Raw genomic sequence first — 275,902 nt, 5'->3', positions numbered from 1 at the left:
CACTGGTTCATAGATTATGGTCATTTTGGTTTTGTCCAAACCAAAAACCCAAACTTTCCTGAACGAATGAACTTTCCTCTCATTTAACAAACTTCCTGGTTCATTTTCCCATCCCACTGCCCCCTTTCCTCCCTATCTTGTTCTGCTGCTGCTACTGCCGCCGCCACCACCATTAAAAAACCAAAAAAGACATGTACAGGAAATGGAAAGGCCGGGCCACCAAGGAAGAGTACAGACAAGTAGCAAGGAAATGCAGGGATGGCATTAGGAGGGCAAAATCTGAGAATGAGCTGAGGTTAGCTAGAGACACTAAAAGCAATTTAAAAAGCATTCTTCAGGTATGTGAATAGCAAAAGACATAATGGCACCGCTCCGCAATGGAGATGGAAAAATGACAGTTGACAAAAGGCGGAGGTGCTCAATTCCAATTTTAGTTCAGTCTTTTCTCATAAGACAGACTATGAACTTTCAAACAAATTGGAAGTGCAAGTGGGGGGGCAGGATTGCAGCTGGGGGTTGATAAACAAATAGTCAAGGAATACCTTACCACCTTGAATGAGTTTAAGTCTCCAGGGCCGGATGAACTGTATCTGAGAGTACTGAAGGAACTGGCTGAAGAACTCTCAGAACCGCTATCCATTATTTTCTTGAAATCATGGGAAACTGGTGAGGTGCCAGAGGATTGGAGGATGGCCAATGTTTATCTTCAAAAAGGGCAAAAAAGAGGAACCTGGGAAGTACAGGCCAGTCAGCCTGACGTCAATCCCAGGCAAAATTCTGGAACAGATCGTAAGCACCTAGAAAACAATGCAGTAATAACTAGAACCCAACACGGATTTCTCAAGAACAAATCCTGCCAAATTAATTTGATCTTGTTTTTTAATCAGGTAACCTCCCTGAGAGACAGAAGGAATACTGTAAACGTAGTATATCTTGACTTCAGCAAAGTTTTTGACTAAATGCCCTATGATATCCTGATTAGCAAGCTAGGTAGATGTGGGCTGGATAGATCAAGTATCAGGTGAATACACAATTGGCTACAGAATCATACTTAGAGGCTGATGATTAATGGGAGGAGGTAACAAGTGGGGTACCCCATTCCTGGGACCAGTGCTCTTCAATATTTGTATTAATGACCTGGATCACGGAGTGCAGGGAATGCTTGTCAAATTTGCAAATGATACCAAATTGGGTAGAATAGCTAATATCCTAGACGACAGAAACAAAATTCAAAATGACTTTGATAGGATGGAGCACTGGACCGAAAGCAACAGAATGAAATTCAGCAGGGATAAGTGCAAAGTACTGCACCTCAAAAAAAGGTTAAGAAATCTGTAGATATGAACTACATGCAGAATTGCACAACTTGGTGTGCAGCAGATAATGCCTAAGGAGATTTCTTACCTTATGGCAATTCCCCTCCAAAAGTTATACATTTTGCGTAGCTGCACAAGAGGATTTTGACCCATATGTGTCTGCACAGACTCAGCAACATTCAAAACATGCTTTTGAATCTGATTGTTCTGAGCAAATAACATGAATGGAGATAAATCTGTAGAGAACAAGCAGTCAAGTTGGCCAACTGCAGCAAAAAAAGGGGAAATAACATAATTTGATGTAACCCCTAAATCACAGTTTAGAGCTGTACAAATGAGCCTCAAAACTAAATTCATGTGCTTCTCCTGTTTCTCATCCAAAATAGTTGTAAGAAGGAAACCAAAAGACTCCATTATTGTATTAAAAAATAACATTTCTTCATTGGTTAAAATTCTGGCTTGTCTGAATAAAGCCAAGATGGTTTTTGGTCTTAACCTGTTTGATACACCCTAATTCAAACATACCAACCAGTCGCTCAGATTAGATGTCATAGTGTGGTGAATTTAAAATGATAGCAGGATAGTTCCTCTGTCCTAGCAGTCACACCAGAATAGTCGGTGGAGGGGTTGGTTTCATATATCCGAACAAGATGAGAGACTCCTGCAGCAACTTGAACATTAACCAATTTGTGGTGGGCAAAATAAAACCTTCAACATTTATGGATAGTGGCTTACTCTTCTGTGTATGGAGATTCTCTCTACTCCTTGTGCCACCTCAGCATTCAACCAATGCCTCTTTTATCTGCCAGTTATTCTATGAAAGATTCTCCTATGTGGTGTTTGGGAAAATATTTGTTAAAAACAATGGGGGCTTTTTAGTCAAGGGACCCTTTTACCTTGAGGACGGCTTGACCATAAAAAATGAAATTTCATTAATGAGCAATCAAGGAAGCATTTGTTCACAAGAAAGTGGGAAAGTGTGCTGCCTAGCTGTTTGTGTAGATAGGTGCTCAGAAGAAGAAAAACATTCTAAGTTTGGGGACTGGTTGGGAAGCTGCCAAGAAATTTCAGAGTCCCTCTTGCATCTGTGCTGTCTGCCATGTGATTGTTTTTGTGCTCCTGCACCACTTTGCCTTCATTGTTGGGATCAGCACTCAATAACCTCCAACAGCTGCTGGAGCCACCCAAACCTACCAACCCTTGAGTCAAGTATAAGATCTACAAGCTGCTTAGCATTTTAAGTTTCAGCACTCCCCTGATATTTCATCACTCAGGGCCTTCTAGGAAAATTAAATGGCTAATCCAAACCATTAGCACCCATCTCAGCACTGCCTGGTAACTTGCCCGGTTAGTCTGGTGGGGCCCATCAACATAGGAGAGGACCATCAGAAAACATTTTGGCATCAGACTTTGCTAGGTGAGTATAATGATTATAAAATCCTATGTATCTTAAAATACTCCTACAAAATACTGGAACATTGGCTACAGTGCATGAAGCAATAGAGGAGAATATCTTATTTCTGTCGTAGTCTCGCATACGTTCCTGGCCCTTATAGGAGGCTAGCATTACTTCAGCCTTCATTACTGTTGTCCTTTTAAACAAGGTATTCTGGGAACTACTGTAAACTCAGTTTAGCAGCTCAACTAGCTTTGAGAAGGCTTAAAACAAAACAAAAAGCTCTGCTTTCTGAGAAGCACAAAGTTCTCAACTATTCCTCTTGTTCACAGAAAACAAATCCCCCCAACAGATTACAAAGGGGATTATCACACAGAGCAATCACTTTTAAATAGAAAACTACTGTTGTCCAATAAACACTGTTATTGGCTGGAAAATAAACAGTCTACTCCACCAGGGGATCCTGACAACTGTGTAAGGTATTAGCATTATCTTCTAATTACATCAACTAACTATCAGAACAACACAATAAATGGAAATAGCAATTTATTTCTGGAAGGCACTATTTTGGGAAAGGTACAGAGTCATGAACTACTTAATTTTTTAAAATCTTATTATTTTACTATTTATGTTTTCATGCATAGTGTTTGCTTATATGTTTATTTAGCAATGAGGAGGTGTTGAATGCAAGTGAATGATTTAGGTTGATATGAGCCTGTTATAGTTTTGCTATGTTACACATTGACTTGGGCATCTGTATGGATAGCTCAGTAGTTTAGGTATCTGTATGCAAAGCCAGAGGTTGGCAGTCTGATTCCCCCCTGTGCCTCCCTGACAAAGGCTGGACTTGATGATCTGTAAGGTCCCTTCCAGCTCTAAAGTTCTATTATAATAACAATGATATCAGAAGTATCTTATATCACAAGCAGACTTTAGAAAAGTCAGCAGAGCTCCCTAGCTCATTGACTCTGATTTCATGGGGGCAGTGAATGTGGTCTGAGTTTTAGTCTGAAATTAACAAAAGTTATCCACGTTGTTGAAGCCATTCAGTAACTTAGACAGCTCCTGCACAGTTCAGAGCAAACCCAAGAACAGGCTGTCACTTTGGGCCGGCCAAGTATATATATGAAGTTCATCTTCACAGAAAGGTTCAGTGTCCAGGATCCCAGAAACTCTCCTTTCAGCAACTAGCTATTGGGAGATTGGTACTCATTCTGGTAGCACTTTCACGGAATCTCATACAATTGGTTGCTGTTGTCACATACAAGATACTTTATACACCTTATCCCTTCAGCAGGCCTGAAGTAAGGGTTATGGCCGCTGCATAACACTGGAAATTGAGGAGGTTTGATTTAGGTTCGTGTTTTTTTGCTCCAAATCACCTTTAATTATGGTTGTTTGAAAAATCAATGGACATATTATAAATGCAGTATTTAAAATTCATCACATTTGCTCATTAGCCTATAATGAACTATTTTAGTGCAGCTAAGAAGTCCTCCTCCCAATTACCACAAATGGCCTCCCAAATGGGCATATTATAACTGGCTAGGACATATTCCTCTGTGCAAACTGCATCAGATCTATGGTTCAATGTATAGTGAAAAATATGACATGGAATTGTTTATTTGGAGAGGCCTCTACCAAGTAGCAATAAGATGATTTAGTGGCTCTGGGTGTGAAGCTGTGAGAAAAAAACTTGTGGTCTGCTTGTGTTTGCTTTGTAGCAGATGCTGCTGCAATAGGGCTTAACTACTGATACATAATGGCCTATTGGTGTCCAATACTGCATGCTTGGTCATGTGCCCAATCACACAACTAAGACGTGCCTTGGCACTTTGTCAATTAGTTGTAATTAGCTGTGACAAGTTGTGCAAGCCTTTTGTGAACACCAATAGGATTCTGGCCATCATAAAATACCTAAATTAGTAGTAATATTTCTATTGCATTTATAATTTGCACAAGTCCCAAAGCAGTTCACAACTATATGATAAAGTAACACAATAATACAGTCTTAGAGACAGTTCTCATCAACGCATGGCTGAAGAAAAGTCAAAGGGAAAATACAGGTATAGTATTAAAGAAATAACCAAAACACACCAATATTGAGGTCACTTACCTCATAGAGGAGAAATAACTTGACGGAGTAGGCAGCTTTGCAGAGATGATTTTGTGTCAGAGATGAACAGAAAATGTGTTGACTGTGGTGGTCCTGTGTTGTAGAGGGTTTAGTATACTAATATAGTCCCTAAACCTCACTCAGTAGCAACCTGGAAGCCAAGATTAAATTCAGAAAAGAACGTAACTGAGTAGAAATAGCCCAGTGTCTTTCTCTGCACTCTCTTCCCTCCATTTCCCCACAAACATCACTACCTCCCACTGCTTCAGCCTCTTCTAGCAGTTTCTCTGCTTTGTATTTCTTGTGTGACTTAATTTTTCTCTCAAAGGGAGCTACAGCTTCCAGCTTCATACATGGCTTTGCAGTTTTTAGTCTTAAAAAGTGCTTTATATTTAGTGTGTGCATTTATATTGTGACATTTTACATTGCCATAAATGCACTTTTCTTTTTCATTGCATTAGTTGGTTGGAAAGAGGGGAAATTAAATAAAGTAAATAAAAGTGTGTTTTCCTGCTGCTTGAGAATCATTACCTTTCAGTAGAAAGCCCAATGAAGAAATATATCCATAATTTTGGAGGAACTTCACAATATACTCATGTCTGCCAGGTAGCATCAAGGACACAACATACAAAATAGTTGCCACTTGGGTTCCATAGCAGTGATCTCCAAATAAAGCTTTTCAATATGTTATCTCATCACATACTGTAAAATGAAGGGTTCTTCAACGTGGTCTCTATGAATCTACACTAGTGCGTAAAGACAGCGCTTGCGCTGGCCTCTCGGAATCTTCTAGAGCTATAGGGAAAAGTAACAAAATTTGAGTTGCCCTGTATTGCGCATGCTCTGCCCGCCAAACCCCAGTTCCATTTTTTCCGCCAGCAGAGTTGGAACCTCTCGGTTAGAGCTGCTTTAAAAAACTTATTTCTTCCTCGTGTATTTGACCTGGACTTGGCTTTTCGACCTCCTTATCTCTGTTGCCCTGACTATGGATCGTTTTGACTTCTCTTCTGCCTCTGGCGATAGCGCAAGTACTCTTAATTGGCTAATTGGAGCATATTTACCGCCCGCTGAGTCACCACACGCCTACTGGACTCTTTCTATTTCGCGGTTTCCTGCTTCTATTAGCTTATGCCACCAAAAAGAAAACCGTCTCCTAAAAGAGGCCCTTTTAGACTTTGTACATCCTGTTCCAGGAAACTGCCTTTTCAAGACGGACATTCCCTCTGTGTCTTCTGTCTAGGAGAAACACATTTGACTTCCCATTGCAAACACTGCAAAGAATTTACCAAAGCTACCCTCAAAGCTCATCAGCAGTGCCTTAAATATTCTCTTTGGAAGCAAACACTATCTGCTTCACAATCATTGGATATGGAGTCTGTCCCATCTACATCTTCAGTATGTTCCAAAGTCACGGTAGTTTCCTCACCCCCTCCTGAGTCTGCTAAAGAAAAGACTAAAGAAAAAGCAAAAAAAGAAATCTACGGCTAAGAAAATACTTGCCACTTCGTCGGCTCCTTCAACATCTGCTCCACTGGCTTCTCAGCAACTGAAACAGAAGAAACTGCCATTTAAGCCCAAATCAAAGCCTAAGGAGATCACCTTGGTTGTGCCTCCTATATCAACTTCTCTTCCTTCACCTATACTTGAAGACTCTTCCTGGGACCGGGATTCAATGTCAGAAATGGGTGCCTCTTTACCGCCTCGATAGGAGGCTCCGGTCGACGTCGAGAGGTCACCAACAGCTAGCCAACTTGTACAAGCTATTGCTGGCATAGCTAATGCCCCTCATAGCCCTGTATTAACCGGGCGGGCGATGCGATCCCAGTCTTCGGCACCGGAATCTCTCGGCTCTAAGTCTCCACCTACACCTCGAGGGAGACCAGAGAAGCCCTTGGATTTCTCCTCCCCTCGACATCCATCGTCAGATCGGGATGGAGAGCCTCCATCGAAGTGGCTTAGACACCATCATAAGCATAGACGTGGTTCCGGTGTCGACAGGTGAAAAAAGCGTCGACATCAAAACTACACTTCTTCTTCCAACTCAGACGACAGTGTCAAGAGGAGAAGGTCCCACCGTCGACGTCGAAGATGGGATTACTCTTCTGAATCGTCCTCGACATCGAGAGATCGCAGAAGGAGAAGAAAGAAGGCACGATACACTTCTTCATCTTCACCATCTACCTCACCACTGAGAAAGCATCGACACTGAAAACCCCTCGGTGTCGACAAACAAGAACCTTTGACGTCGACAGGAAAAAGGAGCTTCCACGTCAATGGGGCGTAAACCTAATAGTCATCCCACAGTGTCCCGACCTGCTCAGCCTACTGTTCCTCAGAAAACCACGACTACAGCAGATAAGGGTCTAAACCCTAACATTTTTCCTGTCTCTGATGAGGAACATCAAATTTCAGAGAACTCTTCTGAACAGGAGGAGGAAGTGACATCTGACGCTTCCTTGGACACACCTCTCCCAGGAGAGCCTTTAGGATCGGATGCTGCTGACATCCACCCGTCTTCCCCATCTGAGGACTTCTCTTCTTATTCCCAGATGGTCTTGAGAATGGCAACCACCTTAAGAATGGAGATTGAGAAATCTCCCACACGTGAGGATGACTTGATCTTCAGAGATATTAACAAAGAAAGGTCTCACCCTGTCAGCCTTTCTTATGTACCTGAGTTATTAGATCTTATTATGCAGTACTGGGAACACCCTGCCAATTCCACCTCCATATCCAGGAGGACTGAGAACCTTTATCGCATTCATGGTCCTAAAACCTCTTTCCTGCTGAAGCACCAAACTCACTGGTAGTGGGATCCATTTCTTCAAAGATTCCTGCAAAGGGTCATGCCACACCTTCCAACAAAGAAGGTAGGAAATTGGAGGTGTTGGGACATCGGCTATACACCATGACCACCTTTGTCTTGAGGGCAATTAATTACTTGGTAGCCATGGGTGCCTACCAAAAGCAACTCTGGGCAAAAGTTCTACCTGCTTTGCAAGTTGCACCAGAGGATATCAAGCAGATACCTGTATGCCTTAACGCTCATGCTGAGGCCTTAACTGTCTCCAAGCATCAACGCTTGGCATCCCGACACATTGCTGATGCCACTGCTAGAAATCTTGCATCTATCATCACCTTGCGACGCCATGCTTGGCTCAGATCAGCAAATATCATGGAGGATATTAGAACCAGACTTGAGAACTTACCTCTGGTCTGTTCAGTGAGAAAACTGATGAAAATCTGGAGAACCTCCATAAGAGTAAAAAGACGGCAAAGTCCTACTCTATTCAACAACAACCTTGAACCTCCAAGTTCCAATGGCGTCCGAAATATTTACAACAATCATATCAGCAGCCTACACCATCCACCTACCGTTCTTTCCGGAACCAGGGTCAGCTAAGGTCTTCCCAGGCCTCTTCATCTACCTCTACCTTTAAGCCCCAATCTAACAAGTGACAGTCTTACAAACCATCCAGGAGGAAGTCTAAGAAATATCTTTGACTTCACCAGAACCATCTCCAGTTTAGACCACACAACCCGACTATCTCCTCATCTTCACAATTGGCTCAAGATAACACAAGACTCCTGGGTCTTAAACATTATAAGCTCAGGTTACCGGTTGGAATTTATAGAATTGCCTCCTCTAGGATGGGTCAAGCCTACATCATTCGATCCCATCCTAGAAGAAGAGATTCTCACTCTTCTTGCAAAACAAGCCATACTGAAGGTACCAAACCAGGACATACAAAACGGATTTTACTCCCGGTACTTCACAGTACCCAAGAAGGACGGCGGTCTAAGACCAATTCTGGATCTAAGGGTCCTAAATACCTAACTCAAACCACGCCGTTTAAGGATGGTCACCTTAGAAGCAATCATTCACCTGTTGAAGAGAGGAGCCTGGTTTGTTGTTGTGGATCTAAAAGATGCGTATTTCCACATCACCATCCATCAAAAGTACAGGAAATACCTGCGTCTAATCTTCATGGACATCATTTACCAATATATGGCTCTTCCATTTGGCCTCTCAACAGCTCCCAGGACCTTCACCAAGTGCATGGCCCTGGTAGCAGCTTACCTCTGTCTGCAAGGGATGCAGATTTACCCTTATATCGACGACTGGCTGATCATGTCCAAATCCAAAGCAAGAGCAATCAAGGACACACAACATGTTCTGCACACTCCACAAGCACTATGCCTGTAATAAACTACTAAAAGTCCCACCTGGAACCATCTCAGGTGATGGACTACTTCGGAGCAAGACTGGACTCAGTCCATGCTTGCATGTTCCTACCACCAGAGCACATACGAAAAATAAGAAAGGCAGTTCGGAAATTCAAGCCCCAAGGCAGAGTGTCAGCAAACACGCACATCACCTTCTGGATCTCATGGCATCAACAACTTGTGCCTTATCCCACGCTCGCCTCAAGATGCGCTCCCTTCAGTGTTGGCTGCTCGCTCTATTCAATCCTCTGGAGGGCAGTCAGCGCAAGCGCCTAACAGTCACACCAGAGCTAGCAGAACAACTTCAGTGGTGGACATTCCCACCACATCTTCTCGTAGGACGACCCTTTCGACCCCTGCAGTTGACACGTCAAGTCACAACAGACGCCAGTCCCCTGGGTTGGGGAGCCCACTGTGAGGGACACCAGATCCACGCTCTTTGATCCCCTCAAGAAGCCTCGCTCCACATCAGTCACCTGGAGCTGATAGCAGTGATGAAGGCTCTCAGAGCATTTCTCCCTCTGGTAAAGGGCAGAGTGATACAGGTGGTCACAGACAACACGACGACCATGTTCTATATAAACAAGCAGGGAGGAACACAGTCGAAGTCCCTTCTGTTTCTGGCAGTTCACCTATGGGAGTAGTGCTACCATCAGCACACCTTTCCAGTGGCCATTCATGTATCCACAACAATCAGCTGGCAGACGAGTTGAGCCGCCGCTCGTTTCAATCTCACGAGTGGGAACTCGATCAGAAGGTGTTCCTCAGTCTGTGTCACAAGTGGGGGCATCCATCCATAGACATGTTCGCAACACAGACCAACAAGAAGTGCAACAAATATGCTTCCCGTGCAGGAAAGGGCGAAGGCTCTCTAGGGGATGCCTTTATGGCAATCTTCATTGCTCCTTGGTGGCCACAACAACCATGGTTCTCCATACTCCTGCAATCAGCGGTGGACAGGATAAGGTTACCCACTCTCCCACATCTGATCACTCGGAACACAGGGAACATCCTTCATCCAGACTTGGAATCTCTCCACTTGACAGCGTGGAAGATTTCCCATCAATAACAGAGGTTATTGATAAAGCAAGAAAACCAGCCACTAAGCTACTCTACAAATACAAGTGGCAAAACTTTCTCAAGTTCACTGAGGGGGACAGATTGCAGTCTTCACCTGTGGCTTTGTGTACGCTCCTTCTGTCTCCAACATCTGTTTGACCTCGGACTTTCCAAGTCTATCTTAAAGGTTTACACCTCAGCCATTGTTGCCTTTCAGCCCCATGGCTCTGAATCATCCAGGTGGTTTTTGCATCCCACACTAAAAGCTTTCTTCAGAGGCCTGTCCAACATGAGACCTCCTCTAAAGAAGCCTGCACCGCAATGGTCACTGCAGTTGGTACTTCATTGCCTCACTCACCATCTTTTTGAGTCCATGGCTTCCTGTGACCTTCGATTACTCTCATTCAAGACTTTGTTCTTGGTGGCCATCACTTCTGCTCGTAGAGCTAGTGAATTGGCAGCACTTTGTGCGGACTCCCCATATCTTCAGTTCTTCAAGGACAAGGTGGTCCTACATCCTGATGTTTCTTTCCTCCCTAAAGTGGTTTCCAAGTTCCACATTAACCAGACTTTAATATTGCTAACTTTCTTTCCTGATCTAGTTACCGATGTTGAGCACATGCTCCACTCTTTAGATGTTCGAAGAGCATTGGCTTATTATGTCACTAGAACTAAAGACTTTAGGAAAGTTCCAAGACTGTTCCTCTGTTTCTATGGTCAGCGTAAAGGTTCCGCTGCATCTTCTTCAACTCTGTCCAGATGGTTGGTCTCCACCATTTCCCTGGCCTATGAATTGAAGAACAAGCCTCTCCCTGAAGGTCTTAGAGCTCATTCCACCAGAGCTGTTGCCACATCCACGGCCCTGCTGCAAGGAGTTGACATCCAAGACATTTGCAGAGCAGCAACCTGGTCCAATGTGTCTACCTTTGTTACACATTACAGACTGGACCTCCGGGCCAAGAATGAGACCAAGTTCAGGAGAGCAGTGCTTATATCAGTTCTGCAGTGACAGCCCTCCTTCCGGTAAGTGACCTTGCTAGTCACCCACTAGTGTGGATTCATAACCACGTTGAAGAAGGATAGGTTACTTACCTGTAAACATGCTTCTTCAAGTGTATCTCTATGAATACACACATCCCGCCCAACCTCCCCACTGTCCGTCACTGTATCGTTGAGTCCAACTCCGACTATGTGGCGGGCAGATGGAACTGGGGTTTGGCGGGCGAAGCATGCGCAATAATGGGCAACTTAAACTTTGTTACTTTTCCCTATAGCTCTAGAAGATTCCGAAAGGCCAGCGCAGGTGCTGTCTTTACCCACTAGTGTGTATTTATAGAGATCCACTTGAAGAACCATGTTTACAGGTAAGTAACCTGTCCTTTCATCTGCAACAATTGTTAATTTTAAAAAAATTAAATGGGACTTTTAAGAGGTAACTTGACCAATGTAAACTGGAAGCTCAATTTTGTTACAGAATTGAGTTTACTAGTTTGAAAATATTGTGATATGTTACATATACCGCATCCTTTGGTCGTTGTTGTTTGTTTTCCCCTTTATAAGTCCTTGGAAGACTCAGTTAGCCTAGAAAAGGACAAAGATGCTGATAGTAAGATGGAGCCAACAAAACAGAAGTGGAAAGTAGCCATAAGCAGTGTTTTACCAGAGGTAGCCAATGAGTTTGCATTGAGCTGTGTGTTTTCCAGTAATTGCATGCTTATGCTGAAACTGCACAATCTCTTCTGTAAATGAGTTTACTTGACTGTCTTCTTCCTGCGTGTGAGCATGAATAGCAGTTATTTTGTACCCAGAGGACAGCCTCCAGGTCTGGAAGGAGTTTTCAATAAGTAGCTATATTTATTAGTTTTAGCAGATATAACTAGTATAACAAGCACCTGATGAAGTAGATTCTAATTCAAAAAACAACATGCTAAAATAAATCTGTTAGGCTTAAATGTGTCACAAACTATTTCATCCTTCATCATTTTTGTTATTGTTATATAGATATGACAGGTTACTTTTCAATCAAAACAAACTGAGAATGTAACAAGATGTTGAGGAAGGAAACTGTTCATTTTTTCTTAACATTCTCTTTAATATACTTTTCTGTGTCTTCCTTCGATACAGCTAACAAGAGGAAAGGGGAAAGCTCCAAATCAAGAATCAGTGCAGTTCTGGAGAAGAGAACAAGAAAAGAAGAGGAAGAATATAGATGGAGGAAGAAGAAGATTATTGCAAGAGGTCCCGTCTACGGTGGTGGGGAACACATATAAATTGTATTTTGATTTGTGTATTTTATGTTTATGTTTTAGTTAATAAAAAAGAGTTTAAAAACGAAACTTCATTTTAGAAGGCAAAAAGCAGAAATACAGGATTCTGTAAACAGGAATTTTTTTCTTCTTATTTTTAAAATCAATTCCATATTAATGTTAATACATATGCAGGATGATGTTCTGACAGGAAGGACATATATCCGCCTAGCTAACAAATCACCATCTTAGTGTGTTTATCACACAAATACCCCGATTTTGAGGGGGAAATGATTTAAATAGGACTTATACATATTTGATTTTCAGTTGTGCCTCCAAATATATTGAGAAAATACAATAAGACTCCGGCAAAATTACCCCAAAGCAGAACTGATCTGTTTTTTATAATGTAAGATTGGCATTCCTATATTAAATGTTCCAAAACTAATTCAAATGATGTGCATTCTTTTAATTAGTTCCAAATTTAACTGTACAGAAAGAGAGAGCTCCTCATCGTTAGTTACAAATATTTTCAGAGAGCTGTCCCATATGTCAAGTGTCAGTGCAATTTTAATTCATCCCATTGTCTTTTGCTGTGGCTAATGAGCAAATTGTCCAGGCTTTTCACAAACTCTATGCTGGAGGAAACGAACCCTTAAATGCGTACTTGATGCAAAAACTGAATCTTTACAGAAGTGGTAGAGACATGTACTTGCCTTGCAAGACAAAAATAATTTGTTCCGCGAGTCATTTTGTATTGCAAAAATTTCGTCTTGTGAACTTTCCCATAGGAATGCATTTCCCATAGGAATGCATTGGGGGGGAATCATCTTGCGAAGCACGGCCATGGAAAAATTCATCTTGTGAGTCACCAAAAAAATTGCAAAATGCTTTCGTCTTGCGAGTTTTTCGTGGCACGAGGCATTCATCTTGCGAGGCATCACTGTATGTTCTTCACGTTGCATTCACAAAAATATTTTCCAGCAGTATTGAAATAACACAAAATAGAGTCCTCACAGGTTGAAAATGAAGAACCTCTTGTATTCTGTTTCCATAATAGATACTACTGGATAGCTCAGTGGTTTAGGTTGGGAGTTCAATTCCCTACTGTGCTTCCTTGAAAGGGGATGGACTCAATGATCCATAGAGTCCCTTCCAGCTCTACAGTTCTAAGGTTATTATTATTACTATTATTACTATTACTATTATTGCTATTATTACTATTATTATTAATTCATTCAAAATGTTTTAATGAATAAATAAATTAATTAATGTAGTCTAAAATTTGTTCAATTGGCTTGTTCTTCCTTTTTCTTCTTGGGCCTTAAATTTGTGCAGTCACGTGTGATGCCAAAAACATGAGTTTTCTTTAATTTGTCTCTATTCAGACTCCAGATTAACAGAAATTACAGACATAAAGATTATATAAAAGCAACGCTTCATGCTCAGTATCCAAAGTGGCCCAACTTTTCTTATCTGGTCTTTCAAAAACAAACTGGAATATGGGGCTATACAAATGATGCCAAATGTACAAGGCAAGCCTGCATAGACAAGTTGTCCTAACAGTTAAGACTATATTTAATATAATTAAGGCAGCACAGTTAAGTGATACTTAATAACAGTAATAATCTGAGAACTGCAGAGGTGGAAGGGACCCTATAGATCATCAAATCCAGCCCCTCTCAGGGAGCACAGTGGGGAATCAAGCCCCCAGCTTCTTCCTAAACATCTGCACTAGCCAGCAGTTCTAAAGATCACTTGGTTTTTTTCACCTAGTAACTGTTCTGGAACACTACACCAGAACACAGAGAGAGTTCTAACTCCTGTCCTCTGAAGATGCCAGCCACAGAGACTGGTGAAACATTAGGAAGAAAAATCTCCAGAACATGCCCAAACAGCCTGGAAAATCTACAACAATGATTAGACAATTTTTGACCAAAAGTGGGTTACTTCAATAGCGCTATCTTGGCCATTTACTAGATTTTCTTTTGTACATGTATGGTGCATAATTGCATACATATAAATGCTGCATTGATTGATTTTCTGCACATTCACAGAAAATGTGACCTATATCTAACATCACAAAACAAAGGAAAAGGGAAAAAAGGCACCGTGGCACTTTAAAGACTCGGTGCTATATTTCAGCATAAGCTTTCATGGAACATTGTCCACTTCTTCAGACGTATGAGCCAGACTACATGGTAAAACATTCAACAAGTGGTGTTTGGTTGCATTTCACACTTACTAATTATATCTGACCCCTATTTAGTATTCAATTATTTCAAAGCCTGCCTGGTTCTGTAAACAGCAACATGATTAAAGGAAACAACTGAGGAATAACATGTGGTAATGTAGGGAATGGCAGACTTTACCTTTGAGCCTTGTTCTGAAAAGATGGGTCTGGTGGGCTCAAAGGTAAAGTCTGCCATTCTCTACATTACCACATGTTGTTCCTCAGTTGTTTCCTTTAATCATGTTGCTATTTACAGAACTAGGCAGGCTTCAAAAGAACTTATCACCAAATGAGCCTGCTTTTATTGTGACTTACTTTAGCATCATATACCTCAGAGGGTCCAGTGTCTCTGAGGCTTGTGTCTCATCATATTTGACATCATTCTAGCTAGAAAACTCATCTAGTGGGGCTGCAACGCAAATCGTGGGTGCTTCCATGCAAAGAACCTAACAGAGAACTGCAATAATTTTTCACTCAGATTTTCCTGGGCATATTCATAACGCTGTTATCCTTACAATAAGGAATATTTCTTTTATTGAGTCACACTATTTCAAAGAACTCCAGGCTGAAGTTTAGGCAGTACTGTATGTACTGAATCTGAAATGCAGATAGTTAAATTAAGCATTCTACTGACTGACAGACCCAGTTTTACCTCATGATAGTGCAGTTTTCATTTATTTTTCTTTATATAGTATGTTTTTAGTGACTTAAGAATATTAAGGGTATTGAAAAGTATTCTACGATAACTGTAGCCACTCAATTTTACTAATACAAAAATTGTGTATTAAACAATATTTTAGAAATTGCAAAGAATTGTGCAGTTTTTCTTACACTACATGTACTTAGTGATAGTCCCTCCCCCTTTTTTTAAACTGTTAGATATATCAGGCCACTATCTCCTTAGTGTCACAGACAACCTTTATATCTTGCATGATCTAAAATGATAGCATGACAGCATGAATTAATCCTGTTAAAATATAGAGCTCAGCCTCTCCTGAAGTCTTGGGTTGGGCAGTAAAAGGTGGAACCCCAGGTGTTGCCCTTGGGATAAAAACAAACAAACCACGATGCAACTTTAAGGCAAGCTCCTTATCTGAAGAGGACAGAACATGCACATGACTTTTTAAAATGGAGGAATGCATTCAGAGATAGCTTACTGCTGTTCATTATTTCCTACCTGAACCCCTTTTGTGCAGCTCATAAGACAAAGGAAATCTTGCCAGCCGGTAACCAGATCCTAATTAGAAAAATACTCTAATTAATGATACATAAATTAGAATGATAAGTGGACATTTGCTAAGGAAATATCTGTGCCCCCTCCCCTCAGCTGACTACCTCACTCCCTTTGAAAACGGTAATTAAAGGGGACTGAATTTGAAGTATATTATCCTATTTTTGCATCGTTATTCAAAGGATAGCTTGGGACATGTAAACTGTGTAAGAGACAGGGGTTTGAGAGAGAGAGAGAGAGAGTCTACAGCAGCATCTGAGGAAAATGTCTCAGATGTATAGCAGTTAACCCTGAAACCAGAAATCATTTTCCAGGCATCTTTGCTGTTGCCATGGTTTCCAAGAGGCAATAATTCCAAGGTCATTTCCTGAAAATCCTTTACTGTTGATATCAGCCGGGTGATATCCCTACCCTTCAAAATGTGCACTTCCATTTGCTCTCAGCAACACAGGAATTACTAAGCTTTAACCACAGCGGGTTTAACAAAAGCCCCAATGAAAAATCATAAGAAATATTTCCTGTGCTGAGACTAATCACGCTCCTAGACAGAGACCTGCAGCCTTTGAAGTTTCCCTGGTTAGCCTTTCAACGCCTCCTCCTGTCAACGGCTCTTCTCCTGAAAAAGCCTGCCAATATGGGATAGTTAGTCCCTTTTCTCAAAAGATAAACTTCCCCAGGCACTCCTGGACATCTCATTCTGTGCTACAGTGTGGCTCAGAGCAGTGCAATGAAACAACAGGAGTTGTGTGTAGAAAGGATTTATGTCGAGGAAAAGTGGAAGCAAAATTTGAGAAGGCATTTTTAGAGGCAGGGGACACTCCTGCAACATTGAATCGACATTGACTTAGAAATATATATATTTTTTACCCACAGAACCATTTATTAAAGTTTGCAGGTGGATACCTGTGTTAGTCTGTTGCAACAAATACAACAAAGAATCTTGTAGCACCTGAAAGACTGTAAAGTGTTAGTTCTCATCGATGTTCCAGGATTCCAGCCCACTTCCACCACATGTACAAAGCATTGCCTCATTTATTATAAGCGTGTTTGTTGGGAGAGTGTAGTCTAGCATTTGTTCAGAAGTAGTCAAGTGTTATGTTGTTGATGATGTTTTGGTGATTTGTGACTGTATATTGTAATTTTGATTTTGATTTTTGTGCAACCATTATGTTCGAAAACATTTTTAGCGTTGTATTATGTTGTAAACCACTCAGAGTGGCCTTGCAGCCAGATGAGCCATATAAAAGCTAAAGAAAGAAAGAAAGAAAGAAGTGGGGTGACAGGGAATGGAAATGTATGAAGTACAAACAGTGACTGTTTACCGTAAATGTAATGATTGACAAACTGCAGTTGGGTAGTAATCCCGGACATTCTAGCATATATGAGCAGATTAACACATGTATTGTGATAAAAGGCCGTATTAGACCAAGAAAGTTAATCTAAAACAATTTCTAATAATGATAAGATATTTAATTTGTATCTATACAGTATTGGAAATCATACCTTATATTTTAGCTTGCAGTTCCTGCAGTTTGACTTCACTTTTCTCTGATATTTTCTCCCTGCGAATCAGATGGCAGTGTGTGAGGGATTTATATGGTATGCTCATGCATCTGTAAAAGTTTGAGGGTTTTTTGCCATCAGTAAAAACTGATGGCAAAGAATGACAGCAATCTGTGTAGAATATCACCAGAAGCACTGCTACATGGAAAGTATAATTATTTACATAGTTATCTGAACCAGCAATATATATGACAACTTTAAACAGTTTCCCCTCTCCCTGTTTAAACAGTTTCCCCTCTCCCTTGCCTAAAAAATCTGGCTGGCCCAAGGATTATTCTATGAGTTGAATTAGGTGATTTCTAAGTAGGCCTCCTGCAGACATTTGTGAATAAGAATGTTCAAGGCCGTCTTCCTAAAGAAGCTACTGGATATCACAGAACTGGATATGCTTTCAGAGGCAATACGGGATCAACCCAGACACTTTGTAAAGGAAAGCTGGAAGCTGATGTACAATTGGGTCCAGAAAGAGACAGGAACTTAAGGGAAGAAATTATTGTGGAGAACCAGTACTTACAAGTACCCTCTGATTATATTAGATGGCCTAGATGATGGCAAAATCTCTGGTCTATATATGTAGTATGGATGTCTTGCTCTTGTTGTCTTTTGTTGTTTTTGTTATGTCTTACTTTGTTGTTTTGTATGTTTGTATGTATGAATAATAATATATTATCTATTTTTTTTAAAAAAACTGTCTTTCATCCAATGCTGGTTCAGACATCTCTGTCCACAATGTGTTCAGATGAGTCAGCAACAGCATAAAATCAGTGACCATGGGAGTCTCATTAACTTCAACTCCTATTAGCCTGGGAAATTTAAGGATGACTGACTATGGTCCGGAAAACTTTGCTGTAAAGCAGTTGAGGCAATCCTTTGTAGTAGGCTATAGGCTGAAATCCAGCATCTGCTCAGATACGAATTTTGAAAGGATGACAGCACATTAGACTTATGGTTTTGTGGCTTAAATAGCATCTTGGTCACAGAGACCATTTATTGAGTATTGCACCATCAAATATTGCCCTGTAAATATCCTGAATGTTGATCAGTAAAGGATCTGATGACGGACTTTTGGCCTCTAATGTTCTGTACCAGAACGTTCACTAGTTCACTACCAGGAACTAGAAATACTGGTAGTGAAAAACCTTATAGATATTGTTTCAACATAAGGAGAATAAACTGGGTTATCAGCCTAAAATATACCCAGTCTCTTCAGGAATTAACATCCATAGAAGAGAATTCATAGTTCTAATGGTAGGGCAAAGAAATTCTGGAAATGCAGCTTACTGGCCAGCACCAGTAGTGAAGGGTGATACTGATAGAGGATTTTTCATAGACAATGGCAGTGACACTTAAGCTAATTCTTGTTAGCATTGTGCAGAAGAAGACAATGGTAAATCGCTTCTGAATTATTTATACCTAGAAAACCTTCAGATGAGATAATCCCCAACAAAACAAGCAATAATGCTGGAAAATCCAGCCTCTTTAGCCAGAAAGCAATCAGTTGGTTAAATTTCTAATGAAGAATCTTGATTAAAACCAAAGGGATGTCTAGTTGCTGATTTGTGGAGATGCAAAATGGAAGTCTGGTGCAGCATGTTGCATATAATTGGTACATGAAATATGAGAAGTATAACTCAAATGAGCTTGAAATTATAAGACAAGAAATGTAATGCACTATTTGTTGTTAGTGAGCTAAAGTGCACTTGTATAGGATATTTTCAAGCAGATGACTGCAGTGTTTTACTTGGGGAATGATAAACTCAGAAGAAATAAATGGTCTGGCACTAATAGTGTGGTGAGACAGCAAAAGTAGTTAAAAAAATCACAATTAGCCAAGAAGTCTATCCAAACTTCCAGTGAACTACCCAAGGACATTTCATCTGTGTTTGACTGCTGGATGTCAGATTGTTCACTTTCAGAGGGTCTGGAAACACAATAAATATGTAGTCTACAATCTGAAGCATATTTCCTGTCATTAGCAAATGCAGGCCAATTAAGACAGGACTCAAGTTTAACAATGTGTTCAATGTCCAAGTAGGGAGTGTGGCCATCATCATACCCTCAATGTTGTACACATGACATAACCCTTTAGGTATATGTCTAAATGTCCACAGAAGGTAGTCTATGTGCATACAGCTGTAGGCAAGAAGGACGGTCTCTCTGCTATCAGAAACCCCAGGTTCCAGATCAAATGGAGGCCCAGTTTGGACTGAGTTTCCAAGGCATGCCATTTATCTAGAAAATACAATGAGGGCATCTATAACACCCTTCTCTCATATACTGATGTCAAAACTTTCTTTGTCTTGTCACTTGACTGTATAAACCATTGGAATACAGTGGTGCCCCACTTGACAATTACCTCATTAGACAAGGAAACTACTTAATGATGAAGTTTTTGTGATTCCTTTTGTGGTCGCAAAACAATGTTTTAATAGGGAAAAATCGCTTCACGATGATCAGTTCCTTGCTTCAGGAACCGATTTTTTGCTTAACGACAATCAAAACAGCTGATCGTTCGGCTTTCAAAATGGTTCCCCGCTGTGTAAAATGGCTCCCCACTGTGTTTTAGGACAGATTCCTCACTATACAGGCACCAGAAAATGGCCGCCCTATGGAAGATCTTCGCTGGACACTGAGGTATTTCGCCCATTGGAATGCATTGAACCGGTTTTTAATGCATTTCAATGGGATTTTTACTTTCGCTTGACGACGATTTCATTCTACAGTGATTTTGCTGGAACGGATTATCCTCGTCAAGCGAGGCACCACTGTAAATATGTAAAGGTAAAGTTTCCCCATGACAATTTTCAGTCATGTCTGACTCCCCGTTGGTAAGCTGAAGAGCTGGCATTTGTCCATGGACACTTTTCATGGTCACGTGGCCAGCAGGACTAGACACAGAACACTGGTACCTATTCATTTACTTGTATTTGCATGCTTTTGAACTGCTAGGTTGGCAGTAGCTGGGACAAACAACAGGGGCTCACCCTGTCACATGAACTTGAACTGCTGACCTTTTGATCAACAGCCCAGTGGTTCAGTGGTTTAACTCGCAGAGCCACCCGGCCCCCTTGTTTTTTTTAATAACCCTCACTTATTTCCTCTCTTCTGGTTTCATTGCCACCAACTTCTAGTTCTCTCTCTCTCTCTCTCTCTCTCTCTCTCTCTCTCAGGTACCGTAACTCAGTAACACACAGCTTGAGTAAAACTAATAAGGTTTTATTAAAATAACAATAACCAAATAACCTTGTTTGTTCCTAGGTTTTAAACACCTTCAGCACAATTCTTCATTATCTTTATCACCTACCTTTCCCTCAAACTCTCTCTGATTGCTTTCATACAGAACCTAGATTGGTCTCTGCCCAGATTCCACTCCCCTAGCTTCTCCATCAATCAGAACCATTCTTATCAACATTCAGTGCTCCTCACTCACTTCTTCCCATCATGCACCCACCCAAACTAATATACTGACCATCACAATATAAATAATAAATGTAATATAACTGAGCATCACAACCTCAACAGAGGTCTACCCCTGGCCCTGGTGAATCTGAGAAACAGGAATCTACATCTGGATCACAAGATGCACCATGGGTTCAGTTCCTTTGCCCACCACCAAGACATAGATCAGACCTCCCATGCTACCTTAGGGACACCTTCTAATGCCTCTTTGGTGGCTTTAATTAAACAACAACAACAATAACTGATTTTACAATCCAAAGAAATGTTTGCTTCAATTATTCTAAAATCCCATTATTACTTGTATTCTAGTCATCTCCTCTGTTCATCCCCTTGCCTTGTAGAAAACCTGTGGTTCACTTTAGTAGTATTGTTTGGAACTGCTGGTGGTATGTTGGCTAAACGGTTATGCTTTAAAATCGGAGACAGAAAACCAGAAATCTGGTTTTTCACTCTTCACTAAGGAAGCTTCAGGTAGCCTATTTGAAAAAGTATCCCTAATGGTCGCCAAAACAGCTGGTTCCATTAATATTTTCAAATCTTCCCCCAGCACTTCAGAGTCTCAATTGTGCCTGAAAAACATCTGATAATGTAAAAGTTAGGACTGCTTTCTTCTATTGAAGGGATGAAAAGGGTAGATCCTGGGCTTTGATTAGATGGCATGAGACTTCCAGATGGGGAGACGTGAATGCTTATGTAGGAGAGGGCAAGGCAATGAGCCTCCAAAGGTGGAGCCATGAGTAAGCTGAGCCAATGGTAAGTGGAGCCAGCAGGGGCTGCTTGTCCAAGATTTTAAAGGAGGATGGCAGAGGCTCCAGCAAAAAGCCAGAGAGTCTAATTAGCTGGCAGAGATCTGACTGCAAGGGAAAGGAAGTGGAAGCCATTACAACACAAAAATCAATGCATTCTCCTCAACCCACAAGAAGCACTGCTTTGAGCATATTGCACAGACAGGTAGTGCATTTGTTTGCCTTCTGGTAGGGCAGTTACCCCAGACAAGCGCAATTCTGTGCTGGACTTGTAACAAATATTTCAAATCAAAATAATGGTCATATTTTACCACAGAATCTGGCATTTTGTTGTTATTTAGTCATTAAGTCATGTCCAACTCTTCATGACCCCATGGAGCATAGCACGCCACGCCCTCCTATCTTCCACTGCCTCCCAGAGTTGGGTCAAATTCATGTTGGTAGCTTTGATGACACTGTCTTAACCATCTCGTCCTCTGACGTCCCCTTCTCCTCTTGCCTTCGCATTTTCCCAATATCAGGGTCTTTTCCAGGGAGTCTTCTCTTCTCATGGGATGGCCAAAGTATTGGAGCTTCAACTTCAGGATCTGTCCTTCCAGTGAACGTTCAGGGTTAATTTCCTTCAAAATGGATAGGTTTGTTCTTCGGCGGTCAGCCTTTTTTATGGTCCAGCTCTCACTTCCATACTTCGCGACTGGAAAAACCATAGCTTTGACTATGCGGACCTTTGTTGGCATAGTGATGTCTCTGATGAATCTGGCATACTTGATTTTAAATATAAAGTATTTTTAGGCTAGATGTAATGTTAATCCCACCTAGAGAAGACCTTTGAAATGAATGGGATTTGTTAATAATAAAACACATAAATTCTGCTGATGTCAATCAATGGGTTTTTCTTAAGTACTTTAATCTGTTGCTTTTCATGTGACTGGCCTTCAAAATTGTGTTTAGGAGTGGAGCCTAACAGAGCTTTCTTAAATTAGAGTATCAAACATCACCTTCCAATTTTTGGATGACTCTCTAGGTATGTTTTTTTTCTTTGTTTCAGAATATTTTGCTAGTAGCTGCCTAATGAAAATTTTTGTGGGGCTTGAGAATAGCATAGGCATCCTTCAGTCTCGAAAGACTATGGTAACATGCTCTGAATTGAGAAGTGTCCCCTCCAGAGCATGAAGCCTGGGTAAAGTAATATGGAGGATAGGCTCTTACCCAAGCAGCAGATCCCCCCTCTCCACGTTGCTGAAATGGTCCAATGGAAAGGCAAGAGCCAATACGACTGGTTCCGGCAACGTTGCAAGAGTTGGCAGAACGACAAGAACTGCCTTCGGGACTCCAGCTCCAGATTTTGCCTCTAGGTTAACTCCTGAAGCCTTTTCCATGAATGGATATAGCCACGAGGCAGTGGAGGTTTGAAATCGAAGTTTTCCTTCTCCTAGATGGGCTGCCTTCCATGGCTTGAGAATAGTAAGAGGAAAAAAACCCTAGTCTTTAGAATGGACTTTCCACATTTTTCTTATACCAGCATGATCATAATAACCTGCAATGTTTCAGGAAGGTACAAAGCTTCCAAATCTTTCCTGGATTATTACTTTAAATGTCTCTTTAAAAGATGTGGACAATCCAGTGAGAATTTCTGCATGTGCCATTTTGCACAGAACTGTACAAGCAAAGTGAGTTGAAGAAAGCTGACAGCATGCAGCCAACCTCAAGAGACACCAACAGAGAGCTACATGCTGAAATCCTTGTCATTTTCTATAAAGATTATCTGCTCGGTCATGTCTGCTGGGAAGTAAAAAAGATATACCATGGGGTCACAAATCAGTTCATAGAGTTCTTTCTTTCTATAAGATGTTTGTGCTAGAAACATGTATCATAATTACCACCCTTAAAAGGTTAGTATATGCACTGTGGCTATCAAGCGATTATAAAATGTGTTACCTATTTATTCTGTGTGGAGTAGCTTTTGACATCTATGCAGATAGTATGTGAAAACAAACACATTTTGAGATATAATAATTGATTACATGTTAGATTTTCCAAAATGTGATATTTATCTGAAATGTTACTTTTAAAAATATTAATATTCCCTAGCCCATGCTAGTGGGGGGATACTAGGTTTAGAAGTAAAACAAGATTAACGTTCTGAAGCCTTGTTATTTATACACTCAACTATCTGGGAGTGTTGGCTTTGATAGCTTTGAGGGTTGGGTACCTCCTAGGAGAAAAGCCAACCTCCGTAGACTTGGACAAGCTCCACAGTCCCAGGGCACCACTAACAGAAAGGAATAGTAAGCCACTTCTGAATACTGTCTGCTTAGAAAGCCCTGAAAAGGGTCACCATAAGTCAGAATTGACTTGACAGCATGTAATTACTATTTTTATTTGGAACATAAATCAATGCTAATTATTAACTATTGGTTAATAGCAGTAAAATGTTGCCTGTCCTGTTATCTCTCTCACTATGATATATACATTCCAGTCTGTTCTTGTTCTCAGATGCACCAGAAAAATGTCAGAAATCACGAACTGATCTGCTGTCAGGTTGCAAATACTTCAAGGGAGAGGAGAATAGATTTATCCCATGCTTCCACATCTATTTTCTTCTACATTTTCATCCTGACCTCCTGCCATGGTAAGCATTGTCATCCACTCCTTTTATCTTTACAACCAGAGGTGTGTCCTGTCTTTGGAGAAATGTGTAAAAATGAACAGAATCGGGGCAATTGTACTTTTCTGGAATGGCCATGGAGGTCAGAACAGGGCCGGACAGTACCCTCCCCCTGAATAACTCTTTTTAAATTTGACATTTATGTGTGTCATGATTAGAAGGAAGAGGTGAAAAAACTAAGGAAGAGGAAGAAGAGTAGCCTCTTTACCATAGAAATGAACTTTTCTTGCCTTGCCTGTTGCAAAGTCATTGATTAAACCATGGAAGTCTTGTGGCCACAGCACCACTGTTTTCAGATCCAGGGCAGGGACACAGAGAAAGGACAGAAAAGTGTAGATGCGCAGGTTTCTTGCATTGCTCTTTTAAGAAGAAACAAACACAACAGTGCCTATTGCCCTTTTAAGATCTCTCACTTATCCCTTCCTGTTGACTGCCTTAGGAAGCCAAATAGGCTTTCTTCTGGCAGCTGGAAAAAAGACAGGAAAATAAAAACAAAAGTAAACCAGACTGCCCAGCTCTGCAGACTGCCCTTGGTGCTCTTCTCTCCCCTGTGCATGATACACTCAATGACCAGGCCTTCTGCAGTTTGAACTTCTCCATTCCTAGGAGTGAGCTTTTCATAAAGGACTAGAAACACGTAAGGACCTAGACAATGCATGGATCCAAATAAAGATCAGGTCTGAATGTCACTGAGTCAGGGCAAATGTGTTCCTTATTTGGGTACCTGGTCAGTTGAGGGAAGCTGTGCATATCTCAACTCACTTGAGATGAAGAAATGGGTCCTGTTGATACTGCAGAGCTGTTAACTGGGAGAGAAGGAAGTAAAACACACAGAGAATTACAGACATCTAGGGCCTACTGAAAGGAGTGAAAGTGGATGCCCAGGCTTTTAGGTTTCTGTTTTTCCACTGATGTTCATCATGAGATGCATTTTGCTATGTAGACACCCAGAGAAGCAAACCAATCTCCTGATATTTTGGTAAGTGACCTAAAACCTGGCAATATTATCTTTACCAAGTACTGTACTTCAGCAAATGTGTGATACTGGATCTTAGGTCATGTACAGTATTGTGTGCACGGGGTATTGACTTTGGTATCTGTGCATCTTAAAGATGGTGACCTCCCATATGTACCTAGCTGCATATTGCGATAATGAGAGAAGCCCTTGCTTTATGCCACAAATTGATTGAATGGAAATGTGGAACAAGGCATCCAGGCTATAGAAATATTTGCTCAATGAACTTCTGCTATTCTCCTTCCTTTGTATTTTTAGGCATCCAGTACAAATATTATTTTTAAAATGAGTATTCCTCCAGTAAGCACTTTAAAAAAAACATAGTTGAAGGTGAACTACTGTTGTTTTACTGTTGTTGTTTTGCATTACTGTTAGTGTGGCTTACTAGCGTTTCACTATTTTATTGCTTAGCATAAGAAAATGTGTAACTTTCAGCCTGTTCCTAACTATCAGAAAGTCCCCACAATGATTCTTGAGGGCATGCCACACATGCACCCCGAGAACCACTGTGGGGTCTCTTTATTTGTTGCCTAGGAACAGACTGAAAGTTACAAATTATCTTAACCCTGAGCGACAGGGTTTCAGCAATGACTGTTAACTACTTTGAGGGTGCTAGTCGGGATGAAGGGGTGCACACGTATGTTTTGATAAACAATGGCTTGAATCCCAAGATAAGTGACCAGATGGAAGTTAATGGTAAGAACATTTCTCACTCCATACACACATCTGTGACTGCACACACTGCAAAAATCCTCTCTGAGAGGTTGGGCGGACGGCTGTTGAACAATGTGGATGGCTGCTGTGGGGTTCGGGATGCAGCAGAAAAACCTTCCTTCAATGAACATCTTCGTGTTAGGATCCAAGATTCTGTGTGCAGGTATAGGACAGCTGGATGGATAGCTCAGTGGGTTTGGTATCTGGCTGGGAGCTAGAGGTTGACAATTTGATCCCTCACTGTACTTCCTTGACAGAGCCTGGACTCAGCGATCCATACGGTCCCTTCCAATTCTGCTGTCCGAGGACTGTAGTAGTAGTAGTAGTAGTAGTAGTAGTAGTAGTAGTAGTAGTAGTAGTAGTAGTAGTAGTAGTAGTAGTTGTTGTTGTTGTTGTTGTGTGTCTGTGCTGGCTGGAGGGTGCTGGGATTTGTCATTTTCAAAAGCAACTTTTCCAAACTCTGGTGGCGATGTCTTTAGGCTATCCATTGTTCATTGGCTTTTATGCCTCAGGTCTGCTCCTGCTTCTTTGCTGACATGATTTTATTTGCAACAGTTGAAGCCCAGAGGAAGATCCATCTGAAAATATCTTCTTGTACACTTTAGTCATTATTAATTATTTTAACAATTTTGAATTAAGATGTTTCACATCTAGGAATGCCTGGGGGGGGGAACTGGCAAGTAGCCATATTGGAATACACCAGTAAATTAGTGCATGGATAAAAACTGTTTAATTTTCTTGTTGGTGGATAGGAGCCCTTCCACATGATAAGGAGAAGAAAAGAATAACAACTGAAAATTAAAAAATCTGTTGTGCAATAAAACCATTCCATGTGGATCCCAAGCAGATGTCGGAGAGTGAGAAACAGCTGTGTGTTCATCAGTTTCCCTCTAACTATCGGATCCCTTTAATTTAATGCTTTCCCCTGGCCTAATCTTTTCAAGAAACCAGCCTTTGCTTCTGCTTGTATTGCCTGTCGTGAAATATTAATGTTGTGACAGTGAGCAGAAAGGACAGATGCTGCAATACAAGGATCACGGCAAGGCCACAGCGACTGGGGTGATTGAACTGCTGTTGTCAGGGGTCAGGCAGCTCCAGTAATAGACACTGGCCTTTCTGTGGGCAAGGGGTTATCAGAAAGGGGGTGGTTTGTAGTTCATATTTTTTATGATGGAGGGGAGGTTAGAATGTTCAAAAACTTTAGAATGAATTGTTAGTTACAGTGAATGAATGTTTCAGGTTAAAGGTGACATCCTCTGGTCGCAGTGAAAAAGGTGAGCCTCAATCCTGTTCTGATCAAAGAACAAGAAAAAAAAACCTAAGGTAAAACTAGAGTTTAGAGAAATGTATATTCCTTCCACTTAAGCCATTTTTCCTCTCATAGTTTGATTTCTTCAGCGATAAATGTCTCAGAAATCAAACTTATAAATTAAGCCTGTGTTTATTTTCCTAAGACCCATCACAAAACAAAACCCTCCAAAATGCAAGATACAGAGGTGAGGAAAAGTATGTGCAAAGGCAGATGTCTTAAATGACTTGAGGGAGCAAAACTTTAAACAGGTTCTAAGCATATTGTCTAGTTTGATCCCAATTGTCTCATGACTTGTCCTTACACTGTTTTGTTTTGTTTTGCATTAACTCACTCACTTGGATGTTAAAGGCACCAGGAGTTTGTACATATGGACAAGATCTGGGAAACATCTCTTTTCTAGGCTTCAGCTCTGAAATTATCCTAATGGCATGGATTATGGGTATTGCTCATCAGACTAGAATTTGATTAGATGGTTTCCCATCCCTAACTTACAAACATGTTTCATTTTAGTTTAGCATGAATTTAAATTGCTTGATTCTTTGGAAAGTAAATTCATCCTTACATTTCATAGAAATAGGAAAGTTAGTTAAAAATCATTAGTAAGTTTAAAAATCTAGTTGAATTATATACTGAAAGAGGGAGATCTTTGCTCTTAATGTTAGTTTTAAATTGGTACTGTACTTAAATTTATGTTAAATTATTACATTAGAAGCCTCACCACAATGAATCAATGATTTTATTTTTTTTTCTCTCCCTTTACTCATTTTGGGCTTTGGAGAGAAGGAAGCAGCTGCAACTGTGTTCAAAAACTTCCTGCTCAACCATTCAATCAAAACTCTTTCTATTGCTTTTCTTTTATAATATCATTTTCTTCCCCTCCCTTTTTTTTTTTTTTTTTTTTTTTTTTGCCTTACTACTAAGATTTCAGCATGGTGGGAAATACAGAAGATGAAGTGGGCGGATAAATGGAGATTGATTGATTCATTGATTGATCGATTGATCGATTATTGATTATTGATTTCATTTGATTTTTATACCAGGGCTATTCTGGGTGATTTACAACTGAGCCTGTCAGGATCAAACTGATTGCGAGCAGATTCTTGACCATGGTGCGCTAAGTCTTAATTAAACTGAAGAAAAGTTAAATTGAAGTTCCAGGATAGAAACTACAAACATAAAGAATAAACTTGAAATGTGATATAACTTTCTGCCACATCTCCCAAGGCTCTGCAATGTCCAGCCAGATTTCTACTTGCAGTTTTTAAACTGGCCATTTTAGTTATACAGTATTAAGTGCTTTAATAAAAGTAATATGCAACCCTGGATTTTTCTGATAGCCCATCCGGCTGTCATTCTTTTCTTTTTCTTTTCCTAAGGTCAGGCTGAAAGAGAGGTCATCGAGTCCGCTTCATGGTTCTGTGAGGACTTGAACCTACGGTTCCCAAGCCTCACTTGAAACCCTGATCCTCACTGGATTTAAGAGAATCATCATCATCGTGTGCTGTCAAGTCAATTCTGACTTAGGGCAACACCCTTTTCATGGTTTTCCAGGTAGAGAATACTCAGAGGTGGTTTAACATCCCCTTCGTCTGGGGATGCCCTGTAACTGTGCAGCTTGTCCAAGGCCACACAGGCTGGATCTTCTTGCTGGAGGCACAGTGGGGAATTGAACTCTCAATGTCTGGCTCTACCTAAACTACTGAGCTAGCTAGCCAGCCAGAGGAATTTATATAGATGGATGTATATTATGTACCACTATCATTTTATTAGTTACATTTATAGCCACCTTCCCCCAACCTAGTGATCTGAGGGCCCTGAACTTGGTTGTCTTTCTCCCCAACTTTATATTCACAGCAATCCTATTAAATGAGTCAGGCTGGGAGAGAGAGAGACTGACTTAACCAAGATCAACCAGTATGTAATGTAGGTCTATGGAATTTGGATCTCCAGTCTCCCAAAACGCATTCCACCACTCTAATCACAGTTTATTTTTTACATCAAATAAATGCATTTTATAATTAGTGCCAGTAATGGATTTTGGTTTTTCCATTCATAGCCATCTGTCTTACAGTTTAATACATCAGGTTTGTGGCAGTTTCTCCTTTTTCATTGTAAATTAAACAGGCCTTAATATGTACAAACCAAGCACATCTTGCTGAATATTTACCTCAATTTTGGTAAAAACGTTTTGGTAAAAACATTTTTGAAAAAAAAGCCCTGCTCAACCACCCAATCAATTGTAGAATTGAATTTCAGTGACTCAGAAAGCTTATAGGAATGACTAAGAAGTATTTTGTAAAACAGAGGAGAAAGTTTATTTGAAATGATTTCAGAAATGAACCAATTTGCCAGCATTCCAGACAGGGGGGAAAAGCTGGGCTTTTATTATTTGGCTCATTGTTAATCCTGCCACCTGGTAACATCTTTCATTCCCTCAACTCTCCCATCCTTATTAATGCCAATATTAAGATACCACTAGAGAAACATTGTTGTAACCCACCCTCCCCCACTTAATTTAAATACTAATTAAATTGTCCATATCCTCAAATATCCAAGTTCTGTGAAACTTAATTAATTGTGATATGTTAATTACAGTCTCCATATGTAGAACAGATGTGGGCACAGTTTGGTCCACAGAGTGCCTGCAGTCCCCAACCCCCCTTTTATGGTATCTCAGTACCTCCCAGTGTCGCCCAGTACTTCCCCCAAAAAAATCATTTTTAAAAAGCTGTGAAAAACCACTGAATCTGTGGATAACCTCAATATCATTGTATGCAAGTATTCCTATCAGTGTGAATTTGAGAAGGAAGTCTTCAGATTCCACTCTCTTCCTAAGCATTTCTCCATATTATACTTCCTTAAACTTTGATTTGTGCTTGTTGAGAATTAAGGATTCTGTTACTTAAAAGCTTTAAATGTTAATTTCTGAACGGAATAATAAACATTATAGCATCACAAACTTGCAGTTCTCTTGTGCTGTTGTTCCCATATTAAAGGAAATATGAATAAATACCCAAGAAAAGGTAGAAAATAGGGAATGACTTTTATCTCATGAATTGCCCTGAAGGAATAATTCTGATTTTCACAGAGTGAATTATATTTTATGGGAAAAGGATAAAGTTTTGAATTTGAAAAAGCTTTTATTCATGAAGCTCTGAAATAATGTAATCAGTTTCTTTAAAATCAAGGTATGATGCTCATGACCTCCTAAAAGGTTGTTGGGCATGTGGCCAGAGAGTTCGGCCAGCACTTATCTACCACCGTCTTGCTGGGTCGAGTCCCTAGACCTCAGCAGTGCATAGCATAAGCCCTTTGAACAAGTCTGACCTAAAAAGAACACTTTACACTTACTCAGTACTTTGCAAGTACGGGCACATGGTCTTTGTGATTCCTCAGAACTCACAGCAGCTCAGTTAGGTAGGACTCTTAAATGATAGCTAGTTTGTGACCGTCTCCACTTCTGGATTTAGTCAGACCCCGCTGTTCAAGAGACCAGACCTCAATGAGGAATTTTAATAATTAATTTTTTATTAGAAAAATAGATTTTCATTAGAAATCAATTTATATTGCAAAAGCAGTTGTCTTCAAGAACATATCCAAAGATCATTGCAGCTAAATAAAATACTTATTTCCCATTTAAAATAATAAACTACTAAGCTGAACTAAGGTAAGCTATACTGGGCTATGGTGGGCTAGCCCCACCTCCTTCTTTCTCCTTTATTTACATTTTCTCTCCTTCAAGCTTCATGCTCATGCCATCATCATGGAATGAAATCCATCATCAGAACAGAATCCATCATCAGGATTCAATGAACATATTTCACATAACCTATCTTCCATTTTCTACTCTCCTAACTCCTCCCTTCTTCATGGCCTCTTCTGGCTGTCAACCAATTAACCTTAAGAGTTTGTACTACCTCTCTCCTCTCCTAATCCCCGTGAGAGTCCAGGTGTTGCTTACGTCCTCCATAACGAGCTTGGAATGTTGCGTCTTCCACGGTCTCTCGATTCGGCCTTCATGATATCTCGTTCCTGGCTGTAACGGTCCTCAGGAAAACATTCTCATGGTGCTTAGAAAAACACATTCCAAAGTCTCTCAAATAATCTTCACACAGAACAATTCTGACTCAATTTTACATTTCTCTGACTACATATCCCATCATCATGACACACTTCTGACCACATATCTCATGATCAAGACACAAGGTAATTAAATGATTTTGGTCTTGTCTTCACTTCAGCTCTACCCCCTTGGGAGGGCAGCCGCTGAACAGCCAGCAAATCTGGAAAAATGGCCCTGGCCCCAACAATGTTGCTCACCCCTGAATTAAAGGAATATAAATATTGTGAAGAACTCTCCACTGGAGTTGCTATTAAGGCTAGAAACGTGTACATTTTAAAGCTTTATGCTAAATTCCTTACAGACTGGGCACTACATCTTTGGGGCCATTTAGTACCATGTTTACAATTTTGTTCTCGACAGCACTGTGTACATATGTGTGCTTACCATATGAGAATAGCATTGAGTTGCATCTGAAGATGTGAGTTCTAATCCATGAAAGCTTACGCTATAATAACTCCTAACAGTACCCCGAGATGCAATATTTCATGCAACTGTAGTTAATCTACAAATGGGTAAAAATCACTGAGATAGCTAGGAATGAGGCAGCTGAGCCAATTATGCTGTTAAGTCAATAGCGATGACAATGAGCAATGTATCAGGCTGTCACTGACAGTCCACATTTGTCAAGCTATAGGATATATCCTGACTTATTTGACATGTTTGATAGACTTGCTTAGAGCAGACACACTGATCTCAATGGAATGCAAATCCTTCCAATCTCAAGGTATTTATTCTGTACATCTATGGTTCCCAATGTTGGGTTCCTAGATGTTCTTGGACTGGAACTCCTAGAATTCCTGGCCAGCACAGCTGCTGCTGAAGGCTTCTGGGAGTTTTAGTCCAAGAACATCTGGGGAACCAAGGTTGGGAATCACTACCAGCTCCTTTCAGAGGGGGATTTCTATAAGGGCTGAGGAGGCTTTCTACAGGTTATTGGGCTCAAGTTCCCATCAGCCTCAAACAGTGTGGGAATAGTAGATCATCTACATCCAGAGAGTCAGAGGTTGCCCAAACATGACTTATATATATAAAAAAGACAGGTTGAATTTTGTGTTTTCCTCTGACAACACTGTTTCCTTAAAAATTAATTACAGTTACATCATGCCTTTCCTCCAAGAACCTCAAGATGTTTTCCCGAAGGCTTTCACGACGGGGATCTAATGGCTGTTGTGGGTTTTTCGGGCTCTTAGGCCGTGTTCATAACAGCCTAAGAGCCCGAAAAACCCACAACAACCTCAAGATGTTATTGATAAGTTATTGTTTTAATACCTGTTCAACTATATTAGGCTTTGAAATGGTAACTGGCTCAGATTTATGCAGTGATGATCATTTTAACCCACATTCCTCCAGTCCAAGTCCAATGCTCCAAGGACTAACACAAGTGTTGTACTTGTTTTTGAACATTCACTGTATAACTAAAGAGCATAATGAATCACTACAAATTGTGTATGAAATTATCCACTAAGCCAAGGTGGCAACATGTGCTCCCTGTCACCCCTGAGGCCTACCTCACTCCTACACTCCAGGAAAAGTTTTAATGAGCTTTTTGCTTTTTTTTTTTTTGAAAAAAGTTCCCTTGTGCCCACTAGAGGGCATGAAGGGACAATTTTGCTGTCTTTCCAAGGGCTGGCAAAGGTCCTGTGTCAAAAAAAGTGACTGCTAGAGAATGCAAGGCAGCTTTTCCAGATAAAAAATCAGTAAGGAAAAAAAATGGATATGAAGGGTAACAGGAACACATACAGCTCTCCAAAGTCCATGGATGGTTATGTGCTGCCCCCGGCCTCTGGAGACTCTCCACTTCTGCATCTAGCTAATGAGTATCATAGAAATGTATAACAGTGGGTCCAAAAATATGTTTTCTCCTTGTCTGTTGGAAGTCAAACCCGGACTGCTATCAGATTATGTTCTGCATGTGTAATGTCAAATGCCTTCAACAGCTGATGCCAAGTGAAAAATGTTTGATAGACCTGCTTCTCATTTTTGAAAACCTTTGGACATCTTTGTATTGCACCTTTCAGAACTGCACTATATACAGTGGGGCCTCGACTTACGAATGTCCCTACTTACGAAAATTTCGAGTTAAGAAAAGCTCCAGCCGCAAAATTTTGCTTCGACTTGCGGCCGGAGCTTCGAGTTAGGGACGAGAAAAGGCAGGGGGAAAGGGCAGGAAATTCAAGCCGTTGGTGGTGGAGAGGCTGCTTCTTCGCCCCAACGGTTAGGAAAAGGGAGGCTCAGCCTCCCAGGCATCCAACACCGCCCCGACCGCTGTGCTGGATGCCGGTGCTTTGGAAGCCTGGGAAGCTGGCACCCGGTGTGGTGGTCAGGGTGGCTTTGGAAGCCCAGGAAGCCGGCACCCGGCGCAGAGGTTGGGGCGGCTTTCGGCTTCCCGGGTTTCCAAAGCCGCCCCCGCTGCCCTCTGGCTCCCGTCCCCGCTGCCTCCGCCGCTGCAGGAGGATTTTATTGATTGATTTTAATTTTGGGTAATTTTTTTCCCTTTGGCAGGAACAGATTAAATGGTTTTCAATGCATTCCTATGGGAAATGGTGCTTTGACTTACGAAATTTTCTAGTTATGGCCACCGTTCCAATACGGATTAATTTTGTAAGTCGAGCACTGTACATTTTGTTCCTCATTTATATGCACCAATGAGTGGGCACAAAGTGCATTTTCTCTAGAAGCCAAGATTCAACATTATAGTCAGCATTTTAAATAACAATACAGAAGAATGTTTTGCTTCTTCTCTAGTGGTGAATGTGCTTCAGTTCTATTTCACTTTCTCATCTGTTTATACAGAAGGCCATTCTGTCCAATTCCCACAGAAATCTGTGCTTTTTTTGAGGGATGGGTGGGAAATTTAAGCATGATACATACATTTAAATGCATAAAGGTAATTCCAAAAGGAACTCCCTACTAGAATAGAAACAGTTAATCAATGAGGCTTGCTAACACACAAATCCAAATAGATCTAAATTAAGTTGGGACTAACCGTTAGATTTAGCCAACAAATTTACTGGGTTGCATTCCAAATATATTAGTTATACAGATAGGCATGAGCTGTGCTTTGGTGCAGTTTGGCTGATCAGATCCACAGATGTTGTGTGGTTGCCCCAGATTCCCTGCCTCCTCCCACAGGCATCCACTTGGAGAAGGAGGCAGAGCAGGGCAGCCCTGGGTGCCTCTCAAACCCAACATGGAGATGATTCCCAAGAATGCTCCCTCTGGCATGTGGTGAGCTAGCCTCCCTGTGGCTGTGTTATCATATGCTCACCATAGTGTGAATAGGAGGGATGAATTAACCCAATATGCCTCCTCGTTGTAACATCAGAAGCTGGCTTATCATTTGAAGTTCAAGCATTCTTTACAGCCTGCCTGAGCCTGGCATCTCTGTCGTGAGATCCAAGCCATATCTGAGAGGGCCTGGAAAAATTCTGGTGCTAAATCATCACATTTCATTTTTCATTTTGCCAGCCATCTGTCACTCACCTAAGCTTTCTTGCCCGAAACCTAAATTTAATTGCATTGGGAGTCTCTGCAACTTGGTTACATATAACATGTCAAGGAGGAAGATTCATTTCTAGACACAACTATGAACACAGAAATACTCCTGTAAACATGTTGGGAAGCTAATATGCTTTAAGAATATTGTTAATGTCACTCCAAGCCTGTGACCGGCTTATTAGCTAAATCCTGAATTATAACTGCATCTGAAGAGATGACATGCTATTTTATAGACTTGAGCTAGGACTCTGGGCAATGGAAGAACCCCTTCCCCCAAATTGCTCAAGTTTATATATCCTGAATAATTGTATTACAGCTCTCAACATACAATCCCACTAATGAATTCTCTTGCAATTGTTTTTAATTTACAGCTATTAAGATTTGCTAGCCAATGTAGTGTAGTGTAGTGTAGTGGATAATCCTCTGGACTAATACTCTGGAGAACAGGGTTCAAATAACCACTTGGCCATGGAAACTCACTGAGGGGTGGAACAGGTAAAACATTTGCAAAATATCTCACCTTGAAAGTCCTGTTATGGTCACTGTAAGTTGGTTTCTGACTTGATGGCATGGAACAAGAACAAGAGGGTTTGCTTTGGACGTTATCCAATCCATGGCCTCAACACTCAGAATCTAGCGCTAGTGTTCTGCAGTAAAAGCAGCCATATAGTGATTTGAACTATAAGTTCAAATAACAGAAGGCCAGGCTCCTCCTCAGTGGCAGACCTACATTTTGGGGGCCCTGAAGCTTGAACTATTATGGGGCCCCTTTGCAACCAGCAGTGAGGTCTGGGTAACCACTGTTGTTTTCTTCAGTGGGCTTGTTCCATGACAGATTGCCACAATTTTTTAAATGTGGACCAAGAAGCCCACTGGCAATGGTGCGGCTGAAAAATATTGTAAATAAATTGTAAATAAATAAATAAAATTGCTTTTGGGGCTCCTTTGGAATTAGGGGCCCTGAAGCTTAGGTTTCATTAGTTTCATAGTAGATTCACTCCTACCCCTACTTATGCCTAGGGTTACTAACCAAACTGTCTCATATTACTGGCCAGATACAGAGGGCAATGTTGTCTATTTCTACCCCTTTGTGTGCCTTAAGAAGCCATTAGGTGCTGGCTACATATAATAAACATGGACAGTTTAATAGATGAGGCCCTTCATTCAAACTGTAAGCTTCAAAATGAAGGGTGTATATGGATAAAGCAAGCTGCCCCCAACAATTTGGAGGGAGGCACCTCTCTGGTCTGACTATAAGCCTCCACAAGTGGAAACCTTAGATGCTACAACACACTCAAAATCTCATTATTATTTTTTAACAAGAGCCAGTCGTTTTATTCCATCTAGTCAGCAGGTGCTTCCAGTCAGATATGAAATATTTGGATAGAAGCTAATTTTGTAATCACTTTGCCTTAAACCTCTGTTTTAAAAACTAAAAAAATTCAATTCACATTTCTTGAAAAACAGCCATGACAATAGTGAGCGATCATGGGTCCCCTATGAGGAGAAAGGCAACATATAAACAATATAGATAAATACATAAATAATAATTTATTTGCATTTGGATGAGGAGTGGTTAACTGATGAAACCATGAGTCAGCTTCTGGGATTTCCCCTGCTTGGTGTCTCTTAGTGAGCAAAAGAGGTTATCCTGTAGACTATCTTAACTACTGCCATGACTGTATTTGCAAAGGCTTTCACGGCCCAGATCTAATGGCTGTTGTGGGTTTTTCAGGCTCTTTGGCCATGTTCTGAAGGTTGTTCTTCCTAACATTTTGCCAGTCTCTGTGGCCAGCATCTTCAGAGGACATCTCTGAAGATGCCGGCCACAGAGACTGGTGAAACGTTAGGAAAAGCAACCTTCAGAACATGGCCAAAGAGCCCGAAAAGCCCACAACAACTACTGCCATGACTGTTGTCAACATTTAGGCTGCCCTTTACTATGCAAAGCTTGTCATCCTGTTTCCTGCAGACAACAACAATATTCTGCAGTAACAACATGCCACATTCGTAAACCTGAAGTTTTTTTTAAAGAATTAAATAAAGTGGCCTTTTAGGCCAGACGGGTGGGGTATGTATGTATAAATAAATAAATAAATGAATGAATGAATGAATGAATGAATGAATGAATGAATGAATGAATGAATGAATGAAATTTATTTCTTTCCTGACACCCATTCCGAAAAGTGAGGTAGTAGCACTGCACAACTGCTACCCTGTTTTCCCCAAAATAAGACCTAACCTGAAAATAAACCCTACTGTGATTTTTCAGGATGCTCGCAATATAAGCCCTACCCAAAAAAAGAGCCCCAGTTAAGTGAAACCCCACCCTCCACCATGATGCAGCAACCAGAAGATGACACGACTGTATTTGAATAAATGTAGATGGTTGTACATGAAAAAAATAAAACATTCCCCTGAAAATAAGCCCTAATGTATTTTTGGAGCAAAAATTAATATAAGAGACCCTGTCTTATTTTCGGGGAAACAGGGTATATGGATATGGGGTTGGAAGGACAGTGTTATAACCTCATTCAATTTGTCATTCTCTTTTACATGTTGTATTCATGAAGGGCACTGGAAACAAAGCAATAAATGAGCTTAAGTATTCCCATACTTGTTGGCCAATGGTCACTTTCTCTTGTTCTTAATTGAACAGAATTTAATGTAAAAGCAAACATGAACACAAACATAATTTATTACATTCCTCACCACCTAGTCTCTGCAACACAGTGGGCGATATCCTATACAGTGGGGTCTTGACTTGAGAACTTAATCCGTATTGGAAGGCGGTTCTCAAGTCAAAAAGTTCTCAGGTCAAATCTGCATTTCCCACAGGAATGCATTGAAAACCATTTGATCCGTATCTGCTCTTTTCCGTCCATCGAAACTAATGGGAAGCTGCTATTCTGCCTTTGACCACTAGAGGGGGATATTTTGTTTCTTTTTTTCTTAGGTCAAGAAAGGTTCAGGGAAGGCAGGGAAAATACAGTCCAGGCAGTACAGTACCAGGCAGTCCGAAGACTGTCTCCCAATCCACTCTCTAAATGCTGGGAGGAGTGAGGAAGCAGACAGGCACCCTTTTCACTGGCCAACCGTTAACTGAAAGTTCACATTTTGCACTTTCCCTGCCTCCCATGTGGTTTTTTTCAGTTCTTAACTCAAATCTAAGTATGTAAGTCAAGTCAATATTTTCCTATGAGAGTGGTTTTTAAGTCAAAATGTTCTTAACTCAAGCCGTTCTTAAGTCAAGACCCCACTGTAACTCAGACGGTATTTTAATTAATTAAAATTAAATTTTACCAGTGCCAGTGATGATGGTGCATAGTTGAGGTAAATTTGTTCCTAGCAGTAACAGGCCTCAAATGAGGAATGGGGCCTGGTCAGGAGGCACATGATGCAGTGGTTAAACTGCAGTACTGTAGTCAAAACTCTGCTCACAACCTGAGTTTGATCCCAGCAGATTCAGGTAGCTGACTCAAGGTTGACTCAACTTTCCATCCTTCCGAGGTCAGTAAAATGAGTACCCAGCTCACAGGTGTTATGCAAAAGAAGAGGCCCAATAATGAACAAATTTTACTGATAATCAATAAGGGTTTAGGACTAACAAAGGGGCAAAGCAAAACTGCTTACGGTTGCAGCTGCTGTTGCAAAAATTATTTTAGGATAGTGCTTGACTAACACAGAAAGAAGATGTGAACTTAGACACAGATGCCTGGGTCAGCAGAAATGTTCCAGACAAAGTTGAAAACAGGAAGTTAAGTAAACAATGCTACTAACTGTTGACCCAGTGTAACTGATGTACTAAAATTATGTGGTTTGGGAATAGCTTTTGCTGAATGTTGAAATTGATACTAACAGTTATTATGAGAAATAATAAAAAGGAGGCTGGATGATCAAGAGGGAAGGCTTTGATTTGGGTGGGAAAGGGGTGGAATTAAGGGATATTAAGTAGACAGATTGTGAACCCATTGGCCAACTGGTCATTGGGGCAGGGAGATTATTTTGGTATATAAATCAATGCTGATACCTCATTTATTCGGAAGTTCTGGGGGGGATTTCCAACTTGAACTTCCCCGCTGCTGCAGTGAAATATAAATAAAGCTGCTTCCTGCTTTTACCCCAGAACTTGTCTAAGAGTTTTATTTGCTCTTAGAATTTTTACTTATAACACATGGTTGGGGGGATGTGTGGCCTGCATAATTAAGTTGTGCTTTAAGCACTATGGGGCAGTATATAAGCAGCAGACTTTGCTTTGTTTTATTCTAATGGTCTATCTACTATATCTTCACAGAACTCAATGAACAATTGTGTTACAAGTGAATAGTATCAAGTCAAGGAAGAGGATATACATACAGGATCGGTGTGCGTGCATGCGCGTACACACACACACACGCACATGCCTGGTTTTGTGTGTATTTTCAGCAAACTATTTTCTTCTCTCTTTATTTCTGAGATAGTGCTGTAGAAATATGCTGTAGAAAATTTATATACTGGAAACTTTGAAAGGCAATAATAGCACACTTGTCTAAATTCTTTTAATTTCCCAGGAGATCAAGAGAGTTTAGTGCTATTTTGAGCTCTGAAGAAAATGCCATCCTTCCTTTACCTATCATGTAAGTTGATTTGCAAGCTTTCACTTCTCTGTTCTCTCCTCTACTCTTGAACGTCAACTAGATTTTTGCACTAAAATATGTTTGTTGTTGTTTAGTCATTAAGTCGTTGTGGTGTTCACACCTCGTGGCCCCTGCCAGACTCCCCAAACACAGAGTACACAAAGGCAAAGCTATACTCCTTTTCACCCACTGCCACCAGTTGATCACTTCATCCTTATGGAAGGATGAAGATGCAGGTCCAAACTCCACTGTCTTTTAAATAAAACTTTTTTATTGATTACAGATGTTTGATTATTAATCATAGGTAACTTCTACAGGTTTATTGATCATCAATCTCAACCTTCTATTTGTTATACAGTTCTTATTCACTCTTCACTCTAATCACATATCAGATCTCCCAAATACCATACTCTATTTCCCTCTCCACTCTGACTGACTCCTCTTTCTCTCACTGACTGACTCTCTCTGACTCCGTCTCTTTATTATATATCTCTCACCTCCACCTCTTAGCAACCTTAGCCTGCAACATGAATATGCATGTCTACTTAACATAATAAGGGTGAACGCTACGGTGATGTCCAACTCTTTGTGACCCCATGGACCAGAGCACACCAGGCCCTCCTGTCTTCCACTGCCTCCCGGAGTTGGGTTAAATTCATGTTGGTCGCTTCGATGACACTGTCCAACCATCTCATCCTCTGTTGTTCCCTTCTCCTCTTGCCTTCACACTTTCCCAACATCAGGCTCTTTTCCAGGGAGTCTTCTCTTCTCATGAGATGGCCAAAGTATTGGAGCCTCAGCTTCAAGATCTGTCCTTCCATAAAATATAAACATAAAATATGTTAGCTATATGTTATTACATTATTCTGATTCAATCTCTTTGCATAACAAGGATGGGTTTTTGTGTTTTAACATCACTTCTAAAATGTGCTGACCAAGGACATCATATTAAGATATAGATGAGTAAGAGCACTGTGTAAGCATCTCCCACACTTTCTGGATGTCATCATTAAAAGTATATGGCTATACATTCACAGTTACCCACATTTCTAGATATGTGTTCTCAGCAGTAGGTCCCACTGATTTCCACGAGATTTTCTCTAACAGAGAAGATCAACATATGCTTCCGTTCTTTGTTGTTTATTCTAATAATAATAATAGTTCGCTTCCAAATCAATTCTGAGTGCTCTCAGAAGGAAGGAATGGTAAATCACCTCTGAATATTTTATACCTAGGAAACCTTAGCTAAAGTCACCATACCTTAGAATGGACTTCTTGGCATACAATTGTTAAGTATACAATTTAGACTGTTGAAACTATGCAGAACTCTCTTGAACTGATCTATAACCAAATAAAGGTCATAAAGACTAGAGTTGACCCTTGAGAAGACATTCCATTCCCCTGCATCCCCTGGTCCGTGACATTATTTGTGCATTTCCGGTTCTTTGTTTTAAAAAGAACGAAGTGAATAGAACAAAGTGCAAATGACTATGATGGAAGGGGTGAACTATGCAGCACCCAAATTTGTGTGGCTTGTCCACTCAGAGCCCAACCATCATCCTCCCACAATCACACACATATCCTAATGGGGTCATGATATTTCTGTAGTTTGGTAAAATAAGCTGAGCGAGAGCAAAGGGAGGTGAACATTCCAGAATGTAGAAGAGAAAGGCTATCTAAAGAGCTGCACAGGATCTTTCTTTTCATCTTGCAGCCCAACAACAGCAACAATGACAACAACATAATAGTTGTGGGGATTCTGAGTGTGGTGTAGTGGATAGAGTGATAGACTAGGACTTAGGAGGCCTGAGTTTGAATCTCCGCTCAGTCATGGAAATTGACTGGGTGTGTAGAACCGGCAAAGAAACTCCTTAAATATCTCACTTACTTTGAAAGACCTGTTAGGGTAACTATAAGGCTGTTCTGATGATGGCACATAACAACAAGATAGCTGTGGGTGTAATTTTTCCTGCTACTATTGGATCCATTGCTCCTATAAGAAATGTACTGGCAGATGACTAAGATAAAACAGCTTTTAAAATGGGGTGCTAAATATTGACTGTGCAATTAATTGTCCTTTTATGGGATATGTTTTTTTTTACTGAGATTCGTCATTAAAACTAGCGCATTGTAAAGGGTATAGAATATACATTATTCTTTATTAAAGGTGCCAAGATCTAGAATAAATTGCTGATTTGCCAATAATCTGTTGCAAAGTTCTTAATTCAAACTGGATTTTTGGTAGGCTATAAATGAATTAATAAATTATTAATGTTTCTTCCATCAATTTTTACCCCTCCTTCATCTGAATCTAGTCCAGCTTTCCAAATGGTATATTTTGCCTACAAACTGAACAGATAAGGAGATAAAACTTTGCATGTGACACCTGTGTGTATAGGAAACTATTCTTTTTCTCTGTATTCTGTCCTATCAGTAGCTTTTTGTCCATAATTCAGATTACGTCTCAGGACAATCAAGTCTTGAGGCACACCCACTTCTTTTGGAAAGATCCACAACTTTTCATGATCCCGACAGTCAATGGCTTTGCTATAATCTAAAAAGCACAGATAGATCTTCTTCCGGAATTCTTGTTACGCTCCTTTAGCCAATAGGTATTTGTGATACCATATCTAGTACCCCTCCCTTTTTAGAATCCAGCATTAATCATGGGCATTTCTCACTCCATATATAGTAAAAAAAACTTTGCTGCAACACCTTGTCATCACTTTGGGACTACAACTCTCTAATCTCTCTTGCTGACTGGAGAATTCTAGCAGTTATAATACAAGGAAATTTATTTTTTCCAAGCTTTGTTTTATAGTAAAAGGTTTTTCCCAATTTCCCAATCTTTTCCAAAGGTAAATCATAAAAGACTTAGGGTTAGAGTCCTTGGGGTATTCCAGGTGTTCCTACTTCCAATGCCTATCAGTCTAACTGGCATGGGCCATGGTGCAGGGATCAGGGGAATTTCAGTCTGACATCTTAGCCTACTTTTCTCTAGAAGTATGTTGGATGGCAATTGCTGAACCACATTAGTGACACACTGGAAGGGATTCAGAAAGAAGCCTGAACACTTGATGGCAGCCAGATTTCCCTCTTACTTAGCAAAACTATTCATACGTAACAAGAATATCCTGTATGCTAAGTTTAGTGAGACTCAGTCCCAGATAACTGAGTATAAAGTTGCAATCTTAATATGATCCCACTGCTAAGTTAAAAAAAATCAGTTCAGTAAATAATGGTTATTAAGGTCATATTCAGTGTGGTGTAATGTAGTGGACAGAGTGATGGACTAGGACTCAGTATGCCTGGATCTGAATTCCTGCTCAACCATGGAAGCTCACTGGGGATGTGGAACTGAAAAAAAAAAAACACTCCTTAAATATCTCACTAACCTTGAAAGCCCTATTAGGGTCACTAAAAGATGATTCCAACTTAATGATGCATAGGGCTTTCAAGGTAAGTGAGATATTTAAGGAGTGGTTTTACTAGCTCTACTCATCTAGTGACTTTCCATGGCTGAGTGGGAATTTGAACCCGTAACTCCACAGTCCTACTTTGTCATGGTATATTAGTCTTACATCATAATATATTTACACTATTATAATCACTAATGTTAATGCATATACATATAGGTGCATGTAAATAACTGAGGGACAGATGTAGCCGTATCAGAGGATTTCACTGTACACTCAAGGAAAAAACAGCCAAGGTGAGTACATTTTGTAGAGGAGGAGGAGGAGGAGGAGAGCAACAACAACAAAAATTGCTAGTGTTAGTTATGATTTTAAAGTTCCTGCTCCTGAACTTTCTCTGGTAGTGTACTGAATATTAACCATTACATGCCACAGTCCTATTGAGGAAAATCACAAATATCAAGACAACCTGAAAGCATTTCCCCCTTTCTGACAGCCCCCCCCCCGGCAGCAAATCTGTACAACTTCAGGCACACCAAGGGGCATCTAAATAAGCATGGGAAGATTTATGCAGGGGCCCCTCCAGGCCATGATGCCTCAACAGGACACTGGACTGTGGTAAAAATATAAAATGCAAGCCATAAGCAATGAGTATTGGCCCCAGGTAAAAACATGAAAATGAAGCCAGACACAGCAGTCAAAGCAGGGCAGTGTGTAAAACCCAGGGAGAGCAAGCAGGAGAGGGGCCTTCTTCAACCCCCGAATCAAAGCTACCCTTGAGACGCCTCTCAAACCCACTAGTTTGTGTTGCCAGGGCCCTTCTAAATGGAGGCTGCCAGCTGTGGGAAGGCAAGTGTTTCCTGAAGGGAGGGAGCATTTCAGCAGTGCCCTTCAGCAGCGTGTGGGCCTGCTGGTTTATTTCTCATCTTTTGGACCCACCTTTTATGCCACATTGTCCCTGGAGGCTACTGGGAATTCTCCTCTTTTGACATTCCGACCATACAATGAGGTCAGGTTGAAATGGAATAATGTGCTCAAGGCTTCCTGGTTCATGCTGCTGCGCGGACGTTTTGTTCAGTGTTTAGTGTGCCATTTGGGAATCGCAGCAAACAGCCCATGAAGCCATTCCTCTCTTCCACCCTTTTACCCATTTTTCATGCCTGTTTGCAGTTTCCTCAATATGGTGCTGTTTCAGTGTTGGCTCTTCACTTGCAAGGAGCTTCCACTAGAGAATCCAAGCCAGTTGGGGATCACATGGAGGTCACAGAGGCAAACATTTGATTAGATCATCTGACATAATTTTTTACTGATAATGGTTCTTACTGCTGTGTCAGATTTGAGATCATTCTCACTTCCTGGGGCCATGGAATGAAAAAGGGCCATGTGTGAGGTGTATTGCTTCCTTTGGAGCATAAGCAGAAATGAGGGCTCCCACCTTCAACTTTGTTAAGAGTTGCACAGCAAATGTTGTTTGAGATTTTTTTTTCAGTAATCACCAAACAGAGAGCAAAAACAAAGACTCTGGACACAGGAGACGTATACGTATGTCGCACCTCAGAACTGGCAAATCCATGATTCCTTCTGATGAGCTGCTCGTCCATACATCAACCCAACACATAAGCTTAGTCAGCACCTTGCTTATATATTATAGTCTGATGTAATAGTGGCACAGCATATTGAACTCTGCACATGTGCAGCAGTGTCACATGACTTTCACTCTGGCTAACTGCCAACCTGAGTGACTCAGCTTTTTCCACAAACCAAAAAGGCAATTTCCACATTGTACTGTATTTTATATAAAATACTGACAAACTTTTTATTATTTAATATGTCTCCTCTGATTCATTGGGCATAGAGCATTCATAGCAGCTTGTATCAAGAAAGTAATATAATACATTATGAAAAATGGCTAAAATCCTAATGCATGAGTTGCAGGAATTTAAGCAACAAAAATGATGATATCAGTGGCAGGGAAAGATAATAGGTAATTCAAGATTTTTGTTCCATGGCTCATCCAACTGGTGGGTGATCTGTTTCACTGCATGGAAACCAGGGGAGTCACAAGGCAAAGGTACAAAGTTAATCACACCCCCCCCAAAAAAAAGGAGGAGGAGGAGGAAGAGGAGGGTGTTACATTACTCCCATGGCTTCCATAAAATGAAATGGATTACTCAGGAGTTAAGCAAGCAACAGGACAGAAGTAAGAAGTCTTGAATTACTTAAAAACTTTCTCAGCTGGTCACATCATCACCCTTCTGCAGGTGTTATTTTTGTTAGATGATTTCAGCTAATGTAACCTAAGAAGAATTATTCCAAAACCAGATGCAAATTACATACTAAAAGACTACTCAAATAAGCCACGTTTTAAATTTCTGTTTAGAAGAGTGTAATAAGCAGCCAGGTGGTTCTCAGAGCAAAGGGGATTCCAGTGCCACAGTGTCGCCACTGAGAAGGCCCAGAATATCTTGTCACATTCATCCCTCTACCTCTCCATCTTCCACCTATGGAGTGATATGTCTGGTTTCCCATTTGCATGTTATTTATCACAGCCTTATTGTTAGAGATTACTTTTACTTTGTTGTAACTGGTTATGGATCTCTGGCTTGGTCTTTTTAATCTGCCTTAGTGGCATTGCTATATTTCTTTGCATTAATTGGTGTTCACAACATCTGTCTAATTAGACCAAGAATCTCTCCCTCCCTCTACATGCTATTACTGCACATATTAAACAAAACGTCAGGGTCCAACATAATTCCTATTAAATTGGACTGGATCAGTCATCACAGAAAACCATCATTTATCACTGGTAAGTTTTATGGTCCTTCAGCCAGCTCGAAAACCTTTTTGAAGGGATAATTTTCAAACCAATTCAAATTAATTAATGAGAGGGAATGTGGAAGACCTTTGTCAATTCAAACATACATTTATCAAATTGCAAGTAAGATTTATCATCGTTGCTACAAAGTTCATCTCAGAAGCAGCAGGTAGCTAATTGCCTATGATGGCAACTGAAATCTCAAGAGTATGCTTTCTCATACCTGAAGCTGAAACAAGATGCTAAGGATGAATACATTTTGATGCACTTTACAGGATAAAGAGGCCATTTTAAAAGACTGATCTCCACCAAAACAGGCTTGATGGTCGAGGGGAGTGACTGATGATGAATGTCATCAGATGTTGGTAGAAAGAACAATAATCAAAAGAAGGGATACTTTGAACAAAAAACCCCCACAAAAACAACTTCCAGCCTTCAGTAGACAATTAGGAGGAGGATAGATTAATGTTTATTAGGACAAATTAGTGTTTTACTAGCAGGCTGCAGAAAATACTATTTACCCAATGTAAGAAAGACAAGTTATCTAATGTTTAAGAATAACAAGTTCATGGAAATGTCAACTCCTCTGTACAAGCAGATAAAAACATAGAGAAAGACACAAAAATATGGCTATTGACTGACTTTTGCAGATCAGTTTTATGCTTGACAACAGAGCCACATGGCAACCATGGTGCAGGCTCCATTTTAGTTCACAACTAATAATAACTGTGGTGTTGTTTCTGTTCTCACAAGCAGTCCTGCACAGTAGGGATGTTGGTTCAGATATATAGTGTTGTGACTGTTGTATCTGACTGGTTTAACTTCTTTTTCCCCCATGTTGATGGGCATCCTCAAATGATCCAAAGCCTAAGTCTATACAAGTTTGCTCCCCTTATTCATCCTCTTAGCCTTCTTACTGTTGACATAGGGAATAGGGCTTTCTTTTTATGTTGTGTTTAAGTGCTAGATACCTAAATATACATAAAATAACAATAAAGTTATTGCTCTAATAAGTAATTCCTATTCAGAAATGATTTTCCTTAGAGATTAGACAAGCTCATGTGAAATGGGCCAAAGTTATTCGGGGCAGAGAAATGATTTTACATCTGTCATGAAGCCTATTAACTCTCCTGGCGTGGGCACCGAGGTGTTTCCTCATGAGTGTAGTGTGGATTCTTTCCTTTAATGTACTCATGCTTCGCAGCCAGTGTGAAAGATAGTTTATGCAGTCAGAACGACATGACTACGTTTTGTCCTCTCTCTGTTGAAGCCCAGACCCCTTCTAGGGTAGAGCAGGAGATCTTTTCAGGACCCTGGACAGAGTTCTGCAGGAGTTGCACACTGGAGGGATCTCTTGTCTCAGCAAAGAACTTGCTTCAGCCACAGGCTTAACTGGGCTGCTAGCTCCCATCTTTCCAAAGCACAGTTTCCTCACCTGCCAGTTTCTAGCTTCAGCCCTTGAATGACCCATGCTCCTTCGGGTGAATTCATGCTTCTTTACGGTTGAGGGGCCTAGGAGAGCTAGAAGTGAAAGAGAGAGCTTTGTTCACAGTCTTGGAGACAGCTGATGGGGTGCTGATGGTTTCGTGGGGAATGGCAGAACTCATGACTGACCAGGATTAGACTCACTTGAAGTTATGCAGGGCCTCACAACCTAGGATTCTGATCTCAGTCTTCCCCCCCATGCTGTTTTCCTAATGAAAATCCCCAAATCAGTTATTTGTCCAATTGCTGCTATTTGTCCCATTAAAAATGAAAACAATCTATATCTCTAGGTTTTTCCTTATGGGCTAAATAATAGCTCTGTGTGTCCATGTGTGATCTTCATTAACAGCATGGCAAAGGCGGATTTTAACCCCAATCTTCCAAGTTTATCATTTTGACCTCATTTCTGTTGGGGTGGTTTGGCATAGCTGGGTGTGAGGAAAAGCGAGTGTGGCCTCGATTAAAAATAATAATAATCTTCCTCTTAATACACAGCAAATAAAAATGGTTCTGTCAGGAACCTACAAAGCAGATTGAACTACAGTCTTTTAGTACAGCCATTCTGTCACACACTGACAGAATCTAACTGAACCCTAACTGTCAAAAAAAAAAAAAAAAGCAGGAAAAAGAATCTGAGGTAGGAAGGAATTATTGGCTATTACTGAATTAATTGACATTCACTGCAGCTCCCTCCCAGCCAAAACCTCTAAAAGGCATCATATGAACGTGCAGTTGATTCAACATGTTCCTCCTCTCTATGAGAAATGAAAAAGTTGAAGATAGGTCTCTGTTGTATTGTCTAGCTTGGTTCTCAGGCAGAAAATAAAACACCCAGTCTGGTAGCTGAAGACTGGGCTAAAACACCTGACCAGGAGGTAGAATCTTTTTTTCAAAGCAGGACCAGAAAAGCAGAATAGTTGCATACAAACCCACATAAATATTTATCAAGTAACAGGTGCTTGTCATTACAAGAAAATTAGAAAATATATGGTTTTTTTTTTAAAAAAAAATCAGATTATTGAAGATTCTCCTAACAATACCTTATGCTGACATCTCTCATCATAAGCGTTAGAAGAAAAAATTGCTGGGATTATTTTCTCAAATGGTCTTTTATTCCTGTGTAGTAAATATCATTATCCTTATCATCATATTTACATCATTGTTCCATCTGGACTCAAATGAAGCTGGTTCCCCTTGGATACATGCTTCCAAAAAGGGGGAAGATACTGGGAATGTAATTGGCTATTTTTTTGTCAATGTTTGCTCTTCTGCTCCTACCCCCATCTGTTCTTTCATCCTTGACAACTGCAGCTAGGCTTTACTGACAAAACGAGGAGAAAACTCACAGTATGAATGGTGTATTGCATTCCATTCATTATCACCAGCAGCAAAGATTTTCAAATTCAATTCTTTTAAAAACCTCTAGTTTATGAAAGTGCAATATTGTGCTTCTGCATTCACAATTGAAAAAGTGCAATGCGGCGGGAATATAGCATTTTTTTAAAAAGTGCTATATGTTTAAAAAATGTATAGCATTTTTAATGCTATACATTAAAATGTTAGGCCAGGAAATGGCCTAACATTGTTCCACAATATCATGCCCGTTTTGCTAGCTGGAAAAAAGATGCCAAGCTTTACATAGCAAAGGGCAGCCTGAATGTTGATGATACCAATGTCAGCAGTCAAGATGTTCTACACAGGATACCTTCTTCTGCTCGCTACCATTCATAGAGACACCAAGCAGAGGAAAACCCCATAAGCTGAGTCATGTTTTTATCAGTTAACCAATTCTCACCCAAACAGAAAGCAATTGTCAGGACTGAGCAGAGCAGTTAATGATAGGACATTTGATAGGTCATTAACTTATATAGTCATCAGAAGTGCCTTCTTTGGAGGTTTTTTCTTTATTACCAAGCAATTGTGCAGTGAGAAGATGGATCCAATGGAGACTATAACAGGAGACTATGACAGGATATTGGCACCAAAACTCTGCTAGCATCAAACCATTCTGAGACACAAACAAACAAAAACAAAACCCCAGTAATTTCACAGGTTAACATGAGTGATCTTCTGTATATTTGTTCTTTATTACTTTTAAAATATCTTTTAAAGAATTTTCACAAGACACAGGCAGAGGAAGTGGACTTAATCCACAAAAGCTCACATTAAAAAATAGCAGTTAGTCTTAAGATGCCATAATGATTTTGTCTGTCTCTGATATTTAATCTGCTGGAAAGCTTGGTGAAACCCCAGAAGCTACAATGAAAGTACAACTGGATTTAAAATGATGAATGCAGAGTTTCTGTTCCCTAAATACTTCTTTGGATTCTTCCCAGCAGATAGAAGCATTGTTTGCACAATCTGTGCCGATTGCTAAATTCAGATTTTGTTGCTGCAGAAATTGAGTTGCCTGAGCAGAAGAAAGCACAACCTCCTCAAAGTTGTTGTTGTTGTTGTTGTTGTTGTTGTTGTTGTTGTTGTTGTTGTTGTTGTTGTTGTTGTTGTTGTTGTTTTGGCCTGTGACTCCCAGAGTCTCTTGGCCAGTTTTGAGAGTTTTGATCTCAAAAATAATTTTGTCAGCCTGCATTCAAAAACAGGCTTTCATCAAAAAGTGAAATATGTGGAAGCAATTATTTTATCCAAATGAAGTGGAACAGAAATTATCAGTCAATTGTCAACTTCCACCCTTGGATGCAATTTAGCTAAAATGGTGAGGTTACACTAATTAATGAACAAAATGAGTTGTCCAGCAGTTCTAAGAAGCAGCCTTGCAAATATTAGTACTGTATATGTAGCTTCAAGGGAGGGAGGGATGGCAATAATTTACCCCAATCGCTTTGCAAGAGGAAATAATATACAGTATGTGGAAATCACCGCCACTATCTACTATTGCTTGCAAATGGTCACTGTTCCTAGTCTTTTGCAGCAGAACCAACCAAGAATCTTGTTGCACCAAAAGAGACCAATACATTTGTGATGGTGTAAATCAATCAATTAATTTACAGTATGGATCTACTCTTTGAATGTTTATGCAAGCTTATGTCATAAGAATGCTGAATAATTAAATTAAAGCAAAGCAAAGCGTGCTGCTTATGTACCGCCCCATAGTGTTTCAAGCACTCTCTGGGCGGTTTACAAGTTAATTATGCAGGCTACACATCCCCCCCCCCCAGCAAGCTGGGTACTCACTTTACTGACCTCGGAAGGATAGAAGGCTGAGTCAACCTTGAGCCGGCTACCTGGGATTGAACCCCAGGTCGTGAGCACAGCTTTGGCTGCAGTACAGCGGTTTAACCACTGCACCACGAGGCTCTTTTAAGATACCACAAGCCCTTTTCTTCTTCTTACTCTACATATTTAAACATCAGAAACATACTTAATTTTTTTAAATTGTCTTTTCTGACATCCACCCATTGAGGGCAAAATGCACGAAGTCCTGCATTTGCAAAACAACTCCCCCCTTCCCAGTCCTTTTGGGCAAGCATTACATGGCTTCTCTATAAAGATATAAATGGAAATTGCTCAGCAGGAGTTTCTAGCAGCCTTTATTTACACTGGCAAATTGTCTCCAAACAAGTTGGGTGTGTGTGCATGCTTGTGGGCACACACGGAGAGTTCTTTTTTCAGAAAGAAGAGAACTGAAAGAGCATTAGGAAATCATGAGAATGTCTTGCACAATACATTCACAGCTCATTAAGACTTTTGTTAACCCTGTTTACTCATGCAAGTGTGGTCCAAATTCTCCAGCAGACCTTTGTCAAGTGGATTGGAAATAGACAGATCACACAGCAACTGGGAGAAGCGGGGGGGGGGGAGGAAGGAGGGGAGGGTGACCTGTTTAACAACCTCCTTCTAAGAAACTGCAGAAGAGAGCTCACAGAGACAGAGGTAATCCCTCTGTCTGTTTGGCTGGGAATATCTACGCTCCCACTTTGGTGTATTGGGCTCAGAGACCTAAGTATATAATACATTAATCAAAGAACTATCATGTGTTAGATGCTCTTTAACACAACTTCACCAGCAGAAAGAAGTCATAAGTACTGAAAACAAAGACAGTGATAGCATTGATTGGAATAAATAGTGGCAAGATGCATATAGTCCATGAAGGTGCACATCTAAAGCATTCATATTTTTCAGTGATCCTAAAATGGGAACAGATCATTCCCAGTTATGACAACATTTGAAAGGGCAGTTCATAACTTAGGCTGAAGGTCCATGCTTGGTAGTGAATCCTGCTGAACTCCATGGGACTTACTTTGTAAGGACACAGGAAAAACCGTGCTGGATTTAATTACTGATGGATTGACATCTCACATTTCTCTCAGGCCAGAAATGAAAATGACTCACAGCTAAAGTCTAAAATCAGATATAGTTCAAAACACATTATAATATTAAAACATTACAAAATAAGTTATCATACTAAAAACAAACACCAAATTAAAGCAATGTAGATACTACTTACAAGCAAAAAAGGAAAAATGTGCAAGCTCCACAAGCTCTCGTTCGTAGGTCAAGGTCCGTTCGCAAGTCGATGCCAATTTTTGCCAATGGAGCCATTTGTAAACCAAAAACTTCGTATCTAGGGATGTTCGTAAGTCGAGGATTGACTGTAAGTGAGACATTTAAGGATTGGTTTTACCAGTTCCTCCCCCACCCCATGAGTTCCCATTACTTGGACTTGAACCCAGGTCCCTGAATTCTCAGTTCATCACTTTATCCATTACACCAGGGTCCCCAACCTTTTTCATCCTGCAGACCTGCTGGGGAAGGCGGGGCACCCACCCGTGCTCATACACATGTGCAAACAAACACATGCTGTCTCTTGCACAAATGAGAGTGCGCTCGTGCACATGCACAAATGGCAGTGCAGTGCTTGCACGGGCACGCTGGAGCGTGTGCGCATGCGTGAATCAGCTGTGCGGGGGTGAGTGTGTGCCGGGGACAGGGCGGGAGGTCTGCCTCTGCGGCCTGGTCTGGCTCAGGCCACAGACTGGCATTGGGCAGTGGACCGGGGGTTGGGGACCTCTGCATTACACCACACTGGGTATCTTATGTCAAGGTATATAGAGGGATAATATAGCTGCCTTCTTATAGGAGGCAAGGCCTATAAATACAGCTCATCATAATGAGCTCCAGTCAACTGAATTGGCCACAACATTTTGAACTTGTTGAGTTTTCCAAACACTTTCCAAAGGCAGGCCCATGTAAAGTTTTATCCTGCTTCTTCTTCCCAAGGTGGAGAACCAGATGCCCATAGGAAATCTTGAGTAGAGGTTTGTAGGATGGCACTCCCAATCCCATTACCAGAGACATAGTTGTTGTTGTTGTTTAGTCATTCATGTTGGTAGCTTCAATGACACTGTCCAACCAACTCGTCCTCTGTCATCCTCTTCTCCTCTTGCCTTCACTCTTTCCTAACATCAGAGTCTTTTCCAGGGGGTCTTCTCTTCTCATGAGATGGCCAAAATATTGAAGCCTCAGCTTCAGGATCTGTCCTTCCAGTGAGCACTTAGGGTTGATTTCCTTCAGAATGGATAGGTTTGTTCTCCTTGCAGTCCAGGGGACTCTCAAGAGCACAATTCAAAAGCATCAATTCTTTGGTGGTCAGCCTACTTTATAGTCCAGCTCTCACTTCCATACATCACTACTGGAAAAAAACCCATAGCTTTGACTATGTGAACCTTTGTCGGCAAGGTGATGTCTCTGCTTTTTAAGATGCTGTCAAGGTTTGTCATCGCTTTCCTCCCAAGAAGCAGGCGTCTTTTAATTTCGTGGCTGCTGTCACCATCTGCAGTGATCATGGAGCACAAGAAAGTAAAATCTGTCACTACCTCCATATCTTCCCCTTCTATTTCCCAGGAGGTGATGGGACCAGTGGCCATGATCTTAGTTTTTTTGATGCTGAGCTTCAGAACATTTTTTGCACTCTCCTCTTTCACCCTCATTACGAGGATCCTTAATTCCTCCTAACTTTCTGCCATCAGAGTGGTATCATCTGCATATCTGAGGTTGTTGATATTTCTTCTGGGAATCTTAATTCTGGCTTGGGATTCATTCAGTCCAGCCTTTCACATCATGTATTCTGCATATAAGTTAAATAAGCAGGGAGACAATATACAGCCTTGTCGTACTCCTTTCCCAACCTTGAACCAATCAGTTGTTCCATATCCAGGTCTAAATTTTGCTTCCTGTGCCACATATAGATTTCTCAGGAGATAGATAAGGTGGTTAGCCACTCCCATTTCTTTAAGTACTTGCCATAGTTTGTTGTGGTCCACACAGTCAAAGGCGTTTGCATAGTCAATGGAGTAGAAGTAGATGTTTTTCTGGAACTCTCTGGCTTTCTTCATAATCCAGCGCATGTTAGCAATTTGGTCTTTAGTTCCTCTGCCCCTTCGAAATTCAACTTGTACAGACTTCTGGGAATTCTTGGTCCACAAACTGCTGAAGCCTGCCTTTTAGGATTTTGAGCATAACCTTGCTAGCATGTGAAATGAGTGCAATTGTACAGTAGTTGGATCATTCTTTGGCACTGCCCTTCTTTGAGATTGGGATGTAGACTGATATTTTCCAATCCTCTGGGCACTGCTGAGTTTCCCAAACTTGCTGGCATATTGAGTTTGGCACCTTAACAGCATCATCTTTTAAGATTTTAAATAGTTCCATTGGAATGCCATCACCTATACTGGCCTTGTTGTTAGCAGTGTTTTCTAAGGCCCACTTGACTTCACTCTCCAGGATATCTGCAGATATAGTAGAGAACATAAACTGAGAGAAATATGTTATCTTGAGGAATGTAATGTTTATTTGTTTGCTATACAGTTTTGCCTCGCTTAGCGAGTGCACCGTACAACGACGAATCCGTATAGCGATCCCCTTTTTCGGGATCGCTATACGGAGCACCCAATTGCCGCACCTCGCTTTGCAACGATTGGGCGTCCCGCGGCCATTTTGGAGCCGCCGATCAGCTGATCGGCGGCTCCAAAATGGGCGCGGGAGGACCCGAAATGGCCCCGCGCTGTGTTTTCGCGCCCCCGGCAAGCGAGGGGAGGGCGCGAAAACGCGGCGCGGGGCCATTTCGGGTCCGTTTTGAAGCCGCAAAACAGCTGTTTTGCGGCTTCAAAACGGCCGCGGGCGACCCGAAATGGCCCCGCGCCGCGTTTTCGCGCCCTCCCCTCGCTTGCCAAGGGCGCGAAAACGCGGCGCGGGGCCATTTCGGGTCGCCCGTGGCAGTTTTGAAGCCGCAAAACAGCTGTTTTGCGGCTTCAAAACGGCCGCGGGCAACCCGAAATGGCCCCGCGCGGCGTTTTCGCGCCCTCCCCTCGCTTGCCAAGGGCGCGAAAACGGCGCGCGGGGCCATTTCGGGTCTGTTTTGAAGCCGCAAAACAGCTGTTTTGCGGCTTCAAAACGACCCGAAATGGCCCCCCGTGGCGTTTTCGCGCCCTCGGCAAGCGAGGGGAGGGCGCGAAAATGGCTGCCCGGGGCCAGGAAACTTCTCTAAGTGGGAAGTTTAGGGCCGATTTGGAACGCATTAAATGAAGTTTAATGCGTTCCAATGGCTTTTTACTTCCCGCTTAGCGAAGATTTCGTATAGCGAAGGTTAATCCGGAACGGATTAACCTCGCTATACGGGGCACCACTGTATATAGTATTATATCTATACCCTTTCTTTCTTGTAATGATATCAAGGCACCATAAATAGAACTCTTCTCGCCCAATTACTCCTCACAACAACTTTGCCAGATAGGAAGTGTGACTGGCCCAAGGTCACCCAGGGAGTTTCTCAGCTTCAGAAGGAGCAGAACTCAAGTATCTCAAGTCCAAGTTGGACAGTCTTATCGCTGTATCACACACACTCCACACACTGAGAGGTGCAGATATGACATATCATAGCATTTGTCTTTACTCTTTCAAGTACATTTCTAGTCTTTATAATCACCATGAAATGGAACTTCATGAAACCTCAGAAGCCAGAAAAGTGGTGGAAGAATGACATGGTTTGGAGACACCCATTAGTGGCCTGTTTTGCTCTTAGTCCCTCCCTGTGACAAATCTTGACAGTATCTTAAAAAGCAGAGACATCACCTTGCCAACAAAAGTCCGAATAGTCAAAGCTATGGTTTTTTCTGTCGTGATGTATGGAAGTGAGAGCTGGACCATAAAGAAAGCTGACTGCCAAAGAATTGATGCCTTTGAATTGTGGTGCTGGAGGAGGCTCTTGAGAATCCCCTAGACTGCAAGGAGAACAAACCTATCAATTCTAAAAGAAATCAACCCTGAGTGCTCACTGGAAGGACAGATCCTGAAGCTGAGGCTCCAGTACTTTGGCCATCTCATGAGAAGAGAAGACTCCTTGGAAAAAACCTTGATGTTAGGAAAGTGTGATGGCAAGAGGAGAAGGGGACAACCGAGGATGAGATGGCTGGACAGTGTCTGCAAAGCAACCAACATGAATTTGACACAACTCCGGAAGGCAGTGGAAGATAGGAGGGCCTGGCGTGCTCTGGTCCATGGGGTCACGAAGAGTCAGACACGACTAAACAAAACAACGACGACCTCCCTGTGATAAACAGAATAAACATATGTAATGTAAAATAGTAATAAATAAATAAATTGGAGAATTGTGCATGCAAAAAAGCAGAACTCTTGAAAACGTGTCCAGTTTGTATTGTTTTGGCTGTACAGATCAGCTGTGTTTGGCATGGAGCTGGGATCACCAAGGTGTGGAATTTTTATTTCTTTCAATACGGTGTACTCACAAGCCTCTTCAACAGAAAAGGGCTCCCCAGATAGACATGATTAGCTACAGGACACAATCCACAGGCTTTGTCAGCTCATGGCTAAAGCCAGTCTCTGGCAAGCAAGCCACAAGCATTTCATTCAGCATGTTTCACTGAATAGTGCAGAGCCACTGAAGTGTTTATGGATGATTTATAAAGCCTTTGCCCTCCAAAGGTTAAAGCCAACCTGTGTCAACAACTTCCAGGGTTCTCAAGGCCCCCTGTCTGTTCACTGCCCTCTCTGGCAACTTCAGTCCATTTGCTAGTGAACAAAAGCTCACTTAATAAAGCACCGTCCCTGCCAAGCCCTCTGGTTGACCAAGAGCAGAGAACAAATACAAAGGAAATGCCAATGACTTTGCCACTTGACATGCAGTTCACAGGAGTCAGTTTGAATTGGCCGACGCTGCTGGGACAGAGCAATAAAGACTTCCCAGTGCCTTTCATGCTGCTTGTTGGTTGTGTATCTTCAGTTTCCGCCTCTCTAAATCCAACCCTCATACAAACATCATACAGAAAAGGTAACTTTTTGAAGCTCTGCAAATAGCAGAAGTTACAAAAAGTGTCCCTAAACAAGAAATCTGCATTTTTAAAAAAAGTTAGGTCAAGTGGCTCCAGAGATAGGAAGAGGGATAAAAATAAATAAATTCAACTTCATTGGAAGGAATTTTTTCTTGCTGTAATTCATTACTCCAAATAATCTTCTGATTGAGTCTGCAATATATTTGGAATAAAGTTGAATTAATCTAGATGTATCATTTCTCCAAGATACCGCTTAAGGTAAATTGCTAGAATTGATGCAAATAATTTATAAACAGTGTTGGAAAATGGCATAGACCTATAAGGCTCTATTGACAGAGGGTCTTTTTGTGGCTTTAATAATACCACCACTCTGGGTTGTTATAAGTTTGAAGTTTGAAGGTCAGTTGGAATTTTTTACCTAATTCTCCGTAATTTTATAAATTTGACTCTAAATTTACATCTGTATTAAAATTCAATTTATTCCTCTATGAGCTATAGGCAAGAATGAATGACCAGGACTCTAACAGTTTCAGTTTTGAAGAGGGACTAAACAGGGCAAATAAGAGCATTCGGGGGGTACTTATTAGGCATTCCAGCTGTAGTTCTAAGAATGTAAGATTATAAAAATTCAACTCATGTTGTCTGCTTATATGCTGATGTTAAGGAATCTGACAGAAGCAATATCTTCTGTATTAAAGCAATTAGAGGTATTCTCTGAGACTGTGGTACTCCAAGTGAATTTTAGGACATTGGACTGAAAGTGCTTCAGTGTACCACTTTCAGAACAAATTTTAACATCTCAAAGTTTAAAAGTCCCACCTACATATTAAATATTTAGGAGTTTCCCACCAAGTTTCTCAAATCCAACTATGCAGGTATTTGGGAAAAATCCAAACTAGATTCCACATTCAAAATGTGGCAGAAAGCATCTTTCTTTTGGTCCCACCACCTTTGCAGGTACGTCTGATGGGGACACAGAAGAGAATGTTCTCTGCTGCTGTTCCCAGACTTCAGAACTCCCTCCCACAGGAGGTCAGACTGGCCCCATCTTTGCTGTCCTTCCACAAGCAGGTGAAGACTTTTCTCTTCAGGCAAGCCTTCCTTCAGTAACTGGCCGCCTGAGTGGAATTTTTAAATGGATTGTTATGCCTTACTGCTTTGACTGTGTTTTTAGTATTGCTTTTGCTTTCTGAGTGTTCATCCTGGAGGCAGGTGGTGCATCATGGCCTCTCTGATCTTGAAAAGACACTTGACCAGCAGGCCGAGGCAAAGAGGCAGTCACGAAACAGCAAAACCAGGGAGCTGGACAGGGGACAGATTGTATTTGTCTTCAGTGTGGAAGGGACTGTCACTCTCCAATTGGCCTCCTCAACCACACTAGACACTGTTCCAAGTCCTCCATACAGAGCACGTTACCATAGTCTCTTGAGAATGAAGGATGCCTAATCCAATAATGCTTGATTTGTTTGTGTAGGTCTGATGCTGCTGCTGATTCTCTGTGAAAGAGGGGAGATGCTAGAAATATGTACACCACTATAATTCTTTGTGCTATTTTCATGCCATGAATTAGAAAGTTGGTTTGAGAACATGTGCACCAACTACATCAATTCTTGAAGGAACTGATCTGGCGACTGTGATACATGCCCTAGCTATTTCCTGGCTGGATTACTGTAATGCACTCTATGTGGGGCTGCCGATGGAAAGTGTCAGGAAATTTCAACAGGTCCAAAATGCAGCAGCCAGATTGAGGACTGGGGTTGGTTACAAGGATGATATAACACCCCTCCCCCCCCCCGTTACAGCAGTTTCACTGGCTATTAGTTACTGGGCACAATTTAAAGTGCTGGTTTAAACCTATAAAGCCCTAAACAGTCTGGCTCCAATCTATCTCAAAGACCGTATCTCCCATTATGAGCCAGCTTGGGTGTTAAAGTCATCAGGAGAGGCCTTTCTCTTGGTCCCGTCACCTTCACAGGTGCGTCTGATGGGGATACAGGAGAGAACCTTCTCTGTTGCTGCTCCCAGGCTTTGGAACTCCCTTCCACAGGAGGCCAGACTGGCCCTATCGTTGCTATCCTTCCGCAAGGAGGCAAAAACCTTTCTCTGGAGGCAAGACTTCCCTCAGTGACTAGCAACCTGTGTGTGATTTTTTTTTTTAGATAGACTGTTATGCATTACTGCTTTGGCTGGATTTTTAGTACTACTTGTGTTTTCCATTTCTCAGAGTAGCATTGTTTTAAAAAAGCATTTGTATACTTATTATTCTTAGCATCAATATCACCTTTTAATTATGTAAGATGCCAGTTTATAGTCATTTTACTTAGCTTTAAATATTGTTTTTTAATTATCTTAACCACCATTATATACTCATTGTTTTCAACTTTAAATGTTGTCTTTCAATGTTGCAAGCGCACTTGGGTCCTTTTCAAGGAGAAAGGAGTGTTCAAAATATTTAAAATAAAATAAGTAAGTAAGTAAACAAACAAACAAACAAACAAAAAATAAATTTTAAAAACTTGGACTCTCTCCGAAAATTGAGATAGAAGAGAAGAAGAAGAAGAAGAAGAAGAAGAAGAAGAAGAAGAAGAAGAAGAAGAAGAAGAAGAAGAAGAAGAAGAAGAAGAAGAAGAAGAAGAAGAAGAAGAAGAAGAAGAAGAAGAAGAAGAAGAAGGCTTTTCTAATGATCCCAAATATGAAATTGTCCTTTCCAAATACCACTGGCAAGTTAATCAAAATGATCACTAAATTGCAATGTTCCTTTTCATGGTTGAGACTTCAATCACATGTATGCAAAGTTAGACATTATTTTGCTCCAGTGTGCATCTTTTTATATTTCCTTACAGTGACTGAAATCCTCTTGCTTAGTGTAGTAAGTAGCATTAAAATAGGGCGACCGAATCAGTGGGGTTTCAGTCAGTCAACTCCTCCATAAGTTCTTTTGATTCGAATCGCCCTGTTCTAGTTGTGACTTACTATGCTAAGCAACAGGATTTCAGCCAATAAATGACAGTTGTCTCTTTAATACCATTCACTCAGTTTGAGGACATCCCTTTGTAGGTTTTGTAATTCTTATTGTTACTGTTGGTGTTTTGTTTTTACTGCCTTCCATGGGAAAAAATCATGTTATGAAATGGGCAGGAGCTCTGTCTCTAATTCGAGCTTGCCCCAAATGCATTAGCTATTGTTTACATTCCACTTTATTTACCATTTCAAAGCCCACTTGCCCAGTTTAGAAAGCACCCTGCACCACTTTTTGCTATCGCTTCTGTTTTTTAAGCCTCAAACATGGCAATAGAGGTGGATCTCGAACTCAGAACTGTCTCAGTCACATAGAAACAAACATGGTTTTATCAGAAGAAGTGGTTGAGAGACAGCTGTGGCTAAATCCTCCCATTGCCCATGGCCCACTTCTTAGTTCCCTACAGTCCGGCTCCCTGACTTTCCTTCTCTAGACTGGATCCATTCCTGTATCGTGAGAGAAGCCTCTTGGTGTCAGATTTCAGAGAGACCATGGCAGGGGCAGTGGAAAGTTCAGGATCCTTTGCTAGGCCATGGGTTGAAAAAGTAGTTTTTTTGGGACTACAGCTCTCACATTGCACTGGAGGGGGAATTTTGGATGTTATAGTCCCAAAAAAGTATCTTTCCTACCTGCGCATCCTTTTGGTGGTTTAAAAAAAATATTCCCACTCACTCCTTTCTGGGGCAGGTCTATATCTGTAAATAAGGGCCTCCTGTCATCATATCTAGCTTGGCCCCAAATGATGTGACAGAACATTATAAAAGGAAATGGCCATTCATCTCAAAAAAAAATTCAACTAAAATTTTCAAAAAAAAAATCCAAAACAATTAATAAATCAAAAAACCCTCAAGCCTTTCCCCCTCCCTCTCTCTTTTTGTGACACCCTTCCTTCTTGGAAAAAAGACCAAGGATGACAACTTAATTCGCCCAGAAGGGCACTAACGTCAGAACATATGTTTTTCAAATTTTTTAGGATGGTAAATGAGCTGCTTCCATGGCAAACTGAAGATCTTTCTGTGTTAAAAAAGAAAGAAAAAGAGGAGAAAGGAGGTGCATTCTTGTACTGCTGCGCTAGCAATGAACAACCTAATCCTTTGTGCTTGCCCATTATACAGTAGCCATGGTAGTAGCCTGCCTAAGCCACCATTGTAAGTATTCATCAGGGAATAACAGTTTTGGTATGGTTGACAACAACATGATAGGGACCCATTACTAGATAAATACGTTCAGCAGGCAGTCTGGCACAAGGCTATTTTCTTCCCTCTTGCACTCCTTGCTTTGTGTTTGCTGGGAAGTGTTATAGGCTTATGCCAGTCTTTCTCTGTCCAGCTGGCAAGATACTCAGAATGCTTCCCATTCTCCGTGCCATTGTTTGCTGCTGCTTTGAAGAGCTCATTCCCCCCCTTCCCCACTTTTTACAGCATAATTAAAAAAGAAGCAACATGAACTGCTTGAACTCTGGCAGCCCCAACACTGTGCCTGCCCCGCCTAGATAGCAGAGTGCTGCCTTCTGAGAAATGACACGGTTAATAGTGTCTCCCATGGGGGATCTGCCTGCAGGATGCAAAGACATCCCTGGAAAAGGGTTTGAATCCCACTGGGATGCAAATGGTTATACAAAGGCACTGCTAACAACACTGTACACAGTACGGTTTCTGCATCAGAGGAGCTAGCTTTGGAACAGATCATTGTTGGCATACTGGTTTATTATATTTAAATCTTACATTTCTGCCCATGGCATTCAAGGCAGCTGGTTCTGAATTGTGCTTGGCTGGAACACCACAAAATTTTCCTTATTGAGGTGGGCCAATCTTTAGCAGAAAATTTGCTCTGGAATTCTCTGCTCAAGATTGACCCAACTTGCTTTCTTTCTGGTGATCTTCTAATGGCTTGCAAGGACTTTCCATGTTCTCTGAATTTATTTGTAGTATGAATACTATGTGTATTTCCCATTAATCCAAATGAGCTGCTTTACATCCAGGCATGGTAAGAGGAGGGTGATATATCTCTTGTTAGACTGTGTTTTTGAATTTTATTCCTTTTTCTTTCATGTAGATACTTCATCTTTATTAGACTTCGGATTCAGTATGCGAGTGAATGGAGGAAGGATGACTGACTCTTGTGTGAGCTTTGGTTGAATAAGTCAAAGTAGTGCTTCGGATTACCTCCCACCACCACCACCACAATTACTTTGTACTTTATTTTTCAATACTGTATGTGGGACGTGGTGGCACTGTGGAGTAAACCGCAGAAGCCTGTGCTGCACAGTCAGAAGACCAGCAGTCGTAAGATCAAATCCACGCGATGGAGCGAACTCCCGTCACTTTGTCCCAGCTCCTCGCCAACCTAGCAGTTCGAAAGCATGCAAATGCGAGTAGATAAATGGGTACCACTTCAGTGGGAAGGTAAAAAGGCATTCCCTAGTCACGCTGGCCACATGACAATGGAAACTGTCTTTGGACAAGCGCTGGCTCTATGACTTGAAAATGGGATGAGCACCACCCCCTAGAGTCAGACATGACTGGACTAAAAATGTCAAGGGGAACCTATTTTTCAATATCTGCTACTGGCCTTTATTTGCAGAACCATATCTTTTTCTGGCTCTGGTTGGTGGAGTGTGTTCTAGAGTGGATGGATGTCAAATGGGCAGTCCTCTGATTTGGGCTGGGAGGTACGTAAGTGGGGGCACACTTGGGTAAGTGAGGCTACTGATCTGGCACATTAGGGGGACATTTTCCACACCCTCAGCACACGTTTTTCCCTCAGCATGTCTCACAGGGGCTGAACATAAAGAAAGGAGGAGTGAAATAACCACCCCTGCCAAATCCTAGGTTTTAGTGTTGGAATTTTTACAACCTTTCATGCTGCCTGCGGTTTGAGTGACTGATGGGGACTTTTCTGCGCTAGGGTGGAGCAGGCACTGGGCTTTATCTACCAGAAACATCTTGATTTTGTATGCAAACTATTGGATTTATAATACTCCTTGGCAGCAGGATTCTGTGGTGGTCTCTCATGGCTGACATTTATCCCTGATAAGGTTAATTCCAATTTGAGATCAGATAATCTTTTTCAATCATATTCATCTGGGTATCAAAAGATAAGTTGTTTCATTGTTGAAAAAAATTCCAGGCAACATTAGGTTGTCTGTGTCTACAAGCTTTATTTATCCAGTTGCTTCTATGTTCCATATTGTTGTTGTTGTTTAGTCGTTAAGTCGTGTCCGACTCTTCATGACCCCATGGACCAGAGCACACCAGGCCCTCCTGTCTTCCACTGCCTCCTGGAGTTTAGTCAAATTCATGTTGGTAAGTTCAATGACACTGTCCAACCATCTTGTCCTCTGTCGAAGTCAGGAAATGGATAGAAAAATCAACTATCAGTTTTCTGCTCAAGGTTGCAAACACCACAACCCATTCTTGCAGAACTTTGTTTGGTGTGTTATGATAGACAAGATTCATCACTTCACAAGTACAGCAGTAGCCACTGCTGCCTAGTCAGAATAACTATCTTCCAGTTCATAGCAGGAAAAGGACCAGCTTTAACAATACCTAAAACACATCCTACAATCCCTTTGATCAGAGGTTGCCAACCCCCGGTCTGCAGCCCTGTGCCGGTCTGTGGCCAGAGCGAAACCAGACCACTTAGACAGACCTCCCCCCACCCCCACCAGCACTTCCCCTACAGCCCCTTTGTGCATGTGCACCTGCGCCCACACAAGCACTCCTCCACCACTTTGTGCATGTGCACAAGTGCCCTCAAGCACCACGCTGCCCTTCGTGCATGCACACAAGCACCTGCACAAGCACCCTGCCACTCCTTTGCACATGAGCGTGGGGGGTGCCCCACCTTCCCCAACTGGTCCGTGGGGTCAAAAAGGTTGGGGACCGCTGCCTTAGATACAATTTCAAACTGAACAGAGCAAATTGAAGCTTAATCCAGAGAAGAATATAATTAGGGATTATTTGGTCAACTGGCAGTAAAGAATCCAGTTTATAACACAAGGATACACTCCTTTTAAGAGTCAGGCTCACAGCCTTTGAATACTTTTATGTTGTTGTTCAATTGTTAAGTCATGTCCGACTCTTCGTGACCCCATGGACCAGAGCACGCCAGGCCCTCCTGTCTTCCACGGCCTCCCGGAGTTGGGTCAAATTCATGTTGGTAGCTTCAGTGACACTCTCCAAACATCTTGTCCTCTGTTGTCCCCTTCTCCTCTTGCCCTCACATTTTCCCAACATAAGGGTCTTTTCCAGGGAGTCTTCTCTTCTCATGAGATGGCCAAAGTCTTGGAGCCTCAGCTTCAGGATCTGTACTCCCAGTGAATACTTTTTTACCCTGCCTCATTCCTCCAGAGACAAGTACCTCAAAAACTACTGTACTTTGGTTGTATCATGAGAAGGCAAGACTTGCTGCAAAAGATGATAATACTAGTGGAAGGCAGTAGGAAAAAAGTAATATCTAACATTAAAAGGACCAACTTGATACAAGTAGTCTGTAAGATCTGAACAGGGTTGTTAATGATGAGACTGCTTGAAGGCTATTAGTTCCTTAGAAGCAATTTGACAGCATATAACAAAATAAGTACTACAATCATTTAGAGGGGCTGCTGGTGGTAGACTAGTATGCCCTTTTCTTTGACAAACCATGACCTTATCAGAGCCAACAGGTCACAAGCTAACATCTTCATAGACTTACTACTAATTACATGTGTGTCAGTTAACTTTGTCAGAGCCATCCATGCAATCCCGTACCCCATCACACTGCCTGGTCCTATGAACGCAGTTGCCATCCTCACATCTGGTCAGGCCTGCATGTTTGAGAAACTGGGAGAAGAAGAGATGGTTGAATACTTCAGCTTCTGGCTAATAAATAAGGAGCAACCATTTGCTCTCCCAAAGGCAAACTGGTCCGTTACTTATAGCAATTGATCTCATCACTTCCACCCTTGCAGTCAATGTCCCCATCACAAGGTCACCTCGTGGAAACATTCAACTCCTGAATTACACAGCATTTCATTCTCTCCACACTTCACAGTGAGGATGGGCCAGAAATAACCATGTGAAGGCTGGGTACCCACTGAGGCATAATAATAGTAAAAACGTACATATTCAGTTATTTTTCTGTGGTAACCATGTAATATGTGAAGACCATCCTTACAGTGTAGTTGAGAGTATTGGAGTAGGGCTCATGAGATCTGGGTTCTGATCCCCACTCAACTTTGGGAGGTGGTGGTGACAATGGTAAACTGCCCCTTGAACATTTCACATGCTTCAAAAACTCCATGAGGATCATAGTAAGGGAGAAGCAACTTGATGGCACATGACACACATGTGAAAGGCAGATAGTGAAGATCCCTAGAGACTCAGAAGACCAGATAGCGGTCATTCCCCAGCTCATAGGCATCCTTCAGTCTCGAGAGACTATGGTAACATGCTCTGTATGGAGGACTTGGAACAGTGTCTAGTGTTTTGATGCTGTACGCGAAGCTGGAGTGTCCTCTCCAGAGCACGAAGCCTGTGTAAAATAATGTGGAGGATAGGCTGTTACCCAACCAGCAAACCCCCCTCTCCACGTCACTGAAATAGTCCAGTGGAAAGACAAGAGCCAATACAATTGGTTCCAGTGACATTGCAGGAGTTGACAGAATGACACAAACTGCAGATTTAGAAATTTGCATTGTTTTACCATCAAGAACTTATCACCAGCTGTGGCTGTACTAAATGCTTAGTGGCATAAGTTTTCACACTTTACATGTCCAGTGCCCAACACCTAGAGAGTGGCATCAGTGCAGGGGCCACGGACACATTGCAGAATGTGTGATGCTCCTCTTATGTTCTCCTAATGGATCCCAAGAACTCTGCCACTGATGCTGTACACACCGGGCAACTTTAGTCTCCCCTTTCTCAGCCCCTGCATGCAGCACAGCAAACTACTGGGAGAGAAGGAAACACTTTAAAAAGTAGTTTGCTATGCAGTACAGGGCTTTTGTTGCTGTTTGGCAAAGAAGAAATCACTGTTCCTGATACATCTAAGCCTATCAAAAGGAGCTTTGAGATCTCACTCTTGTATTTATTCCTTTCACGGATTGCTGCCTTGTCGTGGCGAAGGAGCTTGAGTAATTCCGAGAAGCTATGGGCTATGCCATGCAGGGACACCCAAGACGGACAGGTCATAATGGAGAGTTCTGACTAAATGCGATCCACCTGGAGCAGGCAGTGGCAAGCCACTCCAGTATCTTTCCCAAGAATGCCCCATGACCAGAAACAAAAGGCTAAAAGATATGACGCCGGAAGATGGGACCCTCAGGTCAGAAGGCGACCAACATTCTACTGAGGAAGAGCGGAGGACAAGTACAAGTAGCTCCAGAGCTAATGAAGTGGTTGTGCCAAGACCGAAAGGACGCTCAGCTGTGGATGTGCCTGGAAGTGAAAGGAAAGTCCGATGCTGCAAAGAAAAATACTGCATAGGAACCTGGAATGTAAGATCTATGAACCTTGGGAAGCTAGTCAAACAGGAGATGGCAAGAATACAGTGTCACTGAAGCGACCAACATGAATTTAACCCAACTCCGGGAGGCAGTGGAAGACAAGAGGGCCTGGCATGCTCTGGTCCATGGGATCACAAAGAGTCAGACACGACTAAACAACTAAACAACAACAACTTGTATTTTTTTATTATTATTATTATTATTATTATTATTATTATTATTATTATTAGTAGTAGTAGTAGTAGTAGTAGTAGTAGTAGTATCATCATCATCATCATCATCATCATCATCATCAAGGGCACTTCCAATAACTCATTGTCACCTAGATGTGTTGGGTGTTCTTAAGACAGAGTCTGACTTGGAATATTTCTCCTTCCTGTTGAACAAAAAAAGTCCTCCTGATGCTTTTTCTCCATCTAGGATTATACTTAATATTTGATTTAAAAATGATATTGATGAATTAGATAATTAAAGATTTAGTTTGAGTTTTAAAAAGAAACTTCTTTGGTACAATTTTAACATTCAGTTAGAATACGTACAACGGGAGGAAAGGAAAGAGCTCTATAGAAAAAAATATTCTGTTCCTGTTATGTTTTTAGAAAGAGAAATTCTGGAACCACTTGAAAATTCATAAATATCATTGACTTCAGTGGGATCCATTAACTGTAAGCAGTTTCAGGATTACGCGCCCGTCTAACGTCACGGCCCCGTCCTTGCCGTCTCGGGTGACGGAAGGTGGACACACCACCTGCTTGGCTCCAAGCCGGGGCTCTCCGGCCTCCCCCCCTCCCGTGACGCCAGTCGTCACTGACCGCGGAGGGGGCGAAGGAGGAGCCGCGGCCGCTGAGCCGGCCGTTCCCCGAGCGCAGGCTCACCTGGGTGCCTCCTCAGCCCCACCTGGGCGGGGACCTGGCGGGCCCAACGAGGGTCCGGCCTCGCCGACCTTCTGCAGCTGCAGGTTGCGCGGAGGAGGAAATTAGGGCAGGCGGCGGCGATTGGAGGCGCCCGCGAGCCACGGGCTGCAGCAGCAGCAGCAACGCGGGCAGAGGCGGGCGCGCGGGGCAGCTGGTGTGAGCGCGAGGCCAAGCTCCCCTCTCTCGCCCCCGCCTTCCCCCCGGACAGGTTCTTCGGGTCTTCCTCCTCACCGGTATGGGCATGCACACCCGCGCCTGCTTGCCTGCCCGCCTGCCCCATTCCTCCTGGATTTCCGTCCTCCCTTTGCCTTCTGCCTCCCCAATTTGCCTTTTGGAGCTGCTCCCTTCGGGACTCCGCTGCACGGTCTCCCCTTCCTGCACCTTGCCAGGGGCCGGTCCGCCTTCTTGCCTGGGCAGAAGAAAGGGAGGTGTAACGGAGAGAACCCTACCGGTCGCAACACGCACAAGTCGTGTTTCTCCTCGGGTTCATGCTGCTAACTTGTAGGAGGAGACGGAGCAGCTGCTCCTGCCGCCAGGCGATGGGCACGTTCCCGTGGCGGGGGCTCGGGCTTCTTCTGGTCGCTGTGGCTTGCCTGGCAGGAGGGGCGCGCGGTGAGTAGCGGGGACGGGGCGCCTTTTCTCCTCCCGCTCGGACCCTCGCGCGGCGGGCGGGCGGGCGGGCGGGGGCAGGGCGGCGTTGCCTGTGGCTCCGGCTCCCTCACGCGCTCCCGGGGAGGGGGGGCGAGGAGGGGGGCGGACAGGGAAGGGAAGGGAGCAGCCCTGCGCGCCTTCTCCTCTCCAGGCCATCTCTTACGGTTATCGTAGCAATTATAATGCTGATAAAAACAGTCCTAGTCGCCCTTATCTTAAAAACGGGAACTGTCACCGACGCGGGAACAGCTGTAGCTGAGGAGGCCCCTTTGTCGGTGCGTTCTGCCTCCACCTCTCAAGGTACGGCGTGCAAATTCATGTTGGTAGCTTCGATGACACCGTCCAACCATCTCGTCCTCTGTCGTCCCCTTCTCTTCTTGTTCAGCATTGAACTTAGCAATACTGATTCTGTGTAGACAATCTGGGAGAGCGTTTGTACAGCAGATAGAAGAAGGGGGCTTTTGGCTTCTGCTGATTCTGTAGAAATACCTGTGTGTGCTGGCAAAAACATAAACTGGACAAAGCATGTTTTAGGATGACCAAGACAATAGTAAACAGGAAGGAGGTGGGAGCTTGATGTGCTCTGACAAGCCCTTTCTCCCGCCATAAAAGAAGATGACAAAATTATGTGTCTCATCATCTAGCCGCCTAGAGTGGTCTGGTAGTCCAGATAGGCGGGGTACAAATCAAATAAAGAAATAAAGAAATAAATAAAATAAATTGTACTCCGTCAGCATAGCCAGCACTCCTGAAAATTCTCATCGCTGAAATTGCTGAATGGTATTTCTTTTTGCTGTACAGAAGCTCTTGCTCTGTACATCAGTGGTTCCCAACCTTGGTTAACTCAGGTATGCTTGGACTGCAAATCCCAGAAACTTTCCCCATTAGCTATTCTGGCCAAGGTTTCTGGGAGTTGCAGAATAATCACCAGAGATAATCTGTTGTAAGAAATACTAAGGGAATACTGGTTTCGCTTTCACTTTAACATTATATGAAAGGCTTTGCTTTACATAGTGGGGTTTGTCTGAGAAATCTGATCTACATTCAGAAAACAAAACACAAAACAAACAAAGCAAATCAGCAAACAATAGGAGAGCTGAAAAGCTCCTGCTATATGAATCCGGGCTTAAGGAATTCCATCTTCCAATTACACACTGACCCTAACATATTGCTGTCCTTGTTGGGGCAGTTCTCTCCAGTGCAATCCTAGCTTTCCTGTGTCATAGCCTGCATTGTTCAGGAGGCTCTACCAACTCTCCAAAGAGGAAGTGGAGCTGTATGTAGGCAGGGGCATGTAGACAAGATGGTGAAGGGAGCAGGGAAAAAGAGATCCATGTGCAAGGGGCCTTCCACTAAACAGTTGTAGGACCCATTAGAACAGCCACTGTCCTGTCCTACTTTGAAATCCAACACTCCTGCCAATGGGGGAGGGTATTTTGGTTGAAGATTCTTCAAGAAGTATCATCTCTGCACCTATCTGTCACAAACATCCAATAGGGGCTTTTGGGTGCATCACAGTATGTGTCTGTCCTACTTGTAAGCTGTTTCTTCATATTCATATTGCTCCAAAGAAAGGAAGATTACAATTATAATAATGATATACATAACAAGGATACGTAACCAGGTACAGGAAAAGGATTGTAGCCATGACCATAAAGACTCCCACAAGGAGAAAGACGAAGGAGCATATTGGTCACTAATTAGCTGTTCCATGGCTAGGAGTGTATGAGTAATATTAGGTGAACAATCAGATACATAAACACAGCAGACTGGGTTTGAACCCTGTTATGAGGAAAAAGCAGAAAATTTAAGGTATACAGAACTTTTGCAACAACCATAGGAACAACTGCCACAGAAGCCCCTCTGCCTGAGGTTTGCTTTTGCAAAAGAGAATTAAAGGTTAAATGTGCTCTTTCCACAATTGCTTGCCCTGTGAAATTAAAAGGAATCCCCTGCTTCAATGTGATTTCCCATTGAACACAAAAAATGTTTGAATATAGTGTTGAATCACATGTCTTGAAGTCTCTCCATGAAGAGGAGTAGCCCAAATAAACCCAGAAAATGTACCCACAGTCAAATGTAATAGAAGGAGACAGATATGAAAAAGGCAAATGCACAAGAAGCTTATAAACATATGGTGTGTCTACAACAAGGTTAAATTCATCATTAGAAAAAAGTTCAAAGGCTAAAATGACTGCAGCTAATTCTGAGTGTTGAACTGAGAAATGATTCTCTGGGAAATTCAATACCCATTGTCCTTTAAGATCCTGCCACGTGACACCTCGAGAAGAGGAACTGTCTGTGAAAAGCTTCCGTGCATAGGGGAGAGGTTGGGAAGAAAAACAAGTGGTTAACTGATAAGAGACAGAGGAAAGACATGTCAAATGTTTGTCTTTCAGAGATTAGGCAACCTGAAAAGAGCATGAAGTTTGTAGCAACTTATCAGCATCACCCGGTGGAAAAAGAAAATAGAGTTAAATATCTGTCCCTGACAATTGGCAACATCAGGAATGAGCCTTGGAAAACAAATCCTGTCCTTCTTTTCAGGAGTGTAGAGAACTGCATTTGGCAGCCATGGAGTCGCCAAAATAGCACATGAAAAAATGGGGGTGTCCTTTGTAGGCAAACGATCCACAGCTTGTAGATGAAAAATCGTTGAGAGATCAGCTGTAGTGCGGCTTTGAGAAAGGAATGCAGGCTTGTATGAAGTCCCATCATGCTGAGCTACTCAGGAAACTGCCAAGCAATGCAAGGTGTGATAGGATTTGTAGTTCTGTGAAAAACATAGAACATGTAGTGTTCATGATGTTTGCCATCCCTTACAAGTGGCTTGAGAGTAACAATGCTTTCTCCAGATTGGAAGGTGATGGGGGAAACACTTTCATGAGCTGGTTCATCTCCTCCCACCCCATATACAGCATTTGTCTCTCTTACTGGCCAGGTGGGGACCAATCTTTCTTAGCTATGACTGTGACATCAGCTCCTGTATCCACTAGACCCTGGATTGGACGTCCTCCCATCTGGATGGTCAGGTGTGGGTGCGTTCTTTGGTGATTTGGATAACTGCCATTGCAAGCCTGTCCAGACTAGCTTTAGGAACATATACCAATAGTAGCACTTCAAGGCAAGCCTCCTGTTGGAGCGTAACAGCTACACCCCTTGGATTTTCTTCCTCCTCTCCTTTCTCATATGATGCAACATGCTTGTAAAGCTTCTTTTGTACCCCAGCCCATGACATCAAATGAATCCTGCAGATTCCGTATTATTTTCTCTGGGCCTGGGGGCGGCCCAGAGTCCCATTTCCCTGGGATGGAATGCGACCTTGCTGAGTGGAGTATCTGCTTCCAGGCTTTTATAACTACATCTGCTGTTTGAGTGAGAGCTGCGTCCATGAGGCCTTGCCTTGCAGCTTCTCCCATAGCAAAGTTACAGGAACAACAGCATTAATTTCTGCTTGCTTGGTTAGGCAAATGAGTCCTTCTGCTGGTGGAAGGAGACCTCTTATCAGGGCCCTCCAGTCACTAGGGACCAGCCGCTGGGCAGATAAGGATTCTAGGAGAGTCTGTGTATAGGGAGCCTGTGTCCCATTGTCCTTGATACTGCGTTGCAGTTCACGGACGTCTTGATCTGGGAGCAGTTCATATCTATCAGGAACTGCCGCGGCATCTTCCTGTGCTAGTATTCCCTGAATGACAGGATAAGCAGAAATTACAGAGCCATTTTCTAAAGCAGCAGCTGCAAGAATTGTATCCATTGAAGGACGGTTGGAGATCTGGCTCTGAGTTGCCTGATGGATGGCAAGACTGAGAGGCAATGTTTTTAATTCATCTAGGGTTTTCAAGGAGGTTTTCCCAGGGTGAGGCTCGGGCGGCTGGGCAGAATGAGACTGCGAGTCCAGCGGTGGAGCCGAGGGGGCTGGTGCTGGAGGTAGGGGAGGCAGAATTTGAGGAAGTTGTGTGAGCTGATTATTCTCAAATTGTTGATTGGAAAGAATGTTACATGGCAGTGTCAAACCTTGTAGGCAAGCACACACTTTGCAGCATGTAAAAAGCACTTGTGCTGTAACTCCTGGGTGTCCCTGAAAACAGCTGCCTATTTTACACAATTTCTTGAGGTCCAGCATCCCTCCTTCGGGCACCTAGGGGCACACATGTTCAATAGTATGAATTAAAGATTCTACTTCTTTTCTTGTCACCGGGTGGCCGTTACTGGTGATGAGATAACACAAATCATCTGCAAAAGCCTTCTGAGCAGAGGACAATGATGAGCCCATGATGTATATCTTATTTGGACCGGCCTACTCACCCAGGATCCTAGTATGAGTGCACGCGTAGCTCATGCTGAGCGAGGTGAGTATATTCAGAACACGGGTCTCCTACCATTGTTCCGTGGTCGTCAGCAGAAGGTTATTCATGGGCCTCACACGGGGCACCACATATCGAGAAACCAGCTCAATATTTTAGTGGTGCTGTAAAGAAATAACTCAGGACACAGAAACTTTCGTTTTAGCCCTGCCGCATGCTGGGGTGACTCCTCTGTTTCTCCAGCTTATCAGTTCTACCCCAGCACCGTGTCAGTGCATATTTATTACTTCCTTAAAAACGCCTACTGCAGCAAAACTCAGCCTACCACATACACACTGCAGCATTTCTTATCCTATTACACCAGCTTCTAAGCATTACACACACACACCCCTAATCTACATCATACCAAACAATATGAGAGGAAATGCCACTCTTCCTGTTGCCTTACAGGACAGGTCCATATGCACACATAAACTATATGGAAAAACACTAGGCATAGCTGTCCGATAATGAGCTCTCTGCTCTGTCCCTTCAGCAGAATCATATCCCAACAGAAAACACCTTCCATTTTGTGCCTTTCTCCAGTCTCCTCTTCTCAATCTGTTAACATCTCTCTTTAGGGTGCAGCAATGCTCCCCTCCCCCACCTCAAACCACTTGCTCCATTCTAGCACAAGGGACTCGAAATCATGCTTTCCTGTTAATGTATTTTTTAAACAAAATGTTGGTAACTATTTTTACTTTAAGATCAGCCTCTGCCATGTTTATTGCTCCAGAGAATAGAGAAACAAAGTGGGTTTAAACACCTACAGGAAACACCACTGAAAGCTACTCTGCTACTCAAAGGGCTCCTCCGAACAGGGTTTTCTTACAAATTTTGGTGCACTTTCTAAAAAAATTTTAAATGTAACTATAACATAAACATAAAATACATAAATCAAAATACAAATTAACTGTGTTCCCCACCACCATAGTTGGGACCTCTTGTCATAATCTTTTTCCTCCCCCATCTATATTCTTCTTCTTTTATTGTCCTCTTCTCCAGAACTGCATTGATTCTTGATTTGGAGCTTTCCCTTTTCCTCTTGCTAACATATATTCCAAAAATCTGCTCCATATATCATAAAAATTATTCTTTTTTATCTCTCCTTTCTTAACCTTTAAATTACAAGTTATCTTATCATTTATAGCTATAGTCCATATTTCATTATACCATTCTTCCATTTAAAATTCAGATTTTTATTTCTATTGCCTAGATATTATTAATCTAGCTGCTGTTAATAAATTGGTAATCAATTCTTTAGTCATCTTATCATATTCCACATTCTAAAATATTGGTAACAAAGCTATCTCAGAATTAAATTCTATATCTTTTTCACATATGTTGTTTAATTTTGTAAAAATTTGTTTCCAAAATCTTTGTACTTTTTCACATTCCCACCACATATGAAAGTATGTACCAATTTCTTTCTCACATTTCCAACAAATATTCAGATAACTAGCGTTAATTTTACTTAATGTTGTCGGTGTTAAATACCATCTTAAGCCCAATTTAAAAAAATCCCTTATTCTCATTGACATAAATCTTAAAACCCTCATTTTCCACATCTTCCTCCATTATTCCTCATTTATTCTTTTCCCAAAATCCTGTTCCCACACTAGCTTCAATCCTTCTTTCTCACTTTCTTCTTCTAAGTCAAGCAGGAATCCATAAATTTTACTCATTGTACCCTTTACTGAATCAGTCATCTGATTATCTTCATATAATAATAGAAATTGTTCATACTTCGTGTATTCTCTACCTTTGTTATATTTCTTTACCCATTCATTAGTCCATCTTTCTAATTGTATATCATTCAACCATGAAATATTCTTATTCTGGATTTATTTCATTTGATCTTTTGATCTCTTTTTATACAACCAGTCTTTCAATCTAATCAGATTGATTATCTAATCACTTAGATCATGCTCCTTCGATCTAATTAGATTTCAATCTAATCACTTAGATTCTTTAAATAATTCCAGATATTGACAGGAAAATTCTGTATTTCAGTCACTAATCATAGTGGAGAATTTAATGGACATAAATTCTTTCTATATTTATACCATATGTTTAACATTGTCTCTAAAAACGGGTTATTAATTTCACTTATTTTATATTTCTTGATCAGACCAAATAGGTATTTTTCATTATCTACCTGTAATTCTGATGATTCCATTTTCCACCAAATTAGCCTTTCTGGGTTATATATAATTTCTCCTATAAACCTTAACTGATTAGCCAAATAATAATTCTTTATATTTGGTAAACCTATTTCACTTTTTTTTTGTTTTATACCAATACTTTTTATTTATTCTGGCTCTCTTTCCATCATTACAATATATGTTAATCATTCCTTGCCAAAATTTAAAATCATTCTCTGTTTACCATATTGGTAACATTCTAAATAAAAACTAATTTTTGGTAAAATTTTCATTTTTATCAGTTCAGTCCTTCCAAACCAAGAAAGTTTTAAATTATTGCATTCCTGTAATTTCTTTTTAATTTCTTTTTAAAATTTGTTATAGTTATGTTCCTTTATTTTTGAATGTCTTTTACTAAGTTTATACCTAAATATTTAACTTATTTACATATCTTAAAGTCATATTTATCAGCAAACCTTTCCTGTTCTAATTTATTATGATTAAACAACATTATTTCAGATGTTTGCCATTCTACACAATCAAATGCCTTGAAAATATCTAATATATAATACCTGCACACCATTCTTAAGGGGAATTTAACTGATGAATCTTTTAAAAGCTTACTAGGACCCTCAGGCTTCCTGGGAATGGCAGCTTAGAAACCACAGCCCTGAGTTAACTATTTACTGAAAATGCAACCAACCAATGCTGCTCCTTTCTCTCTCTCTCTCCTTTTCTGAAACTCTGATCATCATTTATGGTTGGCTGCACTTTAAATGGGATTCTTTATAAAAAGCTCTAAATGAAGTGCATTTAGTTTACGGGGCTATAGCAAAATATTTCTGTTACATAAAAGCTGAAGTATGCACTTGCTATTAATGGATCCTCAACTTAGGGTGGCCATGACCATTACAGCTACATAACCTCGACATGAATAGGACAGCTGGCTGGAAAGTATACTAGTATTCTACTTTCTTTGAATACCAGTGCTATTTAAAGACAATAGAATTGAAAAGGCTTTAAAATGAATGACTGCTCTTTGAAAAACTAGGTATGTGCACATCAGGATGCTTTAACAGCTACAGTATATTGTAAGGGTGATGGGGCTGAGTGGCAGAGGAACACCTCATCCCCAAAACTTCAGGAAGGTAACCACTGCTGGGTCATGAACCACCCATTAAACATTCTACAATTGTTAGAAAGGGTGTTTCCTCCCTCCTGCCCAAAGGAGGAGGTTTCTGTACATATTCTCTACAAATGAAAAAATAGAGCTGAATGCAAAAAATACAAAGAAAACAGCAGTAATTCCTAAAGATGCCATTATGCTAATGCTGTATCCAGTGTGGTGTAGTAGAGAGAGGAGTAGGACTCAGAAAACTTGAATTCAAATTCTAGCTTGGCCATGGAAACTCACTGGAGTGGGTGGGTGGCAATGATAAAATGACTCCTTAAATATCTCATTTACTTTGAAAGCCCTATTAGGGTTGTATAAGTCATTTTCATCTTGGTGCCATATAACACAGAAAATACATCTAAATTATTACAACAGTTTAAGAAATTGAAAATTCAATGTATGATTGTGCTCACTTTGATATTTTAAGGTGCTATTTCTGTAGAAGCAGAAGAGACATAAAGTGTACTTGGCTATCAAGATAAAATGCTTGGATTTTTACAAATAAGACAAAACAGAAAACTCTGCATTACGTTGGCTAGCAAGTCCTTAAAGCAAAGGCTTGCAGCTTTTGCAATTCTAGATGCCTTGGTGTGCAACTGTAATCAGCCCACTGGGCACAGTTAGTCATAGGGAATTTGGGGAATTGTAAACGAAGACATCTAGAAGGCCAACATTTCTGTGCTACTCTCTTTTAACCCAAAGCCATAGAGCTTCTTATTGGACTTCTTTTTCCTGCCAGCTCTGTCCAGTCTGGCCAAAGGCAATAAATGGTGAAAGTATTTTATCAACAATTTGAAGGCTGCTGGCCCCCAGCCATGAAATAATCCCCAAATTCTCCTTCCTCCCTATCTTACATTTGTCACTCAAACTCTAGCAACATTTAAATCCGAGACACCTAGTCCCAAATGCTGTAGGATTCTACTAAAAGCACAAGGCATACGTCTTTCATTCTGGCCTCTGTGTACTCTACAGTATGAGTGGACTGTGCTTTGCTTGTGTGATGTACAGAGGTGACAAAATAAAGGAACAGCTTGTTAGAGAAAGTTTCATTTTGTAGGAGGAGAGATTCTTACTTCTTCAAGCTAGACTTAAAGTCAGTGAGCACAAATGCCCAGGGGTAGGAGGCAGGATGAATAGAAGGCACCACTGTGATAGAAAGGAAAGCAAACAAAGACTGTTGCTGCCATTTTCAGCAAGAGACACAGCTTCAGAAAAGCTTCCATTCAAAATGGAGTGACCTGGTTTTGCACTAAGTATTAGACACAGCCCTTCAGTTTCACAAATAGCAAGGGGAAGTAGATCTAGAAATATTATCTTTCTTTGATGCAATAAGGGATGCTGCATTTCAAAAAGGACTGCAACACCATAGGTCAGAACACACCACTGTCTGGATTTCCTTACTGATAGTTTTAATGTATGTTAGGAACCTAGAGGAAAGCTTCAGATATTTAATGTGTCCTGAATATATGTATTGCATGTACAGATACCCTTTCATATCTATCTCATCAAAGTGCTCACTAAAATCCTGTTGACTTAACTTTATTCTACATAAGCTAGATGATGTCATCATCCAGTGATTGATATCTTTAATTAAATTTAAAACTTCCTGTTCTCCCCCCCCCCCCATATGCATTCAACTTCTGCAACTCCCTAGAGATCCCTTTTGCCCTTGAGAAGCTTTGGGAGTCTCAAGATGGGAGGGAGGGATTTAAGCCTTTTATATCATAAAACTACTGGCAGATTGGAACTGCTGCTGCCAGTCTAGTGGTGATTCTCCAATATAAATTTCCATCTCAAGGCTCCCAAAAGGTTTCCAAAAGCAAAAGAGATCCTTAGGGAAATTTGGAACCTGACGCTCCCTTCATATCCCCTCATCTTAATCAGGAACAAACAGAATACAGGAATAGAGGCGAGTGAGATCTGTTCCATTTAAATCAGAAGCATTACATTCCCTGATATTCATAGTCAAAACCTGATAGAGGAAGAAATGGACGAGTCATTGTCATGTCACAAGTTTAAGTCATGATGTCATAGAAACAGGGCAGACAATGGTTGACAAGGGACAGGAACTGCTTTCAGGGTAGCTGATCGCAGAAATTGAAAAGAATCTGGGCAAGTAGAGCCACAATCCGGGTAAAACTCAGCTGATCGGGTAATATGGGAACCCAAAGCTAGAAAAAGAAAAACTTTATTGACTGGGTAGAATACAAAATCTGCCCAGGAGTGGTTACTACAATTTCCACTAGAGTTTAAATCCTATGTGGCTTTATCTACAACACACACAATGTATGTGGAGATTTTCCAAACTTTAAGTTGCTGTTGAGATCCACAGAAGACTCATGGGCAGTTTGTGGGGAAATGTTTTAGAGGGGTTGTGCCATTACTCCTAGGGCTGTGCTAGAAGACATTTCACAAGCCCTGATGGTTCCCTGCATTACTTTTAGTGGTGTAATGGACCCAAATACATGCAGAAAGCTCACTCTCTTTCTTTCTGGTCTCCTCCTCTTAGCATACTAGCATTGCACAAGCACAAAATACATATAAGCACCTTTCCGCTAAACCAGTGAGTCCTGGTGCCACCTGAGAATTGATCAAGCTGGGTGTGTAGGCCACAAAAAAAAATCAGACCTCCTCCTGCTGCAGCACTCGGCCTGAGATTTCTCATCCCTCTTGGAGACAGACTCATTGAGGAAGCACTGTAGTTCCAAAACCTGGCAACCCACTGAGGCATATACCCTGGTCACCATGTTTAGATTTGCATCCCTAAATTACAGCATATAACAAGTTCAACAGGGGCTGAGTAGTGTCAAAAAGGGAGAAAATGCCTAGAGTACTTGCTGCAGGACTGGTATATTATGGATGAACTTGAAGACTGGCAGAAAGAAGAAATGGCGTTAAAGCTTTGGGGGAGGAGGCTGGTTATGCAGTATTTATCAGGTGACAGGACAGGCTGTATAACCTTTTCATATAAGACATTTTCTGTCAGATCTTATCGTGCAACCACGATGACCTCCTTGGGCACAGGGGAGATTTTCCATGCTTCCTTACATATCGCTGCAGTGAGATTATCCTTTCATTGAACTGGTGTGCCATGAAAAAACACTTATTGTCTTCAGGGACAAGTAAATCCCACATCTTTTAGCTGCATATGCCAGCCAGACAGCAAGGGTGAACCAGACAACGTGTGCTGTGCATATTTAACTGTGCATAAAACAGTTAATTCTGATCAGACAGAATGGCTTTCAAATTATTTACATTGCCTTTTAGGTTTCCACCCTGCAATTTATTTCAGCCTCCTGGCAGAAAAAACCTCAGTGGAAACAACCTCCTTATCTGTACACATCTCATTATTTTTATCTGGGTATTGCTTAGCACAAGGCATAAATTAGGAATGTACCATAGTGATTTAGCATCACCTCTCTTATTAAATGTGAGCTTCTTTTATTGTTATTACCTAGGAAAAAAAAGATAATTCAAAACAATTCAGAATGTAGTAGAAGTAACTAAGTAGGCATGGTGCATAATCATCAATTTAAGATGGAATTATTCAAGCTTGCAGCTAACCAATTCCATGTGGATGGGCTTTTAACAATTAGGTTGTCAACGAACTAAGGGAAAAAATGCAGCATATCTGGAAGTGTGTGGGGGGGGGGTTGTGGTGGCTTTGAGGCCATCAGACAAAAAAAAAAGGGTCATTGATGTCTGCCCCACTCCACCTGTGTGTGCACGGATCTGTGTGCTTTCAGATGAGAGCTGAAAAACACTGGTGGAACAGAAGTGAAATAAAGCCAGGTTAAATCAAATAAATCCCAGCTTATACTGGGAAATATTTCCTGACCCAAGTAAATTACAATACCTTCCACTCCTGGAGTAAATTTCAACTTCCGGATGGATCTGAAGTTGTGACTATACTTTTGTGGTGAATCGATTCATAGTCTCTTTTAGACTTGTATTCCATTCGGGTGACCACAAAGAGACCCTGGATTGTTTTGGTGCCACTCTCCACACTGGCCCCTCAGTCCGATGCAGTTAATTCTGCACCTACAGCTCACAGCCGCCCCTTCCATTGATACCTCCACTGGCCACTCTCCAGCTCTCCTTTCTTAACCTTCTTTTTTGTCTGTGTACAGGTGATTTAGAATGGAATTAGTGTATCAGTGCAATGATGAATTACTGGACTCAAGTGTTTATTTTTTTTACATTAATTTGGAGGGAGACGCTAGGTAGACAGATGGCTGGAGTGAGTGTTCCTGCTGTCCCCAAACATCATGCCCAGCTTAGATACCTCACTAGAAAACCCCCAGAATGAGGCCCCCATCCAGAGCAATTACCAAGTAATTGTCAAAGTAGTTACCCCCTAACTTACCCCTAACTTACACAACGCTACATTTCAAATGAGTCAACTTTTCTCCTATGATTTTTTTCCCACAGTCCAACTTTCCTATCTGTACGTAGTAACTGGGAAAGGTCACTACATGTGATCTTGGCTTAGGTCTCCGGTGACATATTTTCACATTTAAGGATCATTTCTAGTTCCTTCATAGCTGCTTTTATGAGTTTCAGTCTTTTTCTGATTCCTTGGTTGCAGTCTCTATTTGGACTGATGACTGACCTGAGACGCAAAAACATCTTTCTGAAATTTGATTTCTTCATTATTAACATTGCTGATATGTAAGTACTCTGAAGTCACTATTTTTGTCTCCTTAATGTTCAAATGTTATTTTATCTTGAAGAACACTTTCCACCACTGTACTCAGAATAACCACTAAGCCAATAGGACAGTAATTTATTAGAGCCCTTCTGGATCCTTTCTTGAAAGTTAGTATTACAAGGCTTATCTTAGGGAAAGCTTACATTTTTTTAAGGTCAACAGTTTCAGAGTTGAGTTTTCGAAGCATTATTGGCTGAAGAACAGAGTACCCTGAGTGAATAGACATTGGCTGCCCTTGCCCAGAGCTTTGGAAAGTTACTCTGTTGAATGACAACTCTATTAATCACCATCCGCCTGCTCGGCAGTGGGCTCTCTTCCTACACACTGCTAACCAAGACCCATAGACAGCTTCACCTTGGAGGTACCAAAACATACTTTCCCTTTGTCTGCACCCAAAGCCTGTACCTAAATGCTAGTCTAGCATAAATTTTAGAAATTATTTTAAAATCTCACTTTTTATTTATTGCCATTCATAAAACAATTTGCTATTATAATTTGAAGTTTCACTACAGAAGTAGTGAATGTATATTTTGGTCTCCAGGCAGAGCATTTGTTCTGATAATTACCAGTGTTTGTTGTTAGAAAGAAGCAAAAAAAGCAGGATTAGCAAGGCTTCCATTTGTTTCATTCAACAATGAACCTTCTTCGCAACGAAGAAGCCTTATGTTTTGTGCAACCAGCTGGTTCAATGATAGAATTTTAAGACTTCCTTCTTTTCCCTGCTTCTGTTTTTGTTGCCAGAAATTTCTATGTCAATTTCTATGACCTCACAACCCCATTTAACACCAGCCCTCCTAACTGTGTGTTTTTTTTTTTTTTTTTTTGCCCAGAGAGGGAAGCAGCAGCAACTACACAAGAATGGATGACTTTCCTGAGCAAATACTGAATAGGATACTTTTGCATCACCCTCATCTTGTTTCAAGTAACAACTTTATGAAGCAACAGTATTATCAAAAGTAACAACATTAACAATGTTATTAGTTTTAAAATAATGTAGGAACTGACAGTATCCTCATCTTCTGGTGTAAAAAGTTACTTGTTATTGCTAAAACATTGGTTTGCTGGGATCATTTGGAAATATATATTATTTTTATATATGTTTTTATATTTTTCAGTGTAATGAAAAGGCAATTAATTTGGAAGAAGTAACGTGGTTGTTGGTATGTGGTGTCAAATCACATCTGCCTTATGGTGACCCTACGAATGAAAAATCTCCACAATGTCCTGTCCTCAACAGCCCTGCACAGTTCTTATAAACTCGAGCCTGTGACTTCTTTTAGAATTTTTTCCTCTCCACTCCACCATTCTGGGTGATTGCCTAGTTTTCTCCAAAGGATACACCTCCCTTTTCTCAATGCCTAGAAAGGCCTGGCAGAGAGAAAGGAAGGGAAAGCTTTTGCTCACAAAGGAATGGAAGTACCACCTATGATTTATCTTTTGGGCTGACTTCAAGGCTGAGTCAGCTTGTTCACTGGCATTGTGTTGTTTGGGGAATGTCTTCAGCTATGATGGAGAGGGGCAGAAACTGCTCTTGTCTTCATGAACATTCAAGAGAACGTGAAATCTGATTGGCAGACCATCTTGAAAAGTCTGGAAGGTGATGAATAAAAGATAAACAGAAGTTCACCTTTACTTTAGTTAGCTTAGCTATCTTTCAGGAGATGCTGTACTCCGTTGTCCCTTTGTGCCATGCTCTGTGGCTGCTGTGCTGGTGTGAAAGTACTACATAGTTTAGTTAGCTTTCTTATTTTCTTCTGTGTTTATTTTCTATTGCTCCTGCTTTAGATTTTAATTGTTTGCTTCAAAATATTTTTGATGCATTTTTGAAACCTTTTAACCCTTTTGCCATGTTGACTTTTCCACTATATTTAATTATATATCTCTCCATTTAATTGTCTGGATGTTTGGACTAAAAGGGTTTGTGGTACTTAAAATCAGGCCTTGCCTTGATCATCCTACTTGGAATTTGCATGTTTTGTGAGTGTGGGGACAGTTCTACTTTGCAGAGCTGGCATGAGAGTCAAAAGTGCTTAACCTTGTGGATCTGACTTCATCAAAGCCTTTGACAAAATGCCCCATGATATTCTGATTAATGGCTCCTTCTCAAACTGGGAGAAGGTAACAAATGGGATACCACAAGGATTTGTCTTGGCCTGGTGCTCTTCAATGATTTATTAATGAGTTAGATGAGGGAGGGCAGAGAATACTTCTCCGATTTGCAGGTGACACAAAATTGGATGGAATAGCTAATACCTTGGAAGACAGGAATAAAATTCAAAAAGATCTTGATAGAGCTGAGTGCTGAGCTGAAAACAACAGAATGAAATTTAAAAGGAGTAAGTGCAAAGTTCTACCCCTAAGGGGAAAAAAATCCAAATGCAGTTGCAAGATGGAGGATACTTGACTCAGTGAGAAGGGTCTTGGAATAGTTGTAGATCAAAATCTGAACATGAGCTCGATATGGCTGCAAAAAAGCAGTAAAGCTATTTTAGGATGCATTAACAGAAGTACAGTCTCCAAATCATGTGAAGTACTAGTTCCCCTCTATTGGGCACTGGTTAGGCCTTGAGTACTGTGTCCAGTTCTGGACACTGCACTTTAAGAAGGATGGCAACAAACTGGAGCAAATTCAGAAGAGGGCAACAAGGATGATTGAGGACTGGAAACCAAGCCCTATGAGAAAAGACTGAAAGAACTGAACATGTTTAGCCTTGAGGAAAGAAGACTGAGAGAAAATAGGATAGCACTTGAAAAGTAATTATACAGAGGAGGGGCAGGATCTGTTTTCAGTCATCCCAGAATGAAGGACATGTAATAATAGGCTCAATTTACAGGAAGCCAGATTTAGGCTGAATATCATGAAAAACCTATTAACTGTTAGAGTAGTATGACAATGGAATAAATTACTTTGGGACGTGGTGAGCGCTCCAATGCTAGAGGCATTCAAGAGAAAAGTGGACAATCATCTGTCAGATCTGCTTTGATTTGGACTTCTGCTTTGAGCAAGGGGTTGGACTTAATGGCCTTATAGGCCACTTCCAGCTCAATTATTCAATGATTAAATGATATGGGGAGGTGGAACTCCCTAGAAGTACTGCTTAATTGGGTCAGACTAGTGCATTCAGAAGTTACCAGGACAGGTAGATTCCATAGCCATCATCACATTTACAGTGGGCTCTCGACTTACGAACTTAATCCATATTGGAAGGTGGTTCGTAGGTTGAAACGTTCGTAGGTCGAATCTGCATTTCCCATAGGAATGCATTCAAAACCATTTAATCCGTATCTGCCCTTTTCCCTCCATAGAAACTAATGCGAAGCTGCTATTCCGCCTTCTACCACTAGAGGGGGATATTGTTCTTTTTTCCTTAGGACGGGGGGGGGAAGACAGGGAACAGTTTGCAAAGCACTTTAGAAATCTTTTTTCAACGAAGCCAATTTTAATTCATGTTTTAAAGATTGTTGTGCTGATTTTTTCAGCACAAAGACACACAGGCAGGCTTTTTAGGTGCTGAGCAAGCCTCCCCAAGCCTCTTCAGAGCCAGCCGATCAGCTGATAGGCAGGGAGAGGAGGGGGCAGGAGCGGGGGGGGGAAGCACAAAATGGCTGCCAGGCTCCCTTCTGATGTGGGCTTTTAGCTGTTTCCTGCTCTTTTTCCTGCTGTTTGGGGGCTACCAAGGCCTGGTAAGTGACTTGCTTTTATTTATTTTTAAGTTTCTGACCTTTTTTCCCGCCCAGAAGCCTCTAAGGGGAGGGAGGGGGCACTTTTTTTTTTCCTGTTCGTAACTCGAGGGAAGTTCGTATGTCGAGTCCTTATTTCCCTATAGGGCAGGTTTGTAAGTTGAATTGTTTGCAAGTAGGGTCGTTCGTAAGTCGAGACCCCACTGTATCTCTTGGGCTCACCAACTCCAGGATTAACAGTGTATTGTGCTTGAGTGGTTAAAGCAGGATTCCTTGAATGTGGTGGTACCATGACACCCTCCTTTTTCATCTGACTGTGACTTCAGATGGTTACTGTAAGTAAAGATAGTTTTTTCTTGTACTTTAAATGCTTCTAGAGTGATTTTTACCATACACAGTGCTAGTTTTGTGTGCAAATTAGGGAGGATGTTTTGTGAGACTGAGCTGATATCTCCTCATTTTGGGAGTCCCCCCCCCGCTTTATATTCTATTAGCTAAAGCAACAACCATATTCCTAGAAATGCCCCCCCATTTTAAATAAAAATTCTTCAACAAAATATTCTAGTAAGATACTGTAATTGAGCATTTATTAATAGGCAGTTTAGTATAAGCCAGGGGTCTCAAACATGCGGCCCGGGGGCCATTTGCAGCCCGCCCGATGATAGTTTGTGGCCCCCGCCTTCCCTGCCCCCCCGAAGCACCCACACATCCTCTGCTGTCAAGAATAAAAAAAGCCTAGCCTCGCTTGCCGGCTCTCTCCCAAGACAGCGCCTCTTGCACCCTCTCTTTCTCTCTCAGCACCTCCAGCACCAGCCCGGCCAGTGGCCACCTCAGTGCCTGGTGATGCATCCTCCTCCTCCTCCTCCTCTTCATCCTGCTTCAGCCGCCTCAGCTCTGGAGGCTGCCTGGGCTCGCCTCGCAAAGTTTGCTCCTCTGTCTTGGTGGGAGTAGCGGCTGCTGCTGAGTGAGCCTTTTTTTTTGAGGGGGGCCCTCAGAGGAAGGTTGCCGGATCTCCGTGTGTGTGTGTTTGTGTGCGTGCGCGCACGCACACCTGTGGAGGGCATGCACACACCGGTGGAGGGGCGCCCTGGTTTAATTTCGTGGGTACCATTGGGGGCTTTTCTCCTTTGGCAAGGCGAATTCTGTGAGGGTTTTGAAAAATTTTATATCATGCCCTCCTCCCTCCGGCTAGGCGGTCGCCAGTGCTCCCTCCCTTCTCTGCTTCTTCATCCTGCTGCTGCTGTTGCTGGTAGTGAAGAAGGAGCCGGAGGGGGTCATGGCCAGTGACGAGGGCTCACACGCCCCTCTTCCTTCTTCTTCTTTTCCTCCTCCGAGCCCCAGCCGGGCTAAGGATATCCCTGGGCGGCTTCCTCGGGCTCTTGCTCCGCTTGGCAGAAAATCTAATGTGGCCCAGCCTCATCCAGACTCTGCCTCCATTGGCCCCGAGGTAAATTGAGTTTGAGACCCTTGGTATAAGCCATCTGCAGATCGTTACCCATTACAGTGTTTTTAAGGTCTCCATTTTCCCCATCATCTGTATCTTGTTCATCAGTTGACTGATTGCAATGTTCTTTCCACAGGATTACAAGTTCCCTCGCTCTCATTTCCAGCCTCTCGTTTCTCTGCATTTTATTGATTGCTCTCTTTCCTGCTCTAACCACTTCTTTCTTTTTCTTCATCTTCTTTACTAATTTCCCTGTTCTCTCTTTTCTTGATATGTACTTCTTTGTAAAACAGGTTTACCTTCTCTCTCCCCCCCCCCCCGTTGTCCACCTTCTTTCTTTTCAAGATGCATCCACAAGATATCTCGATAACCTATAAATCACGGTTGACTTCTCTTCTGAGTGGTTTGTGCATTTTTATGGCCATTCAAAACGAATCAGGGCATCTTGCTGCTCACTTGATGTCATTCATGTTCTGCCTTGGGCTGAGCTCAGATATTTAACCTGGACAGTAAGAATTTTTGTATAATGAAAAACTGGCCCTGGCCCCATTCCCCTGGCCCAGACAATGCTGTGTGTGATGTGGTTCTTCTAGCCACACACTCATTCATAGAGATGGCCAATATTTGAGTGACTTTTCATCCTCAAGCATGGAGAGAAGGAAGATTGTACATATTAGAGGTGTGTATCTATCAAATACTTTGCAGAACACACATTAACCACTCACTTCCCTGCACGGAGGGCCTCCCCCAATTTCCCCCACATATGGCAAGTACTGTAGACTTTAAAAAAAAAACCAGTTTAGCAACAATTGAAGCTTTAACAACAACAACACAAGCATAAATCAAGGGTTGGAACAGTTCTATTTACATATGTATAGATAGAGGTATAAGCATATGTTGGACCATATTTCCCACAATCCCAGCCAATTTGGGAATAGTCATGTTGGGTGTAATCCAAAAAGTCATGTTCACACCTCTGATAAGACAGACCCAACCAGACCTCTCATTAGACAAAGACTGAGACAGCCACCTAGTGAGGTAGATTATTTTTGTTTCATTTTTAAAAAAGAGCCATAAATGCTTGCTTTGTCTCTCTTGTGCTTTTACTAACAGGGATAATGCTTGGGGATTTCTGTCAAATATACAGCAAAGGTTAGGCACTATATCCATGGTTCTGTAAAGTCAAACCACTCACACAGTGACCATAGTGCAGATGGTATGACTTTTCTGACACTTGTGCAAGGAGGTATCCTGGTGACTTCGCTTCACAAATAGTCAGTCCAGCAATGATACTAATGATTTCTCCTCCCATAAGGTCAACACATTTACAAGGAGGGCTGTACACTCCACCACTGTCTATTAGGATCCTAGTCAAGGAACATTGACTAGGGTTGGTTGCTGTCATCGTTGTTTAGTCGATTAGTCGTGTCCGACTCTTCGTGACCCCATGGACCAGAGCATGCCAGGCCCTCCTATCTTCCACTGCCTCCCAGAGTTGTGTCAAATTCATGTTGGTCACTTTGATGACACTGTCCAACCATCTTGTCCTCTGTTGTCCCCTTCTCCTCTTGCCTTCACACTTTCCCAACATCAACGTCTTTTCCAAGGAGTCTTCTCTTCTCATGAGATGACCAAAGTATTGGAGCCTCAGCTTCAGGATCTGTCCTTTCAGTGAGCACTCAGGGTTGATTTCCTTCAGAACGGATAGGTTTGTTCTTGCATTCCAGGGGACTCTCAAGAGTCTCCTCCAGTACCACAATTCAAAAGTATCAATTCTTTGGTGGTCAGCCTTCTTTATGGTCCAGCTCTCACTTCCGTACATCACTACAGGGAAAACCATAGCTTTGACTATGCGGACTTTTGTCGGCAAGATGATGTCTCTGCTTTTTAAGATGCTGTCAAGGTTTGTCATCGCTTTCCTCCCAAGAAGCAGGCATCTTTTAATTTTGGGGCTGCTATCTCCATCTGCAGTGATCATGGAGCCCAAGAAAGTAAAATTTGTCACTGCCTCCATATCTTCCCGTTCTATTTCCCAGGAGGTGATGGGACCAGTGGCCATGATCTTAGGGTTTTTTTGATGTTGAGCTTCAGACCGTTTTTTGCGCTCTCTTTCACCCTCATTAAGAGGTTCTTTAATTCCTCCTTACTTTCTGCCATCAGAGTGGTGACTAGGCTGGGTAGAAGGTACCATTTCCTGTTCTGCCTCTGGCTTTGGTACTGGCTATCAGGGCAAGTAGGCAAGGGCATGGATTGACATTTCCTTGTTCTTAGAATAATTATTGTGCAGCAGAGCAAAACAAATTCTTCAAGATAATTCTAAAAAGGGGGACAATTCAAACAAAAAACGATAATGTTGAAACTGGGCACAAGAACAGCACCTAATCTGGCACAGATGTAGAAAGGAGACTGCTCTTTGTGCCATATTTGGGTGAGTTTGGGCAAAAGGTTTTTGAGTTAAGATTTTTTAAATGTATAACTGTTTTGCCTCCCATTCAGAAACAAACAACCTTAAACATACCTAGATTTAAAAGAGATCAAATAAATTGATAAGAACAGTCTTGCTTATCGTGAAAGAGTATGGTACCTCACCCACTTTTTTTTTATTTGGAAGGAATTTAGATTGCAGGAAGTGAAATATTGCTAATATAAAAAGGCCTTTCCAAAAGGTGACATTGCTATTGTTTGTCAATCAATATCAAGGAACAATTATTAGAAAGAATTTGCATATCCACCTACTTCGCACTGCAGTTGGACAAAAGTACAGACATAACAAAGCAACCTTACTGTGCTATGATATCAGCACGAAATAAATGTTTTCAAAAACATACTGTTCATCTCCTCATTGGTATACACTACAGCTGAAGAAGTATTTAACAGCTTAAATGAGTCTCATGACTTGGATTGGTTGAAGTCTGTTGGAATTAGCACAGATGGGGCACAAGCAATGTCTGGAAAGTCAGAACTCAGAATACAAGTTTCAGCTATTGTGCTCAATATAACAAGGCTTGTAAGTGAAATGCAGCACCAGTCTAAAAACAATTATATGAATATATTCCTATCCCCCTACCCAACTTGTATTTAATGAGGTACAATTTTGTACAAATTATATGCATGTCATTTTCTAGCTTTTATTTTCCTGTGAAGTTTTGTATTGGTGTGTTATATTAATGATTTTAATTTCAATATCTCCAGCAAGAATTTACTACTACTACTACTACTACTACTACTACTACTACTACTACTACTACTACTACTACTACTACTACTACTAGCTGCTGCTGCTGCTGTTGTTGTTGTTTTTATTATTATTATTATTATTATTATTATTATTATTATTATTATTATTATTATTATTATTATTATTATTATTATTATTATTATTATTATTATTATTATTATTATTATTATTATTATTATTATTATTATTATTATTATTTTCTTGATATTGTTCCCAAAGCTCCATTGACTATGGGGACCACTGGCATGTGTTTCGATTGCCAGGTCTCTCTACGTATCTGTTATATAATACCAGTTAATGTTTTTATAATTTTGACTGTGCCTGGTGTACTACTACTACTACTACTACTACTACTACTACTACTACTACTACTACTACTACTACTACTACTACATGGAATCATTCCAATAAAATATTATAGTAGAAGTGTGTGCATTAACAGATTAACTTATTCCTGCCTTCTCTCCAAATTTGAAGACTCTTCATGAAAAACTTTAAACAAATTTTTGATGCAGTTTAGGGTTTTAAATCTTGAGTTAGTCTTGGTAGTCCACGGCAACAAAATATATTTAAAGGGGGTCCATGATAATGAAAAGTTTAAGACTCGCTGCTGTAGACCATCTTGTTTGCTGCCATTTGTGTTGTCAATGTTTAGTCTGTCCTTTGCTATGTAAAACGTGGCATCTTTTTTTATGCTGGCAATGCAAGCATGAAATTGTCCAGCGATATTGGCCCTTTCCTGACATTTTGAATCATGGATACAGAAACACAACATTCCACCTTCATGAACCAGAGCTCTTAGCGCAGAGTGGAATCAAGAGATGTGCATCTGTGTCTCCAGCAGAAGGATAGTATTTCTACCTTGGAAAACTTTTTAACTGGGTCATAAAACTGAAAATTGAGTGATACTCTGAAAGCTGAACTGTCTGAAGAAAAGCCTTTTCTAACCTTTGCAATAGAAGGGCTGAAGATCACTTACTGTGTATGGGGGTCCAAACAGGTCAAGGGGAAAGTGCATTTTGCGGTGATGGGATATCTCTCCACCCTCTATTGTTGGTTTTTTCAGGATGGCTGGCTGTTCTAGCTGTTTTCCCATGCTCAGTTCTTCCACGTGAATTCACAGACTTATAGTTTGTCACATGGTGCCTTGGAGTATTAGAAATGCAGCCAATTCAATGTGTTTTAAAGATCAGCATTTGTTTACAAAATGTTTTAGCTATTATTTTATTTGGACCAGTTTTAAAGAAGTAGCAACATCAGATACTAAAAACAGAATATTAAAGAGAAAGGCAAAGAAAATGAAGCTCAACACTCATCTTGACATTCTGAGGTGCCTCCCCCCCTCCATTTTGTCAATTATTTACACATCATATAAGGGGGCAATTTAAGAACAATGAAATATACATGAATGAGTCTTAAAGGTGTATGTCTTAGAATGACAAAGAAGCCTCCTTTGAAAAGCATCTTTGATTCAACACAGAAAACGATCCAAACAACAGCTGAAATACAAACTAGATACATTCCTTTCCCTCTAATTAAGCCCTTTTGCCCACCCAGCCAAAATAAAGAGGTGAGACACAAGCGATGGGCTGAAACCAGGGCCACAGCTTTATTAAACATTAAACATGAACCCTCCCGTCTCTGTCAGGAAAGGGGCCTGCCATAGTGCAGAATCCTGGTTCGGAGCCTGGGACCCTACCTCACCGCCACTCCAAGCTTAAATGGATAAGTCCCAACCCACCCACCCCACACAGACACACACATCCTGCACAATAATCTTGGGATCCCTTGCCACACTCCTTGCCAGTGTGACCTGTTTAAAAGACAACCTGACCGAATCTGCTCAGTAATGCCCATTGGCACACTCCAGTGTGGGATAGGCAAAAGCCCCACCCCACTCACCTTTCCCCACCTATGCCAGTCAGGTGAGCCAAGCCAAAAATTTCTCTCCAGCTCAGGAAGCGACCAGCTGGACACTCACTGGGTTTCCAGGCTGGGTTTCATGCCTTGAAAAAGGCTGGGACTGGGGCAGGGCAGCCTTAACAAGCTACCCTGGCCCCACCCCCATGTGGGACACGTGGCATACAATTGTGTCCTGTTCTTGCCTGTCCCGGAGGGTGGGGGGAAACAAAGAGGCCTCACCCATGCAGCTCTAGGCTGCAGCGGCGGCAGGCCTTGGCGTTCGCAAGAAGTGGCTGCCTTTATGCTAAACTCTTTGGATTAACCCAGGGATTGGGCAGCTAGTGGCCTACAATGGCATGCAGCTCTTCAGGGGCACTTCTTATGCTCTCCTCCAAACTTGAAGTCACTAAAAGCTACATGTTGTCATATAGTTTAAAGAGGATAAACCTGTGCTCCATTCATCAATAGCTTTTTTAAGATGTTGAATCAGCTTAGAAAGCTACTTCTTGCAAGTGATTTGTTTTCATTGCTCCTGGGAGTCATTAGAAAAAATGCATCAATTGCCATTATTTGTTTAGACAAGTCATTTCCATATTGCAATGCATTGTTTTTCCTTTATTTGCTGCCATGCATTATGTACCACCAAGTCACTTCTGACTTATGGTAACCTATAAATTCATGACTTCCAAAAGTTCTTGCAATTAATAGCCCAGTTCAGGTCTTACACACTGAGGATTATGGCTTCTCAAAAAATAACATTTTGGTATCTTGAAAGAAAAAACACACACCTTAGAATGGAACCAGCTTTAAAAAAACCCAGGTTAATTTGCCTCTAAAAAGGCACTTGAAAATTAATTTTTAAAAGGTAGCAGGTGTTACTGACTGCATCAGTAATGAAATGCCCACTTCTTACATTACATCTGAATGTGACTTTGTTGCATCCTCATTACAATAGTAACTCATTACTATGTGAATTGTTCTTACTTGTACTCTGTAATCATTGCTTCTAGATTTTATTGAGTAAACATCTTTTATTCAATATCATTTCATACCAAACAGTAAAAATATGATATAATTCTATGGTGCCATTGCTTTCTAAAAATTTCTTGTGGGATGTCCCCAGAGCCAAAGGAGGGACATCTCACTTTAATAATTCCTTATCCCACTGGCCATTACTGTGATGAAATGGCAAGGTGAGTCTCCACTACCGATCTTTGGTTACAACTGCTCCTAAGATTCCTTCTTTCTGATGAAGAACTTTCCACCTTTGGATTAACTTTATTCTGGAAAATCCAGTGGAAACAGCCCCAAATTTACTTAAGCAAATAAAGGAATACGGCCATGTAGCTGGACTAGAAATAAACCAAGAAAAAACAACATTTATAACCAAAAATCTAACTCAGGAACAAAAGACTCAACTTACATCCAAGACAGGAATTCAAATAGCCAAAAAAGTAAAATATTTAGGAATATACCTGACTGCTAGAGGGTCATCATTAAAGGAAGACAATTATGGGAAACTCCTGGAACATATAAAACAAGAGCTGACAAGATGGGAGAAATTACAATTATCCTTTCTAGGTAAAATTGCAAAGATCAAAATGAACATCCTCCCAAAAGTAATTTTCCTCTTTCAAAATCTACCAATTAAATTAGAGCAGAAATTTTTTCAAGAGCTAAATACTTTAGTTACAAAATTTATATGGCAAAGGAAGAAGCCCAGAATTAAACTTAAACTGTTACAAGATGCAAAAGAAAGAGGGGGATTTGGCCTACCAAATTGGAATTTATATTATCAAGCGAGTGCTCTGAATTGGATTAAGGAGTGGATAAAATTAAAAAACAAAAGAATACTATATTTAGAAGGACATGATCTTCAGGCGGGCTGGCATGCCTTCCTATGGTATGGGAAAGCAAAAACTCATAAATACTTCGAGAGAAATATAATAAGAAATTCTCTACTAAAAGTCTGGGAAAAAATTAAATGTAAAATGTATATGAAAACTCCTAGGTGGATCTCACCGATGGAAGCATTCACGCACCCAAACCTATTGAAATTTGAGAAAATAACGACATATAACGAGCTCCTAAATAAGGAAGGACTGTTGAAGACAAAAGATCAACTAGAGAGTCAAGGACTGACTCTTTCATGGTGGCCCCAACTACAACTGCAATCGATCTATAATCAGGATAAAAAAACAGGAGGATTTTATAGCGAATACACAGCACTTGATAAAATATTACTCACTACAGAAAAGCAGTGGATCCTTTGAACATCAAACACTTTTTAAAATAAAATCTTCCCCAGATACCTAAAAGCATACATAAAAAGTGCCTGCTGGATTCCAACAAAGAATGTAATCCAGCGTTTGAGAACTAACTCTGGGCGAAAAGACCCTCTGTCTTATTCTGACCGATGTGCAAAGATACAGATTGATAGGGTAATAAAGAAGCAGGATGCCCAGAAGACACAGCATCAAGACCCCAAAATCCTGTATCGCCTTCCTCTTTCTCCAGTATTCAAATAGGGCACATCATTTGTCCCTCAACCAGGCACATCTGATGTGACACATTTTGGGAGTAGTCAGAAGCCTATTGCAATCTATTATTTATGAGGTATTTAATTTCAATTTAGGGCAGGGATGGGGAACCTGGGACCTCAAAATGTAGTTAGACCACAACTCCCAGAGTCCCAGATTATTTGCTATTCTGGTTTGAGTTGATAGGTGCTCCAGGAAATATTGGAAGGTCAGAGATCCCCACCTTTGGTTTAAGGGAACAGCAGTAAAATAAATCAGTACAGTTGAAATAACTTAGGGCTCTATCACAAGCAAGAAATGAACCTCAGTTATACAGAGTCTTTTCATCCATCTGTTGTGCTGATACATTTTTTCAGTGGTCACATGGTATGTCTGTCTGTCTGTCTATTTAATCTATCTATCTAATCTATCTATCTCACAGCAGGAATATTCACATTGTTTTGAACTACGTTGTTCCATTTCTTTCTATTTAAACTGTTATACCAGGCTACAATACTCTTTAATTTTGTATCAGTTCATTTTCTCTACTGTTTCTTGGGGTTATCAAGCCCCCCTAAATGTCCTTTTAAAAAATTACAAAAGTAATATATTGATAGGGTAGTATGAGCCTTCTCTCCTACTCCCCTTCTCCCTTCCCTCGTTTGCTCACTTGTCCCCTTTTATTTATTTCTCTTGGTCCTTGGCTTTCATTTTTTTTTCACTTTTGTACAATATCAGGAGCAAGAAGCAGGTTTTAAAAGGCTTGCAAAGTAGTGTGAAGAGCAGGGTTAAAAAAGGGAGAGAAGAGGTATTAATGCAATGTCCCTTTCTTTACAGTTTAAAGCCGGAAATATCCCTCTTTCACCTGCAAGGGAGAGGGGGAAAGGCTGTCTTCTTCTGGGTAACAGCAGAGGTGGCTGTTACTAGTGGCTTATCAATATACCTTTAATTTTAATTTTTAATTTTTGAAAAAGGCCACAAGCATAGTGGCTATGAAGTGGCCACAGCACTCCAAAACCTGACCCTTTTGCAAAGGAAATGAATTGATAGCAATGTTCACACACACTAAAACAATAAGTAATGAAATGATACATCATCAGTACAAATTTAAAAATTAAAAAAAAAACTCACGGGCAAGGAGGAAATAAATGGCTTGCCATGGAATTAATGAATTAATGTTAGCTATCCATCATGTGAGTGAAAAATTTTGAAACGATCCAAATAACGGCCAAAACGATATAACAGGGGTTCACGTGTGTTTGAGTCCTGACATATTCACTCTCCTCTAAATCTCAAAAGCTTCCAAGTAACTCAACCAGCATGAGCGACAATCTGAGGCCTAACATCTGCATCAGTCTTACAAGATGGGTCTGGCAGATGGACTTGAGTCTTCAGGTTCTGTGTGCATTTGTTGCTTGTACCTTCTCAGGAACATGAACAAGATGTCAGTTGCTGTCATGTATTCTCTGTTCAGTCTCAGCAGTGTACAATCTGGGTGTTCTACTTTTGCCTAACATGATAGCCAGGACTTATTGTGCTATCCGCCCCCCCCCCAATCAAATCTCTCTCCTTGGCTCCAGACTAGGGTGGGTGAAGTGAGACTCTAGGTCACTGGTGGCTGCCAAAGGCTGTTTATGAGGCCTGGGTCCTACCCAATTTCCCCACCTCATCCCAATTTTAAAAAGGGTTTCCTTAGGGAAAAAAGCTGGGGAAGGAGTTGGAGCTGCTCCTTGAAGTATTCCCGAGCAGTGTTTTGCCTTTTGAATAGGTCACAAAACCTCCCTATAGTATTTAATGCTCTCCAAATGCCCATTTTTCAAAATTGGAAGCAGACTGCCTCTGGAAGGCAGGAGGGAGTCTAGATAAGTGGGCCTAGAATCCAGGTCTATCTTGGCTAACCAGTCCAGGGCCAGGACATGAAACTATGTCCACCAGCTGGAATAGCTGCTATTGTTCCTGCTGGGGCTTTTATCCTGCATGGCTTATCCTGTAATAAATAGACCTTACCATAGGGAGAGATATGTGTAACCCTCAAGATATCATTGGATTGCAAGTCCCATCAACCCTAGCTAGCAAAATTAATGGCAGGGGTTTATGGACATTGCAGTCCAGAGTGCCACACACCTGCCCTCTCCTGCTAGTGAGGTATGTGGAAAGCTCAGTGCCACCTTGTGGAGTGTTTCTCAAGGCCCTGCACCTGTAACTGCCAGGAGTTTAATGTCACAATCATGTGCACCAAGAAAGCTTATGAGTCATGACCCTGGTGCAGAATGGCCCCAAGTCCACACTCCTTTCATGCTCTCTCCCCACTGCCCTCCTCTGGTTTCTGGTGCATCAGTGTGCTACTTCAGACTGAATAGCTCATTGGTAGATGTGCAGGTTCAGCATATTGCTAGTATTGCACATGGTAGGTTTCATTAGATATTTCAAAGTGTGGGGCAAAATATATATCTGTAGTTTTTGGTGACAATTCAGTGTTCACTAAAACAGCTAATTTACTCCTGTTTACCCAAAATGTGAATCTCTCTCTCTCTCTCTCTCTCTCTCTCTCTCTCTCTCTCTCTCTCTCTCACACACACACACACACACACACACACACACACACACACACACACACACACACACACACACACACACACACACACACACACACACACACACACACAATCCAGAACAGTAGTTCAAGGTAAAGGTTCCCCTTGACAATTTTTGTCCAGTCGTGTCCGACTCTAGGGGGCGGTGCTCATCCCCGTTTCCAAGCCATAGAGCCAGCGTTTTGTCCGAAGACAATATTTCCGTGGTCACATGGCCAGTGTGATTTAGACACGGAACGCTGTTTACCTTCCCACCGAGATGGTCCCTATTTATCTACTCGCATTTGCATGCTTTCGAACCGCTAGGTTGGCGGGAGCTGGGACAAGCAACGGGCGCTCACTCCGTCGCGTGGATTCGATCTTACGACTGCTTGGTCTTCTGACCCTGCAGCACAGGCTTCTGCGGTTTAGCCCGCAGCGCCACCACGTCCCTAGTAGTTCACCAGAACGCAATTCACTGGGATCAAAACCTGAGACCAGCAGGTGGGCCCTTATGTTGTAAGAAGGAGAGGCTCTTGTGATATCACAGAGATGAACCAGAGAAGGTTTACGAAGTGGGTTCTTGTGATGTCACACAGGCAGGGCCAGGAAAGCTGGAATTGCATTTGGGCCAAATGATTATAGAAATGAGCATGAAGGAAGTCACGGTGAAGAGACCCAAGTAAGATGGGGAAGGCTCACCACCAGCCCACTGAGAGGTTCCTCCCCCACCTCAGTGCCCTGTTCCAAGGCAGTCAGAGCTCACCTCAACAAGAAGGCGCATGATTCACACTGTTGGTGTTCCTCTCCCCACCCTCTTCCTCCAGTACTGGTTGCCCTGAGACCCAGAAAAGGACAGCAGTTTTGTACGAATGAAGGTGGCTCCCTGAGACTTGGCAATTCTACAGAGTGATAGAAAACCCATGGTACCTGAGCTGTGGTGGATCAAGGCAGAGGAACAGGATAAATGAATTAATTTAAATAAAGTGGCACAGCTTTCCCCATCTCCCTGAACAAGGGCTTCTCAAGGCATCTGATACTTGAGATCTCTGGAAGAGGCACCGACCAACCTACCTATTCCTAGCTGCTTAAATTGAATCTCATTCTTTTTGAAGAACAGCCCTCTGAAGCTCACAGGACTTCAGTATTCTCCCTGAAGGAAGCTGGTCCAATGAAAGGAACATCCCCATTTTATGTGATTGTCATCACTAGCGTTCCCAGTGGAGCTCACCTTAGCAACAGCAGCTTCCTTAGAGGCCCATAAGCATTATAGAGCAGTACACACGCATGCACGCACACACACGCACAGAGAGATGCCGATGTACATTCATGAACAGGCACAGTTTGCTTTGTATCCACTGTCTCATAATCGGCATCATCACAAGATCCTGTGGGACTAACATGGAGGACCCCGGATGGAAGCTTTTAAAAATGAGCTGAGATTTGCAGCTAGTAGCAGGAGGGGGAGGGGGGAAGAAAAAGAACTAATGATAGGCTGGAATTTGAAACTTTAAAAAAAAAGGAATCGGGTAGTACAAATACAAGGGGGAAGAGAACACCAGTGGTAGGGGGATGATGGACTAGAAGATATAAGGAAAGGAGAAAGAACTGAGGGAAGGTGGGATTCAACAGCATAAAAAAGAGCACAGGATAGGGCACGTAGAGAGGGAAGAGCAGCCATGCCCCATCCCTGCCATCAGGCAAAGTGTGGTGGCTGCCCTGAGGCAGCAGATTTGGGTTGTCATAACAGGACAGCAAATCGTTAGTTACGTAATTTGTTATTGTTGTGTGTTTATTGCCAGGGGTGGAGCAAAGTGCCCATGGGACTTCCTGCTTCAAGTGACAAAACAACTCTGCTGACTTCTGTTGTGGCTCTTAATGCCACTTTTTGGTGTGTGTTTGTGGACTGTGCCACTTGACTTCTTAACACTTCCCACTAAGAGAACTAAGACGATGACTACTAATATGTACAGTCTTGTGAAAGTCATGCCATTAATTTTGTTAGCTAGGGCTGATAGGAGAGCCACACATATCCCACCCTATGGTAAGGTCTGGAAAAACTCCCCATGTGCCATGTTTACTGCAAGACAAGCCATGCAAGATTCAAGCTCCAGCAGGAACGATAGCAGCTATTCCAACTGGTAGACATGGTTTCATGATTTTCCAGACACTGGCCCTGGATTGGTACTTAGCTTTTCATACATGGCTTCTCCATTTTGGCTTTATTTTTGTAAAATACACCACGTCACGATGTATGTGTTGTTGTTCATCTGAGATTGCATTTACCTAATTTCCAGACATGCTAAGGACCAGGTGATTTTTATTATGTCCTGATACATAAAACTGTAGAATTCAAAGAGGGTGTACTTTTTCCCACATAACTGTATGATAATAAGGCCAGTGTAGACAGAGGGTTCAACTAGGACTTTGGAGACCCGGAGTTCAAATTCTTGATCTGCCTTGGTAAGCCATGGGGGGGGGGGCAGCAGTGGTAAAACACCCTGTGGACACTTCCATTGAAAACCCTATTAGGATCACCTGAAGTCAGGAGTGATTTAGGGGCACAATGGCTTTTCATTGACTAGCGGGAAAGGGTTTCTCGCTACTGGTTTTGCATTAGCAGGCAGGAAATTCCAAGAACAGTGCTGCAGGCTTATAACACCCAGAATCCCCTGTCCAGCACATCTGTGAGAGTTGTAGTCCTAAAAAGCAACTTTGTTCAACCTCTGATGGAGTAAAGTGTTCTGAAACTTCGACAGTCACTGCCATGGTCTCTTGGCTGGATAGCTCAGAGAGTTAGGTATCTGGCTGCAGAGCCAGTGGTTGAGAGTTCAATTCCCCAATGTGTCACCTGTCAGTAGAGCCATCCTGTGTGGCCTTGGACAAGCTGCGTAGTCCCAGGATGGCCCCAGAGGAAGGAATGGGAAATTAGTTGTTACAACTAATTGACAAGGTACTAAGCAAATGCGAGAGGCTGCATGTGTGCTACTGGGCACGTGATCCAGTGTATGACTGCCATGCTGGATTAGCACCTCATCAGTCAGTTGGAGCAACTTCTGCAATTGCTCAAGTATGCATATAAATCTCCGAGAGGATTCTGGCCATTATCTGTCTCCCAATTTTGTTCATCCCTTTGGGGGGGACCAACTAATGAATAACTGGTTCTGTAAAAATATCAGTTATGAATTTCAAAAACAGAGCAAATAGTTACATTAAAAGAACAAAAGAAAAAATTATTTTGAAGATGTGTGTGCATGCATACTATTTTTACTGAAGAGCAAAGCTTTGTTCTTGCTCAGAAAATGCCAGTGGAAAGAAACATTTTGCTTTAGAAGAAGAAAAGTGGCTTTGCATCCTGAATTAGGCTTTGGCACTTCAAAGTGTTCCAGAAAAGATCCTCCATAGCAATTAATCAGAAATGACTGATACATTTGCAACCTAATTGAAACATGGCTAAAGTTAGGTGGCAGTTAATATTTCTCACCCACTCTTCTCTACAGTTCTCCCTAGGACCCCACATCGATTGCAGTAGGAAAAGGCGTGGATGATGGTGTTGCAAAAAAACAAACCCAGAGATAAATAGCGAAAAGGAGGCAGGAGCTGTAAAGTAATTTGTAAAGGTGGCAGTTATTTCCTCTGCTAAACGAATTTAAACATCCTCTCTCCATGTTAATCCCATTATTCTGATTCATTCTCACTCTAACTCAACTTACATGTTTACAATGACAGTATTCAGACTTTAACCTAAGAGCAGTTTCCGCATGATTAATCACTATAATTGATTAGCATGGAACTTGAACATAAAAGCTACTTTGCTGGATCCAGAGCTTGAAAAAAATCAAATGTTTGGATTACACAATTGAAGATCCCTCAGATACTGTGGCCAGTGACCATGCTGGGAGTGCAAGTCCCAAAAAGTAATATGCAAAGTACTTCACAAGTATTTTGTTGGATGGTGATTGTAGTTAGAAGGTGTAGGACTCAGCTGATTTTCAGTAATTGTGCTGCAGTGGTTTAGGTATCTGGCAGTATAGCCAGAGGTTGGGAGTTTGCTTCCCTACAGTGCCTCCTGGGAGAAGAGCCAGCCTGTGTAATCTTGGGTAATCTACACAGTCTCAGGGCAACTCCAGAAGAAGGAAGGAATAAAACACTTCTGTGTATTCTTTACCTAGAAAACCCCGGGAAGGATCACTTCAAGTCAGAATCAGCTTGATGGTGCACAATTATTATTATTACTTCCTAGAAAGTTGGATTCTTTTAAAACCAGCCAATAAGTCAGTGAACAAGACCAAGTTCTGGATGGATCCCACTGACAGCTGATCTAGCCCCATATTTTTTCTGACAGCGGTCCTACCTGTGGAAAACTCACAAACCGAACAAGAGTGAGTGCAGTTGCAACTTCCATCTCATGTTTCCTAGCAACCAATATTGAGAAAAATATTGCTTATGATCTTGGAACTCATATATACTCATCTTCTCTACTGGAGGCAGGGAGGAAGCACTGTTAGCTTCTACTGGTTTTGAAGCTCACAAGGAGCAGACTGGAGAACAGGAGAGGGAGAACTGTGATTTCAAAGCTACAGAAGACATCATAAACAGTTCAGGAAGAAGCAAGACAAATGGGAAGCTTTTGCTATATTAAAGCTCAGATACGTTTTTTTCCTGGACTGTGTCTCTAAACCAGTGGTTCTTAACCTTTTTGAAAGAAATGCCCCCTTGAGCCATTGAGGAAGTTATCATCGCCCCCCCCTCGCCATGGTGCTGATATTTATTTATTTATTTATTTATTTATTTATTTATTTATTTATTTATTTATTTATTACACTTAAATCCAATGACCCCTGGAAAAAAAATTCAATTCCAAGAAAATGAAATGCCCCCAAAAAGCAACATCTAATGATTTAGTTGCAAGCGAATTTTAAGACGCAAAAAGAAATATAAAAAGGGCATAAAAACAAACCGCAATGCAGGAACTAAAAATTTCAAGGCAAAAACTCTGAAACTAATTTAAGATTGGAGGAAAATATATACTCATCCACACTGTAAAAAGGCTGCAGCCATCTTCACAGGTTTGGCTTGCTCCAGCGCCCCCCTACCGCCCCCTTCTGCTCCAGCGCCCCCACGCCGCCCCTTTTCGTTCTACTGTCCCCTGAAAAATGAAATCGCCCCCTGGGGGGCATTATCGCCCACGTTAAGAACCACTGCTCTAAACCATCACTGAGGATTCTGGGATTCATAGTCTCAACCAGTAGGTTTTCTAATTTCTGTGCTTTACTTCCTTTTCTTTGACTGCACTTGTAATGGAACCATCTACAGTAGCATCCTTAGTTCCACATTACAGTGTACACACAAAGGATAATTATGTTTGGTGCAGTATCCAATAACAAGGCTTTCACCTGTCAAAGGATCTTAAAGAATCTCCAATTTGTTTTTAAAAAGAATGGTTAGATGGTAACATGTGTTAGAGCAAACTATATTTGTGTAAGGAATCACAATATACTGCTTACTGCTATAATATACTACTGTTGGATCAACTTCAGGGCTTTGCTCTGAACAGTCTTGTTAAGCTTTCTCTCCACCCCCACCCCCTCTTTGAACTTCAGACTAGTCACTGTGATGTTGTTTGGGCTCCTGTTCGTGTGATGTGCAAAATATTGTGAGGAATCTTGCCTTTAGGAACATTTGCTATAATTTATTCAGCAGAACCCAAAATTATATGGGGAAGGAGTGGTAGCCTTTCTTGGGGTATCAGGGCATGAGTGGAAAATACACCAGAGAAGCCAGCAGTAACTGCTGGATAGTTCAGTGGTTTAGGCATCTGGTTGCAGAGCCCAAGGTTGGGAGTTGATTCTCTACTGTGTCTCCTTGACAGGAGGCTGGACCTGACAATCCATAGGGTCTCTTCCAGCTCTACAGTTTGATGATAATTATGATGATGATGAATCAAAGAAAGATCTGCATCTTCTCTTTTACATTCTTCCTCCCCTGTCCTTTAATTCTTGTCTTTCTGTCAGGTTAGCTCAGCTAACACCTGAAACACATATAAATACCTGGAATCATACAAAATATCATAACTTGCAGGGGGGAAAAATCAGAAATCTGTGTTCATAGTAGCTGGCATTTATCCTAATAAAGGGTTAATTCAAGATTGAAACCAAACAATCACAGAAAACTAAATCAATATTTAATATATATTAGAAGTATACGTCTTTTCGTTGCTGCAATAATTTTAGGTAACTTCAGTTTATTTAATTCTATGAGCTTTATTTATCTACATTGCTTCTATGTTTCATATTCACAAAATCAGTGTTGTAAAATCCAAAAACCTTACAGCTGTGAATAGGCACAAATACTTAAAAATACATTCTTAGAGCTAATGAAGAGTTAAGGCGTTAAAACCTGGATTATAGGCAGAACGTAAGTTCTATTTGAATATAAAATACAGAAGCGTACCTTTTTTAGAGGAAAAAAAAAACCCAATGGGAATGTTTTAACTTACATTCTAGAAAATAAAAGAGCCTATAGCCTAATAAGACACATTCAAAAACGAAAGACAGAGAATACCTCTCTTAGACTATTTCTTAACAAAAAAGCATCGTTACTTAAAAAGCATGGGAAAATATCAAAGCAGCAACCTAGCATTACTTAGTCTCTAAGCATGCTAAGGATACACACAGAAAAATAATACTTTACTCACCCTACCATACCAGTCAAAGTCTATAGAGGAAAATCCTTGATTGTTGTTCTTGGATATCTGTTGTCCAAAGTGGCATGGAATTGTGATGATGTGATCAGTGCTTTCCCTGTTCTGCTTTATTGTGTGTGTCCTAGTTCCACATATTTATACTCATACTGTACAAAATATTTTCCTTTCCTCTTTACCATAAACAATTTCTTATCTGCTTACTCAGGTTTATCAATAGTATCAAAATGCTAGATGTTTAACCACAATGTAATTCTTATAGGTTTTCCTCTTGCTCCGTTTCCTGGGTTACAAACAAAAGTTTTGCCAAGCTTCTATGTTTTGACTATTATTACTAGCTTAGGACTTTTCTGCCTTACATTTCTTCTAAGTAAGCAATAACATGGAATCCTAAATCCTACATTTAATGAATTTTACATTTTGCAAAAGATGGCACCATAAGGTTATGCAATTTTTCATTATTCCATCTGTCAAATGTTTTATTTTACAGTAGTGTTATTTATGATAATCTTATCTCTAAGTTTAAAAACATTCATTCAGTTGCCAACATCCTTTATATTTCATTGATCTTGCTCTACTTGGACTGGCTAATTGTTTTTCTACATTTATATAAATGATTTTTGGAGCAGTAAGTTTAAAAATTATTTTCCCTTTAGGGCAAATTTTCCTGCACCCCCATAATTTTTCAAACCGTGACATTTCTAAATTGTTCTCTTTTTCAGCAACAGTCAAGAGGCATGAATGAACAGCTGTTAATTGATAAAATGATCTTAACACGGCCTGAATAGACTATAAATAGGCAAATTTTTTGGGATTAGTAAAAATGTTCAGAAGTTACTCAAGAAAAACAGGAGAAAATGGAAAACTATCTTAATGGCCTATGCTGAAGAAATAGGGGAAGTTAGTATCAAAAGAGGAATATTTCAAGAGGATTCTTTGTCACCACTGCTGTTTAGCATCTCACTAATTCCCATGTCAATAATTTTAAATATAAATGGATTGGGCTACCATATTTCACAACAAGCTGGAAAAATCAATTATTCCTTATACATTGATGACATAAAACCATATGCGAAAAGTTCCATGGAGACAGAATCACTGTTAAACACAGTGCAAATATTAATTGAAGATATTCAAATGAAATTTGGAATTAACAAATGTGCAGCTCTATCTATACAATGTGGCAAGATCTAGATGGAACAGAGTTTAAAAATGGCAATATTATAACATCACTATCAAGTTATGAAAATTATAAATACTTTGGAATACTAAAAACAGATAACAGCCTGCACACAGAATCTAAAGCCCTGACAGAAATCTTTTTACAAACGATTGTGAAAAATCTTAAAATAAAAATTAAATGGTGGAAACACAATCAAAACCACAAACACATGGGCGGTTCCAGGACTTACATACCCAGCAGAAATAATTGGTTGGACCCAAAATGAATTAGAAGAATTGGATTGAAAAACACAGAAGTTAATGAACAAGCATCATGCCCTACAGTACATCCAAAAAGTGATGTAGATGGATTATAATTACCACAAAAGAATTGGAGGCCATATGATTATTGCAAATACAGCAGGTAGTAGAGGAGGAAAAAAAATGATTACTGTATATTACTACAAGTAGAGAAATATTACTTAAGGCAGTGAAAATGGAGAATATTTTGAAAACAACAAGCAAAGGCTCAATATAACAAACAACAAATTGAAAATGAACTAAACAACTGGAAAAATAAACTACTACATGGACAACATCTGAGAAATATTGATAGCATGATAATAATTCAACAGGGGCAAGGCAAGACTTGATTTTTGCTCCACAAGTACCAGGGTTCCAAACTAATGTTATGAAAGCTAAGATTCAAGGAATTAATACTAACAGTAAATATTGACTCTGCCAAGAAAAAGATGAAACTGTGTGATGTTTGCCCCTTTGTGGCCCCTGCTTGTCTCCCCAAAACAGCACACAAAGGCAAACCAAAAAACACACATTTTCACACGCTGCCACCAGTTGATCACTTTATCAACGTACTTTTCTTAGGAAAAACAAAAGTCCATTCAGTTCTTACTTTTTCTTAAAGCAGGTTTATTGATTACAGTTGTTTCATTAATAATTCATAAGTATTTTCTTCAGGTTCCTCAATCATCTATATCAATCTTCTATTTTAAATCACAGGTTACTATACACTCCTCAGACTAATCATACCCCAGATCTCCCAATTATTTCTCTCTCCCTCTCTAACTCTGATTGAACTCACCTCCTCCTCTCTGGCTCTGCCTTTAACATCTCTAGTGGCCCCACCTCTAAATCACATGAGCATAAAACATGAATAATGCATGACTTATTCTGCATAATAAGGGTGAACGCCACAAATTGTGTCACATCTCATCTGCAAATGTCCAAAGACTGCACAAACATATTAAAAAATTAGACATGATAGAGTGGCAAAATTAGTGCACTGGTTATTATGCAAAAAATATAACTTGTCAGTCTCCAAAAACTCATGGGAACATCAATTAGAAAAGGTGTCAGGAAATGAGGAAATCAAGATTTTGTGGGATTTCCAGATCCAAACTGATAGACGCTTTGAACAAAACATGCCAGACATAGTAGTAATAGAATGAATAAATATTTGGATCATTGACATTGCAATTCTGGGAGATGCCAGAGTTGAAGATAAAGAATAGGAAAAACTAACAAAATACAGTACAGAGATTTGGAAATCTAAAAATCTCGCTTGTGAATGGAACACACTTCAGTGGTTCTCACTGTCATCAGGACATTGGGAAAAATACCATGGATTTTCACACAGTATTATATGCAGTTGCAGATTTCAGAAATAACACCATCAGAGCTACAAAACATTGCAGTATTAGGAACAGCATGCATACTGTGCCAATATTTAACAGATACTTAGGTTTTTGATTAAAACTTGTATCTGTTATATAAGACCAGTCAATGTTTTAACCAGACTGTTTGTGTTTCTTCCAGAGGCGAAATCTCTGGACTTCATTAGTTTTTCCAGTTCTTTATTTTCAAAACTGGCATCCCCTGGAATTGCAATTTGGACATTTCTTAGTTTTTAAATGTATACCATCTTGCGGAAGAGACTTTGATAATGAAATATTAAAAGAATATCATAAGAATAGTTGTTATGCAGAATTGTGAATTGTTCTCACTTTTGAGGTTTGGGTGGCGGTGGAGGAAATTATCACCTGCTAACTTCTCCTTATTTTTCCCAGGATTACATTTTCTTGTGAAGTTTGCCGCCCAGTGGCCTTATCATCTAATATTTTAGAATAATACTGGCAGGTGGAGGGTTGAGGATGCGAAGGTAATATATTTGTTCAGCAATTTCTTCATTTCTGCAAGCCTTAACTTTCTGGTTAAGGATCTTATTTCTGAATCAACTAGATTCCTGCACGGAGCAAGAGGGTGGACTCCGTGGTCTTATGGGCCCCTTCCTACTCCATCTTTCTATGATACTACAAATTTGTCCAATTTCTTTTTAAAGCCATCCAACTTGGCAACCATCTCTACATCATTTGATAATGGCTGTAACAAAGATGCAGTGGTGTTATCCTCCCTTCTACAAAGAACAGGCAGAGATTCAGAGAAAGTAATGTTAAATGCTTCTTTAACCAAGAACATTGGCAGTTTCTCAAAATGACAAAGATGATCAATCATCTTAACCATAACAATTCAGAAAAGGGGGTTCTTTCTCTGATGGTGGCCCTGGGAGGCAGAGAGCCCCCTTCTCATCTGCACACATAGCAATGAAGTGTGCATGTCATGGTGGGAGAAGACAACACAAGGAAAAATACTAAGTAAAGTGCCTTGTAACATACAGCTGATGCTTAGGATTGCCCCACTGGTACTAACCAAATTGAACTGCCTAGGCTACTGGCCAGCATAGAATGTGTCTGCCTGACTCACAGAAAGCATAAGTGCCTTCCGTACAGGAGATGTTTCCTTTTCACCCATAGTTATACACTCTATCTGCTAGTGAATGAGTTTGGGCATTTTGAGATTGTTGGAAAAGTCAGGATGGGCTGGGCAACAGGAAAGTAATACATCTGTTCAAACCTGAAGAAGTGGATTTAAAAAAATCAGCATGTAAGGAGGAGAAAATATCTAGAAGGGAATCATCATTATTAGCCATCTGTGCACTGATGAAGATTGTACTGCTCTTATACTCTTCCCCTTGCTCCTTTTCATCAACTTCTTGTTTGCATAACCCGCCACCAAGCCTCCCTATTCATTAGAGGGGGGCAGAAATAAAATAAGATTTCTGAAAGGCAGTTACCCCCTCAAGTATTTGAAGCTGTCAAGAGCAAAGCTGTCAGACCTCCTTATTAGAATTTTTTTTAAAAAAAAAAATCAAAGTCATACAGCTCAGCCTGAAGGCCTGCATGAAAGCCTCCTCTCCACCCTTCCCTTGCCACTTTGCCAGGGAACACATTTGCATGTTTTCTAAAGCTGATGATTCCAGGTACGCGGCATCCATACATTGTGGTTTGCTAATAAAGAAAGACTAGGAAACAAGCAAACCATGCTGAAACTGTGTGGCAGTAGCTTTACGGAAAAATTGCATAGGGAAGCGTTAAGTTCCTTCACATCAGAAATTTGAAAAAAGAAAAGAAAAGAAAAGAAATTGTGTGGATAAAGGTTATATTTCTCAGCATTCATCATACAATGTTTGTCCATTACTTGTGTGACTGTAATAGCAGCTGCAGGAACCTGGATAGTATTGGAAAGGAAATGTGTTACCGATTTTTTCAGGCAGTAAGCTGCATGTCCCCCTGGGCATGTCCTGGTTGCCAGTCTGCTTCCAGGCCTAGTTCAGAGTACAGTGGTGCCTTGACTTAATCCATTCCAGAATGATGGTTGAAACTCGAAATGGTCGTAAGTCGAAGCACCATTTCCCATAGGAATGCATTGGAATGTGATTAATCCATTCCGGCTGGAAAAAAATTACCAAAAAAACACCCCCCCCCCCACAAAAACACACAACAAAATACAAACATCAGAATTACAGGTAGATATTGAAAAAATATTTATTTGGTATTGTTAAGAAATATAAAATAAGTGAAATTAATAACTCATTTTTAAAGACAAACATATGGTATAAATATAGAAAGAATTTACGTCCATTTAACTCTCCACTTGGATCAGTGATGGAAGAGAATTTTCCTATTAATATGAAAGTGTATGTGGAATTATTTAAAGAAAAATAGTGATTAGACTGAAAGATTGGTTGTATAAAATGAGATTGATAGACAAAATGAAACCAATCCTTAAGAATATTTCATGGTCGACTTATATACAGTTAGAAAGATGGACTAATGAATGGGTAAAGAAATATTACAAAGATAGAGAATGCACAAAATATGAATAATTCTTATTATCCTATAGAGACATTCAAATGACTGATTCAATAAAGGGAACAGTGAGTAAAATTTATGGACTTCTTGATTTTCAGGAAGAAAAAAGTGAGAAAGAAGGATTGAAGATAGTGTGGGAATAAGACATTGGAAAAAGAATAAATGAGGAAGAATGAAAATATGGAAAATGAGGGTTTTAAGATTTATGTCAGTGAGAATAAGGGAAAACTTTTTTAAGCTGGGTCTAAGATGGTATTTAACAACAATAAAATTAAATAAAATTAATGCTAGTTATCTGAATATTTGTTGGAAATGTGAGAACAAAATTGGTACATACTTTCATATGTGGTGGGAATGTGAAAAAGTACAAAGATTTTGGAAACAAATTTTTACAAAATTAAACGACATATGTGAAAAAGATATAGAATTTAATTCTGAGATTGCTTTGTTATCAATATTTAATAATGTGGAATATGATAAGATGACTAAAGAATTGATAACCAATTTATTAACAGTGGCTAGACTGATAATAGCTAGGCAATGGAAATCAAAATCTGAATTTCAAATTAATGAATGGTATAGTGTAATGTGGACTATAGCTATAAATGATAAACTAACTTGTAATTTAAAGTTTAAGAAAGGAGAGTTGAAAAAGAATAATTTTTATGAAATATGGGGCAGATTTTTGGAATATGTGTTAACAAGAGGAAAAGGGAAAGCTCCAGATCAAGAATCAATGCAGTTCTGGAGAAGAGGACAATAAAAGAAGAAGAAGAATATAGATGGAGGAAGAAGAAGATTACGGCAAGAGGTCCCGTCTATGGTGGTGGGTAGCACTGTTAAATTGTATTTTGGTTCCCATATTTTATGTTTATGTTTATAGTTATAAAAAAAACACTGCAAGCCCCATCAGAATGTGTCAGGGCCAGAAAAAAATATCACCACCCCCACCCCCCAAAAAAACCAGTGCAAGCCCCATCGGAACGTGCTGAAGCTGAACAAAAAAAATCACCAAAGAATCAACACAGCAAGCCCCATTGGAACACCCTGGGGCTGAAAAAAAATAACCAAAAATAAACAACACAAGAAGCCCCACCGGAACGTGCTAGAGCTGAAAAAACAAACACACCAAAACACAAATAAAATCACAGCACAGAAACATAACCTTAAAAGATTCCCTGTATTTAGAAAGGGTGATGATCTTGAATCATTTATTATTCTGTTTGAGCGTGCATGTGAATATTTTGATGTGAGGGGATCAGAACATATGATCGTGATGAGGTCCCAATTAAGCGGCGAGTTAGCCAATATATATGCCCAGATGCTCTTGGAATTAGTGAGGGATGTTGAGGAATTTAAAAAGTTGGTATTCTCGCAGTTTGGCATCAATGCTGAGCATTTAAGATGAAAGTTCAGAGCCCTGACAAAAAACCCTGAAGAAACATATTCTCAACTAGGGGCAAACTTGACCAAATATCTTGACAAATGAAACAGTACAAGATAATAAGAACATGATGGGGCTAGAGCAATTCTATTCACTTCTACCTGGAGACCTGAGGTATTTAGTGAGGGACAAAAAGCCCAAATACGTTCTAGAAGCAGGAGGGGTCGCAGATTTTATTTCACAGATTCAAAACCCAAATTTTTCTGAGGTAGAAGTGGGAAGGAAAACCAGGGATGACAGTAAAAAGGATCCCAGAGGTTACCTCAAGAACCAACAGGCTGGCTGAAGCCAGCAAAAATACAAGAACTGGGAAGGGAAGGGAGATAAAACCCTTAGTTCCGACCAGAAAAATTTCAGATCTTGTTTCAGATGCAGAGAGAAAGGCCATTTCATTTTGCAATGTGCTAAGGCTAAAGAAAGGGGGCAACAAAAAAGAAATTTGCTCAAGCCTAAGTCAGTGTACTGCATGCAGCAAAACAAAGTTACCTCAGAGAAGGCTGAAACAGTAACCACTAATACAAGTACAGCTAGGACAGAGAGTCATGGACAGCAAGCAGAACAGCTGCCTGAAGCTGAGATCCTACATTGCTATCTAATTGAAGCCAACCAGGAGCTTTTTAAAAGTTCTGGAGATAGCATTTATATAAATGAGACAAAATTTATGGCTCTGAAAGACTCTTGCTCTCAAGTTACTTTATGCCATCCAGACATAATCCCTCCAGAGTACATATTGAAAGGTGAAAGCCTGACAATTAAGGGGATAGGGTCAGAAATAATTACCCTGCCAGTGGCTGAGGTTCCTATAAGATATCAAGGGTGGAAAGGAATATGGAGGACAGGCATAGCTGATCATTTGCCTGCAACCTGCTTAATCGGGATTGATCTCACTGAGCATGTTAAAAGTGTTTTAGTGTAGACTCCATCCCAGCAGAAAGAAGGAGAAAAAGCAAAGAAAAATGTGAAATTCATACAGAACTGGTGGGAGGAGATAATACAACAGCTGAATTAATACCTATTAAGATTCCCCTAGAAAGTACATTTAAAAGGGAACAAGCAGATCCCACACTGGATCAATGTTTTAAGAAAGTTGGCGAAGGTCCGTTAACTCCCAAGAGTCCAGAAAGGTTCTTCATAGAAAAAGGACCCTTTGTACAAGGAGACCTTAGATGACTGGTTTGAGGGAGGGGTCAGGGAGGCCATAGATGTGCATATAGAAAATCCCTCACAACAGGGGTGGAGGCCTTAGATACAATCTGTCTCCTATTTATCATGCTACCCTTTCATCTCTCCCCAGAAAAACCAGGACCACACACCAGAAGGACCACTGTTAATTACTGTTAATGACCCATGACAATGGGTGGAGAAGGACTGCAGAAGTGGGATTTTTTTTCTCACCTCCTGTCCTTTGTCCATCTAAGGAGCCTATTCAGACCAGGGGGGAGTGAAACCAGGCTGAAAGATATATCAGGGGTCTCCTACTAACTCTCTTCAGACTGAAGAAGCTACTTGGATGAGTAGCAAAACGTTTCAGCCTAATAAGAAAGAAGTCCAGTTGAGATGACTCAACTTCTAGATAACCTTACCTGGATGACTGAGAATCTTCACATATATATTAATATAATACAATGTTATTCCCTGCTCACTCTGGATGGACAACCTCCCCAATCTTGCTTCTTAGGCTTTTTATTTCTTTCATCTCATATCTGGACAGGACAGGGAGGCTATTAAAAAGGACTGTTCTGTGACAGTCTTTCAGTTAGTGAACTGTCCTATGGCAAAGAGGACACATGGCCACCTTACTGCTAATTCTCAGAGTTCTCAAACCCTGCTGCTACTGCTTCTATCCTTTACTGCCTGTTCCTTTGTCTTCTTTGAATGAGCAAATTGGCAACAGAAAAGGAACAGCTATTTTGCCTGCCTTACTGTCCATCCTATGGAACAGAGTACAGAGGTCAGAGTGGAAGAACAAGAGAATGAGCAGGCCCAGCTAGCATGTCAGTGGTTAGAAGAGATAGGAGTTGTAGTCCAATATCTGGAGGTTTGCAGGTTGCCCACCCCTGTCTATAGATATAACCTTAACCAAGCATACCTTACATAGAAAATCATTGTGGAGTTGGAATGAAGGGAACCCTTTTGCTTTCTCATAGAGCTTGAGTTGCTATTATAAACGTAAACACTGTGAAATAGCAAGACATGTTCAAATGGTTGTAGGCTCTAAACCTGAGCAGAAGAAGTCAGAAAATCAAGCCAGACCACTCCATTACTTTGTATTTCTGGTTTTGTCACTTTCAAACAACCAAAAAACTCACATTGTCTTCTTTACCTATTTTGGTTTGTGACAGGGAAAACAACACAGTTTAGCAGCCTGTTTCCCAAATAGATCAGTTGCATAAAACTGATTCCTTGACTTAATCTGGAAATGACAGGGTTTATTATTAGAGTTTCTAAAAATAATGTTAGAAAAGACTTGTCCTTGTGATGAGGTTTGGATTTAGAGAGGCGGAAACTGAAGATACACAACCAACAAGCAGCATGAAAGGCACTGGGAAGTCTTTATTGCTCTGTCCCGGCAGCGTCGGCCAATTCAAACTGACTCCTGTGAACTGCATGTCAAGTGGCAAAGTCATTGGCATTTCCTTTGTATTTGTTCTCGGCTCTTGGTCAACCAGAGGGCTTGGCAGGGACGGTGCTTTATCAAGTGAGCTTTTGTTCACTGGCAAATGGACTGAAGTTGCCAGAGAGGGCAGTGAACAGACAGGGGGCCTTACGAACCCTGAAAGTTGTTGACACAGGTTGGCTTTAACCTTTGGAGGGCAAAGGCTTTATAAATCATCCATGAACACTTCAGTGGCTCTGCACAATTCAGTGAAACTTGCTGAATGAAATGCTTGTGGCTTGCTTGCCAGAGACTGGCTTTAGCCATGAGCTGACAAAGCCTGTGGATTGTGTCCTGTAGCTGATCATGTCTATCTGGGGAGCCCTTTTCTGTTGAAGAAGATTGTGAGTACACCGTATTGAAAGAAAGAAAAATTCCACACCTTGGTGATCCCAGCTCCATGCCAAACACAGCTGATCTGTACAGCCAAAACAATACAAACTGGACACATTTTCAGGAGTTCTGCTTTTTTGCATACACAATTCTCCAATTTATTTATTTATTTATTACTATTTACTATTTTGCATTACATATGCTGATTCTTTTCATCCCAGGGAGGGACTAAGAGCTAAACAGGGCACTAAAGGTTGACACAAACTCTGCCATTCTTCCTCCACCGCTCTTCTGGCTTCTATGATTTCATGAAGTGCAATTTCACAATGACTATAAGGGCCAGAAATACATTTAAAAGGTTAAAGACAAATGTTCATATATATTCCACCTGCACCTATCAGTGTGTGGAGTGTGTGTGTGGTACAGCAATAAGACTGTCTAGCTGGGACTTGGAAGACCCAGGCCATACCTCACAAAGATGTTGTGAGGACTAATTGGGAGAGAGGAACGCTATGTGTGCTACCCTGAGCTCAGTGCAAGAAGCCAGGATATAAATACAAGAGACAGCAAATAAATATATATTGCGTTCCTCAAGATAGCGTAATTTCCTCAACATGTTCTCCACTTCTATTTCTGGTAATTTATTTACTATTAGATGTTAAATAGCATACAGGACAAAAGAGAACCTTAAGGGATACCACAGGCCAGGATGTCAAATGAGAATCCCCAGGACCCCATTCTGAGTAATGGGATTAAGAGCATAATCCTACAGGCTTGTACTCAAGACTTCCTACAGAAAGAGCCTTGTGGTGCAGCGGTTAAACTGCTGTATTGCTGCTAAAGCTGTGTTCACAACCTGGGGTTCAGTACCAGGTAGCCAGCTCAAGGTTGACTCAGCCTTCCATCTTTCTGAGGTTGTTAAAAATGTGTACCCAGCTAGCTGGGAGGTGAAATGTGTAGCCTGCATAATTAACTTGTTAACTGCCTAGAGGTGCTCAGAGGCAACCACTGCTTGCAAGCAGCAGATTTTGCAGTACAGTATCAGTATATTTTTGCCATCTATCCATGGCATGGATCCAAATGAATTTCAATGTATGCTCATCTCCAAATCATTGCCTATCTCCATTTCCTGGTTGTGGCACTGGTGTGAGAGGTTGGACTGGAAGTTTCTTTGAAGTGGCATATTTTTCTCCCCACTTGTACTCTGCAAGGAGCTGTCCATGGGAGTGCTCATGGTGTTGATGATGATGAGGCTTGCCAGGTCTCAGAGAATGAGCTGCTGTGCCAGGAAATGGCTGGGGTCCCCTGAATCTCCAGGCCAGGCAAACAAATGTGAGGAGCAGTGGTGGAAGGGAAGGAGCGAGTCTCGTTTATTGTTACGGGGTGGCCATAGTGTTTGGATACCCAACTCCAACCTTCTCCAAATGGCACCAGGGCTCACTGGCTTCCTGCGTCTGTCCAACATGACACATAATATGCTTGCTTAGGAGCTCAGACAGGGAACCCACAATGCCTAGCTCACTCCCTCACACACGTATGGAGAAATATTATATTCCCAATTCCTGTGACGTCACAAGGCCCGATACCATGACTTGACAAAGACCCACCCCAGGCACTGGGCCCCAGATATAATGAGGGGATGGGAAAGATGACAGCCCCTGACAAACAACACTTCAAAACCATTCCGGAAAATTCTTGTATTGGTTTTGGAAAAGAGGCTAAATGGGTATCCTCAGCGGAGACAATGGCCTGGTTCAGCTCCAGCAGGACGCCTGCCTTCTGGTCCCTCGCTTCCCCCTGGGGAAGAGGAAGCTTCAGGCCCTGAAAGAGAAAGAGAGAAAAAAAACCAACTAAGGAGCGAGCTCGTCCACTGCTGTCAACCAGCTTCAACCCAGCCGTCCAATGGGTCAATCCACCGACCAATGTTCTGGCAACTTCATCCCGAACTTCCACCTGCAAACATCCACTGGCTTCCACCAGGAATATCCACCCGTTCACCTCTTCCATTCCACTTCTGAAGCCAGCCTCCACCAGCTCCCGAATGCTTGGGTCACACTCCCGCCCCGACAACATCACCACAGAACGCCAGCCAGCCCATTCACACACAGATTCACACACACACATGAACCAGCCACCATCCCCTGACACACACACACCTTCACTCCACCAGCCATTCACACATGCAGGCTGCTTTCAGGAGGCTAACGTTCACCACTGGCTTCATCCGCCAACCTCTGCCGGCCTCCACCTTGTGGCCTCAGCCAGCTTCTGCAGGAAGATTCCACCAGCTTCTGTCTGCCGATGTCCACCGACTTCCCCCAAGTCCATCGCCGACATCAGCCAGCTTCAAGCCACGGATTTCCACCAGCCTTGAGCTGTTTACTCGCCAGCCCACTTGGCAAGTTCATCTGCTTTCATGAGAGAACTTGCCTTGGGCAGAAGGGCTGAGTCCCCTGCAGCCGCTGCTGCTCTCCCTGCCAGACTGCCCTCTGGCCTCTGGCCTCCCTTCTGGTCTCCTGCCCTGCCCAGCAAGCCCCTTTTATCTGCCAGCACAGAGGTGGGGCCCTGTGAGGTCACAAAGACCCAGGTGAGTGGGGTTGGGTTTCCAAGGCCTCAGCAGCAGCACCCTCGGGATTGGTTGAGTCCTGAAGATGATGTCAACAGTCGCTCTGATCATGTGATTCACCCACAAAAGCTTGCATTTTGCATGATTTTTTAAAAAAATTTTATTAGTGGCCTATGGCCTCCTCCTATCTGAGGAGGCATGGAGCCATTGGAAGCATTGCAGGGGTGCTCCTGTTCTCCCCTCGATTTTAGCCTTCCAGTGGACAAGCTAAATCCCTACATAACACTACTCTTTATGACTCTTAGTAGATCATGATTAAGTTTGGAAAGTAAGAAAAAGCCTACCAATGATTAATAAGAGTCTGGACAATAAATTAATACCAGTGGCTATGCTTTGCATGCCTGTATTTTCATTATGGCTGATGTTTCAGGCAGGTGGCCCAACTGTCTTGTTCCTGGGGCCCTATATTTTAGGTAAATTCCCATTGACCCATTTGCTGGAAGGCTTTGTAGCTAGACATTTGCAAACCTAAACATGTCTCCTCAGAGTCCAACTGAGGTGAATGGAACATACTGCTGGGTAAGCAGGAACAGGACTGCCTCCCCCCGCTGCCCCCAGAGTGTGCTTCTGGATCAGGCCTTTAGTACCACTGCAAACAACAGTCATGGAAATATGCATTCTCAGTATAACAGTTATGAATGGTACACTAGAAAGAGGTCTTGTGAATGATAACACCACATGCAAATCTTAGCACAGGTCAGGCTTTTGCCCATCAAAGCAAGAATACAGGAAGCTTCTCTGCGTTTCTTGTAAGTCACCAGCAAATTCAGTGCCTTAGGCCCCAATGAAAATGAAAGAACACAACTATGGCTCTCTCTCAAACTGAGAAAAATAAAGGCTTGCATTCATAGACACCTGAACCACTAGTCCAGTGATGGCGAACCTACGGCATGTGTGCCACAGCTGGCACATAGAGCCCTCTCTGTGGGCACGTGAGCCATAAGTCACCATGGAGAAATACTTACCCATCCTCTGATCCTAGATTTCGGCACTCCCCTCTGCTGGGGCAGCAATCCAGCAGAGGGGTGCAAGGGTGACCATTATCTGTCTAGCCCAATGGGTGATTGGAGGCCTAGTAAGTATTTATTTGTTAATACCGCCCATGGGGGGGGGAATGAACCATTTAACCGTTGTAGTGCAGGAGCAGTTGTTTTTTTCTAAACTAAAACCTCAGCATTCGGGTTTTAATTGCAGTATTGGCACTTTGAAATAAATAAGTTGATTTTGTGTTGTATTTTGGGCACTCAGGCTCAAAAAGGTTCACCATCACTGGCCTAGAGAGTGCTTTTAGTGCTAATGGGGTGGTCTATAAGGAGAACACTTTGCTTTTTTTTCTTTAGGCATCTGTTTCATCACCTTGGGAAGAAGAGACAGAACAAAACTTTACATGAGCTTGCCTTTGAAAAGTTCAGCAAGTGCAAAATGTTGTGGCCATTGCTGTTGCCTGGAGCTTGTTATGATGAGTTGTAGTTGTAGGGCTTACAAATTTTAATGAGCCAGTTATATTATTCCCATATGCACCTTGCTATAAAATACCCCGTGTAATGGAGTGGATGGAGTGATGGACTGAGCACTCAGGAAACGTGGGTTCGAATCCCTGCTTGGCCATGGAAACTTATGGGGTGTGTATTTCAGGGTGTGATCAGATGTGCATTTGGTCTGTGGTTTGGTCTGGATTGGGGAGGGGCTGGTTCACTCCTTTTCCTGGCAACCACATGATATACTGGCCATAGTGAAACAGCTCATCTCTGGTTGATAACTAATCACAATTTCTGGGGTCTCTAGGAGGATTTTTGTTTGTTTGTTTGTTTACTGTAGGTAGGATTGCTCCAGTTTGGATCGAACCAAAACAGCTGGCTTAATCTGTTCCTTTGCTTCTTGAGGAATGGAAAGGTACCTACATAGGAGAAGAGAAGGGAAGTTTTCCATTTCTTTTAAATTGTTGCTAATGTTTTTAAATGGCATATTAGAATAAAATTAAAAAAACTCTTCCAGTGCATCACTGATGCACTGTACTGGTTAGCAACAATTTAAAAGAATTAAATATTTCTTCTGCCTCCCCCTCTGGATGTGAGCAGTAAGGATGCTTCCCATTTCTCAAGAATTTTAAATAATTCCATATTTAGGTCTCTGAGCCCAATACACCAAAGTGGGAGCGTAGATATTCCCAGCCAAACAGACAGAGGGATTACCTCTGTCTCTGTGAGCTCTCTTCTGCAGTTTCTTAGAAGGAGGTTGTTAAACAGGTCACCCTTCCCTCCTTCCTCCTCTCCCCCCCCCGCTTCTCCCAGTTGCTGTGTGATCTGTCTATTTCCAATCCACTTGACAAAGGTCTGTTGGAGAATTTGGACCACACTTGCATGAGTAAACAGGGTTAACAAAAGTCTTAATGAGCTGTGAATGTATTGTGCAAGACATTCTCATGATTTCCTAATGCTCTTTCGGTTTTCTTCTTTCTGAAAAAAAGAACTCTCCCTGCGTGCCCACAAGCACGCACGCACACCCAACTTGTTTGGGGACAATTCACCAGTGTAAATAAAGGCTGCTCGAAACTCCAGCTGGCCAATGTCTATTTGCATTTTTGTAGAGAACTCATGTAATGCTTTCCCAAAAGGACTGGAGGATATGCTTTGTGAATGCAAGGCTTACTGGATTTCATGAAGGGCTTACTCGGTGGGTGGATGTCAGTAAGGACAAATTTAAAAATAGGGAAGTGTGTCTCTGATGGTTAAATATGAAACTGCTGAGATAGGTTGTCCAGAGTTTGGGGGTACATTGTCACCAGTATGTGAATGATACCGAACTCTTATCTCTCCTTGCCATCTAAATCTGAAGAAGCTGTTTCAGTTCTAGATACAGTATGATGTCAGTAATGGACTCAAATAGGGTGAATAAGCTGAAACTTAATCCAGACAAGACAGAGATACTTCTGGTCAGTCAAAAAGCAGATCAAGAAATAGGAATGCGGCCTGTCCTGCACATTCCCTCTGAAAACACAGGTGTACAGCTTGGCAGTGCTCCTAGATTCATCTCTGAGCTTGGATGTCCAGATTTCAGCAGCGGCCAGGAGTGCATTTGCACAATTAAAACTAGTGTGCCAGCTTGCTCATTCCTAGTGAGGTCTGATCTGGCCACGGTGACACATGCCTTAATTACATCCTAGCTGATTTACTGTAATGTGTTCTACCTCTGGAAAGTGTCAGGAAACTTCAGCGAGTCCAAAATGCAGCAGCCAGATTGTTAAGTGGGTCAATCCTTCAAATTATTTTTTTTTTAAAAAAATGTTCCTAAGAGGTACATAAGTTTTGCTGTAATAAGGCTTTAATAAAACAAGCCTTGCTTCCTCTCCCCTTCCATGGAAGAGCAGAGGAAATTTTCAATTGCCTAGTATTGTTATACTATTGGGAAACCGAAAGCAAGCCATCCTCTTTGGTTTGATCACAGTGATCACATGTGCTGTGACAGAACCAAAACAAACCAAATTTACTCACTGCTAAAAAATGAGTAGCACCTGACAGGGACTCCAAAAGGTGTGGGTAAGAACGCTCTGGGATGGGATGGTTTGCACTGATATTTATGTCGTGTGGTCACCCGGAAAAGGAATGAACCAGCCTCAGACAAATCCTTACTTTCTAGTCTCTCTCTGAAGCATTTCTTTGTTTTTTAATGAAAGCTGAAATGCCAAGAATGCTGATTTTTATACCAAATTGGTGGCAAATTGCTGTCCATTAACAAGGTGCAGGTTGCATTCTTGAATGCATGTTAAATTGGACATGAACCCAAGAATGCCACCGTGTCGAGGAGCTTGTCACCAAGATTTACGCAGTTTCTGTAAAGCAGGCATAATCGGCAATAGGATTCTGGCCATTATTAGTTATGTATTTTTAATTCACACTTCTTCTAAGAAGATTGTGGCAGGCTCTTTGCTACCTTCTATCTCACACATGCTTCTTTTGTCCTGGTCGTTACCTTATGAGATCAATTATACTGAAAGTTCATTGCTAGCCCAGGCTAAGCCAGAAACATTCAAGGCTCATTAGAGGTCTGAACGTAGGTCTCCTTTGTTCTACCTGCCACTCTATATAGAGAGCTGGAAAAAGCTATTTTTTGAACTGCAACTCCCCAAATCCCCCAGAATTATCTATCAAATACAGAGTTTGCTGAAAGTTGATAGCCTGCCATATATTCTTTGCCACATATGCGATGTTTCTATAAAGTGTGCAGATTGCTAAATTCAGATAGTCTTGGGCAAGACACTGGCTATGAACTGGACATGTGCAGGTGAAATAGTTCATTGTGTTTCCCAATTAGATGATGAAAAGGACTGGATTTAGAACTGGGATGGATGCAATAAAATCCCTGTTCTCTGTCAAAGGCTAAATCCTGTTGGGTGGAGCCCATATATACAAGGGCAATGAAGTCACCACCAGACTTCTGTTTGCTATTTCAGGGTTGATATAACTTCATGACATTGTATACAACCTGTGCTCGCCCGGAAATTGCAAAAGGAAGGAATTGCTCTGATCAACAGCAATTGACCACTGTCTGTGTCATCATTCCCACTGCCAAAGATGCTTTTTGAACAGATGTTGCCTGTCCTCTGCTCAGTGGGATGTGTGACATAGTTTCTAGGCTCCAGAGGGAATCATGCCTGAAAACTCACAGTTCCTGTGATCCATTAAGGAGCTTGGCATAAGGAAGCCTAGTATGGTACATTGGATAGTGGCAGAGGACTTTGAAACTGTGGAGGCCCTGGATCTGGCCCATGGAGGCTCCAGGTTTGGCATGGGCCCTTCCAGATCCCTGCTTCCTTGCAGACAGGAAATGGTGAGTATTCCCTTTCCTGGTCTCAGCTGGCACTTACAAGAATATCTGGAAGCATTGGCTGGGAGTGCTTCACTCCATTGTCCCTTCCTTTTGCAGGAAAGCATATGCAGGTTGTGGCTTTAAGTTGGCTTTAAGTAGGCACCAGACAAGATTTCTTCCATCACACTATTTTCCAGATGAGTGGAAGCCTGATGCCCCACCAAAGTACTAGATGGAAATATTCCGTTTGGTGCTTTTGGCCAGGAACCCAACTCCATGAGGAAGTCTAAACATCACTAAGCCAACAGATGGTTGTGGACAGGAAAATCTGGCCATCTCACTTCTGTTCCCCAGCATGACAATAAATGATGTCTTTTTGCTGCTGATTAGGGGAACCATTTGCCCGAGGTTCCACCGCTGTTGAAAAACTAAAGGGAATAGCGATAATAGCAGGCCCATTGTAAAGAGAACACTAGGATTCCCAAAGCATTTTTCAGTTAACATGCTATTCAAATAATGCATTTTAGGTCTCTGCTGCTGAAGATAATGAATGAAATGTAATACACCATTCATACTGGGAATTCTCTCCTCCTTTTGTCAGTAAAGCCTGATGTGGCTTCTTGTTTCAGTTGTCAAGGATGAAAGAACAGATGAGGTGGGTAGGAGCGGAAGAGCACACCGTGACGAAGAATAGCCAGTTACATCCCCAGTATCTCTTGCCTACTCAGGCATAATGTATCCAAGGGGAATGAGCGTCATTTGAGTCCGGATGGAACAATGATGTAAAAATGGTGATAAGGATCGTGAGATTTACTACACAGGAATAGAGGACCTTTTTGAGGAAATAATCCTAGCCATATTTATCTGACAATTATGAGGCATGTCAGCATAAGGTATTGTTAAGAGAATTTTCAGGATGGATACAAAGAAATATATTTTCAAATATTCTTTTTAATGACAAGCATCTGTCATTCAAAAAATATTTCTGTGGGTTTGTATGAAATTCTTCTGCTTTTCTCCTCCTGCTTTGAAAAAAAATTCTACTTTCCTGGTCAGGTGTTTTAGCCCAGTCCTCAGTTACTGGACTGGGTGTTATACTTTCTGCCTGAGAACCAAGCTAGACAATACAATAGAGACATATCTTCAACTTTTTCATTTGTTTGGTTTTGTTTTTTAGTCAAGGCCACACTTGCTCTTTTCCTCACACCCAGCTATGCCAAACCACCTCAACAGAACTGAGGTCAAAAAGATAAACTTGGAAGATTGGGGTTAACATCCGCCTTTTCCAGGTTTTTAATGAAGATCACACATGGACACACAGAGCTGTTATTGAGCCCATAAGGAAAAACCTAGAGATATAGATTGTTTTCATTTTTAATATAACAAATAGCAGCAATTGGACAAATAACTTATTGGGGGATTTTCATTAGGAAAACAGCATGGGGAAAAGATTAAGATCAGAATCCTAGGTTGTGAGGCCCTGCATAACTTCAAGTGAGTCTAATCCTGGTCAGTCATCAGTTCTGCCACTCCCCACGAAACCATCAGCACCCCATCAGGTGTCTCCAAGACCGTGAACAAAGCTCTCTCTTTCACTTCTAGCTCTCCTAGGCCCCTCAACCGTAGAGAAGCATGAATTCACCCAAAGGAGCATGGGTCATTCAAGGGCTGAAGCTAGAAACTGGCAGGTGAGGAAACTGTGCTTTGGAAAGATGGGAGCTAGCAGCCTAGTTAAGCCTGTGGCTGAAGCAAGTTCTTTGCTGAGACAAGAGATCCCTCCAGTATGCAACTCCTGCAGAACTCTGTCCAGGGTCCTGAAAAGATCTCCTGCTCTACCCTAGAAGGGGTCTGGGCTTCAACAGAGAGAGGACAAAACGTAGTCATGTCGTTCTGACTGCATAAACCATCTTTCGCACTGGCCGCGAAGCATGAGTACATTAAAGCAAAGAATCCACACTACATTCATGAGAAAGACCTCGGTGCCCACGCCAGGAGAGTTAATAGGCTTCATGACAGATGTAAAATCATTTCTCTGCCCCGAATAACTTTGGCCCATTTCACATCAGCTTGTCTAATCACTAAGAAAGATCATTTCTGAATGGGACTTACTTATTAGAGCAATAACTTTATTGTTATTTTATGTACATTTAGATATCTAGCACTTTAAAAAACAACATAAAAAGAAAGCCCTATTCCTCGTGTCAAGAGTAAGAAGGCTAAGAGGATGAATAAGGGGAGCAAACTTGTATAGACTTAGGCTTTGGCTCATTTGAGGATGCCCATCAACATGGGGGGAATAAGAAAAAGTAGGTCAGAACACACTCACACAGAACAGTCACCACAGTATATACCTAAACTAATGTCCCTGCAATATGAGACAGATGGTGTAAACAGGTCCAACACCACAGTTGTTATTACTGTGAACTGAAATGGGGTCTGTGTCATGGTCACCATATAACTCTGTGGTCAAAAATAAAACATCTACTAAAGTCAATGAACAGCCATATTTTGGTTTTTCTCACCATATATGTTTTTTATCTGGTTATACAGAAGTGTTGACTTTTCCATGAATTTTTATTCATAAATTTGGTCCAAAGAGTTTTCTGCAACCGCTCATGACAATTTGTTCTATTAAACACTAATTTATCCTCCTCCTAATTTTCTGTTTGAAGGCTGGATTTTTTTCTTCACTTCAAAAGTATCCCCTCTTTTGATTATAGTTCTTTCTTCCAAGTTCTCCTGACATTCACTATCAACCACTCCCCTCTGGCATCAAGCTTCTTTTGGTGGGAGTTTTTTTTAAAATGGGCTCTTTATCCTGTAATATACATCTACATTTGTTTATCCTTCTCAGCATCTCATTTCATCTTGGTGTCTCAGGTATGAGGAAGTATTCTCCTGAGATTTCAGCTGCCATCATTGCTAATTAACTACCCGATCCCGTTCCTGCTGCTTCTGAGATAAACTCTCTAGCAACCATCACAAATATAGCTTCCAATTTGGTAATTGTATGTTTAAATTGAAAAAACTCTCCTACATCCTCTCTCATTTATTAATTCACTTGGCTTAGAAATTAGCCCTTCAAAAAGGCTTATGAGCTGGGTAAGGACAACAAAACCTAATAGTGATAAATGATGGTTTTCTCTGAGGTCTGATCTAGTTTAATTTCTATTGAAGGAATTATGTTGGATTCTGTTGTCCTGATTAACATGTGTAATAGTAGACATACTAAGGAAGAAGGGGGGAAGGGCAAGAGAGAGAGAGATTCTTGGTCTCATCAGGCAGATGTTGTGAATACCAATTAATACCGAGAAATATAGCAATGCCACTAAAACAGATTAAAAAGACCAAGCCAGACCAGATGTCCATGATCACTTACAATGGAGCAAGCCATTTCTAACAATAAGACTGTGTTAAATAGGGTGCATATGGGAAATCAGACATATCCCTCCATAGGTGGAATATGGAGGGGTTGCACAATGGATGTGGCAGGAAATTCTGGCCTTTCTCAGTGGTGACACTGTGGCACTGGAATCCCATTTGCTTTGAAAATCACCTGGTTGCTTATTACACTCTTCTAAATAGAAAAATAGAACACATTTTATTGGGAGGGCGAAAACATAATTTGTATATATTTGAGAAAAATATAATTAGTATATAATTTATTTATTTATTTGTTTGTTTGTTTGTTTAATTTATACCGAAATCCTGTTGCACAACTTATCTGCAGAAGGGTGGTGATGCCACCAGAAGGAATAATTTTAAGGTAATTAAAGAGTAGTCTGTTTTATGTCATGGAAGCTTTGAGAGTAATGTAACACTCTCCTCATCCTCTTTCTTGGCAATTAAAGATTTCGTCCTTCCATCTGGTGGATCTCTTGGTTTCCATCCAATGAAGCAGACTAACCACAAGTTAGATGAGCTATGGGACAAAATGACATCTTTTATTACCTTAAATCTTCCCATGCCACTGACATCAATCCTCTGCACTCTTCTATTGACTAAGTTCCTGTAACTTATGTGACAGGATTTCATAAATTGTTCTAAACTGGCATAGTTTCATAGTGTATCATATTTTTGTGCAAGCTTTTGTGAATGCTATAAAACAGAAGAGACATATTAGATAACAAATAATTGAAGGTGTGACTTTGCTATGAGCTAAGTCCAACAGACTTGTAGCAATGTCCAACAGACTGCCAGGAGATGTTTTAATGATTATTGGCTTCAGCTCTACGCTCAGATAAAGATAGTAGTAGACACAGGTAACATCAAGGGAATGCATGACGGTATCAAGCAGGCTTTAAGTCTAATAAAGAAGAAACTTGCTTTTTGAAGGCTGCTACAGGCTTGATAACCCAGGACTGAGCACACTCTGTTTGGGATCTCTTTTGCTGTCATGCTGAAGCACGCTTTTGGAACTGCAACAGAAGGCGTCTGTCTACAGACAAGATCATATGGAAAGCTCTTTAACGTCTCTAGATTGAGAGCGAATTCCAAAGACCAGCTGAAAATGCATATGGGACTTCCTCTTTGCCAATGATGCAGCCGTTGTTGCCCATTTTGCTGAAGAGCTCCAACAACTTATGAATTGTTTTAGCAAGGCCTGCCAAGATTTTGGACTAACAATCAGCCTGAAGAAAACACAAGTCTTGGGCCAAGGCGTGGATTCACCTCCCTCTGTTACCATCTCTACACAAGAATTGGAGGTTTTTCATGATTTTGTGTACGTTGGGCCAATGATCTCTGACACTCTCTCTCTAGATGTTGAGCTGGATAAACGCATTGGCAAAGCAGCTACCATATTCTCTAGACTCACAAAGAGAGTATGGCTCAATAAGAAGCTGACAGCATGTGCCAAGATCCAGGTATACCAAGATCCAGGTCTATAGAACCTGTGTCCTGAGTACACTCCTGTACTGCAGTGAGTCCTGGTCCTTTGGACATGGCAGGAGAGGATGTTGAACATGTTCCATATGCGTTGTCTCCGATGCATTTTTGGTATCACCTGGAAGGACAAAGTTCCAAATGGAGTAGTCCTAGAATGAGCTGGAATTTTTAGCATGTATACATTACTGAAATAGCGACATCTACGTTGGCTTGGGCATCTGGTGAGAATGGCTGATGGTCGATGTCACGAGATGGGATATTTGTTTGCGATCTTGTACTGAAGACGGGTTATGTAGTAGTGAACAATGTAAGAGGGATTCCATATTGGTTCTCTGCATAGATGATTTCTGCAATGCTGACAAAGTATCTGCTAGTAGGAGGATGGAAGAATGCTCTTCTGAAGGCCTGAGAAGAACATTCCACAATAAGATAGATGGACTTTGTTGTGGCGTATTTGCAGATGGCTAACCCAAATAACACCTGTTACCCATGTGAAAGGAATGGGGCAGAGAAATCTACCCATGGGAAAGGAATGGAGCAGAAGGACAGGAGATAAAGAAGGACTGTTTACCAGACATCGTGCTGTGATTGGATGACACCGTGAGAAAAGAAAGATAAGGGATATGCCAGCTAAGCTTGAAAAAGGAACTTTTCCCTATGGACAGTGATAGTGAGGAGATGAGAACAACATGGATTAGTTTTTAGAGAGAGATGTGATTATTAGCAGTAGTAAAATTAATAGAATAGGATATTTCTTTTACAGGATTTTTCTTTTTACAGGATAATGATGGACTTTGGACTTTTACACTTATTTGGATTATTTTCTTCATTTTGCTTTTCCTTATGGATTACCTTTTTGGATTAGAGGGGAGGCACCTGCCTTTTTGCCTACCTAACCAGTTTTTACTTGTTTTCTTGAATTCTTGGAACTTTTACTATTTTTAATACTTTTATAATTTTCATGGATTCTTTACTTCACTGCTGTTTTGTAAATAGCCAGCAAAATGATCATTCACATGCTTTTGCATAAACTGACTTTTTCTTTATGGAATTTTCTATTTTCTTTAATAAAACAATGATTATAAAAATCAATTGGTCTCTTGAACAGTAAACTGTCTTAGGTAATCTGTGATGGTATTGCCTCGGCCTATTTTATTTAATGAGTCCTAGCCTGTGGGGCATAGTATGTCTATGGACTACAAAACCCACATGGTTTTCTATCTGAAATATCCTAAGGTACAAGAGTGTTCTTATTAGGGCAGACTTGTAAGCGGGTGTTTGGCTCACGCCTTGCTGAGATCCAGGACTCACTCAGCACCATAAGGGTGTGCAAACTCCTAATTACTCTCTGTCCGCCGACTAGGTACCCTCTAGGGGGGACCTGGGTCATGACAGTCAGATTCCAGAAGATCTCCTGTATGGAGAATTAGTGCAGGGAAATCGCCCCAGAGGGAGACCACAGCTGCTATACAAGGATATCTGCAAGTGGGATCTGAAGGCCTTAGGAATGGACCTCAACAGATGGGAAAACCTGACATCTGAGAGTTCAGCCTGGAGGCAGGTGTTGCATCACAGCCTCTCCCAATTTGAAGAGACCCTTGTCCAGCAAGATGAGGCAAAGCGGCAGTCATGAAAGCAGCAAAATCAGGGAGCTGGACAGGGAATATATTGTATTTGTCTTCAGTGTGGAAGGGATTGTCACTCTTGTACTGGCCTTCTCAGCCACACTAGACACTGTTCCAAGTCCTCTATTCAGATCACGTTACCATAGTCTCTCAAGACTGAAGGATGCCTACATGAAAGTATGAGCCTTCATTTCTGCTTGTTTTCCCAAAGAAATAATACATCTCAGAGATGGTTCACGCATGGCCCTTCATGGCCACAGGAAGTGAGAATGATCTCAAATTTGGCAGTAAGAGCCATTATCAGTAAAAAATTATGTCGGCTGATCTACTGGAATGTTTGCCTCTGTCACCTCCATGTGATCCCCAACTGGCTTGGATTCTCTAGTGGAAGCACCTTGCAAGTGAAGAGCTGACACTGAAACAGCACCATACTGAGGAAACTGCAAACAGGCATGAAAAATGGGTAAAAGAATGGAAGGGAGGAATGGCTTCATGGACTGTGTCTGCCGTGACTCTCAAATGGCACATTGAACACTGAACAAAACGTCCGCGCAGCAGCATGAACCAGGAAGCCTTGAGCACATTATTCCATTTCAACCTGACCTCATTGTATTGTTGAGATGTCAAAAGAGGAGAACTCCCACTAGCCTCCAGGGACAATGTGGCATAAAAGGTGGGTCCAAAAGATGAGAAATAAACCAGCAGGCCCACACGCTGCTGAAGGGCACTGCTGAAATGCTCCCTCCCTTCAGGAAACACTTGCCTTCCCACAGCTGGCAGCCTCCATTTAGAAGGTCCCTGGCAACACAAACTAGTGGGTTTGAGAGGAGTCTCAAGGGTGGCTTTGATTCGGGGGTTGAAGAAGGCCCCTCTCCTGCTGGCTCTCCCTGGGTTTTACACACTGCCCTGCTTTGACTGTTGTGTCTGGCTTCATTTTCATGTTTTTACCTGGGGCCAATACTCACTGCTTATGACTTGCATTTTATATTTTTACCACAGTCCAGTGTCCTGTTGAGGCATCATGGCCTGGAGGGGCCCTTTCACAAATCTTCCCCTGCTTCATCAGACGCCCCTTGGTGTGCCTGAAGTTGTACAGGTTGTGATATGGTTCCTGGCATTAGGAAGGAAAGATTTCCCCATTAGGTTGTTGTAATTATTATGATATAGAACATAGTTTGAAGGCAAAAATGCAACCAATACTGTGGCCATAAAGCTGCTGGTACTGAGGTAATGGCTGAACAAGGTTATATGGTCCTGTTGTTGATGATGGTATCTGCTGCCAAGCTGGAACCACATTATCACATCCCTAATAGGGTTTTCAAGGTAAGGGAGATATTTAAAAAGTTTTTTACTACTGTAGTTCCATACACCCAAGGCTGAGTGGGGATAGGAACACAGGCCTCCTGAGTCCTAGTCCATCACTCTGTCCATACACCACACTGGGCATGACCCCAATAATTATTACTGAACTGAATTTGTATAGACCTTAGAAGGGGGATCATATTAAGGTTGCAACTCTGTATACAGTTACCTAGGAGTAAGCCTCACTATGCTAAACTTATAGAATTTTTGTATTGCGCAACAATAGTTTTACTAATGATAATCATGTTGTGTCAAATCAATTCTGACTTTCAGTGATGCTTTTCAGGGTTTTCCAGGTAGAGAATGCTTAGAAGTGGTTCACCATTCACTTCTTTTGGGGGCGCCCTGTGACTGTGCAACTTGTCCAAGGCCACATAGGTTGGTTCTACACTTAGAAGGCACAGTGGGGAATCAAGCGCCCAACCTCTGGCTCCACAGCTAGATAACTAAACCACTGAGCTCTCCAGCCAGCTTGCTAGTTTTACTAAACAAGAGGGAAATTTGGCTGCCATCACGGCTTCTTTATAAACCCCTTCCAGTGTGTCATTAGCCTGGTTCAGCAATTGCCATGCAATATGTTACTTTCAGAGAAAAGTAGAGTAAATGGGGTCTTCCAGATATTGTCAGACTGAAATTTCCCTGATCCTTGCACCATGGACTATGCCAGTTATATTGATGGGCATTGGAACCAGCAACATTTGGAATGTGGTATGTTCCCCAAGCACTATAACCCAAGCCTTTTCTCTTTTATCCTTGGAAATGAACTATGTTAGTCAAGTGCCAGGGTATTTGCTTACAAGAGTAATGGATCCAACAGTAACAGGAAAAATCACACACTCAGCTGTTACAGTTGTGTTCAAAATTATTCAACCCCCAATGCTGTAAAGGGGTTTAGGGACTATAGTGTACATTTGGAATTGTATTCAGAATGAAATCCTACAAGGACGTTTTAAAGAACCAAATGCAACTAAAATAACATCAATTGTTTATGTAATACAGTAGTAAATGTTTCTTTTGTGGTTTCTTCATTGCCACAATTATTCAACCCCTTAAAGACTACCACTCTGAAGAAGAGAGGTTCATTCAGTACCTGTTTTCGATCAGGTATTGAAAACACCTGTGGATGTCACCGAGCACCAATCAAGCATAATAAGCACCAATTAGGCAGCTTTAAAATGACTGTGATACTCAGCTCCTTCTAGACATTTACTGGTGTGGTTACAAACATGGTGAAGTCAAGAGAATGGTCCAGGAAGACAAGAGAAGAGGTGATTTGTCTTCACAGGAAGGGCAATGGCTATAAGAAGATTGCAAAGAAGTTAAACATACCAAGAGACACCATAGGAAGCATCATTCACAAATTCAAGGCAAAGGGCACTGTTGAAATGCTACCTGGTCGTGGAAGAAAGAAGATGCTGACTTCGACTGCTGTGCGCTACCTAAAGCGTAGAGTGGTGAAAAGTCCCCGTGTGACTGCTGAGAAACTGAAAAAAGATTTGTCAGATGTGGGTATAGAAGTTTCAGCTCAGACAATAAGGCGCACACTGCGTAATGAAGGTCTCCATGCCAGAACCCCCAGGCGCACCCCCTTGCTGTCTCCCAAGAATAAGAAGAGTCGACTGCAGTATGCCAAAAGTCATGTGGGCAAACCACAAAAGTTGTGGGATAGTGTTCTGTGGACTGATGAAACAAAATTAGAACTGTTTGGGCCCATGGATCAACGCTATGTTTGGAGGAGGAAGAACAAGGCATATGACGAAAAGAACACCTTGCCTACTGTGAAGCATGGCAGAGGGTCAATAATGCTTTGGGGCTGTTTTGCTTCTGCAGGTACAGGGAAGCTTCAGCGTGTACAAGGTACCATGAATTCTCTTCAGTACCAGGAGATATTGGATGAAAATGTGATGCAGTCCGTCACACACCTGAGGCTTGGGAGACGTTGGACCTTTCAACAGGACAATGATCCCAAGCATACCTCCAAGTCCACTAGAGCATGGTTGCAGAGGAAAGGCTGGAACATTTTGGAGTGGCCATCGCAGTCACCAGACTTAAATCCGATTGAGAACCTCTGGTGGGACTTAAAGAAAGCAGTTGCAGTGCGCAAGCCTAAGAATTTGACTGAACTGGAGGCTTTTGCCCATGAAGAATGGGCGAAGATACCCGTAGATCGCTGCAAGACACTTGTGTCAAGCTATGCTTCACGTTTAAAAGCTGTTATAACTGTAAAAGGATGTTGTACTAAGTACTAAGATTGAATGTCAGTTGGGGGTTGAATAAAAACTAATAATGATGTGAGCACAGAAAAGACATTTGTGGTTATTTCATTATAAACTTAAGGATATATTTCTCTGACCTACAAGTGCCTCTTTCATGTAAATGTAAGCAAGATGACTGAATGATCAAAATCAATGTCAAAATGGCCAAAACATTCAATTTCAGTGGGATTTGAATAATTTTGAACACAACTGTATATAGTATTTATCATTCTTGTTTTTGTTTGTTTCAGTGTAAAATATACTGAGGCTGACATGGGAAAATGTCCAGCACTTGAACTCCCTTTCAGAGAGTTACTGTGCAGGTGTTGCACTGACAGCCTGGCAAAACTACCTTACAACACCCATCTAGGTCATCCAGGGCCAAACAGGAGAAGACTGGTGTAGATGATGCACATTCCTCCTGATCCAGCAATTCCCTTTGACAAGAGCTGTGCCAAGACTGTTGTTTCAGCTGAGAACATCTGCAGAAAATGCCACTTTCTGCAGAGAAAAGAGTTGAGACTCGAGATCTCCCTTTGAGACATCAGCCTGGGGGAGGGGGTTTGTAGGTGCAACAACAGCATTAGGACATCCTTCTGTTCCAATCACCCAAGTGGACATTGATGCAGCTGTTATAAAGCATGTACCAGCCAACCAGCATGTGTCCCCTTAGCCCTGTACAATGCAATAATAATAATAATAATAATAATAATAATAATAATAATAATAATAATAATAATAATAATAATAATAATAATAATAAAATTCCACCAATTTGCATGTTTGCACATAATTTCAACCCCTTATTTATGCGACAAAAGCTGAAAATGCACATGATGTTACAAAAGAAGCAATTTTTACACATTTAGCTGCAAGGGAAAAATACTTTGACAATGTCTTTGCCTTCCTCCCCAAAGTGATGTAAAAATCCACGATTAGCATGCCCACTTCCTTTTTTCTTACATATATTGGCTGAAATCCTATTCATTCTGGATAAAGTACAATTACACCAGTGGAAGCTTGCTGACCTTTATGCCCAGCCTATCAGCATTGGCCAGCTGCATTGTGCAATAGATCACATGATTATTGTCACAACCATTGAATGGAATGCATGTAGAAGCCTGTCACATTTTTTACAATTGTTTCCACAGTTTTGTGTTATGCACACAGAGCTGCACAACAGGTTCCCCCCCCCCTCCACTGTGTCCTAAGAACCGAGCTTGGAAAAAAATAACTTTTTGGACTGCAGCTAGCAAGAATTTTTGTTAGTTTGCTTGTTTTTGCAATGCAGTTACAAAGATGTTTGCACTGACTTACAGTGATGTAACATAACACAGAGGAGATCTTTACAGATAAAACTTCACATTGTAGTGTAGCGAACATTTTTTTGCCCAGAAATGGCCAGGATCGATATGCTATGCTGAAATCATCAAATGTCTTTCATGACTGGATACAGCCAAAGGCATGAGTAAATGCCCCTTCGCCATTACATATGAGAGAGAGACAGTGTCACACAAAGTCATATTGACTGCATGTTTTAAGGCTTCGTTAAATGTTCCAGAAAGAAGTTTATGCATTTCATTAACTGACCTTTTGCGCTATGTAGTATGTTGGGTGAACAAATCTACTGTGATGTGAAATAATCTGATTTAATTTGGAGAACAATTAATTTATTCTGCTGTCTTTACAGATTTTGTGTAACATGTCTGTTTTCTGAAAATGAAAATCAATTCCCTTTTGCCAAGAATCCAGACAAGGTCTATGACAATGAATTGGTTATCACCTGAAAACTTTTCTTGAGGGAATTTTGCCATGTCCTCATAACACTGGCTTTGCTACAAGAATCGAAACTGGATATAATGCAACACCATGAGATGATTTCAGCATCTTGTGTTTCCCTTCCAAACTAGCTGCCAACCATGCAGAAAAGATAAAATCCAAATCAAATATAAGGGAAAGTCACAGAAGGCCCAATATGGCCATATACAATGCCAACTAGAGCTTTCCATGGTCTTGGACAAATGTGCAAAAATCTACCGAATCAGCCATATTTAAACAATTACAAGGAGACTTCAGAGCTGAGCAAGGAGTCGCTGTTTGCTTCTAGGGCAGAACAACACCACAACAGATCCTTTGTATTCCATTCAGCATTTGTAGGGTTAAAACATGGCCAGCAATTTGAACTGAAGAGTTTAAAAGCAATACAGCTCCTAGTGGCAAAGGAGAAGAAAAGTGCAGTGCCCAACCCTCACGCACAGAGAAACAAAGCCTAAGATCATCCTTGGACAGTCCAACCACTGAGCTGCTAGAAAGGTCACTGCACAGTAGATATATTTCCTTACAGACACTCCCACTTTCAGAGGCATAGGATGCTGTAGTCTATAAGGCATAGAATAGTCTTTTTCTGAAATTCTTTGGTGTGCTTCAGTAGCCAGTGGATATTTGCAATATGATCCCAAGTGCCTCTTCCTTTTCAAAATCCAATTTGAACACCAGGCATTTTTCATTTCACATAATACAAAAGCCTTTGTTGAACCCACCTTGCTTACATGGGAAATTAGACCAATAGTCACTGCACTGCTTGGTACTATAAGAGGCATAGATAATTTACAGTATTCAGTCATATACTTTTATGACACATGGAAACTTTGCAAAATGCTTATACAACATTCTTACTCATCTATATCTTAATGCTCAGTCAGCATCTGTTAGAACAGATGTCAAAACAAAAAGGCATGTCCAAATGTATGACACTCCTTAGACTCCTACTTGTGTTTTCTATGCTTTTCAAACCTCTCTTTTCATATCTGTATTCCTTCATAGGTTTGCCTATACATTCTCTATTTCAGTCTTTGCTGTCATGTTTCATATCTAATTTTCTTTTTGAAGTACCAAAAAATCTGTCATTCTTCAGCCACTGGGCTTTTACTTTTTTTCTTCACTTTCAGAATACATCAGGATGCTCTTAGCCTTTAGGCCTTGCATGTAATATTTTATATTTCACTTTTTCTTACCTGGCAGTCACTGGATGCTGGGTTGGGTTTTGCTACATTGTGTTGATATATTATTAATTCAATACGTTAAATCAGAGTATTGTAATAACTTCATATAGCTAACATATTGTGCAAAAGTTTAGTTGATGTCTAGGACTGGAGGAGTGAACAGAGAACTGAAAGCTTGCAAATCAACTTACAAGATTGGTAGAAGAAAGAAGGAATTTTCTTCAGAGCCCAAAATAGCACTAAACTGTCTTGATCTCCTGGGAAATTAAGACAGGTACAGTATTCTATTATTGGCTTTCAAAGTTTCCTGTATTAAAAAGAGGAACCAAGGCAGTACATTTTATACAGCATATTTATACAGCGACATCTCAGAGAGAAAGAGTGATAGAAGCAATAATTTTCTGAAAATACTGTACACACAAAAACACATGGATGGACGGATGGACAGATAGATCCTGTATGTATATCCTCTCCCTTGACTTGGTCCTGTTCACTTGTAGAACAGTAGTCCATTGACTTCTGTGAAAATACAGCAGATAGACCATAAATATAAAACCTGACCAGGCTGGATTTTTCTCTTGAGGCCTGTTACTGCCAGGAACAAATTTTCTTTGAGTTTGCACCCTACTTGAAAAGATTATTGAGGATTATTTTAATTTCAAATAGAAAATTAGGAATTTATATCATTCTGTTGCAGAAACCAGGTGTGGAGGACTGTAATAAATTCTGATTGGATCCATGTTTGTTTTCACATTAAATTCTGTTCAGGTAAGGAGAAGAGAAAGTGGCCATTGGCCAACATGTAAGCAAATTATGCTTTTACCACAGTTGAAAATTTGCTGCTTGTGGATTTCTGGGCTTGCTTATGGAGGGGCTCCATAGATGAATGCACTACATTTCCAGTTTCTTAGAAAACAAAAAACTTTCTCCAGCCCCTCATACTCTCTGTATTAAAGGAGGGCTGCTAAGGAAAGGACAGAATAGGGAAGTCATCTTTACTGAATTTTCTTCCATCTACGCAGCATTTGATATCACCTGTTATTAAAATAATCTTTCTAATGGAAGAATGCACCAACAAAACTTTCTGATGCTCAATTCATCATGTGTTTGGAGCTACAACACCAACACAGCTTACAAAACTAACAACTGACACATCTTAAATATGCAGGGAGAGGACTTTCTCTTCAAGCACCCAAAATATTTTGATTTAGAGCATAAAGCAGTTGTGTTCTCTAAAAGGCTTCAGAGATGTCAACAGTATTTGAAAAGGAGAAAGAGAAACAATAGATTTTTTTGCCTTGGACTCAGGCAGGATGTCAGAAGAATTCAAAGTATATGTACAAGTATGCATTATTCTCTGCTGATAGCATTCCTAGTTAATAGCTTCCACAACAATGGGCCAGTTTGGAGAATGTTAAGCATCACCCCTAGCATCTGCTGACTGAGGGGCTCTGAGAATTGCAGTCCAGAAAACCCCAGTCACTTCTCATCTCTGTGCTGTCCAGCCTTTTCTTTAAAACAAAAGAGAATACTTCAAGGGACAAGAATGCTGGGTTGTCCCTCCAAGGAGGAAAACATCTTTCCTTTGTTTAGAAAGAAAAAGAAGGCTATGACTCCTGATATGTCCACTTAGCTACTTTGAATTAGGACTTCTGCCCTCTTTCCTATCACAAGTATATTTCACTAATAAACATTAGCTTTCTTGTTTTCTTGGAAAGTAACGTGAAACTGATATTGCATCTACATTTCATTCTATTTCTTTTCGTCTGACTAAGCAGACTCGTCCACAAAAGCTTACATTAAAATATAATAGTTACTCTTTAAGGCGCCACATGTTTTTGTCTTTGTTTGGTTGGTTTGGTTTCTTTGGATTTTGCCTTATATGCTTGCACAGTGTAACCTGGCTAACTTTTCTAAAACTTTCCAAAGGGGGAAGTATGTTCAGGCAGACATTCCAAGTTTCAGTGGGTTGAACCTATAAGTTAACATTGCTCCTGTACCTTGAGTAGACAATTTGCAGGGTTTGCTGAGAGAGTTGCTGTTAAACCATCTGAAGACTGTAGCAAAGGTTTGCCCATCCGTATATAGAGACAAGCCGCTCACCTAATACTGTCAACGTAGACTGGCAGACGTTCTCCAAGGTTTCAAGGTCAAGCTATATTATACAATTAACACAATGTTAGAAGTAGAGCTCTGTTATGAGTTTTTTAAAATGAGTGTTTATCCTAACACACACGTTTTTCTCCTCTTTATTTGGTATATCAGCTTGCTTTTCTTCATGATTGGTCTCTGTGAGGTAAACACAGGCTTCATTTGCAAATCTGATTGCTCAGGCATAGAGCTCTGAAGGACTGTGTGCCTGCAGAGAACTTTTAATTATAAAGTAGGCTTGTTGTCTAGCGGGGGCAGGTTTTCCAGCCACATGTGAAGATGCCAGTGACTGAACTGGGGACCCTCTGGCTGCAAAGCATGGGCACTACCACTGAGCTACGGGACCTACATCTGGGTGATATCAGTAGAGGAAAGGAAGCACTGGCACAAGAGTTGCTCCATCAATGAGATGTGTTGCCTCTTCTGAGAGTTCCTGCGATGCTGACTCTTCTCATGGCTGTTGAGTTAGCACAAGTAGATAAGGCTCTGGGAAGTTTTATTTTAAAACTCTAACCAAAACATACATTTCTGTGAAGAAATCCATTGCTCGCGGATCCACTCTCATTTATAGGAAGAATATCATAAAATGATTGGTCGCATGTAAATTGTCTGCAGTTGACAGCATTAGCATGACTGTGAAATTTAAAAAGTTCTTCACCTTTCATAATCTTCATCATTGTTGCCATCATCATCCTATTGTGAAGTAAATTCAGTTTTGACTTATGGTGAACCTCCCATGGTGTTCTAGGTATGAGGTGTTCAGACATGGTTTACCCGTTCTGCCTCTGCAGCTTCCTCAAGGCCACACAGGTGGCAGGGCACTTAACCAATTAGCCACACACACTCCAGGTGACCTTGACTGCCCCCAGTTCTTGGGAGGACAGTGGGAGTCCAAATGCCCACTGGCTCCGTAGCCAGACATTCTAACCCACTAAGCTATACCAGTTCATTCACTGATAAAGTGGTTGCTTTCCATTGCTTCTGGACTACAGCATTTGTAAGGCCAAGTAACTGGGACTGGGAAAGATCTGTGTCTTATCTGCAAAGCTCCATTAACATCCTGTATTAACATGAAAATTACCTGCAGGAAGCAGTCATGCAGCACAGCATTGTGGATATAACACTCAGAAATAACCCCCAAAGTGTTAAATGCGACTTACTGCTATGTAATTGTGCATAGGATTAGAATGTTAATTATTTCTTGTCGTGTTTATTAATTTTGACAATCAGACAACCAAATCACCAGATACAAATTTATCCCTTGTCATGAAAGCAGATTTTCACTCACTCTGTATATAAATGTTCCGAGTGTAACAGTGAAAACATTGCAGGGATCTAATTAGAAATAGTAACAGTTTTAATTGCAGAGTATGTGACCCACAGAGCATTTTTAATTTCCAGTAACATCCCAGGTGAGAGTGTTATAGAAAGGCATAGCTGAAAAGAAAGAGAGTCTAATTGGAACAATTAATTGAAACAATACACAATTAATTTCAGTGGCGGCAACCTTGACTGTATTGCTTTCTCTCAATATGGAGAGCGGAGAGGATGTTCTCCGACACACGAGATTCACAGACAGACTCCTGTGCAACAAAACACATAATCAAATGCAATCTGTAACATCCTTACAAGTGTCTGAACAATCCCAGTAATCCTGTTCTGAGGTTTATCAGAAGACCTGTTCTGAGAAAATGTGGCACCTGTAATTCTGCTGTTGTTATAAGTGACACTTGATACACTAAGGCAAATATGTTCCAAAGTACTTGCTATATCAAGCCTGCCATGCATATATTCTTGGGTTTCTTCCAGTAGTTCTGAATATGTTTAAACCTTATTATTGTTTTATGGATTTTGAACTCCTGTATTTATTTAAATTTTGACTGCCACTTTGGGGGTGTGTGTGTTTCCTTTAAAGGAAAGCAGAGTATGCATCTTTAAATTAATTTTAAAAATCACACTGTGAAACAGATTGTGATATTATTGTTGCTCCTGGGCAAAATAGTAACCCACTTGATATGGGCCAGGGATCAATGGCTCTGCCTTTTGTACTTTATTCCACATTGAGATGTTTTAACCTCACGTTCTTTCCATTATTAACATTTTGAACATCATAAGAAATTAATGAGAAATTATTAACATTTGCAAAGCTCCTATAAATAAACCAACTGGGTGGCATTCTCAGCCCCCTGTACTGGCCAAATTCCACAGCTACAGATATTCCTCATGTGGAGAAGGCCATGTTGTGCTTACCCATGGGGGAAAAAACAGCTTTTCTTTAAAGAAAGTAATAGAGTGACAGTCCTCCAGAACAGGGACATTTTGCCATGAATCTCCACGGAATCTGCATACAATTTTAAGGCATATTCAAAGTATTTCTACATTACAAAAGCATGGAGCAGTTATGTTTGTCCCAGCCCTGACTGCTTTCAGTAAACATCCTCTAAGTATTTCTGAGATCAGGCTCCTGATGCAAGACTTCAAAGGGGAAATCAGCTTCAAGCCTGGGGCAACCTGAACTTTTGTCCCTGTCCAGTTTGGATGCAATAATCAAGCATAAAAAGAAGGTTGTTTTTAATCCTTGTGTTGCATCTGTTGTCTTCTTTAAACATACTCCCTCTACATTATACCACACACTCTGGGGCTGTACTGCTTGCTCAGGGCTACACTGGCTGGATCTTCAGTTGTGATAATCCTTGTCAGCAGAGTGGGGAAACAAACTGCCAGCGTCTTGCACCACACCCAGATACTCCAACTCACCGAGCAATCCAAGTAGCTTTCTTTATCATTTGGCCTTCCATTAAAATCAGAATATGTGGAGTGTAGTGCTGCAAACATTAATAACTGAATATTTTATGCACAAAACCACAAGAAAACGAGATGGATTTTCATGCCTAGCCTTTTCAAATTGCCCTGCATGCATTTAGTTCTCTGTGTTAGTTGTGTCTCCCAAACTGAATAAGATTATTTAAAATAAGAAAAATAAGCTTAACTGGGCTACAGGTGTTCCATCTGAAACTTATTTTGATCTGTATTTCTTGTGTATCAGTAATTAAAATCAACAGCTAAATCAGCTTTCCCCTAAACCATGAAAATATGCAGTTGAAAGACCTGATAGATGTCCAATACTTCCTTACTTTGATTTGGGATGTACAGATTATATTGATGGTGGGAGCATGGAGACAGTGAAGGCCATGCATGGAGAGGAATGTGATGATTTTTAAGTTCTTTTTTTTTAAAAAAAAATTCAAATAATTGCCCTGTATTTACAATAATGTTACTCATCTTGATCATTTTAAAGTCTGTGTGCAGTATTAGTGGAAAACTGTTCATTTATGAATGGAGTTATTGTGCACCCCATAGAGCATTGTGGAGAATTGTGCATTCATTCATTCATGGAAAGACACTGGCAATTGCTGAACAAGGCTCTAAACTTGGTCACTATTTAATTTTTTTCCCCAAAGGGGAAAAAAAACACTTTGTGCTAAATCAGAGATCAGCAAATAATAGTCCCTTTGAGACTGTTGTAGTATTTCTCATGATACACAGGCTAGCTCTCCAACTATACTCTGGAGATGCATCAGAAAGCACTCTGCAAAAGGAGCTACTGCATTAAAATTAAAGTTTAAAATCCCACTGCATGCTTGCCACACACTTCTCATTCAGACCAATTTTGTTTTATTTCCAGAAAACTCAGAATTTTAAGAGTTGCTTCTTTTAAAAAAAAGTTACTATCATTATACTAAGTAGTTATAGTAAGACCCCCATACCATGCAATGTATTCTTCACTAACACATGTTTATTGCACAGTCACTGGTGTCCCTCTAGTGGTCAGTTCTGGTAATGTATGTGAAAATAGTTTTTTCTGGAGTTTTTTCTTTTAATTTTTTTAATATTTTCTGACTGTGAATAAGTGAATCAGTGAATACTGGTCCCATGGATAAGGGGGTCCTATTGTATTATTAAACTGGATTTTTAAAAAGTGTAACTTAACTTTCTTTGTTACTCAAAGTGACAAAATAGAATCCTTTTTTGCTACAAGAAAAAGAAATCATAACCAAATAATACAAGCTGTAGTAGGAAACACATTTTATTCTCATTGCTTCTGCAAGAGAATAACAGAGCACAAGGCAGCATTTGAACTACAGGACATGAACAAGTAGTGCAGCAATCTCTCTATAAATATAACTCTTAGTAAAAGTCTGGTTCCACTGCAAAAGGAAGAAAGTTAAGTTGTAGTTCTAATACAAAACTTTGCCTCCTCCATTTCCTCCCTTCTCACCATTCTCTCATTCTCCTCAAGTTCTGTCTTCATTAGCCTCTAATGTCCCCATTTCTCTTTGATCTCTTCTGGTCTTTCTCCACTCTCCTCCCTTCAGCATCAAGAACAGAGTACAGGACAACGCTGTGGTAAAACTTAGAGCAGAAGCCTGCACCAACCATCTTATATTCTTTCTCCATTACCATTTAGTGAGGCCACACCTGAAAATGAGCAATGGACATTACTGTTACAGCGCTACAGGAACAGGCTGATCCCTTGTTTCATTGCTACTGTGATAATGTTGTTCTGCCCTTCTTGTTAGAAAAAGACAAATGACCCTTACTGTGTTATTTCTAAAACATCGCCTATAAGCTTTTTGTCACATACACATTCTAAGACACACAGTGGAGATTGTGGGTAAATTAGCATGTGTCCTCTCAAGTTGTTAGATGAAGATGGGAATGATGTGTGCTTTTACCTCCTTACTCCCATATAATTCAGCTGCTTCCTCTATTTTCCCCACATAGCATCTCCCATTCTGTTTAGTCCTTCTCTATTTGCCAGCTCTGCTCCCTGTCTCCTCACTGGGGTTTCCAGGCCTCAGGGTTCCATGTAAAGTGCCAGTTATGCTTCTCCTAATTTCCATGAGGTGAGTCAAATCTTGGGCAAACAGCAGTAGAAAATGTGTGATAATTTCTGTGTGAGAGGTGGCTTTAAAGGCTGGAAACCGATTGATACAATGGCCGATACCATTCCTCACTGGTTCAATGTGAAGGTGCTTCTGCATGTATGCCCACCAGCTTGTGCCCCGTCTCTTTCTACTGACTTCCTGACATCCCAATGTGGGGGTCATTTGGACAAAGGCAAGGAGTAAAGCACCAGTGCCATAACTCATGAGCCTTCTTGTTAGACAAGCTCTCAAGCCATCTTCCCGCTTCCAGTGCTTGCCTGCTCCACCTTACAGTGTGATGCATTTTATGTTAAAAGTTGTAGGGTACTTGTGAGCTGACAGCCACATTATCATCCCATTAACAACCACGATGTAAAGAACTTATGTAAAAACATCAAGTGACACCTCCTATGTCTGACCAGAAGCCTGCGTAGCCTAGCATTTTTATTCACTCAGTAGCTTATTAGATATATATGAGAGGACATGAACATTGACGCATCCCGTGGTCTGACCTAGAGGAGCACCTCATCTCACAATAGTGGGGAACTTGTTCCCTTGCTTGGGCCAAGAGTTGCCTGTTCAGAATATTACATGCTTCCCAGCAGCTACTATATAGGAAGATCTTGCTTTTGTTACTGGTCAGCATATGTAACCATCATGACTGGCAGCCACTGGTAATCTTATTGTCTAGGAATTTATCTAAATCCCATCTAAATCCATCCAAGATGGTGGCTAGCAATGCAACAGGACTGAAATGAATGTGGAATCTGGGACACTGCCTCTAACCCTAGAGTGCTCTGTAATTTTATTCTTTGCAAGTTAATACACAGACCTTGTGACCCATTTTCCCCACTGAAGGAATAGCAGTCTTAATAGCTTTCCCCTACCATACTTCTTGTTAATGGATTTACTATTTATAGAAGAATTTGTCACTACAAAAAGTACAAAATTATTCTTTTCCAAAAGCCCTCACTGTTTTTTGTTGTTATTTTACCAGTGGCACTCACTAACCTCCAGTTTGCAGCCTTCTTGCCATAAATATGCAAAAGAGAATAGGTGCATTAAAATCTCTCTTGATGATGTGGTTAGAAAGACTGTCTCAAGCTTTCTTCTTATGGCTTATTTCACATAACACTAAAAAATAACTTTCTGAGTATCTCTCCTTTCTGTTGGTGCCTTTGTGAATGTGAATTCAGGATAGAAAGTGACAGTTAGCCAGCTGAACAGCCAATTTAAAAGCTGTGTTGATTCTAGCCAACCCAGTTCTCTTCAGACTATAGGGAATGCTAAAGTTAAAAAACCACACACAATTAAAATGTCTGTTGTAGCTCTCGGATAAATCATCATGTGATTTCTTTCTTCAATCCATGTAGGGCAGTATACATGCCTCCCCCTTTATCCTCACAACAACCCTGTGAGACAGGTCCATGAGCATCAAAGCTCAGGAGGGATGTTGTCAGTCTCATATTAGACCAAGTCCTACATTCTAAGCACCACCCCACAATGGCTGTCAAGAGGCAAGAACTATATCTCCCAGACATGTTGGGAGATATGGTTAATATTTCAGTTAACCGTCCTTAGTAACTACGAATGCCACTAACTTTTCTAAAATAAATTCTCCCCATCCCCAATGCATTATTACTTGCAAAGATGATGACGTTGACAACTGCAACAATGACAATTTGTTGGTCACATTTCTATCCAATCAATCTCAGAACAGCACATGACTCATTTCCACCTTCTTCTTCCCAATTTATCCTTATGATGACCCTGTTAGTCTGAGAGAGAATGACTGAGCCAAGGTAATGCAGCTTGCTTCATAGCTTAGTAGGGCTGGAACTCAAATTATCAAAACCCAAAGTCTTATACTCTCAGCATTATAGGACAATGGATCTCTGTTTCTACTGATGTATCTGGCAGCTTTCGTGAGAGCAATTCAGCAGCTGTATGTACATGAAGGACTGAAATAAAATAGGAAGTGAGCTTCATCAAGCACATATTGATATTGACCCTATTTATTTGTACATATTTGTCCTACTAATAAAGTGTTTTCACAGAGTTGGGAAAACTCAAGTGTACTGAAGGCTGTAAACAGGAGCAATGAAATTAGGAGGTCTTCAATTGATCTAAGTATTTTAAAGTAATGAATGAATATATTTTTCCTGCAGTGCTCAAGATAAATTAGTTGCCTAAGATTCAGCAGAGGAAGAGAAATAATCAATGCCTTGTCAATCAATGTTTACCAACAGTGGGTGTTACATTAGAGCTAACAAATACTGTCAATCCATACGGAAATCTAGTGCCTTAATACAGCGGTTTCCAAGTGGGATAGGTTCTTTGAAAAACTATCAGGTACTTTTCGGAAGGGAAGAACTGTGATGTTTCTCTGAAAACAAGCATGGTCATACTTGCTGGTTTTAATGTAGGAGCAGCTAATTAAAAATATTGGGGCGCACCAGGCTGCTGGTGGCCAAGGCTACTGTGGGTAGAAGTTAGTGCAGAATAGTCCTCAAATACAGGGATATCTTTCAGCCAGAGAGACCCAGGGAACAGGAGGAATTTGGTACATATGGATGCCTTGGAGAGAAGGACCAAGGCTATCTCTGCCAGTGAGGTGTTGGACAATGAGGAGAGCCTGGCAGATGTGAGGCCAATTGCTAGAGAGAAAGACAAAGACTTGGACTATTCAAGCAAAAGCAGTGTCAGTGTCTCAAGGTCGCTTGATAACTACAATTGGATGCCCAGACAAGGCATGCTGACAGCTATAGGTTCTGTTAGTTATGTCAGTTAGTTTATGGGAGACCATTTGTTAGCAGTCTCTAGGTCCTGCCTGGACTCCTTGGAATGATTGACAACCCGGACTGTCAGATAACCTGCTTCTGTCTGCCCCTGCAATTTAAGGCAATGTTGGGGCTTTCCCAGGGCTTGCACAAGAAGTATGGAGTCTGTCTTTGTCTGTGTGGAAGCCCACTGAAAACAATGGGGGCCACCTGTAGCTTGCACAATGTTAGTCTGAGGTCCAATATTTCTGGTAGACTAAGGCTAGTCTTGATGCTAGAAGCACCTGTAGTCATGCTACTGGTCAAAAGTCGTAATTATTCTGCTGTAATTTTAATTTATGAAATGAAACATGCTACTATAATTTAATAGCAGAAATATTAAGTATATGCATTGCTAAAGAAGTCCAAATTATATTATCATAATGTAGCTCTTCCCTGGTAAGAAAAAGATTGTACTTATGTAACTTAAATCAAAAATAATTTTTGTTCTTTCTGACACAGCTGAAGCTGACATTAGTAAAAGAAAATAGGTTAGATCAACAACGCAGTCACATCTTACATTCACTGGAGAAAGGATGAAACAGCTCCCAGATCCTTGTGTACTATTAACAGAATGAGGATTTTGCATAATTTTCTCTGGAGGACCAACCCTCTTGCATGTGGAGTGTGTATGTACTTCGCAATATAACTACTGCTACCCATGGCAGGACTCAGTCATGTGATACATGGGGTCACTGTACGTAATGCATGGGACTCTGTGATGGGAAGGAAAATAGCATATTGCGGACCACAAAGACCCTCATAATGGGTCTTTTTGTGCCTATGTGCTCTCAGGAGCAGGAGATCTAAGACAGCCTTCCCCAACCAGGCCCTTCCAGATGTTTCAGCCTATATTTCCCAACTTAGCTATTGATTGGCTATGTTGGGAAATATAGGCTGAAATGATTGGCACAGCCAATGATTGGCTATGTTCTGTGGAGCATATAGGCAATGTAGTCCAAAGTATCTCAAAGACCTCAGAAGGAGGTAGGCTGTTCTAGGTTCTCATCTTGCTACCTATTGCTTTTTTCCATCTGTAGTTATTGTTGGCACCAAAACGTATTGTTGCTTAGCACAGTAAGTTGCACTAAGTCAATGGGGATTTAGTAAGTCAACTCCTCTGTAAGTCTGATTGATTCAAAGGCTTACTATACTAAAGTAAGTTGCAGTTAGAGTAGGCCCACTTGAATCAATGGAACTTATGAAGATATTATCTCACCAAATCCCCACGGATTCAGTGGGCCAGTTCTACTTACTAGGATAGAACACAAGCCCATAGCTTCTGTTTCTTTGTATGTTGTCTTTATTTTATTTTATTTTTAAAAGGTACAGTCTGCCTTTTAGAGAAACCCTCCTACTATGCCATCCATTAAGATTTTAAACAGGAAGGCACAATAAAACAAGCATAAAATGAAGAATAAAAGTCATAATAATAAAAGAATGATCCAGAAGTAAAGTCAAATAAAGCAAAGCAAAGCATGCTGCTTATTTACCGCCCCATAGTGCTTCATGCACTCTCTGGGAGGTTTACAAGTTAATTATACAGTCTACACATCCCCCCCCCAAGCAAGCTGGGTACTCATTTTACCGATCTCAGAAGGATAGAAGGCTGAGCCAACCTTGAGCCGGCTACCTGGGATTGAACCCCAGGTTGTGAGCACAGTTTTGGCTGCACTACAGCAGTTTAACCACTGGACCACAAGGCTCTTGCCATATATACCACGGGATCCAATAAGGTCCTAACTCTATTAGGAGCCTGAGCCCTGGATATAATACAATCAACTCATGGGTTTCATGGATAATATATTCTTGGCTATACAAAACAGATTAATTCTATACAAACACATTAGATGCTTCCCCCTCACACAACAATGCACAGACATTCAGTTGTATGTGAATCATAGAACTTAATATAGCCATCGATACATCAACAGAAGCAGGACAGTCTTCTACAAATCTTCATCTGGAGCAGCCAGATGCCCATTATTTCAGGGGAAAGTTTAAACTTTCGAGGGTGGTTTTCACCCTGGAAAGAAGTCATAGGAAAGACCAAAGCGCTGTGTGGGAAAAGAGTGCCATCACTTTCTTAAGCAGAAAGCAACCCCTAGCTTGGGTTCTCAGCGTGCCTGTAATACGTACATGTGGCATTGCCTGGTTCACTGTGTTCCATTCACACAATAATGATTTTACAAGGAGGAGAGTATCAAGTCTTCACCTGCCTTATCAAGAGCCTTTTTAGTTCTGCCATGCTTTCTACACAAGTCTTCAGATGCCTTTTTAGTCTAGACACCCTAATGTCACAGATAATTTAAAAACAGCAACAACCCAATCCCAGAACAAGTCTTTGTGAACCATTTTTTTCAAGAGCAGCAAATCACATGTGACAGAATCATTTCCAACAACGATTGATCACAGTTTTTCTGGGATGTCAAGGTGAAATAATGGCCATGGGGAAGGGGAGGGGCTGCTGTGTACATGTCCATTGCCTCTGTGACCTGCGGTGCCAGCATCAAGGGTTCATCTGTCTTCTGGCTAGATGTATACTCTGCAGATTCTGAAGAGTTTTGTTGTGCAGCAGTGTTGCTTTTTAGAATTAGCTTGAGTTCCAGCATAGGAAGTGGCTACTGTTCAGGAAAAGAAAGGGACCCTTCTGACACAGATCAGCTTAATCTGCAGCTGGCCAAGAACTGATTTAGGTGCAACTGCTACAAAATCTCATGGCTAACGATTAACATGATCCCTGGAAAAAGCTTTATTTCCTCCTTCCTAGATGGTTGGTCTGATGCTGCTTGCTTCAGATGCTGTGATTTCTCTGGGTTTAAATTATATCACTTGCCATCTCAAGAAACAGAGACCTGTTTCTGTTACCTCCCTCACCACTGGTACCACACAATGGCCTGCCTGTCACAAAAAGTAAAGGAAATATGTTATTAGTTCTTCATTGTCCTTGCAGTACATTCTGTATCCTAGAACAGAGTTCTGGTATTTCAACATTCCCTTAGCAGCAGCATAAGACTCTCTCAGGGTCTGGCCCAAGAAGATATGTTGTCTGAAGCAAAGAGAAAGATGCTATCTTCCTCCCTTGGCTGAAGCTGACTGAACTAACTAATCCTAGGGTCACTACATTGTTAGAAGTGGGAATCATGATAGTGGTCCAGGGAAGTGATTCTGGCAGAACTTCCTGTCCAAGCATTCACACTTGCAAACAAAGTCTGCATTTAGGTCCAGTCGACCAATCACAAAACAAAGCATGCTACTCTGCAAACTGCAGGGGGATGTGAAAAATCTCCCTGCGAGAATCATATTATCTTTCAGTACTGAAATAATGTTTTTTCTAATAACATGCTAATTTGTAAGGTACAAATTAGACCTTCACAACAATAATGGCAATGGGACATCTGTCATTGCACCCAAGGAGAGCAATCTAGGGGCTGCACGACACAGATACTTTCCAAATCCTCACTCCTGTTTTCCATTCAGCATCATCAGCTGCCTTGAGGTGGCCATCTTGCTCTGCCTGATCAAAGGGCTGCTGTTACAGACTGTAAAGCTTGTTACACCTCCAGTAGGTTACGAATGAACTCACATCCCTCCAGATGTTTGGACTAAAAATTCGATCACACTTGGCCACAGGTTGCTTGGGCTAATAGAGACTAGTCCAAAACACCTGCGGGAAATCAGATTGGAGGAGGCTGACATAAGGACACCATTTTGTCTTGAATGGTTTCTGGATGAAGCTGAAGATCAACATTTAAGTGTTCCAGAACTCTCAATGTTCTGTTAAGGTATATCTTTTCAAACACTCTTAAACAAAATATTGTGACACGTTTCAAGTCTAGGATTTTGTGTGTTGTGTATTTACTGCTCCCATGCTCCCATGTGCCTCCTCTTTAACAGGTAATTACTATGTCCCCCTCCTCTTCCTCCTTCCTTTGAGGACATGTCTCTTGAGGCTGGGGTATTCAAGACTGGTGAAATGGGTGTTTGACTCTTCCTGTTGGCAATCTATCAGTGACAGTCCATGTATGATGAAATATGATTCTATTCCACCGTTCTGTGTCAAAAGAAAAACAGGCAGGGATCCCAGAATACATTGGAAGCTATGGAAGGTGGAGGAGCTGGCACAGCTTCTATTATTAACTCATTTCTCATTAGTAATCTGCTAATTAACCTTCTGAAAATAGAAACATTTCAGTTCAGTGGAAAATGATTCTCCAGCCAATTGAGTGACAGAGATGTTCACACTTGAGAGCGAGGGTGACTTCATCTTGAAATTTTGGACAACCAGATTTTGAACATTGCAGGAGAAAGGTAGATAACATTCTCTGGGGCAAGGCTCCCAATTAACCGCAGCCACTCTGTGTTGGTAGCATGTGTAGGAGGGTCACTTCCACAGTTTTGGATCTCTGCCATGCATGTGGCTGACTTATCCTTGCAAAGTTAGTCAAATGAAATCTACTTAATCATGTTATTGTACTCAATTCTGACTTCAGTCCTAGGGTTATTCATTTGGAGGCAGGGCACATTCAACTCAGTGTTGTTTATATCTGAAGAGCAACACATACATTTACACTATATGTGTATGTACATATAAGCTGGCTAGATAACTCAGTGGTTTAGGTATCTGGTTGCAATGCCAGAGGCTGGGAGTCTGATTCCCTCCTGTGCCTCCTGTGAGGAAAGCCAGCCTATGTGGCCTTTAGCAATCTGCACAGTCCTAGGGCACCCCCAGAAGAATGGAATGGTAAACCACTTCTGAGTATTCACTACCTGAAAAATCCTGAAGAGTCACCATCTGTCAGAACTGATGGCACACAATTATTATGTATGTACGCTCCACCTTTCCTCAAGAGGCCCAAGGTAGTGCACACAATTCTCCCTTATATTTTATCCTCACAACAATTCTGAGATGTAGGTCTGATTGAAAGAAAGGGATTCAATATCACCAAGGGGCTTTTCCCAACCCCAAACCTCTGCTTTAACCATTACACTACACTGCCTTTCAAAATGATAGGTTAGGCTGAGAGATAGTGGCTTGTTCAAGCTGGGAATGCTGGTGAGCTCTGTGGTGTAGGACAGACAGACAGACAAAACATTTATTGGCATAAAGAGACTAAAACATAACCAAACTGGTTCATGAAGTGGTCCACACATACGAAATCCAGGAGAGAGGAAAGCAGAAGGCCAACACCCTCCCCCCCCCAAAAAAAAAAACATTTAATTGAAAGCAAGGCTTTGCTTTCTCCCAATTTTGCTGATGAAAGATGTCGGACACTTCCACAGATAAAATAAATAGACTTTATCCACATCAGATTTTCCCTCCAATTTTAACAGGACTGGTGCCACAAATTTGGAACGATCACTCTAGTGGAGTGGGCAATGCAGAAACATGTGGGCAAGAGTTTCCAATGCACCCTGCTCACATGAACAATGTCTTTCGAGGTACGGAATTCCTTTGAACCTACAATATAGTAAAGCTGAAGGCATGACATTGCATTTGGCCTGTGGTATAGGACAGTAGCTTCAATGTCAGCAGGGCAGTGAACCTGGGCTTTAGTCCAAACGTATCTCCCAAAATAGATTCAGTATCCTAGACAGCTCTTGTACCATTCTAAGCATATCCCCCACCTCACTACCATTGGAGCCAACAGCCTTAGGGTGATTTAAACCTGAGTGTCTCTACTATGAGCCAACACCACACTGGCTCCAAGGAACAGCTTCTTACTACGGAGAGGAGCAACAGAGATTTTGTAGTTGCAAAGGGTACATCTTTTTTTTAACCATATATTTCCCCTTTGCACAATTACATAATTCAGCCTCATCAAGTATAAGGTCTAGTTGCACAATGTGGAAAAGTGTGACTAACATTCAAATTTTGTCTAGAGGAAGGACTGTACAATGAAAATAAACCAACAACTGATACTAAGTTAAGTAATTAATTGTAACCAAACTACAAAATAGAAACTAATGAGAGTTTTAAGTCAAGGAAAGATAGGCATTAGTGCTGTACTTGACAAATATGTTTCTTTTAGTAATTCAAAAGCAGTTACACTACCCTGTTTTCCTGAAAATAAGCCCTAGTATGATTTTTCAGGATGCTTGTAATATAAGTCCTACCCCCAAAATAAGCCCCAGTTAAGTGAAACCCCACCCTCCACCATGGTGCAACAACCAGAAGATAACATTACTGTTTTCGAATAAATGTCGATTGTTGTACATGAAAAAAATAAATCATCCCCTGAAAATAAGCCCTACTGTGTTTTTTTGAGCAAAAATTAATATAAGACCCTGTCTTATTTGGGGGGAAACATGGTATATTATGGGTGATTTTACTGGACCTGGAAAAACTAACATTGCTCTGACCAAGACTGACCAAGCTGCCTTGTAGCAAGTCCGATCATAGGTCCATCTAGTCAAGCAATGTGTGCTCTGATAGGCAATGGGTTTGCAGGGTTTCCAGAACAAGCCTTTCTCATTAATTACTATATAACCATTAAATTGGAGATGGTAGGAGCTGAACATCAGGTCTTCTATGTACAAAACATGTGCCCCACTATGGGGAGCCCATAAACATAACTGATCTCATTGGATCTTAGAAGACAAGCAGAGCTGGGCCTACTTAGTACTTGGAGGGAGACAACCAGGAATCTCCAGCCAGTGCTAAGAAAGCATCCAGCTTGAAACTCTGAAACCCTGCCAGAGTTGAGAATACTGTTCTATGTAGGCCAATGGTCTGATTCAGTAAAAGACTTCCTGTGTTCCCATGAAACAGAATGGGTACAGAATGCTGTTCCGGTAGTGTTAAATGCAGAACTTGAAAAAAATTGCCTTCACTGATTACCATTCCAAAAATCAGCCAAGCAACAAGACCAAGTGTTTTTTAGATTCTAATGGGAAAAATCTACAATGTTGTTCATCTTGACATTTTTGTGTTCCTCCAGCTGCTTGGATGGGTGATGCTGGCCAGCTCCACTTGCATCACACAAGACCAAAATCCTGGTGCTTATCATAGTAAACCACACTGGAGCAGGCCCACCGAATCAATGGGGGATTTAGTGAGTCAATTCCTCAGTATGTTCTATTGGACCTACTCTAACTGCAAGTTACATTAGCATAGTAAGCTGCGGTCAGAGTAGGCCCACTTGAATCAATGGAATCTATGGAGGAGACTCATCAATAGACATACACTACTGCAATTTACTACACTAAGCAACAGGATTCGAGCCACAGTATCATAAGGTGGCTATATAACATCAAGATTGTCCTGGGAGGAATAGACATATTGCATTGGATATTATAAAGACTGGACACTGAAGTGCTGACGTATGAAAGCCAATACATTACCCTAATAATATTTGAGTCATAGTACTCAAGAGTCACTTTTCATGGCATGAGGCCTAAAAGCACATTCCGATGAAAATATTTTGTCTGATGGCTCAGTCACTCAGTTTCCTGACAAAGGCTCCCAGAAACAATATGCATCATGTGTCCAGCCTGAGCTCAATCATCTGGTTATGTTTTTCCCCTCTGTTCCCCTTCTGGGAACATCTTTGTGAACACATATCTAAAAGAGAGCATTATATGAATTGGTCCTAAGCACTTTACCCAGAGGACTCGATTTCTTTCCAGTCATTCACCATAATCCAGAAATATTTCTGTACTCTGGAAAAAATGTAGCACAAGGATATCATAGCATGTCTTGAAGCTGTATGGAGGTGGGGAGAGGCTTACTATTGAGCTTTCAGAATGGCTTATTCCCTTAAGGTGAAACATGGGCCAGTGAGAGGCATGGATGGGTTTGGAGGCTACAACACGGAATACAGAGACATGTGGCATCAGTCTTGTAATGAAATACATGGGGCTCATGTATAAAGCATACTGTCCTTCCACACTGGCATCCAAGTTCAATCCTCATTCTTTCAGAATTATCCATTCAGTGGCACATCAGTAGTCCAAAACAGCTTTGTGACCAAGATTTATCAGCTGACATCAATAATCCATTCAAAAGCTTATCTGATGATAGTAAGGGCAGCTCTTTGAAACAAAAAACTCTGAATCACCAACAAACAATCCAGGTGGTACTTAGGTACACTATTTGTCATCCAAAAAGCCATCTTGAATTGACTGACCTCTTGGCTTTCCTCAATTGTTGGATTTATCCACCAAAGCTTCTCCCACAGAGTGGTATTTCCATAATAGAATAATAAGACAATGAAATGGTGTTTGTAATCAAACATCTGTTAGAAACCTCCCTTGACTTCAGCCACACCAGTCTGTCTGTGACTGGATGTCCACTGCAGGTTCAGAAATTTATTTATTTATTTATAATTATTTATTTATTTAAAATAAATAATTCAAAGAAAGCAAGGTTAATGATGTTGTACACCTTGAATGATATGCTCTTCACCCTGAGGCAGTTTCCCAACAACCAGGTATGCCCAGTTAAAGTATCTTGTTTCTCAGAAACCTCCACATCTTCCACTGTCTGCAAAATCACCAGAAGGAAATACTGAGCAAACATTAATCATCTGCAGTGCTAAAATGTGTTCTGAAATAAATACTTCCAGGCCTGTAAATTGTATTCTTTAACAGAGGAAGGAGGGAAGAGCAGCAATAAGCCAGCCCCGATCCCTTGAAAGGTGAAAGATGCCGTCCCAAGATTATATGTGTGCTCCCCTTGAAAACTGTGTTTGGTAACAAACTAAAGAAATCCCCATTAAAGGGGATGCTGCTTGCTTTAATTAACTTGTTGGCCACCAAATAAAGCGGCACATTGCCCTACTGACTTTTGGAGACAGGCAGACCCAGCCCACAGTGGCTCCTAGTGGTTGAAACTGGCCCTGGAGTACGTGAAGTTGCTCATACCTGCTATAAATCCTGCAACCATCCTACCTGTGCTTCACAAAGCCCCTGGCTAGCCATGCAATATCAAGCCCCCTGCACTCTGACAAAGTGCTTGCCAAGAAATACATTTGCTGAACGCATCTCATTATTAGTATTATTCTGCAAGGTGAAGCTTTTCCTTCTCTTCACTTTTCCTCCAGAGAAAAAAAAATGATTCTTCAATAATCTGGAAGAAGGAAAATCCTGATCAAATCCAGACAAGGTGCCCCCCCCCATCTTGTCTATAAGGACTGCCCTGCAAAGATTTGACTGCAAAACCCATTTTTACATCTCCTGGAACATGCATTAACTCGCGACAGTGAGACTTTCTGCACTTCCTCACTTGCCACCACTCACAAACCTACTTCTTTATGGTAACTTCCCTGGATACCTACGAATGACAATGCAGGAAAGAATATAGGTCATTTGTGAACAACCCACCTCACCAGGCAGGGAAGAAGTGGCACGTTTCCCTCTCTCCTGTCCACCTCTACTTCCTGTGGATCTTCTGAAAGGAACTCTGTTATATGAAGGTTTCCTCTGTTTCTCCCTAGGTGGGACCCTTCCCTATATTTTCTGCTTTCCAGTGCACTGCATTCACACAAGAGGGCATTCCCAGTATGTTGCCACATACATTTGTATGTGCTATTCTATACATTTCCTCTCCCAATCATGGGGCCTTGACAACAAGCATGTTGCATGCATCTTTATTAACACAGTCTGTAATTCCTGGTGCCCCAGTGGAACTGAACCTTTTCCTCAAAAAACATATTTCCATTCATTTCTAATAATAACCTGGTACCATATTTTGTAATAATACTTCACTAAAGGAAGAGCCACAGGGCCCTTCAAGAGACAACATGCTCACATTGCAAGTAGTATTGTAGAGATATGGATATAAAAGGTCACTTGTAAATGTTCAGTTAAGAACATTTCAAAATGGCATTTGAACTTTTTTTAAAAAATCCCCAAGTTCCCTTCTTATTCTCCTTGGGATTTGGTCACAGAAATACAGAAATACACAAATAAGCATATTTGCTGCAAAAGAGTGGCTAGTGAAAACAGGAACCTACTAATCCTGAAACTACTTACAATTAATGAATCCCATTGAAGTCAATGATATTTGTGAATTTTCAAGTGGCTCCAGGATTTATCATTCTAAAAACATACAATGCTTTACTATGTTTTCTTCCCATTGTATGACTTATAATTGAGTTCTGAAACAATATGAATGAAAAAGTTTCTTGCTTAAACAAAAGCTAAAGCTTTAATTATCTGATTTGCCCATATCATTTTATAAAATTAATAGTTAAGTGTAGTTTTAGATGAGAAAAGGGAGAAACAGCAATTTTGTTCTTCAGCAAAAGGGTAAAATATTTCAAACCGGAATCCATTTTGAGAACACCATCTGCCTGCATGAGAATAGATTGGGAATGGAATTTCCTTTTCTGAAGGAAACAAATCCATTTTCTATTTCCTAATTTAATTCCCATAAGCAACATGATGAGAAAGAATAGCAAACACACAGTCATGTGATAAAGAAAGTACACCATCTTTGAATTCTATGGTTTATGTATAACGACATAATAAAAAACATTTGATTCTTAGCAGGTCTGAAAATTAGGTAAATACAACCTCAGATACACAACAACACATTACTTATTTGTCATGATTTGTTTTACAAAAATAAAGCCAAAATGGAGAAGCCATGTGTGAAAAACTAAGTACACCTTATGATTCAATAGCTTGTAGAACCACCTTTAGCAGCGATAACTTGAAGTGATCCTTTTCTATACTGTATGACTTTATCAATCTCTCACATCATTGTGGATGAATTTTGGCCCACCCTTTACAACGCTGCTTCAGTTCATTGAGGTTTGCAGGCTTTTGTTTATGCACAGCTATCTTAAGGTCCTACAAAAGCACTGCAATCAGCCTGAAATCTGGATTTTGACATCACCTTGATTCTTTTCCTTTTTTAGCCATTCTGTTGTAGATTTGCTTGTGTGCTTGGGATCATAGTTGTGTTGCATTGATTCAATTTCGGCCAAGCTTTAGCTGTCAGGCAGATGGTCTTACGTTTGATTCTAGAATAGTTTTGTATACAGAGGAGTCCTTGGTTGACTCAATGGCTGCAAGGTGCCCAAGTCCTGTGGCTGCAAAACAAGGCCATATCAGACCCCCTCCACCACCGTGCTTGAGAGTTGGCATGAGGTGTTTGTGCTGATATGCTCTTTGGTTTATCCAAAGGACATTGTTTGAGGAGTCTTGCGATTTGTCCAGATGCAACTTTACAGACATAAGTGATGTTGCCATGTTTTTATAGAGAAGAGGCTTTTTCCTTGCAAGCCTTCCAAACAAACCATACTTATTCAGTCTTTTTCTAATTATATTGTCATGAACTTTAACATTTAACATGCTAACTGAAGCCTGTAGAGTCTGAGGTGTAACTCTTCGGTTTTTTGCATTTTTTCTGAGCCTTATACGGTCTGACCTTGGAATGAATTTGCTTGGATGTCCATTCCTGGGAAGATAAGCAACTTTCTTGAATGTTTTCCACTTGTGAATAATTTTTCTTGCCGTACAATGGTGGATTTTACATTGTGAATAATTTTCCTCGCTGTAGAATGATGATTTTACACTGTTTGAAAATGGCCTTATAACCCTTCCCAGATTGATGGACAGCAATAATTGCTTCTCTATGATCACTGTTGATGTGTTTCCTCCTTGGCATTGTGTTAACACACATCTGAATGCTCCAGACCAGCTAAAACTTTGACTTTTATAGAGGTGGTCACACTTGCTGATGATCAATAATTCAAGAGTATTTGGTTAGTTAGAACCTGGCTGCTACTTAGCCTCTTAATTCCTGTGGAAACAGTAAGGGTATACTTAGTTTTTCACGCATGACCTCTCAATTGTGGCTTTATTTTTGTAAACTAAATTATGACACAGTATAATAAGTCATGTGTTGTTGTTTATCTGAGATTATAATTTTCAGACCTGGTAAGGACTAGATGATTTTTATTATGTCCTGACACATAAAACCATAGAATTCAAAGAGAGCGTACTTTCTTTTCACATGACTGTATGCAACCCCATAATCATACAGACACTATATTATCTCAATACAAGGTCTTTCATTTGTGTACTTTCGTTTTTCAAGGCAAGCAGTATGTGTGCCAAAAACAATAAAATAGAAAGGCAAAGGAGAATACAAGCAGCCAGTCAAGGAAATCTTTGGCAGACTAGGAGTTTCTATTATAGTTTTGCCGGGTACACTTCCTCATATGCAAATGGCAGCAATTCACAAAAAAAAATGTTCTTGCATTTAATTTAATTTTTAAATGAACTGCCACCACTGGAATTAATGGATTATACCCTGCTTGTGTGCAAGAATACTGGTTTCAGTGGACCTAATCCAGGCATCCTAATTGAGCCTTCTTGAACTTGGAGCCCTCCGGATATACTGCACTTATCACCACAGCAGCATTGCTTGCTGTAGATGATGGGGATTGTGATCTGACACATCTAGATGACAGCAAGTCACTGGAGGCTGCTTTCATCTATACTAAATATAAGAGGTGAGATCTAAAAAGCTCCTTTTGATACGCTTAGGTGTGTGCATGGATGCATCCCACAGGAACTGAGATTTCTTCTCTGCCAAACAGCAACAAAAGCCCTGTACTGCATAGCAAACTGCTTTTTAAAGTGTTTCCTTCTCTCCCAGTTTGCTGTGCTGCATGCAGGGGCTGAGAAAGGGGAGCCTAAAGTTGCCCGGTGTGTACAGCATCAGCAGCAGAGTTCTTGGGATCCATTAGGAGAACATAAGAGGAGCACCACACTCTCTGCAATGTTTCCACGGCCCCTGCACTGATGCCACCCTCTAGGTGTTGGGCACTGGACACGTAAAGTGTGAAAACTTATGCCACTAAGCATTTAGTACAGCCACAGCTGGTGATAAGTTCTTGATGGTAAAACAATGCAAATTTCTAAATCTGCAGTTCGTGTCATTCTGTCAACTCCTGCAACGTCACTGGAACCAGTTGTATTGGCTCTTGCCTTTCCACTGGACTATTTCAGTGATGTGGAGAGGGGGGTTTGCTGGTTGGGTAACAGCCTATCCTCCACATTATTTTACACAGGCTTCGTGCTGTGGAGAGGACACTCCAGCTTCGCGTACAGCATCAAAACACTAGACAGTGTTCCAAGTCCTCCATACAGAGCATGTTACCATAGTCTCTCGAGACTGAAGGATGCCTATGAGCTGGGGAATGACCACCATCTGGTCTTCTGAGTCTCTAGGGATCTTCACTATCTGCCTTTCACATGTGTGTCATGTGCCATCAAGTTGCTTCTCCCTTACTATGATCCTCATGGAGTTTTTGAAGCATGTGAAATGTTCAAGGGGCAGTTTACCATTGTCACCACCACCTCCCAAAGTTGAGTGGGGATCAGAACCCAGATCTCATGAGCCCTACTCCAACACTCTCGACTACACTGTAAGGATGGTCTTCACATATTACATGGTTGCCACAGAAAAATAACTGAATATGTACGTTTTTACTATTATTTATGCCTCAGTGGGTATCCTGCCTTCTGTAGAGCCAGGAAAAGGAATCAAAGGAAAAAGGTGGAGGGAAGGATAAAGTATGGAAGTTTTAGCATTTGAGGGGGGAAATACACCTAAGTTGGCTACACAGTGTTCAAGTTTAGCAACCCTTATATGCAGCCTTTAAATGGTTTGGGCTGGGCAGGATCTCTCTGGGCTGCAGTCACTGTCAATTAATCCAGCAGCAACCTCAGATTTTGAAGAGATCCATGCCTTGGCCAAGCTGCACAGTGGTCTCAGAGCACCTGTGGAAGAAGGAACAGGTGGACACTTCTGAATGCTTCATACCTAGGAAACCTTGGAAAGGGAATCAACTTGGTGGCATGCTATTAATTAAATAGGGTTTTTATGTTTTGCGAGATATTTAAGGAGCTGCTCTTCCAATTACACTCCCCAAGTGAGCTTCCATGGCTGACTTGAAACACCTCCTGGTACAAAGGGGTGCTGATGAGTATTGAGCCTTACCCAGAAAAAATTAAGCTAGGAAGCTATGAATTGCAGGATGTATTGGACAATTTGTCTATATTCAACCGTACAAAAATCAACTACCTATGATTTTAACTTAACTTTCATTTTCCAGTCCAAAGTGAACATGGCAGCACCTCCAGAGAAGTTCAATGTGGAAGAACACAGAACCATAATCAATTTCCTGTTTCTCCAAGGGAAAGGTGCAAAGCAGATCCATGATGAAATGTCACAAACTATGGGTGACAGTGGCCCTTCATATGCAACAGTCAAACGTTGGGTTGTCAATTTTTAAACTGGCCATTTCGGTGTTGAAAGTGAGAAACCCAGTGAAAGGCCTGTTTCTGTCTCCATACCTGCAAATGTGAAAGCCATCCATGACATTATCAGGAGAACTGCCAGATATCAGCCAAAAGTTTTCCTATATATCTGAGAATATCACATGAGAGAGTTGGTGCCATTATCCACAACGACTTGGAAATGAGAAAGCTGGCAGCAAAGTAGATCTCCAAACTTTTGACAACCGAACAAAAGAGGAAATGTGTGGAGTCATCGGTGGCTGTTTTGGAACATTTTGCAAGAAATGAGTCAGATTTCCTGGGCAAACTGGTAACTGGTGATGAGACATGGATCTACTGTTATGATCCTGAGACAAAGGAACAGTCTAAGGAATGGAGGCACAGTGGTTCCCCCAGGCCAAAGAAGTTCCGAGTGCAAAGGTCGGTGCAGAATCAAATGGCAACAGTTTTTTGGAATAAGAAGGGAGTTCTGCTGCTGGACTACCTCCAACAGGGTTCAACCATCAATGCAAAATATTGTGCTTTATTGATGTAATTGAGGCAAAACATCAAGGAAAAATGTTGAGGAAAGCTCTCCAAAGGTGTCATCCTGTTGTATGACAACACCTAGTCACACACTGCAGATGAAACAATGACAAAACTAACCTCCTTAGGTTTTCAAGTGATGCCCCATCCACCCTATTCTCCTGACCTGGCTCCTTCTGATTATTATCTGTTCCCCAAATTCAAAAAAAACACCTAAAGAGACAATGATTTGGGAGTGTTCTGGAGGCAACTAATGCTGCAAATGAGTGGTTACACCAGCAGTCGGAAGAATTTTATTTGCAGGGACATAAGAAGCTGCAGGACAGATGTCGGAAGTGCATTGTCTTCCTGGGGGAATATGTAGAATAGTATGGCAGTTACAGCTTCCTAGCTCATTTTTTTTTCTTGGAAAGGCTCAATACTTATCAGCACCCCCACGTAAAGGTAAATGAAGTGCCAAAGTAGAATTGTTGCTGTTATGTGCCGTCAATCCACCTCTGACTTATGGCAACCCTATGAGAGACATCCAAAATGTCCTGCCAGCAGCGCTGCTCAGCTCTTGCAAACTCACACCTGTGGACTCAATTTAGTGAGTCAGTCCATGTCGTATTTGGTCTTCCTCTTTTCCCGCTGCCCTCCACCTTTGTCAGTATGTACTGTATTACTGTACTGTCCAGAGAATCCTGCCTTCTCATGTTGTTCCCAAAGCAGGATAGCCTCAAAGTTTCCACAGCAAAGTGGGGATCTGAACCCAGATCTCATGAGCCCTACTCCAACACTCTCGACTACACTAAAATGGTGGTCTTCACATATTACATGGTTACCACAGAAAAATAACTGAACATTTATTCATTTTTTTATTTATTCATTCATTCATTCATTCATTCATTTATGTATGTATGTATGTATGTATGTATGTATGTATGTATGTATGTATGTATGTATGTATGTATGTATGTATGTATGTATGTATGTATTTGTGCATGCATGCATGCATGCTTGTACACTGCCCCAGAGTGCGCACACTCTCTAGGCTGTTCGCAACACATTAAAATCACATTATAAGAAATGAAACTAAATAGGCTGCAATAATAGTGCAAATCTAGCAAATGTTGTTGCAGGGTAAAGTGTGAGTCTACGAAAATATACCACAGTCAATTGGAAATTTATTTCCACATGTTTTTGGCCTGAGGCATTTAATATGACATAGAAAGGTCACATAAGTGCACTAAAGTAATTACCATCCCTTGCACTGCATCACAAATTACTAATAAATCACTCAAGAATCTTTGTTTCTACCATTTCACTGACTGGAAAAGTCAGAGGAGCTGCTTAGAGATGCTTTACATTCAGAAGATCAGCAGATGCCAACAGGTGCAGCAGAATGCTAAAATCTGTATCTGTTAATTTTTGCCTCTCATGCAGCTATTAAAAACATACAGGACAGAAAGAAGAAACAGTTGCACATCTCATTTGTCCTAGTATTTATTTCCTTTGGAGTAGCCTATATTGCTTCCTGTATCGCATTTAATCTGAAATTGACTGATCTAGTGCAGACACTAAGAAACGGTGGTTGCACTTCAAAGAATTAAGGTCACAACAACTGGTATAAGAGACCTTTTATTCTGGAGGAGGCTGAATTTCTCACAGCAACTCTACATCCCATTCAGCTCAATTGCCTTATTCTCAGGTAAACGGGCACACGATTGCAGAGTAATTTCAGGGTCTTTTAACAGCTGTTATCCAATCAGGACTGACCGGAGAGGAGGCTCCATTGAATGCAACCGCACTTGACTTCCGAACGAACAAACACCCGGCAGATCACAATCTTCGTTTCAGGAGCAAATCCCAGACGTGGAAGCGGTGCAGAGCAGCCCAGGCGTGGAGCGGTGCGACCTCACGCACCTCGGGAGTGTGGCCTCCCCTGAACTCACGTCCGAAGGAGCGCGCCATCCACGCTGGTGCGACCCTGCAGCAATCCTGGCCAACATTTATCAGGAAGCGAATCCCACGGGCTTGATTAGACGTTAGTTCTCAGTAGACATGTTTCATGGGGTTTGAGCCTTTCTTAGAGCCGCAGGCGTGTGGAAACACCCGCGACGTTAAGCCAGCTCTAGTGCACCCGCCTAATGTCACGTCACGGCCCGGTCCCTGCCGTCTCGGGTGACGGAAGGTGGACACACCACCTGCTTGGCTCCAAGCCGGGGCTCTCCGGCCTCCCCCTCCCGAGACGCCAGTCGTCACTGACCGCGGAGGGGGCGGAGGAAGAGCCGCGGCCGCTGAGCCGGCCGTTCCCCGAGCGCAGGCTCACCTGGGCGCCTCCTCAGCCCCACCTGGGCGGGGACCTGGCGGGCCCAACGAGGGTCCGGCCTCGCCGACCTTCTGCAGCTGCAGGTTGCGCGGAGGAGGAAATTAGGGCAGGCGGCGGCGATTGGAGGCGCCCGCGAGCCAACCAGCGCCCTCCCAGACGCCCCTGAGTCACCGGCAGCAGCAACACGCAGGAGGACGGGAGCTGGGCGGCGGGTATAAGAGCGAGGCTGAGCTGCCCTCCCCCCTCGTGCATGTTCTTCGCGTCTTCCTCCTCCTCCTCCTCACCACCGGTGTGAGCGAGCACGCGCGCGCCCCTGCCTGCCTGCCTGCCTGCCTGCACGACGCGTCCTGAATTTCCGTCCTTCCCACTGCCTTCTGCTTCCCCGTTTTGCCTCTTGGAGCTGCTTTCTTCGTGGCTGCCTGCATTGCCTCCGCTTCGTCCAACCTGCCAGGCTCCGGGTGGCATTCTCGCCTGGGCAACAAAAACAGGAGGGGGGTGTAAAGGAGAGGAAAACACCCCCCTCCCCCCCCCCACAATAATTCGTGTTTCTCCTCGGGTTCATGCTGCTAACTTGTAGGAGGAGACGGAGCAGCTGCTCCTGCCGCCAGGCGATGGGCACGTTCCCGTGGCGGGGGCTCGGGCTTCTTCTGGTCGCTGTGGCTTGCCTGGCAGGAGGGGCGCGCGGTGAGTAGCGGGGACGGGGCGCCTTTTCTCCTCCCGCCCGGACCCTCGCGCGGCGGGCGGGCGGGCGGACGGGGGCAGGGCGGCGTTGCCTGTGGCTCCGGCTCCCTCACGCGCTCCCGGGGAGGGGGCCGAGGAGGGGGTCGGACAGGGAAGGGAAGGAAGCAGCCCTGCGCGCCTTCTCCTCTCCAGGCCATTTCTTTTGATTATCCTAGCAATTATAATGCTGATAAAAGCAGTCCTAGTCGCCCTTATCTTAAAAACGGGAACTGTCACCGACGCGGGAACAGCTGTAGCTGAGGAGGCCCCTTTGTCGGTGCGTTCTGCCTCCATCTCTCAAGGTATGGCGTGCAAACGGGGGCACTTTTTTTATCCCCCACATTGGCGTCGACGGGAGCAGGAGGAAGCGCCAAACGGCGGGGAGAAAAGCCTCCCTTTTTCTGTGTCCCTGCATGGAGAAGAGATAAAAGCGGGGGGGGGGGGAGAGAGAGACGAGAGGGAGACCTGGCCCGCTCGAGGGGAGCCTGGGAGGCTTCCTTTTGTTTCCGCGCAGTTGTGAGGCGCCTTCAGCCCGAGGCTGGGTCCTTTGGCGGCTGCGGGCAGCTCAGGGCCCGACGAGCCGGCGCTCTTGGTCCGAGCGGTGCTTTACGACCTGGGGGCGCCTGATATTGCCTCCCTCACTGAAGGAGATTTTCACTTTCTGGGAGCAGAGGGGGGTGAACGCGCTTGGCTGGTATGTAAAGGAAGGTCTGGCTCTCTGCTATGCCAAAGTGATAACACAGCTGTTAAGAGGAGATAACGGGTGCTTCCCCTAAGAAATAGGGGTGACTAATGGGACCTTGAGTTTGTGGTACTCTGTAGTTTAAGCAATTCTGTGTTTAATCTCAGGTAAGCTCTGCTTTGGTCTGCTTATGGGTCTGAGTTGGCACCTGTGGTGCTCTTCAAGCAATGTAGGTGAAAATAAAAAAAAATTGCCACCAAATCAGTTCTAATTTATGGGGAACCCTTTCAAGGTCTCCTGGGTAGAATGTAGTCAGAAGTGGTTTACTGTTCCTTTCTTCTGGGGCTGTTCTGGGACTGTGGGGCTTTGGCCAAGGCCCCAAAGGTTGGCTGTTTTAGACTCAGTGGGCAAATGAACTCCCAACCTCTGATTTTAACTCACTGCGTTATCCAGCCAACTAGTGCAGCTGTAAAGAGTGCTAAATAATAATTAGGGTAAAAGAGCTTCAGTAGTGAAAATAATGAAAAACTACCCCTTGAAACTATTGTTTTTCTCTCCTTGGCTCGCTTACCTAAAACCTATGAACATGAAAGTGGGGAAGAGTAGGAGTTCATGGTATGTTGAGTCTTATCAGCTGCCCAGTCCTTGAAGTGGCTACTGATGCCTGGTGGGCCCCTGCCAGACAGCTCTCGGTGTCAGTAGTGTAAGGCTTCCTTGCAAAAGTAATTGATGCTGAAGTCTGTCCCGTTTGTCTTGGCTAGACTGGTCTCGTTGGTCCCCAAGCCAGCGCTGCTGAGTAGTAAGAATGTAATCTTTAACTTTTGCTCCACGATAGAATTCATCTGAGCCTGGAACCTAAATTCTTGACTCTTGCAATGAGAACTACACCTAAGGCTCTGTTCTAACTATATGAAACATTTCATTTGGACACTTAATATGCCTTGAGAGTTATGACTGCAACATGGAGTTATGATAAGTAGCCAAAACAGCCATTTTGACTGATTTTGCAATCCTTGCAGGAAGTCTGACTTGGTCCTCAGCTTCTTAAAGGGAGCCCTTTGAGAAGCAAAACTCATGCCAAGGCAGTAACTCTTCTTCCTGCCATGGTTACTGTGAGGAGGCTTTGTAATGGTTGCTTGAGTGTAGTCTGTCCCCAGTGTAGCTCAGTGGTGATGTCCTAAAATATCTGGCAATCTCAGTTCCTCTCCTAAACATGATTGGATCAGTACAAACTCAGCTAAAACAGTCACCGTGATTCTTACCACACTACCAGTAACACTTGAAAGACACACTTCCATTGACCTGAAACTGCATTTGCAATATTAATATATTATAGTGAACAAAACATCCATAATAGCTTAGAATGTGTATTTGGATCCTATAAAGTATGACCCTGCTGTGCAGAGGTAAAGGGTATTGTTTTGATGAAGACTCTGTTGCAGTCTAAAATATGAAAAGCCAAAGCAGAAGAGTACAGATCTTAAACTTTTTACCATATATGCTTTTTTGTGAGGCAGGAATCCCCAAGCTTTTTGGTCCCTCGAATTAATTCTGAAATGTGAGGAATTGTTGCGAGTGCCACTACAAAAAGGGTGTCATGAGGGCACGGCTTGTCAGAAAAGATGTGTAAGTTGCCCACAAATCCAAGCAGAAGGCAGAGGTTGAGAATGAACCACCCCAAATGCCATGTAACATATATTTCCCCCCACTAATCACAACCTGTCACAAAAGGCAAACTGAATCCCTACCCAAAAGGACACCTTTTCTCTCCCAGGATCAGTCCTCCAAACACCTGTATCTTTTCTTTCTCCACCCCTTCTAAATTGGCTTCTCCTGATTTCTCAGGCTCCCTTCATGAACAAGCCTTCCTGTTCTCTTAAGGTCCGGAGAAGATTCTGGGATTCTTTTTCTTCTGACTTTCTGGGCACACTGAGGAGCAAAACTTCCGCACACTTCTGTTCAGATCCATGTGGGGCTATAGGCATGTTTGAGAGCAAGAAACTCGGAGTCATTGTCTCAGTCTTCTTCATGACTTTGCATTGTGATAATTGATTACAATGGTTTCTCCCTCTGCTGTGAAACAGTGAAGTTAATTTGGGTTTCCACACAATTAGCAAAAAATCTCCCTTTGTGGTTATGAATATTCAAAATTGGTTAAATGACCAGCTCTCTAAGAAAGCAAGTGCTGTTTACTCTAACCTAGTATGTTAAGGACCTAGTCTTAGCTTTGCTTGGACTTACCAGCTTGGGCGACCTTAAAGGAAAGTTGGAAAAATTCACAGCTATCAAAGCCTGCTAACTATTAGAGGGAGATATATAGCATATACAGCATGGGGGTGTATATAGACCTCTAAATTGCAGTTTCTGAGGTCCCAAGTGAGCTGATGCTAATATGTTTATGTAGTGGTTATGGTGTTCCTGTAGACATCTAGATAGGTGTTGAAGTACTTTAGGGTCAGAATTCTAGTTTAGATAGGGCTTTTGGTCCAATCCATCAGATCCAAATCTTATAACATCAACTTCCTATTGATAACAAACGGAACACAAAGTGGCATTTAGAGCAATTGTGCTTATGCTGAGGATGTTAGTGTGTTCCCCTGGATGGATAGACACATTCCTCTAGAAACTTGAGAGTCTTATTTGTCTCTTCATTAAATTTCAGTTCTGTGCAACCAATCGACTAGATAATACAGAATGCTGGTCATGGAAGAAGTGTCTATCACTTCAGCTACTTCAGTTTAATCTTCAGCCAACACCTTCATCTTAAAATGTTGTTAACCAGTCTCAGTAGGAAGAGGTATTTCTTCTTGATGTAATTGTCCTAGCCTCTTTGGATCTTCAGTCAGGACTTGCCCCACTTTCTACTTTTCCAAAATCTTCTATCCTATCTAAGCAGGAAATGCTCCATCTGACAAATTTCAGGAATGTTATTTCTCTGCACCCAGTGTACAAGAAAGGCCTGATCTTACACTGGTGCTCTAGCAGGAGCTGACTTGAACAGTACTTGCTGTTTTAGTGCAGGCTAAGTATAAATGTGCTTTGCTAACCTTGAGTTGACAAAAGCAAACATCTAAATGATGCAACATATTAGGAGAGTCTTGCATCATGCTGCACTTCCTTGGCCTTTAAAGTGTCCCTATCATGTTTCATTGCCTTGAAAGAGAGATGAGCCTGATGGTATGCAGTTGGAGAAGAATATATTGTTGTACTTTCAATCAAATTCAGCAAGGGAAGAAAGGGAGAAGTGCAGTGGGGTGGAGGATAATCCTTCCCTTCCCGGTAGAAAGAAGTTATGAATAGAATGCTGTAGGACAAGGCACCAGCTTGCTTTATTTCATTCTGCCCATCAGTGGCTGGCTAGAGATGATGGGAGTTGTAGTCCAGTAACCCACCAGGTTAGGAGAGGCTGCCTTATGCACTAGTCAGCCTTCCTAACCCTGTATATGTAAGATATGAGCAAAAGGAAGCTGCTCTGCATCATGGTAAATGGAACCCAATGATACTTTAGTATAAACATCTAAACTATGGTGGGAAGAAACTGTAGCCAGAGATCAAAAAAAAGTTCCTTCATGGACTGTGTCTTCCAGGACACTCTTCCCAGCCAGCTGGCTATAGGAATTTGGTAGCTGCAGTTCAGAAAAAGGTAATTTCCCCAACTTGTAGTCATAGCTGAATGGTGGAGAAGATGCTTTGTGTGCAGAATATCCCAGGTTCAGTCCTTGCCGTCTTCCAACAGTGCTGGGGAAGAACCTCTTTGGAGAACCATGAGGATCTGCCATCAGTCATGCTCACAACACTGACTGTGATGGGCTGAATATAATGAGTTTCTTCTGTCCCTGTTCATAGCTCATCAGCCACAAGTAGTAGCTAACATGCTAGATTGCAGTTTAACCTCTTTCTTTCTTTCTTTCTTTCTTTCTTTCTTTCTTTCTTTCTTTCTTTCTTTCTTTCTTTCTTTCTTTCTTTCTTTCTTTCTTTCTTTCTTTCTTTCTTTCTTTCTTTCTTTCTTTCTTTCTTTCTTTCTTTCTTTCTTTCTTGTTTGTCACAAGTAGGTTTTCCTAGAGTGTCTGGTTCTTAATGATGAAGGAAATATTCCTGTTTGAACCATAGAATAAGCAGCATCTTATGCAAGTTACTCACCAATTTCAAACTAACTACTGAAATCCAGGATACATTCCATAACAGTTGAAGTAGCTCACGAGCAATGCTTCGTTCTAGAGGCTGTGTCTAAAGTATCCCACTCTTCCAGTGAACCTTCAACAACTCTTGGCTCACATTCTGTGACTACCTGCTTTAGTAGCAGAAACTTGCCATAACCTCTTAATTCTCAAAATATTTAGTTAAATTGGACAATATATTTGGGAGGCACATTCAGAGGCAAAAGCTAGTTAAATTTATATTTCAGTTTTGTACCCAGAAGAACCTTGCAAGCTATGTAACTATGTTTCTAGCTTTGCTCAGCTTTCTTCATTGTTGCCTGTGGTGTGTGTTGAGACCTGGCTTTCTTTTATATTTCCAGACTCTTAAATCTTAGTGAGAAGCTATCTAGAATAAACTGGGGTGGACAACAGGCTGATCTAGATAGGTTTCTCGATTTGCAGTACATTGATAAGAAATTCTGATTACCAGAAGACTACAAATTCTGTTCAGTTTTGATGCTCTGTTCAAATCAATGCCTGGGATCAGATTTATTCCGGTACCTTGATTCCAGTGGGTTTTAATACCACTATTGGTGGATCTTATGGTTTTTAGTAAAAACCAAAAGCAAAACAGAGTAGATCCCACTAGTTTGAAATCTGCCAGACCTTGCTATAACTTTGGGTTAGATTGCAGAGTCATCCAACAAGACTGAGTCTCAAAATCCATGAAAATATCTGGCCAACAGAAAAGATTAATCTTGGCTCATGAAACACTATTTTAAATCAACCTGCTGCTTCTCTGTGTTTGAAACTCTAGCAAGTATCATGTACTGTATTTCCCTTCATCAGTCCCCACTACAAGTAAGTGTAGTTCACATGCTCTGAGTAGTGTGGTTGATAAGAAATATAAGTCTCTCAAACAGCTTCAGCAGTAAAATAAAACTAGGAGCAATATTGTCCTGCTTCCTCTTTTCTCTAGTGCTACTTTTCCCTGCCCTGCAACTTAATCAGCTATTGAATCCAGTCACTTGCGTGCCTTCTTCAATATTGATTTGTTCTCAGATACTTTCCCCATCTTCTCCAAGGGTGTATTTATCTTGTCCTTTCAGGAAGAGAGTTTTGCTAGACATCCATTAACCTATTTCTAGTATGATGTCTTCATTAAGTTTTTTAGAATTGTATAAAGATTGGAGCGAGAATATTCCTTGTCCTTTCATAGACTATAAGCTTGCTGGACAGTTCTCTCTATGTTCTCTACTTGTTGGCATCACATAAGTTGAATCTTCTGGTTTTCAAATGGTTCTCACTGTTAGGAAATTCTTACTACTGTTTAGTCAAAATCTTCTTTCTTGTAATTTGAATCCATTATTTCTGGTTCAGTTCTCTTGAGCTGAAAAAAATAAGCCTGCTCCATCTTCCACATGACAGCCCTTCAAATATTGAAGATCACAATCATATTACAGTATCTCTCAATCTTCTCCAGGCAAGTTCCCCCAACCTCTCCTTGAGAGAGTTTGGTTTCCAAGCTTCTTACCATCCTGTTGATTACCTTCCTATGGACACTTTCCAGCTTCTTGGTGCCATTCTTAAACTGTGGTGCCCAGAACTGTATACAGTGCTCTAGGAGAGATCTGTAATAGTATTACTTCCTTTGATACAGATACTATACTTCTCTTGAATACACTTCAGTATACTTCACTCTTTTGCTTGAGAAGCTGTTATGTGAAACCTTATCAGATGGACTAGTTATGCAAACTTTATTCATTCATCTTCACCTACAAATTACTTTATTTTTCATAGAATTAAAAAATGAGGAAAATGAGCAACCAACCAAAGGTTCCCTCGCTTCAGTGAAACTGGGAGTTTGCACCAACTGCCACTGAGATGATAGCTGAGCAATACTGAATGGCAAGATTGCTACCTGGTGGTGGTGGGTGTTTGCCTTAACATGCTGATCTTAATGGCTTTGTTTATGTGGGTAGCCTTGGCTTTGTTAGTTGTTCTTATCAGTCTCAGACGAGGCAGTGAATAAGCTGAAACCAGTTCCTGTTTCCAAAAGAGTGATAATACTTTAGCTGTCTGAGCCCAAGAGTTGTGTGACACCTGAACTTACTGCAAGCTACAATATCAAGTCTTGAGACTAGATACAAGCAGGCACAATCCAGATGAGAATCTACAGTACTTGTCTGATCTGCTGTTATGCTGTCTTGAAGAATTGCCACTTACTAACAGCAGCTTATTTCTCAATTCAAGGGACAAGAGTAACATGTGATGAATCTCAGTTCCATTGTCACAACGGCCGCTGCATAACTTCACTGTGGAGGTGTGATGGGGATCATGACTGCTCAGACGGCAGTGATGAACTAAACTGCGGTAAGGACTTGCATGATTGCTGAACCAGTCTCTTGAGTAATAAAGTAGGTTAGCAAATGTTTCATCTTGCTTTTGATATGGTATGTCTGAGCTTATTTGACAGCAAACCATGGAGAACAAAATGAGTGGGAAAAAAGTGATTCTAATTTTAATGGGCTTACCAAAGCATCCATCTAGATAAAGGGAGAATCAGTCTGTTATTCACAATCTCTGTATCTTGGTGTTAGACAAAGGACTACTTGTGGAATTTCTCTGATGCTTAAGGCCAACATTCAGAACTGTTCTTCATTCCTTTACTTTAGTTCAGCCTCACCTTTCTGTCTCAGTTGGGACAGAAAGGCAGTAAATCTTGACTTATCGAAGCCAATGGCACAGATTTCAGTTTACTTTTCAGTATATTGTAATTAGACAAGCTTGTTAGCATCCTTGAGACTGCAACTCGGGGACTGTAGGATATTTCAGAGTCTCACTTTGGGGTGGAATAGGAGATCCAGGTTCACAGCCACCATCCTTGTTTCTGGAGCTATTGATTTGACAGTGATGGTAGAGGTAAGAAGAAAACTAAAACACACAAGAGGAGAGAAAGCTGCTGCATGGATTTAGGTATGCCAGTTCCTATGCCTTCCAATATCGTCAGTCCAGTTGCCAAGTAAGATTATTTTGTGAACTTTTGTAGTAAAACCTTAGCTAGAAAACTCATTCTTTTAAAGCGGCAAAGTGACTGTAGTGTTTTTGCCAGCTGTGTATCTAAAACAATCTGTCAGAGGTTGGTACTATACCCATCAAAGCCTGGTTCACACACTGAGCATCGTTGAGAAACTTGTTTCATGTATCTTCCCTCTGGCATTTGCTTGCCTGTGTTGTATGTGAGGGAACTGAAATGTAAACCTAAATATATTGGGTGTCAGATGCTGTGAATTCTACAATTGGACAGATCAAAAAAGCATTAATGATTGGGATTTTTTTTTCCGCATGACAATGATTTCACTGTACAGCGATTTCAGGGGAACGAATTATCGTCATGCAGGGCACCACTGTATTTCATTCTTGAGGTTTAGTATTAGTACTTCACTGTTTTCTTTTTCTGGTGTGGTAAGGCTCAACTGAAACTGTATTATATCTTGATCCTACAGTATGACCGTTGGAAAAATATATAGCAGTTAGTAAAAATAAAAATAAACCCCCAAGGTTGTTTTAAATGCTTTGACTCAAATTTAGCACTGTAATAGGTATTTAAAATGATATAATTTTAAAAGATATTTTGTTTCAGTTGTGTTATCAAGTATGTATTGCTATGAGTACTGTGATAGTATCTGAGAGTATCAATTGTGACAGGCATTAAACATAGCATGTGAAAGCATCCTGCAGATTTCCTCAAGCACTTCAAACAAAGACAATGTAAGTCTGATTTCTTGCAGTGAAAAAGACTTGTTCTGCATCAGATTTTGTGTGTCAGAATGGGCAGTGCATACCCAGCAGATGGAGTTGTGATGGGGATCCTGATTGTGAAGATGGTTCGGATGAACTTTCAGAGCTTTGTTGTGAGTAGCATTGCTTTTTGTGCTTCAAGGTGACTGCACAATCTTTCCTGTGTAAAGCTTGAAGCTGTGCAAAGGACATGCAATGCTTTGCATTTCTTATATAGCTGTGAGCTGTAAGACAGCAGTTTGAATTCATGAAGCAAACATTCCTAATCCAGAAACAGTTCTCCTACATTTTCAGGTTAACCTTGGATACCTGGAATTCCACATGCAAAATGAATTACTGTGTTAATTTGCAAACTTTGCTTCACAATAAGTAACTGTAAGAAGTAAAACAGCCACAGAAGTATCAGATGTGTAGCTTGGAGTTGCCCTTGCATCCGGTGCTTCTTCTGCATGGTTCAGTAGCAGCAGTGGCCAAAAGTGTTTCAGGTTCAGTTTGTGTGCCTGATATGCGCTTCCTTGAAGAGGGCATTTCTGTCCAAATAATTTTAACTTTTCATGTAGATTATCCTTTTCTACACCTGGTGCAGGTGCAACTGACTATTTTTTCTAGCTAGTATATGTCTTATGGACACATAATACCAGTCTTGAAATGATTTTGCCAATTTCCTCCTTAATTCAAGGTCCAAATTCAAGGCACTACCCCTTTCCTATAAAGCTTGTCTGAGAGACCAGCTCCTTCCATATGTAACTGCTGAGAGCTTACGTTTCTTCACCTGAGGCCCTGTCATATGCCCCATTTCCTGGAGAAAGGACATTGTTGAGAAACAGATGACATTTTTGTAGGAATGTTCTGGGTGTTGAACTCTCGGCAAGAAGGTTAGGCTGACTTCCTCCTATTTGGCCATTAGCTGACTTAAAGAAAAATTCATGCTTTTTCCCTAAGCACTTACTTGTTGATATTAGAAAGATACCTTGTGTTCCTGTTTCCTGTTTATTAACTTTTTATAATTGTTTAATTATCTTGTCTTTATGGCATTATTAAAATGTGTGTGAAGCACTGGTTATAGTAGTACCTCGGTTTACGAATGTAATGTGTTTTCCGGGATGTTACGTAATGTGAAAAATTCGTAAACCAGAACATGGTTTGACTTAGGAATGGGTGGGGCGCTACTTCCAGGCACAATGCATCCTGGGGAAGCTTCCTTCGTACTGCGAAAAAAAAAATCGTAAACAGGCATTATTTTCAATGGATTTCCGTTTGTAAACGGAAAATTATGTTAACTGAGGCGTCCATAAACTGAGGTGCTACTGTATATGGAGTGGCTATTCAAAGATAAATTAGATAAATAAAATACATATTATTGCCATCTCACTAGCAGAATTCACTGCTTGATCATAAGTGCCATTTCTTTCTTGAATCTATACCCTGCACTATTTGCTCAAGTGAATTCTTAAGTTGGCTTAAATATATAAATCACAAATTTCAAACAGCTCACTAAGTTCCTAAAAGATTAAATGATGAAATGACCTTCTTGCTCTAGTGATCTCCCTGCTCAAAGCATCCTAAAAAGTCTTGGCTAATATGCTGAAGCAAGGGAGGAGTAGCCAGACATTCTGGTGAATAGTTCTCATGACAGAGTAGCATACATTATGGAGCAGAGCTTGAAACTAACCTTGCCTGGATCCTTTTGAGGAGAAAGTCAGGGTAAAATATTTTAAATAAATAATTAACAAAATACCAACACAAGCTTTCTGAACAAACAAGCTGCACTATCTAAACTGTCTTAGAAACTTCAGAGACTCACACTTGGACATTGAAGCAATTTCTAACTCAACTCGTGATTGCTTCTTGATAGACACAAGGATGTGCATAGCAGGTGAAATTAGCTGTGGTCCTCGATCAAGTCGCTGTATCCCAGCATCCTGGAAATGTGATGGTGAAAGTGATTGTGATGATGGTACAGATGAAGATGATTGTGGTAAGCCATTCCTTCAGGACAGAAGAGATCACTCAGTTAGGCCTTCTCATTTAGGTTAAGTAAACTAGTTTTTAGCTGCTGGATAGCTCAGTGAGTTAGTTTTCTGGCTGAAAACCAGAAGTTAGGAGTTTTATTCCGCACTATGCATCTAAAAAAAGATAGCTGGTGTGGGCTTGGGCAAGCTGCACAATTCCAGTTTCTCCAGAAGAAGGGAAGGGCAAACCACTTCTAAGTACTCTTTACCTAGAAAACACTGAACAGGGTCACAATCACCCAGAATTGACATGACAGGATACAGTTGTTACGTACTATAATTAAACCAGATCTTAAATCATGGGAAGAGCCTCCATACATACAGGAGTCTCTTCCTTTCAGAAAATTCTCCTCTGTATCTTGCAAGAAATAGGAGGACAGATGCAGTGAACTTACCCTGACTGTCCCTTCTTGTTTACATGATGTGAATTAGAACATCTGAATAAGAGTTTCTAAATTACACCACATCCAGCCATCTAAATGTGAATTGGGAATCCACATGAGTGCACATAAGATATTGGCCTTAAAGTATTCTTGTAGTTTCATAGATCCAGTTGTGTCCGATTCTGCAGACTGTTTGTGTGACTTCATGAATTAGGACTTGGACAAGTTCTCATCAGTAGACTGAAAAATGCTAAGTAGTCTCAAGCAGATAGACTTATCACCAATAATTTCAGTGGCTAATATTGGATATATGCTAATTTTAAGCTAGCCTTCACAAGTGGGTTCCCTCCCGATGTGTTGGACTACCCCACTGTTTACCCACTTGCCAGCATGGCCGATCACTATGGAAGTGCTGAACATTGTAGTCAAGTTGTAATCCGGGAAGATGCCTGTTGGTGAAGGTTGGGTTAGACCAAGAGAAATATGGGTTACATGAACTACATGGGATTCTGTCCAAACTGCAATTTTATAGTATGTTAAAGATTTTGGGCACAATGTTGCTGTCTAGATAAAAACTTTGGGGTCACTCTGAAGTGATCCAGTGAAGTTTTTCACCTTAGGAAGCTGTTATTCCATAGCATTCAGGTCCAGTCACACTAGTTAGTGATTGCTTAATTTTCACAACGGTACCTCATTTAAGAATCGACCTACAGTATTAAATCCCAGATAAATTTAGGTTCTAGCTAAGGATTATAAATTAACTGTTAAACCATACTCTTTAGCATTCAAAGAAGGAAATAAAAGCATTTACTACAATGCTGTTGATGTAGAAATTAATCATCTTGATGTAGTGTTACAATACATTGTTTATGTTTTTCAGTGATTTCTTGGAAAGCACTTGTTATGTGAATTGTTGTCTTTCTTCCCTTAGCCAATATAACTTGTAGTCCTGATGAATTCACATGTACCAATGGGCAGTGCATTTCAAAAGATTTTGCTTGCAATGGGCAAGAAGACTGCAGCGATGGTAGTGATGAGGTAGGCTGTATGGCACCTACCTGTCGAGTGGGTGAGTTCCAGTGCAAAAGTGAAAGTGACACCTGTATCCCATTCAACTGGGTGTGTGATAATGAAGCTGACTGTACCGACTCGTCAGATGAATCTCCAGATCAGTGTGGCCACCAGCCTGTCATCACTGTGAAGTGTGGAGAGAGTGAAATGTTGTGTGATTCAGGAGATGAATGTTTCCACAAGAAGTGGCGTTGTGATGGAGACACTGACTGCAAGGATGGGAGTGATGAGATCAATTGCCGTAAGTAACAAACTGGGTTGCCTTTTGGAGAACAAATGGTTGCTCCTTATTCATTAACAACAAGCTGAGTTGTACAAACATCTCTTCCTCTCCCAGCTTCTCGAACGTGCAGGCCTGACCAGTTCAGATGTGAGGATGGCAACTGCGTTCATGGGACCAGGCAGTGCAATAGGGTACGGGACTGCATAGATGGCTCTGACGAAGTCAACTGCCAAGCAGGTAATTAGTATTAACACTGCAAAAGTGTTAGTGACCTGAGACTTTAGAGGATGTGTATTTTGTGCTTTTTCCTAGAGAATCTGGTAGTGGCTCTAAACGTTTTCTGTTAGGGGCCTTCCTGAAAGGATGACATCTGGGTGAGGCTTACTTATTGACATGTGCGGCTGTGGCATATGAATATCAGTGCTTCACATTGTTTCATCCTTCTTCAGAACTGAGAAAGATGAGTTCATAACTCGTAAAAACCAATTCAGCTAACCACTTGAGGCAAAAAATAGGGCATTTTGCAGTGGGATCATTCCATTAATACAGCTTCTCTTATCTCTCCAACCTCCAGGTAATCAATGCACAGGCCCTGGGAAATTCATGTGCAGGAGTGGAGAATGCATAGATTCCAACAAAGTGTGCAATCAGAAACAAGACTGCAAAGACTGGAGTGATGAACCCCTCAAGCAGTGCAGTAAGTTGTAATCAAAATAGGTTGGCTTTCTGACAGCAGAGAGCTGTTTCTTAACTGGTTGTATCTGTGTAGTTGTTCTGGTCAGCTGGTAACTCTTGCAGAAATACATTTTCATTTAGGTGGGAAGTATCAGTATTGTTGAACTACATTCTACATCAAGTATAGCAAAAATAAGAGTATCTGTTTCAAGTTTTGCTATTCAGCATTTTTTCTTTATGTGTTGAAACAGGGAACCAAGACTACTTAGTGGAAAATTCTACAGCAACAGATGTTCCACATGCCTGCTAATAGGTTGCCACTTATAACACTATTCAGGCTTAGTGGTATAGCACTTACGAGGAGGGGTCATATTGTAACCTCAAAACTCTCTGGTTCCCCTTTTCTTGCAGACATCTGTGCAGTATCTCCTGGAAAACTGTTAACAATGCTCTCAAATGTACAACCAAACTTGGAAAGGATTAAGTGATGTTTAGAACTCCTTTCTTTTCCAGACACAAATGAATGCTTGGTGAACAATGGAGGTTGCTCTCATATCTGCAAAGACTTGGCTATAGGCTATGAATGTGATTGCCCTGCTGGCTTTCAGCTGATAGACCGAAAAACATGTGGAGGTAACCATATTAGACTAGAAGGTAATACAGAAAGTCAGCTTTGTATTAGTATGCGGTACTAAGCGCCTTTTCTTTTCCAGATATTGATGAATGCCAGAACCCTGGGATCTGCAGTCAAATCTGCATCAACACAAAACTGGGGTACAAGTGTGAATGTATCCGTGGCTACCGAATGGATCCACAAACAGGAGTATGCAAAGCAATTGGTAAGTAACTTGATTGGGAATAAGAGAACTGTTGCTCTCAAGGCCCAGATCCTGACTCTGGGAGATAGAATGACATTGCCAGCACCTCTTAAGAGTTATGGCTACAATATCCTTGAGTCCTAACAAGAGCTGCTCATGTCAGAACCACAGAAGGGTTTTTATAATGAATATCCCTAACTTAGAAACAATATGAAATTACTTTCTAAGGAATTTGCTTCCAAGGATATATTAACTTGTTCCTCTCTCAATTTTAAGACATGGTATATAGTATTCAGTCTGTTTGCTTTATAGTCACCTGTTCTTGCAGAAGGAGAACTAAGCCTTCTTTTCACTAATCGCTGGAACATCAGGCAGTTTACCATAGAAAGACAAGACTATACCCAACTGATAGGAGACCTGAGAAATGTTGTGGCTCTGGATGCTGACATGGCAGACCATACAATTGTTTGGGCTGATGCTGGGCCAAATGCTATCCACAGGTAAGTGGACTCTATACATTATTCCTAAAGGGGCTATGAATTTTCTTATTTATTTATTCAATTTTTATACCATCCCTCTGAACAGTTGTCACTCTGGGCACTTCACAACACAATAAAACATAAACATAGTATAACAAAGTGCTTTAAATTAAATTGAATAACAATTTGAACAATTAAAATTAAAAAAATTAAAAACAAATTAGAAAATGTAAAGATGCTTGGCACTTAAAGATGAAAAGCTTCATGGTAAGTGTGGTTGTCTAGAACAAATTGGCTTAGCAGAATTTGGGTTAGAACACAACAATATGCATCTATTGTGGCCCTTCACCAAAGCACATATAATCAACCTCTGTTGATGTAGGCTGTGCAGCTCACATGAAATATTTATATAAGCACAGCTCACATTTTTATTGGCAGTTTAAAAAAATATGTCTGGTACTTTAAAGCATGGTCTGAATTAGCTGTTTGTGAAATGACATACTTGGCAAGCACTGCTAACCATTAAGAACCAGTAGCCTGGACTTCTGTCGTGGGTTCTTGCAACATTCACAGTTGATTTAATTAGTATCCTGCCTTGTGCTGAACCTTTAACATTGACTTTCATTAAATTGAAAAATGGACAGTAATGAATTTGTTCTGTCAGCACCTTTTTCTTCCAATTTCCTTTACGGCTCTTATGAGTGGGGTGAATGCTCAAAACAAAAAGGCCTGTGTGTAAACAATGTTCTTACCTAGAACCGTTTCTGGAATAGAAGCCCAGCTAAAGTGCTTTGTTGCACAGAGCTGCCTAAACTTTCTAGCTGGCAGGCTTGGTGGTTAAAGCCATAGTTCAGAAGAGTTTAGTCATTTAGTAGTATCTAAAGCTATACTTCAGTGTTAGCTACACTTCAGGGTAGACTGGAGTGAGCAACATATGAGTCTCCAAGTATAGTTGGACTGTAACTAGCATTTTTCCCCACTCTTGGCTTACTAGCTGTGGCTGATGAGAATTATAGCCCAAGATCTGAAGAGCCACAGGGTTCCCATTACTGTCTGAGTTAAAATTTTGAGTCTAGGATGGTTTTGGAACCAAATCTGATTGGGTCCTCAGTATTGGTACAATGTGCTCAAATATGGATCAGTTGAAGACTACATGTAATGAAATCTTTCTCCACAGTTCCTCACTTATTTCAAATAACAGACCGGGACAACATCACCGTATTGTAGACAATGTGCAGAATCCAGCAGGAATTGCTGTTGACTGGATTTACAAGAATGTCTACTGGACTGATTCTGCTCTTAAGTCTATATCTGTGGCTACTCTTTCTGGCACTAAAAGGAAGGTCTTGTTCAACACCAACCTAAGGGAGCCAGCCTCAGTTGCTGTGGATCCCCTTTCTGGGTAAGGACATGAACAGAAGACATCTGAATGCTATACGTTTATGTGACTTCAAGTTTCTGTAGTGGGACCATCTTGCACAAAGTTGCATAATTTGTAGAGTTAGAGCAGTACTTGCACCAGTGAAAGGGTAAATCCAAATCATATGAGGGACGGTTAATGAGAGTCACTTTGGGGAGCAGCTGAGGAGGACTACCCAGTTCAGAAATCCTGGGACGAGCAATAGGCACTGTGTGGCTTTGTAGCAGCTGATGGGCTGTGACGCCTAATGACTTTCGTCACTAATAATGCTAGCTGGAGCAGCTGGGAATTGCATTTCTGCAGTATCTGGGGAGAGTGGACACACGTGGCCACCCCTGCACTAGAAATAGAGTAACAACCTTGTTTCAAAAACCTTTTACCATAGCTGTTGACAAAAAGGTATGGGTAGGAGGTATAGAGAGAACTGCCAATGACCAATGTCAGAGTAACTATCAGGGAGGCTGTCATATTTCAGATGAATTTCAAAATAACAGCTATGGCTGCAAAACAATACATCGATGTATATTACACATCTGTGGAGCAGGACAGCTTTGAGACAAAAGGCCTGATTTTTGTTAACCAATTTTTTTCAAATACCATTTGATGGAAGCAGATAGTAGTAACATGATACAAAAAAACCCCTAGCATTATGGTCAGATGAGTGTCGCCAGAGGATAAACTGACATTCAAGGTAGAATAATCAAACAGTAGTTGTGCAAGTGCTGAGGAAGAAGCATGCATAAAATGAGGCAATAGAGTAGACTGACAGCTCTTACCTGGTTTCTCTTACAGCTTCATGTATTGGTCTGATTGGGGTGAACCAGCCAAAATTGAAAAAGCAGGGATGAATGGACTTGACAGGCAGCAACTTGTGACAACAGATATTGAGAGGCCCAATGGGATTGCACTAGGTACATTGATGTTCTTCATACCACACTGGAATTCCTTCTCTAAGGAATTCTTGGTGTTAACTGGTGTAATTGGGATGTGTTCCACAAGGGTATGAGGGCAAATGGCCTTCCAAGATGAGCTGCCTCATGGCAGAACACAAAACAAGACCAATTACTTCCCGCTCACCCCAAATCAAGGCAGTTCCTAGCTTTGGAGTATTTGACATGCCTCTGTCATGGCTTAGTGACATTGTTTGCCATATATTTTCTGGCATTGGTAAGATACTTTCAATCTGCCTTTTATGATGATGGCCTCCATTAGTCCTTGCATAGCCAAGGACTCTACTTCAAAGCTCCCCTTGATATTCAAGCTTAAAGTATATTCAAACAAATAGGCAAGTGTTTGCCCAAGGTTTACTCAAGGCATCAGTGCTGAAATATTTCTTTCCAGATCCTGTGAAGAACCGTCTCTACTGGGTGGATTCTAAGCTTCATAAGCTTTCTAGTGTGGATCTGAATGGGCAAGACCGTAGAATTGTGTTAGAATCCCATGAATTCCTGGCTCATCCTCTTGGTCTGACAATATTTGAGGTAACAATTGAAGTTCCTAATGGGTTAAGTTTAGAGTAACAGCATTATTAGAGCTTAGAACACTGCTTTTTAATTTTTTTTTAAAAAAATACTGCTGTTCCAGGACCCCTGAAATAAATACTATTATAGGTAGTTGTAGTAGTTTATGTGCTGTCAAATCAAAACCAATTTATAGCAACCCTATTAGGGCTTTGAAGGTAAATGAGATATTTCAATGGTTTTTACCAATTACGCAAACCCTCCAGTGAGTTTCTATGACCAAGTGGAGATTTGAACCTAGGTGTGTTAGGTCCTAACCCGTCACTCTATCCACTAAAACACAATTGGTACCACTTTTATAGGTACTAAGTTTTAAAAGTAATTTCTTACCATCTTATTATTCAAAGATAATTAAAATAGTGAAAATTTTGTATATATTTTTAAAAATCAGGATGCTGCAAGCATTCAAAACACTCCTAAGTAGTGAAGCAACAGCTGGCTGGATAGCTCAGTGTGTTGGGAGCTGTTTGTAATGCCAGAGGCTGGAAGTTTGATTTCCCACTATGGGAGTACAGCCAGCCCCTGTGACCTCAAGCTACACAGTCTCAGGAAATGACTACTACTACTACTGCTGCTGCTGCTACTACTACTACTACTACCACTACCACTACTACTACTACTACTATGGTTGCTGTTATTATTAAAGCAACACAGTATCTTGTAACAGTAATTAAAACTGGTTATATAATTTATTTATTTATTTATTTTATATCCCGCCTATCTAGTCAATTAAGACCACTCTAGGTGACTAGACCACTCTAGGCATGAAATTATCCCTTGTTACAGCATACATATAATGTAACTGAAATTATATCATACAAAAGAATTAAAAGTTATTGTTTGCAAGTAGTTACTTCCAAGCCCTGTGTAAAACTGCTATAGATTGTAATGAACTGTGAGCCTAGCTTGAGTAGAAAAAGAGCCAGCAAGCCTGGTAGTAACTGATGACAGCCGCTCCTTACTGGTTTACTTACAGAGGTTTGATGAACTCATTCTCTTGGTCAAGTGCTACTTGGTATTCAGTAGCATACTCAGGAGTAAGTCTGCAATCTTAAATGTCACCTTGATTCCTAGGACACTGTTTACTGGACTGATGGGGAAAACGAAGCAGTATATGGTGCAAATAAGTTTACTGGAGCAGAACTGAAAACAGTAGTAAACAACCTATATGATGCTCGGGACATCATTGTGTATCACGAACTTGTGCAACAAGCAGGTAACAGCACTAGGGTGAATAGCACAAGCAGATTCTTATTAATTTTTTTTTTTTTTTTTGATGTTGAGAGAAAAATAGGTTGCTCAAAGCATGATTGGGCAAAAATCAGGATCTATCTTGTTTTCTTACTTGAATTCTAGGATGAGCCAGTGAGAGCTTGCTTGAAAAGATGGCTGGCAAAAGCCAAGGAACTGCAAAGCAAGGAACTTGCTTTGAGTTCCAAACCTAAATGGTCCTCCTACTAAAATCATTCTCTACATGCTCTGTTCATTCTTCATTTCAGCTGTATAAATTGTAAATACTATTGCTGCTTCTTGAACAGTTGGAAGGCTGAGGATTGGAATCAGTGATGCCTTTCCATTGCTTGAGCTGCTTCTCATAGTGAAGGGTGGGGGTGGGGGCAATTTCATCTCTTCCCTGGAGGCCCTTATTCTGCTTTAGAGGAACTGGGAAGCCCAGACTTCGCGGTGGAGTCGGGGAGAAAAGAGAGTTCCATTTCTGCTAGTACTGGGGAACTTTTGTTCTATCAGATGTTTTTGATACAGTTCCTTACTTTGAGCATAATAAATGGGGTGTGTGGGAGCACAGTCTGAAACAATTGAACAACAAAAGTTCCCCTTTCTTGCACTTAATGCAATGCTGGATTTAACCCAAAAATCCACACAGATCAGTAGCAAACTGCAAAGAGATCTTCCAATATCTTTGTCTCTAATTTTGGCCTATTCGTTACTGAAACATCCTAAAGAGCAAAATTCTCAAAGCTTTAGGTCTGTCAAGGTGTTACACAGGGTATTCCTCTTTTGGTTTATAAATCTCTCATGGTAGATTGTAAATAATTGCAAATAAGTGGCATCCTATACTAGAAAGGTGGAGAAGCCTTTTGCTGGCCAGTGCCTACCCTGGGAAGAGGTCCTTATGAAAATCTTTAAAAAAATATTAACATGGGAAGCCAAGCATACATGGAGGATACTACTGGTAGCAAATCAGATTAGTTAGGTACTTCAGATTGACCACATAGCCTTGTCTGGCTTGAATGAAATTCCCAATATTAGCTAATATGTTTGAAAAACTCCTACCCACAGGAAAGAACTGGTGTGAAGAAGAGAACATGGTAAATGGAGGCTGTGGATATCTCTGTCTGCCAGCTCCTCAAATAAATGACCATTCTCCAAAGTATACTTGTGCATGCCCTGATGGAGACACACTGCAAGATAACGGCTTAACATGCAGAGGTATGATCATGCACTTTTTCCAGTTGTGTTGAAAAGCAGCTTCAAAATATATTCCCTTCCATCTCATGCAGAAAACATTTGCAGATTTATTCAGGTTTGTCCATTAAGCAGCATTCTGATTGCCTGGCTTTTGCATACTCATGGATATTGTTTGCTGTACTAGATGTACATTCAACCTGAACTACTCATTTACTGTGATGTAAACTGATGTGAGCAATAATAAAATACCACCTCTGCCATGAACTTGCTAGGTGACGTTGGACAAATGCTTCATGCCCTCATCTGCAGTTTAACACTAATCCTGATCTACAGGAAGTAATCAAAAGTTCTAGTTGAAAGCCTTGAATTCTGTCATTCTAAATGGTAACTAGTATGAACGCAAAAGTGCAGTAATACATAAATATCCTGTGGCATCTCTAAAGGTGTACTTAGCACTCTAATATTCTGTGCTGTAGTGGTAGCTGCATAGCTTGATTCTTAGCATAATTGTTATGCATCCCACTACTTGATGGAGCCCCTGAGTATATTTGCATCCCATCTTCAGCCTTTTATTTTGGAAAACGGCTAATAATTTGGTTTTATTTAAAATATGAAAGCAGTTAAGGGGCAATGGGCTGCAAGTCTAAAACCTGAATGTCTTCTAGCCATCTAACAACCTCCTTAACTGATGGCTGCTGCTTCATAGCACAGTGGATCTAACATCTTGTAATCCAAAGCTAACTAGATATGCATGATCATGCTCATCTACCATGAGTGTACCACAAAGCAATATCCCAGTTAATCCAGAGCTTCAAGGTTATTGATCTATAATTTCAGGTACAGGAACTGATGTGGATTACACTGAGGCAAAAGAGAACATCAAAACAGAAAAACCACCTGGACCACTTTCTGGAGGTATTGGTCCTAATGCAAGGCAGTGCAATGTGTTTGGTGGTGTAGCTGGTTAAGTTAATACAAAAAGTTCAGATGTCTAAAGCAGGAGCGGATATGGGTCTTCTCTCCCAGACCCTGAAGGTTGGAATTGTTTTGAGGAATGGTGAGCAAAGCAAGAGTGTGTTAGGAGGACTTGACAAGGTTATCAAAGTTTGTAAGGGTTGTAGTGAATTTTATTTTCTGTTTAAAATATCCATAGCAACGGACATTTTCTTAAACTTCTATGGAAATCATAGCAAAATAAAAGCATCAGGAAAATGAAGTTACAAAGATAGATATCAACTTTTGTGGATAGAGAGCAAGAGAGGTCATTGCTGCCTATTGATAAGTTGGCACCAGTTGAGTGAAGACAGAATTCCCTGGACAAGATGTTCCAATGTCTAGAATGGTAGCATCACAGAAAAGGCTGTGCCACTTGTTTCCATCTGTTAGTCTTCCAATGGCAAAAGAGAGAAAGTATTGGTGGATTATCTCTTTGGCTATTTCATTTTATCTGAGGCAGTTCTTCAGGTATTCCTGTTCCAGGACCTTTAGGAGTTAGGTCCACAAACACTTCAGATCCAGAAACAAATAAGTAATCAGTGCAGATCAAAAGCCTCAAATAGTCCTCGATAGGGCTCCTATGATTTTAATTGACAGGTCACATTGTAACTACCTATACTACGCTGTCTTCCAAGGCAACCCAGTGGAACATCACAGCATTCTGGGGAGAAGGCATGGATGATCATGGTTTGTCAAGAGGAGGGCATAGCTGCCCTATTCCCAAAAGCTGGGAGCAGGCCAAGGTGGTTGTGGTACTTACTTTGTTACATACTGTCAAGCTGCTTCTGATTTACAGCAACCCTATGAATCAGTGACCTTCAGGATATCCCATCATTAATAGCCCTGTTCAGAACTTACAGACTAAAAGGCCATGGCTTCCTTTATTAAATTGGCCTATCTTACATTAGGGTGTTCCTTTTTTCTATTGCTTTCCACTGGCATTATTGGTTTTTTTCCGGCAAATCTTGCCTTCTCCTGATACTAATAAAATACTGCTGCACCTGTGAAGTGATGAAGCTGATCTATCATAACACATTGGATAAAGTTCCGCAAGTGTAGGTCATGTCACGCTTGCAATCTTGAGCAGCAAATTGATAGCTGATTTTCAATCTTGTCCACTTCCTGCCTTCTCTAGAGTACATCAGTTTTACTAGATGAAGGCATACTCCAGATATCAAGTATAAATAAAAAAGGATTTTAAAGTATAGCTTTCTTCCTCTAGGACAAAATCAGAGTAGTCCAGTGACAGAAGAGCTGGCTTCTTCTCGAAGTTCTTCAGCAGCATGGGCTATTCTGCCTGTTCGTAAGTGTAAAAAAATAATTTGTTTTCAGTTCAAGACAGTATGCCCGGTGTACCTTCTTTATTTCCTGGTTAAATTCTGTAGGTGAAAAAAATATACAGTGAACCTGTTCTACAGAAAATTATTCATATGAGTTAAGATACAGCAACTGAGTAATTTCACAATTTCTTCTAGTATTGTTGGCAACAGCTGCAGCAGGAGGCTACTTCATGTGGCGTAACTGGCAACACAAAAACATGAAAAGCATGAATTTTGACAATCCAGTGTACTTGAAAACGACAGAAGAAGACCTTGCTATAGACATTGGAAGACACAGCAGTTCAGTGGGGCATACTTATCCAGCAGTAAGTAATCTCATGGTTACAGCTACCTTCTAAAGCAGTGGTTCTTAACCTTGGGTTACTCTGGTGTTTTTGGACTGCAGCTCCCAGAAGCCTTCACCACCAGCTGTGCTGGCTGGGGTTTCTGGGAGTTGCAGTTCAAAAACACCTGAGTAACCCAAGGTTAAGAATCACTGTTCTAAACGAAGTCAGTTGAGCTACTGTAGATGTTCCTAGTTACACCTAAAATTTTAAAAATTCTGGAAAGGATGTATTCGCGAAGGTTTTCACGGCCGGGATCTAATGGTTGTTGTGGGTTTTTCGGGCTTCTTGGCCGTGTTCCTTCAGAACATGGCCAAGAAGCCCGAAAAACCCACAACAACCATCTGGAAAGGATCTTTTCTATGTTGCTAAAGGATCCCCAGCAATCACTGCAATCTATATGCTTTGATTCTCATTCTTTAAAGAGCACCTGACATGGTCATCTGTCCAGCTGGCTTCTCTAGCATTAATAAATTTTGTTGTATTTGCATGTTTTAAATCAGGCTCATGGATTAGGAGACAAATGTGTAACAAGCTCTGCAGCTTCTAGAATCCTCCAGATTGGCTCTGCTGTCTAGGGCTGGTGGGAGCTTTAGACCAAAAATACAAACAAACAAACAAAAAAAACCTGGAGGGGAATCCCAAAGCCACTTGAGCACAACAGATGAAGACATACTTGAAGTTAACAATAGCTTCTGCATTATTAATGCAAATATAAACTTGAGTACAGTGGTGCCTCGCTTAACGAGCGCACCGTATAACGACGAAATTGCATAGCGATCCTTTTTTTGGATCGCTAATGCGATCGCTCAACGTTTTTTTAATAGGGCAAAATTCGCTTTGCGAAGACCGGTAAGCATTTCGCTTACCGATCTTCGCAAAACGAAGCCCGACGATCAGCTGTTCGGCGGCCAAAATGGCCGCAGGAAGGCCGGAAATGGCCACGCGCAGCGTTTTCGCGCCCTCGTTAAGCGAGGGGAGGGCACGAAAATGGCTGCCGGCCATTAAGAAGCATCGCTGAACAGTGAGTATTCGGCCCATTTGGAACGCATTAAACCATGTTTAATGCGTTCCAATGGAATTCCCTGCCCCGTTCAACGATGCTTCAGCATAGCGAAGGTTAATCTGGAACGGATTAACCTCACTATGCGAGGCACCACTGTATTTATTTTCTAGTGAGGTATGTTCTGCAGAGAAAGTGAAATGAGATAAACATTGTTTATCTTCTGAGGTAAACTTGATGGCCACAACTTCCTTCTATTGAGTGAGAAGCTCTGTCAAGGTAGAACTCCATAATAAAATACGAGCTGGATTAGACAGCTAATTTTTCTGTTCTCTAAACAGATATCGGTTGTAAGCACAGATGATGATTTATCATGAATATTCTGGTGACTCTCCTCAAGCCTCCCTGTGTTCTACACTTTTTGGATGGTAGCCAGACCAGTGGCTGAACAAATTCCTTCCCATCATGGAAGAATGAAGATACATGGGGAACAAGTTCACAAAACCATTTTCATACAAAGTTGTAAACAGCAAACATCTACAAATACAGCTTTTTATAGTTATTGGTTACCTGTTACCTTTAACAACATAACTATTGCCACCACTGGCCATGTAGAAAGCACTTTCCAAAAAGCCATACTGAAATAAAAAGTGCTACAGAATTACTACCTGTAAATAATTGTACAGGCCCACTTGTAAATCTTCCTGTGGATAGTCTATTAAGCACTTTGGGGGGAAAACATTTCAATGTAAATTGCTGTATAATTTTTTTTGAATGGTTGGGCAATGGCAATAGGAGAAAACGGGTTACTCATATTAATTGCCAAAAAATTGTAAACTTTAACTTTTGTATGAAGTGTGAATTTGTCCTCCCTGAACCACCTACAGGGGTGTGCAGAGGACAACTAATCTGTATCAGAAACCACTGTAAATTTCAACACTGAAATTAAAGAGAAGCAAATCTATATACAGGAGTCGCATATTATTTTTCTAAGCTCATGTTACTAAGTCAACAGTAGTAGAATTCTGTAGGCATCTTTTTTTGTTTTGAACACAAAGGGACCCATGAAGGTGCTAACAGCAAAAAGAGATCAAACTGCTCCTCATATGCATCAACAAAGTTTGGACAGAATTGTTTCTAGTAGCAAAAACTACAGTGGTGGTCTTGAGTACCAACCAGGAAATACAACCTTTATGTACAGACACAGTGGAGAAAGTAGCACACCTGCAGTCTTACCTTGGCAAGATAACAAACCAAATTACAATCTGATATGTCAGGGTCTGAATTTGAATACTGCAGATGTTAGTAGTTTGAACAGATCAATCTTCCTGCACTTTTAATTGTAATTTTTAATATCATAGTGCAATCTGCTTGATACTTGGTTTATTTAGAAAATTCTATAGTCACTCTCCCCAAATCCAGGCATATTTGATTTCAACTAAAAAACCTAGGTATGTTGACTACAAGGCCATTATGCTATGGTTCTCAAGCAGCATGATAGTGGCCATGCTATCTCGAAATGATCTAAATTGTAGTCCAACATACTTGAAGGTTCCAATTTGAGGACAGCTGTCACATCGGGGGGGAGTATGATGCCTGAACATCCTCCTAAGAGCCCTACAGAACTCTAGGGGAAAAAAAATCAGAAGCCTGTGTTCATCATAGCTGGCATTTATCCAAAGACAAGGGGTAATTCCAGAATGAAACCATAAAACCATTTCCAATCATATCAAACTTCATCTGGGTATCTAGGTATAATCTTTTCATTTTTACAATGATTCCAGGCAACATGAACTTGTCAAATTCTACAAATTTTATTTATCTACATTGCTTCTGAGTTGTAAAATCCAAAAGTGGTATAAGTAAGTTGCAGGCGAATACTTAAGTCAGAATTCAATCCAAAACACAGAAGCATAAAAGGTACAATAAAAATACCACAAAGAATGTTCCAATTACATTCTTAAAATTCAGGAGATCATAGGCTTAAAAGGTACAATCAAATATCTTTATTTATTTATTTATTTATTTATTTATTTATTTATTTATTTATTTATTTATTATACTTATATCACGCCCATCTAGTCATTGACTACTCTGGGCAGCTCACAACAAGTGAGATACTACAATTAAAATATAACAACAGTTTACAACAATAAGCAATCATTCAAATGTAGGAAAGAAAAAAGATAAGTCAAGTGGTGCCCAGAGGGAATAAATAAAAGGCTAAAAAGGTACAATAAAAATATCTTAAAATATCAAAGTTTTTAAAAGTAGGAATATATTCAAGAAAACAACTTTCTGAGCATTTATTATGAGTGTAAAGAAGCTAGTCACTTACTTAAAAGTATTCCCACATTCAAGCAAATAGGTACTTAACCACTTGAATTTGCCTGCATGGGAGATGATGATGTGGAATCCTGACCTTCCAAAGGGCTGAATAGCTTTCTTGGAATGATATGCTTAATTATAAACAATGTAAAACATAAAAAAAACTTACTCTTTTGCTAAGTTAATTGCTTAGCAAGCTTGTTCACACAGGTCTTAGGAAATAACTGAGAGGTAGATAAAGGTTATCAGTGACGTTGCTTTGAATTCTTTAAAACATAAGACTTAGTAGTTGCTAGTGGAGCCCCATGCTTCTTGTATGAAGGTTCAAAGTGATAACTCTGTGGGATGATAGCTATCAGTTTATTCAGGGGTTAGTCTAAAGCCACCTTAAAGCTGTTTGTGAGGGGAAGCTTTCATTGCAAGGTATCCCCAGCTGCACCCAAGGATACCTGCTATCATTCAGAGCAATGCTCTAGAATCCTTGTCTTGGATCTTGTTTGGTCTTACTGGTGATACAGAAGTCAGATGTCTCCTCTTCAGCTCTTCGCTGCAAGAAAACCCAGTCTGGAAGTAGAATCACATAGCAAATCTGAAAATTCTAATTTGGGGGATTGCCTGGTTTTAACAGAGGTGGATGTAGCAGCTTTCATGCAGCTCTTCTCAATTTAAGCTTTTTTGCCAGAAGTGACTGCAACTGAGTGATAAGTATTTAATGGTGTGTGTGTGTGTCCCTAGTGTAGTAAGGATTTGCTAATCTTTGTTCATATATCTCCTTTAAATCAAATCCCTTCCCCCATGACTGGGATTGGTTTGTCTTTAAACATATACGTAGCACTGTGGTTACAATGTTCCATTTAGTCCCTAAAGATTTGTTTGCAAGATAAATCTTTTGTACCTCCGAAATCTCCTTCCTGTTTCATAGGGCATTTCAAAAACATCTGATTTTACAAAATGAACAGTCTAATCATACTGCGATATTTGTAGTGCATTGATTTTGTATTGTGATTTTGTCCTCTGAAAATTTCAATTTCTTTTTGTCAGAGCTTGGAGATGTTTTTTTTTTTCAAATCTTTAAATAATAGTTGTGTGCCATCAAGTCAATTCTAACTTACAGTGACCCTTTCCAGGGTTTTCTACGTAGAGAGTACTTAGAAATAGTTTACCATTCCTTTCTTCTGGGGGCGTCCTTGAACTGTACAGTTTGCACATGGCCACACAGGCTGGCTTTTTTCCTAGAAGGCCCAGTGGGGAATTGAACTCCCGACCTCTGGCTCTGCAGCCAAATACATAAACCACTGAGCTTTCAAAGCTTTATTTTCCAGAATTCCCTCAGCCAATATGGCTCCTACATAACATGAGAATATAGCTCAAAAATATAACTTTCTGAGCTCTAGGTCTGTTCTGTTCTTGCCAAGCTATCTGTTACTAATTTAGTATTGTGTGCACCAATTTCTCATGGCTACAGGGAAATCTCCTTTGGTGATGGTTCCCAGTATAGGATGTGCTTTCATCTTATATTGGTGTTGACAACTTACTGACAAATTTAGAGGTGGGTGTTGTTTTGAGAGTGCGACCTGCATCGTCCCTTACTACTGGTGCCGCTGGATAGGGCTGGTGGGAGCTGCAACCACCAGTTGCCTGGATAAATGAAAGAAATCAATGGACATACTACAGTTGATTTGCAACACTAATTTAAAATGTGTTCTTCTATTAAGATTGTATTTTGTTAGGATTTGAATATACAGGGGTGTTTCCTCCCTTGTATTAAGATGGGAATGTTCCTTGTTGATCTCTTATAAATTGATTGGTGCCCTCCATATCTTTTTTTTAACAAACAAAAGTAAAAGATAGAAAGCAGTTCAGTCACCGCAGATAACTAGACAGAGAGACACACACCCTCCAGATCTTTTTTTAATAAACAAAAGTAAAAGAAAGCAGTTCAGTCACCGCAGACAACTAGACAGAGAGATACAAAGCCGCCCCGAGTAGACGTTGTCTAGGGGCAGGGTAAAAATCAAATAAATCAAATAAATAAATAAATAAATAAATAAATAAATAAATAAATAAATAAATAAATAAATAAATAAATAAATAAATAAATAAATAAATCATCCAGACTCAGTCTTATCTGTTAGAAGCAAATATTTTCTTCCCATAGAAAGACAGATCAATTCCATGGAAGTTAGGCCTACTCAAACTTCTTCATAAAATAAGGTGTTAACTTAAGTCTGCAACTTGATAGATCTAAAACATGGGGTAGGGTGGGGGGCATCAAGGGAATTAATAGGATAGGGCAGCAAACCAAACAAGGGGAGGACATCCCACAAAAGAAGAGGATAGATCAGGGGTGTCAAACTCAAATTCATCGGGGGCCGCATCAGCAGTTTGGTCCCCATCAAAGGGCCGGTTGTATCTGTACTGATGGCCTTGCAAGGACCCCATCCGACTTGGTGGGAAAAGGAAGGAAGAGAAAGTGTGTGTGTGTGTGTGTGTGTGTGTGTGTGTGTGTGTGTGTGTGTGTGTGTGTGTGTGTGTGTGTGTGTGTGTGAAGGAAGAGAAAGTGCCTGTGTGTGTGTGTGTGTGAGAGAGAAAGAGAGATACAGGAAGAGAACGTGTGTGTGTGTGTGTGTGTGTGTGTGTGTGTGAAGGAAGAGAAAGTGCCGGGGTCTCTCTCTCTGTGTGTGTGTTTCTGTGTGTGAGAGAGATACAGGAAGGAAGAGAACATGTGTGTGTGTGTGTTTGTGTGTGTGTGTGTGTGTGTGTGTGTGTGAAGGAAGAGAAAGTGCCGGGTTCTGTGTGTGTGAGAGAGAAAGAGAGAGAGAGAGACAGAGAGAGTTACAGGAAGGAAGAGAATGCGTATGTGTGTGTGAAGGAAGGGAAAGTGCCGGGGTCTGTGTGTGTGTGTGTGTGTGTGTGTGTGTGTGTGTGTGTGTGTGTGTGTGTGTGTGAGAGAGAGAGAGAGAGAGAGAGTTATTTAGTATATGCAACTCTGCTTGGATCTCGCAAAAAAACCCGCATTCTTCGGTCCTTTCAAATCCTCAGGCATTCCAATCGAGCAAGAGAGAGAACGGAACGTCAGGGAAGGGAAGGGAAGGGAAGGGAGCAACCAGCCAGCCCTCCCTCCCTTCTCTCCGCGGCTGGGTCGAACGGCCGCCTCCGACGTTACCCAACCGGGCCGGCGCATCACTCCGCGTTCCCTCTTCTCTCCCTCTCCTCAGGGCCGCGCTGGCCACTGCCTCCCGTGTCCCCCCAGCATCTCCTCCCTCCCCCTTGGAGCCCGGCCAGGAACTCCCACCGCTCCCCTTCCCTTCCCCTCGGGGCGACAGAGGCGGCACGGAGCCCCCTCCTCGCGCGGCCTTGGGAACGGCTCTCGCCTCAGGCCGAGAGCGAGCGAGGAACAGGCACGGGAGGGAGGGGGAGCGGGGGGCGGAGGGAGAGGAAAGGAGTGACAGCGCCACAGCCAATCGGAAGGAGGACGTAGCCTTGTTAACTTGAGCCATTTTTTCAATGAATTTACTCCGTGCAGGCACGGAGTAAATTCATTGAAAAAAAAGGGGGGGAGGCTGCAAGGCTGGTGGCGGCTCCGCGGGCCATCAGTCGAGGTCTGGGGGGCTGGATTTGGCCCGCGGGCCTTGCTTTTGACACCTGTGGGATAGATGGTTGTCTAATAACAAAGGTGTGAGAAAACATTGGCCCTTTATATGTTTTGGCTTACAGTTTTCATTAGCCTCAACCAACAAGGCCAATGGAAAGGAGCTGTGGTTCACAACACTGGGAGAGTGGAAGGGCTGTCTCTCTGTCTCTCTCTCTTCAGGTGAAGAAAGCACTAATTCTACCTAGAATATGATTCATGCTTATAGCAGCTTCACATATCTTCACCTATTCATTCAAATAAATTTCTGGACATCATATACAGTGGTGCCCCGCATAGCAACGTTAATCCGTTCCAGGATAAACATCGCTATCTGGATTCGTCGCTATGCGGGGGGGGAACCCATAGGAACACATTAAACTCTGTTTAATGTGTTCCTATTGGGGAAAAACTCACCGGTAAATGAAGATTCCCCCATCCGGCTGCCATTTTCGCTGCCCGGTAAGCGAGGGTAGGGCGTGAAAATGCTGTGGGCGGCCATATTCTGCACCCAGCGGCCATTTTGGAACCACCGATCAGCTGTTTTCTAAACATTGCAATGCAAAGCTGTTTTCTAAACATTGCAATGCGATCGCGTTAGCGATCACAAAAAACGCTATGCGGATTCGTCATTAAACGGTGCGCTCATTAAGCGAGGCACCACTGTAGTTCAGGTCCTCCCACTGAAAATATACTTCATGATTCCAAAACTGGTATTCTATATTTAATTTGACACCCTTTGGCATTTCTTTGCTGTCCTGCTTTGTTACATAGATCATCACCACTGTGGGTGGCATTATATGGGATGATGCAAAGAGGTATTATGAAAAGAGGGAGCTTTAGCCAGGATTTAAGATTATTTTGGATCCTCTCTAAAATGAGAGGAAACAGATGGATCAATTCTTTTAAAACTCTGGTTGGCAACAAGGCTTCTGTATGGACTGGGAGGATAAATGAATGTCCATCTTTTCTTGAAAGTATAAATTTGCAGAGTTTTAGAATGTCCAAAGTGCTGTTTTGATATTCCATGGCTAATACCAAATCACGGGAATATTGATGGCAAAAAATATAATTACATGCCAGTGCCTATTGTTAGCTCAGGAACTTTAGCAAGAATAATAAAAATGGCCATACTCACAAGCAGCTGTTCTACAGGAAATAGTTAATAATTTGGAAAAAATTTTCATTATTAAATTGTTGAGAAGCACAAAATTCTGCACTTTGTCATCATACCATGTGTACAATAATTTCAATCCAATTTAAATTAAACGAGCGTTGGCTAACGGAAACATACTAAAATGTGTCAGAACCTGAGGGTACAAAGCATTCTGCAGCTTGTGCTCTCTTGGGAGTGGAACTCCTTTCCTGTGTGCAGAAAATGGCATCTGTTTACTTCTGTGCTGCTTTGTCGCACCTTGATTGGAGTTTCTTTCCTGGCTAAGCTGCTGCTTTGTTCCATTCTGCGGCCACTCATTTTCATAGAAAACTAGGTAGCTCTGACACAGAAAGGCTAAATGCTCCTTTTCTTTGCAGTTAACACAGTGAGCCATATAGTTGTAAGCCAGTATATCTTTCTAGAGACAGAGATAGCAAGTTTCTTTATACTTCTCTAGGGAATGTTTCAGATATGCTCCATTCCTAATATGTCATCCTTAGGATTGCCAGCATCCCATTTCCTGAATTTTCAAGGCCAAAACTTTATATTGGGGGGGGATCTTTTGTTGTCACAGAGGTGGGGTAGGCAAAAGCAGAATTCCGGCTGCCTCTGGCATGATTTATTTTGCTGTCAATAGAACTTGTGCAACAAGACTTTCGATGAGTTGCATTGTTGATGCTGTGCTCCCTGCTGCATTCCAAATGGTGTAAGAGGACGATGTCGCTGTGTGAAAAAGCCAGGAGCAAGGGTCAGAGATGTGAAAGAGAGCAAGCCATTGGGTGCATGCGTGCACTTGAACCCATCATGCCATTTGGAGCACCACTCCCTTCATACTGAGCCCACAGGCCCCAGCACCAGCTGTGGCTAGGCTGAGACAGGTGTCAGGCTTCAAAGAAACCTCGCTCCCCAAAATCAAATTCCTCCTTCCTCAAGTTCACCTTGCCCTTGGATTGCAGCCTTCCCCCCCACCTCCGCCGAGAACTAGAGAACCAAAGCAATTCTCAAAGATTCCAGCAGGCACCCTGGTTGTTCTCAGTTCTCCGGCTGATTAAAAAAAAATCAGTCTAAATGTTGGAGTGTAATCTCAGTGTTTGAGATGATTTCTGATCAGCACTGGATCATGTAGCACCATGTCATGCTTTTGTACTTCAGTTAAAATTAATCAAAATACAAATGTAGGCTTCTCTGACAGTTACTCCAGCCATGTGAGTTAATGATTCAGAATTTACATTTTTTTTCCTGTCGCTCTAGCAGTGTAATCCTAACTCAACGATGCATCAGCTGCCTTTTGTGTCAGCACGATCTCCTTGTTGTACCTGATCCATAAGATCTGCTGATGCCATAGCTGCTGTGCTGTGTAAGACCAGCCAGCATGGAGAGTTTTTTAAAAAATGGCACATTTCTGTGTGCCTGCATTGTTTGGACTATGATTTGTGTCCCCCCCCCCTTCACTTCCTTAAAATTCAGCACTAGCTGGTCCAGCTAGGATAGGGCAGATGATTTTCCTTTTTAACTGTATTATTTTATTTTATTGATTGATTTTGGCTTCTATACTGCCCATCTGGCTAATAGGCCACTCTGGGCAGTTTACATGTTAGACAAATAAAACATACACTATACCAACAGTGAACATAATAATACAAAGCCAAATAAAAATAAAACAACCAACAATTTAAATAAAATAATTAAAATAATATAATATAGAGCAAGATAGCAGAATTGATAGTATAAATGTTGAGATCACTCACTGTAATTTGGTGTTATAATTATGATTTTAGAAGGCCTGCCAGAAAATCCACATTTTTAACAGTCACCTAAAAGTTCCCAGTGAAGGGGCCAGGCAGATTTCGGATGAGAGCTTGTTCCAGAGCTCAGGAGTAACCGCTGAGAAGACCCAGTTTCTGGTTCTCTCTTTCCAAGCCTCTCTCAGGGCCAAAACTCTCAACCCCCCAGCCTGGGAAAATCAAACGGGACAGGCAGATCTTGTTGGAAGGAGGCATTCTGTCAGGTATCGAGGCCCTAAACTGTTTAAGGCTTAATAAATTAACACCATCACCTTGAAGCTGGCACAGGAACAGACAGGTAACCAGTGCAGGGCAGCCAGGGTGGAGCAAAATGTGTTGATGTTTCTTAACACCATTCAGTAATCTGGCCGCCGTGCTCTGGACCTGCTAAAGTTTCTGTAACAGCCTCATGTGCAGCCTTATATAGAGAGCATTACAGTAGTCTATTCTTGAGTCTACCAGTGCATGAACCAGTGTGGTGAGGGACCCAGTTTCAAGGTAGGGACGCAGCTGGGCAATCTGCCTTAGGTGGAAGTAGGTGAAATGGACCACAGATGCTATCTGAGGTTCGATTGACAATGATGGGTCCAGTAGTACACCCAAGCTGTGTCTCTCATCCTTAGCAGAGAGAGTAGCCCCCCCCCAAAGGAGAGGGAGGCACCCAATCCACAAACACTATGGACACCTACCTCAGGATCTCTGTCTTGCCCAGGTTCAGCCTCAGTCTATTATCCCTCATCCACCACAGCATGGTATCCAGGCAGCGCTCAAGGGACGGGACAGCATCCTCTACAGAAGGATGGAAAGAGAGATAGAGCTGGGAGTCATCCGCATGTTGGTGACATGAAGCTCCAAAGCTCCTGTTGACCTCCCCAGGGCCCTTATATAGATACTAAACAGCATTGGGGAGATGATCCCGAGGGTCACAGTCAAGGATCTAAGGGATGGACATCATCTCGCCAAGCTGTACTCTCTGACCATGGTCCTCAAGGAAGGACTAGAGCCAGGACAAGGCCAGACCACTGATCCCCAATCAAGAGATCCTCCTCAGGAGGATACCGTGGTCAACAGTACCGAAGGCTGCTGATTAGATCAAGGAGGATCAGCAAGGACATTTTGCCCCATAAATCTCCCTCAAAAGGTCACCATTGCTGTCCCCATGCCATGGCACAACCTGAAGCCAGACTGGAACGGATCAAGTAAAGGCATCTACTGTATTTTCTAGTTTCTTTGCTCTTTCTTCTGTTTCAGTTTCTTTGCTGCTGGACCTCTCACTGACCTTCTCTTCCCCATTAGTATGAGCGTGGGTATGTTATTACTGGTTTCCTTTCACTTTTTAAAAGTATTTTGTTGAAAATAAAATAAGGGAGAAATGAAAGAAGATAAACAGTTAAAAATAGATGCACATGATAAAGGAGCAGACAAAGAACAATTCACCGTTAATCCTGCACATGCACTGAATAAGAAACAAGAACAGCAGAATCTGCAGCAGGGAGCTGCTAATTACCATTGCAGAAGATTTTTGCTAAGTAACATTTCTGATAGCACTTTGTTTGCTATGACTCCATCATCTGGAATCCTGGGATTGAAAGTCTGGGAAGGAATTTCAGATTTTCTGCCAGAGAGCTTTTCTGTATCCCTTGAACAACATCCGGGAATTCTGAGATTCCCTAGGCTGCTGCTGTGGCAGCTGAAAGTGCTGTCAAAGCGCTACAGCTCTGTAGGGTAGATCACCCTTCGAAGCTGGAAGCACCTTGTGATGCAGCATATTGGATCATGAAATTCAGAGAAAGTCCACCACTCTGCAACAAACATGGACCCTGATAGGCAGTCTTGCCTGCGGAACTTTACGGCTCCTGTCCAAAAGAGGTGGGCGTAGGTAGGCTGCTGATCCCATCCTTTTCCAAAGAGACAGAAAAACAATCCAAGTGGGAGATAACTAATGACTAACCACTGATTTTCTCATTAGAAATAATGCTAGTAAAAAAAAAAGTCACACTGCAGCATGCATTAATGGCCTATTTTGCCTTACGAGCAAAGTACTGTACACTGGTACTGAAGCTAGACATACTGTACTAACCTGACCATCTGTTGCCTCATTAAAAAGAGGCATGAAAAGCAAAATCATCTGTTGGGAAGCGCTGTGCGGCAGCATTTAAAAATCAGCATCAATTTGTCAGCCTTTGCTAATGCTGTGCTGTCAAGTGCATGCCTGTCTTTGGGCTCCAGAAGGTTGTGGTGGCTGTTGTGCTAAATATAGCCTTCTTTTCCTTCCAGAGATGAGCAGGCAAGAGTTGTGCTGTGATAGCTTTTAAAGTAAGGACACAGGCAAGATCTGCTTTTAATTGCTTGCCTTAATAATGATCTCCATTCCTTCCAAACTCTGTGCCCACATATCATATCACCAGTTTGGAAAGTTCTTTAAGAGTACTGACAGAGGCTTGGTGCCATTAAATGACTGTTAAGATAATATTTGTTTGTTTGTTTGTTTGTTTGTTTGTTTGTTTGTTTGTTTGTTTGTTTTTCCTGCTTTTTTACCTTAAATAGAACTCAAGGCAGAGAGAACCTGTTCACCCATACAAAGGACTATAACACATTTTGGGAAAGTTGTTTTTAGACTAGCATCCTGTGGAGGAGAATCTTGGAATTTGTAGTGCAGAAAATTAATTCTTCCAGGTTTCTGACCAGAGATCAGTGGCAGAGCATGTGCTTCACATGTAAAGGGCAGACCCTAATCTAAGTCTGATTGAACAACAGGACAATCTGCCTCCTCTTCTCCCTCATGCACCCCTCACGGTCTATTCCTGCCACCTGGAGAATATTTGGAAGGCAGCCGTTCAAGGAGGGGTGGGGATTGCCCTTGCCCCAATCTGCCAGCCATGAGATTCTTGTCAAAAGTTCCCACTTTCAGTCCTAAGCATCTCTTTAAAAGTTGGTTTTGAAAAGCAATCGACATTGCAAAAGTAGTTTGTAGGCGTTGTTACAATGTTATAAAGTAACGTTACATGACTCATCCCATTGCTAATTACATTTCTGTTACTTTTCATTTCTTTCTCCTTTTTAAAAAGAATGGTTAAAGAAACTACAGAACTAGACAAGATAACATGGGGAAAAGAAAATCACTAAATCGCAAAGTTGTATAAATTATTATTGGACAGAAATATGGAACAGGAAGTAATTAAAGAAAATATGATAAAATGGATGCAGGAATTAGGTAGAATAATTCAAACAGAGGATTGGTTTAGAGCATGGAATGATAACCAAGAACTATCAATAAGTACAGATTTGAAAGAAAATTATATGAAAATATTACATAGATGGTATATGACACCAGAGAAATGGGCAAAGGTGAAGAAAAATGAGAAAGATAAATGTTAGAGATGTAAGACAGTAAAAGGAACACTATATCGTATGTGGTGGGGTTGCAAATTTATTAGGAAATTTTTGGAAAGAAATAGAAAAAATAATCGCCATAAATTTAAAAATAAAAATGGAGATGAAACCTGGAACTTATTTGTTCAATATGGTAAAGCTAAACTCAAGACTAGAGACAAAAAATTGTTTATACATATTATGCGCAGCCAGAATTCAAGTGGCAAAACAATGGAAACACACAAGTAGGAACCTTCAGTGGAGGATTGCTTAATAAAATTACAGGAACTAATATTAATGGACAAACTAACAGACTCATTGAAAGGAAAGAGTGGAATGCAGCACAAATCTCAATGGGGGAAAGTAAAGAATTATCTTAAAGAGAAATTGAAGAAAGATTCCAAACCTGTACCAAGTGACTTAGGCTAAAATTAGAAGCAGAACTGCTCTCAACAGAAGTAAAAACAAATTAAAGCAGATTGTTAATATGGATATAAAATAAGAATTAAGAAAGATATTATTAAGATTGCGAAGAAAATAAATGTATGGTGGAATATAAGGAAGTAAAAATGTTAAAGACATGTTTTACGAAAGAGATAATAGAAAGTTATTTTGGTTATGTGCTAATATTGTGATAATTATTTACTTATTTTTATAATTTTTTTAAAATTCAATAAAGATTAAACGTTTTTGTTTTTTAAAAAGGAATGGACGTCAACAGATGGGAAAACCTGACATCTGAGCGTTCAGCCTGGGGGCAGGTGGTGCATCACGGCCTCTCCCAATTTGAAGAGACCCTTGCCCAGCAGGCCGAGGCAAAGAGGCAGTCCTGAAACCAGCAAAATCAGGGAGCTGGACAGGGGACAGATTGTATTTGTCTTCATTGTGGAAGGGATTGTCACTCTCGAATTGGCCTTCTCAGCCACACTAGACGCTGTTCCAAGATATTATATATTTACATTACCATACTCTCAGGACTGAATGATGCCTACATAATTCTCTAATAAAACTGTTGGTCAAATTCTATCAAACCATGACATTTTTTGTGTTGAGAGTTCTGGGAACTTGTGTAAGTTCCAATAAAATGCACAGTGGAAGGGCAGCTAACTTCAACTAGAAGTTGGCTAGGGAAGTTCCCTTGTTTATCCACCTTCACCAAAGCCTAGCACTTTTGATTAAACAACACTCATGAGGCAATCTTTAAGTGTAAAAATGTTTTGTATATTTAACTCACATGAGTTAAATATACACATGAGCCGCCTAGAGTGGTCTTTTAGGCCAGATGGGCGGGGTATAAATCAAATTTTAAAAAAAATGAATAGGCACTCAGTAGGTTTCAGGTTGGTACAGAAGGAAAAATAGTAAAGGCAAAAGTTTATTTTCTTAGCACACGTGGCTAGGAGGATCTCTGAGGTTCAGAGATCCTGCCTGGAGGTCTAGCATCTTGCAAGGTGAAGAAGGATCTGGATTACAAAATGAAGATTCTCAAACCTCATGATAAAAAGGGGAGTGACAAGGGGCAGAGCTTATTTAACCCAGGAAACAACAAATCCCTCTGATTGGTTAGTATATAAACAGGCAAAACAAGTTAGTCTGTGATGCAGGCCCCTTCCTCTCACATCTTGAAATTAGCATTTGGATTGCTGATTAGCCAACATTTTGAACTTTTTCAGTATCTCTTCTGATAGCAACTATTAATAATAATCTTAAATCCTTCTGTTTAAGGTTTAAAAGCAAAGAAAGTAGAGAACTAAAATGGCTAATAAAATTTTGAGTTGGAATGTCCAGAGACTGAACTCTGCAAAAAAACTGAAAACAAGTGTTCCATTTCTTGGAAACCGAAAGAAACCAAATAATCTGCTTACAAGAAACCCATATTAGAAAACAGGTTGTAAAATATCTAAAGAATGGGAAACACTGTCTACCAAAAGAAATATTAAATGTTGAGGAAGGAAGATATATAGGAGTAGAAATTCAAATACAAGGAAAAATACTAAATGTCATTTCAGTATATGCACCAATAGAAGGCAAACGAATTTCTTTCAAAAATTGACACAAAGATTACTAGAATTAGAAAGAACTGAATTGATTATAGCGGGATATGAATGGAGTAATAAATCCTAAAGCTGATCAGAAATCAGAAAATAAAATAAAAGAGAATCAGGGGAAACTACCAAAAAGTGTTTTTACATGTTGGATGTTTTCAGATTAGAGAATAGTTGGAGAATAAAACATGGAGATACCATGTTTGCATTTTCAGTTGCAAATATAAATTAGTAGCAGCAAACTTCTACTGGGATTTATCTTTTGGTCATGTATACATCATCTAGTTAATAATCACCAGGCATTATTTTTGGGGGGGGGGATTGATCCCATGGGAAGTATTCTTTGGTTGATATTTTATATTTTTATAAACACTGTAGGCACAGCATCAGAATTCGTCACTAGAAAGTATTCCCCTGCATTTTTTTTCCTTTTTGGCTTGTTAATGGTGACAACATAATCTTAACATTCAGTGAATGAGGCAGGGAAATGGTATCAAAACAGCTTCTCTTGGCCCAACATAAACCCTTTTATATTGCAAAAGAAAGGTCTGCGTACTGGACAGAGGAAGGATCTCTCTGTACATTCATTCTCAAAACAGAGGAAGGTGGGGTAGAGAGTGAATGAATGAAGCCTGGTTTGCAAAGCAGGACCAATATGCCACTCACCACCTTTTATTTACATGAATGTTAGCAGAGGAAGAAACAACTCTGGGCTATTTTTATTTTTATTTTATGTTGTAATGTGTCTGGAATTTCTTTGCCAGAGAAAGGCAAGAAATATATTTCTGAAACATATGGAAAAGGCTGCAAGTAAGTCACAAACCATGTCAGTCCCTGGCTTTAACACCTATGATCTGGCCAAAAGATGATCTCGGGTTATCAGGAAGGAGATCTCCCTAAGAAGCTAGATAACAACTGCCTCAGTAAACAATACTTGAGTAAACGGCAATGAGTAAACAACAGATGTTACAATAAGCAGCCATTCCAGATAAGTGCTGCTGATAGGGATGAAATGGGAAGCAGGGTTGTTGTCTTAGCCCTGTTAAAATATTGGGGGCCAAGTTATACATTATATATATAACCCATTATTAGAAGAGAGTACAGTATTCCTCAGGACGTTTGTGTGATTTTCACAGTACGAGCTTTCGTTGCTTGCCACCATTTACAAAAGAAATAGTTCTGTTTTGTGATTGGATCTGGACCTAATTGTGGTCTTTCTTTGCAAGCATCAATGCTCAGTCACACAGATCTACTAAAAACATGTATCTAGAATAGTAACAAATTTCGGTGTTGATTGATGGGCAATTTGTGATATCATAGTTTGGCCACAAGCCAGCAAGAAAAGAGAGTCTGGAAGGCCCTGAGAGCAAAAGAGGGAGCCTATCTTTGTATGTCAACTACGCTGATAAGCTTCTTTGGCAGAGGGGCAAGATAAAAATATTGCTAAGAAATAAATGCCAAAAAGAAGTCTGCCACAGATCAGCGTGGAAAGGCATGGTAGTGATGCAAATGTCATACTGAGATTATTGAGATGAGGGCTGGAAATAAAAAGACCACATTGTGATTACTATCATGACCTTCACTATATATTAAGGGCACTCCTAAGGCATTCAACTTTCTTCATACACTTCACCCGTCTTCAGAAGAAGCCAAGCCAGTAATACTGATTTACATCCAGATAAACCTATAGTGGTGTTTCTCTCATGCTGGAGGAAGGCGGTAGAGAGGGAATCTTTGCTGTTCTATGTGGAAGAGATGACTTGAGGCTGTATGTGAGAATCCATGAAAATCCCCTCATTTTCCTCCAGCAAGAGGGCTTTTATGGATCGTGATGTCCTCCATGAAGGCAACAGCCTTTTTCATTTCTGCAATGGCCAATGTAGATCCAAACCAATGAGCAACTTAAACAGGAAAGTTGTGGTGATTGCAGTACGAGCTGAAAACTGGTGGCCCTCCAGATGTTGTTGGACTCCAACTTATCTCAACTTCTGCCACCTTGGCCAATGGTCAAGGATGATTAGAAATCAACAAACATCTGTAAGGTCACAAATTGTCAACCCTTGGCCTAAAGCAGTGATGGCGAACCTATGGCACGCGTGCCACATTTGGAACGTGAAGCCCTTTCTTCTGGCACGTGAGTGAGTGGACCATCCACCCACCCACCCTTGTGGAAACAAACCTTTTGAAGTGGCTGCAGCTGGGATTCCCCCTATTCCTGTTCTGGGTCCTTTAACTTCCTGTCCGTCCCCATGATTCCCCCTTTAACTTCCTGTCCGTCCCCATGATTCCCCCTAAAACTGCCACTTCCTGTTCCAGTTCTGGTCTTCCAGGTGACACGGCAGCCACTGGTTTCTCCCCCACCCCCTCATTTTGGACACTCGATCTGAAAAAGGTTTGTCTCCACTGGCCTAAAGTCTCAGAATTACTCAGTGAACAGGCACCATGAAAAGCTTTCATATAAGGAATATCCTAGCACATTTCTTTTCTCTATGCCCGGATGCTTTGCTGAGCTCATTTCTTGTTTTAGATCACAAAGACTATATCCTTCCCATGTGATACTCCCACGTGCTTGTGGATATGGGTCACTACCTTGACCTGGTCTAAGCCTCCACAGTCAACATCTTTTGTCATTTGTTCTTTATCAGTCTCCTCACTGCCCTCTGACCTGTCTCACAATGTTTTTCTCCCCTGTAAGGCAGGTGACATGTGTGTCTGTGCAAGGTATGCAGTCACTGATATAAATGTATCTATGAAAGGATAGCCATAGAGTAACTGTCAACTATAGGTGTGGTTTCTTGTTTTGTTTTTTGAAAGTATGCAGCCCTTCAAACTGACAGTAGGAATAATGGTCCTGCCAAAAGCTGATAAACAAAAGCATGAGACTGATAGACTGCCTGCCGGTAAAGAGACTTAATTCTTTCCTTGAACTTTGGCATTTGTGATGCCAGAGAACAATAAAACCTTTCATGGAAAGCAGCTCCTACACTGTTTCAGAATCCAGAGACTACCGTCTAGGATTTTGATTCGCTCATTTGCCAGTGTCTGTAATATAAAACTGTTAGGGATTTTTAACTGTACAGCTAAACTGTTATGAGTGCCAGTTGAGCAAGTGCCAAGTATTCACAAGTCTTCTCCATCACAAAGGAGGAGCGAGTTGGGCTGAAGGTACTTGTTGGGGGAGCGGGGTGAGACACAGGATGGATAAACAGACATTGTTACTTTAAATCATGGATCAGGAGGCCATTTTGTGTTTCTGCTTCAGGACCTGGAGAGGTCTTGTCACTGTGCAAAACCTAATAAAATAATATTATTGTTCTTGTCTGTAGTGTTCAAACATGAACTATCTTAAACCAGTGGGACAACTTTTGATTAAGGGCTGATGTACTTACTACAGTGGTGCCTCGACTTATGAACATCCCGACATACTACCATTTTGAGTTGGGACCAGCTCCGGCCGCAAAAATTTGCTTCTACTTGCAGCCGGAGCTTAAAGTTATGATCAAAAAAAGACAGGGAAAAAAGGCAGGAAATTCAAATTGCTAACAGTTGGTGGCGAAGAGGCTGCTTCTTTGTAGCTCTTTCGCCCCAGCAGTTAGAGAGAGTGTGATCGGAGGAGACTTTGGACTGCCTGGTAAGGTAAGGTGCTGTTTTCTGCTTTTTAAAAACTGTCCTGGGTGGGTTATGCAGCGTGGTTTTGGGCTGGGTGGTGGGATTATGTTTCTATGCTGTGATGGGACTTGCAGTCTTGGGGGGGGGTTCCCCAGTTTCCAATGGGTCTTGTGGGGTTTGTTTGCTTTTTGGTTTCCCCCCCATTTCCGATGGGTCCTGCAGGGTTTGTTTCCTTTCTGCTTTGCCTTTCCCCCATTTCCGGTGGGTCTTGCATGGTTTGCTTGCTTTCTGCTTTGCTTTTTTTGCATTTCTGATGGGTCTTGCACGGTTTGTTCGCTTTTCTTTTTTCTTTTCCCTTTAGGCTGGAACGGAGTAATTGCGTTTCCGATGGGTCTTGTGGTGGGTGATTTTTTGTTGTTGTTGTTGTTGTTGTATTTTTTGGTGATTTTTTTTCCTTTGGCCAGAACAGATTAATTGCATTTCAATGCATTTCTATGGAAAATGGTGCTCAGACTTACGACAATTTTGAGTTATGACTGGACTTCCGGAATCAATTAAGTTTGTAAGTCGAGGCACCATTGTATAGTTTTTATATGAGCATAATATAAAATATGTTAAAATGAAGCAGAAAAATTTGTTTTCTCTGCTTTGTATTGAACATCTCAACTTCTAATGCCAATTCTAAATTGTTACAAAAAAGTTGTAAACCAGATTTGCTGGTTATGTCTGATCCCTTACAAAATATGGAAAGCTTTGTGTCTTCCATGTCTAATGGTTTTAAAGTATTCTTTTTAAAACATTTGTTAAGGTCACAAATACTGCTTAAAGAAGGTGGTGAAAACCAATGATCTCTCTTTGATATTGCTCTGTTATAAAGTACTGACCTTCTGTTTCATTCCATTTTGCTTCAAATGAAATACAGTGGTGCCCCACAAGACGGGCGCTCCGTTTAACGACGAAACCACTTGGTGTCGATGTTTTTGTGATCGCAAAAGCGATCGCAAAATTATGTTCCCTATGGGGGGATTTCACTTTGCGATGATCGGTTCCCTGCTTCGGGAATCGATTCTCGCAAAGCGATGATTTTTTTACAGCTAATCAGCGTTTTCAAAATGGCCACTGGGTAAACAAAATGGCCACCCACTGTTTTCTGGGATGGATTCCTCGCTGCACAGGCAGCGAAAATGGCCACACTATGGAGGATCTTCGCTGGACAGTGAGTTTCCAGCCCATAGGAACGCATTAACCGGGTTTTAATGCATTTCTATGGGCTTTTTAAAATCGCTTTACAACGTTTTCGTTCTACAGCAATTTCGCTGGAACGAATTAACGTCATAATACGAGGCACCACTGTATATCTCTACTAGACTGCTAGTTTTATATTGCAAAATGTCCAGCAGTAATTCGCCCCATACGTGAAAATATATGTAATAATAGTTCTAAAATAAAAGTTATAAATAGTTCATAATAGTTCTAAAACAAAATTCAACAGACTTTATAATTTGCTGATTTTAAGTGTATATCGACAAGAAGGATGGTAAAAATCTAGGCTTCAGGAACATGAAATTCAAAGCCATTCTGTAAAGTTAAAAAAAAAACTGCATTTGTTGCTATACGTATCTGTATCTCCATGTGACATTAAAAGAACCTTTTAACCTGCATTTAACCTGTAGGTTTTTAAAAATGAAAATATTAGAATAAGTAGTGGCAGTGATAATCATTGGGATCACAGGCAGTACCATGGATAATGCAACCTTTTCCTTATCTACTAGGGCTCTGCTAGGGTGAAAAAAACAAAACCCAAATAAGATTTCCTTTCAATGAGATGGATGGGAAAAAATGGTGAATTCCTCCTTATCTCCTGAAATCTCAGTAATTATCAACTCCTTCCCCACCCCTCTTATGTATATAGGCTCCAAATCCTGTGAGATACTGTTCTCCCTCTATTTGGTACTGATTAGCCCGCATCTTGAGTACTTTGCCCAGTTCTGGACACCACACTATAAGGAGTATGTCAATGAACTAGAGCAAGTTCAGCAGAGGGCAACAAGGATGATTGGGAACTGGAAACCAAGCCCTGTAAGGAAAGACTGAAAGAACTGGGCATGTTTAGCCTTCAGAGAAGAAGAGACATGATAGCACTTTTCAAATACTTGAAAGGTAGTCATACAGAGAAGGGGCTGGATCTGTTCTCGATCATCCCAGAGTGCAGGGTATGTAATAATGGGCTCAAGCTACAGAAAGGCAGATTTAGGTTGACCATCAGGAAAAAACCTCCTAACTTTTAGTGCAGTACAACAATGGAACCAACTGTCTTGGGAAGTGTTGGGTTTTTTTCTTTTCTTACAATGCAATGCAGCCATGCATGTACCATTTTCCTTTAATAGCCTGGCTCTCTCTTTTTTCTATCATGTCTCAGGCTATTACAGTAATAGATACACCTGTGTAGCAGAATGCAGAAAGGTGATGTCATTCCTGCCTGTCCACCACAGCAGCTAAGAGGGAGGAGCCTAGGATAGAGCAGGAGGGGCGGAGTTAGAATGACAGTTAGAAGGGGTAAAAGGACAGTTAGAGACAGTTGGAGTTAGGGAGAGGTAGAAAGAGTCAGGGACCAGAAGATGTACAGAGAGTGTTAGGGTTTAGGAACAGGATAAAGAGGTTTAGGGGAGAATATTGAAAGTAAAATACATGTAACAAGCAGGAATGAACGCATAAGCATAACAAAAGAGATATTAAATTGATAGTAAAGTGATTGACTACATGATCTTAAAAGTATTACCATCTGAACCAATTCACATGATTTCCTGTTGAAGAATAATAAAAGAATACTTAATCAATCATAAACCCTGCTTCCTAAAGTATATGACCTTTTTGGGGTGACAGTTCCTGTGTGGGACTTGAAGTGGTATTAAGAGAATACCTGGTGGCAGCAAAAAGGGCGTGTTTACCTGTGTGGAGCCCAAGGAAATAGGGGCCACAAAGAGGTGATCGCCACAACCTGTTCTTTTCTTCTTCTCTGGGTATAAGGGAAAGCCTTATCTATCTTTTCACCAGATGCTAGTAGATAGCTGAAGCAGTTGCAGTGTGTTGTATCTGCTGCTATCTCGTCTTTCACCTTGATATGCCTGCTCCTTCTTTGATTCAGCTTGCTTTATGTTTTTCCTCCTGAAGCCGAGTCATTTTGTTCTGTTTTACCAGCAATCCCTTTTTTGGTAGGTATTGTTTTTTGTTTTGTATGTTTAGCAAAGCTTATGTTACATTTTTACATACAAGCTCTTAGTTTTCTTTTATTAAGCTGTGCATAGCAAATGGGTGGTTTTAAGTCTGTTTGATATTTTTATAGTAGATGTATATTAGGTTACTTCTTTATATATATTGTTTGTTTGCTAACTTCTTTTTTGGTTCACCTCCGGTTCCCACTGAGTGTTCTACATGGCTGTGGATACCCTGGTGGTCCTTTCTTTTTGAGCCAACAATTCTCAGCATTTATCTGGAAATATCTTTAATAACAAATAATGCAATATAAGGTTATGGGCCCAGGTGACAAATGGTCAGTTTTTTGTTGTTGTTGTAACCCATTACAGTCAACCCTTGACTTACGAACTTAATCCGTTTCAGAAGGACATTCGTAAGTCAAATCAGCATTTCCCATAGGAATGCATTGAAAACCAATTAATCTGTTCCGGCTGTTTTTGTTTCTCAGGTCGAGGGGTGGTTTATAAGTCTAAGCATTAGTTCCCATAGGAACAAATGCAAAGCCAGTTGATCCATTCCTACCACTAGGGGCAGAATTTTTTCTTTTTTCCTTTTAACCTAAGATGACTTAGGTTTTAAAAAAGGAAAGAAAAGAGTTCATAACTTGAAGCAAATATCACAAGTCGAGGCAATATTTTCCTATCAGAGCGGTTCATAAATCGAAATGTTTGTAACTAGGGTCGCTGGTAAGTTGAGGGTTGACTGTATTTGTTGTTACATTTTTTACCTATATTTTTTGTTGTTGTTGCATCGCTGACTAAAAGAACTTTTTCTGAAGAAAAAGGAAAAGGGGAGAGAGGACAGGTTATGGATACAGGAAGTTTGGAGATTTTCCCTTCATTTACAAAGGAGGAATTTTCTTTGTGGAAGCTCCAATTAGAAACTCTTTTAACAAGTAAAGGGATATATGGAGAAATAATGAGCGAGCCTCCTTCACAAGAGAGAGCTAAAACTTTGGCTAAGTGGCAAAAGAGTGACTGTTATGCTAAAGACATAATCCTTCATAGCCTCACTTATAAACAGATGTGCATAGTAAGGAAATGTACTACTGCTAGACAAATGATAAATGCATTGAAAAATACATTTGAGTTCTCCAGTTCAAACATCCTAATTATTTGGATGGAGAAGCTAATGGGCTTAAGGCTAAACTCAAAGGATGAATATGAAGATCATATAGATGCATTACTACACATTCTTTCTAAATTAGAAATGTGTAATATGGAATTGAGTGATAGCCAGAAGATAGCCTACTTGTTTGGCAGCTTAGGCCAATTTTGGCCCTTTTAAAAGTATTGTCAATGCAAGGCAAATTACTTTTGATGAGGCACTGAACTGTTTATGTGAGGAATGTGTGTTGCAGAATACTGCACATGGTTCTAATGAACATTATGGGTCAAGCTACAGTGTGAGAGGCAAAGGATACAAGAAGGCCCCACCCTGCAGTAAGTTAATTAAATGTTTCAGTTGTGAAAAAATGGGACATATGGCTAGGGAATGCCATGTTCCAAAGGGCCAATTAGCTAAGAAAGGATAGTTTGCAAGCACAAATTTTAGGATAGAAAGAGGCAGAAGAAAAGTAAATAGAAGTTTTAACCAAACACTTTTTATGACTTATGAGAATGTGCAAGTTCCTGAAGAGCCACGTGACATGGTTAGTAGACTCTGGCTGTAGTGCACATTTTACAAACAATGAAAGATTTTTTTCAGACTTTTAACAAAGGTACTTCTGAAGAAATTAAAGTATCACATGGAGAAGGTATTTCAGTTGAGGGGAGAGGAAATGGTACACTTATGTGTGAAACATCAGACTCATTCTGTAAAGTTAATGTTTCAAATGTGTTACATGCCCCAGAATTGGAATGCAACTTGCTAAGTGTCTCTGCTTTAGCTAAAAAAGGCTTTGAAGTAAAGTTCAAGGACAGAAAGTGTATACTGGAGAAGGAAAATTGGGTATTCCTTGAAGATTCTGAAACTAATGGTGTGTATAAAGTAAGTCTCTTGAAGGAACAGGCAATAGCCAGTGCAGCTCAAACCCAGCAGAATATTGAAGCTGACCTGCAACTGTGGCACAGAAGATGGGCACACCATGATTATAAAGCTATCCTTGAGCTCCAGAACAAAGGTTTAGTAGCTGGACTTAAAGTAAAGCCACATGATACAGACTCTATGTTAAAGTATGTGCATTGTATAACACAGAAAGCTCTTAGGCCAGTGGTTCTTAACCTTTGTTACTCGGATGTTTTTGAACTGGAACTCCCAGAAACCCCAGCCAGCACAGTTGGTGGTGAAGGCTTCTGGGAGTTGCAGTCCAAAACTCCTGAGTAACCCAAACCCTGAGGAAAAAAATACTAAGGTTGGACTTAATATATACAGTGGTGCCTCGCATAACGAGCACCTCGTATAGCGACGAATCCGCATAGCAATCCCTTTTCCGGGATCGCTAATGCGGAGGCATCGCGTCGGCCCCAATGGGTGAAACTCGCATAGCGAAGATCGTTAAGCGTTTCGCTTACCGATCTTTGCTTTGCGACGCCGCGGATCAGCTGTTCGGCGGTTCTAAAATGGGTGCTGGAAGCCCCCAAATGGCCGCGCGTAGCGTTTTCGCGCCCTCCCCTCACTTACCGAGGGCACGAAAATGGCTGCCGGACCCAGGAAACTTCGCTAAACTGTGAGTTTTCAGCCGATTTGGAGGTGCTCACTCTTTCACTCAGTTGCTGCCTCCAGGAGGTGCTCACTCTTTCACTCAGTTGCTGCCACCAATACTTCAGTTCAGTATCAATTATTTAAGCAGACAAGTGTTGCCTTGAAACCGAAAACGTGTTTATTGGATTAACAAAATAAAATATGTAAATCACCAGTTGATAATCAATTTCTTTCACTCACTGAACTCAATAACACAGAACCCTAACTCTCACTGACTTTCTGGCACACTGTCTCACAGACTCACTGATCTCTCTCTACATCTTGAACTCACATCTCTCGAAAACTCCACACACACCCCTTTATATCCCAGTTCCTCCCCCTTTAGCACCACCTTCCGTCCCCTCATTGGCTGCTGTTCCACTGCCCAGCTGTGACGGACAGGTGAGGGCAGGGATGAATGCTACAATAGGTTTGAGAGAAAACCAAAAGCAATTCTTTCAGATAATGGTGGTGAATATATTTCCCAGAACACCCATGTATTGTTTGAGGAACATGGAATCATGCATTATAGAACTGTCCCATATACTCCTGAACAAAATGGAGTTGCAGAGAGAAAATGGAGGTCCTTGCTTAGAAATGACAAAATGTATGCTTGCAGATGCTGAATTACCCAGTAAGTTTTGGGAAAAGCAGTTATGACAGCTAACTATCTTCAGAATAGGCTCCCTACAAAATATACTGTATGTACTCCATTTGAACTATGGAACAATAGAAAACCATGTCTGAAGCACATCAGAGTTTTTGGCTGTCAGGCATTTGCTTATGTCCCAGCATGCAGAAGGAGCAAATAGGGTCCAAGGTCTGAACCAACAATATTAGTTGGATATGACCCTGGTTCTAGAGGATGCAGAGTAATGGACTTAAAAACAGGAAACATCAGTGTAAAGCATGTCACTCATTTTGAAGAAGAAAAGAAAATCATCAAGAGAGACACCATCTTAGATGATAACTCACAACCTTACAATGTACCTCTTTTAGATACGTTAACACCAGTCCCTTTGCAATCCATATTAAAGAGAGGACAGGATATAGATGTAGAAGAAAACAATAAGCGATCAGAAGGGGATTGTGACGGACAGGTCAGTAACAACTTCTGTCCATCACAATGGAACCCTGATTTAACAACCAATGGTTGAATGGAAGGGGTGGAACCAATGAAATATAAGGAGAGAATGGAAGACAGTTAAATATCAGTTAGGGATATCAGTTGAGGATTTCAGTTAGGGATGTGTTAGAGTTAAAGTTAGGATTTCAGAGTTTAGAGAAAGAGCTAGATAGTCAAAGTCAGAAGTGAGAATAGTAACAAGTAAATACACAAGTTGATTAAATGGCAAATAAGTAAACAAAAGAAGACATTTTAATGATTATGATTCTGAGTGAATAAAGAACATCTGTAACTTTAATAAAAACTTTCAGTGATTGGTAGCCTGTGTTGGAGTGAAATAATTTACATTGTGGATAAAAGAAATACACTGGTGGCAGCAGAAAAGAGTGAAAATTAAATGTCATACCCGAAAGGGAACCTGGGTTGTGTAGAAGAACAAACAGGGGAACTGGAGGTGTGTGACAAGGATGTAGTGGCCAGTGTTGATGAAGAGGTCAGTGACAAGGATCTGGAACAGGCCCTCATGCAAGAAATTGCACATGAGCCCAAAGTGATTTCAGAGCCTGAAGTCAGATACACATCAGAGTCAAATAAAGGTATACCACCCCCTCGCCTGTCTTACTCTCTAAGAATTTTACAGAAATGTGAACCAGCAAACTGGGATGTCGTAGAACAGATGACAGCACCAGAGTGCGCCAAGTGGAGAGATGCTGCAAGAGAAGAAATGGAAGCCTTGCATAAAAATGGAACATGGACATTAACAAAACTTCCACCTGGAAAAGTAAGCCATAGAATGGGTTTTTAAGGGGGGGAAACCGCCAATGGACAATTTGAACGTTATAAAGCAAGATTGGTTGCCAAAGGTTTTCTTCAAAAATACGGAGAAGACTATGATGAGACCTTTGCTCCAGTTGTCCAGCAGTTTACTGTACATATTTTTCTTAGTATAGCAGCCTCTAGAAAAATGCAGGTTAAACATCTAGATATTAAAACTGCATGTTTATACGGGGATATCAGAGAGGAACTGTACTTGGAACAGTCACCTGGCTTCAGAGATGAGGAACATCCTGATTATGTTTGCAAGCTTTAAAAGGGTTTGTATGGCCTTAAGCAGACTGTAAGCCCTTGGAGTGAAAAGCTGAAGAAAATGTTGTTAGAACAAGGCTTTAAGCAAGGTAGTGCAGACCAATGCTTTTACACAAGAAATAAAGATAGACAGTTAGCTTTTATTTTATGTTATGTAGATGACCTGCTCATAGGTGCTTACAAACAAAATGAATATAAACAAATAGTAAGTATGCTCAATCAGGAGGTAGAAGTAAAAGAACTAGGTGATGCTAGATACTACCTTGGCATCCAAATTGAGAGAGAAGTAGATGAGTCTTTCCTTTTGAGCCAGAAACAAAAGAAAACTGAGCTATTACATGTGAGCAAAGCCAATTTCCTAAGAAATTGCTCAGCCACAGGCAGAGAGGTTCCAAAGTAAATAGCTCCTTTACCAGGCAAAATAGGGTCCGTAAATTTTACTTTAGGGCAGCTAAAATTTACTCTGGCACCAAGTCTGACCGATTTCATTGAGAACCAAGCCACACATGTGAGTACCAGGGAAATCCATCCTTCTAGCACTCATGAATAAGTTGGACCCAAATTGATAGCATTAAGTATACGTGGCCTTGTAAAATGCATCAATTTAGATAAGCCAATTATTTATAACAGCTTGTGTCTATTCAAGAAGCTAACTTCCAGATCTTAGGCATATTTACTTTTATTAGAAAAATATAGTTCTGTGAGAAATCAGTTTAAGCAAAGCATAGCAAAGCATATTTACATATTTCCAATCCCATCCCCATTGACAAGAGATTGAATTCCTCTAGAAAAAACGAAAATAATTAAACAGCTAACTAACAAAAAGAAGGGGAAGGCGGACCTCCCCTCCAACTTCAGCAAAATCTACATTTTAAAGCAAAACTGTAGATTCCATTGTCCATTATAAAAACAATACATCAGGCTTCTGGAAATCCAAAAATATGTTTGCTCAATAGGAAAAGCTCAGGCTTACTGTCCTTAGAATTATATAGTTCATCCCAAGTCCTTGTTGGCATCCATCTTCTTGCTTCCCTCGTGCTGGAATTCTCCTCCCTCTCTTCTTCCCATGAGGCTTAAGGAAAAGTTGTTGAGTCTTCCTCACTCTGTACTAGCCAGGTTGCTTAGTTACAAGATAAGGCCACACTGGACGGTACAGAGGCACAACTAGGAATCAACTTTGGAAATTTCCACTCTCAACTCACACACAGAAACCAAGATGAATTCATTCTGGCTAACTTTGTGATTGCAAATCCCATCAATAAATCATTTTATGAACTTTCATAACCAAGCTTATCACATTACATACATTGGGTTTGCAAGAAGCTAACATCGTAGCAACACCTATGCAAACTGATTTTTTGAAAAATAAGAATGAAACTGATCCTCTAACAATAACAGTGAATATAGAACAGCCATAGGGAAACTCCTATACCTGTTGACCACTACTAGGCCTGATATAGCAACAGCTGTGGGGAATTTTGAGTAGAAGAGTTAATTCCCCTACACAAGCTGACTGGAGTGCAGTTAAGAGAGTAGCTAGGTATCTAAAGAGTACAATAGATCTTAAGTTGAAGCTACCAGCTACAGGGACGTGGTGGCGCTGTGGGTTAAACCACTGAAGCCTCTGTGCTGCAAAGTCAGAAGACCTGCAGTCGTAAGATCGAATCCACGCAATGGAGTGAGCCCCCGTTGCTTGTCCCAGCTCCCGCCAACCTAGCGGTGCGAAAGCATGCAAAATGCAAACAATGTGAGTAGATAAATAGGTACCACCTCAGTGGGAAGGTAAACAGTGTTACATGTCTAGTCATGCTGGCCACGTGACCATGAAGGATTGTCTGTGGACAAAACACTAGCTCTATGGATTGGAAACGGAGATGAGCACCACCACCTAGAGTTGGACACTACTGAACAAATTGTCAAGGGGAACTTTTACCTTTACCTTTTTACCAGCTAGTAACTCTCCAAGACTTGTATGCTATATAGATGAAGATTGGGCAGAGGATAGTGTAGTGTAGACTATAAATCCACCAGTGTGTTCTTATTTTTATATGGTAATGGTTTGATATTATGGGCTACTCATAAACAGAGTGTTACAGCTTTATCATCCACAAGGAGTTTATAGCAGCATCTGAGGCATGTAGAAAACTCCTGTGGTTGAGAAAACTTCTAAAGGACTTTGGAGTGGAAGTAGCCAAGCCATTCCAAATGATGAAGGATAACCAAAGCTGTATTATGCTATCGCAGGCAGAGAGGATGAATGCCCGCATAAAACACATCGGTGTGAGAAACCAGTTTGTGCGTGATCTCCAATTGAATGGCATGATTCAGATGATGTATTGTTCAACCAAAGAAATGATAGCTGACATCCTGATGAAGCCATTGTCTAGAAACTGTTTCCAGTGCCTATGGGAGAAGATGGGACTTCTGGCCAGCTCATGCATGGAACATTGAGAAGGAGTGTTGGGTTTTTTTTTTCGTACAATGGAATGCAGCCATGCATGTACCTTTGTCCTTTAATAGCCTGGCTCTCTCTATTTTCTTTGTATCATGTCTCAGGCTATTACAGTAATAGATACACCTGTTCTTTTTTTCTTCTCTGGGTATAAGGGAAAGCCTTACCTACCTTTTCACCAGATGCTAGTCGATAGCCGAAGCAGTTGTTGTGTGTTGTATCTGCTGCTATCTCATCTTTTACCTTGATATGCCTGCTCCTTCTTTGATTCAGCTTGCTTTATGTTTTTCCTCCTGAAGCCGAGTCATTTTGTTCTGTTTTACCAGCAACCTCTTTTTTGGTATGTATTGTTTTTTGTTTTGTATGTTTAGCAAAGCTTATGTTACATTTTTACATACAAGCTCTTAGTTTTCTTTTATTAAGCTGTGCATAGCAAATAGGTGGTTTTAAGTCTGTTTGATATTTTATAGTAGATGTGTATTAGATTACTTCTTTATATATATTGTTTGTTTGCTGACTTCTTTTTTGGTTCACATCTGGTGCCCACTGAGTATTCTACATGGCTGCGGATACCCTGATGGTCCTTTCTTTTTGAGCCAACAATTCTCAGCATTTATCTGGAAATATCTTTAATAGCAAATAATCTAACAGGAAGTAGTAAGCACTCTGGTGCTGGAGGCAGTCAAGACAAAATTGAAGAAACGTCTATCAGATCTACTTTGATCTGTATCCTTGCACTGAGCAGGGACTTGGACTCAATGGCCTTACAAGCCCCTTCCAACTCAATCATTCTATAACTCTGATTCTTTATTTTCAAAAGTTGCTTTTTTAAATGCAGGGACATATCTAACACCATATGCAGTTTGCTCCTAAGTATATTTGCATTTTCAAACTAACTAATTTGTCTTGTTTCAGATGTGGAACATGTATCTTTCCATATGTTTATTATATTGCAGCTCCAATTCAATCTCTCATTGCCTTTATTGCCTACATGGCAAATAGCAGTGGTAGCCCAGCCACCTCTGTAATACCACTTGTTCCTCATTCCTGCCTTAAATATTTAGACCCACACTTAAAATCTTAGTAAATATTTGTATCAAAACGTGAAGTGGCCTCAGGTTTATTTTCTCATGTGACATATGTGATATGGAGAATTCTCAGTTTTTCCAATTAAAATGTATTTTTTTTAAAAAAAAATGTACTTATTTCAGTCAAAAAGAAAAGAGGAAATATGAAAAATACAGTTACAGACAAAACATATAAGTTGATCATATGACGAAAACAAATTTGGAGTGGACATTGGTAAAAGAGATGTTCGTGGGCAGCTGAAGTAGTACTCCACTCCACATGATCTTAGCCAAAAGGCTGAGAAGTGATTAGTAAGTTCGGACTATCAAATGGTGGCGAGTGTATGTTTATCTTTTCAGCTCTATTAAGTTACTTCATTGGAACTGAGAAGCATTTTAACAGTTGTACACTTTTTGGAACCACAGGGCCTCATGAAGATCTCAACACCTCCTTGTATTCTTCTCTCATAAGGTTTGTGTAATACATTAATTTCTACAAGGGAAATATTATTTAAATGAGATTTTCATGACCCATGAAATAGACTGATTCTCACCCTCATATTATAGAGTCATTAAAATGTCAGTTAAATTTTACAGCAGGAGCTTCCTGTCTTGTTTAATTATAAGGTATTTGTCTGCGCATCCTGTGTGGGCACAATGTGATCTAGTATGACAAGCAATTCTATATGACACACGCAAAGTCTGGCACATGGGGCTTATTGCATAAGAGTTTAATCTACTTGATTTGATAGGTTTTTGCACCAATTAAATGAGCTTAGGGAATCATCCAAGCTTTAAGGTCACTCTCCATGAAGCTGGGCTATCTCACCAACAAAGGAGGCAATTTTCATCTGTCTATGAGGACAGAAAACAGTATTTCATTTGAGGTTAATGATCTAACCTTGACATACCCATTGTTAGGAAGGCAATGGAAGGAAAGATGGTGAATGTGCATGCAGGGTGCCTAGCAGCATCCAAATTCCAGTTGATCATATTATCTGTCACAGCAAGCGGAACAGATAGGCAGGTTTATTAACAAGCGAACATCTGAATTTCTGAATGCATGAATACAAAGATTTTCCCTCAGGGAATTCTCTCAGTGATTTGGATTCAATTGTGTTATTATTGCTGCATGAAAGTACAGCAATGATTTTGTCCTGGCAGAGCAAATGAACATTCTATAAGGCAATTCTAAAAATGGAGACAGCGCAAACAAACAAAAATTATAACTTTTAAGCTGGGCTTCAGATTAACATCAAGTTTGGCACAGTTGTATCAGACAATCTGCTCTTGCTCTGTGCCAAAATTGTGCATGTTTTGGGAAAGAGGTTTTGAGTTATGATTTTCTAGAAGTAAAACTTTTATTCCCTGTTTAGAAACGGGCAACTCTAAATGTCCCCAGATTTCAAACAGATCACATACATTGAAAAATCCAAGTTTGCTTATCTTGAAAGAGAATAGATAACCAAATGCATTTTCTGTTTGGAATGAACTGAGGCTGCAGAGGCTGAAATAGTGATAATCAAAAAAGGCCTTTTAAATGGGAAAAACAATTACTCTGTTATAGGACTGAGCATGTGTGGTACGGTCTACCTAACTGGGGCTTATTTTTGGGGTAGGGCTTATATTAACAGCATTCTGAAAAATTATACTAGGACTTATTTTCAGGTTAGGTCTTATTTTTGGTGAAACAGGGTAGCTAGCAGGAGCTTTGCAAAATGTAACATTGTATACAGTCAAAGGTGGGGGAGGGAGATACTTAGAGAGAAAGGTCACAGAAACAGAATGAAGACACAGGTTTTCTTTAAAGAAAAAAAAGAGAGAGATTTGCTTTCAAGGAAAAAATGGAATGATACTCCTCCAAAAAGGGAGATACTTTGCCATGTATCTTCAGTAAACTTTCTCTCAGAATTTCTAAGACCAGTCTCCTGACATACATTTTCAAAGGGAGCATCAGCTCCACATCTGGGGCAATCTTTTGACCCTGTACAATCAGGACACAATTATCTGATTCCCAGATAACTTTTTAACTTTTAACCCTTTATTAGCATACGAGGCTTAGAAGAATCATGTTTGCAAGGCAACTCTGAGTCTGGTTGTATAAAGGTAGACACTATTAAATACAGATATTGAAAACATTGTTTTAAAATATATAGCTCAGTGGTTTAGGTTTCTGGATGTGGAGCCAAAGGCTGGGAGTTTGATTCCCCATTCTGCTTCCCTGATAGGGGCTGGACTCACTGATCCATAGGGTCCCTTCCAGTCCTGAAGTTCTAAGATGATGATGATGATTTTTAAAAGAATACAGAATGAATATTCAGAAGCTCAGTCATTTAAACTGTGAAATTACTATATTTTGCTTTGTGGGTAAGGTTGGTCATACTTGATGTTAGCAGAGATTTGGTGCTAGTCTTCTGTCATAGACTCCATTCCACCCATCTTGTCACTTTACAATTGCTTGGCAATTTTTAAAGAAAACTCGAAAGACATTACATGCAATCAACTCACTTCCTAACCAGGTCCTGAGTACCACAAAATATTCAATCCAGAGTCACCTGTCCTTTGGTGGGCTCCATGGCAAGTTATTCCAAGGCACAGTCATTTAGCATATTGTGACATGTACCCCGTGTCCTTTGTTTATTTTGCCTTAAACACAAGTCCACCCTCTGGATTTGTGTCCTCACTTCACGCTGCCACCAGGTATTATTCTCTTAATACCAAACAGATCTTAGACACGTGCTGCCAATTCAACAGATTTGTTGATAATATAGATGTTATGCAAATCACAGGAGTAAATCACAGATGTTTAGGATTGTTCATTAAATATCATTTGCTTTTACTTTGGTTTGTATGTATATTTCTTCACTATTACAATACTCTCTATTTATTTATTTACTATGCATTTGAACTCCTTCCCATTATTTCTAGCCTTCCAACTTTCCAATCTCTGTCATCTTTCTCAAATCAATCTCCTAACTCTCTCTTCAGTTCCCTATCTCCAACCTCTTTTCTCCAACTCTCTCTTCCCTAACTGTCTAACTGTCTAACTCTCCTCTTTGTTTTCACCCCTTCTGTCTTCTCATTGGCTCCTCCCCTTGAGCTTCCAATGATGGACAGGCATGACGTGGGGGTTCCGCTACACATATCAAGAAACCCGGTCTCTCTTTCTTGACTCAAGCATGCATTGGCCCAGTTGATATGAAGTCCCCAATGATTACCATCCTGAAGTCCCTCTTGGACACCTCCCTGATTTGTCTCCCCATTTCAAGATCCCCTCCACCACCACCCGCACTATCACACGGCTCCTCGGGCCTGGCAGTTTAACCCACAGTGATTCTATGATGGAGCCAGGCCTGCTGTCCATCTCCATTCTGCTGGATTCTACCCCTTTTTTGATATAGATGGCCACCCCACCTCCAACACACCCCTCCCTATCCCTCCTATAGAGTTTATAGCCTGGAATTGCGGTATCCCACTGGCTTTCCGAGTTCCACCAGGTTTCCATTATGGCCACTACTGTATATCAATGTTATCCTTAGCCACCAAATGTTCCAGCTCTACTATCTTTACTTGGACATTTCTGGCATTTGTATAAAAGCACCTGCGTACAGGGTCCCCCAAGAAGGGCTGCTTGTTTGCTCCCAGGATCTGGATTTTGCATACTGTGAAAATGCAGTAGTAAAATTTAAGTGTGAAGAAAGAGCAGCATGGATTTGTCTGCCTGCCTGCCTGCCTGCCTGCCTGCCTGTTTTTTACATGTTTAAGGCTACATTTCTCCTGCTGAAGGGACTCAAGGCAGCTCATATATTGTTAAAACAAACACAAAGGATATTACATAAACCATTTTTAAAACTATAAAGCTATTTAAACAAATTTAAAAACATTAAAACATTGAAAAACATTAAAACGATATTTAAAAAGTATCCCTAGGGCATCTAGTGACGTTAAAATTAGATGTTAAAAGCCCGTCTGAAGATTGAAAGACACATGCACATTGGTAATTAGTGTTGTTGTTATTCCATTTTTACTGCAGGGAGGAGGGGGGGCTTGAGGCGGCATGCCTCTTCACATGCCCCAATAATTTGCCTGTGGCCTGAGTCCAACTTTTGAGTCATCTGTTGAATAGTAAATCATACTGATTCAAGCGGTTTACTTCAGTTGGGATTACCGATTGGATTTTGACCTATGGAACATCTGCATAGGAGTTCTACCTCAGATGACAGACCTAGACTGGTTCTGCAGATATCCATTCACTCTCCTGTCCCTGAGGTCTAAACATAAACACTTTCATGGACAGATTACAAATATCTATGAAGCTTTGCCTGGAATTCCCACCTATTCAGCACACAAGTCTTGTTTTTCACAACTGGAGACATTTATTACTGAACTCTTTTCCCAGAGATTTAATGTTGCAGTCTTTTGATGCCTCATCTCAGTTGTGTTGTGCAATTATATATGATTGTCATCACAGATAATTACTCTATGGAGGCTGTGTGTTTCTGTAATGTATGAGTTACCTGTGTTATTTTAGTTAGTTGAGTTTTGTAAGTTTCACTAACCTGGTCAGCCTCCTTGAGCTTTTCTGGAAAAGGGCTTTAAAGAAGATTTAATAAATAATTAATTTAATAAGAATGCTGTTTATTGAAGTGAATCTCTGCATATTTAGCTGGGGCAAATGATAATCTTGCACTTATATCTCATCTGATTGTGTTTTCTTCACTTTTATGGGGTTGTTTCGGTCTGCAGTGCCCTTTGCGACCTTTGTTTGGTAACTTGCTGAAGCTAGAATGGAGTAGCAGAGCCTCATATGCTTTAGTCAGATGATTTGTTTTATTTCTGCTCATTCTTATCCACCCTGATGGGCAGCACCTCTCCTAAATCTTAGGGAGGGGCTGTTCCCCAGCCACCTGAAATTCTTATTTTAATTATGACTCCAGTGGCTCTGCTGCCTAGCGGTGATGGGAGCTCTAGTCTAAAAATCTGAGAAGTGTGAGAACTGGGGATACTGTGACCCCTAATAAGAGCTTGGAACGAATGTGTTAGAAGTAACAATGTTACCCAAAACTGGAGATGGGCATGAATTAAAAAATAAATCACCACATTCATTCAAAAATTGCTAATTTGCTTTACATTTTGAGGGGGAAATCACTCAGATTCGCAGTGAGCTGGACTCCACCATTGATGTAGAATCGGAGGATCTGTCCCGTGTGCCGGGCTTAGGTCAAATTTTAATGGATGAATTTCAGTTATTGAGACCTGAGGATGTGGACAGGGTGCTTGGATCTGTCCAGTTTACCACCACTCTGCTTGACCCTTGCCCATCTTGGCTAATTGGGAAATCTGCTAGGGGGATTCGTACATGGGTCCAGGAAGCCGTCAACACCTCCTTGAGAGAGGGAGCGGTCCCTACCACCTTGAAAGAGGCAGTGATTCGACCACTCCTTTAAAAGCCTATTCTAGACCCAGGGCCAGTGGCTAACTATCGGCTGGTGGCGAATCTCCCTTATTTGGGCAAGATGTTGGAGTGAGTTGTGGCCGGGCAACTCCAGGCACTGCTGGATGAAATGGATTTTCTAGATCCATTTCAATCAGGTTTCAGGCTGGGTTTTGGCATGGAGACTGCCTTGCTTGCCCTGTACGATGGCCTTTGCTGGGAGAGAGACAGGGGAGTGTGACCCTGTTGATACTCTTGGACCTCTCAGCAGCTTTCGGCACCATCAACCATGGTGTCCTTCTGGATAGATTAGCTGGGTTGGGAGTTGGGGTCACTGTTTTATGGTGGTTCCGCTCCTTCCTGGCTGACCGTGTCCAGAGGGTGGTGCTGGGGGACAGTTGCTCTGTCTCATGGCATTTATGTCATGGAGTTCCTCAGGGCTCGATACTGTCCCCCATGCTGTTTAACATCTACATGGAACTGCTGGGAGAGATCATCAGGAAGTTTGGGCTGAGGAGTCAGCAATATGCTGACGATACTCAGCTCTACCTCTCGTTTTCCACCAATCCAGGTGAGGCAGTTTCTGTGCTGAACTTGTGTCTGAACGTGATAATGGACCGGATGAGAGTTAATAAATTGAAACTGAATCCAGACAAGATAGAAGTGCTGTTAGTGGGTGTTTTGTTGGACAGGTTAAAGGGCCATTTCCCTGCACTGAATGGGCTTGCTCTCCCCCTGAGGGACAGAGTCCATGGTCTGGGGGTGCTCCTGGACCTTGGTCTGGCCCTGGAGACCCAGGTGCACTTGGTGGGTAGGGTGCCTTCCTGCAACTGCAGAAACTGTTCCAGCTGTGGCCCTACCTGGATGAACGAAGCCACATGACAGTCACTCATGCACTATTAACAACCCATCTAGATTACTGGTTCAGAATCGAGCTGCATGACTGGTGGATGGAGGAGCCACAAGAGACCCTATTCAGCCGATTCTGGCCAGGTTACACTGGATACTAATTGTTGCCTGGGCCCAATTCAAAGTGCTTGTTTTGAAATATAAAGCCCTAAATGGCTTCGGCCCTGGATACCTGAAGGACCTCCTCCTTCCATATGAATGTACCCGGCAACTGAGATCTCGCCAGAAGGCCCTACTGAAAGAGCCGCCCCTCAGTGAGTTGAGAGGGATGGTCTGTAGGCGGAGGGCCTTTTCGGCAGCTGCCCCCAGTCTTTGGAATGCCCTCCCAAACGACTTCCGGCTGGCACCGACATTACTGACATTTTGGTGCAAGATAAAAACCTTCCTGTTCCAGAAATTTTTTATTGAAGTTTTTAATTGAAGGTTTTTAATTTTAATTGATAGAGTCATGAATCTAGATTGTTTTTGTAGAGTGTTTTTGTTTTTGTTTTTTATTCTTGCTTTTGTAGAATATAGATGTGACCGTATTGGTTTTGAGTGTGTTTGTTTTAACTGAATTGTTTTAATTAATGTTGGAAGCCGCCCGGAGACCCTTGCAGGGTGTGGGCAATATACAAGTCAAATAGATAAAATAAATAAATAATTTGTTGGTTCATATTCACACAAATCAATGCCCTCAATGAATACAAATCAATGAATTTTTAGCTTTTTTTTATTCATTGATTTGTTGGCTATAAAATGCCCCCCAGGCACCTAAAGAAACCAAAATTGCAGAGAAGCTTCTATGGAATCACCTCTAAAAACCTTCCAAGTTTGGTGAAGTTTGGGTTTCCCCAAGCCAGCTGCTAAAGGGCATTTTACTGGAGGGACACACTTTCTAGGTGTATAGCTTGGATGTCTGAAACCCAATCTTCACCCAACTTGGGGGGATTATAGAGAAGAGTCAATAGAAGCCTCTCTGTAACTTTGTTGTTCCTTGGTGCCTGAGGGGAACTTTCCTGGGGGGGGGGTCTTCCTTGTGAGTGTATAACTCAGATGTCCGAAATCCAAACTTCACCAAACTTGCAAGGCTTGCAGAAGAGTCAGGGGAAGCTTCTCTGAGAATCTGGCGCCTCTGTTTGGGGGGGCTGTTTTATAGGGTTTTAAAGTAACAACTAAATTGACAAGTAACTTCATCAATTTGTCAGAAAAAAATCATAAATTTGTAATTTGTGATTTGTTAACCTTGATGAATCATGAATCAAAATAAATCAATATTTTTCTGATATGTGCCCATCTCTAGCCATAGCACATTATTTTTGCACCCATTCTTGTTTTTAAAAGGCAGTGTAATGACTGGTAATGTTATTTTTTAAAAGAAGTTTGACAAGAAATATTGTCCCATTAACAACAATGGTAACAGTGATCATTACCTGCCATTAAGTTGATTTCACCTTTTGGTGACCCTCCTCTAGGTTTTCTTGGTATAGAGTACTCAGAAGTAGTTCATAATTTCTTTCTTCTTACCCAAGGTTGTACGGGCTACCTCTTCACCCAGGAAAATCAAATTCCCAACTTTTTACTTCTTTTCACTGACCTGTCTAGACAGTTCTTGTCTCATTACTTCCAAAATATGGCTTTTATGGAAGTTCTGTTTTGGGATTTGGAATCTAATTTGGGGTCTGTTATGTATTCTTAAGTGCACTTCCAAAATAATAGAAAATGAATGTGCTTTTAATACATTTGTATTATGTTAATAACAAATGACTATTTAAATAATGACTAATGGTAAAAGATAACTTGGTTTTTTTTAAAAAATCTTGGATAGTAATGAGCAACTATTTTTGTTTTCAAAATAATGGTTAAACCACTGCCTCTCCACTGGAACCTTGACAGGAGAGGAAAACTACAGCAAACATAGATGAGCGTTTTCAATCCATATGCATTTGGTGTGAAGTAAATTTTTCTTGACTTGGAAAGTTGGTAATCTGCACTGGTGACCTGAGGCAACTTGTTCTTTTAAGCTCCAAGGAAAAAGGCTATTGTCCTAATCAGCAGATGGTTGATTAGTGTGTTTTGTTGTGGGTGTATTGTTTTGATAAGGAGGGGAGATTATCTGTCCCTGTGGTTGATGGGTGTCGTTAGATGGTCTTTTGTGTGTAGTAATCCCCTGACCTTGTGGCTGGGTGGAGTTCGTTGACCTTTTGCACTCTGTGTTTTTGAGAGCTGGGAGCCAGGTTTTGTTGAGCTTCATACTTTCTTCCTTCCGGTTGAAGTTTTGTTGATACTTGTGGATTTCAATGGCTTCCCTGTGCAGTCTGACGTAATGATTGCTGGTGTTGTCCAGTATTTCAGTATTTTGAAATAAAATTTCATGTCCAGTTTGTTTTAGGGCATGTTCGGCTACTGCAGATTTTTCTGGTTGTTTTAGTCTGCAGTGTCTCTCATGTTCTTTGATTCTGGTGTGGATGCTTCGTTTTGTGGTTCTAATGTATACCTGGCCACAACTGCAAGGTATCTGGTATACTCCTTCAGTGGTGAAGGGATCCCTTCTGTCCTTTGCTGACTGTAACATTTGTTGTATTTTTGTGGTGGGCTTGAATACTGTTTGTAAGTTGTGTTTTTCCAGAAGTTTCCCCATGCGGTCTGTGACCCCTTTGATGTATGGCAGAAATACTTTGTTTGTGGGTGGCTGTTTTTGTTCTTCAGTTCGGTGTTGTTTTCTTAGTTTGATGGCTCTTGTGATTTCATTTTCGGAGTAGCCATTTGCCTGTAGGGCCCAATTCAGGTGGTCGAGTTCAGTGTTGAGAAACTGAGCTTCACAGTTCCGATTTGCACGGTCTACCAGTGTTTTGATTAGGCCTCTTTTTTGCCGTGGGTGGTGGTTGGAGTTTTTGTGTAGGTACCTGTCTGTGTGGGTGGGTTTTCTGTAGACCTTGTGTCCCAGTCGGAGGTCAGTTTTGCGTAGGACTCCAGATTGTAAAGGTGTCATCCACATATCGGAACCAGACTGTGGGTGCGAGGGGTGCCGAAGCCAGGGCAAGTTTTTCAAAATGCTCCATGTAGAACTTTGCTATGACCGGGCTGAGAGGGCTGCCCATGACCTTTACAATCTGGAGTCACGGTGAAGAAAAATTGGAAGAATTTCTCAAACATCTCAACAGCATCCACCCAAATATACAAAAGAAACAGAGGGCCAACTCCCGTTCCTAGATGTCATGGTCCTACTCTGAAGATGCCGGCCACAGAGACTGGCGAAACGTTAGGAAGAACCACCTTCAGAACACGGCCAAGAAGCCCGAAAAACCCACAACAACCATTAGATCCCGGCCGTGAAAGCCTTGGCGAATACTTTGTCTTTTGCCTTTATACAGTTGTCATACAAACGTTGTTGTTGTTTTAGTGGAATAAATTTTTATGGAAGAAACAAGCAACAAATGCCAGGAGAAGAATATGATGAGGACATGTGCGGAGTGACAAATACATTTCCAGACACAATTCAAAGTCCTGTTTTTAAAGTCTAAAGCCGTAAACAACTTATATCCAAACTATATCAAGGATAGTGTCTCCTTTTATGAGCCTGCCTGGATGTTAAGATCATCAGGAGAGGCTTTCCTCTCCAGTCAAATCATAGTCACAAGTGTGTTTGGTGGGGGCAGAAGAGAGACCCTTCTCTGTTGCTGCTCCCAGCCTTTCGAACTCCCTCCCACTGGAGCATATGCCGGCTCCATCTTTTCTGTTCTTCCGCAAGCAGACAAAGACATTTCTCTTCAGGCAGGCTTTCACTTAGTGGATATTCATCTCAGAGAAGCCCCTGGAGAAGATCTGATTCCTCCAGAGGTGGTCAGAAATAAACTAGAATTTTGGGCTCCGGATCTAGCATTGCTATTCATGTATATCTATGCTACTGGCTGAATTCCAGAAACTCGGGATTTGCTATTATAGTCCCCATTTTGAAGAAGGGAAAGAGAGATGACCCTGCAAATTACAGGCCTATTAGTCTACTTAGCACAATCTGTTAATTATATATCAGGCACTTATATTGGAAATTCAAAGATTGGCCGGAGCAGGATAAGCTACTTGCAGAAGAGCAGGCAGGCTTCAGGGAAGGTTGATCTACCGTTGACCAATGCTTGGTATTACAACGTTTTATTGAAAAATATACCTCTGATAAAGCAACCTCACTCCATTTTATAGATCTCAAGGCAGCTTTTGGCTCTATATCAAGGGGCAAATTATGGAAAAAACTAGAGGCTTCTAATATTGACAGACGTCTGCTTCAGCTTATTCAGGCTCTCTATAAAAATACTGCACTCAAGGTAAGATGGCACACGGCCATCTTACTAATGCCATTCAAACCCCAAAAGGAGTAAAACAAGGCTGCCTTCTGGCTCCACATTTGTTTAACTTTTATATTGATTCTATGGTGGACCAGTTAAAAAATATTGACCTTCATCCCCCTAAAATTGCAGGGAGGCATATAACAACATTACCGTATGCCGATGATGAAGCTATCATCTCTAGGACCCCAATTGGGCTTTGAAGAGCTTTGCAAAGGTTGTCTATATATTGTGAGCAGGAAGATCTGATAATTAATTTTCAAAAAAGAAAAAACATGTCTTTTGCCAAAAGGCCAATAATCCGAACATGGATGATAAATCAGCATAGAATTGATCAGATCCACCAATTTAAATATTTAGGTGTTGTTTTCCAATCTAAGGGCTCTAGGAAAGCACACAGTGATTATGTGGCATTAAATGCCCAGAGAAGTTCTGCTGCAATATTACAATTTATGAGAATAAAGGGAGGGCATTACATTCCGTCGGCCATTAAATTTTTCCATGCAAGAGCAATAGCCCAACTACTGTATGGCTCCCAATTGGGCCCCTTCCCAAATATTGCAACCTTAGAACATGTGCAATCAAAATTCCTGAGGGCAATGTTAGGAGTCCCCAGAGATGTCACCAATGTAAAACTAAGATTGGAAACTGGTCAAATTAAAATCGAAGCCAGGATATGGGTTGCAATTCTCATGTACTGGCTCCGACTGTCTTATCTCCCTATTGGTCTTGCACCATTGATCCTGCAAGACACCTTAAAGTCAAAATGGGTTCAGTTAATTGAGCAAAAAATAGCCTCTTTGGGTCTCTAGGTTGACTCTGTTAACCATGGGAATGGAACAGGCAAAGAAAATAATCAAGCAGTGTATTGAGGACATTGAGAGACAAAACGATTTAAGCAGTGCCCCAGAATTCTACCTTAGGGAGGACAATTTATACAAGGTCACAGCAGCACCTTATTTTGCCCAGTTGGAGCAGCCCAGGCATAGAAGGGTGTTTACTCTGGCCCGGCTTAACACACTATCTTCAGCAGTGCAGGAGGGGTGGTATAAAAAGACGCCCTGGGCAGAGCGCCTTTGCCCATATGGAATGGAGCAGATAGAGACAATTGAACACGTCCTGTTGCGGTGCACATTTTACAAGGATGTACATGAAGAACTTCTTTCCCCTCTGATTGGCCGATTTCCCGGTTGTACAGAGCAACAATGTATGCACGTGCTGCTGTCTGACTCCAATCCCATTCTTACACATAAGGGTTGCCAAATTTCTTACTGCTGCAATGGGCATTAGAAAAAGGACCCTAAAAGTAGATGAGCCTCTGTAGTTAGAGCATGGTTTGCTAGAAATTCTGGAATTGCTTTAGGGGATATGTTTTGATGCTGTTGTTGTTCACCTCAGAACTGAGTATTTGCATTTGATCCCAATATTTTTGTATATCTCTGTATATTTATATATTTTGATATTTTATTTGTGGCTGGTCTTTGACCATAATAAAGTTTTATCCTTATCATCTGAGAGAGGTTTTTGAATTGATTGTTGTGCCTTGTTGATTTGAATGCTTTTTTTGGTGTTGATTTTGTGTATTGTTTTAGTGTGATATTTATTTCATTATTTTTTAAATGTGAGTATATTTACTGTCTTTAACGTCTAAATATTGTCTTTTACTAATGTAAGCCACATTTTACTAATGTACTGTAAGCCTCTTTTTAAAGAGGAAGGTGAGATAAAATATTTTAAATAAATAAATGACACATCATAACAGGTAAACAATGCAGGTACATAATACAGTCTGTGATGAAAACGGCCTTGTGTATGAACTAATCACCATTCTTAACAGTATGCGATTGTTTACGTTCAAAATTAGGAAATGTGCCCTTTAATAAATGTCTTTTTATCCTCCAAGAGCTTTTAAAATCTCAGAAGTGATTAAAATGAAGTGTTTAACAAAACATCCACATTTGTTAAAAATAACTTAGAAAAATTGTTTGATGTGACTGTGTTCCAAAACATCTATAAGCTTATATTTTTAGCAAATATTAGTGTTTCATCACAGCCAATGTAAACCCCAACCCTATTTAGTTTTAACAAGCTACAGGCCAAATGATGACAACTGGGAGCACTGCTACATGCCCTTAAAATATTACAGTTAACTATCAATCAATTTAAAGGTCATTCACTTTGGTGCTGCTACAGTAGTAAATAAATGTTTACACAGCTCTGGTATGTATTAAAGTTATTATGCAGAAAGGTGCTCTTACCGCAGTATGTTTGTACAGTGGCTAAGCCTGATAATTGATTCTTGAGGTGGTTAAAATGTCTACAGCAACATTCTTGTCTGTGACAGTATTTCTCAACTTTAAAAAACCAAAAACATATGTTTATGTTTTATGATGAACATAAAATTGCCCCACTCTCCCCCTTCAAATCTACATCCCTAATAAATTCATACAAAATTTGAAATGTTGCAGATTTGATTGGGAGAGGCAGGGGAGAGGTCAATGGTGGTTGTCCTTAAGAACTTAATACAGAGGCCAGATCAGCAGCATCCAATCCCAATCAATCAATCAATCAATCAATCAATCAATCAATCAATCAATCAATCAATCAATCGTTATAAAAATCATTACTAATTTTATTTATGTATTTATCTAAAATATTTTGCCCCACCTTTTTCCTTAAAAAGGACCCAATGCAGCATACATAATTAAAATGCAATATTAAAAGCTAAAAACAGTAAAATTATTTGTAGTTTTGTCTGTATGTATAAATTAGCTTATATAATTTTATGCGAATTTGTATTCTTTTCTGTTCTCTCTCTCTCTCTCTCTCTCTCTCTCTCTCTCTCTCTCTCTCTCTCTCTCTTTCCCTTTGGTGATGCATATCCTTTTTTGACCAGATGCAAGTGGACTAATATCCCAATTTCTGAGTTGTGTTTATCTGCTTAATTTACACCTCTATATAGGCAGCAGTAATCCAGGGTTTATGTTCAAGGTAGGTAGTGCTTTGTAAGAATTACATGATCCAAACTCCCAGCAGTTGACACCACCTATTATTTTATTAAGTAGATAAATAGCAATGTTGCCAAGCAAACTGCACATCCTGAAGGAACTGGCAATTAATGCTTCCCTTACAAGAACATCAGAGTGCTTCTGTACTGCTGAATCAGACCAAAGAATCCATCAAACTCATCATCTGTATTTTATTAATGACCAATAATGATCAACAAGATGCTTCTACGAAATCCACAAACAGGAAGCAAAAGCTACAGCTCTCCTCCACAGAATATTTGCTGGTCACTAGCATTTATTGACATTAATATTCATTTACTCCAATTATCCATCTTCCACTAATTTATCTACTTTCCTTTCAAAGTGATCAAAATATGCATTCGGTCACCCAATGTGGCTGTATACAGAGAATGTGGGGAGAAAGGTAGCCCACATTCAGTGTCAGACCCATAGCTAGATAGAGCCGCATACAATTTGTGCACACACTGGTTCAGCACCTCTGCCTATACATAGGATTCTTGATTGTCTATACAGATCTCCTTCATGGATTGCTGCCTTGTCGTGGCGAAGGGGCTTGAGTAACTCAGAGAAACTATGGGCTATGCCGTGCAGGGACACCCAAGACGGACAGGACATAGTGGAGAGTTCCGACTAAACGCAATCCACCTGGAGTAGGAAATGGCAAGCCACTCCAGTATCTTTGCCAAGAATGCCCCATGATCAGAAACAAAAGGCTAAAAGATATGACGCTGGAAGATGGGCCCCTCAGGTCGGAAGGCGTCCAACATGCTACTGAGGAAGAGCGGAGGACAAGTACAAGTAGCTCCAGAACTAATGAAGTGGTTGGGCCAAAGCCGAAAGGACGCTCAGCTGTGGACGTGCCTGGAAGTGAAAGGAAAATCCAATGCTGCAAAGAAAAATACTGTATAGGAACCTGGAATGTAAGATCTATGAACCTTGGGAAGCTGGAGGTGGTCAAACAGGAGATGGCAAGAATAAACATCGACATCCTGGGCATCAGTGAACTAAAATGGACAGGAATGGGCGAATTCAGCTCAGATGATTATCATATCTACTATTGTGGGCAAGAATCCCGTAGAAGGAATGGAGTAGCCCTCATAGTCAACAAAAGAGTGGGAAAAGCTGTAATGGGATACAATCTCAAAAATGATAGAATGATGTCAATACGAATCCAAGGCAGACCATTCAACATCACAATAATCCAAGTTTATGCACCAACCAGCATTGCTGAGGAGACTGAAATTGAACAATTCTATGAAGATTTACAACACCTTCTAGAACTGACACCAAAGAAAGATGTTCTTCTCATTCTAGGGGACTGGAATGCTAAAGTAGGGAGCCAAGAGATAAAAGGAACAACAGGGAAGTTTGGCCTTGGAGTTCAGAACGAAGCAGGACAAAGGCTAATAGAATTTTGTCAAGAGAATAAGCTGGTCATCACAAACACTCTTTTCCAACAACACAAGAGGCGACTCTATACATGGAAATCACCAGATGGGCAATATCGAAATCAGATTGATTATATTCTCTGCAGCCAAAGATGGAGAAGCTCTATACAGTCAGCAAAAACAAGACCTGGAGCTGACTGCGGTTCTGATCATCAGCTTCTCATAGCAAAATTCAAGCTTAGACTGAAGAGATTAGGAAAAACCACTGGGCCACTCAGGTATAATCTAAACCAAATCCCTTATGAATACACAGTGGAAGTAAAGAACAGATTTAAGGAACTAGATTTGGTGGACAGAGTGCCTGAAGAACTTTGGATAGAGGCTCGTAACATTGTCCAGGAGGCAGCAACGAAAACCATCCCAAAGAAAAGGAAATGCAAGAAAGCAAAGTGGCTGTCCAATGAGGCCTTAGAAATAGCAGAGAGGAGAAGGGAAGCAAAATGCAAGGGAGATAGGGAAAGTTACAGAAACTTGAATTCAGACTTCCAAAGAATAGCAAGGAGAGACAAGAGGGCCTTCTTAAATGAACAATGCAAAGAAATAGAGGAAGATAACAGAAAAGGAAAGACCAGAGATCTGTTCAGGAAAATTGGACATATTAGAGGAACATTTTGCGCAAAGATGAACATGATAAAAGACAAAAATGGGAGGGACCTAACAGAAGCAGAAGACGTCAAGAAGAGGTGGCAAGAATACACAGAGGAATTATATCAGAAAGATTTGGATATCCTGGACAACCCAGACAATGTAGTTGCTGACCTTGAGCCAGACATCCTGGAGAGCGAAGTCAAGTGGGCCTTAGAAAGCCTGGCTAACAACAAGGCCAGTGGAGGTGATGGCATTCCAGTTGAACTATTTAAAATCTTGAAAGATGATGCTGTTAAGGTGCTACATTCAATATGCCAGCAAGTTTGGAAAACTCAACAGTGGCCAGAGGATTGGAAAAGATCAGTCTACATCCCAATCCCAAAGAAAGGCAGTGCCAAAGAATGCTCCAACTACCGTACAATTGCACTCATTTCACACGCTAGCAAGGTTATGCTCAAAATCCTACAAGGTAGGCTTCAGCAGTATGTGGACCGAGAACTCCCAGAAGTACAAGCTGGATTCCGAAGAGGCAGAGGAACTCGAGACCAAATTGCTAACTTGCGCTGGATTATGGAGAAAGCCAGAGAGTTCCAGAAAAATATCTACTTCTGCTTCATTGACTATGCGAAAGCCTTTGACTGTGTGGACCACAGCAAACTATGGCAAGTTCTTAAAGAAATGGGAGTGCCTGACCACTTTATCTGTCTCCTGAGAAACCTATATGTGGGACAGGAAGCAACAGTTAGAACTGGTCATGGAACAACTGAGTGGTTCAAAATTGGGAAAGGAGTACGGCAAGGCTGTATATTGTCCCCCAGCTTATTTAACTTATATGCAGAATACATCATGCGGAAGGCTGGACTGGAAGAAACCCAAGCCGGAATTAAGATTGCCGGAAGAAATATCAACAACCTCCGATATGCAGATGATACCACTCTGATGGCAGAAAGTGAGGAGGAATTAAAGAACCTTGTAATGAGAGTGAAAGAGGAGAGTGCAAAAAACGGTCTGAAACTCAACATCAAAAAAACTAAGATCATGGCCACTGGTCCCATCACCTCCTGGGAAATAGAAGGGGAAGATATGGAGGCAGTGTCAAATTTTATCTTCCTGGGCTCCATGATTACTTCAGATGGAGACAGCAGCCCTGAAATTAAAAGGCGCCTTCTTCTTGGGAGGAAAGCGATGACAAATCTTGACAGCATCTTGAAAAGCAGAGACATCACCTTGCCAACAAAAGTCCGAATAGTCAAAGCTATGGTTTTTCCTGTCGTAATGTATGGAAGTGAGAGCTGGACCATAAAGAAAGCAGACCGCCGAAGAATTGATGCCTTTGAATTGTGGTGCTGGAGGAGGCTCTTGAGAATCCCCTGGACTGCAAGGAGAACAAACCTATCAGTTCTAAAGGAAATCAACCCTGAATGCTCACTTGAAGGACAGATCCTGAAGCTGAGGCTCCAGTACTTTGGCCATCTCATGAGAAGAAAAGAGTCCTTGGAAAAAACCTTGATGTTAGGAAGGTGTGATGGCAAGAGGAGAAGGGGACGACCAAGGATGAGATGGCTGGACAGTGTCTGCGAAGCAACCAACATGAACCTGACACAACTCCGGGAGGCAGTAGAAGACAGGAGGGCCTGGCGTGCTCTGGTCCATGGGGTCACGAAGAGTCGGACACGACTAAACGACTAAACACACACACAGATCCTACGCATGAAAAACAGGATGGATGAATTACAAGCCCTGGGCTACTTGATTCTTCCATGGATAGCCTCCAATTCTTTCCAAAAGGAAGGATTTTTTTTGGCTCTTCCAGGAGTTGTGATGAAACCCATCTGGTGGACTTCAAAACTATAAAATTAATTTTTTTAAAAGGCCAATCCTGCCCCCTATCAAAAGTAGAAGTACCTATCCAGACCCTTCAAAGGCATTTTAAAAAGTTTTTTTCTTGGCCTGATAGGATCTGCCACCAGTATTGTAGGGTGGAATTTTTTTGCACAGGATCATCAAAGGTGCTCGACCCTGATGTAACAGCTACACGTGTTGGGGCACAAGTGTACAACATGTGCCCTGCATGCAGGCCCTTCTTACTGTTTTTCTGGCTTGTACCATGCCATTCCGGAAGGTGCTTCTGTACTATTGAAATTAACCTGAATTGTGCTTTTGGAAATATGACTTGCTTTTAAGCGATACATGATCCCTGTGTGCCGACAACTACGTACCTTCTAGGCTAGCATGGCACCAACAAATGTTGGCGGTGTAATGATGGCAAGGAAGGGCAGCCTAGCAGGCTCGGAATGGGGGACAGTGGGGCCCTTCACCCCTGGAAGTTCCCCGTCTCTGAAGTAGACGCTGATCAATTCTGACTTATGGTGACCCTTTTCCAGGATTTTCTAGGTACACAGTACTCAGGAGTAGTCTACTATTCCCTTCTTCTGGGAATGCCGTAGGCCGCACAGGCTGGTTCTACTTGCAGGAAGCACAGTCAGGAATTGAACTTGCAACCTCTATAGCCAGATACCTGCACTATCCAACCAGACATGTGCAAGCTGTACAACCTACAACACTGCAAAGCTATAGGGCTGCTGGGGGTGAGGGTGGGGAGCAACATATACATTTAGAATTCCACTTGATCCCAGAGCAATAAGGAGCTGCAGGCGAACACTCTCTCATGGAATTCATGCATGCAGAAACTCTAGGACATGACCCCATGGCTTTTGACATACATGCAGCCAGGGGGACAACATCACACCTGCCCAGTGCCTTTAAACCCTCTGGGTAGCCCCGCAAAGTTGACTGAAGGTACTTCTCACTCAGGGTGCTGTTTATTCTAAGGTCAGCCCTGATGATGAGTATGGATTTAACCCACTGCCTCCTGTCTTCACGAAGAGGGATAACCAGAAGATGCATTCAAATTCGAATCTGGAGGCGCTGGCTCGCTACCGCTCAAAATATAAAGAACTTCTAAGAGAAAAGAAATGGGCATTCATGTCAGCCCATTGGGAGGAACTAGGGCAGGCTGTGCTGGAAAGGAAAGAGCGAAGATTCTGGAGTATGGTCTCAGCTGGGGATATAGGTCCCAATCCTGCACCAAATGCCTGCATCACGGCAAATGCCTAGTCCCACTACTTTCAAACTATTTTCAATAGTGATGCAGACAGTGGGCCACAAAAAGTGAGAACTCCCCAGACCCTACTAAATTCCATACCTGAATGGCCCCAGTATCAGAGCAGGAAGTGTATAAACTTATTGACGCTCTAGCAACAGACAAAGCACCTGGTGAGGACATGATCCTGCCAGAGGTGTATAAGACCAACCCAGTATGGTGGGCCCCAGTCCTAGCACAGCTCTTCTCTCACATTAATGCTACAGGAATTTTTCCCAAGGGCTGGAGGCAGAGCATAATTTTGCCAATTTATAAAAAAGGCGATAAATCCATCTCCCAGAACTACCTCCCAATCAGCTTACTGGATATCAGCTCCAAGCTCTATTCCTGCCTTCTTTTTCAGAAGCTGGCTAAATGGATGGAGGAAAATAATATTCTTCACCAGCAACAATCAGGTATTAGAAAGGGCCATAGCACAGTAGATCAAATCTACGTGCCACATCATCTTGTATGCAAATATACCACCAGGCCATTCAAATGACTGTCCACAGCTTTTATTGACTTCTCTGCATTTGACACAATCACCAGAAACCGCCTGTGGGATAAGCTCGCAGAGACCAACATCAATAAGCGACTCCTAACCCTAATGCAGGAACTATACTCCAGCACAACTTTGAGGGTAAGGATTAGCACAGACGGAAGGCTGACAGAGGAAATTCATACCAACAAAGGGTAAAACAAGGGTGCTTACTCGCACCCCTACTTTTTAACTTTTATATTAATAATATTGTAACAGCTTTAAATGATTCAGATCATTTCCCCCCCTCAGTTGGGAATTATAAGATTGCAAGCCTTATATATGCTGATGACATTGTATTATTATCGATGAACAAAAAGGAATGAAGAGAAGCTTAAATAAGCTCCAAGAGTTTAGCCACCTAGAGCAACTAAAATAAATTACAAAAAATCTAAAGTGATGATTTTTGCAAAGCATCCCCCCAAATTTAGCTGGACTATAGGCAAAAATACCCAAGTACCTAGGGGTGCATTTTGATGAGAACAACTGCTGGAAATCCCAGATACAGAGCATGAAAATATCGGTTCAGAAATGTAGCCATGCTCTGGTCAAATTTTTCCATTCTAAAGATGGCAATCTAGTAACCCCAACTTTAAAAGTATTTTTAGGGAGGGTCATTTCCCAAATGCTTTATGGAATTGAGATCTGGGGTATGAATCAGAACAACCTACACCATCTTGAAGTAGGACCGAAAAATTTCTGAGACACATCCTCACGGCACCCCAGGGGACTCCAGCAGCTTTTCTTAGAACAGAGACAGACATGGTATCCATCAAAGCCAGGGCAACTTTAGCTATACTCTCTTACTAAAAGAGAGTGGTGGATATGCCCGGCCACCGCCTACCCAAACGTTGTATGGTAGAGCAATGGAAGAGTGGTGGCTGGGCAACCTCAGTTCAAGCCCTACCAAAATCTAAATCCCTCTCCACAGATTTTTTTTATTTTCTGGATTTAAAAGAATGTTGAGGGACGGGTTCTACAAACTGGATAATGACCAGGACCTAGCCTTAATTCACTCTTCAAATTTCTCTCACTGGTACCATCTGCTGAAAACAAACCACTCAATGGCGCAATAGTTACATACACTTACTTTTGCCTCCTTGAGAACCACATTCACAGAACTCCATTTCCAAACCATGCCAACCTCTCTCTTAGACAGCAGATATATGAATGTCCCTAAACATCTAAGGCTATGTACAGTGGTGCCTCGCTTAACGAGCACCCTGTTTAACGACAAATCTGCATACCGATGCGGATTTTGCAATCGCTTTTGCGATCACATTGCGATGTTGACTATGGGGAAAAATCACTTTGCAATTTTTCCCCATAGCCCAATTTTCCCCCAGCTGAGCGGCGGGAGCTTCGAAGCCCCACCGCTCAGCTGGGGGAAAATGCCGGTGGTGGCCTCGGAAGGACCCTTCCGAAGGGTCCTTCCGAAGCCACCGCCTGCATTCCCCTTCGGAAGGGGCATTTTCCCCCAGCTCAGCGGGAGCCCCACCGCTCAGCTGGGGGATAATGTCGGCAGTGGGCGGCGGCCTCGGAAGGACCCTGAAGCCACCACCGACTGCTGACATTTGCCTTCTGAGCTCTCAAAGGGCCCCCCCCTCCAACATTGGAGAAAGCCCTTTGAGAGCTTGGAAGGCTCTCAGCGGTGGCGGGGGCAGGGTATGGTGGATCTGGATGGCTTCCAGGCTGCCGCTTCCACCGCTTGAAGCCACCCCGCGCCACCTATCCCAGCCATGCTCGGACTCCCGGGATGTTGTCCATGATTTACTCAACTGTCATCTCTATCAAAACCCCAGAGAAAAGTTCCTGGGTAACATTTTGGCTGCTCTACAGGAGGAAAGCCCTCAGATAAAGGTGGGCAGGTTACTTTTGGACTGTGACCCTTATGTTACATACAGAACAGCACTGTTTCCAAAGCGGCCGGAAATATTCATGCTAATTCCCTGAAAGCCATCATGATCAATTGTGCGAGAGACTCCCAGATATGAAGGGTCTCTTACTATTCTATATGTCTGTGATTTTATCATGATTTAATTTGATCATGTTTGTATTTTAAACAGTTGTGATGGCTTTTAGCAAATACAACAAACTTGAACTTGAAGAGGGATAACCATGATGAATAATGCCCTGTCTTTTTAAAGCTATTTTCCTGTAACCCTCCTGAAAAAAGAATGATTAAAATATGAATGCTGTTTCATAGTGCTTTATTTTTCACATCAGACATCCATGTATTTGCTTTTTTTCCAGGTGGTCTCCCACTCTGACACTATCCAGTGCGAAATCTGCTAGGCTTTAGCATTATACAGAGATGTCTAGGCAATGGCTCTGGGTTCCACATTTGATTCCTTCATTGCAACTACGTAGCAAGTAGGAATGTGAGTCTTGATTAAGATTCATCCTTATAAGAAAATTGAGAGTTTCTTCTCAGAACAAATCTCATAAGGTTGTGTTTTATCTTTGCTGCAATGTATGGCATTCTGTATTTGCACTGAATATCATTTGTCATCTTGTCTCCCAAGTTTGGAGAGACTCTTATGGACTAATCTTCTGTCACCCTCAAATACAGCTATTGGCCTTGATACCGCATTATAAGTAAATTGAGTAGGTTTTGACACATTTGCCCAAATCCTATTGCTTTGCACTGCAAATTGAATTAGAGGAAGCATGTTGAATCAATGTGGATTTGGTGAAGCCACACCTTTGTAAGTTCCATTGATTCAAATGGCCCTACTCTAACTGTGATTTACTGTGCTAAAGTAAATCACAACTAGAGTAAGCATATTTAAATCAATGGAGTTGTCTCACCCAATCCGCATTGGTTCAGTGAATGAAGATAGTTTGAGTTACCATGTTTTTTCATACTTAAACACTGTTCAGATAAATGAAGACAACATTTCTAAAGATTGCACTCCAAAAGAAAACCATTTGCCAAGCCTTCTATGCCATCATTTTTCTCTCCCATGCTTGCTTTTTATTCCCTATGAATGCACTTCACCTTGCCAAGTCCAACAAAATCTAAATATATTCTCTCTCTTAAAAGTAACTTGGAGACAGCATGCTTGAAAGCACGGCAAAAAAAGAAGAACAAGGTGAGACAGCTGGTGTGTCATGACAGGATGTACCTCAGAGAGTGCTTTTTCTGGGATGTTGATTCCCCAGTGTGGCCACTAACTGTGCTATTATTTGAATTTGCAAGGCATAATTTATTTTTGTCAAGTTTTTTTAGCACTGAGCTAGACTGTTGCAGATGTTATAATTAATTAATCTGATTTAATTCACTATGGGCTAAGATAAGGTCATGGGTGTAGGAAGTGAGAAATGCCATAAAAGCCTGCAGAATCCACTTCTTTCCTTCACAAGCAGCTCCCAAACCTTGTGATTCACAAGCTGTATCGTGCCCTGTCCAGCAATAATGTCCTTTTTGTCTTTGAAAGGTTGAGGAGAGAGGAGCACTGGGCATTTGACATTTAGATAGCATTATTCTGTATTAGATTTTTATTATTATTCTGGTGCCTTGGTGGTTTCCCATGAGGATTAAAAAGAGTTTGGACTTCTCTGTCCCATTAGGGTCCCATATGATGTCGTTTTCCCTCATAGAGTTAGGAAGTTCCTCACCTTGGGATACAAATACAGTTGTCTCATCATCATCACAATCTTAGAACAGCAAAGTTGGAAGGGATCCATTGGATCATCAAGTCCGGCCACTGTCAAGAAGGCACAGCGAGGAATTGAATTCTGAAATTCTGGCTCCGCAGCCAGAGACCTAAACCACTAAACTACCAAGCAGTTCATTAGAAGCTTCAGCAACAAGACTGGCCCTACCATTAGACAGGGTGCGGTAACTGCCTTAGGTGCTATATTATGGCAGTGGCAGTGGCAATTTGACTCTATTGCAGAAGCCATGTGTGCCACACAAACTCTCCTGCCCTACCTAAGCAGATTAGCATTGCTTGTATGGATGTGAGGTTCAGTTGTTACTTCAATCAGGGTCCACATATAGAATGGAAATGGGTGCTGTCTTGCCAATTTGTTGGACCATTCTTCTCAGAATATACATATGGAACTTGGTAGTTGGAGTCTGCTACTGACTGGCCAATCAAAGAGAGGAAGCAGATGAAATTTTGGAAAACAAATTGCAGGGTTTTCAAAGAGACACGACGTAGTAATGATGGAAGATTTCAATTATCCAGAGATATGTTGGGAGACAAATTCTGCCAAGTATGGCCCTTCCAAGAAATTTCTGGCTTGTGTGGCTAATAATTTTCTCCTACAAAAAGTGGAGAAAGAAACTAGAGGATTTGCTATCCTTGACTTGATTCTGACCAATAGAGGTGACTTGGAAGTAGCAGTAAGGGGAACTCTAGGCGAGAGTGACCATGTCCTTCTAGAATTCTTGATTTCAAAGGAAACGAAAGCACAGTGTAGCTGCACACTTTTGCTGGATTTTTAAAAAGCCAATTTTAATAACCTCAGAACAAGGATAAGTAAGGTCCCATGGCAGGAGAGCCTAACAAGAAATGGAGTCCAAGGAGGGTGGGAGCGTCTAAAAAAAGAAATTCTAAAGGCACAACTACAAACAATTCCAACAAGAAAAAAAGGGGGTGAGGAGGCAAAAAAGGCCAATGTGGCTTCACAAAAAGCTCAGGGAGGACCTAAAAACAAACAAACAAAAAAGTCATTTACAGAAAGTTGAAAGAAGGTGAGGCCACCAAGGATGAGTACAGACAAGTAGCAAGGAAAAGCAGGGATGGCATTAGGAGGGCAAAATCTGAGAATGAGCTGAGGTTAGCTAGAGACACTAAAAGCAATTAACAAAGCATTCTTCAAGTATGTAATTAGCAAAAGACAAACAAAAGACATAGTGGCACCGCTCTGCGATGGAGATGGAAAAATGATAACAGGTAACAAAGAAAAGGCAAAGGTGCTCAATTCCTATTTTAGTTCAGTCTTTTCCCATAAGACAGACTATGAACTTCCAAACAAATTGGAAGTGCAAGATTGGGATGGGGAGGGGGACAGGATTGCAGCTGGAGATAGATAAACAAATAGTCAAGGAATACCTTACCACCTTGAATGAGTTCAAGTCTCCAGGGCCAGATGAACTGCATCTGAAAGTACTGAAGGAACTTGCTGAAGAACTCTCAAAACTGCTGTTTTTGTTTATTTATTTATTATATTTATATCCCGCCCATCTAGTCATTCGACTAATCTGGGTAGAGATAAAGATAACATCAATATCCAAAAATAATTAATCATTCAAGATGGAAAAAACAAAGAAGATAGATCAGTTAGTGCCCGGAGGGAAGGCCTGCCTAAATAGCCAGGTTTTTAATTGGCTTTTAAATATACCCAGCAAAGGGGCCATACGGATCTCTGAAGATAGATAATTCCATAATCGAGGAGCCACTGGTGAGAAGGCCCAGTTTTATTTTCTTGAAATCACTGGAAATGGGTGAGGTGCCAAAGGATTGGAAGAAGGCTAATGTTGTCCCTATCTTCAAAAAGGGCAAAAAAGAGGAATCAAGGAACTACAGGCCAGTCAGCCTGACATCAATCCCAGGCAAAACTCTAGAGCAGATCATAAAGCGGTCATTGTGCAAGCACCTAGAAAATAATGCAGTAATAACTAGAAACCAACATGGATTTGCCAAGAACAAATCCTGCCAAACTAATTTGATCTCGTTTTTTGATCCGGTAACCTCCCTGAGAGACAGAGGGAATGTTGTAGATGTAGTATATTTTGAATTCAGCAAAGCTTTTGACAAAGTGCCCCATGATGTCCTTTCTAGCAAGCTAACTAGGTGTGGGCTGGATAGATCAAGTGTCAGGTGAATACACAATTGGCTGCCGAATTGTTCTCAGAGGGTGAGGATTAATGGGTCCTTCTCTAACTGAGAGGAGGTAACAGGTGGGGTACCCAAAGGCTCAGTCCTGGGCCCCATGCTCTTCAATATTTTTATTAATAACTTGGATGAGGGAGTGCAGGGAATGCTTGTCGAATTTGCAGAATTGGGCAGAATAGCTAATATCCTGGGAGACAGAAACAAAATTCAAAATGATCTTGATAGACTGGAGCACAGGGCTGAAAGCAACAGAATGAATGGTTGTTGTAGGTTTTTCAGGCTGTCTTGCCATGTTATTGAGGTTTTTCTTCCTAATGTTTCACCAGTCTCTGTGGCTGGCATCTTCAAAGGACAGGAGTCAGAACTCTGTCTATGGTCTGGTGCAGTTTTGTGGAATAGTTGAGTATTTATAGCTGTGGGATCAGCTTTTTGTCCTTTTCAGATGATTGGGTGATTACGGTGATCAGCGTGTTTTTTGTTGTGGGTGTATTGTTGTGATAAGGGGCAGAGATGATCTGTCACTGTGGTTGATGGGTGTCATTAGTTGGTCTTTTGTGTGCAGTGATCACTGGTCCTTGTGGCTGGGTAAAATTCATTGACCTTTTGCAGGCTGTGTTTTTCAGTGCTGGAAGCCAAGCTTTGTTGAGTTTTAGACCTTCTTTTTTGTTGAAGCTCTGCTGGTGTTTGTGAATTTCAGTGGCTTCCCTGTGCAGTCTAACATAATGTCCAGCTTGTTTCAGGGCATGTTCAGCTAGTGCCAATTTTTCCGGTTGTTTTAGTCTGCAGTGTCTTTCATGTTTTTTGATTCTGGTGTGGATGCTGCGTTTTGTGGTTCTAATATATACCTGGCCAAAACTGGTAGTGGTGAGGGGGTCCCTTTGGTCCTTTGCTGACTGTAATACTTGTTGTATTTTTGTGGTGGGTCTGAATACTGTTTGTAGGTTCTGTTTTTTCAAAAGTTTCCCCATGCGGTCCGTGACCCCTTTGATGTATAGCAGAAAAATTTTATTTGTGGGTGGTTGTTTTTCCTCTTCAGTTTGGTGTTGTTTTCTTGGTTTGATGGCTGTTGTGATTTCATTCTTGGAATAGCCATTTGCCTGTAGGGCCCAATTCAGATGGTTGAGTTCGGTGCTGAGAAATTGAGCTTCACAGTTCCGATTTGCACAGTCTACCAGTGTTTTGATTATGCCTCTTTTTTGTCATGGGTGGTGGTTGGATTTTTTGTGTAGGTACCAGTATGTGTGTGGGGGTTTTCTGAACACCTTGTGTCCCAATAGAAGGTCAGGATTGCGTATGACCATGACATCTAAGAAAGGGAGTTGTCCCTCTATTTCTTTTTCCATGGTGAGTTGTATATCTGGGTGGATGCTGTTGAGATGGTTTAGAAATTCTTCCAGTTTTTCCACCTTCACAAATTGGAACCACAGTGAAGAAATTCATGACTTAGCAATCATACTTGCAAATGATGTACATAATTCTTGATGAACAATTAGAAAACTCATTTACAAACTAAGAGAGGTGTGAAAAGCACCTTCTGTGACAATCAGGCATTTTCAGCATTGTCTGTTAATGTGCAGTGTGGGTCTCTGTATATTGGCTAGTATTCTGTTGCCTAAATGTGGAGCAGAAGCCATACGTGTTGCACTCCCCCACTCTTTGCGATGCAGCAGCCAAGTGACATGGAGCCTGTCAGAGTGGGGAAATGCTACACACTTGCCCTTCTACTCCACATTCAGGCAATGGCTGGAATCCCCTTGCTTAGTTATGCATGTAAAAAACAAAGGACATAACATTCAGCTGCTTCTAGCTGGCAATTAACAAGTCACCATTGGCATTTTGGGGTGTGTGCCCACTAGCTTAGCTTGTACTCAAGAATCCCAGTGGGGACTCATTAACTGCCAGCTAGAAGCCACTGAAAACTATGCCATTTGCCTTCCATGTGCATAACAAAGTAACAGGATTTTTGCTTACATGTGCAGTTAGATACATCTCGTGTCTTCTGTAAACACTAACACCATATTCTGGAGCTGGCATTATATATATGGGGACTTCCACAAATCTTCAGACTACCGAATCTTCGGTACTCGTGACCCTGAGAGAAGTTCCACTTTCTCTTTCAATGTGCACCCTGCTTTGTTTGAACCATACGATCTCTTTTACCCGCAAGTCAATTCTCTACAGTGTGTTTGCTCTCTTTTGTGGCTGCTGTGTTCTCGTCCATACTGGTTGATCTCCAGATGGTCCTGCTTTTGTATCTCAGCAGGTCTCCTGTGATAATACTTTGCACTGCTTTCTCAGTAAATGCATCTGAGATTTTATTTGTGGAGTAATGTCATGGTAACGATAGTTTGCATAGATAGATGCTCCTACTTAGGAGTAAGCCCCACTGAATACAGAAAACATGCACAGGATTGTGCCAGACTAATATCAAATGAGTCAGGAGGAAATTCCTAGTGTACCTTCTGCTGTAAACTGTCTGCATAATGGCTGGGTGATGTATACCCCCTTCAAGGCTGCTTTTCTGGTGCTGAGCCCCATCAGGTTCCCCTCACTCAAAGCTTTCCACTAGATAAACATTAAATAAAATGGTGAGTTGCCATTCCTGGAAACTCCTAGGAAGTTGCAGGGCCCCTCTGCCAGGTTGTCTTAGGTTGTCAGCACCACAGGTGTCACGCATCCCCTTCCCCCAGCCTTGCCAACTCCCCTACTCTCCACCCAGCATGTGCTGCTTATTCCCTCCCCTTCTCATGATCGCACTGTTCCAGTTCCAGCAAGCGCCCAGACTTCCCTTCCCCAGCTTCTCTAGCAGGTGCCCACTCACACTGCAGTGCTGCAGGAATCCTTGCTCCACTTCCTTGTCTGAGTAGGCAGCTGCTGAAGGAGGCAGAGAAGGGAAGTCGCCATGCCAGCAACTTAAGATGACTCAACATGAAGTGCTTTGTGCTTTCTCTGTTTAACACCAAAACTGTTCCCCCCCTTTTCCCCCCTCCCTCCCTTCCTTCCTTCCTTCCTTCCTTCCTTCCTTCCTTCCTTCCTTCCTTCCTTCCTTCCTTCCTTCCTTCCTTCCTTCCTTCCTTCCTTCCTTCCTTCCTTCTTCTTTGGAAAACCATCAGTATTCCTCTAGCCATGTCTGGTTCCTTCCTCTGTCATTTCAGGGTGTGTCTGATTATTTGGTGATCTGTGTGGTGCCTGGTGGACCCTAGAGGCAAAAAATAGACTCCTAAATATACCAAAATGACTGTCACTGCTGTATGTGATGTTGGGAAAGCCATATTGGAAGCTTCTGACTACAATATGGGTATGAGGACAATGCAGACCCACCTTACGGCATTGTGAAAAATGTCAGAGACAGAGTATGGGAAAATGGTCTGAGAAATCAAAATTGCAATACACGTTTAGCATAATTTTGATACTTTTTTTCATAACCCTTTGATAACCCTGTTATCAAATTCCATCTGCTTGCATTCAATATCATCTAATAAAACCAATGAAATTTCAAAACCCCCACCCCCACTCCTCTTAATCCATTCAACTTCCAGCAATTATTCAACCGTGTGTGTGTGTGTGTGTGTGTGTGTGTGTGTGTGTGTGTGTGTGTGTGTGTGTGTGTGTGTGCGCGCGCACGCGCACGCGCACGCGCGCGCTTCACAGTGGGGGGAGCCCTGGCATGGGTTTCATCAGCATGTGAAATGTTCTATTACTCTGTGCACAGTATAACTCCAGGGTGATTAATTAGCTGCAGTACTTCAGTTCTCAGAAACACAGCAAACCATTAATGTAATTGAACTTTACAGTCAGCACAACAAATTAAGAGAGAAGAGCTTTCCTCCCTGCTGTCCCACCTCTTACTCTTTTCACTTCATTAGTTAGGGCATGAGCTCTCCCGGAAAACAAGCTGGCTTTCTTCTAATATTGAGGGGCACAGCATTTCTTTTTAAAGATGATGATTTAGCAGATAGATGGGCTGACTGCACAAGCTGTTCACCATTACTTGACAACGGCAATGCTGTGGAAATGCCAGCAATGTGCAACCCAAGAGGATTAGAGCACTGGTTCTTAACCTTGGGTTACTCAGGAGTTTTGGACTGCAACTCCCAGAAGCCTTCACCACCAGCTGTCCTGACTGGGGTTTCTGGGAGTTGCAGTTCAAAAGCATCCGAGTAACAAAGGTTAAGAACCACTGGATTAGAGCATACTGGGCTTAAAGATACATGACCTCAAAGATGCTTGTTTTACTTTTTTTACTGAACTATTTCATAGCAATGGCCAAAACTACTTGCCTGTCCTTTAGGAAACTAATGAGTCTTATTGATGAGAATCAGGGCTTACTTCTGGGAGAGATGGTATATTGAGGCTTCAGCTTTCCACAGATTTAAATGTAAACATACATGCAAAGACATACGGGGGCAGAGGGGGAGAGAGAAGTCACAGGGAGGGAGAAAGAGAGAGAATGTACTTATATTGATTTGCATCCCAGCCAGTAAACAGAGAACTTGTCCAAAAGCAACCAACTTCAGGTTCTGGTATTTTCCTTGGAGTTTTAAATTGTGGACACAGAAGCGACTGGCCACATTTGTAAGCAAGAGGTTTTTTGAAGGGCTGAATTACTATATGGAAAAGAAAGCAGAGAAAAAGAGGAGCTGAGAGAGCTTGATGAGGGATGGGGTGGATAGCCATTACTCCCATGCTTGCAAAACAAGATCCCACAACATCATAATATTAGCTGGGTGGTATGTGTACCCCTGTCTCAGTGAATCTCATTATCTTATGCACCAAAGCATATGACAGAATGTTTGACTGCTACCTGTCAGTAGTGATTCAGTAGTGATTTGGATGTGCCTTAATTGGCGTGGGTTGGTCGGAGAATTTACTGCCCACGTGTGGTCATCTGAATGTGCCCTGTCATGTCTTTGCACGTTGTGTTGTGGCATTTTCTGTCAGTTTCCTCCTCTGGCTCATAGTGTATCCAATGTTGACAGCATTTTTCCCCAATGAGGAATCAACACAGAAGTTTCCGTCTTCTTGCTTTCCACTTCAGAGCCACCCAACAGTGCCTGCCAATTCTGAATCCTGGAGGTCAAGACCCCCATCTACTAAAGTCAAAACAGCCCCTTCTCACTGCGGAAACATCCCATTCCTATATGAATGGGGAAGCTCCTCCCTCACTGTACCATCTGTACAGCCACCAGCTACTTTCCATTGTCCTCTTTCTCATTCTTTTATTTGCTCTGGACACAAAAAAGCTCTCTAAAGACCAGTCACCCGTATTTGCCTGCTACAGCTTCATGTTTCTCTTCCCTGCATTCAGAGTTATGCTGGATTAGGTGGCATTTCTCTCTCTCTCTTTTTCAATGCATTAAATCCCTCTTGAACTCCAACTGGCTTGGCACATTGCCCACATTCCTAATATGCCAGTCATCCTCAGTCCTTGGGCATCTTGTTTCCAAGAGCCGAGGCAGCAGCACCTCTAGGGATGGAAAAGGAGATTGCTGGATTGGCATTTTCCTATGAAAACATACATTTCACATCTCCTGAGACTGGCAATAAAATGAAATGTTTTTTCTTCTTCTTTTTCTCAGACCTCTGTCTGTTTCTGAGGTTTTCATGGTGTTTGAGAGGCAGCAAAGTGTACTAAATCAGATATTCGTTATTGAAATATGCATCATTTTAAAATGTGTGTATTTGCAAAACATGCATTGTCTGCAAGTAATCATCAGTGTACATACACTACACAGATACGATAGTTTGATACCACGCCAACAGCCATTTGTTCATTGAATGGAATTACAGGATTTGTGTTTGAGGAGGGACTTAGAATACTGTGCTCGGATGTAGCTCAGTGAGATGCATAAATCCTCCCTGGTAAAGTTGTATTGGTTCTTCACTGAACTATATATTCCAGGATTCTGCAGGACAGAACAAAGGCAGCAGGATGTATAGAATCTGAGTGTAAACAGAACATGTCATATATAAAACAGCTGTGCAGGCAAGGCAAGCTTATTTATTTATTTATTTATTTATTTATTTATTTATTTATTTATTTATTTATTTATTTATTTATTTATTTTCTTGGACTTCTACTCCGCCCATCTAGACCAAAGGTCTACTCTGAAAAAGAAGAATGGGGAAAAATCATACGTAGACCTTTATCTTGATGTGGATTTGAACATCTCTTCTCCATGTTTCTTTTAGAGGCATGCATTAATCTAGCCCATAATTAAGTTTATGATAAGAGAGATAACATATTCCTACTCGTTACTTGCTAAATGTTACTTTTCGGGAAAGCTGAGATTAATTAGCATAGCAAGTGAAGAGTTCAGATTGCTCAGCAGTGCTTATTGCTGCTACACTTAGGCTGTAATCTCATTTACCTGTGAGTAATCCCCATTGAAAGTATTGGGGCATCCTGTAAATTCTGCCACTTATGCCTGACACATCAGCCATTATGATTTTTTTAGAAATAAAACATTTCCAATCTCCCCCCCCCTCAAAGGCCCCAAGGCTTCCATGGAATTCATTTTGCTGTGGGGAGCTTGTTGGAGGGCACCGGATGGGGGAAGCCTTTAATCACTAAAAATAGCTAATACTGGCAAAGTCATCCTGGGGTGGTGATTTGTGATGGATAAAGATTTCTCCTGGACCACAGCACCCACCCAATGGCTTCCAAAAATGAAAGGGATTCCACAGGAGGAAATTGGTAATTCCTTTATAGTTAGTGGAGTTTAAAGTACAAACAATAACTGTACAGGGAAAAACGTAAAAAAATAGTTCAAGTCTCAGAGCTACCACCCCTTCACAGTAGCACTTTGTATAATAAAAATCAATTGAAAAGCATCTTTACTTGAAAAAAGTATTCACAGTTGCAATCTTTACTCACAGATGCAATCTTCAGCTTCAGTTGGAAGCATAAGAATAAGGAAAAAAGAAAAAAAGCAGTCTCAACCATGTGGCTACACGGTCGGAGGTCAGGAGAAGAGAATTACATATTTGCTTTTGCCGGAGGTCAGAGAAGAAGATGGGGGGGCATTGGAAGCTAATCCAACAAGCAGAAAGAGAGGGGGGGCAAGCCAGAGGCAGGGAAAAGAACTTTACAAATTGGTTAGTGGCAAGGCATAGTTACATTAGGCTGTGAAGCCCCTTCCCCCTGAAATCCATTGTGAGGTTGTATGTAAGACTGCTGTTTTCTCAAACACCTTGGAACCTTTCTGGGCAGTGGAAACATTTTTTTCTGAAATATCACAGTGAATGATATGTAGCGTTAACTTGAAGAACAGAATTACAGTGAATAAAGGTTATCAGATATGCATTTATTAATTCAAACTTTTGCACTCCCCATATACACCGAGGTACAACCTTCAGTGAGGTTCCTTTCCCAGAAAAGGTATCCATAGGGTTGCAGTGGATTTGTTGTTGTTGTTCAAATAGATTTATGACAATATTGTGACTGTTTGTGTATGTAGTACTATGTATATTTGTAAATAACTTTTAAATGTTGAATAAACTTAATTTTTTTAAAGGATTACAATTGCTTAAAAGTGCAAACCAATGCAGATGTACTCAGACATTATTCCACGTGGCCCTTGCTTGTTTCACCAAACAAAGAGCTCACACTATGTCATCCCACGAGCAGATACCGATTGTGACGTTCCCTCATTTCCTCACTGCCACCAGTGGATTTCCTTTATCCTCAATGTATAAAGAACTTTAGTCAGGCACTTGTCTGGTTACTGCCAACAGAACTTATTTATTGAAAGGTGTTAAATTTAAACAAAATCACAGATGTTCTTTATTCAATGCATACAATCAAATCATTAAAATGTCATAACCAATCACCACCTGCTCTATTTATCTTGACCAGCTTATCTCTATTCAAATCTGTTCTCACTATCTCCCTGACTATCTGTTTCTCTCTCTCTGCAACTTCTATATCTCTCCCTCTCTTCTGCCAAACCTTCTTATATCCACTGACTCCAGCCCATCCCTCTTATAGGCTCATGCAAATGAGATCCAGAATATGAGTGACAGGGGTGACGTGAGGCAGTCATCACATATAAGTGCAAACCAATGCAGATGTACTCAGAAATTATTCCAACTGTGTTCATCCTCCTACATACAGGTTTATTTAGTAACATGCATAGTCTGCATCCGTCCCAATATTTTATTTTTTTAGGAAGACTTTTGGAGAGCAAGGCTGATTTTAGAAGACCCAGTCGACAATCCAGTACCTATATAACTGGGAGCCAACCCCACTGGATATAATACCACTTACTTCTGGAGTAGAGATATGCCTAGAATGGGACAGTTAAACCTTTTTTTAAACTGTGGATACTGGGACAGTTACATTAGGCTGTACTCCTCTGCACCCTTGTTAAATAGTGATAAATAATTGCAAGGTTTTAGCCTTTTGTTTCTGTTCGTGGGGTTTTCTTGTCAAAGATACTGGAGTGGCTTGCCAGTTCCTGCTCCAGGTGGATCACGTTTAATCAGAACTCTCCGTTTTGGGTGTCGTTCCATGGCATAGCCCATAGCTTCTATGAATTTCTCATGCCCCTTCGTCACAACAAGGCAACAATCCATGGAGGATTATGATCATGGCCACTGGCCCCATCACCTCCTGGCAAATGGAAGGGGAAGTTATGGAGGCAGTGACAGATTTTTCTTTCTTGGGCTCCATGATCACTGCAGATGGTAACAGCTGCAACAAAATTAAAAGACGCCTGCTTCTTGGGATGCAGCAATGTATGGAAGTGAGAGCTAGACCATAAAGGAGGCTGACCGCCGAATAATTGATGCTTTTGAATTGTGGTGCTGGAGGAGACTCTTGAGAGTCCCCTGGACTGTAAAGAGAACAAACCTATCCATTTTGAAGGAAATCAACCCTGAGTGCTCACTGGAAGGACAGATCTTGAAGCAGAGGCTCCAATACTTTGTCCATCTCATGAGAAGAGAAGACTTCCTGGAAAAGACCCTGATGTTGGGAAAGTGTGAAGGCAAGAGGAGAAGGGGACGACAGAGGACGAGATGGATGGACAGTGTCATTGAAGCGACCAACATGAATTTGACCGAACTCCAGGAGGCAGTGGAAGACAGGACGGCCTGGCGTGCTCTGGTCCATGGGGTCACAAAGAGTAGGACATAACTTAATGACTAAACAACAACAAAACGTCTAAAAATGCAAATGTTTAATGTTCCAGTGGAACTGGAAAACATTACTTCTAAAAAATAATGTTGTTTTCATTAGTTAACTAATTATTTGTGACAATATTACATATAGTCCCTTCTAGACCCTGGGATGACATTGCCACCCAAACAGTGAAACAAAGGGATTGATCCATGCACACTGGGGCATGTCCACACAACGATAATTAAACATTTCCATGTGAACCACAGCCATGATTCCAGTAATGGGAACTGCTCAGAGTGTGGTATAGAAAACTCTGAGTCAACCTAAATTAACCCAAGACTTTGAATTAGGTTGATTCAAAGTTTTCCATATCACAGAGCCAGGCAGTTCCTGCTGCTGAAATAACTGTCACTGTTCACATGGAAACTGAGCCCTTTCTCAAGTTCTTTTGTGGGTGGACTGTTAGAAAGGTAAGGGCAACAAGGGCCTTGAGGTAGCTATTATGAACCCAATAACTCTTATTCAGATTCATAGAGAACTGAAATGCTACCAGCTTTCTTTCTTCTCAGTGTGTTTTCTCTTTTGGGGAGGAACAGAAAGGCAAACATTTCTCAATTATTTTAGTTTGCAAAGTGAGCCATCTTAAGGGCTCCTTCAAAATCCTTTGCTGCCCTGTATGCTCAACCTGCAAAAAGCCACATCTCCGGGCCAGGTCACACTGACAATAAGAACAAGAATATGCCGCAGTTCAATTGAAATTGCTCTTTAACCAATCTGCAGTCACGTGGTATTTAATTTGCTGTCCCATTCACTTGCATTAAATTTTTATGTGTTGCTTTTTAAGCGGGAACACACGCACACACGTAGCCTAGCGCTCGAGGATCAGACAGATGCACATGCACACACATGCACACACAGAGAGGAGAAGAGACAGATTTAGAGTTACTGCAAGTGAGGCGTGCAGGTACTTTCTCCCTCTCCTGGAGACAGGAACCTCAAACCCTCGACCTAGAGAGCGAGCCAGAGGAGGAAGAGGAACCATAATTCTCTTTGGATTTCAGTTCCTGGAGAAACACTTCCTGTGGGGAGTTTTGCCCAAGAGGAAAAGGAGGAGGAGCAACTGCAACACCTGTCCACCTTCTCTGTAGTGGTGCAAACACATGGAGGCCCATGACTTTTATTTGTAGAATCATCCCCAACCATAAAAGCCTGAGTCCCTGGCATGCCTTGGATTGGTAGTCTGTGGGTACAAATGGAATCTATGGTTTGGTGAGGATCTCATATAGAGGCATCCTTCAGTCTCGAAAGACTATGGTAACGTGCTCTGTATGAAGGACTTGGAACAGCGTCTAGTGTGGCTGAGGAGGCCAATTTGGGAGTGACAATCTCTTCCACACTGAAGACAAATCCAATCTGTCCCCTGTCCAGCTCCCTGGTTTTGCTGCTTTTGTGACTTCCTCTTTGCCTCGGCCTGCTGGATAAGAGTCTCTTCAAATTGGGAGAGGCCGTGATGCAACGCCTGCCTCCAGGCTGAACGCTCAGATGTCAGGGTTTCCCATCTGTTGAGGTCTATTCCTAAGGCCTTCAGATCCCACTTGCAGATATCCTTGTATCGCAGCTGTGGTCTCCCTCTGGGGCGATTTCCCTGCACTAATTCTCCATACAGGAGATCCTTTGGAATCCGACCATCAGCCATTCTCACGATGTGCCCAAGCCAACATAGACGTCATAAATCATATGAAATCATGAAATCACCTCTTCCTTCTCCCTCTCCCCTTCTTCTTCCCCTCTCCCTTCATTTTTCCCTCCCACAATCCCAAATGAATGACTCTCCCTGCTTGCAACTGCTGGCAGAAAAACAGCCTTCCTTCTACCCACCTCTCCTCCCTCCCCAGCGGAGGAAAGACTCAGCACAAGCACACGCAGAATTAGCACAGCAACATAGACATGGGGAGAAATTTTCCCAGACAGAGGAGTGCACATTGGGTAGGACGATTCATAACACATCTGCCTCAAAATAAATGAATTTCTGCCAAAGGAGCAGATATATGTGCTCCCCTGTCACATTGCTCTGTTTGTGCATGTACCTCATGTAAATGTCCAAATTTAAGTTGATGTAAAATATGCTAATCTTGATTTTAATTGGGTGTGGGGTTTTTTTCAGTAGTAAGGCTGGGCTCTAAGACAGGGCAAATGACACAAGAGTTCTGTGTAAGCACACCTAAAGCCAGAATAAGTGAAACAAATATTTGCACATACTATATCTGGCCCATGTACTCCTGTTTTGGCCTTCTTCCCTTTCCTGTTAGCCAGTCAGTCAGTCCAAAGCAGAAGCAGGATTGAGACAATTTTTCCCATCAAAAGCCTACCCCTGGAGATAAAAAAAAGAGAAATTAAGTTCTGGTTCCTGAATGTCATCAAGAAACACAAAGAGGAACAACACGTTGGGTAAAGACATATTTTCTTTGGTCTCTTCACACTTTCTCAACACTCAACTGGAGTGGACATCCCCTGGTTCTAGTATTGTGTGAGGGAAAAGAGCTTCCTTCGATCCATTTTATCCATCCCCTGCATGATTTTATACATCTCAATCATGTCTCTCCCCCCCCAGGCACCTTTTCTCTAGACTAAAGAGCCCCAAATGCTATAGCCTTTCCTCATAAGGAAGGTGCCCCAGGCTCTGTGGCTGCACACCTGTTTTAAGGTGGATGCATGTTAGCAAACTTTCGTTCATGTACTACAGAGTAAATTCCATATTGTGGGTTATAATATCTTGACATGCCTGTGCACTTCAAACCCACAAACTCACTAAGGCAGAGACTTGTCCACCCAAAAAACCAGAAACCAAAACACAACAGAAGTAATAGTGGTCCAGTGCAAAGAGTTGTTCTCCAAACAGCTACTAAACAGGAGACTGGACTAGCACAGGAGGGACAATGGCTCAGGACCACAAAATCAGAGTTCCTTCACCTGAAGGATAAAGGACACTCATTTGATAACCAAGATGTACTCATTTTGGACCGAGAAGATAGGTGGTCAGAGAGGCCATACATGTTCATATAGGAAATTCCTCACTCAACAGGGGTGGAGGCCTTAGATACAACTTGTCCTCTATTTATCATGCTGCCCTTTCATCCATCCCCAGAAAGATTAGGACCACACATACCAGAAAGACCACTGTTGATGACTGTTAATGACCCCTGACAAAGGATGGAGAAGGACTGCAGAAGTGGGATTTTCACTTAACCCCCCCCCCCCAGTCCTATGTCCTTCTGTTCAGACCAGGGGGAAGTGAAACCAAAGTGAAGGATATATCGGGGTCTCCTACCAACAACATCTTACACTGAAGAAGCTACTTGGATGAGTAGCAAAATGTCTCAATCTAATAAGAAAGAAGTCCAGTTGTCATGACTCAAATTCCAGATTTTTAGACCACTCTTTAGACTTAACCATATTTCTAACATGCAGTCAAACGTGACACTCACAAAACCCCTAATCAGTTCAGGTATTTCATGAGTTCCAGCTCAAGCACACCTGTTGCAACTAAATAAGGCTTTGATTCATTGCATCAAGTATACTTGAGACAACAGCTGTTTTGCATATTTCTGCTGTAGTGAGGAATTCTGTTCAGGGGTTTGAATAATTCTGAGACAGCAGAATTCATTAAAAGTTGCATTTTCATTGAATTTGGGGAAATCACTTGAAGTATTTGTTATGCTGAGCTATTTCAATTGCTTTTATTTGATTTGTCCGCTGAAAACAGCTGAAAGTCTGTAAATTTTGACAATAAACCTGATTTGCAATGTGGGTTGAATAATTTTGATTAAACTGTACAAAAAAGCACCTAGTGCACTTTGAACTGTTGAAATTTAAGTGACAAAAAGAGCCTTTTCTTGTTATACCTGAAGCCCAAATGTGGGCCTGTTCTCAATGTGGAATCAAAGAACTGGAAGATCTTAAGGAAGTACTAGACTCCTATTGAATGTTTTCACTACATAGACTTTTGAGCTTTCCTGCTTGTGATTATTTTAATGCTTTTCTTTCTTTCTTTCTTTCTTTCTTTCTTTCTTTCTTTCTTTCTTTCTTTCTTTCTTTCTTTCTTTCTTTCTTTCTTTCTTTCTTTCTGGGACTTGCCTGGCATTTTACACCATCATGCATAACAAAACCCACAACTCCTTGCATTAACTTAACATTTTCAGATATTTCTATTTTTATAGTGCAAGGATCTACTTTGAAGAACAGGTATTGACATTTGTACCCTCAGATTTTATTTTCCTGCAACTCTGAGACTAGCTTACTGCCTGTTCTGGAATGTCCCATTTCCCTTGAGCTTTCATTCGGAATCAATCCAGTTTATTGAGCATAGATTTGCTTGTATTTGTCAGCTCTTGACTGCTGATTTGTTAGCCTCTTATTTTACGTCACTGTGTAGAGATAATATACATTCTTGTGGAGATATCATGCAGAGAATGATAGATTGCATGGCTCCCTGGGGCGAACAGAAGCATGTCTGGCACTGGTTTATTGTGTCTATAGATGACCATGCAACGCTAATGAGTCATGTTGCCACTGCATTTTCTGGCAGAGCTCCTGCGTTTTTAACCAGTGAGTGACAGGGGAAGAAGGAAAGCTTTTTCCATCTTTGAACTCAGAAGATTTTTTGCTTCTGGCATTCACTGTCTTGTGTAGCTTTTACAGACAGAGGGCAAGCTGTGAACATGGAATTGTGGCTGACTTTGTTTGGAGACAGAGATCTAGGTAGTTTAGCCTAGGATATAATATTTTAGATTAAGAGGTCAGTTTGAATCCTATAGGGGTACTGTTGACCAAATCACTCTCTTTAAGCCTAACTTCACAGGGTTTTGTGAGGATTAAATGGGATAAATGCCCAAGGGTGCAACCTTGAAGGCTTTAAGAGGTAAGAACGGATATAACTGTAATAAATACCTTTTAAAATAAAAAGCAACCTATTTTTTGGAGCTTAGCCTAGAATCTTAGGATCATGTAGAATTCACTGTTATTTTTTTTTTCATAATCAGCTGTCCAGCTTTCGGTGTAAACTCTTCAAACTCTTCATTTTATAAGACCAGTGCTCAGCTCTGTGTGTGTGTGTGTGTGGGGGGGGGAATAATTAGCTTCTGCATTAAAGCAAACCTAGGAAATCATGTTTACCCCACAGAATGTCTGGATATAAAGGAGAACAACCATGGCAAAGACTAAATGGTATCATGGTGTATGAAGTTAGCAACAGGCAAACTTGCATTGGATGAACTGGAAATCCGCTAAGCCTCTGTAAGCCTGCATTCTTTTCTCTCTTTTTTCATGTATTAAAATTATTCATCACTTTCCCCCCCTCAATGGGGCTCTGTTGCATTAAAATCCAATAGGACTGGAAGCATGTAAGAACCTTTTTTAAAGGGCCACAACCAGTTAAAAGAACTCAAGGCCTGATGAAACAATATCTTTTTTATTTTCTTGTCAAAAACTCAGTTGTGGGGGGCACCCACCCTTATATTCCTTGGGAGGGGATTTGACAACTGAAGTAGTGTTTCCCAAACAGCCTCCTGGCTAAGGCATTCAACAACCTGGACTGCTTGTTGATGGTAGGTTGTGAAGCTGAGCCTCTGAGGAGAGTCTTGGACTACAGGCAGACTCATATCTGAGGAGATGGTCTTTTCAGGGCAGCTCCTCATAGCACAAGTTACTTTAATCTAATCAAGAGTCAATTAAGAAGTGAATTCTTATGGCCAGATTTGCCTTCCCTAAGAAAGAAGATGGTTGTTACACAAACTAAAGCCAGAAGAAAAAGTTATCTGCATGCAAATAGTGTCTTCTGCTTCATAACATAGGCTCATTGTGGCTCTGTCCACTCGCATTGTATTAATTTTTACTTATTTGTTACTAATGCCATACTGTTACATGGACCCATAGTACAGTAGTCTCCTGCCTAAGGAGGTCTACAGCTGCTCAGCTACAGCAGTGCTGCAGTTTTAAATGTTCTTAAGCTAGCCACAGGGCCTGCATACATGTTGGTGGGTTGTCCTCAAGAATGGATGTAGGTCCCAACATCAGTCAACACAAGTCACCTTATTTGTGTACTGCTTTTCCATATACATTGCTGCCAAAGTGATTCTCTCTCTCTCTCTATCTTTTTCTCACCCACTCACCAGCATTTGTGGGGAGGGGAGAATCAAAGATATTTATGAATCCATCAACATTATATGTTTATTTGCAGTGTTTCTTTATGGCAGACAGATACTGGATAATTCAGTTCTTCCGTCACCATATGGCCAAACCTGCACTCCCCAGGAAAAAAAAACAGATCAAATCTGCAACAAGCTTTATTGTAGCACATGATGGGGGTTCAAAATGGTACCCAGTTCATGTTTTTCCCCATCTCCCCTTATTCATCTCTCAACCACCCTGTATACCTCGCCACCATATCTTCAGTTCCAGACCCGCTTTGCACCTCTCTTTGCAGATGCAGAGGACCAATCCTGTATTTAAAATGGCCAACCCACGTAGACTGTGTCTTCCAAGAGGCTGTGGTGTGGTGTGGTTCCCCAAAATAGGTGATGGATCTCCTGGAGATCTGGGGGGAAGAGAGAGTATAGGAGCTCTTGTGAAAGAACAGACTCAATCAACAGCTTTTCCAAGCAATTTCTCCTTTATGTAATAGGTCTCCTGTGTGTATATAAAAGTGCTTCTGCTAGAATTGGAAAGGAGGTGCAGTCCTTAATCTTCAAGAAATGCTTTAGATTTAGGTGGGAGGCATAAAACTCACAAAACATTTGCAAGAAATATGTAATAGAGAGTTGACTCAAAGAAGGAGAAGACAGCCATCAAACAAAAGGCATCAGTTGATCATATCTTACTGGGTTCCATGTCATATATTCATGGAAAATATTTAGGGATTGAACCAGTAAATATTTGACATTCAGTCCAACCCGAAAGTCAAATTTAAGTTCTTAGGCAACCCTAGGCCCATCAAACAGCTGTTTCAGTGCCTGAGGAAATCCTTCCAAGCAAGTGAAGTACTGGCTTGCAAGTATGGGGCTTATACTAGAGAAAAGTAGGTGACCTGAATTCCACAGAAGTCAGTGGGACTTCAGGACAGTATCCAGCAGCCTGGTCTCCCAGGCCACCCTTCTAAAAAGGTGGGCTGCAGCCAACGAAAACTTACGCCAGAGAGTTTTTTAGTCTTGGGAGTGCCACTAGCTTCATCACTGTTATATGTATTAAAGAAATATGTATTTGCATGAGGAAGGAGTCAAAGCTCAGCAGAAGAGTATGTGCCAGATACATAGAATATCCTTTCCCTAAGACATCTACATAAAATTATATTATGAAATTTGGAAGAACTTCTCCTTCGAGCTGTTAGACAGCTGCTGCACGTCAGTGTAGAGCTAGTATTGGACTGCAGTGAATATGCATCTGTGAATGTGGGCACACATTTACTATCAGTCCTTCTGATGAGAAGACCCCTTCTCTCCAATAGTATTAGGGAGGAAAAGCCTGATTTATACAGAAGTCTATTGATCTTCTGTTCTTGTTATGTGCCGTCAAGTTGGAAGTGATTTATAGTGACCTAATAGGGTTCTCAAGGTATATGAGGTATTTAATTAATAATAATTGCACGCTGTCAAGTGCATTCCAATTTATGGTGACCCTTTCCAGGGTTTTCCAGGTAGGTTTACTCTTCCCTTCCTCTGGGGGCCTTCTGGGACTGTGCAGCTTACCCAAAGCCACATTGGCTGGCTCTCCTTCAGGAGAAAATCATACTCCTGACCTGGGGCTCTGCAGCCAGATACCTAAACCAGCTATCCAGCCAGCATAGTAAGGTATTTAAGGAATGATTTTACCAGTTGCTCACCCCCAGTGAGCTTCTGTGGCAGAGCCAGGGAATCAAACCCAGGCCTCCTGAGTCCTAGTCCATTACTCTATCCACTACATCAGTGGTCCCCAACCTTGGGCCTCCAGATGTTCTTGGACTTCAACTCCCACAAATCCTGGCCAGCAGAGGTGGTGGTGAAGGCTTCTGGGAGTAGTAGAACATCTGGAGGCCCAAGGTTGGGGACCACTGCACTAAACCACACTGGATACCATGGGCCTTCTAGCTCGGTATTATCTACTAACTGGCAGCAGCTGGAGAATCCCAGCTAGAGTAGATGTATTGATTTCCTTGTTGTCTCACCATTCAACAAGTGATTCAATTACGTAGTCTACTCCATTTGAGACTAGCAACAGGATTTAGGCCACCTCCATCCTTCAAAATATGCCAACAAATTAATCCAAAATCTGTTTCAGGAAAAAAAAATCAGAATTATAATCCTAGGTAATTCAGCAAATGTGCAAACAGTGACATTTTGGTGTTGTGTGCCTAATATATCTTCCCTCTGCAGTCAAAAGTAAAGAGTAATAACAAAGCATGGAAGCTCCTCCTGATCGAACCCCCCACGCTTTTAGATGATTGGCTTCAAGCTTCTGAGATTTGATTAGGCATTGTTAAATCACTTTCAACTTCACAGCCCTAAAAGCATGCTTAAAAATAAGAAAGATGAGACACTCAGGATGAACGTTCTGAGTTCCATGCCAGTTTTTGTGCTTGTGGAGGAGTACATGTGGCACTGCTTGTTAACTCTTATTTTAGTAACACTAATCTACTACATAACATTAGAATGGGCCCTCAGAGTTTTCAACAAAGAAAGGCATTATTTTGTCACTTGTAAAATGGGCTATAATATATGACACAATGCTAAGAACTTATTAATATACAGAATGAGGGAACCTGAGAGAAAATCAGGGACAAGACGCATGCACGCATAAAGATGCATAAATCCAAAATAAGCCATGGGACACCCCCCCGTCCTGAATCCATATTCCGAGACTGCACAAATAGAAACTCTTTGATTTTTTATTAGCACTAATAACTCTGCTTTTCACTTTTTTTGACTGATTATCCACAGATTTCTGGATCCATAATCATTCACGTCACACAGAGAGGGAGAGGAGGCTGAAACAGGATAATAGCCTTTAAATCCCCTTCTCTAAGCACTCAGATCTTCCCTGTCAGCAAGATTAAAGCGGTCAACAGCAGTCCCCACGCGTCTGTATCCCACAGTGAGTTTTCACAACAACTGGAGCTGGTGGTGGATGGGGAGCAAAGAAATGTGAAGCTGCTTTTCGTGCCGGATGCTTCAGCCAAGAAGGAGCAAAGTGAGAGAGCAGCGGCAGCACCAGCATCAGCAAGCGGCACAGGTTTCCTAGCAGTGGTGGGGAGACAGAGAGGCACCTCCCTCTGACTCTAAAGGAACCATGTGGAATGCGGAGCAAGGAAGGCCATCTGAGACCACAGATTACAAAGCAGAAGCTCCAGGGGCCACCATGGAATTGGCTGCAGGATGTAAAGATACAGTATGCATAGACACACAGTCTGAGAGATTTGATGCCAGATACTGGGGATCCTTGTCTCAACTCCCTCAAGAAACTGAGAAGAACTACTTCTGCTTGGAGGATGAGGAGGAGGGGGAGAATGAAGAAGGAGATCCTTCAGTATTTCCATTCAGCCCTGCTTTTGCTTCTGGAACAGCTGGTACTTCCTCCTCTGTGCTGAATGTCAATGTCGGTGGCCGGACTTACCGGCTGACTTACCAGGCAGTGGCCATCTATCCCACAACGCGCCTGGGCCGTTTGGCCACATCCACTGACCGGTGGCATCAGCTAGGCTTGTGCGACGACTACGCAGCCCAAGGTGACGAGTATTTCTTCGACCGAGACCCTGCCGTCTTCCAGCTGGTCTACAACTTCTATGCTTCAGGAGTTTTGCGGGTGCAGGATGAGCTATGCCCCCGCAGCTTCTTGGAAGAGCTGAGCTACTGGGGAGTACGGCTCAAATACACCCCACGCTGCTGTCGCATCTGCTTTGAGGAGAGGTGTGATGAGCTAAACGAGCAGCTGAAAGTGCAAGAGGAGCTACGTGCCCAAGCCGCTGTCCAGGAGAGCGAGCATCTCTTCCATCACATGCGCTATGCGGTGCAGCGCTGGCGCCTCTGGAACCTCATGGAGAAACCCTTCTCCTCGACCATGGCTAAAGTGATGGGGGTGGCCTCCAGCCTGTTTGTTCTCATTTCTGTGGTGGCACTAGCTCTCAACACTGTGGAGGAGATGCAACATAAGGACAAGGGAAACAGAGAGTTTCGGCCCATCCTGGAGCATGTGGAGACCTTCTGTATTGCTTTCTTCACTTTAGAGTATGTGCTGCGGCTGCTCTCCACCCCAGACCTACGGCGCTTTGCTAGCAGTGCCCTCAACGCTGTAGACCTCATTGCAGTCTTGCCCCTTTATCTCCAATTACTGTTGGAATGTTTTGTCGATGAGGACTTGCCTCATGGGCAAGGTTCCCCCCATGAACATGAAATTGAAAAAGTGGGGCGAGTGGGGAAAGTAGGGCAAGTGCTACGCATCATGCGCCTGATGCGCATTTTCCGCATCCTCAAATTGGCCCGCCATTCCACGGGGATGAGAGCCTTTGGCTTCACTTTGCGCCAGTGCTATCAGCAGGTGGGCTGCCTCTTTCTGTTCATTGCCCTGGGAATCTTTGCCTTCTCCGCCATGGTTTACACAGTGGAGCACGATGTTTCCAGCACAAACTTCACCAGCATTCCTCATGCCTGGTGGTGGGCTGCCGTAAGTACCTCGCTTGTTATTCGAGAATTCATTTCCTTGCTCCTTCCTCTTTACTCTGTTTGTGTTGAAAGCAAGAAAGCATGCTCAGATTTCTGAACATCTGTTCTGAGCTTTGCTTTTCCAGAACATGCGCAAATGCACACCCACACACCCTCAGCTGGCAGCTTTAGTCTATCAGTTTGAACAGATCAGTCTGTAATCAGTGAGGCTGAGCTTCATTTGGGGTGGTTATTTGTAGCTATGCTCTGTACTGACTTCCTGCTGCTGTGAGAGTGGAGAGGAGGAAGTTAAAAGGAGGCACATGGTTGCATTGTTGACCTTAGCATGGCAGTGCCGCATGCTTCCAGGCAATACCACTAAAGGGAGGGCTCAGTTTTCCTTCTGATCTGAGTTTAAATCATTGTAGTACAAAGATGTTTGGATCAGCTTTTCCACAACAATTAAAGCTTAGAGATGGGAACATATCCACGTGCAACTGGGAGAAGAGACAGCTGTCCTTCATGAGATGTTCAGACAACTGGCAGTAGCAGCTACAAATGATATTTTGTTTTATTTATACAGAGACAGCAGTGGTGGGCAAAAATAACAAAATGAGGGGAACTGGCTGGCTCAGTTCTTGGTAATATGATATGGAGCTGACCACTCTGGCTAACAGGAACCAGAAACCAGCCGTGCCTGAAAAACACTGCATTCCTTGTAGCAGTTGGCTGGAAAAAGAGGTCTGGGATAAGTAGCACCTGGTCCAAAACTTGGGCAGCCAATCATATGGAATCCTTGGGTGACAGTAGTTTTCACTTGGCTGCCAGAGATAATCACACATAAAAACCCATATACTGTACTGGTAGATAAATTGAAGGTTGATGTAAGTTTCATTGGATATTAACATTGTTTGTGGGCTGTGTAGACAGGAAACAATCAAGGTTGTTATACAAGCTGGGGAAGCTGGAGAATATAGCACAACGGTTATCTCATACAGGTGTATGAAAACACAGCACACAGTAAGAGTTCCCTCTCTGATACCTCTTTCTTATGAGTATACAAAAGTAGGAGCAGATGCATGCCCCGTTTTGAATGTTTTGAATAACATTAGGCTGGATAGCCCGGTGGTTTAGGTATCTGGCTGCAGATCTAGAGGCTGGGGATCAATTCTGCGTGGTGCCTCCTGCAAGAAGCATGGGTAAGTTGTATAGTAAACCACTTCTGAGTATTCACTACCTGGGAAATCCTGAAAAGCGTTGCCATAATTCAGAATTGACTTGGCATCACATTACGATGATTATTAGGATTAATTATTAGAGGCCCTCACTACACAAGTTAAATATTCTCATTCTTTGGGGCTACTTCTTAATTAAGAAAAAAATTAAATATCTGCAAGAAAAAATGTTTGGGGTGCTTCCAGATGAAATGAGACAGATCTATAAGCTGATTCTATATCAACCAATGTTGACAGTTGTGTTGAAGTGAGAAAGCGCAACACTGAGCTGGTATACGAGCTCTCTCTCTCTCTCTCTCTCTCTCTCTCTCTCTCTCTCTCTCTCTCTCTCTCTCTTCGTGTGTGTGTGTGCATGCACCCATGCATGCACGCACATGTGCACACGCGCGCGCACACACACACACACACACACACACACACACACACACACACGCGCACACAGAGGTCCTTGGTTGCTGGCACTACAGGGCCAGCACCATGTTGGATCTATCCCCCTTTACCAATGAAAGGAACTCTTCTCCAAGAGAAACAATTTTGGCAATGGGCTCTCAGGATTGATAGCTAAGCTCTTCACCCTGTTAGGTTCTTCCTTATCTGGTTCAGCAGCCATTGACATAGTGACCCTTCCTTAAATATAAGATTCATGAGCCACCGTTGATTCACATTAAAGAGTGTCTGCAAAGCCCTTCGTCGGGAAGAACATCTAAGGAAGTGTTTCCTCTTGATTGCTTTTTGTTCTAGTTAAAACCTGGAAAGAGATTCTGATGGTTCAGCTTGTGTTTCTGGAACATCACCAGAAACCATAAGCCTATCATGTGGAATCTTTCAAAATCACTTTCTGATGGTGCAATCCTATGCATGTGAATAACAGAAACTTATGGGAAGGTTCACTGTGTGAGTCTTTCCCACCTGATCTTTACCTAGTGGCTATGCTAGCTGGATAGCTGAGTGGTTTAGATGTCTGGCTTGGAACTAAAGATCGGGAGTTTTATTCCCCACTGTGTCTCCTATGAGGACAGCCAACCTGTGTAGCCTTGGACCAGCTGCACAGTCCCAGGGTGACCCCAGAAGAAGGGAATGGTAAACCACTTCTGAGTATTCTCTACCTGGAAAACCCTGAAAAAGGTCACCATAATTGACTTGATAGCACATGATGATGGTGGTGGTGGTGATGATGATGGGTAGAGGATTCTGGGAGCTATTTTTCAAAAGCATTTTTTGTTTGGTGGGTTGAAGGAAGAAAGAATGAAGAACATGGGTCATATCTTTCAGAGTGTTTTACATGTTTATAGCAGGTGATGGTGCTATGCCATGGAGATACAGCTACTACACCACTGCAAATGGATGCCAGTGATGCTCAATGTATGTACAGGTGGCAGATTCATAGGAGTATTTTTTTTTTTTACAAATAGGAAAGAAACGATCCTCAACCCCAAGCTCTTCCTGTTAATTTTCACATGTGATATTAAAAAAAACTGAGTGGAATTTTCACTCTGGAACCATGGGCTACAGTCAGCAAGACACTGTTTCATCTTGTTGTTTATTTTTTGTGATATTTCTCCTGCATTAACATTCAATTCCAGTGACTTAATTTCCATCCGACCACAAAACTAATCCCATTGCTACCAGCAAATACGCCAGGTGCATCCTACAAATAAGCTCATCTGCTCAGAGAGCTAGCCTTATGTTTCATTCATCGGAAACACCGCTATTTAATCTCTTTTTTTCCCCTACTTTAAAAGGGGGGAGGAAAAAGGTCCAGTACACATGACTGCCTTTCCAGTGACTATTCCACTTTTAACAATGTGCTGTCATGTTGTAGACATTTCTCTCATTGTTTTGCCGACATCATTAGACCACTTTGGAATGGGCCATGATAACCATTACAAATTAAACTCAGTGGAAAGGCGAGGGCAAAATGAGCCATGATTATTTCCACAAAAGACATGATGTCAATGGGAGGACGGTTGCAGCTCAGTCAGGATGAATGCAATCCTGTCCAATTTCTGGCACTCAGCCTTTCCACCAGTTGCTTCTAGATTTCTCCCTAATGGCGGTTCTGTTTCAGGCATTCCCTGTGGCAATATGTGGTACAAGAGTCCATATTCCTACATGAAGGTTTAAAACTTGAGCTCGCCGGAAACAGACACCACTCTTGCGCCCACATATCCTTCTCCCAAGCCGCAGCAATACCAGCAGGAGAAACTCTTTCCCCCCTCCTACTGAGAATAGTTGAAGATAAGCAACAGAGCAGAAGGCAACAGGAGAAAACTTGGGAGAGTTCCCTTTTTGGACTACACATCTCTGGACTCCAGTAGCAGCACACCCAGTTGCCATGCTAACCGGGCAATTCTGGAAACTGGGATCAACAATGGAACTTTTCCAAGTTCTGGAAGAAAACACAAGCAGACTGAAGTGCTGCCATTATGTGCTTGGGAAGTCTTCTCCCAAGCACCTGTGTTGCTATATTGCTCCAGTTCATGCTGCTTTAGCTTGGCAGAACTGTGCTAACTGGATTTTGCCCATTGTCTGAAACCAGATGTTAATAATTTAACTCACAGAGGTTCAGAATCCAGCCCATAGAGAGTTGCAGCCTGGCCTGCAAAGGATCAGAATATGGTCCCCAGGTTACCCACTTCCACATCCCTCTCCTTCATCAGCTATATGGAGCCCTTTGTTTATAAAATCACTCTACAAGTAGCTTAAGTAGAAAAAACAAAAAACATATTTACTTACAGTTGTGAAACTACTATCAGAAGAATAAAAAAGAAAAGATAAATGGACTCTCCACCATGTGGAAGGATGTCCTCTATACTTGTTACATCCTTGGAGGCCAGAGATAGATAGATAGATAGATAGATAGATAGATAGATAGATAGAGAGAGAGAGAGAGAGAGAGAGAGAGAGAGAGAGAGAGAGAGAGAGAGAGAGAGAGAGAGAGCAAACAAAATGACAGAAGCAAACAAACAGGCAGAGAGGGCAGGGGTTTGCCTCAAGTCCAGGAAAAAGAACTTTGCTAATAAGTTCGTGGAAAAGCATAATTATGTTGGGTTGTGAAGCTCCCTTCCCACTGATATCCAATGTTAGGGTACATGGAAGATTGTTGTTTTCTTCAATAATTTTTAATTGAAATGCAGGTGTAAAATATAATAAATAAAGTAGGTAAGTGAGTAATGTTGAAAATTTAGCTTAGAGATTTTTTTTTACAAATTACATGTTTACATAGAACAACGTAAGAGAAAATAAGACATACACATTTAACATACTAAGTACATGAGACTACACAGTAAGGGAAATGCAGATTCACTCACTGTGAAGTCATATGAGGGAAGCTTGATTCCCCTGGGTCTGTTTGCATTAATTGACCTACAGGGAGAGGAGAAAGAATTGTTTGCAGCTTCTTAATACAGTTCTCTTATAGTCCCACAGGAGGTGCAGTTACAGTAGAACTAACTAGCAAGCTGTAAGCAAGATTCACAATGTCAGTTTCCTCCTCTTGTTATCTTTATTTATGATGTCTAGGTACGCTGGCATACTGTTAAAAGAAACAGTATGTGTGTGAGAGAGAGAGACAGAGAGAGAGATCTTGCTAATGGAGAAAGGGCAATTTATCTCACAGATACAACCAAAATACATACCTTGTTTGCCCATCTTTTACTTTTCCAACATTAATAGCTTCTTCAATCAGGTGATTAGCTTTGCTTGCTATTCCTATGATGGTACTGTATATGCAAAGTGTGTGCTGGTGGTTGGTGTGCTGGCTTTTCTATATTGATTCAAATGATAACACCACCTGAACCAATGTAAATAGATTCATTTTTTTAAAAGGAAGAAGCTCCAGTGGCAGAAGCAAAAATTATGGGTTTTTTTTTTGGGGGGGGGGAACTCTAGGCTGATTCACATTTGCTTTTACGTCATGTGGCTGATGAAAAATGTGAATCAATCCATTCCAATCCTGTAGCATTTCTCATATTTTTTCCTATTGTGGTTACAACCTAGGAGTAAATATGAACCAAACCTAAACAGATAATATTAACACCTGGCCTTCTTTTATTCAACATATAGATAACACTAATCCAAAGATTAGTCCAATCCAAAAGTAAAACCACCCACAACACATCTGGATGTCTAACAAAATCATAACTAGCAAAATGAAATTTGATATCGCAATCTGGGTGGGCAGGCTCAGTAAAATAGTGAGAGTTTTGTGAGCAGCAGCATGTGTTTAATCCCTGCATTTGTATTGGATGGTTTTAGAATTTCAAGATTAAATTTTTGCATTTTTTTCCTGTCTCACTTTTTTTTGGTAACATTAAGCTTAAAGAAGACTGAGAGGTGCTGTGGTGGCCACCTTGAAGTCTCTGAAGTGAAGTCATATGGGAGATGATGCACATTTGTTTTCTGTAGCTCCAAAGGGTACCATCCAGCCCAGTGGGTTCAGATGACAAGTAAGGAGATGCCAGCTTGACATTAGGAGGGACATCTTGACTGTTAGAGCCGTTTCGACAGTGGAATGGGCTACACCGGAAAGCAATCATTTTCAAACAGAGGGTGGAAAACTACCTGCCAGGCATGTTTTAGCAGTGGAGGCCTACATGAGCAAAATTAGACCAGATTGTTTTTAGGGATCCTTTCAAACTCTACAGTGCTATGGTTCAGTCTTCTAGGCTTAATGAACCAATATTGTGATTTTCTGTAAATTACTGATGTGGTTTTCTGCTCTAAAGTTCCAATGCCACACTGTCCGACAGTGTTCCTCTCATAAACATCTGAACAGTTGAACAATTCTCAGCATAAAATGTTGGTTTTGATTTCAGAGTAACTACCTTCTTTTTGCTTGTTTAAAGGTTAGCATTTCTACAGTGGGATATGGAGACATGTGCCCAGAAACCCACCTTGGGCGAATCTTTGCTTTCCTCTGCATTGCTTTTGGAATCATTCTGAATGGGATGCCCATCTCGGTCCTTTACAATAAGTTCTCTGACTATTACATCAAGCTGAAAGCATATGAATATACAGCTATCCGAAAGGACAGGGGCAAAGTGAACTTCACCCGACGAGCCATGAAGAAAATCTCTGAGTGCTGTGGAAACAGGCCAACACAACTGCCAAGACACCGATACCATTAATTCTCTAGGAAAGAAAAGGAGATGGCGAAGCCAAAGACCAAGGTGCCCCTTGGGGCAATCCACACAAGAGACTAGGCTAGAAATTTGGGGGTCGGTAGGAACGAAGAGCAAAGGATACACTATCATTTGATTCAAAACTTTGAAAAAAGAGATACAGTACTTGATTTTTGTTCTTGTTACTTTATCTGATAAAAGTTCCAGCCGACATTCACACAACCGCTGGAATTCAGCTGGATCAATGGACTGTGAACAAGCAATTGATTCCAGTAAGGAGTGCTCTGAGAAAGGAGGTCTAATGAGACACCATATGTCTGGTCTGCAAATCAACACAATGTTACCCATGTTGCTGTTTGATGCTGAACAAAATGTGTGCCCTGCCTGTAAGTAAAGATGCACAAGAACCTGAGACCAGCTAAATTAGGTTATCACATGGGGTGCATAATCTCAGAAGGCTCTCATTCTGGCAGTTAAGATACAGCTGCAATCACAAACAATTCCTCCCCTTCTACGGCACCTGAACTTTGTTGCCTGAGACAGCTCCTTCACTCTGGCTAATGGTAGTGCCGGCCCTGGTTCTATGGTAACCCAGGCAAAAACAAAGTCAATTTGAAAATAATTATTTATATTTGCATTGCAATGCAAATATTTGCCAATTGATTGATGCCAATGTAAGCTACATCGTAAAAATACAATATTCATCAATTTACTGACTGGCATGGCAGATGTTGTCTCAAAGTCAGAATAATAGTGGTAGACTTTGGAGGAGAATTATGTATTGGTCTTTGGTATTATTTTATTCAAGTATTTATTGCTAAGAAGGTATGAATGGCACCTGAATCCTATAAATGTATCTACATTTTTTCTAAAAAAACTTTTGTGAAATTTAAGTGTTCGAATAGAAGCACTACAGTGTGTTTTTTAAGGGAGGAGGGAGAAAAGTACCTCCCCAAAAAGTGGTTGTATAAGCCAATGTGGGAACAAGAAGCTTGAAAGATATATCAGAATTAGAGATGGGGACAAAGTACTTTGTGTCCCTTCACCATAAGTCATCTGCTCGGCAGCAGAGCTGTTATACTTTCCCTGCCCCCATCCCCCTCGCTGATACCTGGTGTGCATTGCTCCTTCCCTCCCCATTTCATGATCTTCCAGTACAGGCAGGAGCCTGAACTTCCCTTCTCTGCCTCCTCCAGCAGCTGGCCACTCAAAGGCAGCACTGCAGGAATCCCTGCCCATCTCCTCATCTGAGTGGGCAAATACTGGAGGAAGTGGAGAAGGGAATACCATGTTCCTGCCCAGACTGGAAGATTGCACACTGGGGAGGGAAGGAGCAACATACACCACCTGGTGAATGGAAGCGCTGGAAAGGGGGGTGCAGGATGCAGACGATGTATGACGATGGGTCATGAAGTATTTTGTGCCCCTCTTTAATTAGATTTTTTCTTAATTAGAAAAAAAATCTTAATTTCTTTAATTAGATTATTTCCATAACAAAAAAAAAAGATTGGAAGTCAGACTAGTATTCTTCTTGAACTGCATTATCATACAAAACAGGTGAATAGGGATTGATGGGGAAAATAACTCAATGAAAATATTTGCCAATGGATGACAATGTAAGCTGCATTGTAAAAATATAATATTAGTCAGTTTACTGATTGATTCATTTTGTTACTTATTGTTATTGAGGTATATTTTATAGATTAAGTAGAAGACTTGCTATAGTACTAAACCACAAATCAAATTCTAGACATTGGCTTGAATAGAATAGGAGAAATAGATGAAATTTGGTAATCCAAATATTTCTCCAGCTGTTCTCCCAGCTACTATAAGAACTGCAGATAAACTCAGAAGACATTTTGAGGGGTAATAGATGATGTCATAGTGACTGCAAATCAAAACTTTCCAGTCCATCATGCCAGCAAGCCCCAGCTTCACTACACCACTGTAGTTTGCAGTGTCCAGGATGAGCTTTGGTGTCACAGATCTAGCTAGGCACTGTCAACAACTTAGCAAATGCAAACAGTATATCACAGAAGTGAGTACACCCCCTCACATTTCATAAATATTTTAGTATATCTTCTCATGTGACAATACTGAAGAAATGACTCTTGGCTACAATGTAAAGTAGTGAGTATACAGCTTGTATAACAGTGTAAATATGCTATCCTCTCAAAATAACGCAACACATAGCCATTAATGTCTAAACTGCTGGCAACAAAAATGAGTACACCCCTAAGTGACAATGTCCAAATTGGGCCCGAGTAGCCATTTCCCCTTCTTTGTGTCATGAGACCCGTTAGTGTCACAGATGTGAAGGGGGAGCAGGTGTTATCACCCTCACTCTCTCAGACTGGTCACTGGAAGTTCTACATGGCATTTGATGGTACCTTCCCTTTAAGCCTGGAGCTTATACATCCCCATCATGGCTTGTAACCTGCGATGGACTCTTCAGAAATCTGTCAAATCCCCTTTTAAAGGCATCTAGGCCAAATGCCATCACCACATCCTGTGGCAAGGAGTTTCACATACTAACAACACACTGGGTAAAAAAAATTCTTTTGTCTGTTCTCACTCTCCCAGCACTCAATTGAAGTGGATGTCCCCTGGTTCCGGTATTACATGAGGGTGGGGGGAAGCTTTCCTCTATCCACTTTATCCATCCCCCGCATAATTTTTTACATCTCAATCATGTCCCCCCTCAGGCACCTTTCCTCTAGACTAAAGATCCCCAAATGATGTAGTCTTTCCTGATAAGAGAGGTGCCCCAGCCCAGTCATCATTTTAGTTTCTCTCTTCTGCACCTTTTCCAGTTCCACTATGTCTTTTTTGAGGTGCGACCAGAAGTGTACATAGTACTCCAGGTGCGGCTTTACCAGGAGTACTGGGGCCAGGAGTGCAGAGTTGCTGAGATACACATCCAAACAAACCATCTTTTCACATCTTTAAGAAAGATGCATCTGTTTAAGAGATCACCAAGAAATCTTTTAACAAATAATCTACTTTTGTTTTCTGATTCAACATCAGTGAAAAGCACCATAGTGCAAACTCTGTCCTCCATCCCCACCACCCGGAAGAATAAAAGACTGAAAATAAAACCTGCTTTTAGAAGCGACCAAAAAAGTTTGGGAAGGCCCAGGAATGGCCCTGGTACTAAATGAAACAGGAGGAATGTCATGTGAATGGCAAGAATAATATGCATAAAATCAGTGTGGAATCCCATATGTTAAGCAGAACTGATACTCCTTCTGGAAAAGTCTCAAGTTGCAAGAGGATTGGAACATAACAAGGGTGAGGATTGCTCCTGTAACCACAACTGTTTTACATTGCTTTTATAATTATATGGGTGTTAGATGTGTTTTGCACCGTAAGCATTCTGGTGGTGATATTTCAAGTAACTATTTTAGGTACTTTTGAATAAAGAAAAAACAAAGAGTTGCTTTTTAGAAACATCCAGCATAATAATAACCACCCTCTTATGAGGACTTTGAGCTACAGTTGTAACTAAAGGTAAGAGGTGCCTTTCCAAGCACAGTTGGTGACATTGGGGAAATAATATCAGAAGCCTTTAACGAGCTGCTTTGTGAAGCACCAGTGACTATGCACAGACTCTTTAGACTCCTGTACTCTAGAGCAGCTTGTCTGTTTTTTTCTCTCTGTGGCCCATGCTAGACATCATTCTGATACCCACACTTGGTACAGATGCCAGTCAGGTGGCTGTCGCTGATAATTCTATTACCCAAATCTACCAAAAAGCTAGCACAGGAAGAGCAAATAATGTGATGATCCCAATCATCAGAGTCCCGAAGTGACTGCAACTGTAAGGGCCATGTCATCGCATATCCTGGGGAATTCTGTAACCAGTTGTGTTCTACCAATATTCTGTATGGGAAATGTGTACATACAACGTCTCCTGAATGTTTAGGGACACAAGTTGAAGAGCTGTGACCATCTATGGCAGTTAACAGCGAAGAAAAGACAAGAGGAAAGAAAGAAGGTGCAGGGGCCAATTTCAGACTTAAAACTTGGCAAGCAGGCTTAAGTAAAGGATATTACAGAGATTAACTTTTCAATTGAAAATTCTTTGTTTTTGGAAGGCCTGAGAAAGAGGACAGGATGGCTTGCATTGTAAGCTTTCTGCAAAAGAGGTACATTTCTGGCAAAACATGGAAAAACTTTGACTACACTTTCCAGAATCCTCTGGAAAGGGTGGCCACTATTCTAGTTCTTAGTGTCACTTCAGATCTCCTCTTCTTCCATCTGGAGATGCTTCAACCTCTGGGGAAGGTACAGACTGGACTTGAGTTGCCCTCCCACCACATTTAGAATATGAACATGAGGTGCTATGCATTCAGAGCCCACTAGCTTCTATGAACATGTGAATAGTTCCAAATTTCTACCTTACTTCTGTCCACATCTTTGTCAAGTGGTTAAAAAGTTGTTCATAGCATTCCAATAATACCTGAGTCATAATAAGGTGAGTTAGTGACCAGATTCAGATGTAACAACCATTCTTTATTAAACAGGAAGGACAAATTCCACGTTCCCCACCCATCCCCTGCTGGTTATGTGAGGTTTCCGAAGTTCGTTAAAACAGTTTTCCCAATATATTTGAACTGGGGAAGTGCAACTTAATCTCTGAATATCAAACTCAGATTGTAGTTGTATTTAGATTTGTTGACATAGATGAAATGGGAAATGTTGGTTTAAAGAGCTTTGGACATTTTCCATTGTGACAGATAAGAGAGGGGAAATAGAGTTAGGGGGAACCATGGAGACCCAATGCTCACTCTCTCAGATTTATTGTACTTTGATGGATAGAAAAACCATGGATAATTACTTCCAGACAGTGATCATGGTGATGAACAAAAAGATTAAACCCTGAAATTTATTTAGCAGTCACTTTATTGCCCACCATGTGCCCCACAGCCATGTCCAATAAAACACATTTAAAATTTATTTTAAAAGTGCATAGATAAGATCAGTTCATCTGAACCGAGCCAGTATTTTAGTACTAAACTAGCTGTTACAGTCACAATGGGCAGGGAAAAGTTCATAAATTACTCATGCCCCATTCAAATCCCAGTCCATAAGGGCTTGAGACCCTAGGGTCTTCCAGCAGCTAATGAATGACAACCATCATAATATCTACAAAGATGTAAGTTTGATCATTTGAAAAGCACATGGTCCAACTGAGCTGTTTGTCTGGAGGAAAAGCTATATTGTTGCTGAGCTAATTAATGCACTCTGAAAATGCCACTCTTGAAAGGACACTCCAGCTTTGCATACAGCGTTGAAACAACACGGGAAGTAGCAGTTACCGGTTATATGTCTTTGCTCGATTGGCGTAGAGCAGTGGTGTTGAACTGTGGCCCTCCAGATGTTCTTGGCCTTCAACTCCCAGAAATCCTGGCCAGCAGAGGTGGTGGTGAAGGCTTCTGGGAGTTGAAGTCCAAGAACAGCTGGAGGGCCACAGTTTGACACAACTGGCGTAGAGCTTGACACCAGGGCCTACGTCCGATGGTGGGAGAGGTCATTACATCTCACTAGGTAGCTACTGCCCTCCTTTGTCTTCAGTGCGGAAGGGATTGTCACTCTCGAATTGGCCTTCTCAGCCACACTAGATGCTGTTCCAAGAACTCTATTCAGAGCACGTTACCATAGTCTCTCGAGACTGAAGGATGCCTACTACTACAGTTGTGATCAACCTCATACCTTGTGAATACCTTGCCTTTTATTTGTTTTCTGCCTCCATTTGCCTCATTTGCACTTGAAACTTCTGCCTATTCTCCCCCACCCCCACCCCCACCCCTGTATTTACTTTTCTGCTATTCATGCCTGTGCTTCCTTCCAAGTGCAAGGGGCTGTGGCCAATGGCATCACAGACACGGCTTTTTGTAGTTCAAGTAAATATGTGAAAGCATTGCTAGCTACTATAAAAAGTGGCTGGCAAAGCTCTGTGTTATTAGGCCAATCAAAAAGATAATATGTCATGTGAAGAGATTTGAGTGTTTGCATTTCCCCTTTTTTGGCTGGCTTAATAAAATTGTCAGTACACTATGCATTCAGGAAGGCCACTTACTATACATTTCTTGGTTAGTGATTTTGAACACCTTTTAGAAAAGATACATTGCCAAGTTTTGGAATCTCTGCCTGTTTCAGATAATACCGCTATCCAATTTCCATCAGATATACAGCTAAGCTGGACCATGTACATTTCAAATAAGCAAACTTGCCTCTCTGTTATCTTTACCACAGTCCATAAGTTAGTGTGAAGCACACTCTGGAAGCCAGCCAAGAAGAAAATTGGGAGGGGTAAATCCCTCCTCAGAGTAGCAAAACATCTACATATTCTAAAGCTCTTTGGCACACACAGAACGCTACTTTTTCTATCAATGAGGAGCACTGAATTAAATCATGACCACCTCTTTCTTTTCCCTAAATAAGGTAATCTGCTGTTTTCTCCTTCAAACCGCATCTCAGCCATTAAGACTTTCGTGACAGACAGCCATTTTCTGAATGTGCATGAATAGTTTTGGTTGTTATAGTGATAAATCTATATTCATGTATTATTCAATTTTGGGCATGTAACAAGTTCTGCATTCATTCAGCATCTACAGAACGTACGTGACAGACTATACATGTCAATCATTAACAACACTTACAGAGGTGGAAATGCATACTAGTATTATAGAACTATTCTTAATCTTAAACCCACCCTGAATTTCATGACCTTTGAGCTTTGTTGTGTATGTGATTAGTTCTCTACCCTTGTATATAATGTTTTCAAATGAGGAGGAAGAGCGTCATGCTGCCAACTGGTGTGCTTTAACATATGCTATAAAAGTTTCTAGCATGGTAAAGCTTTTTTGTTTTTTAAGGTGCCACTTACTGCTGGGAATGAGGGCAATAAAAACACACTGGCTCTACTACTTGCACTGAATTCCCTCTAGCCCTGGAACACCCAGTTGATGAAAATGCTCTTCAGCATGCATCCAGCTACATGCATGCTAAAGCAGTGGCTCCCAATCTTGGGTAATCTAGTTATTCTCGGACAGCAACTCCCAGAAGCCTTCACCACTAGCTGTGCTGTCCAGAGTTTCCAGGACTTGCAGGTCAAGAACACCTGGGTTACCCAAGGTTGGGAACCACTGCTCTAGCCTTACTATATGCACAATACTGTACGTTTGTTTGGAATGCTTTGTAAGTTTTTAGCTTATAATGTCTGGCTTGAATATGATAAAGATACGAAGTCTATCTTGCTTTTTACACCATCAGAGACTAAGGAAATCCTGTGGGACCCTGAGGGTGAAATTTGTCAACGAGGTTCCCTAATATTCAACAATTGTACTTTAAGCAGAGAAATAAAAAATGCTCAGGACAATAAAATAAAAAGAACCAAACATGCATTTTTTGCCCTTTACCGGTGTCCCAGTGGAGGTAGTTCTTTAAAATAGCCATCACTAAATTAGTCTCTAAGGATTAACATCTGTTGCAAGCACAGACGCCATCCAACAAAAAAGACTATGGCCCTGGGAGGAATTTCGTATATGTGAGTGTAGATGTAGAGATCTTATAGGAGAGGCTACAGAGCGGCCCTGGCCGACTGAGCAGGCAGTTCTGTTTCTAAAGTGATGAGGTAAATAGCAGAGTTTGGAAATATTACTATTACTTTTCTGAATCGCAGCTCCCAGAATCCCCAACCAGCAACCTCTGGCAAACATAGCAATATTTCGTTTTATATTCAGCATCTATTTTAAGCTTAAGAATGCAAAAGCAACTGTGCTGTGTACGGCAGTCATCAGAGAGAAAATAAAAAATTTTGAGTGATAACTGCTCCTGCTTTTTAAAATTTAATTTCAAGGATATATTTAGGAGTCAGATTTGCCCCCCATTTCTTTTTTATTTTTTTGCCAAGTACCAAAATACTTGACTTGTGCAGATATGCTGTTTACATAACCTTTATTAACTTCTTTATACGCTAGTTCAGAAATTACGTGATGTGCACATGTAATCTGCTTGTTTGATCCTGCATTAATGCTCCCAAATGCCACAAGAATCATATTTTGGAACATATCTGCTAAGGCAATTTTAAAGTGGACATGCAAAATGATAAATCATCACAGGCATATTTTGAGAAAGATCTGCTGCTGAACACATTAGGTTGAGTCAACAAGGCACAGTGATACTGAAAAGCAGTAGGTCCATTGAAACCAATAGGACTTCACTTATGCATACTCTGGATCTAACCCAGCGCTTAAGTGCATATCGCTGATCGTTTAGTAACTTTGCTATAATGCTTTTTCTCAGCCGTTATATAAGTTTACATTTCCAATTTTCTCTCCTCCTCCCCACAACTTTTGCTAATAGATTTTCAAGATTAGTTCATGGTCTATATATAGAAAACTGGGAAGCTTCTTTCGTATCAGAATTTTCAGCTGGCTTCGCAGTTTTGGAATTAAGATGCCATACAGCTATGGGGGCAACGTTCAGCCTGGAGCTGAACAAAATCCTCAAGGCCGTGTATGTGGACGTTCCATTCTACCCATTCAACTGCCAAAAACGGTTTCCCCCAGCAGAAAAAGATGACCTGCCTCCATTGAAAGCCTCCAGGAGCAACAATCTGTCTTTTAAATATGCTACAGCCCTCTGACTGGTGTTTAACAGCTCCTGAATACCTACTTCTCAAAACCAGGAGTGATTTCCAGCCATGTCTTCCCCTAAGGATTGCGGGAGGGCAGAAAAATGGCCCCTAACCTGTGGATGTTGCTCATCTCTGTCATACAGCAACATCCTGGACGCACAAAATAGAGAGTGGTAGACATCTTTGTTGTTGTTGTTGTTTTCAAATATGCTGCTCATTGAAATATTTTATAATGTATAACAATAATATAACAAAGATGAAGCTATTTTCACTTCATTTTTTCAAAGCATTGCATAGAAGTTTTATAATGATATAATATAATAATCTTGGAACTACAGAGATGAAAGGGACCCTTTGGATCATCGAGTCCAGCTCCTGTCAAGGAGGTGCAGTGAGGAATTGAACCCCCAACCTCTGGTTCCACATCTCAGTGCTTATGCCACTGAGCTCTCCAGCAGTGGTAACTGGTAACTGGGCTGAATAAGGCTGAAACCAATCAGACAGCTCCAACTTCCCCCGTCTGGACGTGACCCCAGTCTCCAGTGACAATTCTCAATTGCTATAAAGCATGGAGGGGAATGCATGTAGTCATCAATACAGTATGGTATTGCTTCTGTGCTTTTTCTTCTGGGGGTAACAACAGCTCTCTCTCATGAATTGGCCCTAAGGAAAGTCTTATGCCCCCTTCTCTCCAGCACAGCTCCGATCCACATCAGACTCTCTTGTGTCTGTTTTTATTTCCTTCCATTTTCATGAGATCCATCCATGCATCTCTAATGTCTGATGTATTATGGCCTTTGAATCATCATGTGGAGAAGGTCTTAGTAGACATAGGACTTAAAGCTTCAGAAGAGATATGCAAAGTCCAAAATGCCATGCCAATAATACGGGGTGACTAATACATCAAGCAATACAGAACAGTTAAGTGGGCACTGCAATCAGGGAACACCTCAGCTAAAGACAATGCGCAGAACAACTGAGCAAGCTTAGAAGCACTTGATCATAAATGACAGCATCCTAATGCATACATATTGAGTTTTAGGCACCCATAGCTTTCATTACAATAATCACATAATCCAGGAAATGGCAAGTTAGAGCTGAATATCTCACATGTCTGGCAAAGCCCAGTCTGCTTTTGTAAAAATCTGTCAATCCTTTAAAATCATTGTCAGATGGGTTATTTTTCATGATGCACTAATGCAGAAATATTTGCACACCAATTCTTTATGGAAGATAGCAAAATTGCATAGAGCATTACAGCCCAACAAAATCATAAATAACGGTGGGACAGGAATTAAAATCTCTAAGCAAAAGAACTCAGCAAGATTAAAAATGTCAAGATAGGTCATGGAGAATTATTTTTCACAGAGCTTGAAAATAATGTGTTAAAATTAATGTGTTATCCCTAAATTCATCACATTCCCACCAAGTGGGGGAAAAGGCATTATTTCATCCAAAGCTTCAAAAGTAATGTCAACACTTACTCTATGTGCTAAAATGGTTACTCATGCTGTCCATTGTGTCTCCCCTTAGAAACAGAGGTGCCCATACTGCAGATGTTTCTTTTGGGAGCCACTGATTCTCCCCTCACTCCACAGATTTGCTAGTCTAACCTTCCAACAAACCTATGCCATCAGGTAAATCCCACTGGTGGTGATTTGGATGGTTTTCTTCTGACATCAGGTGGTGTGGAAGACAGAACAGTCAGGCACAGTGATGGCCACAGATGTTTACCTTCCTGAAAGGAGGACTGCCATTGGTAGTCTTTTCAGGCTTTTTCCTGGAAACAGGAATTCACAGATAAGAGGCAGAATTTCCATTCCCCTGTGGAGCAAGAAAGGAGGCTGGCCAGTGTCGGGTGTAACAAAGCCATATAACTGTGTAAGGAGGGCATAGTCACTTTTGTAAAGTGGGTTAATAGCTCTCATGAACTTTTCCTTACTCTGGGAGACTCCATATTGTTGAACAATCACATAACCAATTGTGCAACCAATCTCACAACTAGCATAAGACTGGACATACCCAGTGGAGCATAGGGAATGCTCTTTTGCAATTGGGTAACACAACAGGGAAGCAGCATTAGTGTTTTAGCTTTGACTGCACAACTCATCTGTCAACAGTGTTCTCTACAGAAAAAAAAAAGGAATCTATCTTATATGTACAGAGTGGCACACTTCTTCCAAAGAAGACCCTCTTCCAGAACTCTACCTCAGTAGCCCTGTTTCCACTGAGTAGACCATAATGCCTTCTGGCAGCTGCTAGAGGAGTGGACTGAGGTGGTGCAGCCTCTCAACCTCCTGGTGATGGTAGATCTTTTCCACATCAGCCCCTTTGCATGACACAATGAGGGTACTCTGCTTTCTGTGGGGGCTAATCCTATCCAGGTAAAATTTCAGAGCTCTGTGAGCATTGAGACATGGCTACTCTTTCTCCTGGGTGTGTGGCTAGCCTAGGACAGGAAGAGGGGAAAACACCTTAAACCTTAGCTAGTATGTGCTGTCATTCAACAAAAAATCTGCACCACAATTTATTCTGGAGAAAATAAGGAAGACTGCTTTTAAACGCATACTGATTATCTCCCTTCTTCATTATATTGAAGTGTACAAAGACAATACTCCTACCACATTCCCAGCCATTCTATTCTCAAGCAGCCTGCTGGGGGTGGTACTTCATTCCCTTTACAGTAGATCAGTGTCCGACACGTGACAGCGGATGCTTCTAATCTCCTCTTCCTCTTCTTAAGTGACTTTATCCGAATCTAAAATGGACATGGGTGCAAGAGCATCTTCCCTC

General features: G+C 41.3%; 3 protein-coding genes and 2 long non-coding RNA genes across 11 annotated transcripts in view; 3 read left to right on the top strand and 2 right to left on the bottom strand.

Annotated features, from left to right (window-relative positions):
• LOC140704859 (uncharacterized) overlaps window positions 1–15,403 on the top strand; it is a 22,918-nt gene extending 7,515 nt beyond the window's left edge. For both annotated transcript variants that reach the window (XM_078385055.1, XM_078385054.1), the window contains one exon: window positions 12,247–15,403. The gene's annotated coding sequence lies outside the window, so the exon portion shown is untranslated. The remainder of the gene's footprint in view (window positions 1–12,246) is intronic.
• Window positions 15,404–39,791: 24,388 nt separating this feature from the next.
• Window positions 39,792–67,650, bottom strand: LOC140704858 (uncharacterized). Its single transcript, XR_012084323.2, has 4 exons — window positions 66,938–67,650; window positions 51,717–51,861; window positions 47,205–47,290; window positions 39,792–40,347 (listed from the first exon to the last, which is right to left on the bottom strand). It is a non-coding gene; the product is annotated as an uncharacterized LOC140704858 (long non-coding RNA).
• A 62-nt stretch (window positions 67,651–67,712) lies between these two features.
• On the top strand, window positions 67,713–184,434 carry VLDLR (very low density lipoprotein receptor). Of its 6 annotated transcripts, none has more exons than XM_078385048.1 (19): window positions 67,713–67,927; window positions 167,233–167,352; window positions 168,771–168,893; window positions 170,636–170,758; window positions 172,107–172,487; window positions 172,584–172,706; window positions 173,044–173,166; window positions 173,658–173,777; window positions 173,858–173,983; window positions 174,291–174,462; window positions 175,619–175,843; window positions 176,654–176,772; window positions 177,203–177,342; window positions 178,456–178,597; window positions 179,680–179,829; window positions 180,646–180,723; window positions 182,027–182,107; window positions 182,280–182,449; window positions 183,812–184,434. In XM_078385048.1, the coding sequence occupies exons 1-19, from the start codon at window positions 67,810–67,812 to the stop codon at window positions 183,845–183,847; spliced, it is 2,670 nt and encodes an 889-aa protein (XP_078241174.1). In that variant the 5' UTR covers window positions 67,713–67,809; the 3' UTR covers window positions 183,848–184,434. The 6 variants fall into 6 exon arrangements, with proteins under 6 accessions (XP_078241174.1, XP_078241176.1, XP_020657202.3 ...); XM_020801543.3 differs by lacking the exon at window positions 67,713–67,927 and adding an exon at window positions 159,517–160,122; XM_020801544.3 differs by lacking the exon at window positions 67,713–67,927 and adding an exon at window positions 160,265–160,460.
• LOC140704857 (uncharacterized) lies at window positions 183,951–211,390 on the bottom strand. Its single transcript, XR_012084319.2, has 3 exons — window positions 210,518–211,390; window positions 193,059–193,158; window positions 183,951–191,308 (listed from the first exon to the last, which is right to left on the bottom strand). It is a non-coding gene; the product is annotated as an uncharacterized LOC140704857 (long non-coding RNA).
• A 39,863-nt stretch (window positions 211,391–251,253) lies between these two features.
• KCNV2 (potassium voltage-gated channel modifier subfamily V member 2) lies at window positions 251,254–266,119 on the top strand. The gene is made up of 2 exons (XM_020801551.3): window positions 251,254–258,129; window positions 264,190–266,119. Exons 1-2 carry the CDS (start codon window positions 256,759–256,761, stop codon window positions 264,469–264,471), a joined length of 1,653 nt encoding a protein of 550 aa, XP_020657210.3. The 5' UTR covers window positions 251,254–256,758; the 3' UTR covers window positions 264,472–266,119.
• Window positions 266,120–275,902: the final 9,783 nt, after the last annotated feature.

This window comes from Pogona vitticeps, chromosome 2 (genome assembly GCF_051106095.1).
Source record: "Pogona vitticeps strain Pit_001003342236 chromosome 2, PviZW2.1, whole genome shotgun sequence".
Classification (NCBI taxonomy): domain Eukaryota; kingdom Metazoa; phylum Chordata; class Lepidosauria; order Squamata; family Agamidae; genus Pogona; species Pogona vitticeps.
This window is presented reverse-complemented; position numbering and strand designations above follow the sequence as displayed.

Bases quoted from the DNA above. Each gene is read 5' to 3' on its own strand.
- VLDLR (XM_020801543.3), top strand. From the start codon at position 159,999: ATGCTGCTAACTTGTAGGAGGAGACGGAGCAGCTGCTCCTGCCGCCAG. The intron at 160,123-167,232 runs GTGAGTAGCGGG...TCTCAATTCAAG, and splicing joins CCTGGCAGGAGGGGCGCGCG to GGACAAGAGTAACATGTGAT. The intron at 179,830-180,645 runs GTATGATCATGC...CTATAATTTCAG, and splicing joins TAACGGCTTAACATGCAGAG to GTACAGGAACTGATGTGGAT.
- KCNV2 (XM_020801551.3), top strand. From the start codon at position 256,759: ATGTGGAATGCGGAGCAAGGAAGGCCATCTGAGACCACAGATTACAAA. The intron at 258,130-264,189 runs GTAAGTACCTCG...GCTTGTTTAAAG, and splicing joins ATGCCTGGTGGTGGGCTGCC to GTTAGCATTTCTACAGTGGG.